The sequence below is a fragment of the Biomphalaria glabrata genome, chromosome 3, assembly GCF_947242115.1.
Source record: "Biomphalaria glabrata chromosome 3, xgBioGlab47.1, whole genome shotgun sequence".
In the NCBI taxonomy this organism is placed as follows: Eukaryota; Metazoa; Mollusca; class Gastropoda; family Planorbidae; genus Biomphalaria; species Biomphalaria glabrata.
Window position 1 is genome coordinate 34,898,970 of NC_074713.1, and position 288,358 is coordinate 35,187,327.

Below are 288,358 nucleotides of genomic sequence, written 5' to 3' on the forward strand. Positions count from 1 at the left end.
CTCCAAGGGACACATGCAGTGATCAGATCACAAATAGGAGAGTTGACTCAATGAAACCCAGGGATCTCCAAGGGACACATGCAGTGATCAGATCACATTTAGGAGAGTTGACTCAATGAAACCCAGGGATCTCCAAGGGACACATGCAGTAATCAGATCACAAATAGGAGAGTTGACTCAATGAAACCCAGGGATCTCCAAGGGACACATGCAGTGATCAGATCACAGGAGAGTTGACTCAATGAAACCCAGGGATCTCCAAGGGACACATGCAGTGATCAGATCACATTTAGGAGAGTTGACTCAATGAAACCCAGGGATCTCCAAGGGACACATGCAGTGATCAGATCACAAATAGGAGAGTTGACTCAATGAAACCCAGGGATCTCCAAGGGACACATGCAGTGATCAGATCACATTTAGGAGAGTTGACTCAATGAAACCCAGGGATCTCCAAGGGACACATGCAGTAATCAGATCACAAATAGGAGAGTTGACTCAATGAAACCCAGGGATCTCCAAGGGACACATGCAGTGATCAGATCACAGGAGAGTTGACTCAATGAAACCCAGGGATCTCCAAGGGACACATGCAGTGATCAGATCACATTTAGGAGAGTTGACTCAATGAAACCCAGGGATCTCCAAGGGACACATGCAGTGATCAGATCACAAATAGGAGAGTTGACTCAATGAAACCCAGGGATCTCCAAGAGACACATGCAGTGATCAGATCACAGGAGAGTTGACTCAATGAAACCCAGGGATCTCCAAGGGACACATGCAGTGATCAGATCACAAATAGGAGAGTTGACTCAATGAAACCCAGGGATCTCCAAGGGACACATGCAGTAATCAGATCACAAATAGGAGAGTTGACTCAATGAAACCCAGGGATCTCCAAGGGACACATGCAGTGATCAGATCACAAATAGGAGAGTTGACTCAATGAAACCCAGGGATCTCCAAGGGACACATGCAGTAATCAGATCACAAATAGGAGAGTTGACTCAATGAAACCCAGGGATCTCCAAGGGACACATGCAGTGATCAGATCACAGGAGAGTTGACTCAATGAAACCCAGGGATCTCCAAGGGACACATGCAGTGATCAGATCACATTTAGGAGAGTTGACTCAATGAAACCCAGGGATCTCCAAGGGACACATGCAGTAATCAGATCACAAATAGGAGAGTTGACTCAATGGAGCCAAGGGATCTCATAAGGACACATTGAAGAATCAGATCACAACTGGAAGAGTTGACTCAATGGAGCACATGGATCTCCAAAGGACATGAGGGATCAGATCACAACTAGGACTCGTTAAGGAGAGCTGAATCAATGGGCATTTGATGACATATGGAGTGATAAGTACCCTAAGATACAAGGGCATTTCACCATTGAAGATGCATTTTAAACAAAGTGCGGCCACCTCATAATGGATTTTAGCCAATGATAAATGGTAGCTAGTTTTTTATCATAGTTCTTATTCAATGGCCATAAAGTGATTATTTGAACAGTTATTACTCTATTGTACAAGGCATAGTGAGAAATTGTAATAGACAACAAAAAGACTAAGGGCCATTATGTATGGAATTACAAGATTCAGTTGTTTGATATCATGAGCTGTGTAACATCTGTAAGGTCATTATCATCTATTATTGGAACTTAATCATATCGCTGCAACTTAGCCAACAGCGAGCTCAAAGAACCTCAATGGAAGAAGAATATAAAACACTAGTTTAATAATATAAGAACAATAGTGTGATAACAAATATTCAACTAGAGTACTCAGTAATTGCAACACTTCTTTCTTGTTTACATCCTAAATATTGGACATCTTTGACTTCCTCTATCTTTAAGCGTGTCTCTGTCCTGTGTTTCATGGTGCACAGTCTCGCATCTAATGACAGCGTGCTATGTAGGATCATAACAATATGAACATAGATCAGTAAACAGATTGTTGCGACATAAAGGAAAAACCAATGCCAACCAAAAGAAGACAAAAACTCAACATGAAGAAAGAACAAAGACGTGACTAGACAATTCAATATTGATTACCGGGTATGAAATCATTGCCCAAGTATTTCAAAATAATGGAATACAAAGGTTAAACATGTTAACAATGTCTAAAAATCACTTCAGTGTACATACAAGCTCTACTTAACAAAAGTGGCAATTGAGTAAAGAAAATAAAAAATTCATTATCTAATTAACAATATTAACAAGTTTAAAAATTGAAAAGCATTCTTTGATGAAAGGCAAGTTTGGTAGATTTTGTGAGATTCAATAGGTACAAAATGTAGCTCAATAGACTGGATTTTTCAACATTTTATTTACAATCTTTTTCACAGCCAGATTTTGCCAAATATTAAAAACAACAGACATGTCTCAGTTTATCAACATTTTAGTCTGCTGACAGAATTTAAGGAAAGATTGTATTAAGATGTTGATTGCAAATGTATCCAAATACAAAGTGAGAAGTTGATTTTGTTAGGTCACCAAGATGGATCTGAATCCAAGTCTGGATTTATAAGTTCTCTGTTAACCGTGCGGCATGTCCTTCTTAGAGATGTAGCTCTGGACATCAGAACATTTAAAATTCTGTCAACAAAAACAAATTCATTAATCTCAAACCAGATTTGAGTTTTTGTAAAAAAAAAATATTAACATTTCATTTCACAATAAAGCATAGAAGTTATAGACAGGAAAATTCAAAACAGAAAATAAGTCCACAAAAATAACTAGAAATGATTGATGAGCTGGCCAAATATTGTTGCAACTGCAAAAATTGAAACACAAAATTTAAACATTTACTTTTCTTAAAGAAAAGATACAAACAGAGCTAGACAGGCCTTAGAGTGGAACCCCCAGGGAACAAGATGTAGAGGAAGACCAAAAAGAATGTGTCAACGCAGTAAACTAGAGGAAGCAGAGAGAACAGAAAAGTGCTGTGAAGCCATTAAAAAACAGGCAAGAGACTGTGGAGAGTGGCATGTTTTCACTGACGTCCTATGTTCCATGAGGAACGCAAAGGAAAGATGATGATGATGATGATGAATGAATTTTTCAGATAAATCACTTCACATTAGTGCTCTTTTTTTTTCCAAAATTTCTATTAAAATTAGATTACAATAAAAATGAGTTAAAAAGATAACTGGCTTTTCAAGGTGGAAAAGTAAATCATCTTTTTTTTTAACTGCCCCAAACTTCTCAATTCTATCTTTACATGTTCTTGACATGTATGGTGACATATGTATATTAAGCTCAACAACAGGATTTCTGTTCAGGGCTTTTGCAAGAGGGTTTCATGATGATTACCCTTATTTGTATTTTACTGTGTAGATAAGTAATAAGTAGATCTATTGTAAAGCAGTGTTTGTATTTAGTTATAATGTTTCTGTTTGATATAGGGATGACTTTATCTTCCATTGTCAATCGTTCTTACTTGAATATGAGCATTTCATTTCAAACCTTCAGATAACATTTTTTTTATTCTAATAAATACTGACTGCAAGAAATATGCAACACTGGCTGAGAAATTACAAATGATGGACAGCAATATGAATCAATGGATAGTCTTCTATACCTGCTATCAATAGCTTATCTTATTGATTTCAATTAAGATGCAAAAACAATTTTTACATTAGCTCTATATAAATGTTAAATTTTTATATTTTTAATGACATTATATTCTGTTCTTATTTAATGTGTCACTTTTTGTCTTGTAAACAAACAAAAATATAATAATGTTAATTTCATACTTTTTACAATTATTATTTGATGGTTTAGAGCAGTGGTCTTCAACCTTTTTTTGCCTACCGCCCCCTTTTCGAATTTTTTTCTTTACAAAAATTCACCAGCGCCACCCTCTAAGAAAAACAGTTATAAAGAAGCGTGAGAAGGCAAATTTGAACAAAATATCATCTATCTATTAATTTTTATGCTGTCAATAACACTTATCCCGCTTGGGAGACGACCGCATGCCAAAGGCGCCATTTCGCTCTCACTGGCATAGAGGAAAGTACCTGGCAGCATTCTCTGGCAGCAGATAGCCTCTGAGAGAAACAGTTCGAGAGCTCTTACAAAAACTGCTGGACAAACATTTGATACTCAAAGAAAAGCCAGCATACAACGGCTTTGTCTGCATAAAATTCGGGAAAATATGTAGGTCGCAGTTGGGTATGTGAAACACTGGACTCAGCTGTAATCTTCGGAATTAAAGGCAAAAACAGGCAATATTATCATTATGCAAAAATTATGTCAAATAATTTGCAGTGATTACACACAAAAATTAATTGTAAAGACTTTCTTTCAAATCCTAAGAATAGTCTCCGTTAAAATTTTGGAATATTAGGGCCTACTGTTTTTAGGTTTAATTGTAAATTGAGTTTTACTTTTTAATATAAATATTATTATTGCTGACTTCACTACAAAATGAAATTAAGCTAATGGTAACCTTGTGCCTCCTGCAGTCTGACAATATTAAAAATTTCAAGCTTTAAATTAGCCAAAGCAAGGCGAAGGTCTCCTCTAGTGTCTACATCCAGTCTTTTTCTTTGCTTATTCATTAACTTTGTTACGCACTAAATCTAGGTTACCCATGTATGTTGAAAAGCTAAAACATAATTCTAATTTCGACCACAGTTTTGGAATTTTACTGAAACATTTAAATGCAGCCACATCTCTGTTGTGCCTCCAGGGGCGTAGCATCGTTTGGGGTCCAGGGGGCTTGACATCTTTGGGGGCCGCTGCATTTTGCGTAATATTTAATTAAATTAATTAATAAAGCACTAATTTGGGCCCCCCTTAAATGGGGGCACGGGGGATTTTCAATTTCCCCCCTGCCCCCCACCCTAGCTACGCCACTGTGTGCCTCCTATGTTTACATTCTTTTTACTGAAGACATAGTTTTGTAAATCTATTTTTTCATGCAACTCAATTTGAACGTCAGTAACAGATGTTTAATAATTGTCATTTATTATCATCTGAAAATGCCATCAAAGTAGAACTTTTTTTCTAGTAGCAATTCACTAAATCTTAAGGAAATATTACATGACATCCCAGCAAGTTTTCGTAAAAACGTTTTGTCAATGTTTTTTGTTTTTAAAAAGTTAAATTATTCTATTAAATGTTACCTTTAATGTTTTTTGCAATTAATATTTTAATATCAATATATTTAACATATCTAGATATAATCTAAAAGTCGCATTACCTAGTTTGTTGATCAAATCTTAAACATTTATAGCGCAAGATCCAAGGACAATAAATACTCTCCGATCACAGTAAAAGAAGTAAGAAGTTAAAAATAGAAAATGGGATTCCCGAACTCATTTTCTAACACTGTTTCTGTTCTTAAATTAGAAGCAAATTAACTATAATTTTTCTATATTTAGTTTCCCAGCTTTAATGTTGAAGAATTTTAAAATTTGTTTTGTTTCAGAGCACCTTTAGTTTCTTCTTTCCGCCTTTATGCCCAGCACCCCCTTACCGCCCCATATTGTGCCCAGAGCCCCCCTACCGCCCCTTTGGCTCTCAGCGCCCCCCAAAATCTCGAAAACGCCCCCTAGGGGGCGATATCCCTCCCATTAAAGACCACTGGTTTAGAGGATGAAATGACCGGGGATGAAGTGACCGGGAACCGTTAGTTTCAAAACTTATTCCACAAGCAAAAATGTCAAGATGTACATTTTAGAAAATATTTCTGTCTGCTAGGAAAATTCTAAGTAATACTTTTCTTTTGACCAGCATTTTGCTTTTTTTCATCACTGAGGTGATTTTGTCTTTCCCCATGAGATAAGGTTGTGTGGTCCTGACTCCACTATTCTAAGAACTGTCCAAATATAATCTTATCTGTTAAAAGATTGGAGCATGCCTTAGACATTCTATGAGAAATTATCACAGCCTGGCTATTTGATAAAAAAAAAGGCTATGTGTGAACATTAGCTTCACAAAGATATATTATAGATAGACGATTCAATGTTATAGGTAAATAAAACTACAACAAAAGTGTGTGATAAGAAAAACTTACATAAGTAATACCAAGGCACAAAACATAATGCCAGAGAAAACTGCAAAGATCAGTCCAGCCCATACAGATAAAGTAGCGTAGAAAATTCTGTTAGCTGCTAGACTGAACACACTGGCTGCAATAGTCTCAATACAACCCATCCCAGCATACACTGCTCCTGAAAGAAAACAGAGAAATAGATAAGTGTTTACATTTCGCTGTGTCAGTGAAAGGAAGACAAGATTTCAGTTTTGGTTCTTAAATACAAAGCAAAGTCAATTTTTTTGTTTTTACAATCAATTTTTTTAGTTAAAGTAAAATCAGATTAAATTTTTTAAAATAGATTGAGTGAAACCAAATTCTAATGTATTTTGTTTAAAGATGAAGTTAAATCAAATTCAAATTTTTAAAGATGGGAGTACAATCATTGAAACAAAAAATAACATTGAATACTCTCCAACTAATAGAGACTAATTACCAGAAATATTCAGAGTTGCCCTGGCTAGATCCTAACCTTTCATAGTCATCGATTAGCCTAAATTGTTTTTCCAGTAACAATTATAAATTTAAATAATTTTTAAAAGTTTACAAGTTCTGATACATTACTGATCTTTAAAGGCAGACAAATTAGTCTTGCCAGCAGTGATTATCAAGCAAGGTGATAAAACTATGTGTCTGGGAGGGGGGGGGGGGGAGGGGGGGGAGAGTCTTCCAGAATGAAATATCATATTAAAAATAATTTTACCTTGTTCTGTGTGGTCCACTAAACCAGTGACAACTGACCTCAACATAGGAACAATAACTCTTGTACACATATTCAAGACAGCAACTGGTAAGAACAATTGTTGCAATTCAAACATTTTCATAGATTTTTTACATTAAATATTTTTCTAATAATTCTTTTAATTTACAGGTGACTAATTATTATATTGATAATAAATATTATTATTTTAATATTATACATTACAATAGCAACTCACTAGTATGTTATATTATTATGATAATTAAAAAAATAATTATCCACTATTATAAGTGACATTACATTTTTTTAAAATACATCTTAAGTGACAGTTTGATATGTTGTTGTTTTTTATTTTACAAAAATATTAAATTAAAAGTGGTGGGGAAGATACTTTAAAAATTAAACTTTAAATTAAAATAACAAATTTTGTTATTGCCAATTTAAATCTTACCTATATAATACAGACGTTACTTCAAAAAAGAAGATGATTACGTCCTACGCATCATGCATTTAGTCATGCATATTAACCAATGACTTAAATTCTGCCAAGTCACTGGTTTTCACAACCCATTCCATGCTCTAATAGCACTAGGGAAGAAGGAGTATTTGTACAAATTTGTCCTAGCATATGGGACAAGGAATGTGCCTTTATCTTTGTGTCTTTCAGAGTATTTGATTAAATTTTGTTTTTGTATTTGAAGATTATGGTTCAGTGTTTTATGTATGATTGCTACTTTACTTTTGAGCCTTCTGTCCTCAAGGCTTTCTAAATTTAGTGATTTTACTAAAGGTGTTACTCTAGTCAAATGTGAATATTCGTTTGTTATGAATCTCACTGCTTTATTTTGTGTCTGTTCCAGTTTCTTAATGTTTTCTTGAGTTGAGGGGTCCCAAACGGAGGATGCATATTCTATTATTGGCCTAACCAAGGTTAAATAACATTTTAGTTTTATGTTCTTATTTGATTTATAGAAATTTCTTTTAATAAATCCTAATGCTTTGTTTGATTTTTTTGTAGTTTCATCAATATGTGGATTCCATGATAGTTTTTCATTTATTATAACACCTAGGTATTTTGCGTTTTTAGTCTGTGCTACTGGTTTGCCATGAATAAGATAAGTGGAATTAATTTGTTTTAGTTTTTTTGTTATTCTTAACAACTGACATTTTTCTGGGTGGAAAGACATGCTCCAATTTGATTCCCATTTCTGTAATTCATCTTATTCTCTTTGTAAAATATCTGTGTATTGTGTTGTTTTTATTGTTCTATATATTATGCAATCGTCTGCAAATAATCTGACTTTTGTTCCTGAAGTAATGCAATTTGGTAAATCATTTATGTAAATTAAAAATAGTAGTGGACCCAAGACTGTTCCTTGAGGTACACCTGAGTTTACTGTTTATTTATAGTAGCAGTAGAATTCAAAACCATTATTGTTTATAAAGTTGTTTTTTATAGCCTAGTTTTATTATTTTAGAGCAATACTTGTCCAAACTCAAATTTTCTATTAAAAATGTTAACATTGTATGTGGTTATAAATGCAATACTAATTAATTCATGAGATACAAACATGATAAAGTATCTCACTTTTGTTTCTTGTCTGTACCAGATACAAGCACATTTAATAAGACAATGTTCAATGAAAAGATTACAGAGTTTATAAAAGAAACCAAGCCTGTGGCTTACCCTCATAGACCATTGCATCATTAGTGGCCAAGGAAAGAAAAGCACAGGCCACTCCACTGGAAATAACACCTATAATGGCCACTCCTCGATCAGGCATGTTGAAGACTCTCTGCAATATTGCCAGCAAACACAAGATGGCTACCCAATTGCTGACCAGAGATCCACCATAGAACATGTTGACCTTGGTAGCAGACCAACACAGAGGAAACTTCATCAGATACAAAGCCTGTTCAAACATAACAAGTGGGAGGAGTGTCAGGTCAACTATAAACTAAAGACATTTTAAGAGAACTATAAAGAAAGCTAACTCTTTTTTTACTCTTGACCTTATGGCATGTAAAGCTAAGGATTAATTTGAAAAAAAAAAAAAATTAAACTAAACTAAACTAAAATAATTTAACTTTGACAACTTTTAAAAACTTTTTTTTGTTGGTTTGTTTGGTCTAGATCTAACTAATCTATCTGATTGTAGGCCAACAATTTCTTTAATTCAGTGCAGAAATCTTTCTCCTCAATAAAATCAGTAATAAGGAAGATGAGTCTTACATTTGTTTCTTGCACAATAAAATTAAAAAGGATGCATGTGTGTGTATATTTATTTTTGCCTTAAATGAAATCTTGGATACCATATTTTATTATCTGGTCATATTCGATTTCAGCCAGATATCAAAAAGTACTATCCACCGCAAGGATACATCAGACAAAAGAAATTTGCAATCACAAGTCACTTTGAATTGTCTGTTTTAAAATTGTGAAAATGGTAACAGTTCACAAGGTTAGGCCATACACATTGGCCTTGAACTTTGAATTGTGACAAATTATTTCCACCCAGAAACCTCAAAATATTCCAAATAGTATTTAAATTATATAAGTTTAATTGAGCAAAATGAATTTTTCATTATTTAGCATTGAACTTGACTGCAACAGAAAGAAAATGTGTTTATGTATGTGTGTTGTATGCACATACTTAATTTTTAATAACAAAAACAAAAGTCCAAGATTTGAGAAGACTAAAAGTAGCTTTCTTACTATGCAAAAGTATATCTATACCAGACTTTCTAAAAAGAAATACATTTTATGCAAATTTCATCTTGAAAACAAAAAAAAATTGATTTTTTAAAGACTAATTGTAGCCATTACACTTATTTCAAGCACAATACAGGCAATGAATAAATCATTACAAAGCTTATATCAACTCTGTCTGTCTGGTAAAAAGTTTGTACACATTATTTCTCCCACACCCATTGTTGGATCAAGTTGAAACTTTGCACAATTATTCATTGGAAAAGGAATACATGAATCAATTTTAAAAATCAACCAATTGGTCAATTAATTACTGGTAATTAATTATTTTGTTTTATATCAACACAGGAAATTAAGCCTTAGATAATTGTACTTGTTATTCCTCTCATTCTTGGATCAAGTTGAAACTTTCAACAATTATTTGTTGTACCTAACAAAACATGAATCAATAAGAAAATTAACCAATAAGTTGAAAAATTATTGGTAATTCATTATTTTGTTTGATATTGAAAAAAAAGAAATAACATCTACATTATTAAGAGATAAATTTGTAAGTGTGGAGTTTTTCCTTTAGATAATTTTTTTTTTTTTTGTAAAGTATTTTTATATTATTTTTTAAAGTTCAATTAGATTTTAGGTTCTAAACATGACGAATGCACATAAAAGTGGAAGTGTAGAATAGAACTGTTTTCACATACTCATTACACTAGAGAAGCAAAGGTTATCTGAACACATTCATTACACTAGAGAAGCAAAGGTTATCTGAACACATTCATTACACTAGTGGAAAAAAAATTACCTGAACTCCAGGCAGAGAAAAGTTGACTGCTACAGTTAAAGTAAAAATGGCTATGACTAAACGTCTTTTTGATAATCTTTTTCTTCCTGTGTCATCTCTCATGTAAATAGTGACACTCTTCCTCACCTGTGATCAAAAAGAGTCATCAATATTTTGTAATTTTTAAACCTCAATTCCTTTTGTTAGTGGTGCCCATAAGGGAAAAAGCTGTTATTAGGTTTGTGGGGGGTTAAACTCAAAACCCCAATTGGCCATGCTAATATGAATTTGGTGACTGTATTTAATTTTAGTTATATATTGAAAAGAGGAGCTTTAAACCTCAAAACCCCTCTTAGCTATGCCTAGACTTTGGTGGCTGTTGTTTCTTTTTTAAGGGGGATGCACAATGAAATTTCAATTTTTGTAATTTACAGATAAATAGAAAAGCTTTATGCATGACTTGATAGAACATATAGAGACATGAGTAACCATACACATTTTATGAGTGTAGCCTTTTGGGTTGCTATGGAAATGGCGGCCATCTTGAAAATAAACAATGTTTACAAAATTCTTAAAATATTCTAAAGTACTCAAAATTTTTTTAATTTTTTGATTGCACCTGATAGATATTTGAATCCCATAGGTAACTGGCTAATTTTGTTTTGAAAATTATTACTGGTTTAATTTTTATGAATTTTTTAAATTTTTATTTTTTTCCGACCCCATTTTTCATCTGAGGTCCCATCATTATTTTTATTTTTTAATGAAATTTATTATACATATTGAAAATTTTTGCAGCCTATTACCTATGATATACTATCAATAAACTACATGTGAAAAATTATTAGTCTAACTTATACAGAACTAAAGATTTTGAGATTCTTGTGGACAACATGCACCTAAAAATACATTTTGAGAAAAACGCATTTAAAGTTTTTAAAATGATCTAAAATATTTATTGTAACCATAAAAATGAAAAAAAAGGGAATATTTACATAAAACAACATAATAGATAATAAAAAAAACAAAAAACTATTCATTAAAATGGCCTGATTGATAGGTTGGACCTTCTAGAACCTCTGCCCGGTGCTCATGCTCAATTCTTCGTTTTTTCAAGTTTTTTCTCCTGGACACTAATGCGATTGATTTTCTTTTTCTAACAAGCTGTAGTTTGACATTTTGCTTTTTCTCACTAGAAGAAATGTTCTTTAGTGTCCAGGGAATGCCTAATATGTCAAAAACTGATCTGATGCCAACAGGTCCATTATTGAAGGCTAAAACAGCAAGGTATGTCGCAGCCCTTACTGTTTTTAATGATGCGAATTCTGTTTTGGGGCATCTTTGCCAAATGAGGGAATGAAAAGATTCATTGGCGTTTTGTGTTCCCATTCTAGAACATCTTTTTAACAGATCTGTGTCTGTTAGTCTTTTAATTATAGGAAATAACAGTTTACCTATTTCTGATGTGATGGTCTGGTTGTGTTTTTTATATGGCTGTTTTAGTGCCTCTGATCTCTTAAAGTGACACCAAGATGTAGCGCCATCAGGACACAACCTGTGGTTATGATCTAGGTCTGAGCTCATCATATGAAAAAATGAGCCCATAACAGCCAGCTTCATTTTTTGAATGTCGGGAGCATTTTGGCGCAGAGCTTTGGAATAGTAATTTGTAATTTTTGGCTTTGTAAGCCTATAATTTAGTTCTTTTTTGTTAGACATTTTTAAATTGTTCAAAGCATTAAACATTCTTTTTGAGATGTGGTTAATGCAGTCCTCTTTTAAGATTTCTACATCATATCCTGAGTTGGTAATGGCAGATGAATGCGATTTACTATCGCCATCACACAGCATCGTGCCATAAACAAGTTTTCTGGATGCCACAGAGCGCGAAAAGATTTTGGATGCTGCTGCGGCCTCCATTGCATTTGCTGAGCCACTGAAGTTTTTTTGACACATATGCTTAGAGGCATCAAAGTTTAGTTCTGCAGAGTTTGAGTCACAAACATGGCAATAATTTGATAGGACTTCGGTGTCGATGACGAGTCCAGTATCAAAATCAATAACTGTGCCAATTCCTGAATGAGATGAGTGGCCCCTTTTATGCCAAGTCCCATCGAAAGAAACTGTAATAACAGGACAGCCTGTTGAACTTATTCTTTCATCTGTAGTTAGAGGTTGTGAAATGTTTCTTCCATGCACAACAGCAGATGCCCTAATCATACATTCTTCACCAGCTTCAATTATAGCAGTATTGACTATGTTAGCTAGATTGTTATAAGTATTTCTGTGCATGCAGGGCATACTCATAAGTCCACAAAACCTATCAAATTTAGAATGCGAGATTCCAGATTCTTTTAATGCAGCGACAGCGCGGACATTAATATCCAGATGAACATCATTACTTTTTTTTGAGGTCCAGTCGGACCACAAATATGTTTCACAATTTAGGCATTTGATTTTAATCAAATGAGCCATGCCTTTTGATTGTGTGATGCACATAGTTAATTTGTTGTCAAAGCAATGTGGACAGCACAACAAGGAGACCATTGTGGTCAATTGCATTGAATTCATCATGATGTATATGAAATCTTCAGGCAGCCTCTTATTGGTGTTATCAGCGTTAGTAACTGCAGTTAGGGATATTTTTCGCTCAGCTGCACTTGCAGGCTGTGTTGTTGCTGCTTCAGATCCAGCTGTATCCAAAACAGAGCTGCAAACAAATAAAAAATAAATTAGAGGGTCTTTAAAAAAAAATTCAATAGTATGAAAGTACATGTCACATCTATCACAACATGAAGATTATTTTAAATTTTATAATGCATTTTAGAAATCATATATTGTATTAATCATAAAAAGTAAAGAATGTATAGAGACATGTTACATGTAATGTAGATCTATATATGACAATATGTACTAGATCTAAAAAAAAACAACTAAGACCAAGACTTGAGTTGAAGTTGAAGTCCTACAATACTGTTCAATACATCATCATACATGATAATCTAATCTCTAGAGATTATCTAGTTCTAATGTGATCTATGCTCCTAATATAGACTAGATCTATAAAAGGATAGATCTCTATGTTTGCAATCATTTTCATGATATTTATTTAATGTCTATAGAATCTAGATTCTAGATCTAGATGTGATTCATTGGATAAACACGTTGACGTTGTCGAACTCAAAGAGCCAAGGTTTCATTATTTTATGTGTCAGCACACGCTTGTCTAGTAAATAAAAAAAAAAGCAAACTCTAGATCTAGACTTACCTTTGTAATTGTGCATTTGTCTTTGAAGCATGTCGTCCTCTGGGCTTACAGTAACGTTTTTTCTTTCCAAACACATAACCTTTTGTTGGCATTTCTGAGTTTCAATAATGAATCGATTGTTGATGTGAAGGAAGTTTACAGAAGAAGGACCGGTTCACGTCATGTGCGCATGCGTGCATACTTTGTTGTTACGGAAGCTTTTTCGGTGCGCATGCGTGTTGGTACAGTAACCAGAGAAGCTTTGATGGTGCGCATGCGTAAATATGGCTTTGTGGGTGTGTATATGAGGATATAGGGAAAAAAAAGAGGTAGTGACGTATTTTGAAAGTTTATTGCAGTACTATTTATTTATAGAATGAAAAACCATGCACATAATCGGAACTAGAAAAGTAGACCTTTGTATCGATACCATCTGTTAGGGATGAGAGCGTACATTAGCTTATCAACTATAGCTTACAAAATGTTGATTTTTCACCAAAACATCAAAATTTTGCTTATATATCTACATTTAAAATACAAAATTGATGTATAAAACGTATTTTTTTTAGTATTCTGATAGGGAATTCGTATTCTAGACATTTTAAACTATTAAAATCAATTAATTTTAAAATATCGATATTTTTGACCTAAATCTATGTTTTCTCACTGTGCATCCCCCTTAAACTCAAAACAAAACCCTATGGAGTGGGTTTCAAACTCAAAACTCAACTTGGCTACGCTCATGGAATTAGGTGGCTGTCATTTGCTTTTTATTTGTTTTATGAATAGGGGGGTTTTAACCTCAAAACGCCCTGGAGGTTGGCATTTTAAACTCTAAACCCCACATTGACTGCGCTGGGGCAAGTGATGGTTTAACATTAAAATCTCACCTACAATAAACAAAATTAAAGCAAAAAAAATAAATAAAATCTGATCATTTCAGTTTGGGGGGGTTTGAACCCTGAAGCACCAATGGCACAGTCATTTACCATCTGGTCAATAAATCAAGTAGTACAATATGAGTAACAACTAGGGGTGCACCGGATAGTACTTTTTGATATCCGGCCGGGGCCGAATATGACCGGATACTAAAATTTGATATTCGGCCGGGGCCGGAGCCGAATACCTAAGTGTCTTGTAAATAGCTTGTGTTGCTGAACATTTTACGAAACTTGTTAAATAACATACCTATATTGTGCTGGAGGGTCAATGTAAAATATGTTAGTATATATTTAACTAGTTACTTATGTAAATCTCTCATCTGGCTTGTATGGTGGTTGGATGTAGGCCTATGTGTTCAAGAATTTCTGACCAACAACTGGTCATCAGACTTGTAATTTTAACTCCAAAGACTGATTCTGGTTCTGGCTTTAAGGGCTTAATACTGATAGCTATTAGTTAATAGTTGGAATCTGAAGTGTAGTAGGTCATGTATTTATTAATCCATTTGCGGCAAACAATATTTTATTAACAGCAGGAACATTCATTATACCTACTTATAGCCTGAGCCTTAGATGTTGTGAAGCATAGATTTAATTGTAGTCTGTAGGCCTATTATTGATATCTATGTTTAGATCTACTCTTATATAGATCTAAGAGAATTAGGAAAACCAACTATAGAAGAAAAAAAACTCACCCACACCCTCCCTACCAAAAAAAAAACATAAATAGACTTTGTGTTCGACTGATTGTAAAAACCTGGTTAGATAGACGTAGTGAGCCTACACATGTGGTCCTAGTGTAGTGTGTATTGATGATTGTGTTGACCTTCACGCGTTTTTTTCCTTGGGCATACGCAATAGTGTTGAGTGGTCAGGCAAAAAAGATAACACATTGGCATGGTCAGTCAAGCATTTAGATAAATTATATCCATACACTATAGTAACAGAGGTCAAGTGTTTCTTAACATTCCAGAATATTTTTTATTTAATTGTGGTGCTTAAGATCAATTTATTTTCTCCGATGTTAAATTTTACTGTAAGGTTTTCCTTTATATATTAAGTCAATAGAATTAAACAATGAAATTAACTTTCTTTCTGAAGGTTTTAATACAAGGGAAAAAATACATACACACACACATGCACATCTTTGTTTTATTTTATTGTGCAACGAACGTGTGTTCAGCGCCCTAAATGACATTTCTCTCCAAGTTAACAAACTTAGTCTCATCATCTAGTCACCTCTAGACAGTGTCAATATTTCTCAACAATCTGCTTTAATCAATTCTGGCTTAAGAATGGTCAATGTCTATCAATACATTGTCATGGATTAAACAAATAAGAAGTTGGGGGTGTTGAGTCTCTAGAGCCCTCCCTTTAAAGATACCCCTGGTCAGTGTCTGTTTGGCTTGTAGTCCAGCCTCCTAATTGAGACTTAAAGTAAACAAACTTATTACCCAGCCATTAGTATAAAAGGTGTGGCTTGTGGTCCAGCCCTTGATTGACAACCTATCTCATAATAAACAAACTCATACCAGATTAACCTTATAGAGATTTGGCTTGTAGTCCCGCCCCTAATAAAAATTCTTCTCCAAGTAAACAAACTCAGTTCCCTCATAAGATGTGACCTCTAGACTTTGACATCTGGCTTAATGTGGTCAGCTGCCTATCTGTGAACTCAATGCTATGGACTAAACAAACAAAAGGAGGTGGGGGTTGCTCATCTCTACCTCTGGAGATATACCCACACATCTAGAAAGATTATCAGCCTGACATAGTTAAGGAAAATTACATGTTTACTAGACCACTCAAAGGTCAAGACAAGCTTTTAAAATGTGCCAGACATCGCTGCTACGTATGTAATGCGAATTTATAATGTAAAATTATATTTCTATTTAGATTAACACGCCTTGTCTTTGTACTAAAAAATATTTTATGCATAGTCATAGTTTATAGTTTTAAAAACAAATTCTTTTATTTCAAACAAAAAGGTTAATGTATTTCAGAACTGACATTATTGAATCATGTCCACTTTATGGATATTGTTATATTTTTATTAACATGGAGATTTAGATTAAACTTCTTGTTGGACATCGTTTATCAGCGTCAACTACCTTTATATTGTTTGCCTTTCGCCTGTGTTGTTTCGATATTTATGTGTTACCTCCGTTTGGCATATCTGGAAAAGACTTATTAGCGCGGAGGCGCCTAACAATATTAATAGAAATACAGGTGTAGCTTTTAAAATCCGGTTTACTATCCGGTAGTGATATCCGACCGGAGCCGGATATTGCCGGACAGTGAAAAAGTGCCGAATATTTGGCAGAAGCCGGAGCCGGAGCGACTATCCGGTGCACCCCTAGTAACAACACTTTGTTATTGTCACATTTTGTAGACAGCTCAAGGTCACTCACAAAATGTAGTTGACACTAAAATGCCAGACAGACATTGATAGAAAAGTAGTTCAAGGCTACAACATATAAATATAATTTAATATAGGTTAAGAAGAAAAATAGACAAAGTAAAAAATAAATGTATGCCAAGATGAAGATTGTTGAGGCGTCATGAGTGACATAATAGTTCTAGATGAAGGAGTATATAAGAGGAGAATGTCGTGCGTGCGTTAAGTTTTCTTTTCAGGTTTAATAGTTGTGTTTTAATGTCTAGGAAGTAGTTTGTATTGGGCGCGTTTTGTTGTCAAGAATATTGTGTGTGTTTACGTCACGCCTAGTTCCTGTATTGTCTTTGCAGCGGAGAGAGCCTTTTTAGCTGGTTATGTTACAGTTCTCTGATTCCCAGTTTTAATGGTACGCAAGCTCATAGTTTTAGTAAGAAGGTTGATCTTTCGGAATGGGTGTCGCTAATGAAAAGTTCTTTGATGTAACGACATCGCTAGATCTAGGTTTTCTTTTGTTTCAGGGTGTTAGGCTTGGGCCTATGAGGAAGAGTGTCATTTTCTCGCCCTTGGAGATGTGACTTTATCTACTGTTGTTTGTTTGGTACGAGCTGCCGATCTGTAGGATGCCAAGATGGAGTGTGCATGTGAAGGTGTACTATTTGTACTATTACTAATGCAATGTTAAACAACCACGATTCATTGTTTGGCATACATAGAAATATCTTGTTAATTTGTAATTAGGTTATTATTAGATATTGTTTGTGTTGAACAATTGTTGTTTATTCACTAACTGTTTAGTTGAATGACATTTGTTTGATGTTCAGTTATGTCATAGTTTTATATGCTAGTAGTACTCTTGGGTTTTTGTTGAGGTGGGGAACCCGGGAAATCAATGCAATTATGTCATCCTCTAGATAACCCGTAAACCCACCTGACAGAGAGAAGCTTATATGGTGAGGAGTAGGAGATAGGAACTTTTTGGGTAGAAAATTTGACTTAGAAGTCACTAGTTTTTAAGTAAATAGTTGCTTTGTTTTATTGAACATTATTGTTGTATCCTGTATCTACTTTGTATATGAACTGTATATACATTGATTGTTTCAAGTTCAAGTTTAAAAGAATTAAACTCAAGAAAAGTACATCAGCACTATGTCATTCATTGTTTCTTAAAGTGTTTGAACTATAATTATGGCATCTCCACATCCGCATGTGTCACAACTTTATCTCATCAACATCATCAAACTAAATGAATTTGTGACAGTTATGTAGTTATTGCATGCTTATCTCAAAGGTAGGATCAGAATAAGAACAGTATTAGACACAAACAGCACAATATTTACTATTACCTGAAAATATTACTTTTAAAATATCTATAGTAGGCTACCATACAACTGGATATGTTTAAGTTACAAACATTCATTCAAAGAAGAAGATTAATTTATCTTATGCATTTCCATGTGTTAACCTAGTCATGCATAAACTCTTAAGTCATCAATTTTAATTGCTGATTCTAAAATGTATTCCATGTTTTTCTAATTGCATAGGTCAATCTAATATTTTTTGAATGAAGTTTTTTTTTTTTTGCTATTTGAACATAAATTGTGTATATAAATATATGACAGAGAGTTAAAAACAGAAACATAACCATTTACCATATGAAAGCAAGAGCAAATAGCTTGATAAACTGAACTGCAGCAGGAAGTACCGTTCAGCTGAGCAGGGACAATAAATCTGACTTTTTCTGATGTTTCTGGAAGACAGAATATGATCAAGAACAGGCACAATCCTGCCAAAGCCAAACCGTACCACAAGGGTTGAGTATAACTGACCTTAATCCACTGAGCGATTAGCATCTGACCTGTCAATGAAACATATGATCATGAGAAAAGTCAATGAAATATGTGATCAAACCTGATAATTTAAAGTGTCAATGAAATATGTGATCAGACCTGATAATTTAAAGTGTCAATGAAATATGTGATCAGACCTGATAATTTAAAGTGTCAATGAAATATTTGATCAGACCTGATTATTTAAAGTGTCAATAAAATATGTTATCAGAAACAAACAATAATAGCAATTAAAAAACCTTTGTTTGTTTAAACATACAACTGTCAAGTAATTGATATACATAAAATAGTTACATAGTTAACTACCACACAAAAAGTATATATTGAAATGTGTCTGAAGCTATTCATTGTCATTTATAACCAGTGTTTTTCAGGTTAAGGTTAAATATTAGAGGACAAAATATTGTGACACAAAGTAGACAAATAATAGAATTCTAGAAAGATTTTTCTCTCTATTCATAAGCTTTTAACTTTAGATGTTCCTGAATCATCTTTACTTCACATTACATTCAATTTGCCTTTATCTAACCATACCACATTACTTTTAATTATTCAGTGTGTGGCTATGTTACATGCTGTAAGCATGAAAGTTCAGCTATATACAAGCAGTTAAAAAAAAAGAAAAGAAAAAGAAATACTTAAGGGTAGAGCTGTACATAAATTAAAGGACAAAAAAAAATTGATTTGTATTTTTTTTAATTATAAGAGTAAACAATCAGAAAATTGTAAAAACTTTAAAAGAAAAGCATTTTTACAAAGCTTATATCAACTCACTCTTTCTGTCTTTCTGGTAAAAAGTTTTTACACGTTATTTCTCCCACAATGAGGCGGGTGGCTGAGTGGTAAAGCACTTGGCTTCTGAACCGGGGGTCCCAGGTTCGAATCCTGGTGAAGACTGGGATTTTTAATTTTGGGATCTTTGGGCACCTCTGAGTCCATCCGACTCTAATGGGTACCTGACATAAGTTGGGGAAGAGTAAAGGCCATTGGTCGTTGTGCTGGCTACATGACACCCTTGTTAACCCTAGGCCTAGAAACAGATGACCTGTACATCGTCTGCTATAGACCACATGGTCTGAAAAGAGAACTTTTTCTTTTTTTTTTCTATTTCTCCCTATCTCGGATCAAGCTGAAATTTTGCACAATTATTTCATTTACCAGACAACACAAGAATCAATTTTAAAAATTTAACCAATTAGTTAATTAATTATTGGTAATTAAATATTTTGTTTGGTATCTCAAACAAGAGAAAGAATTTGAGAAGCCTGAGAAGGCCCAAGCCATGAGATTGAATTCAGCTCATTCCCCCTTTTCTAAAAAAGTTTATACATGCTTTTTTATTTGTTAGTCTAGATCTATTATAAATTTAATGACATGACTGATCCAAACTAATTGATACAAGTACACTTAATATAAGCTTTGTTTTTGTTTTTTTAAAGTATTTTTTATGTTTTTCTTGTTTTAAAATCAAAGTTAAAATGTACAAATAGAATAAAAAAACATCTCACCTCCTGATGCTGATATAGTCTGAATAGCCTCTGTAAAGGCAATATGCATTGACCTCTTCTTACCAGGGTCACTTATGTCGGAGATGACACTAAATATTGAGGTCAACATGCCACCAAAACTGCCTCCAAGACCATCACAAAGGTGTCCAAGTAGTAGCCAGTAGGGTGAGATGTCTTTGTAAATGACCACAAGATAGACCACCTGTTTTATCATTGTACCAGACAGCTGTTCAGAGAGAAAAAGAAAGACCCAGTGAATTGAACCAAGTTATATTATGTCTGAAAATTACAGACTGGTTCAGTCTGTGTGACATAAATTGTTAGCCACTGTCAATGTGTTCAATCTTGGTTTAGGAGGAAGGAAATTAAATATTATGAAGCTTGCAGATTATATATTGTCTCAGATTGCTTCCATTTTACCAAAATGGTATTGTGATTACTGCTTACTGCGGGATTATAGGAATTGATGGTTGAAAGAGGTGAATTGTCGGCTGTTGTAATGATAATCTGAAAATAGGTTCAATGCCATGACCAGCCAATATGGCTCATGTACACATTGGCTCTGTGAAGTGATGAATTATGAATTCAGTAATTGTTAAAGTTTTTTGTTTACCATACTTTAAATAGTTGAAAAACTTTTATACTAATAGAGTTCAAAAGATGAATGAAAATAATAAGCAATCTATGGATGGAAAAGGCTGTGTTGAAGATTGCAAAAATAGAAAAAGATTGCCAGCATTACAACGCCCACCCACCTTCAACACCTTGATCTAGCTCTCAAATTATATGTCTTTTTTTTGTCACTTTCATCCACAAACGAAGGGCCTGCAACTTGTTGTAAAGTATGCACAAACACTTCATAGGCCCATTTATTGTAGCCTTACATCTCCCTGTATTATACTGCCCCCCCCCCCTACATATACCAACAATATTTTCAAATGAAACGTCACTTCCAGAGGAACAGTTTGAAAGAAGAAACATGCGACTTAGTCCACTCTTTACATATTTATTTTAATTTTGTCAGTCATGGATCTATTTCTAGAGAGGCACCTTATAACCCATCCTCACAAACTGTATTATACATTGACCCCCCCCCCCCCCCCCCCCCCAAAAAAAAAAACATGCACACACACTCACACTTTAAATAGGCCATTATATTCACTGTGACAATTCTTAGGACTTTTAAATTTTGCTTTAGAATAGACGAATACTTGTAAATCAAGATCTAGTCATTTAAAAACTGTTCTACTCATTATCAATAAACACAGTTTATAACAAAAGAAAGTTACACACCAAAAAAACAAAAGTGTTAATAAGTGCACTTAGATGGAAAGAATTACTGTTTTGTACTTAAGACTTAATTGTTGGCTTTCAAATACATAGTTGGTAGAAATTGCGAAAAAAAAATATATAAAAAAGTACAAGAAAAGGGGATCCAAAAACTATTAGCAAACATAAAACAGATCTGGACCTGATAGTATTCTGGCTAGACTACTCAAAGAACTAAGCTAGCAACAATGTTCAAAATACTTTTTCAGGCCTCTCTTAATCAGGGCATAGTATTGAGGTACTGGACACTCTCCTATTTCAAAAGGAGAAAAATCTGACCCAGGAAACAAAACTACACACCAGTATCACTAACCAGCATCATATGTTAAATCCTAGAACACATAACATGTAGCAACATCATAAACTACTTAGACAAACATGATGTCCTTACTCCATACCAGTACGAATTTAGGAAATATAGATCATGTGAAACACAACTAATAGGACTAATTGATGATTTCAAAAGGCTTAGATAATAATGAGAAAATAGATACAATATTATTAGACTTTTCTAAGGCATTTGACAAAGTTGCTTAAAAAATTAAAATATTTCAGCATTGCTGGTTCATTATATCAATTTATTCAGCATTTTCTGATAGGGAGAGAACAAACTGTCACAATAAATGGCTCTAAATCAACACCAATAACAGTAAGCTCATGTGTACCTCAAGGAACAGTCTCAGGTCCACTAAAATTTCTAATTGACATAAATGATTCACCAAACTGAATCTACATTAGTTCATGAACAAAAGTCAGATTATTTGCAAACAAATGCATAATATATAGAACAATAAAAACAATTCAATATACAGAAATAAAAAAAAAAAGAATTAGAAGAATTACAGAATTGGGAATCAAAATGTCTTTCCACAGAGAAAAATTTTAATTATTAAGAGTAACTAAAAACTAAAACAAATAAATACCACTTATCTTAATCTGGTAAACCAGTAACACAGACTAAAAACTCAAAATACCTAGGTGTTATAATAAATGAAAAACTATCATAGAATTCCCATAATGATGATCTTATTAAAAAATCAAACAAAGCATAAGTGTTTATTAAAAGAAATTTCTACAAATCAAATAAGAACATAAAACTAAAATGTTATTTAATCTAGGTTAGGCCAATAATAGAATATGCATCCTCTGTTTGGGACATTAAGAAACTGGAACAGACACAAAATAGAGCAGTGAGATTTATAACAAATGAATATTTACATTTGACTAGAGTAACACCTTTAGAAAATCACTCAATTTATAAAGCCTTCAGGATACATAAAACACTGAACCATAATCTTCAAATACAAAAACAAAACTTAATAAAATACTCAGAAAGACACAAAGATAAAGGCACATTCCTCGTTCCATATGCTAGTACAAATTGTACAAATGCTTCTTCTTCCCTAGTGCTATTAGAGCATGGAATGGGTTGCCTGTGTCAGCCAGGAAAACAAATGACTTGGCAAAAGTTAAGTCATTGATTAACATGCATGACTAGATTGACCTAGGAACACATGTAGAATGTAATAATCTTCTTTTTTGAAGTAGTGTCTGTTTTTTACAAGATAAGGTATGATAAGAAAAGATAAGATGACTAGACTGACCTATGGACGTGCGTAGGAAGCAATCATCTTCTTTTTGAAGTAGCGTCTGTATTTTATAAGATAAATAAGATGTATGGGGAAGCGTTTACTTGTGAGCCTTTTATTGTTGTAAGTAAGAAAAAAATTAACAACATGTATGGCAAATATGTCAAAGTAAGTATACAAAGCCTAGGCACATCATCAGCCATAGCCGTTTGATAATGCTAGTAAATTAAATCACAAAGTTTTGTGAGATATAGAAATTAAATGCTTAGCTTTAAAGTAGACAGATAAAGATTGAGTTAGATACAAAACATAGCAAGTTAATGTTTAGACATTTGAAATAGTATTGCCAAAAAAAACAACTTTATGACCAGACAGCCCACTCCAGCAAATCGCAACCTGTTCCACAAAGGGACAGTCTTTTTGTAGGCAGCTGGTATGGCAGTTCTTACACAGCTTTGTGGGGGTTACAGATAGGAATAAGAAGAAATTTCCTGTGGTTAGGGCCTTGAGTGTGACAGATATTGGTGGGGTGCGACAGGTATATAGCATAAGCTAATAGTTGCAATGGATATTTCCATTTTGAAACCTTCAGACATGACTTGAAGTGAAGAGCTCTCAATCCATGCCTGGCTATGGATAAAATTATTTCCAACGGTCATAAGGATAATTCTAGCCCATCATGTGGTACTATCTGGCCCCTTGAAATTTCTGACCCAGTGCATAATGAAGCTGCACTGGAATTGACAATTTTTATCAACTGACATGCCTCATGACATGTGTCAGAAATTTACATGACCCCAAGATAAAAAAAAAGGTTGGGTGCCACAGATCTATTGTATTATTCATTTCTATCAATATTGTTTTTCAATACTGTCTATATTTTTACCCACTTCTATTTATATTGTTATATACATGTCTGTCCATGTTGTTATATGTTTTTACTTTTTTTACATCATTTTTCATTTAAGTGAATAATTAATTTCAATAAGAAACAATTATTAGAATTTAACTAATCTAGGAAACAATGTAAATGAAAACAAGGCGCTACTTACTGCAAAGAGAAATGAAACTTTACGCCCATACCGGTCAGTGAGTGGACCAAGGATAAGGATGGGAAGGATAGCCACAAGGTAGTTGGTCAGATTGAGATAGAGTTCAATGGTTGCAACTCTTCTGAAGATTTCTTCCTGAATCTAAATAGTCATATAATAATACAAAATTATATTAATTCTAATGGCTTTTACTTCTCAAGTTTCATTAGCATGTCTCAAGTCAAAAAGGATTTTATTTTGTAATTCATACAGCTTAATTATATTTTAATTTATCCTTTGCTTTTATGGGGGAGATGTTGCAGGGAGTTTAGTAGAAAGCTCATTGCTAGGTATAAGATCTGGTGATGCACTCATTCAGTGAATCTACATGTTTGTTGTTGTCTTGTTTTCTCCCAGTATCCTGAATGTATTATATGATTCCACACTCACACTAGATTTAGGGACTCATATTTTTTTTTGATGGGTCAAATCTAACTTTTACATATTTTGTTTGTAGGTTGTTGTTGTTGAGTTTATATTTAAAACTTATTCCACATTTTTATGGGTTAATTCTAAACTTTATGGAGGTGGCTCAAGTTGACCTTTTGATTGTCTCATAAATTCTAAATACTATTCTTAAATCCATTTACCCCTAAATCATAGAGAACTACAAAATACTGTGATGGCAAAGAAAATATTAACAAACTCTAGTATCATCAAAAGTTAAACAGTAAAATTATAACCAGGGGAGTAACACTAGAGTTAAAGAATGGCAATGGGTAAGATTTTCTTTTAGAAGTGGTTGACAGAACTTTTGCTAAGTGAATCTAAGAGTAAAATATTGGTCCTGGCTCCACAGCTGACATTCATACTGCCAAGAGTTTGACTAAAATAGATAGAATCTGTACTTTTATTTTTCCACAAAAGTTGTTTCTTATTGTGTTATTTCAAAAAAAAATTATTTTCGTTTCATATGATAAGAGAAAATCTACCTTCTTGCCAGTTGTGTTGAAGCTGACTGCACTCATATTAGCCAGACAAGGTGTTTGGCTTGTACCATTGAAATTAGGAAAATCTCTAGCTATCTGAAATAATAACATTAACATAAAACACATTAGTATAGTATAATATTTCTTTGGTTCCTTTTAAATGTGGGTGCATTATAATTGTGCTAATATTTCTTAGAGTTCTATTGTCAAACAGTTAAGACAATATAATAAAAATACAAACGTTTTTTTTTACACAAGTATAAGTTTACAATCAATTCTCCTCTAGTCTACACCATAATTTATTTCCGAACCAACACACTTTTCTTCCAATCCTAGCTCCTACAGGCTACTTGTCAACAAACATACCCATGTGACTAACTAGGCTGTCCAGTCAACCACTATATAATTTCTTCAGTGCACACAGGGTAACTTCTCTTGACCGTGTGTCATGGTCAATTGCCCACATCGTACAATAACTGTGTCACCACAATTTCATGTTTGGACATTGAGAAAATGTAGAGAAAATTAACATTGCTAAATAAATCAATAAGCTAATCTAAAACACATTTTAACATACCCACCCTTTAATCCTACCTGGAAAGGATGTATTATTAAATGGAAATGAGCCCAATCTGGACACATGAGTTAAACACTGAAACCATGCATTAATTTTTGTAAATCAAGCATTATTTTTTAATTTCATATTAGTGTGGCAAAGAAGTAGCAGTTACCTAATAAGACAGAATAGGTAGAAAAATCTATGTAGGATTTGAATAGGGTTCATAAGTTTGGGACACTAGGCATTGGGTGCAGAGACATGATGAGTAGAACACAACTCTCAGACCTCTACTGATGTTCAACCCTTTGGTTAGGATGTCTGCCTGATGTCATCTGGATGGTCCTGAAATTGAACTATGCCCACCACCATCCACTGCAATAGAACAGAAGGTTTGGGCTAGGATATATTAACCTTCACTTCTGAGGGAGTATCTGAAACTAACAAGCCAAGTTTGTTCATGCAAATTTCCTGCAAAACTGTAAAAAAATTTAAGTCACATGACCTATTTTTGGTTTTAAAAAATGTTTCCTGTCAGTAGCAGATACATTACAATATTTTCATAAGACAGTACAAACTTTTTACACCATTCCATCTATGAACATCAAGAACGTCTGATTCCCTCATAAAGGAAACTAATACAAAAAATAAGGTCAGCAGGTGTGTCCTTAAGTTATCCGAGGAACTTCATGCTTTGGACACAAGTAATAACAACTTACTTTAGATTAAGGCATCATGCTACATTCTGAAATGCCCAGTGCCCATTCCATTTTCTAATCACATTAACTTTTAGTATTCCTTGTAATGCTGGAATATGTATGAATTCTTTTTTTTTTCTTATGTAGCAAAAAAAAATTATTTTTTTTCAAACTGAATTATATAGGCTCTAATGTGTATATTGTATAAAGTCTTGGAAAAATATATTTATTAAAGTTTACTTCAACTTACAATATCATAGAGATATGGGTTGTATATAATCACTGTGACTATATATGACAGGAAAAAGATGACTACTATGACACTAAGACAGATAGTGGCTCGAACACACTTTCTTTTACTCTCTTTGTTCTCAGGTTGAATGCTGATGCTATTTGACAACAATGGATCAGTTTCAAGTGAAGCAGAATTCATTTTGGTCTTGGCAATGTATACTATTTACCTTAGAAACAAAATATATATATATATTAAAAGTGATAGCCCTTAATTTATGATAGTGTTTCTTAAACTATGGTGTGAGATCCAATGTTCTCTCAAGGGGGAGGGGGTGGGGAAAACAAGATATCCAGACATAGGGGAAAAAATATTTTTATTGTAGTTATTAATCTATTTTTGAATATTAACCCAGTAAAATGACATTTTACAAATGTTTTAAAAAGACAGTTTGTGTGGAAACACAAACTCAAAATTGGCCCCCAAAGTGGTCCACCCAGGCAGGCGTCAATATTTTCAGAAAGAACATTCAAATGAAATTGTATCAAAGACAAATGAGTGATAAGAATGGAGAAAGAAGGTTGACAGATCTTGCGTAGTGCCCCAACAGTCCAGCAGATCAAAGGATAGGTGCAAGTAAATGCAAAGTTAGATGTGAACCTGGCCTAACTAGTTCCAGGTTCAGACCTTGTGGTCTATAGGGCAGATGATGTAAAGTTCATCTGTTTTTGTGGCCTACAGTTAACGAGGGTGTCATGTAGCCAGCACAATGACCAACGGCCTTTACTTTTCCCCAACTAATGTCAGGTACCCATTAGAGCTGGGTGGACTCAGAGGCGCCCAAAGATTCTGAAGTTGAAAATCCCAGTCTTCACCAGGATTCGAACCCGGTTCGGAAGCCAAGCGCTTTACCGCTCAGCTACCATGCCTCCCCTGGCCTAACTGAAGTGTTATAATTGATGTAATTGTTTTGAAAAGGCTCAATCTCTTATTTGAAAACAAAAAACAAACAAAATAGGGCATTCATTTGTAGAAATTTCTAAAAAAAAAAAAATGCACTTAACAAGATTACTATTCATTTTAAATTAGGTCTTACTTATAATGCATACTAAATAGCTTTTTCTCTTTAAAAAACTGCTTGCATAAGTGATTTAAAAATTTAGATTTTTCACTTTCAGAAAAAAAAAAAGTAGCCGTTGCATCAGAACTTTGAATGGTCTAAAATATTGTGATGTCAGATTTTCACTATCTTTTCTAGTTTACAAGATCTACACGGGACAAACGGACAGACATTTCACACAAAACTAATAGCGTCTTTTCCCCTTTCGGGGGCTGCTAAAAATAGACCTCATATTCTAATGAAGCTTTTTAAAATGTATACAATCTTCACAAAAGGCCTCTGCAACGATATTCAATCAAAGTCAAAACATCTCCGCTAACATTATTCATGTTGACTTTCTTGTTTATGAATGGATGAAATCCTCCAGACTTTTAACATTATGCGGACGATTTTTGTTTGAATTAAGAAATAAAAAAGCTTTGGAGCTAAACATCTTACTTAACACAAAAATAATCAAACTACCTTCACAATCATTACAGACATATATGTGCTATATGAACCAGGAATGTCTCTCACATTGGTGAGTGCTGCCTCATTATAAGACTTAATTTGACCTGGGACTTTTTTTACTATTCCTCTTTTTTCAGCTTGCAATTCTTCATGGGAAAAAAGGAATCAGAAACCTTGACATGTTTCTCCAAAATGGCTACAACAATTCTCTTAGAAAACTGGTAGTTGATGTATATTTTTGGGAAAAAGAATTACTAGCTTATTCGTCCCAATGGGAAAATTTTAGTTTGAACATTATAACTTTTCAAAATATAATCTTCTAAAATTAAATTAGGTCTACACCAGCAGTTCTTAACAATTTCTGTTCGACAATCTCCTTTTTACAAATCCTAACCATGGGGTGACCCCAACCATAAAATTATTTTCATTCATAAGCATAAGTAATCATAGTCATAATGTATATATCTTTTTTGTATGGTCAAAACTTTATTCTTAGTCACCAAACAATTTGTAATTATTTTTTTATATATTTCTCCTTATAATTAAATTACAAATAATGGAATTTCATATATTTACTCTTCTTATTCTTATTCACCCAATTCATGTTTCTTGTTGCATACTTATGTGACAATTTGAAAAGTATGGTGGAGTTACAGTACAACATACCCGGTACCTCACAAAAATATTTTAAGAATGTATATATATAAGTTTGTTTCATTTCACCGGATTAGAAATTTTCAGGATAGTCTTTGCAAGATCATAATAATTATCATCTTCTGCATCAAGTCTTTCTTTAATAACTAATATGCTGTAAACCTCATGTTTCCCAAAAATATAAATATATTTAAGAAAATGGAAGAAAAGGTGCTACTCAAATAAATCGACATGTGACTGCAAACACTTGATCCAAATTTGTGTAACTGACATTGAAAAGAAATTATACTTCGTTGCATCGCTATTAATGAGATCCATATCACCGGAACATTTTTAACTATGATTCAAGTGGAAACTGTATCTCAGATAGATTTGAAAAATATAATGAAATTTGGCAGAAAGCATGCTCTTTCACATTATCATTTTATTTGTTTGTCAGGTTTCCACATAGAGAGTAAAAAAGATTGGCAAAATGTAAGTTTAATTTTGGACCAATAATTGTTTGTCAATCTGAAGTTTCTTTAGGAAGGTTCAGATCTTTTTTCAGACAAATCAAGGCATATTATCTGTGCTTCTTCTTCAATGCTTCTTGTATTTCTTGTGGCAGTATCTTCTAAACTAATGTTTGTTGATGAATAGCACAGTGACTTTCAATGACTTGGGATGACTCATTCAACTCATTCTGCAGCAAAGGTTGAAATACAGACCAAAATACTAGCAAACTTGGAGCATTATCTGTGCAGATACCATACATTTTAAGCTTATCAAAAATTGAATCAACTTTCTCCTATACATCAGGTGCTGCTGTAGTCGTTTTAAGAGGCTTGATAAAAAGAGAAAGTCATCTTTAAAATTGCCATCATTTTTAGACTCACATTACATAACCTTACCCCTCAAATAGGGCCTACTGGGTAGCCCTATCCTTGTCGGCTAAGCTCGGATGTTTGCTTTAAAAAAAACTTAAACATTTTTTTTGGCTTCATAGATTCTGCATATAGAACTTCATTACAAATGAATCACAAGGGTTTATGAAATCCTGCTTAAACTATTGAAGTAATAAAATCATATATATTCTTTGATCAAGGTCCATGTTTATCTGTTATTCATATATAATCAATCATTAATGAAAAAAAAACCTTCCATAACATAGACTCTTAATTGATGGCGTATGACTCTTTGTAAATTAAATAGCTTTTATTATTAATAATGTAAATAGACCAAGTCTAGCAATACTTTACTAGTAGTAGCTAAGTAGGCCTATACTATAATAGTTACCTAGTAGCCTAAGTAGCCCTTTTTAGTAGTATTATGTATAGTATAGACATAGTTAAGTGGTATTAGTTTCACTATGACTATGTAGCCCACAATGTAGGGTAGTAGTAGAATAAGTAGATCTATAATTAACTTAACTAGATCTATATAAATATATATAGATATAAATATTATATATAATGAATAATAATAAAGACTAGAATCACTAGATCTGAGATCTATAATTCTACATAGTTTACATTGACATTGTTAATAGATCTAGTTATTCTAGTATAGATTCTAAATCTATAAAATTATAATAATATATCTAGGATTAAATATGTTAATCGCCAAAAAAGATCTAGAGTAGGCCTACATTAAAATGCATTACGCCTCCGCCACATACGGAGATAGACTCTATTATGATACGGTTAGATTAGATCTAGCACAGATAAGAAATAGAAGGGAAAAAAATCACCGCGATTTGGCAGCTTTACGGTACTCTTAAAAAAAAAGGGGGGGGGGGGTCATCCATATTATTCTTTATATAGATCTAGACATCTAGACCTAGATCAATAATAGAGCTATAGATCTAGAATCTAGATCTTAAAAGCTGATGATCTATGTAGCCTTATACTTACTGATATATAGAGTCTAGATTATCTAGATTTAGGAGATCTTAAGTAGGCCTAAATTATCTTTTTACTTGTTATCCAGTTGATAATCTAGATCCAGATCTAGAATAATAATATTAATGTAATAAGCATTTAGACTAATTTAGAGTCACGAAGGCAGCACTGACTTTACCTACATTCTACATTGTGGACATTGATAATTAGATCTAAATTACTTCCTTGTGTATCCAAGGTCTGAGGAAAAGGCCTACTGAATCCTAGACTAAATGCTAAATTAAAAGGACTTGGTCATTTGACAGTTAGACCTAGATCTAGATCTAAGGAGAAACGGACTAGGAAGTAAATTCTTTGAAAAGTTTGTATTGGCCATATGTAAACTGTGGGCATAAAAGTTATTTATAAGCTAGGGTATTTCTTTATGACTCGGCGTTTCTCAAACTGTACCGTGCCTCCCCTGGCAATAAGTAGTCAAAGGGGAAGCGAAGTCCTGTCCAAAAAGGCGTTGCTGGAATGCGGGTCAATTTCAATTGTGTTTAAATATTAACCAAGTAAAGTGACATTTATTACGTCTCTAGAGACGATCTTTTCCCTTTACAACTTGTTGTATGACTAAAGAGGCCATTCCTTGATACACAGCTGCGATCGCAGGTTGGGCATATGTGATCACCAGTCGCCGTTGCATTATCACCCTTCTTTCTGCTTCTGTAGTGTATGGCATCTGCGCATGCAATCCGAGACCCTTCCTTTATGCTCTCTCTCTCCATGTAGCCTAAATCTATCCAGTGCTACTTTTTCCCAGCTGCTAGTGTCGATTTTGTAGAGCTTCATGTCGCGTTTGCATACATCCGTATAACGTAAAAGTGGGCGACCAGCGGCTCTCCTGCCTTTTATTATATTAATGGCCAACCACTAGAAATTGTAAATCACTTTTGCTATCTCGGCTCCATCATATCCAACAATACTCTACTGGATAAAGACATTAATAAAAGGATAGCCAAAGCAATGGCCAACTTGTCACGGTTGCAGAAAAGAGTGCGGGACAACATATTGTAATATAAGTACTCACGAAAACAAACATCTTAAAGAAAGTTTAAAAAGAAAATATTTCTCGATTATTTTCCACAGTACACCTTACATCTAAAATCTGGATCAAAATTGTATGGTACATTGTCACGCAGAGCTTCAAAGACGTAATGGCCACAAGAAAAATTGCCAGGCGAAAAAAAGAGGAAAATGCTTTTCTATCAACACACAAGAAAGAGCTGCTAATGGAAATACCTTCCTTTTACGGTATTGTTCATGAAATAATAACCTCATAATATAATAATAACGTCATGATAGATATGAATTTTAGTCGCCTTTATTGAACCCTTAGATGGAAATCAATCTCCATTGTTTGACATAGACAAAAACAAAAACGAATTTCGTCTGATGGCTTCAGATAATTGCAGTTTCTCCAGAAGTCTCCGAGCTCCCAAAACAAGAATCTATTGAGCTTATGGTTAGGGTTAGGGTTATAAGTTAGACCTAATTTAAAACGAATAGTAATCTTGTAAATTTAATTTTCATTTTTTTTTTAATTGCGGAAATTTATATATTTTTATCTGTTTATGGTGGAGTCCAAGATGGCGGATGCTTTATCTGTAATCTAGATCTAGTGAATTCGAATGCATTGTTTGCAGGATTTTGGACGCTCTTTGCTTCTGGCTTAGGAGTTTTGATTGCTCCTGTGTTTATTTGTCAGGGGAGTATATCGATATAGTTGAATTTTCAAATTGCAGTGTTAAATTTGCGTTCTTCTTCATATTTGTTATTTCCTTTAAGTCGGTCGCGTTCCAATCGCGTCATACTTCCTTTATTGTTTATTTCCTGTTCCTTTTGTTATTGTTGTGCATTCATTCAAGAATGTCTTATCCGACGTTTTTGATTGAAAAAAAGGACTTAGAGGGTGGTCTTGTCCACCCGAAGGGTACTCTCCTGTTGAAACTATCTGGCAATAACGCCATGAAATCTTCTATTGGGAGCCTTTTAGAGGCTCTCAAGTTGTCAGCTGCTGAAGTAACAGCATTATATAGGTTCGAAAACCCTTATACATGGTTTTTGGTACCAACAACTGCGAAAGTAAGAGACAGACTTGTTGGTAAGTCTTTCGGTAGTGAGACTTCCTTCAAGGTTGAGATCTTCCCAATAGAGGAAGAAAGGCTGAAAATTACCCTACATTGGGTATCGCCTTCAATTGCGAAAACCAAGATCGTTGAAATCATAGAAACATTTGCAGAGCAAGGATCCAAGGTGGAGGTGACGAAAATAGGTGCTTCGGACAAGTGGGTTTCCTTCATCAAAGCAAAAAAAGATGCACCCATCCCACACTACATCCAGCTACGGTATGAAGGGGACCCAAAAATTTATAAAGTTCTAGTCACCATACCAGGTCGTAGGCAACAATGCTTACATTGTGGACTGGACCAGCATTGGTCAAATCAGTGCCCCACCCGAAAGGCCGGCCCGGCTCGAACTGTACCTCCCAAGGAGAAACCAGGCCCTCTGAGCTATGCACAGGCGGTCAAAGAAGGTAATCCCAAGGAGAAGGAAATCGAAAAATGGTTGCAGAAGGATGGCTTCACGATGGTAGAGAAGGGAAAAAAAGGAGTCTTCAAAGTGTCGCCAAAGAAGATATCTAAAGTGTCGGATGTCGCGGCTTCATCGATGATGGCGGATGCAGCAACTTCATCGGTTGTTGCCAGTACACCAGAGATAGCTGTTGATGCGGAGGTTGAAACGCCCCAGAGTGGCGAAGACTTCAAACTAAAAAAGCGGTTCCGCTCTAAAGAGCATGTTAGGTCCGCTCCTGTGTCTCCGACAAAATTGAAAAGGAAGAGATGCTTATCTGTCTCCTCGTGTGAGGATCTTTTCGCGAGCCCGCGTATTATAAGAGAAGTTGTAAGCCCTCCTAACACGAGTCTTGATGTTAGTGCATTGGACATTCCTGAGACTCCACCCACATTGGTTATAGATGAGGGGGGAACACCCATAATTAACCACTAGAACTGGTTAAATTTACTTTTACACCCAGTCATGACAGACATTACAATCTTATCATTAAATATACGTAGTCTTAGAAACAAGCAAAAATACATTGTTCACCTATCCAGAAAAAACAGGCCAGACTTCATTTTCATTCAAGAAACAAATATAGACACACATTATAAATCACGCAAATACACATCCGACATAGGGCTGAAAGAGGGCTGGTTTAGCCTAGGTAACGAGTGTAGAGGGGTAGCTATTTTTCGAGTCTCAGATAGGTTTAAAGTAGTGCATGCATTTAATGACACCAGGGGAAGAATAGTAATCATTAGAGTAGAATCAGGAAATCAAACATTTACACTTGCAAACATCTACGCACCAGCAAAGAGCGCGGAAAAACAGGATTTTTATGAAAATTTAATCGATATACTAAACAATAATTATAGAGAGGATACGCTTATCATGGGGGGGATTTCAATTACATAACTTCTGCATTAGATAAACAGACTACTTTGGCAGAGGGCCCTCCCTCTCGTAAAACCTTTCCGAATCTTAATTTCTTAGAGGAGATAGAGAGGAATTTTAATTTAGTTGATGCTTACAGGACACTAGAACCTATGGGTCGTGACATCACCATGGTGCATAGGTCATACCCCGTCTCGACGCGCTTAGATAGAGTGTATGCTCCTAATCATTTCTATATAAGTCGGGTGTCACATCTGGAAGAAACACTAGAATACACAGACCACAAAGCGGTGTTTGTTACTTTGGACATAAAAAACAAAGAAATTAAAAGAAAGTCATCCCACTGGAAATTTAACAATTCTCTGTTGGAAATTCCCCTTTTCGTGGAGTTAGTTTCTACTAATCTAAATTCTTACTTACAAGATATACAAGATCCACATTTCGATTTAACACAGACATTGCCACTCCTAAAAAGTTCTATCAAGCAGCAAAGCCAGTTAATATCTACATTAGCTCAGGGACGTAGGAGGCAAGAATATGAACAACTCAAATACACATTATTACACACGGATGATGAAATCGTTAAAACAGAAACTCTTTTAAAACTAGAGGAATTAAACAAGTATACTTATAGGGGTGCTGAGATTAGGTGTAAAAATTACTTAAGTAATGAAGGTCCTAGTAAACTATTCCTATCGTTTGAACAGAATGTACAATCAAGTAAAATAATAAGCAACATCTTAGATAGTGAGGGGAATAAAGTAGATGATTATGAAGATATTAAGAATATTTTTACAAAACACTTCACTACTATATACAGTGAAGAGCCAGTTTATACTGATGCTCAAGATAATTTTCTAAAATTTTGCAATCAGCTGGACAAGACAGATGAAGATCTTTTAGGGAGTGCATTTACGCTAGACGAACTCAGGACTGCCCTGGACTCGACTAAGAACAATAAATCACCCGGTCCAGATGGCTTAACATTTGAACTCTATAAAACCTTCTTCCCCCTGCTTGGTCCTCTCTTACTGCGACTATATAGCGACGCCATTAAACTGGGACATTTTCCTCCAAATTTTAACGAAGCATACATCACACTTTTACCTAAGAAATCTGAAAATAACACTTCACCTAGCGACTATAGGCCCATTTCACTTCTCAACACGGACTATAAACTTCTCACAAAAATGATTTTCCTAAGAATGAAACCACTCATAAACCAACTTATCGGACATGACCAGTACTGTTGTATCCCGGACAGAAACATTGACGGCATGACGCATTTTTTACGGGATTTTATCATGTACAGTAAGGATAAAAACCTCAATGTGTCTCTTTTATCTGTAGATCAAGAAAAAGCCTTTGACCGAGTAAGCCATAGCTTCATGTTCAAGGTGCTTGAGAAATGTAAAATAAGTTCCCTGTTAATCAGATATATAAAGCTTGTCTATACCAATGCAACAAGTAGATTGATAATTAATCATTCTCTCAGTAGGAGTATCCTCATACAAAGGTCTGTCAGACAGGGCTGTCCCTTATCCCCCTTCTTGTATATCCTTTGCTTGGAACCCTTCTTGGAATCTGTAAGATCTGACCCATCCATTATTGGGATAAATATACCGGGTCGTTCCTTCTCAAAGTCAAAGCCTATGCGGATGATACAACCTTTTTTCCATCTTCAGAGCAAGATATTGAGAATATACTAAAGAAATTTACACTTTTCGGAGAAGCTAGTGGTTCAAAAATAAATATAAATAAATCCTCTGTAATGGGACTAGGGAAATGGAAATTCAAAGAGAATTGCGCTTTCAGAATTGTTGATAAAATCAAGATTTGTGGTATTGTCTATACCTGTAATCCTTTGTTCTGTTGTAAAGACCAGTGGGAGAATATTTTGTCAAAGCCTCAAACTTAATTAAACTTTATCAGCACACAGGTTATACAATATTTGGTAGAGCTGTATTGATAAATAGTTTGGTCATTCCAAAGATTGTCTATTTAGCTAACATTACAGAGCCACCTCCTAAATTCATAAACAAGCTGAACAAGTTAATTAGAAGCTTTATATTTAAAAACACTATTAGGAGCATTAAGCAAACTACACTCATTCAAAACAAAGAGGATGGGGGGATAAACTTGCAAGATGTTAAAACAAAAATACATTCGCTAAGGCTAAAATTTGTAGGTCAAGTAGTTAGGAACCCAACAAACTTTCCCTTGACAATTTACTATTATGGTTTAAGATTAAGTAGTCTTCTTCCAATACACAATGATACTCCTCACTATTTTGGTACAGTCACTCATCCATTTTACAGATCTATTTCAAGAATTTTACATGGTAATGAACATTTAATACACAACAAAACCAAAGAATCATACACAACACTTAAAAAGCTGTTACAGGAAAGCCTAGTGAATAGGATTAAGTGGGGGAGAGTTCTTGGGGTGACAGAATTCAAGGACACATTCATAAACCTACACAGTAAACATATCCCACCAAAAGCTAGAGAGATTAGTTATAGACTTATCTTTGGGATGACCCCTATGGTTAGAAGACGGGCAAATGACCGTGAATGTATATTATGCCACCTTGAAAATGCTGATAACGAGAAACACATGTATTTGGAATGTCCATTATTCCTTCAAGTTAGAAGTACTGTAATGGACCTATTGGAAGCAAACTGTGGCAATTATGTAAATGTTAACTTGTCTATTATTTTAAACAAGCTGCCAAAACTAAAAAATAAAATGATACATAACTTTAACTTGATTATTGTTTCCGAATACAGGATTCTTGTTTGGGCTAGCTGGCTCAAATGTCTACATAATAATAAGGTGTTTGATCCTAATCACTTGGAATTAAAATTTAGAAAATAATGGACTTTAGGGTAGAAAATTATCTAGTTTGATTTTCAAATACCTGTACAATGCTCATGTAGTTTTTCAGAAATAGGGTGTTGGGGGTCAGGGATATCTGATATTGTGTTGATTGTTCTGGAGTAGAGTATACTTGTATCATTTTTCTCTTTAGGGGGTTCATTGGTTAGGTAGTATGTCTTTGATATTAAATAATATTTCTATTACTGTTATTATATTTTTAGGTTAATCACTTTTCAATTGTTTATGATTTAATACTTGTGAATTATGATAACTTACAAATAAAAACATATTATAAAAAAAAAAAAAAAGCCGACAAAGGAGGCAAGATGGCCCATAAAAGAGGCACACAAAGCCCAAAAAAGAGGCAAAGAAAAGAGACCTAAGGCCCAAGGATTCCTATGATGATAAAGCTAAAACTGAATAGCGCAAATTCTGAGGTTTCCTTTTTAGATTTAAAAAAAAAAAAAAAAGACATCAGTTAGGCCAGGGGAGGTGCGGTGGCTGAGCGGTAAAGTGCTTGGCTTCTGAACCGGGGGTCCCGGGCTGGAATCCAGGACTGGGATTTTCAACTTTTGAATCTTTGGGCGCCTCTGAGTCCACTCAGCTCTAATGGGTACCTGACATTAGTTGGGGACAAGTAAAGGCGGTTGGTCGTTGTGCTGGCTACATGACACCTCGTTAACCGTAGGCCACAAAAACAGATGAACTTTACATCATCTGCCCTATAGACCACAAGGTCTGAAAGGGGAACTAGTTAGGCCAGGTTCACATCTAACTTTACATTCACTTTCACCTATCCTTTGATCTGCGGGACCGTTGGGGCACTACACAACATCTGTTAACCTTCTTTCTCCATTCTTATCTCTCATTTGTCTTTGATATAATTTCATTCGGATGTTCTTTCTGAAAATATTGAAGCCTGCCTGGGTGGACCACTTCGGGGGCCGATTTTGAGTTTGTGTTTCCACACAAACTGTCTTTTGTAACCTTGTTTACTATTGTGTTAACTGTGGCTACATGCAAGCGAAGTTTTTCGATTTTTTTTTGCGCTTGAACTTGGCTTGGCTTGGCTACCTAGAAGGGGGCTCGAGGTTCGACACCCGACTCGGGCAGAGTTGTGTTTACTGAGCGCCTAAAGGCAGCACGGAAAACCAACTCCTAGATACCCCCTTCCCTTCCGCCCCCCCCCCCCCCCCCCACTGGTCCACAAAAGAGATTGGACCAAAAGCGCTCTGAGCATGCTATAAGCATGAAAGTAGCGCTATATAAAAGCTATAATAATAATAATAATAATAAAAATACCCTTTCTACGCCACTGATATATATATATATATATTATATATATATAATAAAGCTTATCTTCGAGTCCGAAGATTAGTGAGGAATACAGTATTTCCCGTGGCTCGGCAGCAGATTTTCTTTTGGTCTCAAATGTGTATCCCGCGGCCTTCGTGAGTGACCTCCAGCTGTCTCGTTCCGACGCCGCATGCAGCCAGGTGCTCTCTTCTATGTCAGCCAAGGAAAGTTGACGCCTAAGCTTGTCTTTGAAAAGTTTCCGTGGGGCGCCTCTGTTACGTCGACCACCTTATAGCTCACCAAAAAAGACTGCCTTTGGCATACGTTCGTCTCCCATACGGGATACGTGCCCTGCCCAGCGTAGCTTTCGGACCATAAGAAGTCCCTCTATACCAGGGGTCTCAAACACGTGGCCCGCGGGCCACAAGTGGCCCGCGAAACTTTTTTGTGTGGCCCGCGGCCACTTCCGCAAATTAAAAAAAAATAGATAAAATTCACAATGACCACATATAAGCCGTGAAATGATTTACAACTCCACAAATCAGTAAATGAGGTGTCACTGTCGCCCACCGACCGCTTAGGCTTTCAGCAGAAGCTGGGTGAACGGTGGCCTGATTCTAACTGCTGGCCGCTAGCGAGTCAGCGACAAATGTTCAACAGTAACTGATTGCCGCTGCAAAACTTTGTAGCATATTCCATTGCAGTGGACGAGTCTACTGGTGTAACAGACACCGCATACTGTGCCGTATTCATTCGTGGGGTCGACGAAAACTTGAACATTGTTGAAGAGCAATTGGACTTACTAGCCATGAAAGGAACGACGACTGGACGCGACGTGTTTCAAGAACTGGAAACTTGTATTGACAGGTGTGGGCTACCGTGGGAAAAACTACGGAGGTGCACCAGCAATGTGTTCTGAGAAGGTTGGTGTTGTTGAATTAATGGTAGAGAAACGGAATCAGCTCAGCTTGGCGGGACCTTTTGCAGCTATACACTGCATTCTGCACCAAGAAGCACTCTGTGGCAAAAGTCTACAAATGAAGAACGTGTTGGATGTTGTCGTGAAGACGGTGAACTTCTTACGTGTACGGGGTCTCAACCACAGACAGTTTGTGTCATTTCTAGATGATTAAGAAACGGAATACGGAGAGTTGTTGTATCATTCGGAAGTCAGATGGTTGAGTAGTGGAAATGTGCTGCAGAGATTTATTGAACTGAGACGGGAAATAGCATTGTTCATGGCAATGAAAGACAGAGACATACCTCAGTTCAGTGACCCAATGTTTAGTCGGATCTTGTTTTTCTTACTGATATCACGCAACATCTCATTGCACTCAATTCACAACTACAGGGCACAAAGCAGCTGATTACCGTGATGTTTGACCGCATCAAATCTTTCAGATGCAAGCTGACTTTGTGGGCCACTCAGCTGGCAGATGGAAACCTGGCTCACTTCTCTTTTCTACAGAGTATAACGGTTGAACCACAGCGCCTGAAAGACTACGTAGACATCCTCTCCAGACTACTGGAAGATTTTAAACACCGCTTTCAGCAATTCACTGCTCTCGAACCACAGTTTTTCCTAGTTGCCACTCCGTTCGCAGTTGACGTGAAAAACGTTCCAGAGGAAGTCCAGATGAAACTACTGGACCTGCAGTGTGACACTGTTCTGAAGCAAAAATATGCTGATATGGCGTTCCAGATTTCTACCAGTTTCTTCCTAGAGAGAAGTTTCCAAACTTATTCTGTGCAGCTGCTAGAATTCTAGAGATGTTTGGGAGTACGTACGTTTGCGAACAGTTTTTCTCCAGAATGAAGATCAACAAAACAGCATTACGATCAAGACTGACTGATGAACATCTGAGAGCAACTTTGCGGCTTGCTACTACATGCGACTTTGGGCTTAACGTCGATAGTCTGGTCTCTGCCAAACGCTCTCAGCTGAGTGGACAGAAACATGAGTGAGGAGCTAACTGCAGTTGGCCTAGTAATTATTATTTTTTTTTTTTTTGGGGGGGGGGGGGAACTACAGTTTCTGCTTTTTTATTAGTGACAGAGACAACGTCAACTTATTTTAGTAATCTAAACTGCCGGTGCATGTAATTAACTACACTAAATGTAATTAATAATTATAAAAATTTGTATTTTAGCATTTAACAGCAGTGACAGTAGTGTTCGTAAAATTTAATGAAAAAACATTCTCTTTTCGTGATGCGGCCCGCTGACTGGTTGTTACTTCCCACTGCGGCCCACATGCTGATATGAGTTTGAGACCCCTGCTCTATACTGTCCATACTTGCGTTCGCAAATACATCGCTGTTTGTAGTGCTGTCCTGCCACCGTATGTCCATGATGGAGCGCAAGCATCTTTGGTGAAAGCGCTCAAGAAGTCTTAGTTGTTTTTTATATAGTGTCCATGTCTCAGAGCCATATAGAAGGGTTGAGAGAACCACCGCCTGGTAGACATTGATTTTTGTAGGCAGGCGGAGCGATTTGTTCTTCCAGACTCTCGCCTGAAGGCGTCCAAAAGCGCTACTAGCCCTGGCTAGACGGTTACTAACTTCCCTTGAAAGTGAGGCGTCATTTGACGCTATACTACCTAGATATGTGAAGTGGTCTACCACGTTAAGGGGCTGTCCGTTTACTGTGATCCTTGGGGCTGAGTATGTTTCATTGGGTGACTTCTGGAACATGACTTCTGTTTTCCCGAGGTTTATAGATAGACCGAAAGAGGCGGCAGCGTATGCGGATTATTTTACCGCGTTCTGGAGGTCATGTTCATTGTGAGCTAGCAGGGCGCAATCATCAGCATAGAGAAGCTCCGTTATGACCATCTCCTTTGTTCTTGTATGGAATAGTAGACGCCGGAGATTGAACACATTGCCGTCAGAACGAAACCGGATGTAGATGCCTTCATGCAATCGCTGCCTCATTTGACCCAGCATTACACCAAAGAAGATAGCGAATAGAATAGGGGCAAGTACACAGCCCTGCTTCACGCCATTTTCTATTGGGAAGCGATCAGAAAGGGCACCATTGTGTCTGATCTGGCCTCTTTGTCCCGCGTGAAACTGCTTGAGAATGGATAGGAACGTAGGTGGGCATCCCAGCCTAGCCAAAATCCTCCACAAACCATCGCGACTGACCGTGTCGAAAGCCTTGGTGAGGTCCACAAAGGCAGCGTACAGGTTTAGGTTCTGCTCTTTGCATTTTTCTTGTAGTTGTCGCAGAACAAATATCATGTCAGATGTACCTCTAATGGCTCTGTAACCACATTGGCTTTCAGATAACACCTCGTCCACTAAAGACTGGTTTAGTCGGTCGAGCAACACTCGAGCAAAGATCTTTCCTTCTACTGACAGAAGTGTAATGCCTCGATAGTTGGAGCAGTTAGACTTGTCACCCTTTTTGTATAGGGATATGGTTACGGAATCTCGATCGAAGTTCAGATGGAACCACGCACTTCTCCCAGCATAGAGCTAACAAGTCTGTTAGCCTCTCGGTAAGGGCGACACCACCCATTTTAAATATTTCAGCGGGAAGTCCATCAGAGCCAGGTGCCTTGTGTTTTTTTAGTTTAGATATTGCTGTCTCAATTTCTTCAGATGTCGGTCGGTCGTCGAGCTCCTCTCTTATAGTTTCCTGAGGGACATTTGCCAGCGATTCCTCCGATACGTGCCTTTTATCAATAAACAGCATACTGTAGTGTTCTGTCCAGCGATTTAGTATGTCCGTCTTGCTGGTAAATAGTGTAGAACCATCGGATGATCTTAGCGGTGCTGTAGTCTGGTAAGTAGGGCTATAGGCACAACGAAGCGACTCATAGAAAGAGCGTGTGTCACCAGTGTCTGCCTGTCTCTGCATGTTTACGGACAGCTCAAGCCACCAATTATTTTTTAGTTCCCTGATCTTTGACTGAAGAGTGTGACAAGAAGCTTTATAGAGAGTTCTGGCTGCGTTGTCATTAGGGTTCGCGAGAACAGAGCGATAGTATTTATGCTTAGTCCAAAAAATACAAAAGAATTGAGCTCTAATTTGAACACTATATTAATGCGTGTCAGTTGAGCGTCGCATACGCGTACTATAGGTCGTAATCATCTTATTTTGGAGGCGCAGTGGCGGTTGCCTTCCATTTTTTGAATCCCAGTGAAGTCTGGGTTTTTTTCTGAAAGGGGAACTTTACTTTTACTTTATCTTCATGTTTTGAAGTAACGTCACAGTGTTCTATAAAATAAGATAACAAGATGATCTCGTAACGATCCAGTGCTGTATATGAGCCTCATAATTGAAAACATTTGGAGCTACGCTAGATTTCACTAAGAAAGAAGGTATGAAGAGTTAGACCTAGACTGTTGTATAGCCTACAATTGTAAAATTGTGATTTTCTTTTAAAGGTTTATGACACAGACCTATATATATTCTGTGATTGATGATAACAAGATTTTCACGATAAACTAAACAATGTCTAGGACACAAACTTCGTTGTGGACCAAAAACACAAAAGAATTGATCTCTAATTTGAACACGATATTAATGCGTGTCAGTTGATCGTCGCATCCAATCTCCTTTATGACCTCGAGTTAGTTGTCCATTTATTTTCAAATAAGTTTGAAAGTCATAGAGTGAAAGTCTAATCATGGTTTAATCATGGTTTAATCATGGTCTAATCATGGTCTAATCATGGTTTAATCATGGTCTAATCATGGTCTAATGCTTCTTTCTTTAGGCTAGAGACGGAAGAGCTAAGAAAAATAGTTTTTCAGTGTTGAAACGTGCGCACAACTGATCCTATGCCTTGAGAAAACAACAACTAGCTGAATAGCACGGATTTAGTTTCTACACCGGATACACCTACAATCTGGCTATTTAGAGTTGTCACGCCATGTATGAAAATCTATAAAAGGTTTCATCCTTAATTAAGACATCTTGGGGAACTTGCGTGGACAGAGTAGAACGGATTTGTTGATGCGATTATTAAAAGCTTCATATTTGCACAAACTCCCTGGAATAAGTCGAGAGACCGTCAAATACCAATAGCCACAATATGTCCAGAAGTCAATGAACACAAATCAATTCCGTTCCTGTCTATGCAGTGAACATTTTCGAACTGAAAGCTGCACTTGTACATAATTTGTGGATTTAGCAACTTTATATGTTTAAGGAGTAAAAAAAAAAAAAAAAAAAGCAGTTGTGTTTCTTGTATCCTTTAGTGTTGGGAAACCAATGTTTAATATAGTTTGGTGTCGTTATTGGGCTTCTATTCAATCGCCAACATCATCGGTTTGTGCGTAACTTATTGAGGCTGTTACATATTTATATTTAATTTAAAATGATTTCATATGTATGAAAACTAATTGTTCAAGTGGTTTACTTATCTATGAATACATCAATGTGGCTTTTAAAGTACCAAAACATATTATACATGGGGGAAAAAAAATAAAAGCTATCTTTGAGCTGCATCCGGTGTACAGACTAAATGAACTGTTTATATGTTTTGTTTTGTTTTGAAAGTTATATGATAATTTCTGTGCAGTTTTTTATTATTTTTATTTTGGACTGCAGAATCAAATTTCAAAGTTCATCTGCACTTCTTTATAAAACATTGAAGTTCTATTGAGCGACCTGGACATTGTTTAGGTTTTGCTTTCTCTTAAGACCTGAAGTCAGTCCCAAGTTGTGTTCAAGTCAGTCCCAAGTTGTGTTCAAGTCAGTCCCAAGTTGTGTTCAAGTTAGTCCCAAGTTGTGTTCAAGTCAGTCCCAGTTGTGTTCAAGTCAGTCCCAGTTGTCTTAAAGTCAGTCCCAGTTGTGTTCAAGTCAGTCCCAAGTTGTGTTCAAGTCAGTCCCAGTTGTGTTCAAGTCAGTCCCAGTTGTCTTAAAGTCAGTCCCAGTTGTGTTCAAGTCAGTCCCAAGTTGTGTTCAAGTCAGTTCCAGTTGTGTTTAAGTCAGTTCCAGTTGTGTTAGGGTATTTTAAATCTTACAACAATAGATCTGAACATCCGTAGCTTTGTCATCACACACTAATGTTCAACTGACTTCAAGGTCTATCAATGAGCCTTTTGCTCGGTTTCACTTGTTCCTAGAGATACATCTTCAGGTTCTAGTTAGCAATGTCACTGAGAAGTTAACATTCATTTGGTGACTTCTGAAGAAACAAACACATAAAAAAAAAACTGTACTCCGAAATACGCTCTTCAGTGTCTGGGCCATCTGTATAAACACATGCGACACTTGTACGAGAAGCCGTTACCTAAATGTTTATCGATAACTAATTTAGTGTCTTGTTTTGATTGATAAACCTTAGTTTTCTCCCTTTGCTTTTCAAAGGACATGTACACTGGTTGCCAAAGTAGTCAATGAAAAGAGCCAAATTTTAAAAAATTATAACTTGAAGTAATTCAAATAGCTGTTGTTTTTTTCTCTCTCAAATGTAAGGATTAAAAGTACAATCTCGAACGTACCTTTTCTTTATATGTCTTAGTTTAATTAAAGGTATATTAAATACAAATTGATATCATACTTATATAAAGATAATATATTTATTTAAAAAAAAAAACACGCTAAATTATATAAAAGGTGTCATTAAAAAAAGAACTACAAATACTCTACTAATTTGAACAATGGCCTTGCGTTTTCTTGGAAAGTAAGAGGAACTTGAGTTTCTTTGTTTTAGGTAATTCAAGGCGCTATTCCAAAGTCTCATATAGAATCCAATTGTATCAATTTACTCTTGATCAACTCGTATTTAAAAATATTCGTGTTTTTAGATGAGCATACAAGTCAGTAACACTATTTCATTGATTGAAAACTAACATATCTTCCATCTACAGATCTTTCAAACCAATTTTGCTGTAGATTTAATTTATTAATTTTCTCCAATATCTCTAAATCGGAACAAAGTCGGAATTTAAAGTCCACAATTATTTATTCATTTCATTCAGCAACGTATTTCACAACGGCCACTATTACAGTGGGTATTCAGAAAGAGCTGAGAAAAGTTTATATGTTTTTTTCAAGACTATTTCCATAAGTAGGAAAGAGAATTAGAGTTTCTCTTCGAAATACTCGGTAAAAATATACATTTATATTCGAATGAAATTACTTCTTCATCTAACATTGAAAAAACAATTTTCCTTTTCCTTGTAGGTTACGATTATGTTTAGATAGATGTAATATGTTTAGATAGATGTAACATGTTTAGATAGATGTAACATGTTTAGATAGATGTAACATGTTTAGATAGATGTAATATGTTTAGATAGATGTAACATGTTTAGATAGATGTAACATGTTTAGATAGATGTAACATGTTTAGATAGATGTAACATGTTTAGATAGATGTAACATCTGACATATACAATGTTTGGATCCATAGACCGTTCATTATCTCTGATAGTCAACACTCTACTCAAGAAGAAATGATTTTCGGTTAACTGAAGCGAACTATTTGTAAACATTCCCTTTAGGTAAGCACAGAACCAAAGCAGCGTGAGACCTACATACTCATTCTTCTACTCAATTACAAAGACTATAAACTGGCGCATTACCGTTAAACCACAATTGCATGAATTTGAAAATTTCATGAGGAAATGTTGTAGCGCGAAGTGATTCAATATGAAAAATATAATAATAGGCCTACGTATCTAATTAATAACCCAATTCTTGTAAATATCAGAATTTTTCTCTTTATCTGTTGAAATGAAGAGGTCTTTCTTTTAATGGAATTTGATGTATTTCTAAGCTTTCATTTGTAACATTTGCTTATCTACTTCACGCTTGTTTATCATTTTGGTAGTAATATCTGAGAAGATTCCTCTACAGGGCTTTTAATGCAGACAATAGCTCACGCAATAATTGCGCAGCCATCGCACCTGTCACCCAGCCTACCAAATAATGGTAAAACAATAACTAAAAAAACATATACCTATTTAACATATGCTGCTTTTGTTAGCGCCGCGCAGCTATTACAGGGAGATAATGATACACTACACCTGTTTTAGAGCCACCATCAATGCCTTTGTTGCTTTTTAATAATGTGCATCCTTTATGTAGGCTAATCGTTTGAAAAAAAGTGGACTCTTCTTTTACAAGGCAAGTTTTTCATGCACTTAACATTTTGTTGAAGAGCCGGATTCGATTTAAAGAGCCGCATGAGTCTCGAGAGCCGCAGTTTGCTAGGGCTAGGACAACAGATTTGTGACATTTAGCGATGAGTCTCGAGAGCCGCAGTTTGCTAAGGCTAGGACAACAGATTTGTGACATTTAGCGATGAGTCTCGAGAGCCGCAGTTTGCTAGGGCTAGGACAACAGATTTGTGACATTTAGCGATGAGTCTCGAGAGCCGCAGTTTGCTAGGGCTAGGACAACAGATTTGTGACATTTAGCGATGAGTCTCGAGAGCCGCAGTTTGCTAGGGCTAGGACAACAGATTTGTGACATTTAGCGATGAGTCTCGAGAGCCGCAGTTTGCTAGGGCTAGGACAACAGATTTGTGACATTTAGCGATTTTCCCTTTTTATACAGACACACTCTTTTATCGCTTTTTTTTTTATTAAATAAGTATTGATCCATTTTTTTTTCAAATAACAAGCAATACATCTATACTGAGAATAGATCACATTCAAACTAATATCGCCAACTGACTCTTGTGTTATTGAAATAAATACGTGTATTTAGTTACATAGAAAAGTTCAAGCACGTCTAGACAAGCAGCACACACACGCGCACACGCAGCAGTATAAAATATAGAATCATGCCTAGCATAGTGGTTTTGTGTATGGATGTACATCTCAAGTCACGGTTTCGAATGTGTCACTGATGTCAGAAAGAAGTTTATTTGGTGGAAGTAGATCTACAATATTGCCCTCTGATGTTCTTTGTGAAAGGTTATCCGCCATGACACCGTCTGCCACAACTGACCCAGTTTTTCTAAATCCCGTGGCCACGATACACGGATTCCTGGCAGGGCAGTCGGATCGAGAAGCCATTTTTAAATTAAGAGAAGTTCTTCCCCTGGGAGGTCGTCTGCTACCACAGCAGCATCCGGTTAAAAGTCTCGTAACTCTTTCTGTCAACACGAGCGTGACGAAAACGTAAATTCCCAGGATGCATTGTAGGACGATGAATGCTATTCTGATGGAAGGAAAAGATGTCAGGATACCCACGAAGCCAACAATCCAGGAGAGTGAGGTCATTAGCGATGCCCGAAAATAAAACTGGACATGACGTTCTTCCAATGCGTTGGTTTCTATGTCTTTGTTGTGACGTAAGCTTGTGCAGGTCAAGACGAACAGGATGGACGTAATGACGAGGCACACACCAATTGGTACGAACAGCGACACCCAGATGGCGGTGGCTTTCGACACGATACATATGGCTCCGCCGCCGTATCCAACAACAATGGCTGGAAGATGCGTGACTAAATGAGTTATAATGACAACGACCACGACGGGAATGGGGAGAATGAATATGAAGCAGCAATACAGTAAAAGACTCCGCCATTCCTTATTTAAATTAACAGACAGATGCATTGTGGCGAAAGTGGCGTACACATTGTAAGAGCAGACGATGAGGGCGCACAGCAGACATAAACAGAAATAGTGGGTTAAGATACCGAAAGCCACACAGGAAACACTAAGATCTTCAACAACGTAACCCAACAGCAGCGCCCCCTGTGAGCAAAAGAGGCTGGCGGTAAGAAGCATATTGTTTTTACCGGAAAGAGATCGCAGCTCGGCGAAGGCAACAAACACAGTGAAGCAGGCAAGCAGAGAGAAGAGAGAGATAGGCAAGAGAACAGCCACTACGATATTTTCAGCGCCGCTCCGTTTGCTCGTGTCTCTGTTTAGTTTGAGAAGGAAATCTTCCAGGCAAATGCTGACATTGCCGTCCAAGTCCATCTTATACCTGGACCGGTAAACTACTGAGTCGGGATCACCCCAGTGAAGGCCAATGCTGCCGCCTGGTCCTGGTACCGTGTACTCGTGCGGGAAAAGTCGTACGTGTGGACATTCTAAGAGGTTGGAGATTCGGATAATGTTTGCAGACGACATGCTGTCTAGTGAGCGAGATGGATCTGGTGTTGTAGTACCAACTCGAAGGATGCCTTCTGTGTCAAATTGGAGAAGAAAAGAATATAATAAAAGCTAACATTAATCATTGTTAAACAAATATATAGGTTTAAAGATAGTGCTATTTAAATATATATTGGACTAAGTCTAGGCTTATATGTAAACTGATGCACTCTGGAAAGAGCACTGAGCACATGTATAGTTAAAAACAAAAGAAGATGGAAATAGAACAGTGAGAAGGGAGAGAGAAACAAAAACAGTTATGGAGATGAAACAAAGCACTTCTTGTAGTCTCTAGAGGAGCAGGGAGGAGCTATAAATAACTAGCTATTTGGTTTATCTGCTATGCAGAAAGTAGGAATTGGTGATTGTTGGGGATTCTTACACATTAAAAGTTATATTATCTTTGTTTACACTTTGATTTGTATAATCCCGTTTACTAACTTTCAGCAATAAAACTCTTAAGAGAGATGCTGAAGAGAAAGCGATATCAACAAATATGGTGGCCTTACAATGGAATGGAACCTAAGAATAAAGACAAGAAAATGAAAGGAGAAAGATTAGTTGGCACTAGTGCTTGACATTGCTTTTGTATGTTTAAGTAGATCTATCAAAATCTACCTCGTTTCATTTTCTTACGTGTTTCTGTGGGTTCCCCCCCCTCCCCCAATTTATCCATATCACCTTTTCTTCTCGTTCAATGTTTAATGTATTTTGTTGCTTAAAGAATGAAGACCAGAGTTGAACAATCAAAATGTGTCCTTGATTGACATTAATCGTGAAAAAAAAAAACATTTCCAAACGAATTAAAATTTGTAAAAATTTATTTTTTTTAACGTGATTGTTGGTTTCAAGTTTTTTTTTTTTTTAATTACTACCTTTCTTTTGCCGCAGAAGATCATTTGATACGACAATGACGCAAGCAGATGACGTCAGTGGTAGCAGATGTCTATCCGGGTGCATGATAAATCTTGGGGTTTCACTGGGGAAAGCCTGGAATTAAACAACAGAATGAACGAGAAATCAACAACGACATAACAAAGAATTGAAATGAAATGTTTATACACTCGTGAAGCGATCGACTCGATTTAGTGGTCCTTCAATTACAATGAGAAGAAGACAAAACACTATAGGAGGGGGGGGGGGCAAAGGGAAGACAACTTCTGTGTTAATCACACGTTTACTTGCACATGTCTGCGCTGTGTATAGGGGAGGAGAGGGGGGGGGGGGCAGACACCTGAGTTCCAGACATTGCTTCTTGTGGTTTTAATTAGGGGAACAATGCTCTGCACTTTGCCGACCGCTAGATAGAAAGATAGAGAAGAAGAAGAAAAAAAACAAACTGAGTGCGAATGAAAGATTGAAACCCGAAGTGAAAAAAAAAAAAACTTGAGCTATGATACATTGAGAAATATTGCTATCATCTATACATAGGGCTATCATATACACACAGTGACACTATATAATGCTTACAGATACATGTATGGTGAAAACAGTGTCATCAAATGAACATAGATGTAGGCCTACAAGTTAAACGTAGAGAGCTCACTAGTCAGCAATGACAGTCACACACACACAAAAAAACAACATATTTCTCATCAGTTGACATAAAAGCTTCCTGGATCTACTGTTCATAGAAGTCTCGTGATAAGACACGTAAGTACCGTGACTCGGTCTAACACATAGACTTCAGTAAAGACACTCAAGCTAATGTGTGAGTTGTCTACTAGTGGATACGGGAGCTAAAAGCTAATGTATGAGTTGTCTACTAGTGGATACGGGAGCTAAAAGCTAATATGTGAGTTGTCTACTAGTGGATACGGGAGCTACAAGCTAATGTGTGAGTTGTCTACTAGTGGATACGGGAGCTAAAAGCTAATATGTGAGTTGTCTACTAGTGGATACGGGAGCTACAAGCTAATGTGTGAGTTGTCTACTAGTGGATACGGGAGCTAAAAGTTAATGTGTGAGTTGTCTACTAGTGGATACGGGAGCTACAAGCTAATGTATGAGTTGTCTACTAGTGGATACGGGAGCTGAAAGTTAATATGTGAGTTGTCTACTAGTGGATACAGGAGCTGAAAGTTAATATGTGAGTTCTCTACTACGGGATACAGGAGTTAACACAAGGCTATACTTTTTTGTTTTCAATTTGAATGCGATTAAAGCATAGTTGTATTCGTGGTTGTATCTGTGTGTCTTTAGTTAGACTACTTGAATACTTTAGACACTTTCACACAGGCCTCTGTTGCTCCTTGTCGAAATGAAATAAGACACAATTTTAATATTTACAATTTTGATTGACAGTATGTATTATGTCAATAAAGATTTAAATAATCTAGTGAAAGTTGAACGCAACAAGCACGCTATGGAAAGACAGTAAAAAAATATTAGACTTCAAGGTTTCTCTACATACTGAAACAAAATACTTTTAAAACAACAACAAAGTTTATATAAGGGAAATTATCGTACAATTACTGACATCTCTCTCAATATTGCAAGATTTATGTTCCATTTTCTATATAAATAATATATATAATAATATTAATAATAATATTTACCACTAATTAATATATAATTGACGTTGATAATTGATTAATTTTTTAATGGATTAATGTTTTGACATTGGCAATGAATAATGGTGCAAATTTTCAACTTGATCCGAGAATGGGAAGTGAGGAAAATAACGTGTACAAGATTTGTACTAGGCAGACAAATGTAATATAAACTTTGTAAACAGACTCGTACCTGATAGGTCAAGTTCCAAGTTCCATGACTCAGTGTGAAGTTAGCGAAACGCAGACGAAGAAGCTCCTCTTGGACTTTCTTTTGGTCAATGGAAGATTTACTAACCACTCTAGCGTAAACACCTAAGTCTGTGGACAACTGACCACACCTCCCTTCCGAGTCTGTGGTGTTAAACGACATGGCGAAATACTGGCACAGAAAAAAAAAGGTTAAAAAGAATTATTTTATGGTCAAGTACTGATTACATAGACTACGAATACATCGTAAGAATCAATTTTGTTCTACGACCCTATGACCAAAATAAAAGAGATACAAAAATAATGTAGCGGCTAATTCCAAAAGGTAGACGACGCAAAAAAAAAATAAATAAATATTAAGGTCAGTTATGGAGAGTTTATGTGTGTTCTATTGACTAAGGACTTCTGATGTAACTTGAAGTCGAACTGATGCTGATACAGACGAGTGGATACAAAGGAACGGCTGATGACAGTTAAAGACAAGAAACACACGTGTGTGTCTAGGGCCAAAGCAGAAGTTTCAAGTGTGTTCCCAGTTAGACATTGTTCGACACCTTGTATCTACATTTATTAAATCTACAGTCACATTAAACCTACAGTCACATTAAATCTACAGTCACATGAAATCTACTGTCACATTAAATCTACAGTCACATTCAAAGCTGTACATTTATTTATTTTTTTAATTCAAGTTTATTTGTTTAAGGAAGATTTATTTGTATAAAAGTGTGCAAGTTAAATTATACGCCTACAAGAGTTATCTGGACTAGCTGTCTGGGGCTACACTCAAACACACAGCCCTACCAACAGCCAATGAATAAGAGGAAGTTGAAGATGTACAGATCTACAACAGCCAATGAATAAGAGGAAGTTGAAGATGTACAGATCTACAACAGCCAATGAATAAGAGGAAGTTGAAGATGTACAGATCTACAACAGCCAATGAATAAGAGGAAGTTGAAGATGTACAGATCTACAACAACTCAAAGAGTTCGGGCCTGGGACGAAAAGTTCAGGGAAGATCTGAATCGAAAGATTTGTGGACGCAAACCAGGGTCGTCCAGGGGATGGATGGGGGAATAATAGTTGGCCAGTTCGACCTAACTACACACAGATTGAGCTAACTTATGGGCGTAGCCAGGGGGGGGGGGGGTTTGGGGGTTCAACCCCACACCCCCAAATGAAATCCCCCCCCCCCCTCCGCAGAGGGGGGATCGGAATTTAGTGACTGATTTTTTGCTTTGACTTTGTTTATTTTAGGTGAGATTTTAAGACTAAACTATCACTTGCACTAGCACAGCAAAAGAGGTTTTGAGTTTAAAACCCCCTACCAGGGTTTTTTGAAGTTTAATTCCCCTCTTCTATAACACGAAACCAAAAAAAAAATGCAAACGACAATCCCCCAAATTTCACGCGCACAGTTAAGGAAGATTTTGATTTTTAACCCCCCTCCAAAATTTACGATAAACCCCCTCTTCATTATAAAAAAAAGAAATTACACACTCAAATTCTATGAGCGTAGCCAAAGGGGTTTTGAGTTACCCCCACCCCATCTTCAGTAGGGTTTTGAAGCTAAAAAATACTTCAATGACCGGTATAAAAAAAACGCAAATTACGCACTCAAAATTTTATGAGCGTAGCTAAATCGGTTTTGACTCAGTTTTGAATTTAAACCCCCCTTCAGCGGGGTTTGAAGGTAAAAAATACCTCTTTAATATTAAAAACAAAGCAAATTATAAACTCAACAAGTTATGAGTTTATTCAAAGGGGTTTTGAGTTTAAACTCCCCTCTAGTGGACTTTGAAGCTAAAAAAAGCTATTCTTCTACTTCTTCTTCTTCTAGCCAGCTTTATTGCTGCTGAGCTGTGAGCTCTTTTGCAGACTGTGCCAAGGAAAAAAAGTGTGCTGTTTTCTTCAGTTGTTCAGCACTGCCGTACAGGGTGTTGGTTATGTTGGGCTGTAGTGGAAGTAGGGTCTGCCTAAGGTGGATTAGGGAGGGGCATTCAAAGAGGATATGGTTTACGGTTTCAAAGGGGTGGGCGCAATGTCTGCAAAGGGGTAGTTGTGTGGAGTTTATTTTGTTCAGGTGGTAATTTAATGGTTGTGTGTGTCCTGTTCTTAGTTGGAAGATTGTAGATTGTTCTTTGCGGGGGAGGAAGTTAACACTGTCCAGTTTGTTAGGCGTAGTCATTTCTCTGTACATGGCTCTGCCTGTGTTTCCTGATGCCCATTGGTTGAGCCACTCCTCTTTGTGATTGTTGACTAACATTGACCTTAGGGTGAGGTAGTTAACAGGTCTATCTGGTTGTTCCATAGATGAACCTGCCTTTGATAGCTTATCTGCCTTTTCATTTCCCATGATGCCAATGTGTCCAGGGATCCACTGTAGTGTAATATTGATATTTAATTTTGATATCATCTGGTGGATCATCAAAATGAATGTTGTCAACTCTCTTGGGCTGTTTGAGGTGCTGCTGTTAAGTGCTTGCAGAGTAGATTGGGAGTCTGTAAAGACAACAATATCTGATGGTGGTTGCACTCCTTCATATAATTTGTTTTCCACTGTCTGGAGTGCTATGGTAATTGCCTCAATTTCGGCTTGGAAGTTTGAGCAGTAATCACCACAGGGTGCGCTTATCTCAAAGTGTTTATTTTTAGGGAAGTCCAGGAAGGCACCAAGACCAGCATTGATGGTAGCTTTGAAAGCCGATCCGTCTGTATAAATATGGATAGCTGTTTTTTGATAGCTTTCGATTGTTTCAAGCGTGCCTACTTTGAGCTCCAGTGGATTTGATTCTTTTGTTAAGGTGTTATTTAGTAAATGTGTTTTGATGGTTGGTTGTTTGTAGTTTAGTCCGGGTGTAATGTTTGAAAACCTGGTAATTTTTTCTCTGTTATTGGGTAGGTGGTGTTTTAGGGCTAGTTCGTCAGTAAGTTGGATCAGAGTCCTTTGCTTTTTTTTGGTTGTTTTTCCTATTTCTCTGTGTTAGTAATTTATTTGGATGATCGTCCTCCAACCTTCTGTATCTCTCAATAGCTTCTAATGCTGCTCTGTTGCGCCTTAACTTAAGAGGTTCAATATTGGAGTCTATTTCACAGGCTGCTGTGGGAGTAGTTCTCATACCTCCACTAATTAACCGCAAGGCTTGGTTTTGGATTGTATCTAATGATGATTGATAGGTTTTGTTGGCAGCTACTTGTATGGAGAAACAGTTATCCATTAAAAAAAGCTATAAAAAAAAAAGAAAATTACAAACTCAGAAATCTATGAGCGTAGCCAAAGGGGTTTTGAGTTTAAACCCTCCGCAAGCGGGGTTTGAAGCTAAAAAATACATCTTTAATGTAAGAAAAAAGCAAATTACGCAATCAAAATGCTATGAACGTTGCCAAAAGGAGTTTTGAGTTTAAATCCCCCTTCAGAGTGGTTTGATGCTAAAAAATACCTCTTCAATTTAAAAAAAATCAAATTACACACTAAAATTACTTGAGCGTAGCCAAGATAATTGGGGGTTTTGAGTTTAAATCCCTCTCCTACAGATGGCTTTTTTAAAGGTTTAAAACCCCTCCAGATGGTTTTGAGTTTAAAATCCCCCTACAGAGCGTTTTGAGGTGGAAAACCTCTACCTTCAATATTATTCTAAAGCAAACTACAGTTACTAAATTCTATGACCGTAGCTGAATGGGGTTTTGAATTTAAAAAAAACAAAAACAGAATAACTCCAGAGATTTTTTAGTTTAAAACCCCCAACAGATGATTTTGACGATGAAACTTCACTTTTCGATATAAAATTTAAAGCAAACTACAGTCACTTAATTCCAAGAGCGTATTCAAGAGAGGTTACACATTTCTACCAGTGGCGGGGCTCAATTAATAAAGTGCAGTGAATAAAACACTAAAAGTGGCTCAACAAAGATGGCTAAGACAGATTTTAGGAGTCAGTTATAGAGATCGGGTCTAAATCAAGGAAATCCTTTGCCGAACTGGGAGTCAACTCCTTAGTAAGATTTAGACAGAGCGTCGCATGAGGTTTGCGGGACATGTTTTCCGACAAAATGAAGTACGCATACTAGGGTTGCGATGACATCCTAGTACAACTTGGCGCCCTTAAGGATGTAAGAATAGCATTTTAGGTTTTTGAAATAAAACATTTTAATAGCAGGAAAATTTACAGTAGATACCTCAGAATATTCATTTTGTTGGCTTTCAATACCAGAAATAGTGCTTGGCGGCGGGGCTTCGCCCCGTGCTGAGGGAGCTCCTAGCGCTCAGGGTTAGGGTTAGGGTTTCGCGGGAGGGCTGGGCGGGGGGTAGAAAAAATCCCCCCCAAACACCCCCCCCCCCCCCCCACCGAAAACAAATCCTGGCTACGCCCATGACCTAACTACACACAGATTGACCTAGCTGAAGTTTTAGGAATTTTACTTATACTTTTTATTATCCTTTTATTTAACGTTCTATGTCTGAAGTGGGCTAAAAGTTGCTTAGTGATTGTTTTTATTTTTACAACATCCAACAGACGTTACTGCAAGGTGATATTCGTCAAACACGTATCCATGGGTCCATTTAGTCATGCATATTAATAAATGAATTAATTCGTTGGTTTTCATGGCTTATATTTTAGGCAACCCATTACAGGGTCTAATAGCACTAGGAAAGAAGAATCACTTGTGTAAATTTGCCCAAGCATATGGGATAAGGGGGCGCGGTGGCTGAATGATTAAGAGCTTGGCTACCGAACCTGTGGTCCTGGGTTCGAATCTCGGTGACGACTAGGATTTTGAATTTCGGGATTTTAAGGGCGCTCTGACTCCACCCAACTCTAATGGGTATCTGACTTAAGTTGGGAAAAAGTAAAGACGGTTGGTCGTAGTGCAGGACACATGACACCCTGCTCGTTAACCGTTAGCCAAAGAAACAGATGACCTTAACATCATCTGCCATATAGATCTCAAGGTCTGAAAGTAGAATTTTACTTTTTTTAAATATTTTTTTATATGGAATAAGAAATGTGCCTTTATCTTTGTGCCCTTCTGAGCATTTTATTATTTTCTTCTTTTTTAGCGGCCCCCGAAAGGGGAAAAGACGCTATGAGTTTTGTTCGAAATGTCTGTCCGTCTGTCTGTCTGTCCCGTTTAGATCTCGTAAACTAGAAAAGATATTGAAAATCCGACATCACAATATTTTAGACCATTCAAAGTTCTGATGCAACGGCTACTTTTTTTTTTTCTGAAAGCGAAAAATCTAATTTTTAAAATCAGTTATTCAAGCAGTTTTTTTTATAGAGAAAAAGCTAATCAGTATGCATTATAAGTTAGACCTAATTTAAAACGAATAGTAATCTTATAAATTTCATTTTCCTGAACTTTTTTTTTATAGCGGAAATTTTTTTTTTCTTTTCGATGATACGAGGATTTTCATATACCTGTACAATGCTCAGGTAGTTTTCCAGAAATAGGGTGTTGGGGGTCAGGGATATCTCATATTGTGTTGATTGTTCTGGAGTAGAGGATACTTGTATCACTTTTCTGTCTTTAGTGGGTTCAATGGTTAGGATGGTTAGGTAGTCTGTCTTTGATATTAAATACTTGTGAATTATGAGAACTTACAAATAAAAAAAGCCCACAAAAGAGGCAAGATGGCCCATAAAAGAGGCACATAAAGCCCAAAAAAGAGGCAAAGAAAAGAGGCCTAAGGCCCAAGGATTCCTATGATGATAAAGCTAAAATTGAATAGCGCAAATCCTGAGGTTTCCTTTTTAAATAAGAGATTGAGCCTTTTCAAAACAATTAGATCAATTATAACATCAGTTAGGCCAGGAGAGGCGCGGTGGCTGAGCGGTAAAGCGCTTGGCTTCCGAACCGGGGGTCCCGTGTTCGAATCCAGGACTGGGATTTTCAACTTTTGAATCTTTGGGCGCCTCTGAGTCCACTCAGCTCTAATGGGTACCTGACATTAGTTGGGGACAAGTAAAGGCGGTTGGTCGTTGTGCTGGCTACATGACACCTCGTTAACCGTAGGCCACAAAAACAGATGAACTTTACATCATCTGCCATATAGACCACAAGGTCTAAAAGGGGAACTAGTTAGGCCAGGTTCACATCTAACTTTACATTCACTTTCACCTATCCTTTGATCTGCGGGACCGTTGGGGCACAAGATCTGTTAACCTTCTTTCTCCATTCTTCTCTCTCATTTGTCTTTGATATAATTTCATTTGGATGTTCTTTCTGAAAATATTGAAGCCTGCCTGGGTGGACCACTTCGGGGGCCGATTTTGAGTTTGTGTTTCCACACAAACTGTCTTTTGTAACCTTGTTGTTTTTTTTTGTATCTGTAAATTATGGTCTTCTATCCTGAAGGGTTTCTAAATTTAGTTTTTTTTACTATAGGTGTTACTCTAATCAAATGTGAATACTCATTTGTTATGAATCTCACTGCTCTAGTTTGGTATGTTAGTTTTTTTATGTTTTCTTGACTTGGTGGGTCCCAAACAGAAGACGCATATTCCAAATATTGGCATAATATGGGTTAAATATCATTTTAGTTGTATGTTCTTTGTAAAAATTTCTTGTTGAAAAAAAACCTAATGCTTTGTTTGATTTTTTTAAATTTCGAATTTACGGGCATTCGATGAAAACTGTTATGTTATTATTTGACACAGTAATTGCTCCATTAATTATAATAAAAAAATTATAGGTATTGAATATCTACAATATAAATATCTAAGGGAAATCCATACGAGAAAGATGCAAAGAATATTCACCAGGAGGCGATCTACCAGGAAGACTAGAAATGTGATATCCTACACAAAGAATAATCTAAAGATACTCTCTACAAAAAAAAATGTATCTCCATCAGTAAGAATACTCAAGGGATCTCTTTGAATAAATAAAATATTTTATTATTAGAAGTTAAGATTTTAAAAATAATAAATCTATCAGATTGAACACCAATGAAACCATTCAAACATTTTTATAACCAAAGCAAAGTGAGTGTGCCATGTGAAGAGTGCTGCATGTGAAAAATTTGTCACGTGATATATGTGCTTTGTGTCTGTGCGTCCAATGAGAAGTGCGCCATCTTTGAATTGTGAGATGCACGGCTGCACCCACTGAGTAGTAGTAGGCCTACTTTCACGTATTTTCTCAAGACTGAAAACCAGGGGGAAATCGTGCACTCAGCATGAGCACGTGAATGTAGCCTCTTGTACTTTCCATCGTATCCCCCGTATCCTAGGTTACACACACATAGTATCATTAGTTGTTGGGGTTTTGTTCAATAATCACTTTTTCATATAAATCATTGCCTAATTGGCAAATCATCGACTACTCATTGCCAATCAAACCGTTCCGTTAACTTAAATAGCTCCTTGCCAGTTTGACAATTAATGACTTACATGACTACACTCGCTGCCCATTTGATGACTCATCATCTATCAGACCCATGTTGGCCTATAGATCTAGACTTAGAAGACGTTCTCGAACATTGACTTATTAAACGTTTGGAAATTCCAAATGCCAACATTTGGAAATACCCAAAGACGTCAAGTCTGTTCAGGATAAGTATTTTATAGTTCCGTTACGAATTTATTTTTTATATCCATTGAAAAATGAGTGGCAAACGAACTAGTAATTCCTAACGCTATACATCAACTGTCAAATTTCTAGGAAAATCGCTGGAGCCGTTTTCGAGAACTGTGTCCACCCAGAAGGTTTGGCCCACCCATTTGGAAGTGCGTCTTGATTCGAGGTATTATAAACAAGAAAAAAACAGTTTTTAAAAAAGATGTTTTTTAGCGGCCCTCGAAAGGAGAATAGACGCTATTAGTTTTGTGTGGTCTGTCTGTCCGTCCCGTTTAAATCTCGTAAACTAGAAAAGATATTGAAAATCCGACATCATGATATTTTAGACATTTGAAAGTTCTGATGCAACGGTTACTTTTTTCTTTTCTGAAAGCGAAAAATGTAATTTTAAAATCAACTATTCAAGCACTTTTTTTTTATAAAAACACACCATTTTTACAACAATTCACTATTAATAGTAACAAACACGGGATGTTATTTAGTGAGGGAGATGGCTATGTACCATATTTTTAACACATTTATGCAAAAGATTTTATATCTTGTGTCAAATATTTTTTTTTGTACAAATGTATTGCAAAGTTAAATAAGTTCTGTCATACTAACTTCTACATTCACAAAAAAAAATGTTTACTTTTTTTTAAAAGAGAAAAATATATTTAATATGCATACAAGTGGGGAACATAATTTAAAACAGCAATTAATACGTGGTTTTTCATATAATCACATGAACAGTAGCGCGACACCACACTCATATGATTCTTAACTATAGGAATTTTTAATTTTTTTTTTTTATTGAATTTTTAGCCCGCTTCTTAAAACCTTTGCCCATCACTGATCTAGACTTTTAGAAGACAATTCTCAAAACTTTTCATGAACATTAGTTTATTCAACACATTGGAGAAATGATAACGTTCAAACTCGAGTTTTCCTAGTGTGGCCAATGAGCTAGTCATTCTTTTAGTGTGGCCAATGAGCTAGTCATTCTTTTAGTGTGGCCAATGAGCTAGTCATTCTTTTAGTGTGGCCAATGAGCTAGTCATTCTTTTAGTGTGGCCAATGAGCTAGTCATTCTTTTAGTGTGGCCAATGAGCTAATTCTTTTCCCTATATCAACTGTCAAATTTCTAGGAAAATCGTTAGAACCGTTTTCGAGGTCCGTGTCCCAGTTCCACCCACCCCGAAAGTTACAAGTTGAATAGAGGTACTGTAAAAACAAAAAGTTTAAAAAGTAATAAAAGGAAGTTTAAGCTTCTACGTTTTGATCTGTCAACTTTAAAACAAAATTCTTGGGTCTAAATTGCGAATAAATCGTTTTTGGTCAATTGAACCTCCGCGATTTCGATTGTGAAAGGTGCTTCATTGTTCCAGGCACAAGGAAAATAATAACAGGTTACATTTTCGTAAGTGGGAGAATCATTGATAGGTGGAATCATGGCTTGTACGCTAATACTACAGAGTGTTTGAAGAATACAAGTTTCAGCTTTTTACTTTATCTCCCTTTTAGTTTCAACACCCACACAAGTGACTAGATGAGTCACTAACATATGTATGTTGTTTTATAACGTTAAAGTTTTTAAAATTTATTTTTGTAAGTTGAACTTTATCTATATTAAAGTTTTGCTTTTTTTTTTTCTTTTTTTTTTCTTGGTGGTGGTAAAAGTTTGTTTTGTTCAAAGTTAACTTCATCAAATGGAGAGTTCACCTGTATCTGGAAACTATTTTGCAGTAGCGTCTGGCCCAGGTAAACTTCCATCTCTGCAGGTAGATAGTGCCGCAGGTCATCCTTACCTAAACACAAGAAACATATGTGGGTGAAGTCATAAGTGATGGCAGACTAAAAAGCTCTTTATATAGGTAACATAAGAGAAACAGTTTTCACAACATTTATAATTTTATATAGGCAACATGAGAGAAACAGTTTTCACATTTATAATTTTATGTAGGCAACATGAGAGAAACAGTTTTCACAACATTTATAATTTTATATAGGCAACATGAGAGAAACAGTTTTCACAACATTTATAATTTTATATAGGCAACATGAGAGAAACAGTTTTCACAACATTTATAATTTTATATGGGCAACATGAGAGAAACAGATTTCACAACATTTATATAAGCAACATAAGAGAAACAGTTTTAACAACATTTATTATTTTATATAGGCAACATGTAAGAAACAGTTTTAACATTTATATAACCAGATGAATAAAAAAAAAATAACATTGAAGCACTATAAGTGAAACACTCTTCATATTAATTACCGGTATATTATATTCTATCTTTTGAAAACATCTTCGAACAGAGCAAGAAATGTATTCAACACTTGTATATGCATTTCATGTGCGGCACTAAACACAAATGTTGAACATTTCAAAATAAACTTTGGAACTTTTGTTGAACAGCATAATACAAAACGTTAGAGCCATATCACTTCGATTGTTAAGAATGATTCTGTAATATATATACGATTGACAGACTGAGAGACGGACAGACGGACTGATGGACGGACGACGGACGGATAGATAGATAGATAGATAGATAGATAGATAGATAGATAGATATTGACTATTTGAGCAGGGCCTGTCTAAGATAATCGGAGGCCGAAGGCGGAGTGAATTTGGTGGCCCAAAATGAAATAGAAAGAAAAAAAATTAAGACCTAAAACTAGGCAATGAATGAAAAGCCTGCCTGTGTGTGTATGTAAATCAGAAATAAGTTCAATTCATATAGCCCCGATAGCACGAATGTGCTTCATGGATGATTCATGGTCACCAGACTAGAAATAACGTTTCGACATTTCACCAAAAGAAAAAAAAAACATGGTCTTCTAACATACGTAGTCTAAGAAGTAGATTCGTGAATAAACATAGAAACATAGTAGACATAAAACCAAGAGTTCTGCTATGTTGTAGATGGAATCCATGTTTCGCAATTTTATTATCTAAAAAATGTTTGAGTCTTGTACGAGCCCTAGGCGGCTCCCTAGTTTGCCTATGCCTAAGGCCCTGATTTATGGAACAGTTTTTGTTTCAGCAATAATCCTTATTAAGGCTGACTGATTGTAGTCGTGACTCCCAGCAATGCTAACATTCTGGGCTCACACCAGCCACAGGAGGAGGCACAAAACCCCAGTGCAAAGCCCTCAGCCCCCTAGATGACAAAAGTGGTCATCATCGAACCACGATGGACGATGGTCAACCTAAAATTCATTATGTGTAGATGTGTCTTGTAACATGACCTACAAGACGCTGCCTTCCCTCTTCGTCCTGCAGTAGGTTTGGACTAGGAAGTAAATTATCTTCAGCTCCGAAGGAACATCCGAAACATTGAAAACATTTTACAAACAAACAGTTTGGACATGTTTCCTACTTGACCTATGTCATTCTATGATTGGAAGGCAAATGTTTACTTGGATACTAGTTGTTGTTGTTCGGGTAATTTAAAAAAATGGAATTCTAACCGTCTCTTTCGTCAACTTCCGGTCACTCAAACTGAAGGTTGCACTTTCGAAAAAAAAAATGGAAAAGTGTTGGTAGAATATTTTTGTTCAAATTTTAATCTTTTCTAAAATGAAGCATTGTGTGTATGTTCATGAATTCTAAGTCCTGTTAGTTGTTCATTTTTTTTTATTTGTCTGCAAACTCTAGTTCTAAATTATATCCCCGTGTGTCTGAAGAATAAGTCACTACTAATTGCCTCATGTTTACTTGGCCTACGTGATATAATGTCATTAGCAAGCACGCTTAGACTAACCTTATGAATCACTAGTGTAGGACCAAATTACTTTCCTTTCCTTATCAATGGTTTATTACCATCATCTACATATCAATCTCTAATTATCTGAGATTAATTAATACGTTAATCTATAATAGTCTCATTTCTACTTATTAATCAATACGTGAAATTACACGGGGAAAAAAACATAATGTTAGGGTGAGAATCGGTCACGTTATAGGTTTACTTGAGACAAAGAAATTCTGTCATGTTGTAGGAACGATATCTTGGGGAAAAAATAGAAATAATAAAATCTTATCTCTTTACCAAAGTAATAAATTTCAAGTTAATTTTAATACCTACACGAAACTCTAAAAGTATAAGATTATCACTGTCACAAATTGCTGCCAACTTATAAATCATAGGGAAACTGAGAGGTAAAGCGCTTGGCTTCCGAACCAGGGGACCCGGGTTCGAATCCTGGTGAAGACTGGGATTTTTTATTTCGGGATCTTAGGGCACCTCTGATTCCACCTAGATCTAATGTGTACCTGACACTAGTTGGGGAAAGTAAAGGCGGTTGGTAGTTGTGCTGGCCACATAACACCCTCGTTAACCGTGGACCACAGAAATAGATGTCCTTAACGCCATCTACTAATAATCAATTAACTAATTGTTTTTCTTTTCTATTGATTCTTGTTTTGTCATGTACAAGAAATAATTGTGCCCAATTTCAACTTGATCCGAGATTGGGTGTGGGAGAAATAACCGTGTACAATCTTTTTTCCAGACAGACAGAGTTGATATATGCTTTGTAAAAACTATCTTATATTAGCAAGATCTATGATTACATTCCATCTTAAAGCGATATATATAAAAGTCCCTTACATTGTACTTACCGGCTAGATCGATTATTTGAAGGGGACGTAAGCCAAAGTACAGCTCAAAGCCTAGACCAGTGGCGGTCAAAAATATGGGAAGACAAAAGCCAGAGACCGGATGTTGCCCCTGCTCGCAGACGATCTCCCGACACACTTCCTGTCAAGATGATGATACAAGAGAGAATTCATTTACTCAGTCTGGCACAGTGAAATATTTCTGCTGTCTAATAAAGTAATTAATTGACTGATCTCTACAGACATGTGATCATACCAATAAGTCATATAAGTATAATACATGTCTAGCAGGAATACAAGGCTTTTGATAAACCAAATGTATATTGAGTGTGGAAGAAATTCAGTGGCTTAATATGGATAACAACACGATTCTTTGTTCTTGTGATATTTTTTTTAGTGGGGTTGAACTTTTTGCTGTATTGCAACTACTTTTGATTGTACGGCACAATTCTTATAGTTACAGTGCACTACTTTATAGTTGTACTGCGCAAATCGTAGTTTTACAGGTTCTTTATATGGTACTTTTCTTTTTGTATTGCACTCACTTGTTAAATATTTAAATTAATGAACTATAACAATATTGTTAGCTTTTTTTTTTTATCCTGTACAGAAAATTGGAAGTGCTGATATCTATGAATTTCCTAAGGCTTATAATAATTTTCAATATGACCCCCCCCCCCTTATATGTCCCCTGTGTAGCATTGTACTTTCACCGCTCCTTGTACTCACAGACAGCGCTAAGTTTTGGTTTTCTTTTGAAGTCTTGCCTGATCCCACGAGTCTCTCGAGGTCTATGTGTAGCCTCGCTTGAGGAACGTTGTTCTAAATATCAGAGTCGAGGTCTATGTGTAGCCTCGCTTGAGGTACGCTGTTCTAAATATCAGACTCGAGGTCTATGTGTAGCCTCGCTTGAGGAACGCTGTTCTAAATATCTGACTCGAGGTCTATGTGTAGCCTCGCTTGAGGAACGCTGATCTAAATATCTGACTCGAGGTCTATGTGTAGCCCAGCTTGAGGAACGCTGTTCTAAATATCTGACTCGAGGTCTATGTGTAGCCTCGCTTGAGGAACGCTGTTCTAAATATCTGACTCGAGGTCTATGTGTAGCCCAGCTTTAGGAACGCTGTTCTAAATATCTGACTCGAGGTCTATGTGTAGCCTCGCTTGAGGAACGCTGTTCTAAATATCTGACTCGAGGTCTATGTGTAGCCTCGCTTGAGGAACGCTGTTCTAAATATCTGACTCGAGGTCTATGTGTAGCCCAGCTTTAGGAACGCTGTTCTAAATATCAGACTCGAGGTCTTGTGTAGCCCAACTTGAGGAACGCTGTTCTAAATATCAGACTCGAGGTCTATGTGTAGCCCAACTTGAGGAACGCTGTTCTAAACTATCAGGAATTTTCCTTTGAAGCTTATTATTGTGTTTTGGGGATAAAAAGAAAGTTTACACTTTCCTTATCTCGTCTGCATAACCTTCTTGTTGTCTTGGTCCTGGTTTTTTGTTGACCTTAAGGAAGTTATGCGAGACTAGATATACATAAAGATGTATGTAAACTACTCATTCATGATCTAGACCCACCACACAGGTAGAGGAGACATGTGCGTATAGAAGGAGAATAGACCTGCCTAACAGGTAGAGTAGAAAGGTGCTTCTATACTGGGGCGGACTGGGTATCAAAATCGGCCCGGGCATTACCATATAAACCGGCCCACAAATGGCATGTCATATATTTTCGGTGGGGGGGATTTTTACCCTACTCCACAATAATGTTATCATGTAATCATGCGCACCGCCATCCAAGATAGTGCAGAAAGAAGGTGCGCACTATCTGTGACTAAACAAGTCGGATGTTGACATTAGGGACTAACGATTTCCGCCCAAGCAGAGAGCCAATATGGAGATGCTGTACTCAAGGCAGATGCCCTTTGTGTTTGTCATGTCTCTATGTAAATAAACGTCTATGTCCTCGTTGAGTTGTCTCACTTAAGTTATTACAATATATATATATATATATATATATATATATATATATATATATATTTGTGTGTGTGTGTATGTAATTAATCTTCATTACATTCTGATCTTTCATTCTTTCAAACGTCTTTTCTAGCCTAAAATACTCTCTTCCTATAATTAGTGGAAAGACAGTACACACCGCTGTGAGCTCCCCCCAGTGGGGTCCGTGGCGAACCCCTGAACCAAGCATTATTTCCGTTATTTTAAGCTTTAAAAATGCATATTCTGAGGCATCTACAGTGCAATTAGCCTGCTACTCTTTCGCTAAAAAAATTCAAAAACCAAATTTGCTATTCAATGGAGTCCAGCGACTGGTAGAAAAGGGTAAAATGCTTTAGTTTTTGTATTGGAGGGGGAAGGGAAACCACAAAACCCCTTTTGGCTACGCTCATGAAATTTGGTGACTGTAGTTTGCTTAAGTTGGCTGCACTGGGGCAGTAAGTAAAGTTTCCCTTTCAGACAATGAGGTCTGAGGCAAGTGATGGTTTGAAGACTCTCCCCTGCCGGCTACGCCCATGTGTTATATTATAGGTGTAAGTCTAATTCTCTACAAAATATATAAAGTTTGATAACGCATCGAAAACTGGATGTATGCATTCGTAGGATTACATACTGTATTCTATTTATACATGTATGTAGTCTGAAAACTATAAACAATACAATAGCAGCCTTATGAGTTTGAAGTTTTTTGGTATTACTTATAGATTACAGACGTTTCTTCAAAAAATAAGATTGTTACGTCTTACGCATTTCATGTGTCAATCTAGTCATACATGTTGATCTGTGACTTAAAATATGCTAAATCATTGATTTTCTTGGCTGACTCAGGCAACCCATTCCATTAAAAGATAAGAGAAAGTACAACGATTAGAGAGGCACTTACTTAATGTGAAAATCTCCTTTCATTAAATATCGGATGTGACAGCGCTATATAAATTATTGTAATTATTGTAGGTTAATAATTTGTATCATTAATGATTTCATACTAAGCTGCTCGACCGACTAACCCACTCTTTAGTGGACGAGGTCTTATCTGAAAGTCAATGTAGTTTCAGAGCCGGTATGGTGCCCTTTCAGATCACCTCCCAATAGAAAATGGCGTGAAGCAGGGCTGTGTACTTGCCCCTATTCTATTCGCTATCTTTTTTGGCGTAATGCTGGGTCAAAAGAGGCAGCGATTGCACGAAGGCATCTATATCTGGTTTCGTTCTGACGGCAATGTGTTCAATCTTCGATGTCTACTATCCCATACAAAAACAAAGGAGATGGTCATAACGGAGCTTCTCTATGGCAATGATTGCGCCCTGCTAGCTCACAATGAACATGACCTCGAGAACGCGGTAAACGAATTTGCATACGCTGCCGCCTCTTTCGGTCTATCTATAAACCTCGGGAAAACAGAAGTCATGTTCCAGAAGTCACCCATTAAAACATACTCAGCCCCAAGGATCACCGTAAACGGACAGCCCCTTAATGTGGTAGACCACTTCACATATCTAGGTAGTATAGTCTCAAATGACGCCTCACTTTCAAGGGAAGTTGATAACCGTCTGGACAGGGCCAGTAGCGCTAAATGACGCCTTCAGGCGAGAGTTTGGAAGAACAAATCGCTCCGCCTGCCTACAAAAATCAATGTCTACCAGGCGGTGGTTCTCTCAACCCTTCTGTATGGCTCTGAGACATGGACACTATACAGGAAACATCTAAGACTTCTTGAGCGCTTCCACCAAAGATGCTTGCGCTCTATCATGGACATACGGTGGCAAGACCCCACTAGAAACAGCGATGTCCTTGCGAACGCCGGTATGGACAGTATAGAGGGACTTCTTTTGGTCCGAGACTTACGCTGAATAGAGCACGTATCCCGTATGGGAGACGAACGTATGCCAAATGCAGTCTTTTTTGGTGAGCTAAAAGGTGGTCAACGTAACAGAGGCACCCCACGGAAACGCTTCAAAGACATGCTTATGCGTCAACATGCCTTGGCTGACATAGAAGAGAGCACCTGGTTGCATGCGGTCTCAGAACGAGACAGCTGGATGTCACTCACGAAGACCGCGGGATACACATTTGAGACCAAAAGAAAATCTGCTGCCGAGGCAAAATATGTAGGTCTCAGCTGGGGCTGCACAGCCACGGGAAATACTGCATTCCTCACTTATCTTCGGAATCGAAGACTAGCCTTATTATTATTACTAAGCATAAGTTTGTCATTAATTATAATTGTATAAAAATTGATTTAGATCTAGATTTATTTTTTAATTAAATTTTTTTTTGTAAGCCTTAAGTGTAGTATTTTTAGATCTATGTTATTAAATGTAATAAAAAGAAACTTTACTTTTTCTTTTCAAATCGCAGAAAGGAGAGCTTTATACCCCTATTGAGCTGTGAATACGTTGGGTGGTTTGCAATTTCGCGGCTGTGTGTATGTGTTAAAGAGCTAATTGTCGCGCCTATCTCATCCCTCTTTTTGGTTAAATTTCATTGGAACCATTAAAAGACGGGAGAGGGAAGGAGCAAAAAAAAATGTGATTGCCATCAAAGGCCCTTGCCGACCAGCAAAATGATTAGGCCAAACACAACCTCCAAGACATCAAAGCAGTCCATGCCGCTCGTGCCTAGCAGAAAGTACGGTCTAACGTTTTGCAAATGATAATACGTACAGTGTATAGTGTATTTTCTTTCTTTGTGATATTCTTGTTGAATTTCAAACAAAATTAATTGTAATAAGAACTAAAAACAACAACAAGAAAACGTGTTCGGGCCTTTGTGTCTTGCTGCTGTTGCTTTTTTTTTAAGTTGTCTGCATTGAAATTGTTTTTTCTTTGGTCGCGACCAGAGCCGCCCATTTGGTACCGGCCCACCGAGCATTTGCCCGTTTGCCCATATAGCCAGTCCGCCCCTGCTTCTATAGCAAGATCTAGACCTACCACCATGTAAAGGAGATGTGTGCCTCTAGAAGTAAAAAGCCATTTTCTGACGGAGGTCTATTCAAGTCAAGCGACATTATGCCGTCACTGGCATAAAGAAAAGCAGCTAGCAGCAGATGGCCTCTGAGAGAGACAGCTGGGGAGCTCTCAAGAGGGTCGCGGAACACATATTTGAGACCCCCAAAAAGGCATTGCCGAGGAGGGACACAGACGACAAATTTGTTTAAATATTTGCTACTTATATTAATACCATTACATTTTCTTCTTTTAAAAGATTCGATGCTCACTCTGTTTTTTGTTTCAAGGGAGATGATTTTATGATTTATAACGAATGTCAAAATGAATACTACTGTTAATTAGAGGAATACCTGAATCAAAGTTACAAAGAAATGGTGCGACTCAATCATCTGGATGGCTAAAATTTTAGTACAGAGAACAACACATCATCTGGATAGCTACAATGTAAGTACAAAGAAAGACTTCCTAATGTATATAGCTCTAGTTTGCACTTTGACACGTGCTGAAAAATGTTTATCTAATTTTTTTTTTTCAGAAATATGTTTCCATTTGATAAAATGATGGTGAATGCAAAGTTTAATTTTTTTTAAATATCCATTGTCTATTAAGAGGCTTAATATACCCTTTTAAAAATGACTAAAAAATCTCTAGTTGCGTGAAAAAATGGAAGCCAAAAAAAAAAAAAGAAAAACTTTTAATTTTTAGAATAAGTTTTATAATGAGTGCTGAATCTCAGACTTTTTATGTTTGCTAGTAGGGTCTACAGCACTACACTGTCTTCAAATCTTTCTTATCAGCCATATTGGCTTCTAAGTAGGAACATCCTGCTTACTGAACTGTATTTTTTTTTTGTGGGATCCCCCCCCCCTCTATTTACTACAGGCGTTGAAAAGACATGAACAACTTGATAAATTAATGAACTATGTAACTGATTCCCAAACAAAAGCGATGATTCACTTCTCAAAAAAAAAAGTAATCTTTGACTTAGATTGTATGAAAACCCCGATGAAAAAAAGGATATCTTTTTATTTTAAATATCGCACCTCCATTTGCCTTTTTGTATCTAAATATACATTTTATAACATTTAATTCTTCTTCATTTGTTTTTTAGCGGCCCCCGTAAGCCGCTATTAGGTTTGTGCAACATGTCCGTTTATCACACCCAGATCTCGAAAACTAGATGAGAAATGAAAAATATTATTTCACCATGCGATGCGGCTCAAAAAGTTTAGGTGCAACGGCTATTTTTGGTTTTCTAAAAGGAAACCGTTTAGTTTATAAAATTAATTATGCAAGCGATTTTTTTTCCATAAAAATACACCAATTCTAAAACAATTACGTAAATGTAAGGGAGGCAATGTTACAATATAACAATGAAGGACATTATTTTTTCTATATTTTCAGTATCAGTAAGTCAAATATATTTATAAAATGTACAAGAAATGTTCACAGCAAATATAAATATTAGTTAAAGGTGTTTTATCCGGTCAACCAGCTGCTAAAATTAAAAGAAAACATTTCTGTTTGTTTATAAAGGCTAATAATGCACTTTGTATGTAAATATCACGCACATATTTAAAAATGGACTTTTTATGCAGCGATTTTTCGTGCAGTAGCGTGACATGCAGACGCGTGTACCAAGACATGGTACTAATCAGTTCCCTCAAAATTGTTTAAATAATCAGATTTTTTTTTTGTTTAGTGCCCCCATCAGAATAAAAGAGCTTATTTTTGTGCGTTTTGTCTGTCGGTTGGTCTGTACTTAAGGTTTAATTTAAAAAAAAATAACTCTAAGAGCTATCGAAAATCTGATTTAACCTTTAATGTTCCTTCCGAAACATCTCAATAGTTTTAAGTATCTATAAAATATTGTTCCGCCAACGAATGTTTGTTTGCTCTTCTAACCTATATTACATTCAATTTCCATGCTTAAACTTTGCAAAAAACACATGATCAATAATAAATATGTTGTTCCGTTTTTTTATGTAAATAGCATTTAAATGCTAAATGAAAATCTCTATACTGACTTATATTTCATTAACTAAAAAGTTGTTCCAGATATTATTTTATAAAAAATAAATTATGTCAAATGATTGTTTGAAATCGCAAAACTGACTAATATTACACTTATATTCTTTGACAATACGTCACTATAGTTTAATTATCAATATCAAATTGTTCCGTATTTTCATCTTAAAACAAATTTATGTCAAATAACTTTATTTTTTTAAAAAAATATCGACAATAGTTAGTTCAGCATTTTAAAAAAAGAAAGTAATTTACTAGAAAAGATTATTGAAAATCACTTTTTAGACTTATTTTACATTTAATTTTCTTGCTGAAACATAACAAAAGTTTTTAAATCAGTAAAGAATGTTCAGGATTTTGTTTAAAAAAGAAATCGACCTACATTACTTTAATTTTCTTACAAATCGTCGCCAAATAACTGTTTGAAATCCCTCTTCTAATAAATAGAACAAATAATCTTCTTCTCATTTACGAAAATAGGTTGTTCCGGATTTCTTATGAAAAATATTTTATCTCTATTTATGTAAAATCTCACTTCTCTCTTACACTACATTTAATTGTCTAGCTAAAACGTTACAAAATCTAATTATCGTTAAAATTATGTTTTTAAGAAAACAACTTCCTAACGCCAAAGTATGGTATGAAAATCTATCTACAAGGCTATGTACATCTAATTTTTATAAGAGACCATCCCAAAAATTTAATTAACGGTATTAGATTTATCTGGAATTCTCTTTTTCTCTCGCTATTTATACAAACATCCGGAACAATCTACATACTTAAAACTATTGCGATGTTTTGGAACAAAAATTAAAGGTGAATCAAATTTTCAATAGCTTTTAGTTGTGTTTTTTTTTATACTAACATGACGAACAGACAGACTGACAGACGAAACGCACAAAAATGCGTCTTTAATCCTCTTTAAATGAATTCTATTAGAACTCAGAGCACCAATGTCTATGAACCATCATTAAATTTCTCGTACTAATAAAGACATTTTTTTGGGGTATAGCCCATTGTGACGTAATTGAATTTTTTTTCCTTTGACGTCATATGGAATTGATTCTTTAAATGAAATGCTAAAAGAACTCATTCGGTTCACCAATGAATATGAACCCTCAACAAAGTGCTCGTATTGATGAAGGCATTTTTTTTTTGTTTAACTAGGCCGTGTGACGTAGTAGATTTTTTTTTCTTTTGACGTCAAATGGAATTAATTCTTTAAATGAAATTCTAAAACAACTCGGTATAGTAATGTTTATTAAACCTCGTTATCTAACTCGTATCTAAAAAAAAAAGACATAATAGTTTGATTTAGATCTTATCTGGATTTTTTTAACTTGATCTAGTTTTTTACAGTATGTAAAGTATGTTTTTAAACTAGATTTATAATTATATTCTAATTTAAATCATTATGGATTCTAGATCTAGAATTTCTAGGTCTAGTTTAGAATGATATAGACTAGATCAAGATATAGAATTTCAATTTCTAGACTTCAAATGTTGATTTTGATTTCCAAATGTCTAGATCAATATTGCAATGTTATAATACACTAAAACGAATCTACTATTTGTAAATCCAATGTTGCATTTAGTCTAGTGATAAATTATTTAGTTTTTTTTTTTTTTTTTTTTTTTTTTCCATAAATCTAATCTAAATTACATCTAAATTATTCCAAATTTATATTTGAGATCTAGAAGATATAGATCTTAAGAGTGCTAAATCATAAGTTTAAAATTTTCTAGTTCCATTTAAATGAAAATGCCAATTGGCATTAAAACTATTGCGATGTTTGGGAAGGATAATAAAAGGTGAATCAAATTTTCAATAGCTTTTAGTTGTTGTTTTTTTATATTAACATGACGGACAGACAGACTAACACTGACAGACAGACTGCTGAGACATTGAAGTACAAGCACGATATATGTTCTTTTTTTCTTCTTTTTTCGTCGATTACAAATCAATGCTGAAAGATGATCTAAAATCGCTAGTCTGACATATTGTACATATCCGGTTGATAACATGCCGTAACGTGTAGTATATTTCTTAATCAATAATAGGCTATCAGTTTGTAACCAGTTTGCATCAATGCCTGGTCGTGCGGTTAGCGTGCTGGATTGATTATCTCGACGGTCCTGGGTTTATTCCCTGCTCGCTGCCATCCCCCGTCGTCCAGCGGGATATTTGGACAAGGAAGTTAATTATCTTTAACTTTGAAGGAATATCCAAAACATGTAAAACTGAAAAAAAAAAAAAACATTTATTTTACAACGGCTAATGAATCTTTGAAACATTATTACTTTTGACAATCAAAATAAAATCATGTCTTGAATATTCCTTTCGAAAAGGCGGATCCGACAGGGATCCGACGGGGGCCGCCTCTGAGTTTGTGCGATAAGAAAAACTCTCTTTGTAATCTTGTTTATATTATAAATTACAGACGTTCCTTCAAAAGAGAAGATAATTACGTGTCAGTTTGTATGTATTATTGCTACTTTATTTTTTTATATTCTTTTGAAGTGCCTCTAGGTTTAGTGATCTCACGGTGTTACTCTAGTCAAATACCAATGTTTACATCTCATGCCTTTAGTTTTCGTCTGTTCAAGTTTCTTAATATTTTCTTGAGTGACACCACATTCAAGTTGCATATTCTACTGTTTAACCAAGGAAAGCATTTTAATTTTAGCAACTGGCAGTATAGACCCACATAACATGTAATTGTAAAAATTAGTTAGGATCAGTCATGTAATTAAATTTGTAATGGATCTAATCCAACAACTATAAATCTGTGCGATTAGAAATATTGTTCCAAAGCTTCTATCAACTCACTCTGTCTGGTACAAAGAGTGTCTGGTACAAAGGGTGTCTGGTACAGAGAGAGTCTGGTACAAAGGTTGCATACGTCCCAGACCCGTTATCGGAGGAAGTGAAAACTTCGCACAATTATACACTGGCTTAGACAAGACATAAATCAATTTTAAAAAAAGTGACCCATTAGTCCATTAATCATTAGTGATTAATTATTTTGTTTGATACCAACAAGGGAAACTAATATATATATTATGGTTAAATGTGTTGGGCTTAGTCCCTTTAAATAATTGTTCACGCCCCCTCTCCATCGCGTAGTCTCGGATCAAGTTGAAACTTGAAATAATTATTTATTGTACCTAATAAAACATGAATCAATAAAAAAAAAAACCAATCAGTCAATAAATTATTGGTAATTAATTATTTTGTTGATATCGAAAAATAGAAATAACTTGTACATCATTGATACAGTTTTAAGGGCGGAATTCTGCCCTTTAGATAAGTTTTGATTTTTCTTAAAGGATCCATATATATAATTCTCTTCTTCCCTCAAGAGTTTGGACGAAAAGCAAAGGAAAGATCACTCTCTTATTTCTGCGAATAGTCCACTAGAAAACAAGAGTAGTATTTACACTACGGATGACTTGCTGCGCGCTTGACTGTCGTTTAAATTTATCAAACCCTGCCCGCTCCCATCCCCCTTTGTCCTGAGTTTTGTTGACCTCAAGTAATTCTTCATTAGTTTGAGACGCGAGAAGCTTCTTACACAAGATTACACAATTACGGCTGATGCATAATGCCGCGCGTAAGATTGGCGTTTTCCATATTGAATAACACCCCAAAATTTTTGTCTATATATATTTTAAGGACTTTTTCGTATATTTTGCGATTGCGGGAGATTTCCAGGAGCTTCTGGTAAATCGACAGGAGGGCGCGGAAAATCTGTTTTAAGTTATAAAATGGTTTTAATTTAATAATTTAAACACCTTGAATTAGAGCGAATCCTATGAAAGTGCGGGTCCCACTGCGGTCGCCGGTCGACTAGTTATTTTATATTTTGCTTGTTACCAATTGTTTTGTTTAACGCTTATCTCGTGCGTGTAGCTTTGTCACTAACTACGTTATGAGCCTATCACTTGTCTGGATCAGTTAGGAAAATGGGGTGGGGGTGGGCGGGGGGGAGAGGGGAAAAAAGGAAATTCGCTTTTTAAAAGCATTTAATTTAAAAAAAGAGGGAACGAACTGAATTCGAACATATGGTTCAAGCCGACATACTGACCACTCTGCTCTTTCTATGAAAATAGAAGATTGTATAATTATCAATTGTTTGTCACAAACTTACTTCAAAGCTTCGACCTTTTAAAGGGACTAATTCAGCTTAGGCCACCACTTCAGTCAAGGTATAATTTTTCCCTTGTTTGAAATACCAAACAAAATATTTAATTACCAATATTTAATTAACTAAGTGATTAATCTATTACATTGATTCTTGTGTTGTCACGTAAAAGAAATAATTGTGCAAATATTCAGTTTGATCCGAGATTGGGTGTCGGAGAAGAATGTTTACAAACTTTTTACCAGACAGACAGACAGACAGAGTGAGTTGATATAAGTTTTGTACAAATTCCTTCAATAAACTCTAATGCTTTGGAATGAATGTGTTTTCGATTAAAAATGTTATTGTATCTTTGCGTAATTAATACATACTATTGAGAAAAACAATCACTTTTGACGAAGATTGACAAACAATTAAACGGAATTCCAAAAAATTATTTAGAAAACTATCAATGGAAACCACTGACGCTCTTAGGGAATAAAGAATGTATCAAAATGAAAAACAGCTAAACTTTGTGGGAGAGGCTAAGTACGCTTGAAATTGGCTTGACTTGGCTACCTATTAAGGGGGCTCGAGGTTCGACACCCGACTCGACCAGAGTTGTGTTTACTGAGCGCCTTAAGACAGCACGGAAAACCTTCTCCTGGGTACCCCCCTCCTCTCACTGGTCCACAAATGAGAATGAACCATAGCGCTCTGAGCATGGATGTAGCGCTATATAGAAGCTATAAAATAATAACGCTAAAGTTTAAATATGAAAAACCTCTAATCTTCTGTCAACGAAGCAGTGCCCCAACTGTGTCCATTGAATGAACAAATGGAAACCTTCTCGCTGCTAGACCAATGGTTCCCTTCAGTAGTTGTTAGCTCTGTTGGGTGTCTGGCCTTACAACTTTCGGGATCCTGTGCAGCAGAAGTTGCTCTATTAAAAATAACCTTGTAAGTCCCATAAACTGTGAGGGACTCGTCTCATTAAGCCGAAATGGAGCAACCCATAAGTTGGCTGCATTGAGGTTAAATGTCCTTGACATCTATTCAAGTCACTCCTTCATGGAACCAGGGTGGGTGGGTGGACAGCTAATTTCAAAAACGACTTAAACGATTTTCCTAGAAATTTAACAGTTGATGTATATCGCTAAGGAAAGAATTAGGCCTACTAGCTCGTTGACCACACGGGGAAAACTCTAGTTTGACCGTTATAATTTTTCAAAGTAAAAAATAAATAAATGTAAATTTGGCTGAAGACTATATCTAGTATATCTAGGTCTAGAGCCAACATGATAACATAATGTAGTCAGCCGTATTACCGTAAGGGCGATAACTATGTAAATTTAAAGTTGTTTCAATGTCCATATAACACATACCAATAAATAATCGTACAACTCTACCTCACTCGCCGAATCAGAAAATATTTGCTAGCAGCTGACGATGACACGGGTTCGATACCATATTCGAACCAGAAAATGTTAAATTATTTTTTTATTATATTATTATATTGAAAGTTTAATAATGGAGGTATTGTCTTTATAAACAAATACGTGTTTTTTATATTATTTTTTAAATGTCAATATGTTATACACGTATTTGTGATTGTTGCTAAGCGTCAGATACTGATTTGTGGAAAATATATATAAGACATTTTCTTTCTTGCTGTATAATAGAGACTGATGGTATATAGAGACATATAGAGAATGTGGGTATACACTATACAGAATGATAATATAGAGACAGAATAGAGATTGATGGTATATTGAGACATATAGAGAATGTGGGTATACACTATACAGAATGATAATATAGAGACAGAATAGAGATTGATGGTATATTGAGACATATAGAGAATGTGGGTATACACTATACAGAATGAGGATATAGAGACAGAATAGAGACTGATGATATATATTGAGACATATAGAGAATGTGGGTATACACTATACAGAATGATAATATAGAGACAGAATAGAGACTGATGGTATATAGAGACATAAAGAGAAAGTGGGTATACACTATACAGAATGATGATATAGAGACAGAATAGAGATTGATGGTATAGAGACTGATGGTATATAGAGACATATAGAGAATGTGGGTATACACTATACAGAATGATGATATAGAGACAGAATAGAGATTGATGGTATATTGAGACATATAGAGAATGTGGGTATACACTATACAGAATGATGATATAGAGACAGAATAGAGACTGATGGTATATAGAAACATATAGAGAATGTGGGTATACACTATACAGAATGATGATATAGAGACAGAATAGAGATTGATGGTATATAGACTGATGATATATATTGAGACATATAGAGAATGTGGGTATACACTATACAGAATGATGATATAGAGACAGAATAGAGACTGATGGTATATAGAAACATATAGAGAATGTGGGTATACACTATACAGAATGATGATATAGAGACAGAATAGAGATTGATGGTATAGAGACTGATGATATATATGGAGACATATAGAGAATGTGGGTATACACTATACAGAATGAGGATATAGAGACAGAATAGAGACTGATGGTATAGAGACTGATGATATTTATTGAGACATATAGAGAATGTGGGTATACACTATACAGAATGATGATATAGAGACAGAATAGAGACTGATGGTATATAGAAACATATAGAGAATGTGGGTATACACTATACAGAATGATGATATAGAGACAGAATAGAGACTGATGGTATATAGAAACATATAGAGAATGTGGGTATACACTATACAGAATGATGATATAGAGACAGAATAGAGATTGATGGTATATAGACTGATGATATATATTGAGACATATAGAGAATGTGGGTATACACTATACAGAATGATGATATAGAGACAGAATAGAGACTGATGGTATATAGAAACATATAGAGAATGTGGGTATACACTATACAGAATGATGATATAGAGACAGAATAGAGATTGATGGTATAGAGACTGATGATATATATGGAGACATATAGAGAATGTGGGTATACACTATACAGAATGAGGATATAGAGACAGAATAGAGACTGATGGTATAGAGACTGATGATATTTATTGAGACATATAGAGAATGTGGGTATACACTATACAGAATGATGATATAGAGACAGAATAGAGACTGATGGTATATAGAAACATATAGAGAATGTGGGTATACACTATACAGAATGATGATATAGAGACAGAATAGAGACTGATGGTATATAGAAACATATAGAGAATGTGGGTATACACTATACAGAATGATGATATAGAGACAGAATAGAGATTGATGGTATAGAGACTGATGATATATATGGAGACATATAGAGAATGTGGGTATACACTATACAGAATGAGGATATAGAGACAGAATAGAGACTGATGGTATAGAGACTGATGATATTTATTGAGACATATAGAGAATGTGGGTGTACACTATACAGAATGATGATATAGAGACAGAATAGAGATTGATGGTATAGAGACTGATGATATATATAGAGACATATAGAGACTGTGGGTATACACTATACAGAATGATGATATAGAGACAGAATAGAGATTGATGGTATAGAGACTGATGATATATATTGAGACACATAGAGAATGTGGGTATACACTATACAGAATGATGATATAGAGACAGAATAGAGATTGATGGTGTAGAGACTGATGATATATATTGAGACATATAGAGAATGTGGGTATACACTATACAGAATGATGATATAGACAGAATAGAGATTGATGGTATAGAGACTGATGATATATATTGAGACATATAGAGAATGTGGGTATACACTATACAGAATGAGGATATAGAGACAGAATAGAGACTGATGGTATAGAGACTGATGATATTTATTGAGACATATAGAGAATGTGGGTGTACACTATACAGAATGATGATATAGAGACAGAATAGAGATTGATGGTATAGAGACTGATGATATATATAGAGACATATAGAGACTGTGGGTATACACTATACAGAATGATGATATAGAGACAGAATAGAGATTGATGGTATAGAGACTGATGATATATATTGAGACACATAGAGAATGTGGGTATACACTATACAGAATGATGATATAGAGACAGAATAGAGATTGATGGTGTAGAGACTGATGATATATATTGAGACATATAGAGAATGTGGGTATACACTATACAGAATGATGATATAGACAGAATAGAGATTGATGGTATAGAGACTGATGATATATATTGAGACATATAGAGAATGTGGGTATACACTATACAGAATGATGATATAGAGACAGAATAGAGATTGATGGTATAGAGACTGATGATATATATTGAGACATATAGAGAATGTGGGTATACACTATACAGAATGATGATATAGACAGAATAGAGATTGATGGTATAGAGACTGATGGTATATAGAGTTAGAAACATAGTAAAGAGGCCAATGGTGTAGAGACTGACTGACTTGATAGTTTGCTATTAAAATAAAAAGGCAATGTGTTTGTTTCACTAAATCTACGGTGAGTGTACTTATAATAAAGGACAGTGGGGGGGACAATGTGTGACTAGTTTCAATATTTGCCAATGGCTGAAAAAATGATAATCCTAAAAAAACGTCCCTACGTTCATAAAACAAAAAGCACACAACAAGACCGAGTTTTCCTAACCTCTGAGTTATCGTACACACCGAATTTCCCGCACATTTTATAAGTCTGGTCTACGGGGAAAGGTGACCTTGATGGGCTGCTGTTGACGTCAGACTGACGCAGCGTAAAATCCATTGACGTATTTCCTGTCAGCGGATTGATTTGACAAGAGCTCAGTAACTTGTGCTCGTTGTGTGGACTCTCGTCGTAGTTGCACTTGTAGCAGAAAACGTTTTTATACAACAGACCATCAATAAGTTTTGGGGTGACGTAGCTGTTGCAGGCTCGCTCGTAGAAGGAATCCCGCCTCCGCCACTTGCCAGTCACGTTGCATTTCGTTATCATATCCTTCGAAACGTAACACTTCCGGGCTTGCTTTTGTGGCGGAGGAATAAAAACCGATTCGCAATCGTCTGATAAGACAAACATCTTAGCCAAGTCGATGGCTGTCTGGAATGATGTCAATTTCTTCGCTTTCTCACAAGTAAATTTAATATCCCATGGAATGGAGTCAAGAACACCGTGGCAACGAGCGCAATGGACATTTTTAAACACCACTTCGGAACTACTTTCCAGTGACGTGACAGGCGCGATGTCTCCTGGTTCACACTTGTCTCTGTCCTGTGTGAAACTGTGTGGACAGCGAGAGACCATATAATAACTTTCTAGACTATTCTGAGCGTAGTGGCCAACCAGGATGCGAGTGCTGTCTCCTGGAATTTTGGCCACTTTGGATTTACGTTCACCCCATTCCGGAATGTGAAATCGGGCGCTTTCACAGGACAGAACGTTCATGTCGAATCCGGTGAATGGCCGAGTCAGGTCTTCGTCTCGAGGCTCTAATGCTCTATCCGGGCAGCAGTCGTTGTGGGTGAAACAGTGGTGGTCGCAGGCGCATGGGGCGCAACGATAGCACTGGGTAGGCACTTGGTCCTTGCAGAGGCGGTCCTGCCCGCAGTAAGCGCTGTGCCATTGAATCACTCGCGATATGAAGTCTTGATGTTCGCCCGATCCATGGGGCGGCAGGGCGTCCAAGTAAGTACCGTAACGTTTCGGCGCTGACGTTCGGCCATCGCCAGAAGTGACCACTGGAGAAAGTGACAAGTGAAGGAGGGTGAGCGAGAAGAAGAGTCCACTTGGGGTGTAGCCTTGAGCCACCATGCTCTACACACCATAGCCAGTGAGATCCAGTCTACTAGAAGATGGCGGCCTCATGCCGAACGTCTTATTTGTGCAACGAGTTTCTTCTGACCAGGATGGACTCTGTGGAGGCAGAACATGAGAATCACTGAACGACATAAACAAAAAGTGAAATAGAAAACACAAGTCCTGAGATTTTCATTGGCAAGCAGAGACCTAGGATGGATTAGATTTTGTGTTGAAATCATTGGCTACGTAGTTAGCACCTAGGATGGATTAGATTTTGTATTGAAATCATTGGCTACGTAGTTAGCACAGACCTAGGATGGATTAGATTTTGTATTGAAATCATTGGCTACGTAGTTAGCACAGACCTAGGATGGATTAGAATTTGTATTGCAATCATTGGCTACGTAGTTAGCACAGACCTAGGATGGATTAGATTTTGTGTTGAAATCATTGGCTACGTAGTTAGCACAGACCTAGGATGGATTAGATTTTGTATTGAAATCATTGGCTACGTAGTTAGCACAGACCTAGGATGGATTAGATTTTGTATTGCAATCATTGGCTACGTAGTTAGCACAGACCTAGGATGGATTAGAATTTGTATTGCAATCATTGGCTACGTAGTTAGCACAGACCTAGGATGGATTAGATTTTGTGTTGAAATCATTGGCTACGTAGTTAGCACAGACCTAGGATGGATTAGATTTTGTATTGAAATCATTGGCTACGTAGTTAGCACACACCTAGGATGGATTAGATTTTGTGTTGAAATCATTGGCTACGTAGTTAGCACAGACCTAGGATGGATTAGATTTTGTGTTGAAATCATTGGCTACGTAGTTAGCACACACCTAGGATGGATTAGATTTCTTATTGAAATCATTGGCTACGTAGTTAGCACTGACCTAGGATGGATTAGATTTTATGTTGGAATCATTGGCTGCGTAGTTAGCTAGTTTACCAAACTTTTTACAAAGTTTATATCAACTCATTCTGTCTGTCTGTCTGTCTGGTAAAATGTGTTTACACGTTATTTCTCCAACACCCATTCTCGGATCAAGTTAAAACTTCGCACAATAATTCAATGTTATATACAAGAGATGAATCAATAATTTTTAAAAAGTAACCAATTAGACAATTAATTACTGATAAATGATTATTTTGTTGGATATCGAATAAGGAAATATCTTGTAAATTGTTGATAGTAATAGTTTCAAGTGTGGAGTTCTTCTTCTTTAAATAAGCTTTGTTTTTGTTTTTTTAAAGGATTTTTAAATATTTTGCTTGTGCAATTGTTTTTTAATCCATGTTTCATAAATAAACGCTAAATCTTTAATAAGAAAATACATTGATCAAAATCACAACAAATACAATACTGCGAGAGTATTTTGTAGAGTGATGGTTTGGGGGGAGTAGGAGGAGGGAGTCATGGTCTTAGAACTAAATTCATCAGGCAATCCTTTTAAATATATTCATTTTAAAATCTTTTTCTGGTTTAAAAAAATCGATCAAACAAGAATTGATTTAGCCAATGTTGTGCTAACATTGAGTTAATATTGTGTTTTGGACATAACTAAGCGCCTTAAGTTTCGTTAGCAGATACAGATTACTAACTAACCATGGAACTATACTAACTAACCATGGAACTATACTAACTAACCATGGAACTATACTAACTAACAGCAACTTGTGCCATGTAAATTTTTTTCCTACAAAGTCTAATTCGACAACGTTGTACCATTTTGTGTCTCCTCTGTTACACTCTGTACAGAATTAATATGTGGATGATGTATCTTCTTCTGGTTAAATTGTACCTTTCAGTGATAGACTTCATGAAACTATAACTTTCAGAAACTTACCTGCTGACTAATGAACTTTTCTACGCGTAAAACCAATTAAGACGGCATCATAAACTAAGTCCTCAGAAAGTTCTAGATTTCTGCTCCAGGCACTAATGAGTTTTTATTTTTATTCTACATCCGAGATTTTGTCTACGCAGTCTCTTTACTTCTAGATTAGCCTTAGATCTAGTTCGATTACTCTCCCTTGAAGTCAACGTCTGCCACTACTCTTTTGATTACGCATGCGCAAGAAAGTCTCTTGAGGCTTCATGAGACTCGGCAAGAATGTAAGCAGTCGTGTTTGACCCCTATCGGAATTTGTTTAGACAAATTTTACCACCTGTGGTTACAGCAAAACATACAGCAGTTGTCGAACCTTGGGAAAAAAAAAAGAGGTTGGGGGGGGGGGGTAATATGTGAAAGTGATTCGCAACTAGAATCTAGTTACTAGGTCTACTAAGAAATACACTAGCGTTTAGCTAATCTGATACTTCAATCAGGTGATGCTATTTAAATAAGTAACGCTAATTGAATGCTAAGGTTTATAACGCTAAACTAATTGAAGACTTGAAAGATGTAGGTTAAGTCTACTCTAATTTAATTTCAGATATGAAAAATCTCTCTAATGTTATTACAATATTTAACAACTAGAGCCTAATGTTAATTCTGAACAAGTGTGTAACATTACTGAGACGTGTATTAAGTCTCGGCTAATACAAGTGACATTTATAGCAATCACTGAAATCTAATACTCGAGTTCTTGAAATGTGTCTAAATGTGGGATGAAATATCCAGAGTTGAAAATTTCACGTAGACGAAGATTCTCTCTCTATCTCTCTAAGATCCACTGTCTCACTATCTCTCTAAGATCCATTGTCTCACTATCTCTGTAAGATCCGTTCTCTCACTATCTCTCTAAGATCCATTGTGTCATTGCTTCTCTCAAGTCCATTGTCTCACTATCTCTCTAAAGCCCATAGTCCATTCTCTCACTATCTCTCTAAAGTTCATAGTCTCACTATCTCTCTAAGATCCATTCTCTATCACTCTAAGATCCATTCTCTATCTCTCTAAGATCCAGTTGGCAAGTTGGGCATTCGCCTCAGGCCCCGAGCCTGAGGGATGCCCCGCGATCATAGATTCCTTTGTTACCTTCAGCTTCGAAATCCAGATTAGTTCTCATTAACTAGGACATGTTACTCAATATTGGTTGTGGTAAAATATGTAGGTCACAGCTGGGACTGCGCATCCAAGGGAAATACTGCATTCCTCACTAATCTTCGGACTCGAAGACTAGCCTTATTATTATTATTATTATATGGTAAGCAACTCGATGTTATATTCTGAATAATTCTAAACAGTTTGCTGTACATGTACCAACTATAAGCAACTTGATGTTATATTCTGAATAATTCTAAACAGTTTGCTGTACATGTATGGTAAGCAACTCGATGTTATATTCTGAATAATTCTAAACAGTTTGCTGTACATGTATGGTAAGCAACTCGATGTTATATTCTGAATAATTCTAAACAGTTTGCTGTACATGTATGGTAAGCAACTCGATGTTATATTCTGAATAGTTCTAAACAGTTTGCTGTACATGTATGTATGGTAAGCAACTTGATGTTATATTCTGAATAATTCTAAACAGTTTGCTGTACATGTATGGTAAGCAACTTGATGTTATATTCTGAATAATTCTAAACAGTTTGCTGTACATGTATGGTAAGCAACTCGATGTTATATTCTGAATAGTTCTAAACAGTTTGCTGTACATGTATGGTAAGCAACTTGATGTTATATTCTGAATAATTCTAAACAGTTTGCTGTACATGTATGGTAAGCAACTCGATGTTATATTCTGAATAGTTCTAAACAGTTTGCTGTACATGTATGGTAAGCAACTCGATGTTATATTCTGAATAATTCTAAACAGTTTGCTGTACATGTATGGTAAGCAACTCGATGTTATATTCTGAATAATTCTAAACAGTTTGCTGTAAATGTATGGTAAGCAACTCGATGTTATATTCTGAATAATTCTAAACAGTTTGCTGTACATGTATGGTAAGCAACTCGATGAATGGGAATTAAAGGATGAAGTTTATTTACTGTAAAGATGGCTCAACTTCAGCGTTGCTGTCATATAAGAGTTACAGTCAAATAAAAATATATCAATGGTAATGTAAATAGTGTAGCAAAGACAATGGTTATGGTTGCGCTAGATGTGGCAACATGTGTAGGTCGCAGCTGGGGCTGCGTAACCACAGGAAATACTGCATTCCTCATTCGACTCGAAGACAAGTCATCTTAATGTAATGCAAATATCATATCAAAAACTGTAAGCTAGTGTAAAGATTATATCAAAACTGTATGTTAGTGTAAATATATCAAAAACTGTATGTTAATGTAAAGAGTATATCAAAAACTATATGTTAATGTAAAGATTTATCAAAGGCTGTATGATTATGTATAGATTATATTATTCTATTAAAAATTGTATGTTTAGCACTGGCCCCCACTCGGCCGACCCCCCCGAAGGGGGGGGGGCGGACGAATTTTAGTATAGAATTCACACAATTTGTATACGAATTTATTACTTATGTTAATAATATATACTAATTATTTATATTTCAACCTATTTTTAGATTATTTCGCCCCCCCCCCTTCTAGTATTTTGGCCGATTTGGTAGGGTCGGGAGGGGGCGATGGCATCAATCCGCCCCCCCCCCCCAACCATAAACTTTCGAGTGGGGGGGCGTTCCTATTTTTTTGTAGAAATCACAGCTTGGTAACAGAATCAATTAAATATCTATATGATTAAAACTTTTTATTGGTATTCTAACAGATGTTTATATCATGTCGTTCATCTTTGGCCGATTGGGAGGAGCGAATACCTCTACTGCCCTTCCCATCTAAACCCTTTCAGTGGGGGGGGGGCGGTCCTACTTTTATGGAGAAATCATAGTATGTGAACAAAATTAGTCGAATATCTATATAATATAAACAGGTGGAAGTGCGATACATGCAATCACCTTCCCCCCCCCCCCCCCATCGGACAAACCAATACTTTTTCTTTTTGTATTATAGTAAGAAATTACAAAATAAAAAAAAATCTATCACTAATATAATTTATATATGCTATAAAGTAAATTCTTATATCGAGTCGCCCAACCTCTATTCTTTAATGCAAAATGCAATCATTAGCAGAAATTATAAAAAGGAGGGAGAATTAATCGTTTTCATTTTACCGCCCTTCCCCTTTCCAGGCAGAGTTTGTGTAATTTCACATGAATTTATCATAACTATTTTAAGAAAGACTTTGCTTTGGAAAAGTTATAATTCAAACGAAAATTTTCAATATAACAGTCACGGTTGAGATGAGTTCAAAAGCCAGATAATCTTTCCCTAGTCGACCTTTTCCAACCTTTACTCCATCTCATATTTTTCTAGTTAAATAAATTTAGGACTATAACTCACAATTTATGCTTACATTTTATTGAATATTATTAATCGAATTTTTTTTTTCGGCGGCGATCCTCAAAGCCTTAATCTAAATATGTTGGGTATGTTATCTTTTCAAAGAACAAATCGGTTGTATTTGCAATGTATTAAGAGACTATAAATTCATATTAGAATATTTTTCCACATTATTCAAAAGGTCCTTTATAATAGAATGAATAATGAGCTGTAGGGCACGAGAATGCGTTACTGCAGTGAAGAATGCCAAAAAACGCTTTTAGCGTTGAGGCTTCGCCCCGAACCTCACTGATGAATAATAAGCTGTAGATGTCAGGAGAATGCGTTTCTGCTGTGAAGAATGCAAGAAAACGCTTTTGGAGACGGGGCTTCGCCCCGAACCCCACTAATAAGTAATGAGCTGTAGATGTCAGGAAAATGCGTTTCAGCCGTGAAAAATGCAAGGAAACGATTTTGGCGTCGGGCTTCGCACCGAACCCCACTAATAAGTAATGAGCTGTAGATGTCAGGAAAATGCGTTTCAGCCGTGAAAAATGCAAGGAAACGATTTTGGCGTCGGGCTTCGCCCCGAACCCCACTAATACGTAATAAGCTGTAGATGTCAGGAGAATGCGTTTCTGCCGTAAAAAATGCAAGAAAGCGCTTTTGGGTGTCGGGGCTTCGCCCCGAACCCCACTGAGGAAACTTACAGCGCTTTCCCAGACCCCAAGCGTGCAAGAGAAAGGCCTCAACATGACTGTTTTTTTTTCCTATTTTTTTTTTCGCCGAAGATTGAGAAACAGTCTTATTTTATTCTCATATATCGAATATATATATGTATATATATATTTATATTCTAATATGAATTTATAGTCCCCTATATATGCTGTACGCACGTTTATGCATAGGGTTAGGGTTTACTGGGCGTTAGGGTTAGGGTTTGGAAAAAAATCGCCCCCCCCCCACTCCAAAGTTCTGGATCCGCCAGTGATGTTTAGGCATATTAATCAATTATTTAAAAAATTTAATGGATTTCATTACATTGTCTTAATTACCATATTTACAAGTACAAAAATACTATTAAAATAAATTGTATACATCAGAAGTGGAATACCAATAGAGGAGGTCAAGACTAAAAAGGCGAAATTAAAAAGCAAAGAAAAAAAAGTTGTTTATAACAATTACAAAGCTTAAATCAAAACGCACTAAAAAAAGTAGAAAAAAAAAGCCTTGGGTGTGAACTTCCATAAAACTCACACAGCCAGTGCGTTGTTCATGTTCAAAATGATCTAGTTCTATCCTGTCTGTCTTGTTTCTCTATACGTCAATACGCACTTCAACTGATGAGTGTTATTAATTAGAACTATGATCACGACAAGCTCTATAATTTCATATATTATATATAAATCTATCATTGACTATTTAGTCAATAGTGACTTTTTTTGCTTTAATTTTGTTTACTTTAATTGAGATTTGAACTATCACTTGCCTAAGCACAGCCAAGGGGTATTTTGGGTTTGAAATCGCCCTACGAGGGTTTCTGAAATTAAAACACCTCTCTTCTATAAAACAAAAAAAAAAAACAAGCGATGGTCACCAAAGTCCATGAGAGTAACTAATGGGGGTTTTGAGTTTAAGGCCCCCCCTCCAGAGTTTTTTTATGCTACCCCCCTCTTATAAGACTAAAGCAAACAACAGTCACCAGATTCTATGAGCGTAGCTAAGAAAAGTTTTTAGTTTTTAAAAAAAAGTGGCTTTAATTAAAGCTAATTAAAGTTTAAAGCCCCCAACAGATGGTTTTGACAAAAAAACTTACCTTTTCAATAAAAAATCTAAAGCAAACTAAAATCACCCCTAACCCCCGCTCCCGAAATCCTGGCTACGCCCATGAAATCTATGTATCAATCATTCAGACCCTGCTCAGCTGTTTCTTTGGACGACGGTAAACGAGGATGTCATTCAGTCTTCACTGGGATACCGGAAACCAAGCGCTTTAAATAGGTTTGTACTATCAGTTTTAAGTTACATATGCCAACTTTCATAATGAAAAGAAGATGTACTACATTTCAAAACGGGATGCACTTCAAAATGTATTTGAGTATTTTATTAAATATCCTGTGAGTATTTATTCACGATTTTAAAAAAAATAATTTCAGCGTTCGTTACATATTTAAATCAGTTTTATTAATCAATGCGAAACGTATTTTGTTCACTATTGAATACTTGGCTCTGGTCTTACCTTTGTAGCACATAGGAATACTCACACCAGTTTACTTTCTGTTCAGCAACTTTTTTGTTTCATTAGTCTAGATCTGGCGCCACTAATTCCAAAAGAAATTTTTAGCTCACCACAAAAAAAAAAAAAAAAAAAATTAAAAAATCCATAGGATATTTTAAACCTAGAACTGTGTCTCGATCTATATTTAGCCGTATGAATACACAAGAGCGGCTACTCCGTTGAAAATAACTTTTCCTTACCTTGCAGTTTCCTTTTACGCTGTGCATATGAGGAAAAAAAATTGGCCTGTAGAACGCTGTCGGAATTTCGAGCTGGAATGGAACCATGCCAATACACGCGCTATCACGAGCTCTTTGAATGAGGGGGCACATCAGGAGCGTAGATCGTCTTCTAGATCACTAGTGGCGCTCACTTCAAACACCGAGTGTCAACTTGAAAGATTTCCAGTGATCTAGACTAGGTGCCTGTGTGGGAGTTACTTTGTTTATTTTATTAACAAGATTTGGCTGGTTGATTTGATTTGAAACGTAGGCCTATTTGGCATGTTCATATGTACAGCATGCAGTTTGTCTTGTATGATTTTAATAAATCTAGAATTGTGTGGGCGTGTGTTTGTGTGAGGTCTAAAGCCAGACAGTGCAGCCACCCAGGAGCATCCAAAACTTAATAACGTATCATTTAGAAAATATTTTGTATAATAAATATAAGAAAAATGCTATTAAATTTACAAGTGCAAGCTATTTCTTTCATCAAAAAAAAAATGACATGCCTTTAGATCTTTTTTATTAATATTAATTAGGTACAATTAAAAAATTACTCAATCGTTCGAATAAGAAAATAGGCCGTCGCAAAATAAAAAAAATAAAAAATAAAAAATTGGCTTGGGCATACATTTACTAAAATCCGGCCCTGATCAGGTCCATCGACAATTTGAATTGAAAAATGTTTGGTCTCAATAAAATATGTGTGCATGTTTTTGTGTATAGATTTCTGATGTGTGCAATGGCTTAGCAACCATGACGCGAAGGGGCTTAATTGCTTCCGGTCCCACGACCTATAACAGTTATTAAAATATTCGTCTGGGGAAAAAAAGTGAAAGTATGATTTGATAATTATTAACCTTATTCAGACGCGTAGCTAGCCATATGCCGGTGGTGCAGGCCGCACGGATCATCAACTGTTGAGAGACATCAAACAATGGATAAACTTTCTCTGTAAAAAGAACACATTGCACATACATGAACAAAGTACAAACTACTCTAATTGAGATGTTAACTACACATATCATTATTTGGTTACTATGTGAATCTTCTGTGGTCTTTCTTAATTAAATGTAAGTTGTAAACCAGTTGGAATCAAATTCACTAGATTAGTTTCAATGTCTCAAGCAATGCACTTTTAAATGCCATCAATAAATTTATGGAATAAACTATCTATTTCTGTTTCTAGAATGACAATGTCAAACTTACAACATCAAATAGAAGTGAAGATGACCCTAATGCTGAAGTCATTCTTAAAGAAACTTTTAAAAAAAGGTAAAATTTCTACTCTATAATATGACATGCACTAAACATAATTTAAACCAAATTGAAAGGATAGGAGACATATGTCATGGGCCAGACTGTGCAGCCACCCAGGGCATCCAAAAAACTAAATAACGTATCATTTAGAACATATTTTGTATAAAAAATGTAAGAAAAATGCTATTAAATTTACAAGTGCAAGCTATTTCTTTCTTCAAAAAGAAATGAAATGCTTTTAGATCGCATACTCTTACAAAAAAATTCTGGATCCGCTAGTGGCTGGACATGAGTGCGGAGAGAACACTCTGATGATCACATCACTTAGTTTGCATGAAAAGAAAACTCAAGATGCAGAAAAAAATAAAACCCATGAATCTAGTTAACCGATGGCGTTGTTTCTCATTTACACATCTTATTCACATAAAGATGTCGCCAATACCCAGGCACAAAATTATGAAATGTCACCATACTTCTAGCTTCATCTTATATAGGCTATTTTTCATCAGTGTAAGATTATGTACCCGCCCCTCACATGGCCTCCAGATTAAAAATAAAATATTTTGCAACAGAATATGCCAATTAAATGTAAGGAAATAAATGAGAAAAAATATACATGTCCACGATTTACTTCTTTACAAATATGACATAATTTTGCATTTCTTGAATGAAGTGTTTCCCCAACTGTGTTCCGCGGTACACTAGTTTTTCACCAGGTCTGAATAGGTGTTTCACGAACTATTGGAGTAATTAACAAGTAATTTTAATTAATTAGTAAGCGAATGCAAATAAAAAAAAATTATTGACTTTTTGAGCTCTTTGTGGTAACAGCACAAAAGTGAACGGTTCTTTATTTCTTTGATACCCAAACATTGCATTGATAAACACATAGGATAACTACTGGCACGGTAGAAATGTGATAACTACTGGCACGGTAGAAATGTGATAACTACTGGCACGGTAGAAATGTGATAACTACTGGCACGGTAGAAATGTGATAACTACTGGCACGGTAGAAATGTGATAACTACTGGCACGGTAGAAATGTGATAACTACTGGCACGGTAGAAATGTGATAACTACTGGCACGGTAGAAATGTGATAACTACTGGCACGGTAGAAATGTGATAACTACTGGCACGGTAGAAATGTGATAACTACTGGCACGGTAGAAATGTGATAACTACTGGCACGGTAGAAATGTGATAACTACTGGCACGGTAGAAATGTGATAACTACTGGCACGGTAGAAATGTGATAACTACTGGCACGGTAGAAATGTGATAACTACTGGCACGGTAGAAATGTGATAACTACTGGCACGGTAGAAATGTGATAATTACAGGCACGGTAGAAATGTGATAACTACTGGCACGGTAGAAATGTGATAACTACTGGCACGATAGAAATGTGATAACTACTGGCACGGTAGAAATGTGATAACTACTGGCACGAAAGAGATGTGATAACTACAGAAAAAATGATGAGAAGGGAATTTCATGTTGTCAATGTTGAACATTTTCTCACAAATATTTTTGAGTAATAAGAAAAAGGCTTATTAAATATTTGTTATTTTTAATAACTTTTGAGTCTTGAATGTGATGAAACTATTACTTAAATTGTAAGGTGTCATTGAATGGAATGATTGGGTGGCTCTGAATTACTTCCGTTGGAATGATTGGGTGGCTCTGAATTACTTCCGTTGGAATGATTGGGTGGCTCTGAATTACTTCCGTTGGAATGCCATCGCTTCCTGAACATTGTCTATTTGTATGCTATTAATAGCTTTTTTAAGATCATCAGGGCTCGCTAGCTCATCTAGGCATTCCAATACTGGAAGATCTGGTAGAGAAGCCAGGACGACATCGTGAAGTTTTATGGAGCCCATCAGCACCTTCTGAGTGTTTGGTATCAGCACCTTCTGAGTGTTTGATATCAGCACCTTCTGAGTGTTTGGTATCAGCACCTTCTGAGTGTTTGGTATCAGCACCTTCACAGTGTTTGGTATCAGCACCTTCTGAGTGTTTGGTATCAGCACCTTCTGAGTGTTTGGTATCAGCACCTTCTGAGTGTTTGGTATATTCTTTTCCTGCCTACCGCATTATACTTACAGCGACTTGAACCACGGTGTATTTCTCGATACAATATCCTCTGGGAAAACTCTTCAATGTATCTAGATCGAGGGCAAAAACCAAAGCTAGGAAGGTACTTATCAGGGAACTCCTCTATACTGATGATGCAGCTGTTGTTGCTGAATCTGCTCCTCAGATTCAAGTCTGTACTTGACGTGACTATTAATGGCCAACCACTGGAACTTTTTGAACATTTTTCTTATCTTGGCTCCATCATATCCAACGATGTTCTACTGTTCTACAACATCAGGATAGCCAATGCAATGGGCGCCATGTCACAGCTGCAGAAAAAAGTGTGGGACAATACCTTGCTGACTACCAATACCTAAGCGCTTGTCTACCATGACCTGTGTCATGAGCACTCTGATATACGGAAATGAAACATGGTCAACCTACTCTTAGAGCAGAAAAAAAAGTTGAATATCTAGCACCTTTGATTATTAAGGTGGGATGTAAAATGTCACAGAATTTAACTGAGTGTGACTGTGATGATAGTAGAACTAAGTAATATTTGAACTGGGATGTCTTTTGATCAATGCACTGATACATATCGTATAGTTCGAATTGGTTTCTGTCATATTCAACTTACAGGTATCTTGTGGTGGCACTACTTTTGTAGGATTAAATTGTTGAAGTCTTTAAACTTTAAATTGAAACTTAATTAAGTTTATTATATTTGTGATGTTTTGTTTTTAATTGTTTTAACCAAGCATACAATAATGCTCTCACAAACGCCAGAGTATGTTCTACAAGTTTGAGCTGTGCAATATTAGATGAGATCATTTTGAGTCTACTAGACAGTTGACCAGTAGAGATATCAATCTATTTCTTGGTGTTATAATTGATGGAAAATAAGACTATAAGATACGTCCTGGATACCTCCACTATGTCGTATGCAATTGTATGCTATTTATATTGAGTAGGAAGTTTTTAATCTAAATGTGTACATGAACTATTTCTAGAAGTTCCATCTAACATTTTCTATAGATCTTCCATTGTTCATTTAGTGTCAAGTAACAATTAAGAGTAGCTGGATGTCAAAATGAGATTTTTCTTAATTACAAAACATCACAAAATAATTTTTTTTAATCTGTGATCTAAATTAGATTTTTTTTTTAATATTAATATTTTGTGAAAGTAAAATAAATGTTGTTTTTTAATCTAAATTTTTTAACTTATAAAATTATCATTACATCATTATTCAGTCTACAGACTAAAAGCTAACAGTAATAAGTATTAGTAAGTATTAGTGATAGTAAGTATTAGTAAGTATTAGTAAGTATTATAAGTTTCTAATTGAGTTTATAGTTCACAAGTTTTTTTTTCCAAAGTTTTCAGATTAAAGTTTATAAAAATAAAAAATTGCACTTTAAATAAAATCTCTATCAGTTTAACCACGAGAAGAGAATCAGGGGTAGGTTGAAATAATTATAGACTGGTCCCAGGTTCCCCCTCGTGAGTCAGTCAGATCTGTGTAATCCAGTCCGCAAGAAACAATCTGGAGTTATTTGACTCATCTTTCGAAAGGTCGCCAGCTTCTCGGAATAAATGTATTCAAGATGTTCCGCCTAGGTCATGTGACGTGTGTCAGGTACAATAGATAAGCACAATAATAATAATAATAATAATAATAACTAGAGACGTGTGTCTTCCTTGGTCGTATGTCTTCATTTTGACTTCTTGACATGGCTAATGATCTCTTTCTATCTTGAGCTCAGTTTTTACCATTACACAATGATCCTCTTCATTTTGTATTTGAAGCATTTGTAATATTTTGTTATGTGTAGCATTTGTAATATTTTGTTATGTGTAGCATTTGTAATATTTTGTTAGATGTAGCATTTGTAATATGTTTGTAAGGTGTAGCATTTGTAATATTTTGTTAGATGTAGCATTTGTAATATGTTTGTAAGGTGTAGCATTTGTAATATTTTGTTAGATGTAGCATTTGTAATATTTTGTTATGTGTAGCATTTGTAATATTTTGTTATGTGTAGCATTTGTAATATTTTGTTATGTGTAGCATTTGTAATATGTTTGTAAGGTGTAGCATTTGTAATATGTTTGTAAGGTGTAGCATGTGTAATATTTTGTTATGTGTAGCATTTGTAATATTTTGTTAGATGTAGCATTTGTAATATGTTTGTAAGGTGTAGCATTTGTAATATTTTGTTAGATGTAGCATTTGTAATATTTTGTAATGTGTAGCATTTGTAATATTTTGTTATGTGTAGCATTTGTAATATTTTGTTATGTGTAGCATTTGTAATATGTTTGTAAGGTGTAGCATTTGTAATATTTTGTTAGATGTAGCATTTGTAATATTTTGTTATGTGTAGCATTTGTAATATTTTGTTATGTGTAGCATTTGTAATATTTTGTTAGATGTAGCATTTGTAATATGTTTGTAAGGTGTAGCATTTGTAATATGTTTGTAAGGTGTAGCATTTGTAATATGTTTGTAAGGTGTAGCATGTGTAATATTTTTTTATGTGTAGCATTTGTAATATTTTGTAAGATGTAGCATTTGTAATATTTTGTTATGTGTAGCATTTGTAATATGTTTGTAAGGTGTAGCATTTGTAATATTTTGTTAGATGTAGCATTTGTAATATTTTGTTAGATGTAGCATTTGTAATATTTTGTTATGTGTAGCATTTGTAATATTTTGTTAGATGTAGCATTTGTAATATTTTGTTAGATGTAGCATTTGTAATATTTTGTTATGTGTAGCATTTGTAATATGTTTGTAAGGTGTAGCATTTGTAATATTTTGTTAGATGTAGCATTTGTAATATTTTGTTATGTGTAGCATTTCTAATATTTTGTTATGTGTAGCATTTGTAATATTTTCTTAGATGTAGCATTTGTAATATGTTTGTAAGGTGTAGCATTTGTAATATGTTTGTAAGGTGTAGCATTTGTAATATGTTTGTAAGGTGTAGCATGTGTAATATTTTTTTATGTGTAGCATTTGTAATATTTTGTTAGATGTAGCATTTGTAATATTTTGTTATGTGTAGCATTTGTAATATGTTTGTAAGGTGTAGCATTTGTAATATTTTGTTATGTGTAGCATTTGTAATATTTTGTTAGATGTAGCATTTGTAATATTTTGTTAGATGTAGCATTTGTAATATTTTGTTATGTGTAGCATTTGTAATATGTTTGTAAGGTGTAGCATTTGTAATATTTTTTTATGTGTAGCATTTGTAATATTTTGTTAGATGTAGCATTTGTAATATTTTGTTAGATGTAGCATTTGTAATATTTTGTTATGTGTAGCATTTGAAATATGTTTGTAAGGTGTAGCATTTGTAATATTTTGTTAGATGTAGCATTTGTAATATTTTGTTATATGTAGCATTTGTAATATTGTGTTATGTGTAGCATTTGTAATATTTTGTTATTTGTAGCATTTGTAATATGTTTGTAAGGTGTAGCATTTGTAATATTTTGTTAGATGTAGCATTTGTAATATTTTGTTATGTGTAGCATTTGTAATATTTTGTTATGTGTAGCATTTGTAATATTTTGTTATGTGTAGCATTTGTAATATTTTGTTAGATGTAGCATTTGTAATATTTTGTAATGTGTAGCATTTGTAATATTTTGTTATGTGTAGCATTTGTAATATTTTGTTATGTGTAGCATTTGTAATATGTTTGTAAGGTGTAGCATTTGTAATATTTTGTTAGATGTAGCATTTGTAATATTTTGTTATGTGTAGCATTTGTAATATTTTGTTATGTGTAGCATTTGAAATATGTTTGTAAGGTGTAGCATTTGTAATATTTTGTTAGATGTAGCATTTGTAATATTTTGGTATGTGTAGCATTTGTAATATGTTTGTAAGGTGTAGCATTTATAATATTTTTTATGTGTAGCATTTGTAATATTTTGTTAGATGTAGCATTTGTAATATTTTGTTAGATGTAGCATTTGTAATATTTTGTTATGTGTAGCATTTGAAATATGTTTGTAAGGTGTAGCATTTGTAATATTTTGTTAGATGTAGCATTTGTAATATTTTGTTATATGTAGCATTTGTAATATTTTGTTATGTGTAGCATTTGTAATATTTTGTTATGTGTAGCATTTGTAATATGTTTGTAAGGTGTAGCATTTGTAATATTTTGTTAGATGTAGCATTTGTAATATTTTGTTATGTGTAGCATTTGTAATATTTTGTTATGTGTAGCATTTGTAATATTTTGTTATGTGTAGCATTTGTAATATTTTGTTAGATGTAGCATTTGTAATATTTTGTTAGATGTAGCATTTGTAATATGTTTGTAAGGTGTAGCATTTGTAATATTTTGTTAGATGTAGCATTTGTAATATTTTGTTATGTGTAGCATTTGTAATTTTTTGTTACGTGTAGCATTTGTAATATTTTGTTATGTGTAGCATTTGTAATATGTTTGTAAGGTGTAGCATTTGTAATATTTTGTTAGATGTAGCATTTGTTATATTTTGTTATGTGTAGCATTTGTAATATTTTGTTATGTGTAGCATTTGTAATATTTTGTTAGATGTAGCATTTGTAATATGTTTGTAAGGTGTAGCATTTGTAATATGTTTGTAAGGTGTAGCATTTATAATATGTTTGTAAGGTGTAGCATGTGTAATATTTTGTTATGTGTAGCATTTGTAATATTTTGTTAGATGTAGCATTTGTAATATGTTTGTAAGGTGTAGCATTTGTAATATTTTGTTAGATGTAGCATTTGTAATATGTTTGTAAGGTGTAGCATTTGTAATATTATGTTAGATGTAGCATTTGTAATATTTTGTTAGATGTAGCATTTGTAATATTTTGTTAGATGTAGCATTTGTAATATTTTGTTAGATGTAGCATTTGTAATATTTTGTTAGATGTAGCATTTGTAATATTTTGTAGCGTGTGGCACCTAGTATTTTCTTGTTTCTATGTGAGGACATAAACCTTCTTCCATTCAACTCTTCTCAACTACAAGTCTCATAATGTATTTTGTGTTAGTTCATTGTTTGATTGGGTGCTTCATATCTCTCTCTCTCTCTCTCTCTCTCTCTCTATCTATCTATCTATCTATCTATCTAATCTATCTATCTATCTATCTATCTATCTATCTATCTATCTAATCTATCTATCTATCTATATATCTATCTATCTATCTAATCTATCTATCTATCTATCTATCTAATCTATCTATCTATCTATCTATCTATCTATCTAATCTATCTATCTATCTATCTATCTATCTACATCTTTTTGTCTATTTGTTTATCTATCTATCTGCTTCTATCTATCTATCTATCTATCTATCTAATCTATCTATCTATCAATCTATCTATCTACATCTTTTTGTCTATTTGTTTATCTATCTATCTGCTTCTATCTATCTATCTATCTATCTATTTGCATCTATTTGTCTATCTCTCTAAATATCCATCTTTTGTATATTTGTTTATCTATCTAGCTATATATCTATCTAATTATCTATCTATCTATCTTTTTATCTATCTGCATCTATTTGTATATCTATCTATCTATCTATCTATCTGCTTCTATTTATCTATCTATCTATCTATATCTCTCTATCTATCTACATCTTTTTGTCTATTTGTTTATCTATCTATCTATCTGCATCTATCTATCTAATTATCTATCTATCTATCTTTTTATCTATCTGCATCTATTTGTATATCTATCTATCTATCTATCTATCTGCTTCTATTTATCTATCTATCTATCTATCTATCTATCTAGGTATATATATATATATATATATATATATATATATATATATATATATGCATCTATCTATTGTTGCTGAAAACATCTAGATTTAGATACATTGCAACCTAATGACCAGTCCATACATTCTCAAGTTCTTTACTTGCATAATTTCTGTTTGGTGGTTGAGATAAACGTGTGGTCAACATGAAAGGGAGACAAACAGTTGTGCTTTCTAATTAGTAGTTAAATCTATCAACCTGTCTCTCTTCTCAATTGTGTATATGTGTGTTTAGTTTGACTCCATCTCATTAGTTACAAAAAATGTAGCCTATAACTTCTAATTGTGTGTACCACAAATGTGCATCTAGATTTTAATTAGACTCAAGACTCATTCCTTCAAAATGCTTAGTGATGCCCGAGACCGGATGTTACGGATAAATGAAAAGTTTTTCCTAATTAAATTTCTTTAATTTCTTTCTACACATCTAAATAAAAAATAAATGAAGTCTGTGATTAATTATTGCTGCAGCCAGTTAAATATTAATTGCATCATTAAATGAAAGAAACTGGTGTGGTGGCTTTATCAATCATCGCATTAACTCCCCTGAGCGCACAGTCTATTTTTAAAGCGTAAGAGAAAGCCAACGAGAAGGATAAAGAATAATCAAAGGTTCAAACCCACGCCTTCTTAAAACATCAATTTATGAATATTAGAAACATTCATAGTAAGAAACAGTCTTGGCCTTCTGTCACACATGAGGTTCTGTTAGGAAATGTTCTTTCTATCACACTCTCTCTCACTCTGTCTCTGTCTATTGTTTTCTATTTCTCGGTCACTCTCTCTTTAGGTCTGTGTGTGTCTGTAAATGTGTCTTTATATTTTCACTATCGTGTCTATCTACAACTTTGTCTTTATTTATAAAACATCTCCGCACAAATTCAACGGCCTATAAATGTTTACTTTTTATCTCCCGGATCACCTTAACCCCTCTCGCTCATCACCTTTCACCTCTAACCCTTTACCTTCCAGAGTTGTTTTTTTTTCTTTCCGTCGATAGTTCTTTGGCAAGCAGTTTATTAATTGTAGTTAATAAGACAGGAGAGTGTCCATTTCAAGCGTGATCTAATGACACCAGTAGACCCTAAATCGTGAAGCAGCCTACTCCAGTATGCTTTAAGACTGGAAAGTTTAAATTTCAAATCTTCAAATTAGAATCTGCACTGAAAGAAAAAAAAAAAAGAACTCGGTTCCTCCTTTCTTAGATTGTGACGTCTGCTTGGCACGTGGTGTGCACATGTCTCGTGCGAGTCTAGTGGTGAGACCTGGGAAGAAATATCAGTAAGTTGCCAACGACCTTTTCACAACTCTCTGCTCTCTAGTAGTTACTCAGTTACTGTAGTAACAGAATCACACACATAGATAAGAAAGACTTAATTTTAAAGAAGTGTAGAATCCTAATAGTTATCTGTCTCAAACTCGAATATGTCATATAGATGTATTGATTACCTGCTTTGCATATTTGCATATATTATTGAAGTGTTATTTGCCTCGTATATCTAACAGTTTCATATATTTGTATCTAGAAGTCAGAATATGTTCACAGTGATCTGTCTGTTAAGCTCATTGTAGCATGTAGCTTTTACATATAAAATAAGTTACCTGTCTCGTGTGTTTACTACCATAGTTGTCTTTAAATCTCTCACTTGCCTATATATTTATATCTCATCCATTCCTTAAGGAACTGTCTCCACACACTTTTTTTCTTGTCCGAGTCTCCAACTGCTTTACATTTCAACTCGTCGGTTGTCTGTTCTTTGATCTCTGCTGCTGGGGTTTGGTCGGTCCTACTTTTACTTACAAATAGTCTGACATTCATTCAATATATGGCCTACAGCTACAAAGTGGTCTAAATATTCTGACAATTATTCAATATATGGCCTACAGCTACAGAGTGGTCTAAATATTCTGACAATTATTCAATATATGGCCTACAGCTACAAAGTGGCTTAATATTCTGACAATTTTTCAATTTGAATGCTGAGCATGTCCTTCAAAGCTGCAAACGAACAAGAGTCTGGCCCTAAAACCTTCCTATAGAAAAAAAAAACTATATGAAAACTGCCTGATCCTAAAAACCAGATATAGGATTACTGATCTGAACCCTCCGCCATGAAAAATGAGAAAAAAAAGAAGAGGAATATTGAAATGATAGCGAAGTTGATAGAGCGTGGCTCTAATGTCGCGAATGTCGTCGGCTCTATTCCCATACTGGCTAGTTTGTTTCCTCAATGGCCATCAGATTCGATCCAATCTGAACAGAACCAATCTAATTTTATTGTAAATATACAGTACGGGCTAATGTCTTAATGTGTATGTTATATTGGGGCTTGTTTTTACCGTAATGGACGATTCTTTCAGTCAGGCTTTGGTGAGTTAATTCCCTTGCTATCTCCAACCTGCAAAGGGTTTTCCTTGCACTTCATTATCCCGCAACGTGCAGACAAGGCTGTCAACTTTTGGTGGCAGAATACACAGTTTACATTCTGTCTGTAATTCAACCACCATGTTATGACACGATTGCTTTTGACATTTTATTTCTTTTCTCTTTGTCTTGAACTGTTCGTCTCCTTTGAACTTCTGGAGCCTCGGCACCTCGCAGCTGACTAAGTTATCAGAAGACCAGATCTTTCCTTTAACTCCCTTTACCCCATTCCCCCCCCCCACACACACACACACTGTTTTTTTAACTCTGTTGTAAGGTTCCTGGTGTGTGTGGTGGGTGGATGGGGGTGAGCTGGTTTGGGAGGGGGACCAATTTCGAAAAATACACTTGTGAGTCTTGTGGTCCTGACAAAAAAAAAAAAGGATTGTTTCCACCTGACCTTGAAATGTGTGAACCTGTGGAGGTACTTCGTGCAGACTCGAAGTTGAATAGAGTTGTCCTCCTTCAGTCGTAGAACGGCTAGGGTTCATCTCTTCGAACACTTTATCATGGGACTGTGGAGCTCTCTTGTCTCGAAAGACATTCCCTTCCACATGTATAGTAGGTTAATTAATGTGGCATTCGTTTTGGTGGTAGAGGAAACACGCTTGTCTTCCCGAGCTGAGGCCAACATAAGCCTCAACATTCAACACATGTCGAGTTCAGTACTTTCATCTCAATTGTAAAATGCTGATAGATTAACGTAAATGACACAACGGACAATGACAACGATTGTTGACAGAAAGGAAAAAATTAGATTTAATGTTTAATAACATTAAAACGGACATAATAAACGTAGGGCCTATATAGTATGTATTATGTACAGTGGCCTCGTTCAGTCGTGAAACGACTATGGTTCATCTCGAATGCTTTTTTTTTCATAAGGCTGTGGAGCCCTATTTTGGAGAGTAGCCTACTATGTATAGCAATATTGTAAACAAGTGAATAGTTTATATATATATATATATATATATATATATATATATATATATAAAAATATATATATGTATGTATATATATATATATATATATATATATGTATATATATATATATATATATATGTATATATATATATATCATGGGCGTAGCCAGGATTTTTTTCGGGGTGGGAGGAGGAGTTGGGGGGAGGAATTAATCTTCATTACATCCTGACCCTTCATTCTTTCGGAAGACGTTTATTGTACCCTAGAATATGTTCTTCCTGGAGTTAGTGGGAAAATTGTAGACTCCCCGCCATTGGCAGCAAGGGGGTCTGGGGGAACGCTGTGAGCTCCCCCTAACGCGGAGTGCTCCGCCACCAAACACTATTCCCGGTATCGAAAGCCAACAAAATGCATATTCTGGGGTATCTACAGTGCATTATCCTGCTATTAAAATGTTTTATTTCAAAAACCTTATGTGCTATTCTTACTGACTTAGATTTCCGCGTCGTTCTGCCCATTGGGTAGCAAGCTGCTTCCACAAAAATCTTGTCACTGGCAATGTCTGAAGCCTCTTCCCACCTGCTCTAAGGACCTACATGAAAGTGTGGCGTCAAGTTGTACTTGGATCGCCTCCATGTCATCGCGACTCTTATTATGCGTAATTCATTTCATTTTGTCGGAGAACATGTCCCGCAAACCTCATGCGACGCTCTGTCACAACCTTATTAAGGGGTCGACTCCCAGTTCGGCATGGATTTCCTTGATTGAGACCCGATCTCTATAACGGACTCCTAAAATCTGTCTTAGCCATCTTTGTTGAGCCACTTTTAATCTTTTTTTTCAATTTCGGCTGATGACCTTTCACTACACTTTATTAATGGAGCCCAGCCACTGGTAGAAATTTGTAACCTCTCTTGGCTATGCTCTTGCAATTAGGTCACTGTAATTTGCTTTAGATTTTATATCGGAAAGGGAAGTTTTATCGTCAAAATCATTTTTGGGAGGTTTTAAACTAAAAATTCTGTGGAGTTTTTTTTTTTATATAGTCATAGAATTTGGTGACAATAGTTTGCTTTAGAATAAAATTGAAGAGAGAGATTTTTAATCTCAAAACTCTCTGTATGGGGGTATTTAAACTCAAATCATCAGGAGGGGTTTTAAACTTTAAAAAAAAAGACATCTGGAGGAGGGGGGTTTAAACTCAAAACTCCCCTTGGCTTAGCTACGCTCATAGAATTTTGAGTGTGTAATTTGCTTTTTTTTTAATATTGAAGAGGTAATTTTTTTTTTGCTTCAAACCCTCTGAAGGGGGGTTTAAACTCAAAACCCCCAATGGCTAAGATCATAGCATTTTGAGTGTGTAATTTGTTTTTTTAAATATTGAAGAGGTATTTCTTTTAGCTTCAAACACCCCGCTGAAGGGGGGGGGGGTTTAACTCAAAACCCCCTAATGGCATCGATCATAGCATTTTGAGTGATTATTTGGGTTTTTCTTATATTGAAGAGGTATTTTTTAGTTTCAAACCCCGCTGAATGGGGGGTTTAAACTCAAACCCCTTTGGCTACGCTCATAGATTTTTGAGTGTGTCATTTGCTGGAGGAGGGGGGTTTAAACTCAAAACTCCACTTGGCTTAGCTACGCTCATAGATTTTTGAGTGTGTAATTTGCTTTTTTTTAATATTGAAGAGGTAATTTTTTTTTTGCTTCAAACCCTCTGAAGGGGGGTTTAAACTCAAAACTCCCAATGGCTAAGATCATAGCATTTTGAGTGTGTAATTTGTTTTTTTTTTTTAGAAATATTGAAGAGGTATTTCTTTTAGCTTCAAACACCCCGCTGAAGGAAGGGGGGTTAACTCAAAACCCCCTTTGGCTACGATCATAGAATTTTGAGTGTGTAATTTGCTTTTTTTTTTTATATTGAAGAGGTGTTTTTTATCATCAAACCCCGCTGAAGGGGGTTTTAAACTCAAACCCCTTTGGCTACGCTCATAGATTTTTGAGTGTGTAATTTGCTTTTTTTTTATAATGAAGAGTTGTTGTTTTTTTTAGTTTCAAACCCGCTGAAGAAAGGTTTTAAATTCAAAACCCCTTGGCTACGCTCATAGAATTATGAGTAATTTGCTTTTTTTATATTGAAGAGGTGGTTTTTAGCTCTAAACCCCGCTGGAGTAGTTTTTAAACACAAGACCCCTTTTAGCTACGCTCATAGAATCTGGTGACTGATGTATGGATAGTCTTATATTGAGGAGGGGGTTTTATCGTAAATTTCATAGGGGGTTTTAAAATCAAAATCTTCCTTAGCTATGTTCTTGGAATTTGGGAATTGTCGTTTGCATTTTTGTTTCATAGAAGAGGGTGATTTAATTGACTGCAAAACCTCCTGGTAGGGGTTTTAAACTCAAAACCCCTTGGCTGCGCTGGGGCAAGGGATGGTTTAGTGTTAAAATCTCACCTAAAATAAACAGAATCAAAGCAAAAAATCAGTCACTAAATTCCGATCCCCCCCCCCCTCAGGGGGGATTTCATTTCGGGGGAGGGGGATTAAACCTCAAACGATGCCGGCAACGCCCATGATATAAATATACAGTGCTGCTTTGTAAACAAATAGGTGCTGGTACTCAGTGATGAATTACCTAACTTTTAACTGCTAATATATAAATTAATAATAAACGTTAAAATACAAGAAAAGTACTCAGGACCGGACACAACAGAATGCGACAACACATGCACCGGAAGCTCAAAATTGGAACCAGTGAAATCTGCCCATGTGGAGTATCACCAGAAAATGTCTATCACGTCCTCCAAAACTGCTCTCTTTACCAAGAGGCCCGTATAAGACATTGGCCCCAAATCACCCCAATAGAAAGAAAACTATATGGAGAGCTCCCTGATTTGGAAACCACTGCGCAGTTCATCTCATGTATTGGTCTAGTCATCTGAACACTCCAACATAACAATGAGAACGATGAAGAAGAAGAAAAGACAAGAAAAGTAATATTTTTCCCCACATTGAAAAAGGTGCCGGTACTCCGTACCCATTTCCCCGAGAAAGAATCCTGGTTAAACGAATGTATAGATCTACTAGACTTCATAATATTCCTATGACAGGACATAAATATTAGACTTAGAAGACAGTGTGCTAAATGTTCTAGAACATTAATTTATTAATGATTAAACTCTTCAATGAAAAGGAAAATACCCGAAGATTCAAGATAAATATTTCCTAGTTCATGAGCCAAATTGAAATTAATTTCTTTTTTAATGCCTTGAAAATCGTTAGAGCCGTTTTCGAGATCCGTGTCCAGGTTTTAGACAGGTTGGTAATCGGCGATATTATGCGGTATAGTATCGCCTATTACCGACGTTTTTTAGCCCTCCCAGTTTTTACGAAGATACGAGTTGTAGAAATTAAATAATAGAGATCGAATCAAGAAGCATGGATGGCTGCCTGGTCGTGCGGTTTGCTCGCTGGACTGTCGTTCGGATTTATCGACGGTCGAGGGTTCAAACCCTGCCCGCTCCCATCCCCCGTCGTCCTGCGGGAGGTTTGGACTAGGAAGTAAACTATCTTCAACTCTGAAGGAACATCCGAATTATGTAAAACATTTTACAAACATTTTACAAGCAAGAGTGGTTTTCTAACAATAGATTCCATGTTGGTGTCTAGATTATGATGGTTGTCACGTGTCTTAAGGGGTGTTTCTTTACGATTGGTGAATGAGGTCCATTCTGTATTTGGAGAAGATATATTTTCAGGCTAGTTAGAGCCTAGTTAGGTTGTTTGAATTGATCAGTATAGTCAGATGATTTTTATAGGTCTGTGCATTACATAGTAAGAATTTTTGTTTTCAGGTTCTGCTACTCCGAACGAAACAATACTGCAGTTCCGTTTTTCTTTTATAGAGTTCCGGCCACTCAGTAGACAGATCTACTTGATCGTCTAGTCTAGATCTCTAGATCTGGGACCTTTACTGTAGATTTAGATATCTAAATAAGCTAAGACATAGACTAGATCTAATTTTTAGCTTTTAAAAAATCAAAGAAAATGGTAACTTGAAAACTTCTTAATAATTTTAAATAGATCTAATTGATTCTAATAATAAAAATAATACAATAATTATTTTAAAATTATTAAAATATTATTTTTTTATTGTTATGGAATTTAGATCTAGATTAGTATTAGATCTACTATTAGTTCTACTTCTAGACTAGATCTAGCTAGATCTAGTTTAGACTCTAATATGTTATCTAGATTTATTTTTATTAAGATCTTAGTATTTTAGAATGTTCAATGGGGGATGTGTCATTTCCACTTCCACATCTAAGATGAATCACCAAGTCTTAAAAGTGACTACTAAAAAAATAAGTCTAATCATATTCAATGAATGATATTCTAGTCATAAGTCAAAGTGACATAGGTCACAATGACAATGACAATAGTCACATAGTGACTAGATCTAGTCTAAGTCTAGATCTAGATTATACTAGCCTAGCTATACTGGCTATAGGCATAGGCAGTATATACAGAATATAGGGATAGTCATGCCAGTCAGCCATGGCATGGTCATGACTCATGGTAGCATGGTAACTCATGGTGAATTTCATAATTTCATGTCAACAACATCGACATCAAGGCCTGCCACGCCCACATTATCTGGGGAAAATGTAACAAAAAAAAGTTAGTTTTATTTAATTGTGAAAAAAAAAATGTTTCAAACAAAATTACACATATGTACAATTTTAATAAAATGCAGTTTAAAGATTTTATTTATAAAAGGATATAAGACATTTAATGTAAAATAGAAGGCTCAACTTCATAAGTCCAAGTCCAGCCAAGCCTTTACTTTAAAATAAATTTCTACAATTATCCTAAATCATATAGACATAGAGAATATAGTAGATTTAAGTAGATCTATAGATTAATATCTGAAAATTTATTTTCATTGAAATAAAATGATATTTCAATTGATTTGTGTTTTATTTTGTTTATAACTTGTTTATAACATAATTAGTAGTGATTATTATGGTAACTATCACTTAAAATTGTGTATAAAAATTGTTTTATAATTATCGCAATTATATTACCAGCTATTGCAAGAATTATCACTTAAATTTAACTAAAAATGAAAAATAACTATTGAACTAGGTTAAAATCATTCTAAAAGTTTAAAAAATAACATTCAAAATCACGGATGATTAAATAAAACTGTTCTTGATGATGGATTTTTAAAAAAAATCGATCTAACAAAAAAGCTATGCAGCCATTGATAACCATTGAATCTATCATTTCCGGTTAGTAATGGCGGCTAGTTTCGTTTCGCCAAGATACTTGATGCAGTGGGTCACTTTTTACTAAAAAAGTGGAACACTTATTGCGATAATATGAACAAAAATAGTTAGATTAGATATTAAGGTACACGGTTTGACTTTATAAACTATGCTTATCAGAATAATAAAAAAACTATGGATGGTCAACTTACCCCTATGCTCAACACGCTGGAACTCCATGAAGACGATAGAAAAGCACTGATATAAATCCAAAGAATTAACTGATATCCGATCCTTGAACAAACAAAGGGCTCCGATTATCCTTTTGTGTCTGATTTTGAAGACAAAACCAGACTGGAACGAAATGACCACTGCTTTCGGCTTAAATACTGCCGCACGAATACTACCGGTTCCGGTAACCAAAAAAAATCTCGCGCGACCGGAAAATCGAAGTATCTACATAATGACATTTTTGTAATCTACTAGATCTAGCTAGCTGCTAGATTGATCTAGAAATCTAGAATAGATTAGAAACAGGTGTATCTAGATAAGATTTTAAGATCTAGTCAACCTAATCTAGTTATCATTTAAATTAAGTTTATTAAAGGGAAACTCCGATGGTTTTGACAATTTTTGATATATGTTTTGATTTACAAATAATGAATATATTATTCTTTTTTTTAAATTTGCAATAATAACGTAGTAATTGATGTTTTTCTAACGTAGTTTTCCTGCGCATCCAAAACAGTCAGACTTTCAACAGGTTTCTATGTGACATCACAACTACGTTTAATTTAATCTATTGACTTCTGTATAACGGGAGACCATACAGCAAAGTTTACATTCTCGTAAAAGAAATATATCTTGTCTATGCAGTTAGATCTAGGATCTTGTATGCAAAGAAAAAAATGCGTATTAAAAGTAGATTTACATACTTGACTAACCACGGCAGTCTGTATTTTCTCGCCAGACCACTCAACACACAACAAACACTATCACTTGGTTGTCTTGTCATGACCGACTACACGTAATCTAGACTAGCCTTACACTGACCAGTTTGTTCGAATCAGTCAGACACACAATCTATTTACTTCTTGGGACAGGGAAAGGCTTAGACTTAGATGAATGTATATATATATATATAACTGTATCATAGATCTGGACTAGGCCGTCACTAAGCCTAACAGCTACTGTAAGAATGAAGTGATACGATTGGTTAAATGTAGTTTTTCTCTCAGTATTGTTGAGGGAAGTGACGTATGAACTAGCTTAAAACAAAATCTCAAAGAACAATCCCTTTTTTTTTTTAGATGTCAAGAATTTACGGACTAATTTATTAAATATAAATGTTTCTAATCATTGAAATACAAAATGGTAAAATGTTTCCTATTACAACTTTTCACTCAGAATTTAAATATGTCAATAACTCATTTGAAAAACCTTCGGAGTTTCCCTTTAATCTAGAATCTAGATTAGTAGCATTAGTTTTCATATATATTAAAATTAAATTTTAAATTAAAAAGACAAATACAATTTCATAACAAAATGCTAATTCATTCAATCATACATAAGATTATGATTTTCAATCTGTTCCCCTTTTTTTTTTTCAGTTCTAGTGATTTTTCTATAAGTGTACCTAATTTTTATCTCTTGCTATATTTTTTTAACATTTAACTTAACTAGTCTAGTACTAAATCAGAATTTAAAAAATGTTTCTTTTATTTGTAGGATTACACTAAGTTTATGGATGATAACTTTGATGCTAAAGAATGGGTGAATGCAGCTTTTAGAAACCAGAAAGATGCACCAGGTGTTACTAAAGATGTAAGATAAGTTTATGACTCTTGTTTAACTGTTGTGTTAAGGTGACCCAACTGGGTACAGAGCAGATAAAATGTATAACTGAGCAGTAGTTTCCATTAAAATGTTTACCATTCATTATTCATACATACAATATTATAGATATTTAATAACTAGGAAGATATTAAAAATGTTTGGTTAGCTTGTTTTGATTCTTTAATGCTGTGTTCTACCACACAAGTCCAACCCTACCTCATCGTGGTGTGGTGGTGAACAGAATTCTAGACTAATGCCATCAGAAGTTAGCCTTAAAGACATCCACTCTGTCAAATGTTTGGGTGGTATTAAAAAAAAATAAAACAAACACTCTGGTTGGTCATTTATGTCTAGACTCTGGCCAACAGGGCTCTGGCAGATATCCTGAACCAGAAGTTGAACCCCCAGCCAACAAGGATATGTTTAATAACTTGAACCAAAAGTTTATCTGGTTAGGAAGAAATAAAGACAAACACATTGGCAAGATTTACGTATCAAATCACATAGATGATTGAAAAAGTTATTCAATAAAGGTAATTGCTCTTGGTGGAGATGTCATCCCTTATTTTAAATCAGTATCTTTATAGCATAACATTCTGAATCATTTAGCTCAATCATTCAAAATTTACTAACATTTTACTTTCATGTTTAATTGTATAAAATTATATTGTAATATATTCAAGTTAATGCACTATTATGACTACATTTTCAGTGGACAATTTTCTATCATTATTGCATCAATATTTACATTTCTTTCAGCAAAATGCAGCTACAATGGTCATGAAGCTTCAAGTATTTATACAAGTATGGTGAACATTTTTTTTGTAATAGTGTTATTATTTAGAGACTTATATAAACAATATAAAATGATAGATATTTTTTTTCTAAGTCACAGATTTACTTTTATTTTCCTTCTTTTCAATGGTTTTCATTTTTGTAAATTATTTAGCTTAAAGGTGTTAATCTTTCATTAAATTTCTAAATTGCAGGAAGTCAATAATATATTAGAGGAAGCTAGTCAGCAAGCTTTGCAAAATCTTCCTAGGTTAGTGTTTTAATTGATATTTGAATTATAAGAGACTTAAGATTTAATGAGAATTTGAAGTATTTATTTGCATTTAGACCTTTTATGACATTTTGTGTAAAAATAAATAATTTCCGATTAGTCTTTTGTTTTTTATGCATCTAAACAGATTAGAACATTATTTCAGTATTCTATAAAACAAATCTTCTGTCACCAGAGTGGTGCGTGAGTTGGATGCTGTAAAACAAGAAGCTTCTTTACTTCAGGATCAAATGCGGACTGTTAAACAAGATATTCAGAAGGTAAAATAATGTTCTTAAGTAAATCTAGTGGGAAACCACCTGTTGCTATCATCTCTTCTTTGTATACTTTTGATTGGAAATGAAACTATAATCATGTTGTAAGGGCCATAAAATACAATTCGTCAATTATATGATTTTTGTTTATATAGGTGGAACAGGACACGTCACATTCCATGCAGGCCTTGCTCAAGTTAGACAGGATCAAGTCACGCATGAAGTCAACAGCTGATGCTCTCAAGGTTGTAAAATTGTGTATTATTTGAAAGCTTTTGAATGTAAGAGAAGAAGGGTAACTTGCATGTTGTGAACACTGGTATACAGGGTTCGTAGCGCTCCCAAAAACTCATAAAATCTCCTAAAAAATGAAAAGTCTCCTAAAATCCTAAAATTCTCCTAAAAATTGCTGAAAATCTAAAATTTTGTCCACTCTCCTTAAATGTTTACCCAATATTTTTTTTTAAATATAATTTTGCTTATTTCTTGCTAAAAATGAGGGGGAAAAAACAACAACAGCGTAACAAGGCATTCTGATCGCATGATCTTATGGGCTGGTTGTGTTAATGAGCTGACCAGTGACGCGTCTACACCGCCTTTCACTCACTTGTGAAGTGCGACCTCGTGATTGAAGATGGCCTTGGCTCAAGCAAGCATTTCACCTGGCAGTATTTTTCTGAAGTCAGCGTTGAAATGTTTGTTTCCATTTATTGTTACCACTAAAGACGCGCTAGATCTAGTCTGTAGTGACTATTATGTCTATAATTAAAGCAATTACCAGACTAATTTGTAGGCTACACCCCTCCGGGCCATCCCTCACCAAAAATCTTCTTGTTGTACGTAAGAGTGACTTCGCGTGGAAAGTCGGTAAATCTTCTAGATCTAGCTAGTGTCTAGTAATAGTATCTAGATTTAGATTTAGATCTAAGTTAGATCTAGTGAAGATAATTCTCACCTAACCTGAAAACTCAGTGAATTTAATGATACACGTCTAGACTCTAGATCTATGGTATATTCAGTGAAGATAATTCGCACACAGCCGCGAAAAGTCTGCGAATTTTAGTGACTTATATCTAGACTCTAGATTTACTCGAAATCGCTAGAATCTAGTGAAGATAATTCTCAGACAGTCGTGAAAAGTCTGCAAAATTTAGTGACTTAGAGTTGTCCGCGAATTTTAGCGAATTAGCTTTAGTCTATATCTTCTGTAAATTTAGTGAAGATAATATTCACACAGCAGTGAAAAGTCAGCGAATTTTCGTGACTTTGATCTAGACTCTAGATTTACGTTAAATCACTAGAATATATATATTTATTTCTCTCACAGCCCTGAAAAGTCCGCAAATAACATTGTTTCTGTGGCATATTGGCAAGATATTTATTATTTTTAAATCAAATAACAATAATTGATTTGATAAATGCTTAGTTTTGTGTATGTTTTACTATGTATCACACAAACGGATAGGAAACACACACACACATCATACATTTCATCCTTAAAAAACCTCCTAAAATCTCCTAAAATTTTGTCATGGAAAAGTACTACTAACCCTGGGTATAAAGAGACAGCCCTTTTATTATCAATATACTAATTTCAATGTTTTATGCAAAACTGTGGCTTAACACTTTAAGTTTAAGTTTGAGTGTTTATAGAACTTGCAGTTAACTTAATATATAGAATAACTACTTTGCAATGCGTTTAAGCCAGGTGACTGGGTTTTATTTTGATAGTGAAGTTTGGGGGTGCTGGAGGACTGTTAACACAGCAACATGGTTTTAAAAAACAAAAAAAAATCAAAATCTGAAGTAGAGGAAAAGACAGAATGACAAAGAAATTTATAAAGTATAGATTTGATGGAAGACTATTAACTCATTCCATACGTTAGTTTTTGTCAATGCAATGGAGGAAAAAAAAAAACGGCTTAAACGTTTTCTAGTGAAAGTATTGTATGTTCTTATATACAATCATTTTTTTTTAGTTTCTATGGCAAGTAGCATATCAATGTTTTTTTCATTGAATGAGGAATGTTATACTGTAAACATGAATAAGATAACTACTAAAATAAAAATATTATTAAAGTTAAAGTACAACAGTGTGGGAAAAAATATATTTTTAAAAAAAATTTTAACTCAACTAACGGTTATAGAAATCCAATAATTAAAATCCAAAGAAGCTGGTTTTTACACAATTTATACCAAAATATGTTTGTAAAAAAGTAGCAAAGTTTCATTTAAATTGCACAAGTAATAAAAAAAGTTATGAATTTTTTTGTCCACACACCTGAAATTTTTTTTTTACACATTTTTTATGAAAACTGAACTTTGTACACTATATACAGAAAATGAGAGAACAAACATTGTCCAACATCCAACAAATGAAAGGATTTGATGCATCCTTTTGGATGTAAATGAGGCTTTGCTTCACATCCAGAGCAAAAAAAATGGGTTCTGGCCAGTTTAGTGCTCGTAGAACAAAAAACGCAGTCTCTGTCCCGTTTGCTGTAGTCCACTATATGCTGAATGCTGACTCTTAGATTTTTCCAGGCAACCTGTTTCTTGTTGTCTACCAGTAGCTCTGATTTGTTCATTCAAAACTACATTCTGTGTAAGCTGTCGAATCAAAACATGCTTGTAGTCTTTCAGAGACAGTTTTCTTGCACCAGGTTTCTGGCTGAGGCAAAATAAAATGTATGAGTTTGCTTGGCATATTTCGAACAGCCAATAAAACAATTTCTTCCATCACTTGATGGTTTTTCTGTCAAAGACACAGTAGTAGGTCACTTTCTGGTCTAGCTTGTCACACCCATTCATATTTCGATTGTGTCGACCATCAAAGGCTTGTCAACATCGTTCACTTTTGCGGTGCCCACTTCAGCATCTGTTGAAACCATTTTTTTTTTGCTTTTTTGTCTTTGAAAGCAACACAGAGCATTGTTTTTTTTTTTGTGGAGGAACCATTTCATCTCTCTGTGTTGCAGAATCAAACTCTTGACTGCTTTTGGAAATCTGAGTCTGTTGACGTTGAATGTACCTGTGTAGTATTGCTTTTTTTGTAGCATATAGTTGATGAGTTTCCGGGTGGTATAAAACCGATCAGCGAAAATTTTATGCCCTGTTCCCACATGTTGAAGGAGGGTGTCAAAAACATGCACAGCTTGTCCCCCATCTTTATCTGCATCAGGATTGTAAGAGGTATTTGCCCCAAAGTAAGTCAAATTATCGACAACATAGCCGGTTGCTGAATCACACAGGCCAAAGGTTTTGATGTGATATTTGCTAGGTTTAGTGGCATTAAACATCTTGTATTGCCACCTACCTCTAAACCCAATGACCATCTCATCAATGCTGAGCTCCTGGAAGGGATAAAAACATTTTCTAAATTTATCTGTCAATAAATTCAGGAATGGCTCTTTTTTTCTTTTCCTTCTGATGCTTCATCGTCACAGTGAAGCATGGTGTGGTAGATATCTTGGAAGCGTTCTCTGTTGAACACGTGGTGAATCCAAGGAGCATAAAATTCTGCAGCCGTTGTCCAGTAGTCCGAAATAGCCGGTCTTTTTTTATTAGCACTGCCATAAACTTGTCCAACTCACTTCTTGTAACATCAGTCCATCGTCCGAAGACAGATCGCTTTCGTGGTGGGTTGTTCAGTTGGCATTTTTTTCTTGCAAATGAATTGATAGAATATATCAAGTTATCTTTAATTCTGTCACCAAAGAGTGCATGAAAAAAATCAAGTGGAGAAGATTGATTACTTAAATGTAGATCAGGGCAAACTCCAGGCATTTTCAGAGGGTGAAATCTGAAATTATTTTCAGTAGTTCCATATGTAATATGGTCCCATTCAGGATCTGCAGAGTCAGAAGAATTAGATGTACTAGACATAGTGCTGGTATCAACAGACTGAAGACTAGTAGATCTAGAACATTTCCCTTTCCCTTTACTTGCAGCAGTTTTTTTCACAAGTGTTGGCTGAGGGCAAGGTCTGGTTGGTGGCTCATAATCTTCATCACTGTCATCAAATATAAGCTGTGGGTCCATATCAGAATCTTCATCATAATAAATAGGTCTTGAGACTCTAGGCCTAGGTCTACTAGAACTACTGCTAAGTTTTATGCTTTTTCCTGGATTCTGATCTGAATCTAAAGCAGGTTCCTTCCTTTTTTTGCTAGACTTAGACTGAGAGGCACAGTCTCGAAGACTATCAAGTTCTAGATCTAGATTCTGAATATCACTATTATTACTATCACTAGATCTATCATCATCCGATTCAGAATCAAATAGTATCATCTGACTAGCTTCTTCAGCCGTTATACGTCTGTATTTATTATCAATATGCCTAGAGCTATCACTTGAAGAAGCCATTGAATCAGCTGTTTTTTGTTGTCACAAATTTTTGTCAAAAACGGTAACACAGCGTGGTAAAATGTCTATAACAAAATCAAAAACTGTGCTATAATCAAACCAAAACAAAATAAAGGGAAGAAGAACCTCTTCTGAATAGAAGTAATGAAAAGTATTTGAAATAAAAGTGCTTTAAAAAGTAGAAATACTCATTTAAAGAAACAATATACGTTTGGCACAGCCTGCGGCGATACGTAGTCAAGCGAAATCGCTTTGGCGCACTGTGCGGCGATACGTATTGAATGAGTTAATAAGTGATATAAATTATAGATCAATAGCTAACTTCAAATTTATTTCAACTGTGCTTTGGATTTGGAATACATGCTGCATATCTATTTTTATTGCTTAAGCATATCCAGATAATTTGTTTGCTTTTAGTTTCTTTCTAAGTCAAACCATAAAGAACTAGATTTATTAGAAATGGAATTTTAAAAGACAAAGTCACATGTCCCACCAAAAATATGAGGTAAATCAATGGTCTCATGGTAATCATGATGTTTAATTGGTTTGTTTGCTTAGTACTGTGTTGCTGCTTGGCAGTGGTGTCACAGCCATTTTCTCTCAAATTAAAATTTGGTCCTTACAAAATTATAGAGCATTACACAATTAAAATACGGTATTACAATGGTGCACTGGAATATACATCTCTTATATAATACAATGTTATAACATAAATGAGACTATTATTGATCTCTAAAATGTTGAAACTATGCCCTGATAGAAATGAACAATTTAGGTTCTGATATTCTCCAGGAAGCAGATAATTGGACAACACTTAGTGCTGACATGGATGAAGTCTTCCAGTCACAGAACATAGATGATGTAAGTCACTTCAACTGTTTTCTTGGGACTAGCTCTCTGAATGATTCTATTTAAGAAACTGTTTTCTTGGGACTTAAATGACTAGCTCTCCGAATGATTTTATTTTAGAAACTGTTTTCTTGGGACTTACATGACTAGCTCTCTGAATGATTTTATTTTAGAAACTGTTTTCTTGGGACTTACATGACTAGCTCTCAGAATGATTTTATTTTAGAAACTGTTTTCTTGGGACTTACATGGCTAGCTCACATGACTAGCTCTACGAATGATTTTATTTTAGAAACTGTTTTCTTGGGACTTACATGACTAGCTCTCAGAATGGTTTTATTTTAGAAACTGTTTTCTTGGGACTTACATGACTAGCTCTCAGAATGATTTTATTTTAGAAACTGTTATTTGTGTCAATCATATTTCAGATAACTAGTAAATTGTGTGGGATGCAACAAAGTCTGGTGAGTGATTCAAATGAAAAATCAGCTTATAACTTTGACTTTTTTTTAGGTTAGTTATATTCGGTGGGTTTTTAAAGGCCTGAACTTACACAGTTTGATTGAAGTGATAGTAATTGTTCTGTTTCATCTAATTCATACTAGAAAATTTTTATTTTAATACGATTAGTATTTATAATATTTACACAAAATGTAAATCATTGTCCTATTGCTTTTTTTTTTAATTTCTAACATTTAACTTGTTTCAATTTTCTAAAAAAAAACAAAAAAAAAAAACACATAAAACAGATTCTTGAAAATAAAACTATAATTTTACATATTTTTTTTACTTATAGATATATCAGATTTAGATTCCCATTTTGTCAACTGCCATCATAACAAAGTTAATTTCATTTGTCATGATTCTCTCATGGATGAATTTTTATTTGATCTCTAGCACATTCTTGTTGATACTCCAGACTATGCAGAGAAATGTCAGCATCTAGAGAAACTGAAAAACAGATTGGAGGCCATGCTTAGCCCACAGTTGATTGCTGCATTCAATGCTCAGTCTTTAGGTAATTCTTTTCTAGACCTGTAAAATAAAAGGCTTAAGGGGTTACTGGATAGCGAAATTTATTTTTTTTATTTTTGCTTTAACTTAATAACTTTTGTTATATTATATCATATGACAACTCAATAATAAAAAATATATATTGAATGTTGTCTAATGTTTCCGGGTTGCCATGGTAACGGCAGCCATCTTGAAAATAAACAAAAATTAGTTCATATAGGAAAATTCTAAAATTTTTCAAAATAGATAAATTTCAAAGCTAAAAATACTTACACCTTAAAGTATAAAGGTGGCTGGAAGGAGCTAGCTAGATTTTATACATTTTCCCTCAGTATTGTGCATTTTATGATTTTTTAAAAAAGGGTGATTTTTTTCCTGTAAAATGCATCCACATTTTTTTTCCCAAAAGATCATATATTAAAAACTTCTTCAGCTAAAGTCATTAAAACTAGCTGATTCTCTGTATTATTTATCTCTGAATATGTGTACCAAATTTGACACATTTATCTCTATTAGTTCTAGAGATTTTAGAAATATGTTACAGGGGGGGTCACAAAAAATGCATTCACTCAAAAACAGTGAATTTGTATTAAGAAAAATATGGAAAATAGTGTTCACCACGTATCATTAAAATGCTTTTTTTCAATAAAAAATGCTATTTTTTAGAAAATTTTTGGTGCCAGTTTATAAAATACATGTCCACCTATTTAATTACACCAAAATTGAAAAATCGATTTTTTTACCCAAAATCGGATCCAGTAACCCCTTAAAGTGTTACATCTAGAATTAGTGACTAGACTAGATCTCATGATTTGGAATCTAGATTTAAGATTATATCTAGACAGTCTATTTTGAAATCCTAATTTCAAGCTTGTCTAAGCTTATCTTTATCTTGAGGCCAGAACTTACCTAGTAGTAGATGTAGATTATATAAGTAGATCTAGATATCCATTATTATAGATATAGAGAAGTTTTTAAATCTAGATTTAGATCTACTCCTTACTTCTACTTCTAGTGATCTAGACTCTGGACTAACTTTAAATCTAGAAATATGATCTAAATTAATCAACATTTTTGACTAATCTAATTTTTTTTTTTCAAGTATTTAGATTTACATTAATTATAAAAAGGCATTTTCTTCTTTACCAGATCTAGTATTTACGTATGATCTTGTTTGTTTCAATTTTAATAATTTAACTTTACACTGTACAAAATAGTCCATAGTGCAAGTGTTTCACATTCAGCTACCAAAATACACATTTGGATCATCAGTGTTGCTCATATGGACTTAAGTTAGGCAGGCCTGACTACCTGTATATTTTATGAAGCTAGTTGGGTTGGAAGACACATGGCTTACCTGTGTAAATGTTTGTATATTGCAGATCAGACCCACAAGTTTGTGAAAATTTTTGAATCTATAGAACGCTTACCACAGATGTACAAATATTATCACAAGTGTCATAAGGTAGGCTTAGAGCTGAAGTTTGATATTATTATAACCTCAGTGCTTTTTTTTTTTTTTTCAAACAATACACATTTTTATTGTTATACGAACATTGATTTAGTCAAACATGTGTCATGTCTCATCATGTTGGTTTTAAAGTTGTCAGCTTTTCTCCACATTTACCGTTAAAAGAAAAGTTTGAATGCTTTGCTTACTGGCATCTTGCCATGCTAACTAACTTCATTTTAAAATAATCAAGCTTTCACATTAGCATCTCCTCTTACTAAGTTGTTGTATCAAAGTTTCTGAAAACATTGTCAGATTGTACATTAAATTATTATTTTTATAAACATATTTTTGAGATGTTTTGAAGTCAATAATTATATAATTGTACAATTTATTTCCAGAACCATCTCCTACAAACCTGGCAGTCTATCTGGGAGGAAGACAAAAGTAAGACTGCTCTGAGTGACTTCTATGACCTACTTTTGTCCACCTGGCACACACAGGTCAAATGGTGCACTCAAGTTTTTACTCATCCTGTTATTATTGTCCTTGACCTGTTGACAGAGACACTGAACACCCTCCAGCCACCACTGGGGATAGTATTCAATACATTAGTTGGGGAGAACAAGCCACTTGACACCCTGGTGGACTTGAAACAGGTGAAGTCTACTTGTTAGCTACAGTAATAGAAATAGATATTAATTGCTATTTTTAGAGTTCAGTATCTTAAAAGTATTAGCCCTGCATAACATTAATGCTACTAATACTAGTAATGGGTATTTTAGTACCCTTTTCTGTACATGACAATATGACATTAATTTTACTAGCAATTTTTATTTTATTTTTTTTAGATATCTGACAGATGTGTAAAAAATTTAGAATCAGCAGTAGATGGTTATGTTCAAGGTACATGAAATATATAGACTGTGTATTTCTATATTGTATCATATTTAGCTTACCTAAGAATAAAATGTTTTCTCTAGCTATGTATTAGTGGAACAATGTTACAAAAATAGTTTATTTTCAAATAATTTTTTGGGATGTTTTTTAGGCTCAACATTTCAGTATACTGTAAGTCTACAAAACTTACTTAAAGCTATTTACAGTCCCTACCAAACTTACACCAATAAGTACAGGATCTATGAAGAAGTAGCTCTGACGAAACACCTCGATTCCATCAGGCTTGTAAGTTAGTGGTTTTTATTACAAGAGATATAGATAGTTCCACTTTGATTGTAAATGTTTAACTTTTTAGATCAGATTTCATCTCCACATTCTGCTTTATGAGTTCTGATACAACTTTTGCTATGTAGTACAGTTAATGCTGGGTCTCATTCTGTTACTTTGACAAAGTAAGAGAGAAAACAAAACATCATGAATGTACTCCTAAAACTACCTAATAAAATATATTTATATTAAATTTTACATTTGCTTCTTTATTTTTGTTTATTAGTGAAATATTTAGAATCTTGAAAGACTGATCATTGTCAGGCTCTTAATTAAAAGTATTATGATCATATAACTAAATTTAATTTCACTGAAATTGTACTTTCAAATTTTCTAGTTCATATGTACTATTAGTAGTTTTAGTAACCACTGATGTTTAAAAGTGTCAATGTCCTGTATTTTTCTCCTGCAGAAGAGACATTTTCATTACAATATTGTATCAGTGTTATTTCATTTTTAGTCTTCTGAATGGAAGACATTGACATTAGTTATTAGAGAGAAAAAGACTTGCATATCAAAGATTTGATGTAATTTTCTCTATACAGGATCATGAAGAAGTCATTGATACTGTACAGTTATTATCAGAATCTGTGACAAAATTATTTTCTGCTGCTAGTGAGGTAAATAGGACTAATGTGGATGTGTTGTGTACAATAGATAAGTAATTAACTGCTATAAATTTTATTTTGCGCTAACACTCGCTGCATTTTTTTTTAGGCCAATGATCGATGTCAGAAGTTAACTAATGGCTTCTGCTACTTGGGACTTCTAGATGCATACAGGGTTTGTACATTTGTTCAAAATTATTTTTTAAATATCTTATTTATAATTTAAGATAAAATTATGTATTATACATTATGTATAAATATATATGTAATGATATGTTTAGTCATTATGGGGCAGATTTAAAAAGTCTAATGGTTATAGGAATGTTGCTCTGAAAAGTGAAGACAGACTATATATTTCTGATGCTTTTTATGAACAGACCTACATGATAGCATACACAAGAGAATTCCGCAGAGTACTCATCAACATCAGAGAAAAGTGCCACCTAGGGGCAAAAACAGACTCAGAAGATTGGTCAGACTTCCAGAATTCCCTCAGAATCATACAGACTTGTGGTAATTTCTTGAATTTTTACAAGTGTTAATTATATCTACTAATTATTTATATTTTAACAATTTTAGATTTACTACAAGAGATCTCTCTTAACTTGAAGATAATACTATGATAAATATGCCTAACAAAGATATACTTATGCTAATTATGGCTCAATTGTCTTAAGTCACACTTCAGTATCAGCCCTTGTCCCCACATTATTTGACTTCATTTGACCTGCCTTTTTATATTAGGATGAATAATGAGCTTTAGTTGTCAGGGGAATATGTTACTGCGGTTAAGAATGTTAGAAAACGCTTGACGGGAGGGTTCTGCTGGGGGAACTACTGCACTCCCCTAGATACTCTAGCTGAGAAACACACTGCTCTAATATTCTAATATAGATCACTTCTTGGTTTTCTTTGATATATAAAGTGTGTTTATTCATAGGGTTATGGTTTGGAAAATAATTGCGTCCCCCCCCCCCTCTCAAAAGTTCTGGATTCGCTCTTGATAAAAACTAACCTGTCTGTCATTGGTAGTAATATAACATTTAGAACGTTTAGAAAGTGAATACTGTCTCTCTCCTTGTCAGGCGTTTCTGTAAACACTGCTAAACACACAACACATCTAACACAAGAACTTGACAACAAGAGTTTCAAGTAACCATGTGGCGGTTTAATCACAAATAAATGAACAGCCAATACAATACAGTTGGCTACACTAACTTCAAATTTTATGCTTTCTTGCACTTAACAGAACTGCCTAATAAATACTACAAGTTTCTCTCTCTAGTCCTGGAATCCTACAGCTACATTTTCAAGGATTCACTTTGTACCGCACTGTCTTTACTGCCTTGCTGTCCTAGACTCAACTGTCCCTTTCTTACACACTGTCTCTCGTCCGTGAAGGCTTTCGATCACATGACCATAGCACGGGTCATATTTGTGTGTAATAGCAGTACTGTGCTTTGTCCATCGATAGCCGTTTACCTAAGTGTTTTGCTTGAATTCACATGTGTCAGCTGATCGTACATTTAACCCTATTGTGCTGCCAATAGGGTTACAACAATACATTAATTTTTTACTGTGTACATTTTTGTCTTCTGTACAAGTAGCAGCATGAAACATCATGCTAAGTGCACTTTTTTTTTTTTTACAACACTTTAAAAATTTCTATATAAAGAAACATTCTGAAAAAGGTCACAACTTTTTAATTACAAAAAAAAATAAAAAATTATTAATCTCTATTTTATTTTTTTTACTGTCATATAAAAGTCATATGTCATCATCAGTAAAAAAAATAGTATTACTTCGGCTGTAACATTATTAAATTTAAAATAGTATGTAACTTTTGAATAGATGTATTGTTTTCAAGATTCATTCATGGAACAGGGTTCGTAGCCACCTTGAAAACCTGGAAAACACCTTGAATTTCATATTAAATTCAAGGCCTTGAAAAAGCCTTGAATTTCGTAAAAAACGGGGAAAAAACCTTGAATTTTAAAACTGGACCTTGAGTTCTTTCCCTCCCGATACCTGGTGTTTATTTTTGTTTTTTTCCCGGTTACATTGAGCTGACCAGTGACGACGCGTCTTCACCGCCTTTCACCCACTTGTGAAGGGCGACCTCGTGATTGAAAACGACCTTGGCTCACGCAAGCATTTCACTTAGCACTATTTTCCTTTCACTGTGACGACTGATGACGCGCTAGATCTAGTCTGTAGTGACTATTGTCTATAACTAGAGCAATTAGCAGCCTAATGTGAAGGCTACACCGCTCCGGGCCTCCCTCGCCGAAAATCTTCTTATTGTAACAGTAAGAGTGACTTCGCGTGGAAGGTCCGTATATCATCTTATCTTTGTGTCTTTCTCAGTATTTTATTAGATTTTGTATTTGGAGATTATGATTCAGTGTTTAAGTATAATTGCTACCGGTACTTTACTTTTGAGTCTTCTCACGATCCATCCTTCTCATCTAGCTAGAAATAGTATCTAGATTTAGATCTAAGTTAGATCTAGTGAAGATAATTCGCGCTTAACCTGAAAACTCCGTGAATTTTAGTTAATTTAAGGATCTAGATACAGATACATCTAATGTCTAGATAGCTGTATAAATATTCTAGATTTACGATAAATCACTAGAATCTAGTGAAGATAATTCTCTCACATCCGTTAAAAGTCCTCGAAGTTTAGTGACATTGAGTTAGAATCTATAGAGTCTAGATCTACGATAGATTCAGTGAAGATAATTCGCACACAGCCGTGAAAAGTCCGCCAATTTAGTGACTTAATTAGATCAGACTGTAGAAGCGAAGTTAGTGACTTAGATCTAGACTCTAGATTTACGGTAGATCCAATGAAAATAATTCGAAAAAAGTCCGCGAAGTTAGTGACTTAGATCTTGACTCTAGATTTACGGTAGATTCAGTGAAGATGATTCGCACACAGCCGTGAAAAGTCCGCGAATTTTAGGGACTAGATTTACGGTGATTCAGTGAAGATAATTCGAAAAAAAGTCGGCGAATTTAGTGACTTAGACTTAGATCTAGACTTAATTTACGCTAATCCAATAGAATAGAGTGAAGATAATTCTCTCACAGCCGTGAAAAGTCCGCGAATTTAGTGACTTAAATTAGAGTCTAGATCTACTGTAGATTTAACGAAAATATTTCGCACACAGCTGTAGAAAGCCTGTAGAGTTATTTTGGTTTTAATTTACTTAAAACTGATGGAAAGCAAGTCAACTGCTATAGTAAGAATGAAATATTATTTTTACAAATCAATTTAAGAAAATTTCCAACTTCAGATTGCGACAGTTTTAGCTGAATTACATCTCATATTTTTAAAAAGTTATTCTTCTGTAGTGCAAGCTTGTGTGTGTTTTCTAATGTATTAAAAAGTTGCATTTAAATGCTTAGGAAACACTAGAGATTAATTCTTTTTTTTTATTTTGGAGGTATGATTTCAACTTATCAGCATACATTTTAATGAGAATTTTTTAATTTAATATTTATATATATATATATATATATATATTGTTCTTTTTACATATTTATGTCATAAGTATGTAAATATATATACATATATATTGCTTGCTATGGTGCGATGCATACCTTGAATATCTAAAACTCTACCTTGAAAACCTGGAAAATACCTGGAAAATCATTCATGAAATTGGCTATGAACCCTGATGGAAAGCATTGAAGTCCTCTTTAACAATGTGTACTGTTCATAGCAGCTCTAGAGCAGACTTAATACTTTTTAGTTAACTCATTTGATCTGAGCTACTTTTTTTGCTCACTCTTTGTTATCACAATATTGTTCTTTTATTCAGAATTTCTTTTGCCTCCGTCGGTTTTCATTTATATTTATTTAACATTGTGAGATATGCTGTGGTTTCCATTCAGTTTGTAGAATTGTCTTGTCAATAAAGAGATAGATCTAATCTGTTGAGATTTATACTGTCTTCTCTGCTATATATCATTCTATCTTTTTAGAGCAGGGGTACTTATGAGTTTCTCCTGTGACCAGTATATTTGTAGTAAGGAACCATATTTTACTATATTGTGTCATGCCAGATGCTTCTAAATTAATTTTGTAACCTTGTAAGAGTATCCCAGTTTGTGACAGAGCTGTCCTTCTTGCCTTTATGTTATCAATTGACTAACATATATTTCCAAATTAATATTTGATATCTGACTAAATCTGTTCCCTAAAGACTCATCTTTGGGTAAAGTACAACTGGCATATCATTTAGAGGTACATTGATGAAATTTGTGAACATCAATTTCCACTTTAAAACCAAAGTGTGTGGGTGTGTGTTAGTCAAAGAAGAGGCAGTACTTGACCAGGAAGTCTTTCAAGTTGTTTTGAAACAAGACTCAGATATGCTGGGCTGCTCTGATATTAATTATTTTTATTTTTTTTCAGGCAATCTGTTGATGCAAACTGAAGACTTGGATGCTTTAGTGGCCAGTAGTATCCTCGAAAGTCTTGGTCATTTAGTGTCCTGTCATTCTCCAACCAAGGAAGTAGATAGTGTGTAAGTGACTGACATTTGTACATTATAGATAGAGAATAACTTCATAACTTTGTTTTCCAACTATCTCATTATGTATCTAATTTCTCAATGTATTGAAACAGTTTTGAAAATATTTCTGAAAATTTGTTTTTTTTTATCCTCACCAGTGTAGTCTCAGTCTCTCATACATTCCACTTTCAAGCATTGTTGTTTCTTGTGTCTGAGTCTGAAGTAGAAGCTTTGGAAGCAATGGTACACAAGTTGGAAGATGGTAACAGTTCACCTAATTCAATTCAGTAGATTGTAATCCCTTAGAGTACTTTATGAAATAAAATGTTAATCTTTTGTTTGTAGGTGAAAGTCCCCCAGTATTCACAGATATACAAAATGACCTAAGTAAACTCAGCAGTGAGGTCCACAAGTTTGCTTTTGACATTGTCTTTAGTCAACTGAAAACTTACCTCAGCAGAGTCTCTGTCATGGAAGTAGGTTGCCATTCACTATCATATTTGTATATATTGTTGAGATTTTGTCCCCTATATTCTAGGAACATTTTCACAAACATTTGTACTCTTATACTTATATGAAGCTGTCTGATAAGACACTTGGTGCAAACATCTATTCTAATGAAAATGTGATAAATCCTTATATTTGATGTTTTTAATTTACAATCAGTATTGCTCAACCCTGGTTACACCTGAGAGTATTCCAGTAATATTTTGTCTTTTAGTATTAGACTAAGCTACCTCAAGATTTCCAGTCCATTGAAATGAAAAGAATAGAAATGTTTCTCAATAAGCAATAAAAATCAACTTGCTATAAAATCAAAACTCAATGGAATTTTCTACATATTAATATTTGTGCTTGTTTCCAATACTTCAGTTATATCTGTGTTAGTGGGGCAATGGTCATTGGCAGTTAGGTGACCAAAACACAAAAGTGGTCCATAAGTCAAAAAATAGCCTTAGGTGATTCAATTTTGACTGCTAAGACTTTGTTCCACAGATTGGTAGCCATTTGTTCCCTGACATGCTCTGTAGTTAGAGTACTCACCTATGACTGTTGTTTCTTTCAGATTTGGACTTCACAGAGTGCTGGTGGTGCTTTAACCTCTGACTTACCAACCTTTAGCCTTTCACCTCAAGAATACATTACTAAGGTATTTTAAACTGCCACTCAGAAGTTATTCTAAATCTTGCTTTGTAATAGCGTACTCAAAACTTGAGCATTCACTTGTAGTACTTAATAGTACTGTTGTGTTACCATTGCCTTGTCTCATGATTCTGTGTTGTATTCTTAACAATGTCAACTCTCATGACTTTAACTGTGTTCACTCTCCAGGTTGGTCAGTATTTAATGACATTGCCCCAACATTTAGATCCCTTTACACTGCAGGACAGCCCTGCACTCACAGTGGCTCTCAAACATGGCAGACTTCCTTTCACTAATCATCAAGGTGAGTCTCATTGTAGAATCTCACTTCAATATTGTTGTTCAAAAAGGAAACAAAAACAAATGTATCTCTAGACAATACTGAAGCTCAGGAAGAACAAAGAGAAAGAAAAGAGTTGATGGTTGTAACAGTGCAGTGTAACAATATGACTAGCATCTTATGCCTGTATTTTATTTTACTTTTAACCCCAAAAAATATTTGCTTCCCAGAGGTTCCAGAACACTTGGCTGACCTTTGGCTAGAGTCAGTTGCCATGGGAACCATGCACACTTATGCAGAAGAGATTCTTAAAATACCTCAGCTGACACCTCATGGTTGTAAGCAACTTATAACAGATATAGGTCAGTTGTTTTTTTTTAAATACAACAATCCAAACTTTTGTCTCAAAGGTCCCAGGTTTAAACACTGACTTTTTGTCATCCCCTGCTATCCTGCAGTAGATTTAGGCTAGGAAGTAATAAACCTAAAGGATCATCTGAAGCTGTGTACAATGACTGTTGTCAGTTAAGTAGACATTTTGGCTCAAGAGATTCAGTATACCTGGAGAGTAAAAGTTTAACAGAATTCAACATGGGACTTACAGCATGTAGAACTTTTTTTCTTATATAAAAACAAAAAGGTCATTTTTTTCCCATTTTGTTTCTAGTTAAAATATTTTACCACTTCTTGTCATAATAAAAAAGAATTTATTATCTGTCACTTATTTTAGTTCAATGAGATTCAAGAGTGTTAAAATACACATTTTGGTACTCCATCCAAATAGCTGAATGACGATCTTTTATTTCAATTCACTAACTAATGGTCTAGATGGTCATCTAGATTATATAACTTCTGACTAGCAGAAGTCGTATTGTTTTCCTGATTTACTTTGAAAACTAGTTTCTGGTGGAAGTAGAACACTACATGGAACTTGTCTACATATCAATTATGTGAAACTAGTTCATTTTAGGTTGAGTTTTTCCTAGTTTGAAACAGCATCATAGAAAGTTGGGTTTTTTTTTTGTCAAGAAATTATTTTACTTTACAATCAATGTATGTGATCTCTCCAGATTACTTGTGCAATGTCTTGGAAGATTTGGGCTTGAAAGCTTCTGAGACCTTGACCCACATCCAGACCTTGCTCCAGACAAAGCCAGATCAATTTGTTGATACAGCGGAACTTATGCCACAGAGGATCTCCCACACTGTAGCTAACATGAGGGGCATCCAAGTGTGAACAACACATTTTGTTTATACGTCACATTTTAACACAGTAAAATTATGTTCCATTCATTGGACAATGTTTGGTCAATGACCTGAGTCTCGGTAAACTTTGTTGGCATATGTATTGATCTTTGATTCCCTAATGTCTTGCTAGTATCTCTAAAAATTCAAGCCAAAAAACTATGTACTCCAGCATTTAGTCACTTTGCCCATTGAGTTTTCTAACTGAAAAGACAAATGCTAGGTAAAATGTCATAAAATGTTCCTTTTTGATTTATAAAGCTCATTTCTTAATCTGGGATTTTGTAACATGCAAGTTTTTATTCTTAAATTTTAAAAAGATTAAATATCATCATAAGATGTAACCATGGCATCTTTCAGACTTAGTAAGACTGCCAGCGTATTTCACCTGAGAGTCTCCAAAAAAATAACCCAGTTAAACTTCAATAGAAAATTATATTCTTCTTCTTCCTCGTTCTCCTGGTAGCTCCCCCCAAAAGAAAATTATATGAAGTGGTCTGTACCTGAACTGAAACTAATATTAGGAACATCTATGTGTGAGAAGCTATTTTTGTTGCCCTATTGGGAGAATTCACTTTTGTTTTATCTTGTCTGTTACATTTAAATGTTCAAAACTAAAAATCACTTTAAAAAAATAGCCTACACTGTGCTTGAAATGGGTGTAATTGCTACCTTTGTATAAGCATGCATATTGAATGCATGTACATTTCACACCATTTGGAACAAGGTGAAAGGCAGTTTATGTTACTCTGTTTATTTCTGGCTCACAAAAGTTCAACTGTTACATTAAAAAATTCATTTTTTCTATGTTGTTGTCATAGTTTTCAAACTATGTGCATTGGAATCTCCTGAAACAGTCTTATGTATTTTCTTCACAAGTAATCCTATGAGTTTGGTGTGCTGTGGTGAATGTATCCAACCATACAAGTAACCCTATGAGTTGGGTGTGCTGTGGTGAATGTATCCAACCATACAAGTAACCCTATGAGTTGGGTGTGATGTGGTGAATGTATCCAACCATACAAGTAACTCTATGAGTTTGGTGTGATGTGGTGAATGTATCCAACCATACAAGTAACCCTATGAGTTTGGTGTGCTGTGGTGAATGTATCCAACCATACAAGTAACCCTATGAGTTGGGTGTGATGTGGTGAATGTATCCAACCATACAAGTAACCCTATGAGTTGGGTGTGATGTGGTGAATGTATCCAACCATACAAGTAACCCTATGAGTTGGGTGTGATGTGGTGAATGTATCCAACCATACAAGTAACCCTATGAGTTGGGTGTGATGTGGTGAATGTATCCAACCATACAAGTAACCCTATGAGTTGGGTGTGATGTGGTGAATGTATCCAACCATACAAGTAACCCTATGAGTTTGGTGTGATGTGGTGAATGTATCCAGCCATACAAGTAACCCTATGAGTTGGGTGTGCTGTGGTGAATGTATCCAACCATACAAGTAACCCTATGAGTTTGGTGTGATGTGGTGAATGTATCCAACCATACAAGTAACCCTATGAGTTGGGTGTGATGTGGTGAATGTATCCAACCATACAAGTAACTCTATGAGTTTGGTGTGATGTGGTGAATGTATCCAACCATACAAGTAACCCTATGAGTTGGGTGTGATGTGGTGAATGTATCCAACCATACAAGTAACTCTATGAGTTTGGTGTGATGTGGTGAATGTATCCAACCATACAAGTAACTCTATGAGTTGGGTGTGATGTGGTGAATGTATCCAACCATACAAGTAACCCTATGAGTTTGGTGTGATGTGGTGAATGTATCCAACCATACAAGTAACCCTATGAGTTGGGTGTGATGTGGTGAATGTATCCAACCATACAAGTAACTCTATGAGTTTGGTGTGATGTGGTGAATGTATCCAACCATACAAGTAACCCTATGAGTTGGGTGTGATGTGGTGAATGTATCCAACCATACAAGTAACCCTATGAGTTTGGTGTGATGTGGTGAATGTATCCAGCCATACAAGTAACCCTATGAGTTGGGTGTGATGTGGTGAATGTATCCAACCATACAAGTAACTCTATGAGTTGGGTGTGCTGTGGTGAATGTATCCAACCATACAAGTAACCCTATGAGTTGGGTGTGCTGTGGTGAATGTATCCAACCATACAAGTAACTCTATGAGTTGGGTGTGCTGTGGTGAATGTATCCAACCATACAAGTAACCCTATGAGTTGGGTGTGCTGTGGTGAATGTATCCAACCATACAAGTAACCCTATGAGTTGGGTGTGATGTGGTGAATGTATCCAACCATACAAGTAACTCTATGAGTTGGGTGTGCTGTGGTGAATGTATCCAACCATACAAGTAACCCTATGAGTTGGGTGTGCTGTGGTGAATGTATCCAACCATACAAGTAACTCTATGAGTTGGGTGTGCTGTGGTGAATGTATCCAACCATACAAGTAACCCTATGAGTTGGGTGTGCTGTGGTGAATGTATCCAACCATACAAGTAACCCTATGAGTTGGGTGTGCTGTGGTGAATGTATCCAACCATACAAGTAACCCTATGAGTTGGGTGTGCTGTGGTGAATGTATCCAACCATACAAGTAACTCTGAGTTGGGTGTGCTGTGGTGAATGTATCCAACCATACAAGTAACCCTATGAGTTGGGTGTGCTGTGGTGAATGTATCCAACCATACAAGTAACCCTATGAGTTGGGTGTGATGTGGTGAATATATCCAACCATACAAGTAACCCTATGAGTTGGGTGTGCTGTGGTGAATGTATCCAGCCATACAAGTAACCCTATGAGTTGGGTGTGATGTGGTGAATGTATACAACTATAGGATCTTTGTTTAGTGTAACACAAACTCCCTTTGTCATCTTGTTCTTTTTTTTTTTTTTTATTTTATCTAAACCGTGAACAATTCTAACATAGTAAAACTATGTGCCATTTAGCCAATATTGTCAGGTCATGTGACTTAGGTCACTGTCTGCAGTAGTGGCTTTTTTTTTTCTTCTTTAGTCTTTACATTTATATTGCTTTGAATGAAGTTTTTGAATTTTGTATATAATAGTTGACTGTCTTATGTAATTATCTGGATTTTTTTCTACATTAACTTTTGAACTAGAGGGAATGACATGGGAATCTTAAGTCCGTGTGTCTAGTAGGACTTACATTAAGTAAATGTTCTCTGTGTTTTCTTTTATGTTCCAATGTTTGAACCCATGAACTCCTCAGGCTGCAGTGGGAACTGTGTTGGACTTTGATGTTATTTCAAGGGCTCATCAATCATTACACATCTCCAGCCTACACCCACAATAAAAGTGTACATACATCTAATATATTTGACATACTTTTTTTTTGTGTGTTTTGACTGAAAGAAAAAATGTGAATTTGATAAATTAACAAAGTTCCATTTCATTTCAACTTTTGTCATTTGCATAGCTCCTTCCATAATATAGATGTCTCTATTTATACCAGCAAGTATGTGTGACTGTAGATGTGCATGTTGTAAGAATAAGAACTGCTACATTCTGTTCCTTAACTATTTGTGTACATAGTTTTCAACAAATTGGTGACTGAAAGCAGAGCCTTGTATTGGTCATTGTTTAGTACTCTGAGGGATTCATCAATGTTAGGCCAATTATTTACAGTTTTTTGTTTTTCTCCTTAATTTCATTGCTGGATGTTGGTTAAAAGAAAGTTTTGTTCATTCTCAATAAAACAAAATTGAAACATGACTTGTTTGTATCTGTGTTTTGACTGTTTTTGTAGTCAGGCTATCTAAGATGTTTGAGTCCTCTGGAATACAAGACTTGTAGTTGAATGGGAAAGTGTTTTGAGTGTAGTCAGGCTATCTAACATGTTTGAGTCCTCTGGAATACAAGACTTGTAGTTGAATGGGAAAGTGTTTTGAGTGTAGTCAGGCTATCTAACATGTTTGAGTCCTCTGGAATACAAGACTTGTAGTTGAATGGGAAAGTGTTTTGAGTGTAGTCAGGCTATCTAACATGTTTGAGTCCTCTGGAATACAAGACTTGTAGTTGAATGGGAAAGTGTTTTGAGTGTAGTCAGGCTATCTAAAATGTTTGAGTCCTCTGGAATACAAGACTTGTAGTTGAATGGGAAAGTGTTTTGAGTGTAGTCAGGCTATCTAACATGTTTGAGTCCTCTGGAATACAAGACTTGTAGTTGAATGGGAAAGTGTTTTGAGTGTAGTCAGGCTATCTAACATGTTTGAGTCCTCTGGAATACAAGACTTGTAGTTGAATGGGAAAGTGTTTTGAGTGTAGTCAGGCTATCTAACATGTTTGAGTCCTCTGGAATACAAGACTTGTAGTTGAATGGGAAAGTGTTTAGAGTGTAGTCAGGCTATCTAACATGTTTGAGTCCTCTGGAATACAAGACTTGAAGTTGAATGGGAAAGTGTTTTGAGTGTAGTTCAGTTAGTTCAAGATATGATGTTGCATTATGTCCACTATGTAGATACATGGTTGGGTTCAATGAAATATTCAGACAATAAAAAAAAAGCCTAGAGGGGACAACCATTTCAGTCAAAACAGTAAGAGTTTATTTTCAGTCTATAGACCGCCATTGTTCCTTGGCAGATAAAGAGAGATTGAGCAATAAACAGAACCACAACCAAAAAAAAAAAAAAAAACATTTTTGACTTGAGGTAGTGTAGAAAACAAAACGAGCAGAATGTGCTGGAATAAGTAAAGGGTCACTAAGCCCTTGGTTCACTCGTTACACCAGTAGAATGAGAGTTATCTAACTTGGTGAAATTTGTTGGAAGTGTTTGAGCCGAATCATGGGACTTGTCCACTGGCACAATGTCTTGATCAAAGAGTTTAGAACTTCATAGCAAGCAGCGTGTCAACTTTAGAGAACCCCATGTGTCTTATTTCTACATGTATCAAAACATTGCTATATTTGTGAATAATGTGACTCTCTTACTTCTAACGCTTGACAATATTATTTGAGGCGGCGATCCTCTCTATGTACTGGTGTAGGTGAAAACATAACTAAAGGGATATCATTCTCATTGTTGACAGTAAATTTAAACAAGCAAATTGTAAAACTACTGTGGGGAAAAAAAATGTAGAAGTTATTTCCCTTTTTGATATCTAACAAAATAATTATTTTTTTTAATCGGTTCATTTTTTAAGTACAATAAATAATTGTTTAAAGTTTCAACTTGATTCGAGAATGTGTGTGGGAGAAATAACGTTTTAATAGACAGAGTGAGTTGATAGATGCTTTGTAATTATGACATATGTCAACATGTACACATGTCATGCCAACGTGTCAGATAAAACTATCAGTACACTGAAATGTGCAATCACTACAAGAAATAACACTGTAAAGAATAGTCAGTTCAGCCAAAATGTAACATATCAGGTGCGTTGTTGCTGTTTTTTTTTTTTGTTTTTTTTTTAGTAATCATCAAACTAGTTCCATGATCCAAACAACTATATTCGACCAATTTTTTTCTACGAAGAAAGCGCAGTCAGGGAAGTCTCGTTTAACTTGGTGCCACACTTTCATAGAGGATCTCAGAGCAGTGGACGCCAGGTGAAAAGAGGCTTCAGATTTAGCGGTTCTCAACCTTTTTGGCTCAGCGACCCCTTTTTACAATTCTTCACTATGCAGCGACACCCAACTGTGACCCAACAGTAGAATTATTTCCGTCATAAGAATAAATAGGCCTACTGTGCTTTCGCAAATTTTATAAAATCGTAATTCTAATGTGTTTGGTAAAATGAATAATATTTTATCATATGTATTTCGACAGTGCGAAGGTTTAGTTTGTTTCTGTTTCACCTGATTAGGAATTCTCGGGACTGTCTTTATAATAACTTCTGTATTTAGACTTGATAAATAACAAGCTGGAAAACTATGTTTCGCAAAATTTAGTATTGAAGAAGGCGCAACACAGACAAATCGGAATGACTACAGAGTTGTGTAAATGAAAAGAATCGTTCATCAATGCATAGCCATCATGGGCGTAGCCAGGGGGAGGGGTTGGGGGTTCAACCCCCCCCCCAAATGAAATCCCCCCCCTTGGGGGGGGGGATCGGAATTTAGTGAATGATTTTTTGCTTTGATTTTGTTTGTTTTAGGTGATATTTTAATACTAAACCATCACTTGCCCCAGCACAACCAATGGGGTTTTGAGTTTAAAACCCCCTACCAGGGGGTTTTGAGTTTAAAACCCCCAACCAGGGGGGTTCGAGTTTAAAAACCCCTACCAGGGGTTTTGAGTTTCAAACCCCCTACCAGGGGTTTTGAGTTTTAACCCCCCTACTTAGGGTTTTTGCAGTTAACTCCCCCTCTTCTATAAAACAAAACAAAAAAAAATGCAAACGAAAATCCCCTAATTCCAAGAGCACAGTTAAGGGAGATTTTGATTTTAAACCCCCCTCCAAAATTTACGATAAACCCCCTCTTCAATATAAAAAAAAAGCTAATTACGCACTCAAAATGTTATGAGCGTAGCTAAATGGGTTTTGACTTAGTTTTGAGTTTAAACCCCACTTCAGCGGGGTTTGAAGGTAAAAAATACCTCTTTAATAATAAAAGCAAAAGCAAATTATACACTCAAAATGTTATGAGTGTAGTCAAAAGGGTTTTGAGTTTAAACCCCCATTCAGATGGATTTGATGCTAAAAAAGACCTCTTCAATATTAAAAAAAAAAGCAAATGACACACTAAAATTATTTGAGCGTAGCCAATCCAATCGGGGGTTTTGAGTTTAAACCCCTCTTCTACAGATGGGTTTTTTTTAAATTTTAAAACCCCTCCAGACGGTTTTGAGTTTAAGATCCCCCTTACAGAGCATTTTGAGGTGGAAAACCCCAAACAGATGATTTTGACGATAAAACTTCTCTTTTCGATATAAAATCTAAAGCAAACTACAGTCACTTAATTCCAAGAGCGTATTCAAGAGAGGTTACACATTTTTACCAGTGGCAGGGCTCCCTTAATAAACTGCAGTGAATAGTCATCTGCCACTAAATGTGGCTCAACAAAGATGGCTAAGACAGATTTTAGGAGTCAGTTATAGAGATCGGGTTTAAATCAAGGAAATCCTATGCCGAACTGGGAGTCGACCCTTTAGTAAGATTGTGAGAGAGCGACGCATGAGGTTTGCAGGACATGTTCTCCGACAAAATGAATTACGCATAAGAAGAGTTGCAATGATATCCTAGTACAACTTGACGCCACTCATTCATTGAGGTCCTCATGGCAGGTGGGAAGAGGCTTCAGACATTACCAGTGACAGATTTTTATGGAAACAGCTTGACGTCAAATGCTCCGAACGGCGCGGGAGGGTCTAAGTCAGTAAGAATAGCACATTAGGTTTTTGAAATAAAACATTTTTAATAGCAGGAAAATACACTGTAGATACCTCAAAATATGCATTTTGTTGGCTTTCAATATCAGAAATAGTGCTTGGCGGCGGGGCTTCGCCCCGCGCTGTGGGAGCTCCTAGCGCTCCCCCAGACACCCTTGCTAGTATAATCTACAATTTTTCCACTAACTCATGGAAGAACCTATTATAGGGCACAATAAACGTCTTCCGAAAGAAGAATAAATGGTCAGAATGCAATAAAGATTATGTACACACACACACACACACACATAAATACATATACAAAAAAAAAATTTCGCGGGGGGGGGGGGGGGGAGAAAAAAATCCAACCCCCCCCCCCCCCGAAAAAAATCCTGGCTACGCCCATGATGTCTCCAGAACATCTTCAACTTTGACCTATTAATGGGGTTCTGGCGAGGTAAAAAGTGTTAGGAGTAGTTAAGCTGACGATCCCATTTCTTATCTGTAACTACTGCCATCGAAGAACGAAATGATGCTCTGACAGATGTTGAAAGGAATTTGTATGACTATTAGAAGGACAACTCTATTGGTCTCCACAGACGAAACCGCAGAGTGACTCCAAGATTTCCGATAACATTATAGAATGTTAGAGATCGTGGGCAGGGCAATCTACCACGAACAAACTATTCTGTGGAGGGATGGCACCATGCATTTCAACTGTCTATTGACGTCATCACATCAATGTGTACAAGTTAATCTCTCACTTCCTCAGAGAACAGGAGAACACTGAGAACAAGATTCTGAGGTACAATGCTGGAGAACGAAGTAAAGCCGCAAGTAAGACAAAGTACCTCCAACTTAACAGACGACTTGAAGCTATATTACCATTGTACGGAAACAAGCCAGTGATGGAATTTCTACGTGACCTTTCATACAATTTAACATTGTGAAAGTTTGTGTGTGTGTGTGTGTGAGTATAACTCGGACAAGTATCTTTGCGTGTTTTCAAAGTATACTTTTGACATGTCAATAAATGATATATTTTGAAATTATTCATTTTAGCCAATTATAATTTTTGCTTACTGTTTGCATATTTAGTTTTCAGATATCTAAAGTGTTTCCTGCAAAGTGACTGAAAAATAATGATATCATTAAAACAAACAAAAATATTGGCTCTAGTCATTTCTTTCAAGTATTTCTTTCAAAATGACAAATATATTTTTTTTCTGCGCTATTTTGTCAGCGCTATTTTGTTCGCGCTATTTTGTCGCGGTTTGATGTCACCCACATTGATGTTTGATGTTACCCTACTGATGTTTGATTTCATCCACATTGATGTTTGATGTTAACCCACATTGATGTTAATAGGTACGCTGCCGCCACTGAATCAAATAAGATATAATAAAATCAGATAAGAACAGAAGCTTCAATCAATATTTCAACCAAACTTCCTCTCAGATTAACTAGTCTTAGCTTCTGAAGTGCCTACTTAGAATCTTATCTAACAAGAGCATATAACTCTTCGGAAATTCACGGATTGGTGTTTGAATGGCGAGGAAAGTTGTCTAACTTTGTGATCTATTTTCTGGGAATCCTGGAAGTCATTGGAGCGTGTGAATGTTTGAAGGGAACCCAGGTCTCTGCCACTTTGCTTGAATTACTACCTGGTTAAGCTCTAACATGCTAAGACACCCATAATACCTTTATGTAACGATTGAGTCAGCCGAATGTAGGTTCTAAACACAACAAACATTTTCTCTATTCAAGTTGGTGTCAAGTTATGTAAGTATGATTGCTCTCATTTGAACTCTCAATGTCCACTCTGAGTGGACTTTTCATATTTATATTTATCTGTCTGTCTGTCTGTCTCTCTCTCTCTCTCTCTCTCTCTTGTAATGTTCGTTTCAAGTGATAAACAGAGAAATGTACCACGTATTAGTAATTGGTCAGCTTTTCATGAAATCAATGTTTCTCAACCTGTGATTCGTGAATACAAAGATCAGCTTTTCATGAAATCAATGTTTCTCAACCTGTGATTCGTGAATACAAAGATCAGCTTTTCATGAAATCAATGTTTCTCAACCTGTGATTCGTGAATACAAAGATCAGCTTTTCATGAAATCAATGTTTCTCAACCTGTGATTCGTGAATACAAAGATCAGCTTTTCATGAAATCAATGTTTCTCAACCTGTGATTCGTGAATACAAAGATCAGCTTTTCATGAAATCAATGTTTCTCAACCTGTGATTCGTGGATACAAAGATCAGCTTTTCATGAAATCAATGTTTATCAACCTGTGATTCGTGGATACAAAGATCAGCTGCTCTTCAAATCAATGTTTCTCAACCTGTGATTCGTGGATACAAAGATCAGCTTTTCATGAAATCAATGTTTCTCAACCTGTGATTCGTGAATACAAAGATCAGCTTTTCATGAAATCAATGTTTCTCAACCTGTGATTCGTGGATACAAAGATCAGCTTTTCATGAAATCAATGTTTATCAACCTGTGATTCGTGGATACAAAGATCAGCTGCTCTTCAAATCAATGTTTCTCAACCTGTGATTCGTGGATACAAAGATCAGCTTTTCATGAAATCAATGTTTATCAACCTGTGATTCGTGGATACAAAGATCAGCTGCTCTTCAAATCAATGTTTCTCAACCGGTGATTCGCTGACCACGTGTATAACTCTTTCCATTTCTCTGGTGGTCTGCGATGATAAACATTACATTTACTATGAACCTTTAAAGGAGATCTGTGAGAAGGTTCAATATAGAATTAGAGGTAGAGAATGGCTGAGATAGCAACTTCAGATGTACACCTGAGACTCCTAGTTGAGACAGACATTTAAACATTTGAATAAAGAAAGACAGAAAATATTTGTTCCACAAACCAGAATAATAAAATAATAAAACATTAGCTTTTTAAATCATTCTTTAGAAACAAAATGCTAAGAATACAAATAATCAAACAAAGGAGAGCTTTATGTCATTACGTTGTGTCAACTGTTAGGCTTATGTCACTTGAGAATGTCACAGGGAACTCTTACTTCCTCTAGTCTAGCTGTCAGACAGACGTGTGTGTGTGTGTGTGCAGTGTATAATTCAATAGTAGATAAGTCAACTGTGTCCTAGAGTCTAAGTGTACACCTAAATCAGTCAGCTGTGTCTATGTGTACTATGTACAACTTACAAGGCTGCAATGTGTCACGTGCAACAAGTTCTTGTGGGTGGTGGGAAAGTAGAGGTAAATATCTAGACAAAAAAAAAAAACGAATCAGTTTCGTTAGTGCGTCTTTTCGTGGTCCTCATACAACGTCTTAATAATGGTACAAACAATGTCCTGATAGCTGCGTGGTCCTCATACAACGTCTTAATAATGGTACAAACAATGTCCTGATAGCTGCGTCGTCCTCATACAACGTCTTAATAATGGTACAAACAATGTCCTGATAGCTGCGTCGTCCTCATACAACGTCTTAATAATGGTACAAACAATGTCCTGATAGCTGCGTGGTCCTCATACAACGTCTTAATAATATTACAAACAATGTCCTGATAGCTGCGTCGTCCTCATACAACGTCTTAATAATGGTACAAACAATGTCCTGATAACTACGTGGTCCTCATACAACGTCTTAATAATGGTACAAACAATGTCCTGATAGCTGCGTCGTCCTCATACAACGTCTTAATAATGGTACAAACAATGTCCTGATAGCTGCGTCGTCCTCATACAACGTCTTAATAATGGTACAAACAATGTCCTGATAGCTGCGTCGTCCTCATACAACGTCTTAATAATATTACAAACAATGTCCTGATAGCTGCGTCGTCCTCATACAACGTCTTAATAATGGTACAAACAATGTCCTGATAGCTGCGTCGTCCTCATACAACGTCTTAATAATGGTACAAACAATGTCCTGATAGCTGCGTGGTCCTCATACAACGTCTTAATAATGTTACAAACAATGTCCTGATAGCTGTGTCGTCCTCATACAACGTCTTAATAATATTACAAACAATGTCCTGATAGCTGCGTCGTCCTCATACAACGTCTTAATAATGGTACAAACAATGTCCTGATAGCTGCGTCGTCCTCATACAACGTCTTAATAATGATACAAACAATGTCCTGATAGCTGCGTCGTCCTCATACAACGTCTTAATAATGATACAAACAATGTCCTGATAGCTGCGTCGTCCTCATACAACGTCTTAATAATGGTACAAACAATGTCCTCTTAGCTGCGTGGTCCTCATACAACGTCTTAATAATGGTACAAACAATGTCCTGATAGCTGCGTGGTCCTCATACAACGTCTTAATAAGGATACAAACAATGTCCTGATAGCTACGTGGTCCTCATACAACGTCTTAATAATGGTACAAACAATGTCCTGATAGCTACGTGGTCCTCATACAACGTCTTAATAATGGTACAAACAATGTCCTGATAGCTGCGTGGTCCTCATACAACGTCTTAATAATGGTACAAACAATGTCCTGATAGCTGCGTCGTCCTCATACAACGTCTTAATAATGGTACAAACAATGTCCTGATAGCTGCGTCGTCCTCATACAACGTCTTAATAATGGTACAAACAATGTCCTGATAGCTGCGTCGTCCTCATACAACGTCTTAATAATGGTACAAACAATGTCCTGATAGCTGCGTCGTCCTCATACAACGTCTTAATAATGGTACAAACAATGTCCTGATAGCTGCGTGGTCCTCATACAACGTCTTAATAAGGATACAAACAATGTCCTGATAGCTACGTGGTCCTCATACAACGTCTTAATAATGGTACAAACAATGTCCTGATAGCTACGTGGTCCTCATACAACGTCTTAATAATGGTACAAACAATGTCCTGATAGCTGCGTGGTCCTCATACAACGTCTTAATAATGGTACAAACAATGTCCTGATAGCTGCGTGGTCCTCATACAACGTCTTAATAAGGATACAAAAAGAGTCTTGATAGCTGCGTGAAAAAAATGTCTTGATAGTATATTTGTAATAAACTGAAGTATTTTTGATATAAAGTTACAGAATTAAATCTATGATGTATGCTGACTTCTATTACTAGTAAACTGCCTAGTAACTATAGTCCCAATAGAAGGTCACGTTGACCTAATTCTCTCAGAAAAATATTTAGGCTAAAAGCTCACGAAAAAAAAATATGCTAGTTGTTATTGGTTAGTATTGTTAGTTACTGAGTGTTTTATTCAGGGGAGAGAATGACAGAACATCTTTAGTTAGCTCACCACAGATCTCCATTTTTTTAAACGGAATGCAGAAGCTCAACATCCATATATTTCTAGAGGGTTTAAGAAATGGGTTATAGATGTGTTATTGTATAATCGTAATAGCAAAGGGAACTTAAGTTTGTGTGTGTGTGTCTATGTTATATAATTGGTGTTTTTATCTTCTTTATCAATTAGAAAGTGAACTGATGTATTGTCCTGAACCCAGGAAGTTGAGCTGCTGAGAACGCAACTGTAGGCCTGTCTAGAAAGTCATTCAGGACGTCACAACTGTAGGCCTATCTAGAAACTCATTCAGGACGTCACAACTGTAGGCCTATCTAGAAACTCATTCAGGACGAAATCACTGCTATCTAATGACATGCCTTCCAGAGACTACGCAACATTGAAAGACGAGCTTTTAAAACAAGGCCGACTTTTTGTGGACCCTGACTTTCCGCCCGACACCTCATCTCTTTATACTGACGGCACGCCAAAGCGAGGCAATGCGCCCCCTGGTGAGATCGTTTGGAAGAGGCCAAAGGTAATTAATGTTTAGCTCACTTACAACTTTCAGCATTACGTTAACAATCACACCATAAATAGACATAATTCAGAAGTTGTTCATTGAAGACTTTCATCCACTAGAACCAGGGAGTGTTTCAGTCTTACTACCCAGTCTATGAATATATGGCTTTCAATGGAGAGGATTGAAGGAACCGAAGTGCTTCTGTGTTTCTTTTGAAAGACTTTGCCCGATACATACGCCTATTAGGAGGGGAGAGACATGACTAGATAATTGTCTTTGTGTTTTGTTTATTTGTGTGGCTAGAATCGAGAATTAACCCTTGTACTAAAGTCTGTAATCCATTTATGGTTATAATAAGATTCTGGTCGATTTGTTCAACACATCTCATGTTTGGTTGTGATTTGTTCAACACATCTCATGTTTGGTTGTGATCTGTTCAACACATCTCATGTTTGGTTGTGATCTGTTCAACACATCTCATGTTTGGTTGTGATCTGATCAACACATCTCATGTTTGGTTGTGATCTGTTCAACACATCTCATGTTTGGTTGTGATTTGTTCAACACATCTCATGTTTGGTTGTGATCTGTTCAACACATCTCATGTTTGGTTGTGATCTGTTCAACACATCTCATGTTTGGTTGTGATCTGATCAATTTTGAGAGGAAAAGTATGTGTGTATAGTTGGCTACTTCTCAAAATGTATTAATGTCAAAGAACTGTCCCATAAAACTACATCCACTTTCCCAGCCAACCGGCTTTTTGTTTGCTATCTACACCAGCTAACTGTCCCATGAAACTACATCCACTTTCCCAGCCAACCGGCTTTTTGTTTGCTATCTACACCAGCTAACTGTCCCATGAAACTACATCCACTTTCCCAGCCAACCGGCTTTTTGTTTGCTATCTACACCAGCTAACTGTCCTTTGAAACAAAAGCTCCCCTGCTGTTGGAATCTTAAAAACTCTTAATATAGATCTTTAGCATTCCAATTCAAGAGTGGTTGCTCAAAATAAAAAGAAGCCATTATTATATTAATAAAAACTTTATCTAGACAGCTTTTAAGTTTCACTTATGAAACTGTATAGAATATTTCGTGTTATACAATGAACAAACAAGTGTTGATCAGGGAAGACATATAGGCAACTGCATTTATTACGTAAACACAAGCAAGTGTGCAAATGTTAATACTAATATGTTACACTAGGCTTGTTGAGAATATTGGCTTATTATACGTGTTATTGTTTTTTTTTAAGTCACTTGTGAAAAAACCGGAATTTATCGTCGATGGTGTAGATAGAAATGACCTTGACCAAGGTGATCTAGGTAAACATTGTGTGTGTGTGAATTAATATTTAAAAAATCACAACTTCTTACAGTCTTCACAACTTCTTACAGTCTTTACAACTTCTTACAGTCTTTACAACTTCTTACAGTCTTTACAACTTCTTTACAGTCTTCACAACTTTTACAGTCTTTACAACTTCTTTAGTCTTCACAACTTCTTTACAGTCTTCACAACTTCTTTACAGTCTTCACAACTTCTTTACAGTCTTCACAACTTCTTTACAGTCTTCACAACTTCTTTACAGTCTTCACAACTTCTTACAGTCTTTACAACTTCTTTACAGTCTTCACAACTTCTTTACAGTCTTTACAACTTCTTTAAAGTCTTCACAACTTCTTTACAGTCTTTACAACTTCTTTACAGTCTTTACAACTTCTTTACAGTCTTCACAACTTCTTTACAGTCTTTACAACTTCTTTACAGTCTTCACAACTTCTTTACAGTCTTTACAACTTCTTTACAGTCTTTACAACTTCTTTACAGTCTTCACAACTTCTTTACAGTCTTTACAACTTCTTTACAGTCTTCACAACTTCTTTACAGTCTTCACAACTTCTTACAGTCTTTACAACTTCTTTACAGTCTTCACAATTTCTTTACAGTCTTTACAACTTCTTTACAGTCTTCACAACTTCTTACAGTCTTTACAACTTCTTTACAGTCTTCACAACTTCTTACAGTCTTTACAACTTCTTTACAGTCTTCACAACTTCTTTACAGTCTTTACAACTTCTTTACAGTCTTTACAACTTCTTTGCAGTCTTCACAACTTCTTTACAGTCTTCACAACTTCTTACAGTCTTTACAACTTCTTTACAGTCTTCACAACTTCTTTACAGTCTTTACAACTTCTTTAAATTCTTCACAACTTCTTTACAGTCTTTACAACTTCTTTACAGTCTTTACAACTTCTTTACAGTCTTCACAACTTCTTTACAGTCTTTACAACTTCTTTACAGTCTTCACAACTTCTTTACAGTCTTCACAACTTCTTTACAGTCTTTACAACTTCTTTACAGTCTTCACAATTTCTTTACAGTCTTTACAACTTCTTTACAGTCTTCACAACTTCTTACAGTCTTTACAACTTCTTTACAGTCTTCACAACTTCTTTACAGTCTTTACAACTTCTTTACAGTCTTTACAACTTCTTTACAGTCTTCACAACTTCTTTACAGTCTTCACAACTTCTTACAGTCTTTACAACTTCTTTACAGTCTTCACAATTTCTTTACAGTCTTTACAACTTCTTTACAGTCTTCACAACTTCTTACAGTCTTTACAACTTCTGTTTTCACAACTTCTTTTTGTCTTTTCAGCAACATCCATTACGACTATTTTTATATCGAATTTTGTTTAAAATATGTTTAATGTATCACTTTGAATGTCACAAAATCAAAGGAAATATATTCTGATTAGGTTTAAAATGACTGGATTTTTGCAGGGGATTGTTGGTTCATAGCTGGCGCTGCAGTTCTAGCTATCAATCACAGGAAGCAGTTTGAAAGGGTTGTTCCCCTTGATCAAGGTTTTGACAAAGCCAATTACACAGGTAATATAATGTAATGGAAAGTCTGAGCACAGAGTAACTATCAAAGCTGTATGCGAGGTATCAATTTGACATCATCCTGGTTAAGATCTAAAAGACTTTATAATTTTCCAATGATAGGCCTTTAGATCTAGATTTAGAAGATGAGCAAAAATATTCCTGAACGTTACTTCATTAAGCTCCTCGTGTAGCAAATTCTTTATCAAAGAATACCTGACAGGCTCTCACATAAAATCATTATCAAACAATACCTGACAGGCTCTCACATAAAATCATTATCAAACAATACCTGACAGGCTCTCATATAAAATCATTATCAAACAACACCTGACAGGCTCTCACATAAAATCATTATCAAACAATACCTGACAGACTCTCACATAAAATCATTATCAAACAATACCTGACAGGCTCTCACATAAAATCATTATCAAACAACACCTGACAGGCTCTCACATAAAATCATTATCAAACAACACCTGACAGGCTCTCACATAAAATCATTATCAAACAACACCTGACAGGCTCTCACATAAAATCATTATCAAACAATACCTGACAGGCTCTCACATAAAATCATTATCAAACAATACCTGACAGGCTCTCACATAAAATCATTATCAAACAATACCTGACAGGCTCTCACATAAAATCATTATCAAACAATACCTGACAGGCTCTCACATAAAATCATTATCAAACAATACCTGACAGGCTCTCACATAAAATCATTATCAAACAATACCTGACAGGCTCTCACATAAAATCATTATCAAACAATACCTGACAGGCTCTCACATAAAATCCCTAATCATGCAATACCTGACAGGCTCTCACATAAAATCCCTAATCATGCAATACCTGACAGGCTCTCACGTAAAAATCAGAATGGTTTTGCCTGAAATACAGAATATCAAGACATAGATCATTGGGAGAACGAAATGTAAGTCAAGGTATTTAGAAACAGTTGAACAGGATCAATGTCTGGACAATTTGGATTATCATGGTTATTATTATTGTCATTTTATTGTGGTTCTTAAGTGACAGACTTAAAGACGACTTTTTTTTTCCTTAGGTGATGTTCTGTAGACATTTGTTTGATTACTTCCAGGAATGTTTCGCTTTAACATTTGGTGGTATGGAGACTGGACTGAAGTTATCATTGACGACTTCTTACCCTCCATTCAAGGGAATCTAATCTACTGCCGTAATAATGAAACTTACAATGAGTTCTGGCCTTGCCTTTTAGAGAAAGCTTACGCAAAGTAAGGCATTTTAAAATAGTCTTCGTTCTATCGTGTGACAAATAAGGAAGACAGAATAACAGACAGATTCAAAGACAGATTCAAAGACAGATATAAACAATGGAATAACACAGAGAAATACACGTTTTGATGAAGAAGAGCAAGAGGCATGGATGGGTGGATGGATCGCATCTAGTTGAGTGAGTGGTAGCATGGTTTATCAGAGGAAAGAGTAAGAGTTTGGTGGACGTAGTATTGAATGAATAGTTTGATGGACGTAGTATTGAATGAATAGTTTGATGGACGTAGTATTGAATGAATAGTTTGATGGACGTAGTATTGGATGAATAGTTTGATGGACGTAGTATTGAATGAATAGTTTGATGGACGTAGTATTGAATGAATAGTTTGATGGACGTAGTATTGAATGAATAGTTTGATGGACGTAGTATTGAATGAATAGTTTGATGGACGTAGTATTGAATGAATAGTTTGATGGACGTAGTATTGAATGAATAGTTTGATGGACGTAGTATTGAATGAATAGTTTGATGGACGTAGTATTGAATGAATAGTTTGATGGACGTAGTATTGGATGAATAGTTTGATGGACGTAGTATTGGATGAATAGTTTGATGGACGTAGTCTTGAATGAATAGTTTGATGGACGTAGTATTGAATGAATAGTTTGATGGACGTAGTATTGAATGAATAGTTTGATGGACGTAGTATTGAATGAATAGTTTGATGGACGTAGTATTGAATGAATAGTTTGATGGACGTAGTATTGGATGAATAGTTTGATGGACGTAGTATTGAATGAATAGTTTGATGGACGTAGTATTGAATGAATAGCTTGATGGACGTAGTATTGAATGAATAGTTTGATGGACGTAGTATTGAATGAATAGTTTGATGAACGTAGTATTGGATGAATAGTTTGATGGACGTAGTATTGAATGAATAGTTTGATGGACGTAGTATTGAATGAATAGTTTGAAGGACGTAGTATTGAATGAATAGTTTGATGGACGTAGTATTGAATGAATAGTTTGATGGACGTAGTATTGAATGAATAGTTTGATGGACGTAGTCTTGAATGAATAGTTTGATGGACGTAGTATTGAATGAATAGTTTGATGGACGTAGTATTGAATGAATAGTTTGATGGACGTAGTATTGAATGAATAGTTTGATGGACGTAGTATTGAATGAATAGTTTGATGGACGTAGTATTGAATGAATAGTTTGATGGACGTAGTATTGAATGAATAGTTTGATGGACGTAGTATTGAATGAATAGTTTGATGGACGTAGTATTGAATGAATAGTTTGATGGACGTAGTATTGAATGAATAGTTTGATGGACGTAGTATTGAATGAATAGTTTGATGGACGTAGTATTGAATGAATAGTTTGATGGACGTAGTATTGCACGAATAGTTTGATGGACGTAGTATTGCACGAATAGTTTGATGGACGTAGTATTGAATGAATAGTTTGATGGACGTTGTATTAAATGAATAGTTTGATGGACGTAGTATTGGATGAATAGTTTGATGGACGTTGTATTAAATGAATAGTTTGATGGACGTAGAATTGGATGAATAGTTTGATGGACGTAGTATTGAATGAATAGTTTGATGGACGTAGTATTGAATGAATAGTTTGATGGACGTAGTATTGAATGAATAGTTTGATGTTCGTAGTATTGAATGAATAGTTTGATGGACGTAGTATTGAATGAATAGTTTGATGGACGTAGTATTGAATGAATAGTTTGATGAACGTAGTATTGGATGAATAGTTTGATGGACGTAGTATTGAATGAATAGTTTGATGGACGTAGTATTGAATGAATAGTTTGATGGACGTAGTATTGAATGAATAGTTTGATGGACGTAGTATTGAATGAATAGTTTGATGGACGTAGTATTGAATGAATAGTTTGATGGACGTAGTCTTGAATGAATAGTTTGATGGACGTAGTCTTGAATGAATAGTTTGATGGACGTAGTATTGAATGAATAGTTTGATGGACGTAGTATTGAATGAATAGTTTGATGGACGTAGTATTGAATGAATAGTTTGATGGACGTAGTATTGAATGAATAGTTTGATGGACGTAGTATTGAATGAATAGTTTGATGGACGTAGTATTGCACGAATAGTTTGATGGACGTAGTATTGAATGAATAGTTTGATGGACCTAGTATTGAATGAATTGTTTGATGGACGTTGTATTAAATGAATAGTTTGATGGACGTAGTATTGGATGAATAGTTTGATGGACGTTGTATTAAATGAATAGTTTGATGGACGTAGTATTGGATGAATAGTTTGATGGACGTAGTATTGAATGAATAGTTTGATGGACGTAGTATTGAATGAATAGTTTGATGGACGTAGTATTGAATGAATAGTTTGATGGACGTAGTATTGAATGAATAGTTTGATGGACGTAGTATTGAATGAATAGTTTGATGGACGTAGTATTGAATGAATAGTTTGATGGACGTTGTATTAAATGAATAGTTTGATGGACGTAGTATTGAATGAATAGTTTGATGGACGTAGTATTGCACGAATAGTTTGATGGACGTAGTATTGAATGAATAGTTTGATGGACCTAGTATTGAATGAATTGTTTGATGGACGTTGTATTAAATGAATAGTTTGATGGACGTAGTATTGGATGAATAGTTTGATGGACGTTGTATTAAATGAATAGTTTGATGGACGTAGAATTGGATGAATAGTTTGATGGACGTAGTATTGAATGAATAGCTTGATGGACGTAGTATTGAATGAATAGTTTGATGGACGTAGTATTGAATGAATAGTTTGATGGACGTAGTATTGAATGAATAGTTTGATGGACGTAGTATTAAATGAATAGTTTGATGGACGTAGTATTGCACGAATAGTTTGATGGACGTAGTATTGCACGAATAGTTTGATGGACGTAGTATTGAATGAATTGTTTGATGGACGTAGTATTGAATGAATAGTTTGATGGACGTAGTATTGAATGAATAGTTTGATGGACGTAGTATTGAATGAATAGTTTGATGGACGTAGTATTGAATGAATTGTTTGATGGACGTAGTATTGAATGAATAGTTTGATGGACGTAGTCTTGAATGAATAGTTTGATGGACGTAGTATTGAATGAATAGTTTGATGGACGTAGTATTGAATGAATAGTTTGATGGACGTAGTATTGAATGAATAGTTTGATGGACGTAGTATTGAATGAATAGTTTGATGGACGTAGTATTGAATGAATAGTTTGATGGACGTAGTATTGCACGAATAGTTTGATGGACGTAGTATTGAATGAATAGTTTGATGGACCTAGTATTGAATGAATTGTTTGATGGACGTTGTATTAAATGAATAGTTTGATGGACCTAGTATTGGATGAATAGTTTGATGGACGTTGTATTAAATGAATAGTTTGATGGACGTAGTATTGGATGAATAGTTTGATGGACGTAGTATTGAATGAATAGTTTGATGGACGTAGTATTGAATGAATAGTTTGATGGACGTAGTATTGAATGAATAGTTTGATGGACGTAGTATTGAATGAATAGTTTGATGGACGTAGTATTGAATGAATAGTTTGATGGACGTAGTATTGAATGAATAGTTTGATGGACGTAGTATTGAATGAATAGTTTGATGGACGTAGTATTGCACGAATAGTTTGATGGACGTAGTATTGCACGAATAGTTTGATGGACGTAGTATTGAATGAATAGTTTGATGGACGTTGTATTAAATGAATAGTTTGATGGACGTAGTATTGGATGAATAGTTTGATGGACGTTGTATTAAATGAATAGTTTGATGGACGTAGAATTGGATGAATAGTTTGATGGACGTAGTATTGAATGAATAGTTTGATGGACGTAGTATTGAATGAATAGTTTGATGGACGTAGTATTGAATGAATAGTTTGATGGACGTAGTATTGAATGAATAGTTTGATGGACGTAGTATTGAATGAATAGTTTGATGAACGTAGTATTGGATGAATAGTTTGATGGACGTAGTATTGAATGAATAGTTTGATGGACGTAGTATTGAATGAATAGTTTGATGGACGTAGTATTGAATGAATAGTTTGATGGACGTAGTATTGAATGAATAGTTTGATGGACGTAGTATTGAATGAATAGTTTGATGGACGTAGTCTTGAATGAATAGTTTGATGGACGTAGTATTGAATGAATAGTTTGATGGACGTAGTATTGAATGAATAGTTTGATGGACGTAGTATTGAATGAATAGTTTGATGGACGTAGTATTGAATGAATAGTTTGATGGACGTAGTATTGAATGAATAGTTTGATGGACGTAGTATTGCACGAATAGTTTGATGGACGTAGTATTGAATGAATAGTTTGATGGACCTAGTATTGAATGAATTGTTTGATGGACGTTGTATTAAATGAATAGTTTGATGGACGTAGTATTGGATGAATAGTTTGATGGACGTTGTATTAAATGAATAGTTTGATGGACGTAGTATTGGATGAATAGTTTGATGGACGTAGTATTGAATGAATAGTTTGATGGACGTAGTATTGAATGAATAGTTTGATGGACGTAGTATTGAATGAATAGTTTGATGGACGTAGTATTGAATGAATAGTTTGATGGACGTAGTATTGAATGAATAGTTTGATGGACGTAGTATTGAATGAATAGTTTGATGGACGTAGTATTGAATGAATAGTTTGATGGACGTAGTATTGCACGAATAGTTTGATGGACGTAGTATTGCACGAATAGTTTGATGGACGTAGTATTGAATGAATTGTTTGATGGACGTAGTATTGAATGAATAGTTTGATGGACGTAGTATTGAATGAATAGTTTGATGGACGTAGTATTGAATGAATAGTTTGATGGACGTAGTATTGAATGAATTGTTTGATGGACGTTGTATTAAATGAATAGTTTGATGGACGTAGTATTGGATGAATAGTTTGATGGACGTAGTATTGAATGAATAGCTTGATGGACGTAGTATTGGATGAATAGTTTGATGGACGTAGTATTGGATGAATAGTTTGATGGACGTTGTATTGGATGAATAGTTTGATGGACGTAGTATTGAATGAATAGTTTGATGGACTTAGTATTAAATGTATACTTTGATGGACGATTCAATTGAATGATCATACTTCTTATAAATTACAAACGTTTATTGAAAAAAAAAAAGATGTTTACAACGTCGGCGTATCTATAAGTTAACATTGTCGCTCATGTTCATTATCTGTGTACAACTCTCAATCATGGCTTTGTTTTCCTGACTGATGGAAAAATGTTTTTCAATTTGTCTTGAAGGCTACATGGAAGCTACGAAGGACTGGAAGGCGGCTTCACTCAAGACGCTATGGTTGATCTGACTGGAGGCATTTCAGAGTTCATCGACTTGCGGGACAAGAGAAAAATACCCAGCAACTTGTTCCAGCTGTTAGAAACCTCGTACAAGATGAAAACTTTGATGGGGGCAGCCATTTCAGTATAAATCATTTTTTTAACTTCCAGAATAGTCGGTAACTTTTAGTTAGGGATGTGACAAATATACTCGGTATCTTGGAGATCGCTGGTGGGAGTTACAAGCAGAAGATACAATGCTTGCTAGACCTAAATAATTATATGGTTTATAGAGCTAAGAACGAGGCGGACTAGCACGCAGAGAAATTATAATTTAAAATGTTTGGATTATAAAATAATTTCATTATTGCTTAAAACACTTCATTTAATTCTTTTCTTTGTAAGTTTTAGGTAATGATAATGCGCAGTCACACTATAAAATAGACTCATTAAACGGTAGATTGCATTGTTGAAATGTTTCTCTGCTGATACAAAAATGTTTATCTTTTTTATTCTCTTACAAAATAAAGCCTCCAGAAAGAGCTTCAAGCAATGAAGTACAACTGTTGAATGGCTTAGTTGGGGGTCATGCTTACAGTATCACTGGATTTAAAGAGGTACATTTCATATCTAATCATGAGCACTTCTAAGTAGTGAGTTGACAGAACGTGTTGTAAACATTTGATTTCATTTAAAGCTGAACACATTATTGTTACGGTACATTTTGTTTACTCCAGATCCAGCTACGACCAGCTAGAGTTGAGTTAGTACGTCTGAGAAATCCCTGGGGGCATGGCGAGTGGAAGGGAGCCTGGAGTGACCAGTAAGTTTCCAACGTTAGAATTTACGATCCAATGAGGAAGTGTTCTTCTTCTTCTACCGAGCTGTGAGCTCTTTATAATGAAGTGTTCAAATGTTACAGTGCTCTGGCTTTACAGTGCTCTAGTGTTAGCGGTTACTATGTTCTGTGGAGGGCAGAATTTCATGTGGTTACGAAGCCCCAGCTACGACCTACTTAATTTTGCCACAACCAACTCAGACATAAACATTGTCCGCCGGTGGTCGATTTGAACTCTCTTTTCGCCATCTATGTCTGTCCTCAGCAGTGAAGTTTCTTTTAGTCCCGCGGCCTTTGTGTGGGACCTCCATCTGTCTAGTTCTGAAGCCGCCTGCAGTCTTTAAAGCGTTTCCGTGGGGCATATCTGCTTCGTCGATCACCTTTCAGCTCACAAAAAAAAAAGACTGCCTTTGGCATACGTTCGTCCCTCTTAAAGGATACGTGCCCAGCAGGGGAACTAACTGCTTGACGTTGATAAAAAGGTCCTTCTATGAGAGTATTAACACAAATAAATATAAACTCCTTCTATAGGAGAGTCATTACACTTTTTTGTTTTGCAATGGTTGAATACTTTCAACTGAGAGAAAGATGCAGTGATGCTTGTAGTAGATTTGAGGAGCATAATTTGTGCCTCTGAGACAAGAAAGTCGTGGAACACGCAGAATAGAAAGGACATGGGTTCAATATTTGCCTCACCATATGTCTGGGCATGTGAAAAATTATTCAATACTTTTTTTCGTCAACAATTTATGTCAACTATTTGTGTAGTCAATTATCTCTAATGTCCAATAGCTATGTCAACTATTTGTGTAGTCAATTATCTCTAATGTCCAATAGCTATGTCAACTATTTGTGTAGTCAATTATCTCTAATGTCCAATAGCTATGTCAACTATTTGTGTAGTCAATTATCTCTAATGTCCAATAGCTATGTCAACTATTTGTGTAGTCAATTATCTCTAATGTCCAATAGCTATGTCAACTATTTGTGTAGTCAATTATCTCTAATGTCCAATAGCTATGTCGTCTATTTGTGTAGTCAATTATCTCTAATGTCCAATAGCTATGTCAACTATTTGTGTAGTCAATTATCTCTAATGTCCAATAGCTATGTCAACTATTTGTGTAGTCAATTATCTCTAATGTCCAATAGCTATGTCAACTAATTGTGTAGTCAATTATCTCTAATGTCCAATAGCTTGGTTGTTTTAGCTAGTCCACTATCTCTGATGTCAACAGCTCGCCTGAAATGAAACAACTATCACGTGATGTTAGGGAAAGCTTGATGTTTCAAGACAAAGATGATGGAGAGTTTTGGTAAGTAGACTATACAACACAAGTCATAGGTTTGCAAAAATCATAGGACTACAGAAGTCATAGGACTACATAAGAAAGACACTCATTTATAGAACTAAATTCCCAAGACTACATTCATAAAACAGCATTCATAGAACTGTATTGGACAATAGCTATTAATCTTAATTACATAGACTAAGATCAGATACTCAAGTTTCGCTATGGTTGAAACCTCCTAATATAGAGTATACACAAGAACTTCTTAGACCCAACAAAACACTTTTTAGACCTTGTATATTAAGTGGAGCAGCCAGTTTTGTGGCCTAGTTGTTCTTGGTTTAAGATAAGTAGTAACATGCTACATTTTCATATTTTATCTTCCACGGCAAGCAGGGGCGGCCTTAGCAGTGCGCGGGGCCCTGGGCAAACGTCATGTGCGGGGCCCTTAACCGTAAGGGTGTAGACTATATATATGTGACCTACTGTCAACTCATCGTGCTAACATCTCGTCGCGATGAACGCTTCTAGTGCTCAGTGCTGACATTCTTCTTCACGTTCAAGCTCTTACATCGTTTTAGGATGCAGACAAAACAAGTCGAACTGAGCATTAGTATTGATCGAAATGTGAGACTTAATAAAGAAACTAACGAATCAAGACACGGAATGTAAAGCCGTGTTTTGTAAAAACTCCCAAAATCCAAACATGTGTTTTTTGCTCAGAGTGCCTGTCTACTGCAAACTCTAGGCAACACCAACACGACACCAAGTTTGTCTGCCAGCTGTCTCGACTTCCTTGGCATGTCATCCCTGAAGTGTTCCTCAGCATGGTCAAGTTAGTTTTGATTATGTCAATGAGATTGCTGATGTGCTGTCCAGCGGCCTTTATGTTGGACAGAGTGCAACATCAGGGAAACTGGTTCAAGAACAGAGGAAATAATTGACCACAATGAAAAGACAAATCAGAAACATACGAAGAGCTGGCAGTTACTACACATGTGCAATTTGTCTGGTTTTACGCAGGCGTTATTTAAAGATCCGCCAAACAGTCAAAGATCTTCTCAAAGTAGTGACTTAAAGCGTGAAGGATTCGTATTTATCAGGCCATTGTATCTCACACAAAAGAGGTAAATTTAGCACTAAAGCTCTCGCTTGGGACAGTTACAGAAGAAAAAGTCTTCTTGATGACACTGACAATAGCATTACGTTGACGTATATCTAATGCGTCCTTTGGGTAGTTGATAAAGGGTTAAGACTGTGTGACGCGCAACAAACAAAGGCTGCTTTTGGATATTTTCCACGAATCCTTGCCTGAGCACAGTTCTGAAGTCTAGCCTTCATGGCAGCCATCGTAGCCTTGGCCAAGTAGTTTATCCATGTCTAGACTGTACATCATGTATTCTTTGATAGGGCGTCTCTCTGAACAACAGGAACAAAACCAATGAAGTCTTCTCGAATACAATCGCCATCAACAAACCGAACGGTTAAAGACAGAGCCTGAGATATATGCAGTTTCATCAACAAAATACCCAGCCAATGCAGTTTCATCAACAAAATACCCAGCCAATGCAGTTTCATCAACAAAATACCCAGCCAATGCAGTTTCATCAACAAAATACCCAGCCAATGCAGTTTCATCAACAAAATACCCAGCCAATGCAGTTTCATCAACAAAATACCCAGCCTTTGCAGTTTCATCAACAAAATACCCAGCCAATGCAGTTTCATCAACAAAATACCCAGCCAATGCAGTTTCATCAACAAAATACCCAGCCAATGCAGTTAGTTACATCAACAAAATACCCAGCCTTTGCAGTTAGTTTCATCAACAAAATACCCAGCCAATGCAGTTAGTTTCATCAACAAAATACCCAGCCAATGCAGTTTCATCAACAAAATACCCAGCCAATGCAGTTAGTTTCATCAACAAAATACCCAGCCAATGCAGTTTCATCAACAAAATACCCAGCCAATGCAGTTTCATCAACAAAATACCCAGCCAATGCAGTTTCATCAACAAAATACCCAGCCAATGCAGTTTCATCAACAAAATACCCAGCCAATGCAGTTTCATCAACAAAATACCCAGCCAATGCAGTTTCATCAACAAAATACCCAGCCAATGCAGTTTCATCAACAAAATACCCAGCCAATGCAGTTTCATCAACAAAATACCCAGCCAATGCAGTTAGTTACATCAACAAAATACCCAGCCAATGCAGTTTCATCAACAAAATACCCAGCCAATGCAGTTTCATCAACAAAATACCCAGCCAATGCAGTTAGTTTCATCAACAAAATACTCAGCCAATGCAGTTTCATCAACAAAATACCCAGCCAATGCAGTTTCATCAACAAAATACTCAGCCAATGCAGTTTCATCAACAAAATACCCAGCCAATGCAGTTTCATCAACAAAATACCCAGCCAATGCAGTTTCATCAACAAAATACCCAGCCAATGCAGTTTCATCAACAAAATACCCAGCCAATGCAGTTTCATCAACAAAATACCCAGCCAATGCAGTTAGTTTCATCAACAAAATACTCAGCCAATGCAGTTTCATCAACAAAATACTCAGCCAATGCAGTTTCATCAACAAAATACTCAGCCAATGCAGTTTCATCAACAAAATACCCAGCCAATGCAGTTTCATCAACAAAATACCCAGCCAATGCAGTTTCATCAACAAAATACCCAGCCAATGCAGTTCCATCAACAAAATACCCAGTCAATGCAGTTTCATAAACAAAATACCCAGCCAATGCAGTTTCATCAACAAAATACCCAGCCAATGCAGTTTCATCAACAAAATACCCAGCCAATGCAGTTAGTTTCATCAACAAAATACCCAGCCAATGCAGTTTCATCAACAAAATACCCAGCCAATGCAGTTTCATCAACAAAATACCAAGCCAATGCAGTTTCATCAACAAAATACCCAGCCAATGCAGTTTCATCAACAAAATACCCAGCCAATGCAGTTCCATCAACAAAATACCCAGTCAATGCAGTTTCATAAACAAAATACCCAGCCAATGCAGTTTCATCAACAAAATACCCAGCCAATGCAGTTTCATCAACAAAATACCCAGCCAATGCAGTTAGTTTCATCAACAAAATACCCAGCCAATGCAGTTTCATCAACAAAATACCCAGCCAATGCAGTTTCATCAACAAAATACCCAGCCAATGCAGTTTCATCAACAAAATACCCAGCCAATGCAGTTTCATCAACAAAATACCCAGCCAATGCAGTTTCATCAACAAAATACCCAGCCAATGCAGTTTCATCAACAAAATACCCAGCCAAAGCAGTTTCATCTACAAAATACCCAGCCAATGCAGTTAGTTTCATCAACAAAATACCCAGCCAATGCAGTTTCATCAATTAAGTACCCAGCCAATGCAGTTTCATCAACAAAATACCCAGCCAATGCAGTTTCATCAACAAAATACCCAGCCAATGCAGTTTCATCAACAAAATACCCAGCCAATGCAGTTAGTTTCATCAACAAAATACTCAGCCAATGCAGTTTCATCAACAAAATACCCAGCCAATGCAGTTTCATCAACAAAATACTCAGCCAATGCAGTTAGTTTCATCAACAAAATACTCAGCCAATGCAGTTTCATCAACAAAATACCCAGCCAATGCAGTTTCATCAACAAAATACCCAGCCAATGCAGTTTCATCAACAAAATACCCAGCCAATGCAGTTAGTTACATCAACAAAATACCCAGCCTTTGCAGTTAGTTTCATCAACAAAATACCCAGCCAATGCAGTTAGTTTCATCAACAAAATACTCAGCCAATGCAGTTTCATCAACAAAATACCCAGCCAATGCAGTTAGTTTCATCAACAAAATACTCAGCCAATGCAGTTTCATCAACAAAATACTCAGCCAATGCAGTTAGTTTCATCAACAAAATACTCAGCCAATGCAGTTTCATCAACAAAATACCCAGCCAATGCAGTTTCATCAACAAAATACCCAGCCAATGCAGTTTCATCAACAAAATACCCAGCCAATGCAGTTCCATCAACAAAATACCCAGTCAATGCAGTTTCATAAACAAAATACCCAGCCAATGCAGTTTCATCAACAAAATACCCAGCCAATGCAGTTTCATCAACAAAATACCCAGCCAATGCAGTTTCATCAACAAAATACCCAGCCAATGCAGTTTCATCAACAAAATACCCAGCCAATGCAGTTTCATCAACAAAATACCCAGCCAATGCAGTTAGTTACATCAACAAAATACCCAGCCAATGCAGTTTCATCAACAAAATACCCAGCCAATGCAGTTAGTTTCATCAACAAAATACTCAGCCAATGCAGTTTCATCAACAAAATACCCAGCCAATGCAGTTTCATCAACAAAATACTCAGCCAATGCAGTTTCATCAACAAAATACCCAGCCAATGCAGTTAGTTTCATCAACAAAATACTCAGCCAATGCAGTTTCATCAACAAAATACTCAGCCAATGCAGTTAGTTTCATCAACAAAATACCCAGCAAATGCAGTTAGTTTCATCAACAAAATACCCAGCCAATGCAGTTTCATCAACAAAATACCCAGCCAATGCAGTTTCATCAACAAAATACCCAGCCAATGCAGTTCCATCAACAAAATACCCAGTCAATGCAGTTTCATAAACAAAATACCCAGCCAATGCAGTTTCATCAACAAAATACCCAGCCAATGCAGTTTCATCAACAAAATACCCAGCCAATGCAGTTTCATCAACAAAATACCCAGCCAATGCAGTTTCATCAACAAAATACCCAGCCAATGCAGTTTCATCAACAAAATACCCAGCCAATGCAGTTAGTTACATCAACAAAATACCCAGCCAATGCAGTTTCATCAACAAAATACCCAGCCAATGCAGTTTCATCAACAAAATACCCAGCCAATGCAGTTAGTTTCATCAACAAAATACTCAGCCAATGCAGTTTCATCAACAAAATACCCAGCCAATGCAGTTTCATCAACAAAATACTCAGCCAATGCAGTTTCATCAACAAAATACCCAGCCAATGCAGTTTCATAAACAAAATACCCAGCCAATGCAGTTTCATCAACAAAATACCCAGCCAATGCAGTTTCATCAACAAAATACCCAGCCAATGCAGTTAGTTTCATCAACAAAATACCCAGCCAATGCAGTTTCATCAACAAAATACCCAGCCAATGCAGTTTCATCAACAAAATACCCAGCCAATGCAGTTTCATCAACAAAATACCCAGCCAATGCAGTTTCATCAACAAAATACCCAGCCAATGCAGTTTCATCAACAAAATACCCAGCCTTTGCAGTTAGTTTCATCAACAAAATACCCAGCCTTTGCAGTTAGTTTCATCAACAAAATACCCAGCCTTTGCAGTTAGTTTCATCAACAAAATACCCAGCCAATGCAGTTTCATCAACAAAATACCCAGCCAATGCAGTTTCATCAACAAAATACCCAGCCAATGCAGTTTCATCAACAAAATACCCAGCCAATGCAATTTCATCAACAAAATACCCAGCCAATGCAGTTTCATCAACAAAATACCCAGCCAATGCAGTTTCATCAACAAAATACCCAGCCAATGCAGTTTCATCAACAAAATACCCAGCCTTTGCAGTTAGTTTCATCAACAAAATACCCAGCCAATGCAGTTCCATCAACAAAATACCCAGCCAATGCAGTTTCATCAACAAAATACCCAGCCTTTGCAGTTAGTTTCATCAACAAAATACCCAGCCAATGCAGTTTCATCAACAAAATACCCAGCCAATGCAGTTTCATCAACAAAATACTCAGCCAATGCAGTTTCATCAACAAAATACCCAGCCAATGCAGTTTCATCAACAAAATACCCAGCCTTTGCAGTTAGTTTCATCAACAAAATACCCAGCCAATGCAGTTTCATCAACAAAATACCCAGCCAATGCAGTTTCATCAACAAAATACCCAGCCAATGCAGTTTCATCAACAAAATACTCAGCCAATGCAGTTTCATCAACAAAATACCCAGCCAATGCAGTTTCATCAACAAAATACCCAGCCTTTGCAGTTAGTTTCATCAACAAAATACCCAGCCAATGCAGTTTCATCAACAAAATACCCAGCCTTTGCAGTTAGTTTCATCAACAAAATACCCAGCCTTTGCAGTTAGTTTCATCAACAAAATACCCAGCCAATGCAGTTTCATCAACAAAATACCCAGCCAATGCAGTTTCATCAACAAAATACCCAGCCAATGCAGTTTCATCAACAAAATACCCAGCCTTTGCAGTTAGTTTCATCAACAAAATACCCAGCCAATGCAGTTTCATCAACAAAATACCCAGCCAATGCAGTTTCATCAACAAAATACCCAGCCAATGCAGTTTCATCAACAAAATACCCAGCCTTTGCAGTTAGTTCTTGATGATGATGCTCGTATTTTTTTGTTTGTTTCTTGCTGCTGACAGTGCTCCTAAGAACATTGTTCTATCCACTGCTATCGTAACCTGGTGTAATTGTTTAAACTGCTATTTTATCAAGCGCTAACACTGACCGCAAATCCACAAGACGTAAATACATTTATTAAGATGACTGCACTCTTCACTCTTGTTCAAAGATAGTTTAAAATGTATCACCTCGAAAGACAGCTCGAAAGGATTTCTCCTCCAATGAAAAAACAACATTTATCCTATTCTAGGCCTATTCTAAATATAATAACTATAATTATGTGCAAATGAAAACAAATCGTCACGACTAATGTGCCATAGAATATTTCACTCCTTCTATATTGCAAATAATTGCAAGCCTATAATAATAAAGTGTACATGGTCGGCCATCAACTCCTGATGAACTTTTCTTATCCTTACAACTGTACTTCAGTAGTGGAAGCACTACTTGTGACATTTCTACTAAGAAGTGAATAGATTTGAAGGTGTAAAGAATTGGCTAAAATTCGACTACTCAGAATTTAGAGGAGTGCACGAACATTGTCGGCCATCAATTCGTGATAAGCCTGAGGCTAGTCAACATTAATATATCCTCACAAATGTACTTCACTTGAAGGAATACTTGTTCACTTTCAACTTAGAAGATCATTGATTTGATGGTGCAAAACTTTTGGCTAGAATTCGGCTACTCAGAATCCAGGGGGGGTTGCAAGTGCACCCCATTGCACCCCCTGCGTGCGCCTATGGCTCTAGCTGCAGATGAAGCACTGACATTTCCTTACTGTTTTAAATGTAATAAGTGAGCCATGCTATTGACTGGACATCCTTTCCCCCCTTTTCCGGACATGCGCAAGCTGCACAATACATAGGAATGTCATAATGACCCCAGCAGATGTTGAATTCATAGCCTCTTTTTTTTGTTTGTTTGTATTTAGATTTGCATTTTGCACAAACTATGTATTTATACATTTATATCCCACTGGGATTATCTATATATAACTTCCATACTAAAAACCAGTTACTAAACTAAAACTCCTTTGATAAAACTCCCATTAAATTTGTTAAAAAAACACATACACACATATCTATACATACATACATATCAATATATATTAGAAAAGATTTGCATTAATGAATTTCATAAATTTTCTGCGTGAATTAATAATATAATATTAAATGGAAGCCTCCCTTGCGATCTATAGGATGAGTTTTGAAGACTTCAAGAGAAACTTTGACAAACTTCAATTGTGTCACCTCCAGCCCGACGCCGTGATACAAGAACTGGAGGACAATACAGTGAGATTGACTTTGTTTTGATTACAGTCTATGTAGACTATCTAGTTTTCTTGATGCGTTACTGAATACACCTACATTTTATTTATGTCTTATTCAAAATGTCAGAGAAAGGTTTGGAGTCTAAGCGTGTCAACGAGTTCTGATGACTTTTTATTCTGTGTATAATTATTATCATTTTGTATTTCCAATCTGTTACAAGACTTAAAAAGGAGCGGACAGGGTGATAGAATGTAAAGCCCTTGAGTAACTAACTAGTCATTATAGTGAACTTTCTTTTCAAGATCCCTAGAATGACGTATTTAGAAGTACCACAGATGGCGCCTAACGTTATATTAACTGTAGCCCAACGCAAGATGTGCAATTAGAAGTATCTAAGATGTAGAGTGTAGACCTTTTTTTTTTGTTCTTGACCTTCAGGACAAACAAATGTGGTATATGAGTATATATCGAGAGTCTTGGAGACCTGGACTCACTGCTGGGGGCTGTGGTCGAGCTCCATCTCCACGTAAGTTTTCTTAAACAATGTCTTTGTCTAGAGCTCTGGACAGATTTCTATTCTATCAATTCTATGCATTTGTTTACAGATCTCATGTGGAGAAATCCTCAGTTCTTTGTCACCTTTGACCCACCTAACCCAGAGCATCGAAGTACAATGATAGTCTCACTAATGACTAAACAGTTGGACCTGAAATCCAGCCTCGCTATTGGATTACGACTCTTCAAGGTAATCCTGCATTGGAATATAGCCTCATTCTGATCAGACCAGTTGAACACATAGATGTAGTATTTTAAAAGTATATAGCCTCATTCTGATCAGCCTAGTTGAACACAGAGTTAGATGTAGTATTTTAAAAGTATATAGCCTCATTCTGATCAGCCTAGTTGAACACAGAGTTAGATGTAGTATTTTAAAAGTATATAGCCTCATTCTGATCAGCCTAGTTGAACACAGAGTTAGATGTAGTATTTTAAAAGTATATAGCCTCATTCTGATCAGCCTAGTTGAACACAGAGTTAGATGTAGTATTTTAAAAGTATATAGCCTCATTCTGATCAGCCTAGTTGAACACATAGCTAGATGTAATATTTTAAAAGTATATTTGTTCAAGTAAAAAAAATAGTTAATTAACACTTCCTTAACTCTGTACACCAGATACACCATATAACTAGTTTCTAGTTTATTACGCCATACGAAAACTAATTTCAAAATGGAGGAAAAGTGTGAAGAAAAAAAAACAGGAACAAAATTGTCCTTCAATAGTATTTGTCTTTTTAACACGTGTCATGGTCGCAGGAAATAATGGCCAGTTTGTAGGAGCTTCATGGAAGAAACTGGCTGGGTGGAACCGAGATGAAGACGGCTTTTAGGATTTTCCTTTAAATTTTAAAGTTGATGTAGATTGGATAAAAAACTTACTAGCTCGTTGGCAATAACGGAAAAACTTTTTGACTTTGATATTTGTTCTAAGTCTACAAATAAATACATTTCAATTAAAACAAAAAGACTAGGTCTAGATCTAGATCCAAAATCGGTTTTGAAAGGACTATCGCCGCTATCGCGTGCTTGATAGGACTATCGCGTGCTTGATAGGACTATCGCGTGCTTGATAGGACTATCGCGTGCTTGATAGGACTATCGCGTGCTTGAAAGGCTACCGCGTTCGGGAATTCCTAATGTAAGGCATTATTGATAGACCTCGTTTCCAATGTAATATCTATGCAAAATAATCGCTCTCTAAGAAACAAAGAATATTGAATCAATATTGACGTTCTGCTCTATAAATTGCACTTGTCACTAATCTTCGGACTCGAAGACAAGCTTTATCATAAGTTGCATACATGAGGGATTGTCTTTTTTAACTAGTATCTATATACATAATTCTCTTCGTCGCTCAAGAGTTTGACGAGAAGAAGAAGTAAAGGAAAGATCACTCTCTTATTTCTACGGATAGTCACCCCACGAAAAATCAAGAGAGGGGGAGAACAAGTATTAACCGGTGACTACGGATGGCTGCCTGGTCGTGCAGTTTGCGGCTGGACTGCCGTTTGGATTTATCAAACCCTGCCCGCTCCCATCCCCCTTTGTCCTTCAACTCAGAAGGAACATTCGAAACATGTAAAACATTTCGCAAACACTAAATAGTAGCGCCGGACTTAACCATTGTGACCAAGAAGTCATGGAAAGAGAACAAGTAATCTACTATGTATATTCACCCGTCACTAAATAACAGGGCTGGACTTAACCATTGTGACCAAGAAGTCATGGAAAGAGAACAAGTAATCTACTATGTATATTCACCCGTCACTAAATAACAGGGCTGGACTTAACCATTGTGACCAAGAAGTCATGGAAAGAGAACAAGTAATCTACTATGTATATTCACCCGTCACTAAATAACAGGGCTGGACTTAACCATTGTGGGGCCCCACGGATTTCACGGGGCCAAGTTTGGGTAGAGAAGAGATTATTTTCCATGCTATGTTTGTTGGTGATCTCGAGGAAATATTCTAAATCGATTATTGAACACAGACATAAACTTCAATTTAATGATAGCTCTGAGTAGAGAAATTGTTGGCATGGCTAGAAATGGATTTGTAAACTAAACTATTTAGCAGATATATTCTCTGTTTTAAACTGCCTCAGCTTATTGCTACAAGGAGAAGAAAAAAAATATTGTTTTATGGTCAAGATCAAGCAAAGGCTGCCATTGAAAAACTAAATTTATGGAAAATGAAAGTAGGTAATGGAGAAGTAGACTCGTTTCCCTCTCTTCATGAGTTGATAACAAATATTCGGCTACTAAATTAATGCTAATACTCTGAAATACATAACAGAGCATTGGGACAGTTTATAATTGAGCTTGAAAAACTATTTTCCTAATTCAAACAAATATTGCATAGATAACATTAAACTGTAATTTAACATTAACACAAAATCCAAGCCAAAGAGTTTCGGGGGGGGGGGGGGGGGAAGGTAGGAGTACTTATCTTATCTTATCTTACATGATACAGACGTTACTTCAAAAAAGAAGATGATTATGTCCTACGCGTCATGCATTCAGTCATGCATATTAACCAATGACTTAACTCAGCGTTACAACAAATGTAAAAGGGGTACACCTAAGTCAAACATTTGGGGAACACTGGTCTACGCCAATGAATAATTGTGCAAATTTTAACTTGGTCCGAAAGTAGTTGTGTGAGTCCACCCAGCTTTAATGGGTACCTGACATTAGTTGGGGAAAAGTAAAAGCGGTTGGTCATTGTGCTGGCCACATGACACCCTCGTTAACCGTAGGCCACAGAAACAGATGACCTTTACATCATCTGCCCTACAGACCACAAGATCTTAAAGGGGAACTATACTTTACTTTTTATATTTATTAAAACTATTAAAAAAAAGAGTTGGTATCAGCCCAAAGAACTCCTGCTGGCCAAATCGTGCCGTGACGTCATGTTATCCGGCCCCTCGAAATTTCTGCCCACAGTACAAAATAAAGACGTTGAGGTTCCATTGGACACGGCGATGATGCAACACAAGACACGCTTGTGTGATATTCAAAGAACCCCAGACCAAGAAAGTTACGATCAACAGGAAATACTGTTACTATCACACTCGTTACATATTTTATATAGCAAATGGAAAAGCAAAAATAAAACACATTGTTGCTGCTTATAAAATGTTAGGCCTTAAATCTTTCCAGCTAAAACAAAATGGCCGCCTTCCAACAGATAGATCTGCTCAACAAAAAGTCCTAAAGAAATATTTACAGCCTCTTGAAGGAAGTCCAACTTTCTCATACGACAGAGAAGTCACCAAACGATTTAGTTTCAAACCAGGCACCTACGTCATTATGCCCTGTACATACAACCCTGACGAAGAAGGCGAATTTATTTTGAGAGTATTTACCGAGGCTGAGGCTGACAGTGGGTAAGTGTTGAGGCATGGGTCAGTGTTGAGACAATTGTGTTAAAACTCAGCTGGAAACTATGGTTCAGTGTTGAGACAATTGTGTTAAAACTCAGCTGGAAACTATGGGTCAGTGTTGAGACAATTGTGTTAAAACTCAGCTTGAATATATGGGTCAGTGTTGAGACAATTGTGTTAAAGCTCAGCTTGAATATATGGGTCAGTGTTGAGACAATTGTGTTAAAACTCAGCTGGAAACTATGGGTCAGTGTTGAGACAATTGTGTTAAAACTCAGCTGGAAACTATGGTTCAGTGTTGAGACAATTGTGTTAAAACTCAGCTGGAAACTATGGGTCAGTGTTGAGACAATTGTGTTAAAGCTCAGCTTGAATATATGGGTCAGTGTTGAGACAATTGTGTTAAAGCTCAGCTTGAATATATGGGTCAGTGTTGAGACAATTGTGTTAAAGCTCAGCTTGAATATATGGGTCAGTGTTGAGACAATTGTGTTAAAGCTCAGCTTGAATATATGGGTCAGTGTTGAGACAATTGTGTTAAAGCTCAGCTTGAATATATGGGTCAGTGTTGAGACAATTGTGTTAAAACTCAGCTTGAAACTTATGGTAAGTGTTGAAGCAGTGTGTAGTCACTGAAACATTGTTTAGGCTATCTGAGATAGTTATGAAAGTTATGTTAGGTGTGCTGAGACATTTGGTAAGTTGTTAGAATGTAGATTGTGGAACGGGGTGGGGGTGAGAAATTGCTAAGTGCTTAAATTGTACATGAAGGGGGGGGGGGAGTTGGAATAGTTACATTCACTTTGAGTGGACATAAACATTTCAATTTAACAATATTTTGACTTAGGCAATCAACCTGAAAATATTTTGTTTTGTATTTTAAACTTTCTTCTGTTTCAGAACAATGGATAAGATTTTATTTTCTTTTGTAAGTACACTTACTATAAACTTAGTTTCAACAACTAAATAAGAACAACTATGTTATTAAGAACTATATCTGTGTATCAGGGGCGTAGTGATGAGGGGGGGGGCAAGGGAACAAGATGCCACGGGCGCTAACCTCAGTGGGGCGACACACAGAGAGGCGCCTATATGTGTTCATGGTAAATGGAAGAGAGGGTGCCAATAAAGTATCTCGCCCAGGGCCCATGTTTTGCTCACTACGTCTCTGCTGTGTATTGCAATCTGTGTCTTAGTACGCATTCCCTTTCAATCCGTAGATTACTGAAATGACTGCAGTAGCCTATTATTTAATACGTGTATGAAAAAAAACTATTAAAAAACTTTATTAAATTCCAGGATGAAACTGATGCTGCAGTTCGAGATGGTGGAGAGAGCCTCAAAGATTTATTCAACAAACATACAAGCGGTGACCAAACTATGACTGCCAGAAATCTGAAAGAATTTTTGAATACAGCTGCAGCCAACAGTAAGTCAACAACGAATGTACCAAACATAAGTAGGTCAAGTAAAAAGGGGCATAAGTCTGGAGGTAAACAAAAATGTGAACAAAATAATCCAAAGGTAAAATTTAATGCAGTAAATGTATCCGATTGATTTGATGGAATAATAATGTTAAAAGAAGACAAACTTTAAAAAAAAAAAACTTAAAAAAAAAAAAAAACAACAAAGCTTATATGAAGTGTAATTGTATCAATTAGTTTGGATCAGTCTTGTGTCCATGTGGATTTTTGACATAATAAATATGTGCGATTAGAACTATTTTTACTAATTGTTTTGTTTAGCTTTTAGCTATTTCAGTGCGTTATGATCTTATCACTTGTCTGGAACAGTTGTGAAAGGAGGGGGAAGAAAGGGGGGTATTTTGGTGAATGTTTACATGATCGTTTTTATATACATAAAAAATGTTCACTCAGGGCTCAAGAATGGGACTAATTCAACTTATACCAACACATCTGTCAAGTACGATTTCTTTCCCTTGTTCGAAATAAATAATAATTGATTACCAATAGTTCATTAACTAATTGATTGATTTTTTAAAATGAATTCCTCTGTTGTCAGGCAAAAGAAATAATTGTACAAAATGTTAGCTGAATACGAGAGTGTGGGAGAAAGGACGTCCTAAATGTGAACCAGACAGACAGACAGACAGACAGAGTTGATAGAAGCTTAGTAAACAGGTTTTTATTGGACAAAGAAAAATGAAAGGTGATCAAAGATAACGGTGATTTTTTTGTTCTCAAATTTCTTGTGGACATCAAAGTTACAATGTTACACAATAAGCCTCCCGAAAAAAAAGATTAGCGGTCAATTAACACTATCATGAAACAACATTCAGAAATGTTTGAAATTCAAATAGTTATAAATCTAATCAGTCAAAAATTCAGACTCTCTGACATTCAGTTTAACAATCAAACAGTTACATATTGGACACACTAATGACTTTCAAATATTTAAACTTTGACGTGAGTCATTTGGAAGAAGTTTTCCAGCTGTTCTGTTCTGACATTTTTTAAATTTCTTTTTTTATTTTTAAGACGATTTTTTTTCTCTGAATCAAATTTAGATGAAGAAGGGAAATAAATCAATAGAAGGAGATCAAATGACAAAAAGAAGAAGTACAAAATGTTTATGTATGTACACATCATTTAGTCTATCATTTGTTTGGTTTCCCCCCACCCCCCCCCACACACACACACACCACCACCACCACCATCACCATCAACAAATTCTTATATTTTTAGAATTACAGGAGACAGTCAAATTTCCGCTAGAATTCTGCAAAAGTCTGGTAGCCATGGGGTAAGTTGTCAGCCATGGGGTAAGTTGTCAGCCATGGGGTAAGTTGTCCTTAAAATAAAACAAAATAATCAGATTCTTCATAGTGTCTAGCTCTGTAGTAGTCCTAAGTGTCACATTGGGTCTATATAGATCTATTATTGTAAATGTGTAATTTTTTAAATATTCAATCTCTAATAACTAATCTAAATATACTTAGAGCTAACGAAACACCGAGCTCTCTAACGTTTGACGATGCCAAAAGGATCTGGAAGGAACTAAAACTTATAGTGGTAAGTGACAAGATTAACTAAGATCATGCTCTTCGGTTTGTTCGCATACAAATGATAAATAGAAAAAAAAATGGATTGTGTGTTGCTCTACTTTGTTTTTGTTCGTCCTTATCTTGTAGGTCATTGGAACACTTGAAGTTAATGAAATAAGCTCGTGTAAGTCCTTTGACCAATCAGAAATTAATGAAATAAGTTCGTCTAGGTTTTTGAACCAATCAGAAGTTAATATGTCTATGTAGCGATTGGAGCCCACGATGACCTGTTAACTAGTGGAACAAAAACACGGAAACTAAAACTCTATGGCCAGCTACAAGGTCTTTGCAAGCCCTTCAGGGAACAGTACCAGGAAAAAAAAGGAAGAGGGAGACAGAGAAAGCGATGGGAAGACAACATAAAACAATGGACTGGCCTGCTATTGAAAGAGGTTCTATACAGGGCAAAAGACAGAGAGGAATAGAGAAAGACGGTTGAAAAATCTTATGTGGTGCCCCAAAGGTCCTTCATACAAAGGGATAGGTGAAGTTGAAGGTCCTTGGACCAATAAAAAGTTAATGAAATATGTTCTTGTAGGTCTTTGGACCAAATTGAAGTTAATATGTCTATGAAGATCATTGGACCAATCAGAAGTTTTAAAATAATTTTTTAAAAAAACGTATAAATACTAGATAATATTTAACCCATGCGTTTGTCTATGTTCTTTGTGTCTACAGGAAGTGTATAAAGAATTTGACAAAGACAACTCTGATGCAGTCGATGCTTTCAATCTTGTGGCCATGTTCTCTAAACTAGGTACAAGAACAATGCTCATTATTTTCATTGTATCAGTCAAATCTTTAGCCCTCTAGTCTCTAGTATCATTGTATCAGTCAAACCTTTAGGCCTCTAGTCTCTAGTATCATTGTGACAGTCAAACCTTTAGGCCTCTAGTATCTAGTATTAATTTTGTCAATAGAACATTTTACTAAGTTTTTGTCTTTTTCCACTTGTTTCTTTCCGTTACTAAATTTGTGTAAGGGACGCATACACTGTGTCTTTTAAGGGAGATATCATGACTTGCTCATCACATAGCCCTCCACAAGCCATAAGCAAGAAACATTGTCTAGATACAGTTTTCAAATGTACACACTTATCGAACTGCTGAAGACTGTACAACAATTGGGAAAGGGACGGGAAAAGTGTAAACGTGTAGCATGTGTGTAACAGCCAAGATTACTTCCTTTCGAGCGGAGTTATATAGTGTGGGTAGGGAACAGGGCTTGAATATAATGATCTTTTTTTTATAAATAAGGTTGAACTAGATGTACATGTATATTATAATTCAACATTTCCCTGACATTGCAGGCTTACCAGAGAGTGGTGTTTCTTTGAACTGGTCTGTACTGGCCTGTGTTGTTCAACGATACGGAGGAGAAGATAACTCCATCTCATTAGTGGATTTCATCATGGCAACTTGGAAGCTAAAATTTGTTTTCAGTAAGAAGCGATAAGATTTGTTTGTCATATTTGTAAAAATATTGAAGTAGACTCTACATCCATTGATTCAATGTGAATGCAAGAATGGACTAGAAGTCTACAAGTAAAAAATGACATGGTGATCACACTTAGTCATCAGTCCATCTGTAACAACAAAAAGCCCTCGTACCTTAGTGAACTGATCACTCCATAAGTCTCTTAGAGATTTCTGAACTTCTATAACTTCCATCTTGTTGGTCGCGCTTTTCCCTCCAACTTTAAGCCTGATCCCTCAAGGGTTTGAGCTTGTTCCCCACTGAGCTCAGCCCACATAACATTCAATAAGAACAGAGAGACGTGTTTTTTTAAACTTTAGTTCTTGTTAGCTGTTTGACGTCTGATACGCTCTCAAAGCTGCACATTGAATTATGTAAATATAATTATTATTTCAATTATTATTTAACCCTATGACCTTTATACTTCATTGTCGTAATAGTATAAACAATCATCCCATTAACTTTAAAGAGAAACAGAGTTGTTTTTTTTTTTTTTTTGGGGGGAGGGGGGGAGTGGGTATATTGTCTGGATCAAAAGTTTGATACTAAAAATTATATGAAACTTAGTAGGCAACTCATCCCCAGAAGCGGCCTAAGCAGTACACGGGGTATCGGGTGAGTGTCAAACGCGGGCCCAAGAGCCGTAGGCGTAGACTTTATATACAAGTATCACATCACGCTAACGGGCTCGTCCGCCTCTAATGCTGTGAACCGTATTATTGTTACAAAACAAAGAACCTTACACAGGTACTGGCAATATTGTATTTGGAAACCGAAGATGTAATGTTAAGCGCTTTCATGGTAATTGGTATCATATAAATGACAGGAAGTGACTTTCAAAGCAGAAACAAGTCCATGTTCATGTGAACTGGTTTCTGAAGTTGACGGTGACAAGGGAAGTTACTATCGCGGGGCTCCCCTCAGGTGCGGGGCGGTTGCCCACTCGCCACCCCAAAAGGTCGTCTCTGTCATCCCCATGCAATTCTTTCTTTTGAACTGTGTAAGTCATTGCTAACTATTTGTCCTCTCATTGATTCAAACGAAATTTATTGACAAAAAGAATAGGAAAGGTTTCTGCAGCAATATAAAAACTCTCCATGCGCGTCTGGGAAAATACCAAATTGACTACGGCAACAAAAATCCTAGTCTACAATGCCTGCGTTCTGAGCACACTTCTTTATGGCAGTGAGAGCTGGGCAACTTACATGCGTCAAGAACACAGATTAAATAGCTTTCACTTACGCTGCATGCGACACATAATGTGCATCTCCTGGAGGGATCATGTCTCCAACCAGGACGTTTCGAAACGGACCAATATGCACATCACCTATGCTCTTCCGACACAGAGAAGACTATGTTGGCTCGGACATGTCACTCGCATGTCAGATGGAAGAATACCTAAAGAGTAAAGACTATCTATACACTGAACTTGCGGAGGGAGTCAGACCCAAGGGCTGACCAAAACTAACCCATAGAGATGTCTGCAAGCGAGACATGAGAAACACAGGCATCAACGAAAGTATGTGGGACAGCATGAAGACAGACTGTGCTGGTACGAACTTCGCAGAGAGCCAAAGAAATGAAGCTGCTCAGTAAAGAGAAAGAAAAAGAAAGCTGCCCTGTCAGCTAGCCGTTGGATAGATGCATATACAAGCACGAACTGTGGCAAACTCTGCCTCTCCAGAATTGGTTTGATCAGTCACTCTTAAGTTCTGCCCCGTCTCAAGACAAAACCGAAGCCACTGACTCAACAGGGCCTATCCATTATCATCCGAGACAGAAGGAGCCAAACATTAATGTAGGCATTTCTGCTTGGGTTCCAGCACGAGATCGGGCCTACTTTTGACTACTACCTCATAACTTCAAACAGTTGATTTTACTTTACATTTATTGGTGCAATTTTATGTTTTATTGTTCAATGCTTTTTTTTTTCAATTCTCTATTATAGAAACATTTCAAGAAGAGTCAACTAAAAAAGGTGAAATTGGCGGCAATGTGTATTGGTCAAGAAATGAGGTTTGTAGTCGGCCTAATGTAGTTGGTTGAGTCAATGTTTTAATCATTGCGATGCATAAACTAGATGCTGCATTTATTGACAGTAACAACTGAAGGGCCGTACTGTAGAATATTTGTGTTACACAAATAACAAACTAGTGTTTAAGAGGGAAGACATATTAGGAACTCCGTTTATTACGTAAACACAAGCGGTGTTGCACTGACGCGCTAGTGTGCAAATGTACATATAATACTATTATGTTACATCTCTCTTCTTTAATTTAGAAAATCTATTTATCAGAATAACTAACAAACTAGTCAACTAAAAAGTCTAATCAGTTCATCACAAATCAAGTCTCTTGGGTTTGTTAACTATTCTGCCTGAGCGTGTTACATAAGGTTCATTTGGTCTAGAGGTGTTAGAAGAAGCAGTGTGTAGTGGCGGCTCTACATCTAGCGTAGTTTGTAATCTTGGACTCTCTAGATATTGTGGTTCTGGTTGTTCTGAGATGTCATCTGGAAAGTCATAATTATTGTCAAATCTGTTTGCTTTCTCAGAAGACTTTCTGATGTGTTTTCTGTTTCTTCTGTAGACCTTATTTCCACTTTTGACATTATATGATCTAGGCTTAGAATGCTTCGAAACTACTGTTCCTGGTTTCCACTTAGAATTAAGTTGCATTCTGACTGCCGTTCCGTCTTGTAGTGGATTATGACTCTTAACTCCTTTCCTCTTATCATAATAATGTTTCTGAGACTGTTTCTCGGAGTCAAAGTGTTTCTTCACCACCTTGAGATCTGGTGTATTAGGTGTGAGTATTTCCTCGCTAGAAGGTAACAAATTTCTGGGTCGGCGTCCCATGAGTAATTGTGCTGGCGACAAATTAATATTACTCAGTGGAGTAGTTCTGTAGTCTAATAGCGACAGAAATTTGTCTTCGCTTTTCTTCCAAAGTTTCTTCACTGTTTGAATAGCTCTTTCAGCCTCACCATTAGAACTCTGAAAATGAGGACTCGACATTTCATGCTCTATTCCGTATGATTTACTGAAGTTCAGGAATTCCCTTGAAGAGAACTGTGGCCCGCTATCTGACCTTAACTTTCTAGGTATTCCATGGCATGCGAATATACTCCTCATTGCTTCGATGATATCTGATGTAGTTTCCTGTGACAGTTCTTTGACATCAATAAACTTTGAGAAGTAGTCAACTAGAAGCACATACTTTTTACCCTCAAAGTTAAACAGATCACACCCAACCATGCTGTATGGAAGGTCTGGTGTCTTGGTAGGCATCAGCGGTTCTGACACATTTTGATTCTGATGTTCAGCACACCTGCTACAATCCCTAACTGTCACTTCAATGTCTGCATTCATGCCTGGCCAATACATGACTTCTCTGGCTCGCTGCTTACACTTGACTATTCCTAAGTGAGACTTGTGAATCAGATTTAGCATGTATTTACGTAAGCTTGGTGGCATGACTATTCTCAGACCTTTGTATATAATACCATCCGAAGTTGATAACTGGTCTCTTGAATCCCAATATGGCCTGACTTCAATTGGAGTCTCGCTTCTTGTGTCTGGCCAACCAGTCATAATTACTTCCAGAAGCATTGAAAGTTCCTTGCTTGTACAGTCTTTAATTTCACTGTATTTCGAATCACTTACAGAGATCATATGCACTGAATCATCTGTAAATTCACATGTCTGTGTATCAGTATTTGGTAGATGTGCACGAGAAAGTGTATCAGAGATAAACATTTCCTTGCCTTTTCTGTAACAGACTTTCAGATCATACCACTGTAGTCTTATTAACATCTTCTGTATTCTCATTGGTGCTGACAATAGAGGTTTCTTGAAGATTTGCTCCAGAGGTTTGTGATCATTATAAACTGTTACTTCTTTACCAAATATGTAGCAGTGAAATTTGCTTGTACTATACACAATTGAGAGCATTTCCTTCTCAATTTGAGCATATCTTGTTTCTGTATCGGTGAGAGCTCTTGATGCGTATGCAATTATACGGCCTTCCTGGAGTAATACTGCTCCCAGTCCATCTTTACTTGCATCACATTCTATCTCTACGTTCTTGTTGACATCATAATATGCTAAAACTGGAGGGTTTGTACAAAGATGTTTCAATTCTTTGAAACTCTTGTTTTGTTCATGATTCCATTGAAATTCTATGTCATCTTTTAGAAGCTTTCGTATTGGAGCATCTGCTTGACTAAGATTAGGAATAAATTTTGCTAGGTACTGAATTAAACCTAGAAATCTTCTGATTCCATCTTTGTCTTGAGGAGCTGGCATGTCAATAATTGCCTTTATCTTTGCTGGATCTGGTTCTAAACCTTTCTCTGACAAGATATGACCCATATAAGGTACTCTGTTTTGCCTTATCTTGCACTTATCATAGTTAAGCTTTAGATTGTACTCCGTTGCTCTTTGCATGACTTGTTTCAAAATGTGATCATGATGCTCAACATCTCTACCAGCTACTAGAATGTCGTCTATGATGACATATGCTCCTTCAATTCCTTGAAGCATTTCATCCATAATTCTTTGGTAAATTTCTGGCGCTGATTTAATACCAAAAGGTAATCGTAACCATCTATATCTTCCCAGAGGTGTGTTGAAAGTTGTGAGAAATGAAGATTCTCTTTCAAGCTTTATTTGCATAAACCCTGACTTGGCATCGAGAACTGAGAATATCTTCGAATCTGGAATATTAGTGATCACATCTTCAATAGTTTTCATCGGGTGATGTTCCCGTCTGATTGCTTTATTGAGATCTTTTGGATCAATACATATTCTAACTTTGTCATTCCTGAACGAAACAACCATGGAGCTAACCCATTCAGTAGGTTCATGTACGGCAGTAATAAATCCATCAGCTTGCATTTCTTTAAGTTTTTCTTCAACTTTATTGCGTAGTGATGCTGCTAAGCGACGTGGTGGATGGATAACTCCTTTAGCATTTTCCTGTAACTGAATCTTGTATTCTCCTGGCAGTGTTCCAGTTGTTTTAAGCATTTCAGGAAACTCTCTTTGTAACTCGTCTTCTGCCTTGGATTCTATGCTGTCAATCCGTTGTAGTAGTCCTAAACATTCTGCTGTGTCACCACTCAAAATGTTCTCTTGGCTAATGTCTACTACCTCAAACCTTGCTTTCACCTCTTGGATATTATTTTTCAAAGGTAGCACTACTGCTCCTAAAGTCTTAATAACATGATTAGAGTAAGACTTGAGCGACTTTGCTGAATAAGCAAGTTTTACTTTGTCTTTGAGCTTTTCAAACTCTGACTTGACAAGAATGTTACATCTTGCACCAGTGTCGATACGAAAAATTAATGTCTTGCCATGCACGACTAGTTTTACAGTCCACTTGTCTTCGACGACATTGATGTTCTCAATATTACCCTTTCTATACTGGCTACTTGCAGTGCTAACAGGTATAATATTTTCATCACTGTGACTGTCATCTTCTACTAGATTGACGTTGCGTCTTTTTCTGCACATTTGAAACCAGTGGTTTTTCTTCTTGCAGAAATTGCATGTGGTTCCTATTGCTGGACATTTTCCCTTTTCATGGTTCTTGCCGCATTTACTACATAATTTATCTGAGTTGTCTTCTGACACCATGTAGAATATTTGTGTTACACAAATAACAAACTAGTGTTTAAGAGGGAAGACATATTAGGAACTCCGTTTATTACGTAAACACAAGCGGTGTTGCACTGACGCGCTAGTGTGCAAATGTACATATAATACTATTATGTTACACGTACCGTATAAAGAATCTCAATTGATATTTGTTTAAGGAAGCTCGCGTATTTCATTAACACTTAAATCCATTGTAGAGATGTCATTAACTGAAGCCAAAGCTTGCTGTGTAAGAAGATGTTAGTTATAGTAACCAACCAAAACAAAAAGTGAAAAAGGACAGCGTCAAATAATGAAAAGTAAAACAAAACACAAATTAACTATTGTATTTACATTTAATAGAAAGAGGTTTTAAAGACAAAAAAAATCCTTTATAAAGCTGATGATTTTTGCAAGAGCAATTAGCCTGCTTCATTTCACTCGTAATAACTCATGAATTATACTTTTAAAAAAATATTAAAAACTCCTCAACGCCCCCCCCCCCCCAACAAAATTTTGGTTACGGCCGTCGTGTATAAATCTGCTCATCATATGGAAGATTCTAGATATATCTATCCAAATTTGGAAACATTCAAAGACAGTAGTCTATACTAGTATACAGGATCTATTCAGAGATATAGTATTGGTATTATGTATTAATAAGTATTCTATACAAATATTGTCACAAATTATTGCTAGTTGTTCTAGTAGTTGTTCAATTTTTTTGAACCCTTGAAAAGTTTGCAAGCTAATAGAAGAAGTAAAGGAAAAGACTCGTGTCAACAGGAGAAATTGTAAAGGAAAAGACTCGTGTCAACAGGAGAAATTGTAAAGGAAAAGACTCGTGTCAACAGGAGAAATTGTAAAGGAAAAGACTATAGTGGATTTATAAAGCAAAGCTAGTGTAAATACTACATGATAACAGTTCTGTTACAATTTTATTGTTTTCCTTTAAATTGTAAATTTCTAATTAAGTTTTATAATTTGACTATTTATTGATATTCCTGTTAGCTAACAATCTCTTCATGGGTGGCTGGTAGAAACTGGAAGTTGGACGGTTATATCGAAAACTTGACTATAGAAAGCCAGTTGCGACCTACATTTTTTTGTCCCATCTGATGCAGAGAGAGCCGTGGTCGAAGCCATAGCATAAGAAGAGCTACAAAACACAAAGAAAAGGCAATTGACAATTCTTAGTGTTTTTATTGAATATTCCGGACCTAGTCCTCACGAGCAGATAAGAAGGCACAGGAATGCAGAGCCTAGCCATAAGCCTCTTGGGTGGTGGGAGCAGTAGTCTCGACTATGATGGAAGAAATTTGAATAGGAAAGATTTACACAGCTGATTGCAAGAGTAAAGTGAAGTGTTTGGTTTTGATGTGTGTATTTATAAGTTGTATTCGATGAATGTAACTAGTGCATCTCTTTATTTTCAGATGCTGAAGATGTCTATGCTATTGTGAGTCATCTCATAAGACAGATTAAGCATCTAAAATTTGGAAACTTAGACAATCAAATGTAAAAAAAAGAAAGAGCACTTCCATATCATTTCCCGGTATTGATCATCTTTTTACAATACCTGTATTCAAGTCACTCTTTCATGGAACCTGGATGGATGCTATTCTAACGACTTTACTATAAATTTAACAGTTGATATATATCGCTGCGAATAGAACTACTTGCTCGTTGGCTAGAAACTCTAGCTTGAAAGTTATAATTGTTCAAAATTAAAAAATAAATAAATGTAAATTTGGCTAGAGACTAAATCTAGGTCTAGATCCAACATCGGTTTTGAAAGGTCTCTCACGTTCGGGGATTTCCAAATGTAAGGCAGTATTGAGTCAAGAGTAGAATAAAGTCAATTTTGCGCAGCCTTCGTAAAGTCCTGATTTAAAGGCCTATCATTGGAATTATTCAATATATTACATCTAGATGCTATACTTCTAAATCAAAACCTTTGTTAGATCTAGATGTCCATATAATGAACATAACAACAAATAATGCCCGCTGGCCGAATCAGAAAAATCGTACGTTCTAGCAGCTGACGGTGTCAGGGGTTCGATACACCAATTGAATCAAATGTTGTTGTTCGATACACCAATTGAATCAAATGTTGTTGTTCGATACACCAATTGAATCAAATGTTGTTGTTCGATACACCAATTGAATCAAATGTTGTTGTTCGATACACCAATTGAATCAAATGTTGTTGTTCGATACACCAATTGAATCAAATGTTGTTGTTCGATACACCAATTGAATCAAATGTTGTTGTTCAATACACCAATTGAATCAAATGTTGTTGTTCGATACACCAATTGAATCAAATGTTGTTGTTCAATACACCAATTGAATCAAATGTTGTTGTTCAATACACCAATTGAATCAAATGTTGTTGTTCGATACACCAATTGAATCAAATGTTGTTGTTCAATACACCAATTGAATCAAATGTTGTTGTTCAATACACCAATTGAATCAAATGTTGTTGTTCGATACACCAATTGAATCAAATGTTGTTGTTCGATACACCAATTGAATCAAATGTTGTTGTTCAATACACCAATTGAATCAAATGTTGTTGTTCAATACACCAATTGAATCAAATGTTGTTGTTCAATACACCAATTGAATCAAATGTTGTTGTTCAATACACCAATTGAATCAAATGTTGTTGTTTTTTAAATATTTGTTAAAATTATTTTTATCACATTTAAAATTCAATAATGTAGGTATTGTGTTTTAAAAATATATTTTAAAAATGTTTTCTTGTTAATTTATTATAATAATGTAATTTATATCTGCACCCATGTTGATTTGAAGCATCGGAATATTTATTGGATGAAAATTGTGGGTTAAAATAGTTTATGTTGCTTTAAAAAAAGAAATACTTTAATGTGCTTTAAATGTGTGTTATTTATTACTTTGGATATAGACATTCGTGTGCAAATGAAGACTAGCTTATTGTACGCTACATGAATGAGGTAGGAGTTAAATTTGAAAAGAAAGTTTCTATTAATCCAACAATTATTTGTTCAACTTGCATGATAATGCCCACAGCAACTTTATTTATCTATTTCCAACACATTATGTGCTTAAGTAATTTTAATCGAAAATAAGTTTGACTTCTGGAATCCGCACTGCACTCGTATGGGGCAATTAAACTGCTGGCTCCACTTCCGCCCAGCATTAGTATGGGGGTTGGGGCAATAAACTGCTGGCTCCACTTACGCCATGCATTGGTATGGGGTTGGGGCAATAAAATTGCTGACTCCACTTCCGCTCTCGAAAAGGCTCTAACGATTTTTTTTAGAAATTTGACAGTATATTGTTGTGGAAAAGAATTACTTCTTATATTATCGTATAACAATACAGACGTTACTTCAAAAAAGAAGATGATTACGTCTTACGCGTCATGCATTTAGTCATGCATATTAACCAATGACCTAAATTCTGCCAAGTCAATGGTTTTCCTGGCTAGCTCAGGCAATCTATTCCATGCTCTAATAGCACCAGGGAAGAAGGAGCATTTGTACAAATTTGTCCTATCATATGGAACAAGAAATGTGCCTTTATCTTTGTGTCTTTCTGAGTATTTTATTAGCTTTTGTTTTTTGTATTTGAAGGTTATGGTTCAGTATTTTATGTATAATTGCTACCTTACTTTTGAGTCCACAGTGGAAAAACTCAAGTTTGACAGCTTCAAGGTATAAAAAAATAAATTTAAATTTGGCTAGAGACTAGAAAATATTTTTCTGAAACGTCTTTGGATATTTCTGCATTTAGAGTTCATAAAATTAATGTTCAGTGTTCCATTTTTATTGATTTGTTTTGTAACTCTAACATTCATTGGTTGTTAATTGAAAACAATCGCTCTAAAAGATGTATATAGAATGTATTGTCTTTTTAAAAAATTTAATACCCGGTATTTTTTTTTTGTTTTTTTCTGTTTGAATATTTGTCTAATGAACATTTTGTAATGAGATCATTTTGTTCTGATGAAACGTTTCTATATTCTTTTGATTGAAGAGAACATTCCTGATTTGTCGTTTGTATTGTCAACAAGCTTAGGTTGTATACGTTGGAATTGAAGTAAAAAACAAAAGATTAAAAAACACACAAAGACTTTATCAACAAAGTTGTAGCCGGTTCAATGTATTTATGTCAACACTATTTGGGTGATGGAAGGAGAAACATTAAATATGAATTATGACCATAGCACACAAAAATGTGTGTGTAATAGTTTCTAAGAACATACATTGTAGAAATGAATTACATTGGTAATCACACTATATAAATATAAACAGTAGTCACGTTGTTACTGGTAATCACACTGTATAAAATATAAATGGTATTCACATTGTAGCAAGATTATTGATTATCATATTGTGGAAGTATTATTTGTAACAATACAACATTCACATACAATCGTTATGGACTCTTCACAATCATTTACCCTTTTTCATCATAAAACAAATGTAAATACATCGATATTGCACCATTAAAAAGTGTTCTTGAAATGAATATAAATCACGGCATGACTCGACGCTTAAATGAAATAATGACGAGTTCTAATGTGTCTGGTCCCTGGTCATAATACTATGAAACATGAGTGCATTACATTGCGCTTTGTTTCACATCAAATGATCTTTTTTTATAGGTCAGTGATTTTTTTCCCCGTGCATCGCGAAATGCTCACTCAACCTTTCATGAATTGTTTCACCAAGTTTGCCATTTCGTGCATTGCTTCGTAGATACCTTCTCCGTTGACTGCGCATGCGCCTTGAACAAACCACTTCCTGTCATTCATTTCTGTCAGTCCTAGCCTGTCAGCAACTTCTGCTGTGGAAGCAGCTCCAGGCAAGTCTTGCTTATTGGCCACTACAACCACAGGCACTCCACGCATCTCGTCTGCTTTGATTACATTGAAGAGTTCCTCTTTTGCTTCTGGAAACCTAGACACGTCTGCACTGTCGACTATGAACAAGAGGCCCTGAGAAGTGGATAGCAAATCAAATTAGTGTGTGAATCTATGAAAGTAAAAAATAATCGATAAATTAAAAATAAGACTTCAAACAAAATAAGTGTTCTTTCGTAGATCTAAAATATTAAAAATAGATACATTCGAGAACTAGGAAAAAAAGGAGACATAGTAATTATATTCACTAAAGCTCAATATTTGATATTTGAATTTTTAAAAACTTTTATTAGACTATTATTGGCCTCCTGAAGCACTTTTCCATGTGACAATTAGTGAAGAAACGAATTTATTTTAATTCATTGATTTAAAAAGTAGGTTCATAGATTCACAGCATTTTACTTTCAATATTTGTTGTTATCGCTTTGTAACAGTGTGTTTCGTTTTGTTTGTTTCATAGAGGCACGTTAGTTACACAAAGATGTAGGCCTATACATTACTATCTTCATTATCTGGGTATATTAGGGTTTTTAGTTTTAAAACATGTTTTCATTTAGACCAACTCCTAGGCTACTGGATCTATTGGTTACATTTGTATCATTTTGTATTTCGAACTAAATGTCATAAACGTGACTTTACGTGACGATTTAAATCATTCATGTTGGCAGCTCAGGATTTACAAAGGTTTAAATCTTCTGCGTAACTTTTCAAGAAACGAAAGTGGAATGAATCACTTCATTTCCTGGACCTACCTGCGTGTTGACAAAGTAATACTTCCATAACTGTCGAATTTTTTCCTGCCCTCCAACATCCCAGACTGTGAAGGTCACGCCCTTGATTGGGGAAACAGTCTCGACGTTAAATCCAATGGTAGGAATTGTGCAGACGTTTTCATTCAATTTCACCTGTAAGTAGGTCAAATCAATCAATTAAGAATTAGGTCTAGTCAAATGAATTTAAAACAATAATTGCTTAGCTTATGGTAAAAAACAACAATATTAGGATTATTGATTTAAAACGCTTGAAATGAAAGGTGAAGACTTTGTTTCTATACATATATCTATGGGAGAGGGGGGGGGGTTCTTACTCTCTAACTTTATATTTTTGTTCTCTGTATCTTTAGAGCTGTCAATTATATATCTACTATACATTCGAAAAAATTAAACCCACTGATCGAAAGAACTCTTTAACAAGTTTAACTGTCATACGGATTCGCATGAAATATCGTATACATGGAATGTCACATCGGAAAATGCATTTTCTCTTGGCCTGAAACTGATGGTATGAAGAAATGTATGTGGTGTCAAATAGTGTACATTGCTTGTTTTAATATGGTTGAAAAAAAAAAGAAAAACTAACTAAGGTCGAAATATAAAATAGATTGAATTGAGAAGCCGAAGAAAAGTCATAGAGTGTTCGAAGGACTCATTTTGTTGGTGGCGTTCTCGGGGTAAACGGATAAGTGAAAGTGATACCAGAATTAACGGGCCCAAAATATGAGTGCGCGTATGCATCGGGGGCGCATTATGAAGCAGGTCTTTCCACATCAAGTCAAAAGTCTATGTCGGAGAAATTACAATGCGCAGATTAAAAAAAAAAGAGAGAGAGAGAAGGAAAGAGAGATACACACTAATTCACACACAACAAAATGATGTTAAATTGATTGTCGAAATGTGGCCCGTTTATTATAATAAAAAAATAAGAAGTGTTCCGGCTATAATAAACAATATGAATCCTAAGAAGAAATCAACGGGCGTATTCGCTATGCAGTGCTAATAAACTATATATACGCCAAATACCACTTATTCATTCATTTATTAATCAATCACGTAACAGATACTAGAATTCACGGGCCAAGCGTGGGGGGAAGTGGGGAGCGTTAAAATGCTGGACTTTTTACTACAAGTGTAAAAAAAAAAAAAAAGAAAGAAAGGGTCCAGACAGAGTGGGAAAAAAATCAACCGATGTAGCCGGTAGATTAAGCTTGCTGCTAGTTTATAATATTTTGTCCTATAATAGTTTATATCCGTTATTTAATTTAAAATCTTTCTAATGATATAATTTAAGCCCACACAAATCGGACACATAACTACACTATTAAAGATTCAAATCAAAAGTCATACGCATTAACTGTACAGTGTTTCCCAAACTGTGTTCCGCGGAACCCTAGTGTTCCAAGAGACCTGAATAGGTGTTCCACGGGCTACTGGAATAATTGACAAGTAGGCCACCACGTGGATTAATCTCTCTTTAAAAAAAAAGCAAAGTGTTCCGCTAAATACTCAGGATGTGCGAAGTGTTCCGTCAAAGAAAAAGTTTGGAAAACACTGCATTAACAAATACCAAATATAATATAGGTCCCACCTTGTAGAGAATCGTCGTTTTCCCAGCAGCATCCAAGCCTAGCATTAACACCCTGGTGGGTGTACCAGTTTGAAACATCTGCACAGCTTGGTACAGTTTGGCAAGAAGAAGACCCATACTTGATTATCCGTTTGTAATTGTTGTGTGTATCAGACTGCAGTTCAATCGAGTCTTGTGTTTGTGTGTTTCTTTGCGTATAGTGAGCAGCTCTAGAACTTTCATGACACTTACTAGTAAGTTGTGCCTTATATAGACCAAACATTATCAACTTATTTACTGTTGCGTTGACTGTCATGTTGTCAGTTCATTCAATTCAAATAACGCCAGGTGTATATGTTCCACGTCGCTGAGCTTTATATATTGCTACGGGAATATCCGGTTCTTTTTTTGTTTTGTTTTTTATCTTTGACTGTATTTGGATTTGCTTAGAACGAACATGACTAATTGCTTGAACTAAATACGAGTCTAATCAGGTAATAGAGCTGAGACTATTCAACTAGTTCATCTATGCTAAATAGAGCTGAGACTATTCAACTAGTTCATCTATGCTAAATAGAGCTGAGACTATTCAACTAGTTCATCAATGCTAAATAGAGCTGAGACTATTCAACTAGTTCATCTATGCTAAATAGAGCTGAGACTATTCAACTAGTTCATCTATGCTAAATAGAGCTGAGACTATTCAACTAGTTCATCTATGCTAAATAGAGCTGAGACTATTCAACTAGTTCATCTATGCTAAATAGAGCTGAGACTATTCAACTAGTTCATCTATGCTAAATAGAGCTGAGACTATTCAACTAGTTCATCTATGCTAAATAGAGCTGAGACTATTCAACTAGTTCATCTATGCTAAATAGAGCTGAGACTATTCAACTAGTTCATCTATGCTAAATAGAGCTGAGACTATTCAACTAGTTCATCTATGCTAAATAGAGCTGAGACTATTCAACTAGTTCATCTATGCTAAATGTAGCTTCAGCATAGTTCGTTAAACAAATAAAAAAAAGTAATTATCGATCTTTATAATATGCCTTGTTGCAATTATTAATGATCTTAATTAGGCCTATTTTTATTATTTTCATCAACAAAATAGTTTCCCAACTTTTGGCTTGCGAAGCTGTCTTCCCCGACCAAAAATGTAAGTTCTGTGGAGTTTGGTGGAGCGTTGCAAGCGCTTTCTATCAATCTAAGCGGAACAAATGCATTATTACGACATGCTCTTTAGAAAACTAGGCATGTCAAAATAAGTCAAATCAAGTAATGCTTTTAGGGGAGACGCAGAGGCCTAGCGAGAGGGGAGCAAGGGGACCTGGGCGCCACCCTCAGGTTGGCGTCCCTCGCAGCCTATATTTCTATGGAATGTTCAAGAAAAATGTAGGGGGGGGGGCGCAAATAAAGTACCTTGTCCCGGGCGCACGTTTTTCTCACTACGCCTCTGGGGAGGCGGTTTGTTCTATTATGAAGTTTGAGAAAATATCGAGGCACAAGTTAATGTTTCGGATGTTCCTTAAGAATTGAAGATTACATCCAGGCCCAAACCTCACGCAGGACGACGGAGGAGGGCAGGCATCATTGTCTTATATTTGAATTGAATTTTCTTCTTGAAATAATGAGTTCGTCGCTTTTGTAGCTGGTCGTATTTAGAAGCTGAAACGAGTCCAACGATTTAATTTGTTTTCAAGTTTTTGTTTGTTTAAATTTTTTAAAAAATATTGAGACTGAACAAAGGTTAGGAAAGTTTGAAATGAAAAAAAAAAAAGGATTTTTGTTCAAATCTCATCTCAAGTTGTTCAACTTATAAGCTCTACAGTTTCCAAGTTTTACACATTTTCTTGCTTAGACGGTCCCTAATTTCAGGGTTATTAACCTATCATTCTTGGTGCTGATAACTTTATGAGTATGGCGTTAAACTGCCTATCCTAGACAAAGAAATAATGAATCAGCCTCGTTTTGGGTACAACGTTAGACTGCCTATCCTAGACAAAGAAATAATGAATCAGCCTCGTCTTGGGTACAACGTTAGACTGCCTATGCCAAACAAAGAAATAAACAGCCTCGTCCTGAGTACGATGTTAAACGGACATATCCTGGACATTTCCGACATAGTTGATTTGTGTGCTTGTGGTGTTTGAAAAGTAGTGACTTGTTGCGAGTTGTATGCTACAGAATGTTTCTGTGCCTTCTCCAGAGATCTAACTACCTCCAATGACTTTGTGAGGTCCAGAGATGAGTACCCTAAAATTCACGACCTAATCTCTGGTGATTACATGCCACTAATGCGTCTCTGATATCTGTATTCTGGTTTTCGAGGACAGAAACTGCTCTGAAATGGTAGTCTTTAGCCAGCTATTTCCATCTCTGAATATACCTGTCAACACTCTGTCCCGTTTCCTGTTTACAATTGGATAGGAGATAGCGAGCATAAATCCCATTTCTTTGTTTGACACATCGAGTCCGTTTAGTGTAGTTACAGCAGTTTCAAAATCGGTACAGTCAGATATCAATTCATACACACCATGTGAGAGAAAGTTACATAGTAAATCGAACTTCTCACTTTCTAGCCGATTAATCTACAAGATTTTTGTACAATAAATTCTAATAGCCTAACCTTATAAAACACTACAGGAAAACATTTCTTTATGATAGGCTTTATTGTACAAGAATGACAAAACAGTTCACAATAACACAGTACACAAACACACAAGTTGAACTGTGCATTTGGACACACCAGTACAGATCAGTTGACAGCACACAACAAGAAAAGGCATAAATACACAACAGGTATGACGTTAAACTGACCTATCCTGGACAAGAATTAATTAAACAGTCTCGTCCTGTGTATGACGTTAAACTGACCTATCCTGGACAAGAATTAATTAAACAGCCTCGCCCTGTGTATGACGTTAAACTGACCTATTCTGGACAAGAATTAATTAAACAGCCTCGCCCTGTGCATGACGTTAAACTGACCTATCCTGGACAAGAATTAATTAAACAGCCTCGCCCTGTGCATGACGTTAAATTGTACTATCCTGGACAAGAATTAATTAAACAGCCTCGCCCTGTGCATGACGTTAAATTGTACTATCCTGGGTAAGAGACAGAGAATGGAGTACCTGAACAAATCAAACATCATCAGGAAGTGAGAGGATGACTTGCAGAACTGTGCATGGCAACAACAGACAGATGTATACCAAGTCCGTATAGAAGTGAGACAAGGCTGTTTACTCTCCTGCTTCCTATTCCTGCTAGCAATGGATTTGTCATGAAGACAGCAACAGACCAGAAGCAATCTACAGTGCAGACTGTGGAAACAGCTAGACGACCCCCCCCCCCCCCGGACTTTCAGATGACCTTGACTTTGCAGATAAATAGGCTCTTCTCTCAGACACCCAGCAGCGCAGGAAAAGACAACCCACCGAACAATTTTAGCTCAACTGGGTTTTACCCTGAACAAAGGGAAGAGCAAGGTGTTCAGACTAAAAGTGACCAACAACATTTCAGTCCAAGACGAAGTGCTGGAAGAGGTGGAAAGCTTCACCTTCGCAAATGTCAATGATAAAATATTTCATTATTAGTTCTGTTAACGTTCTGGTCAAGAAGTAAACAGCCTCGTCTTGGGTAGCATGACATGGAGCTATTTTTAGTCAGCAGGTATGTATATAGTATATATAACACATTGTTGTTTGAAACCTTAAAGGTGACCCCAGGCCGGTTCCAGATATCGTTTGTGGCTTTCAAATCTTTAATAAATTGATTTTTTTTCTCCTTTAAATAAACATTTAACTTGTTTTATTAGAAGTCTTGAAAAATTCAAGAGTCTTTTTTATTCTTCAAGCATTTTACTTTCTGCTGACCAAATTTGTTTTTTCAGAAAAGAGAGGCACTCTTTTATTTGTTCAGTTTTTTAAAAGCTGATCACGCAGAAAGCCATTCCTGCAGTACAGCACATCACAAAGTTAGATTTAGATTGCCTGCAGTTAATAAACTCTTTCAATTCATTCACTATAAGTAAGCCCATGGGATCTAATATTCGACTAGCTGAAATGTTGAACAATAAACACAAACACAATCTTTCGTTTGAATGTACAGCGGACACATCAACACGGACCTCGTGCAGTCTGTGCATGCGCAAGTTTCAAATTCAAATTTAGCTTACGCAGCCAGCAGCCTAGCATATAGCAATACACAACATGACCCCAATATTTCATGACAAACTTGTTTTCAATAGAGATGATTGTCAATTGTCAACAAATACATATGCGTCTTAATAAAAATACCTATGTTTTTTAGCATTATCCAGAACTAAAATTTAAAAAAAAAACATTAAAAAATATTTTAAAAAAAAAGCTTATACGAAGTGTGGTGGGTTTGGCACAGAAGACAACTAAATTCTAAATGACGAAGGCAACTCGTAGGACGATTCCAAACTTTATTGTACACTAAAGACCTGCAGCCATACGTGAACACATGGTGTAGAACCAAGCACAAACAGGGAGTGGAGACGACGTAGGTCCAGTAGCGTACGGACACTACACCGTCAAGAGATGCCGGTCGAATGGACAGTGCCCACGTTGGTCTGCCTTGTCATGCGCGGACACAAGGTGCCATCTAGGGTGAAGGGTCACGTGGATATCGGGGTGGCCGGTGTTTTCTAAAAAGATATCCACTCCACTACAGAAGTATAATTGTATCAGTTAGTTTTGATCCATCATGTAATTAAATTTGTAATAGATCTAGACCAGGGGTGGGCAACCTTTTTGGATCGAGGGCCGCATTTCTTTAAATTTGGGAATAGCGGGCCGCATATGTATATACAACTTAGAAAGATAATCTAGCTAATTTTTTATTCATAGTTACACTGTATTTTATTAACGTTTCTTTTTTTCCACACTCCACGTTAAGGAATGACAAGAAAAGTTAGCAATTTTTTAAATCAATTAATTTTTTTAAATTGCTGTTGTCTTTTTATATTACAATAACCCATTAATATACGGTTGTACTTAATGTGCAGTATTTTACTTTTTACACTCGTGCATAATGTTCCGGAACTGTGGATCTAGCTTACTAGTTGTTACCCTTGTGACTGCTTTCAAATTACAGTCAGTCAAAATCGACCAGTAATTATACTTGTTTAGTTTCCCCCCACCCAAAATATAATGCTTGGTCACTGGGTGAGACAATATATGTTCCGGAAGTTAAATGTCGGGACGAGCGAAACTTGCCCTTTTGGAGCATCACCAGAGAATGCTGACCATGTCCTTCAATTGTGCATACTAAATCAGAGACCCGAACAGGACTCTGGCCAAGGGCCTTCATATAGAACCAAAACTATTCGGAGAGCTGCCTGATCTGGAAAACATTGCGCGGTTCATCTTAGATACTGTTCTGAACCCTCCAACATGTGAAATGAGAACAAAGAAGAAGAAGAACAGATGAATGTGTACTCAAATAATGTTGACATACAGATTCTGGCACCCATAAGGCTCATGTGGAAGTACTGACTGGAGCTTCTCTTTGCTCGGAGTTATGTCCTCTGGAGCTGAATCAGCTTCTTCGCTAAATGGTGAGCTAATGCTATTGAAAACCGCTTCTTGACGTCTTAAAATTTGCTTTTATAAATTGCAAAATTAAAGAATCTTAATAAGTGTTGTACTTTTAATCATTTCACTAGAAATAATTTCACCTTTCAGTAAAGGAAAATGACAAAATCTGTTTTCTTTTGCATGCTTGTAGAAATGGAAAGGTCTAGTTTGAAAAGATTTAGCATCCATTTACATTTCATATGCAGAAGACTCATTGCAATGGCAATTATGAAACCTGAAATCTATCTTCCACTCTTCATTTGAAATATTGGTTACAAGGTCACAGTCAATGTCCTTCAAGTAACAGAACAATTTCTTCCTTGAGATTTTAAATTGTTCTCGTTTACCTTGCCCATGCTCTGATAGAAGAAATATTGGATTATTTTATTCATAATCGAAGCTACTTGTGGTCAATGCTTCCCCCCTATCTCTAATAAGTTTGATTACTAAGACTCTTTGGCTTCTAAAACTTGAAATTTTATGCAGCTTTGTGCAAACTTTCCTGTTTGAAGTTTATGGTTGGGGTATTAAAAAACAACAACACCATTTTACTCAGTCAAAGATCGAGCCCCACCAGTTGTCACCCTTGCCATCTTGTTCCAAGCATACCCAACATTCAACACAGTTCTTCATAGCATTGAATAAATACTGATCAGAGATTGTGTTTTGAATTGAGTGTATTGATGTATAGCCAATAAGCATAGTCTTCGTTTGATTGAAACTTTTTATAATGACAGTTTCAATAATTTATATTTATATTACTTTTAATATATTTGCATTTTATTAAGTATATACTGTGGGCACACCTGACTTCTGTAGGTGTCGGCGGGCCGCATGTGGCCCGCGGGCCGTAATTTGTCCACCCCTGATCTAGACCATGATCTAGGCCAACAACAATAAATCTGTGCGATTAGAAATATTTTTACCAATTGTTATTGTTTAGCACTATTTCATAGTTTATCTGTTAGCACTATTTCATGGTTTATCTGTTAGCACTATTTCATGGTTTATCTGGATCAGTTGGGAAAATTGGGCTGGGGGAGAAAGAGAAAAAAGGAAAAACGACCTGAATTCGACTTCATGGCTCACGCCTCCTCAAACCGACATACTAATCACTCTGTTAGTGAGGAGCTTATGACTATAGAAGATTGTATATTTATATAGTTTGTTTCAAACTTGCTATAAAGCTGCGATCTATAAAGGGGACTAATGCAGCTTATACCACCACTTCAGTGAAGTACAATTTCTTTCCCTTGTTCAAGATACCAAACAAAACTATTAATTACCAATAGTTAATTGAGTAATTGGGTTTTTTTTTTATTGATTCTTGTGTTGTCAGGTTAAAGAAATAATTGTGCAAAATTTCAACTTGATTCAAGATTGGGTGTTGAAGAAAAAACTTTGAGAAACTTTTTACCAGACAGACAGACAAACTTGGTATAAGCTTTGTCATTAAAAAGTTTTCGATTCTGACATGTCCGAGGATGAAATTCTTCCAGTCTTCACTGGATTTCGAACTAAAGATCTCTTAAGCCTAACCCCTCAGCCACCTCGCACCCTAATAACTGATTAATGTTTGAGAATGTTGATTGTCTGTAGTATAAATGTGACTGTTAGTGCTTGTGTACTCTCAACAGAATAAAGTACTCTCCATGAAGGTCAGCATAGCTAACGAATAAAGTATGGACATGTCCTCCTTTTTGCCGGAAGTCTGTTGAAACAAATTATGTTTCTCTAATTAAAATCTAGATCTAGGCCTAATTAACTACAGATGACGAGTAAACTTTTTGTGGCATTTTTTATTGATTTCTTTTGAAAATATTTTCATTCATTTTAAATTCAACATCAATTTTAAATATTTTAATTCACATTTGAAAAAATAATGACACATTCTGAAAGCTAATTACAAACAAAAATTACAAAAGTAGGTAGATCTATATACACGTGCAAAAATATATACAAAAGTATTACAAATATACAACAAACTATAATATGAAACAGTTACGTAAATAAGAATGAAATAGAAATACATATATCCTGAAGTAGCGTTTCTCGACTCCAATTACTTGTTAGATTACTGGTACTTTCCTTTCTGAATAAACATGGCATGTTACTAATAATAGCAGCACTATATATATATATATATATATATAAAGGTTGTATACACCATTTGTTTAGGTAACCAAACTTCGAACTAATTAATGTTACATTTCTTTTTTATTGAAGCGATATCTAGTTTCAATATGTTCTAAGTCCACTTGACATAATGAGCATAATTTATTATCCCTAAAAAGATAAGGATCTATCTATTAAAAAATAATATTGATTAAAGGTCATCAGTGTTAAACATGTCAACTGAGCTACTGATTGGGGTAATTTGGATAATCTTACCACACGTAGACTCTATGACTGTTTCAGTCAAAAGAATGTTTCCATTAAGTAGATCTGCATTGTCTTCTAATTAGCATGATGTCAGCAGTCATATAACCATAACAGCAAATAGGAATTAGTTTAAAGTTACCAAGCTAAAATGTATTGGAGATTTCAGACATGGTAGAAAAACTATAAATAGCAAGCTTTTTTGTGTACAAACTAAAGGACGTGTTCAGTTGTTTTTCAAAAAGTTAAACGATAATTTGTGTGCTATTTTTTAACACTGCAGAATCTTTTTTTTTTTTATTCCTCCGTTTCTAATTTCTATTTAAGGTCCTTAACTTGTTAAGTTTCTTGTGACAATCTCCAATATGCTTGTGCAGTCCTTCCATCTGTCTATATTTCAATGTTTTTGTGTTAGGAAATTGCTAAACGATCAACTTTTAATAAATTGTTTCACCAAGTTTGCCATTTCGTGCATTGCTTCATAAATACCATCTCCGTTGACTGCGCATGCGCCTTGAACGAACCACTTCCTGTCTTTCATTTCTCTCAGACCTAGTCTGTCAGCAACTTCTGCTGTGGAAGCAGCTCCAGGCAAGTCTTGCTTGTTGGCCACTACAACCACAGGCACACCACGCATCTCGTCTGCTTTAATTACATTGAAGAGTTCCTCTTTTGCTTCTGGAAACCTAGAGACGTCTGCACTGTCGACTATAAACAAGAGGCCCTGAGAAGTGGATTTAAATAAGAAACATTTAGTTTCAATACCATTAATAATAATTTCACAATACTTTTAAAATAAAATCAATTAAAACTCCTATTAACAATGTTGATGGTGGTTTGGGTTAGGATTTGAGAGCGAAAGTCTGTCTTTTTTTAACGTGAAAGTTGCATACATAGACATATATTCCAAATGCAAAGTAAAGAATAACTTCCAAAAAAAAATGTGTGTGTGAAAAAATAATTTATTCCCGTCTCGTATTATCACGTGATAACTACCAAGTGTATGACACAGACTATTAGAGACGCACGTTACGTTAGTTTCTTCTCACTGCAAGACCAGAAGGCGGAGCTTCTGGCGTAAACATGAAAGAATTTTTTTTTTCATCACGTGCAGAAAGAAATGTATCAGCTCATCTCTTTCTACATGACTCTCTTGTCGTCATGTAACTGTTACTTTCAGCATGCGTAGCAATTTGATTCAATTTTCAAAGTCAACGTATTGTCCGCGTTCCAGTTATTTCTATAGAGTGTGCGCTTCGCAACCAAAAGCAAGAGATAATTCAGGCAATACCCCGTCCCTTTGTACCACATGACAACACACCGAACTTTTCAATGTCCAACTTTCCCGAATTCCTCTTTCAGAACAGAACACAACCTCCTCAGCTTGGTAGCTGACTGAGTTACCTCTCAGCCATCAAGGCCTAGATTCACTAGTACAGTCAACTTGTTGATTCTACTGCAGGGACATTCTCTTTCTCACATTGTGTTGATGTGCTTAGACCTACCTGCGTATTGACGTAGTAATGTCTCCAGAGAGCTCGAATTTTTTCCTGCCCTCCAACATCCCAGACTGTGAAGGTCACGCCCTTGATAGGGGAAACTGTCTCGACGTTAAATCCAATGGTAGGAATTGTGCAGACGTTTTCATTCAATTTCACCTGTAAACAAATTAATGTAAACCTTGAATAAATCAATGCAAATACAAAGATAATAATGAACACTTTTAGTTTCAAGGTAAAACTAGGTCAGTTCCTGCCACAGACCAATACGTAGAGGACAATAGGGGAAGCTAATACATTCAACAAGTAAATGGTTTTATCTAGAGGCATTTGAGTTGCTAATGACAGTACTAGCTATTTACTGAGTGGGTTAATTTAGTGAAATAATGTCAGCAGGAGGAGAAAAAGAGGGAGATGAAGTATGGGAGATAGATAAATAGATAGATGATAGATAGATAGATAGATAGATAGATAGATAGATAGATAGATAGATAGATAGATAGATTATCATATTTAAAGATAATAATAAGACATGAGTTTCTGTCATCCAACCTACTGCACAGACACGCGTGAAACTTTTCAAATCCTGGAATTTTACAAATATTACAATTTTCTTTCTCTTTGATTTGTATCTTTTATTTCTACAAGTCAATTCAGTACTTTGCATAATTGTAGGCCCCCGCTTCTTTCCCGCCCCCTCATCTTAACTTTGTCAACACCCTTATGCTGAACACGAATACAAATCAGTTTTGCTTACCTTGTAGAGAATGGTCGTTTTCCCAGCAGCATCCAGACCTAACATCAACACTCTAGTAGGAGTACCTGTCTGAAACATCTGCACAGCTTCGTACAATTTGGCAAGGAGAAGACCCATACTGAATGGAGGGGTGTAGTCTGGAAAATTGAAACACAGGCGCTTCTTAACGTATAGATCTGCTATATTTGTTTCAACGTTCTGAGAGTGCTGGCTTTGATAGCAGTGGAGTGTCCATGGCTGTGTTGGTAAGTTGACTCTAATTTATACCGAATGTCCATCGCTGAATGAAGCCATGGGAACAACATTGACGTATGGTACAGTGCTCTCATTTCATTCATGCTCAAAATCGCCAGCTGTATTACTTCCACGTTGTTCTTGTCCAGCTTAAAATGGAAATTCCCGTTAGTTTGTTTTTACAACAAGGCCAAGTAGATCTGTTTCTAAAAATAAACACCACTCTCTTAGTCATTTCCAAAAATAGATTACATCTAGATCTATATAAGTAGCTGAAGAAATTGACTTCATATACACATTATGGTTTATTAATAATTGAAGTTCGTTGTTGTGGCGAGATACACAGAATGTGTGCTAGTATAGGGTATTTATAATGACTCGATGTCTTTTTTTTTTCTAATCGTGTGACAAGTCAATACTAGACACCGAAACACTTGTGAGCATGCATGTAAAAAAAGTTGAAAATTAATTTTTGCTCTGATGCCTCATCTTGGCGTGGGCGTAGCCAGAATTTTTTTCAGGAGGGGGAAGCGAGGCGTTCGCGACTAGCAGACTACTAAATATAAGTACACAATGAATGTTTAGTAAAGATAGTCGTTCAGTTGCTGTTTTTTTTTTCGGAGGTAGCTTAAGTCATTCACTCTTTTGTACCAGAAATTATGCTCTTTCTGGACTTAGTGCACCATTAAGCGTTACTCCTGTATTCTGAACTTCAATAATGCATTTTATTGAGATGTCATCAAAGCTATTTTTTCTAAAAAAAAAAAAAAAAAAAGAGGAAGTCAAACATCAAATCAGCTATTCACTTTATAAATGGAATCCACCGACAGACAAATGTGTGTGATAACAACTTTAAAAGGAAGAATGTGCTATTATATTTATATTGCGTCATTGTTTGTTGTGAATGTTTTGTGAGAAAGTTCTTGAAAGGATGTGACGAAATAAACATTTTCTTTGTCTACTTGCATAAACAAAAAGTCTTTGTCATTATTATTGTTATTATTAATTAATAACTTCAGTATTTTATTTATTTATCTGTGACAACAGAACATGATGTCAACAAATCTTGTATGGTGCTCCAACGGTTCAATAAAATAATAACTAATCAGTGGTGGGCAAACTTTTTTCGAGCGGGACAAAAACTTAATGAAAAAAAATTTGACGGGCCATAATAAATTTTTATTTTTAAAATATAGAAATTCGTTGTTAGATTGACTGTTATCAAAATAAACTTCGTTGTTAGATTGACTGTTATCGAAATAAACTTCGTTGTTAGATTGACTGTTATCAAAATAAACTTCGTTGTTAGATTGACTGTTATCAAAATAAACTTCGTTGTTAGATTGACTGTTATCAAAATGAAATTCGTTGTTAGATTGACTGTTATCCAAATTCTATGGCGATGCAAACATTGCTCATATTCTCTAAGCATAGGAAATTCGGAAAACTGGATTTCGTAAAGCCTCTGCAGAACTATATCTACATTTTGACAAATAATGAATTATCTCATTAAATTTTTGAGATGATTGTTAGATTTTTAAATTAATTCAAATCTGGTTTCAGTACCCCACAGAAGCACATTAAAAGGCATATTGAAAATATCTAAATCTTTTTTTCAAAATCACTAACGTCTTCTCTCAAATTTGCCATCAATATAAAAATATTTTCCTACTTATATCTTAACATTTGATTTGTTTATGTGATCGGGGGGGGGGGGGGTCGGTGTAGTTTTTATTGAAAATCAAATCTTTCAACTGTATTATTGATATTAGATATTATTGATATGTTGCTTTGTAAGTGAACTTTTTATTCTTTATTACAAAACAAGTGGGCCGGATCGAATCTTTCCGCGGGGCCTAGTTGGCCCGTGGGTCGTAGTTTGCACATCACTGGGTCACCAAGGGTCCAGCTCCAATGAATAGTATTGGACAGGCGTGGGCAAATTACGGACTGCGGGTCACATGCGGCCCGCCGGAGTGTTTTAAGCGGCCCGCGGACACCTACAGAAATTAGGTGTGACCACAGTATACACATTTACTACTGCAAATATATGAAAATATTTCTAAATAGCTCTATAAATTATTGAAACTGTCTAATTATTAACAGTTTTAAGTAAACGATGTTTATTCTTATTGGCTGTATTTCAATACACTCAGTCTCAGGTGGCAAGTGTAACAACCGATGGAGCTCGATCTTTGACTGAGAAAAACATTTTTTTTAACAGGAAAGTTTACACAAAGCTGAATAAAATTTTAATATAAATTGAGCATGCAGATCTTAATAATTTAACTAATTAGTATTGGGGGACTTAACCATTAGCAGTTCAGTTCCGAAAAGTACTTGAAGATTTAGAAACAAAATAGTCTGATGGCTGAAATATTAGCGCATGTTAAATCTTTTAAATCAAGTCTTTCCAATTTCTTAAGACAAGCCAATAAAAACAGGCTTTGTCATTTTCCTTTGCTGAACGGTGAAACTATTTCTAATAATAATAACAAGGCCTCTCTTCGAGTTCAAAGATTAATGAGGAATTCAGTCTTTCCCTTTGCTACGCAGACCCAGCTGTGGCCTACATATTTTGCTTTATCTATCGCAGGCTTGACTATTGTCCGCCGGTGGTCGATTTAGATTTTCTTTTCACCGTCTACGCCTGTCATCGGCAGCGGATTTTCCTTTGGTCTCAAATATGTATCCCGCGGCCTTTGCAAGTTAGAGAAACTATTTCTAGTGAAATGGTTAAAAGTACAAGATTCCTTAATTGTGGAATTTATAAAAGCAATTATTAAGACGCCAAGAACCAGTTTTCAATACCATCAGCTCATCATTTAGCGCAGAAACTGATTCTGCTCCAGAGGGCATAACTCCAAGCAAATTATGACCTGAAAGAGAAGTTCCAGTCATTTCTTCCGCGGGAGTTTTAGGATGCCAGAAGCTGTATTTCCACACTTAAAAAACTTTGCTGCTAAACTTTCACATTATTTGGATACAAATACACATGTGAACAAGTTTTGTTTGTGGAGACTAAGCAAATGTAATCACAGGTCGATGCTGACTGACTCAAATTTAGCAGCAGTCACAAGGATAACAACTAGCAAGCTTGTTTCACTCTTTGGGAACGTTACGCACGAGTGTAAACAGTTAATACTTCACATTATGTAGAACTGTGCGTTTGTGAAATGTTGTGATGTAAAAAAAAACAATGGCATTTTTTTTCAATTGTAAAAATGGTTGTAAATTGCTCAATTGGGATTGTGAAAATGGAAAAGTTAATGTAATATACGGTATAAATATGAACTAAAAGACATTATACACAGTCAGCGTATTTTTCAAACTTGTAAGTACATAAATTATATGCGACCCCCCATTCCCAAATTTTTCTTGATGTGGCCCCCGATTAAAAAAGGTTGCCCACCCCTGGTATAGGACATAAGTGAAGGTACATGTGTTTAATGAATATTATTATATAGGTCTGGGCTTATTTACCTCTCCGTTCAGAGTGACCCCCCATTTGTTTAGATTTATTTTTTTTAGAAACAATCATGTCTGCGACCTTTCGCAATGTCTGGGATACTCTAATGAAAAGCAAGTTTCTTCGACGTGGAATTCCATTTATTGTAGGTTTATACTATTACCTTTATGATTATGTCATTAATAGATCAAGATTGAGCCTATTCATACTATAAATGCTTTTAAATTTTAAGCCATTATCATGATTATCATTTAAATATTTAAATCATTAATGTCATTATCATTGAATTCATGATGATAACTTGATCAAGACTTCTAGATCTAGCTAGATTCTAGTAGAATCTATTTACCTAGGCTAAAATGTCCTAGTAGACTGTCCTAGAATAACTAGTAACTAGATGATGATGAGTAGTAGATCTAATCTATAAATAAATAAAAGAAAAATAGTATATAGATCACTAATTAACTTGCCACTACTTGTGACATTGTGTCTAGATTTGGCTACTAGCTAGTGAATCTAGACTAGTCAGTCAGTTGAGTCAGCATCCAAGACTTGCAAGCAGATATAAAATTGTGGCCATGACCAGGGAGCCATCAGTCTAACTTTGTTGTTGAGGGCTATGCCTTTGTCTTTCCAAATAGTTTTGCAGGTGCTGTGGTTAGGTACTTCGATAAACTGACCTAGATCCATTTTTTTTATCTCCCAAAAAATGGCTGAAAAGTGTGTCAGTACATTTTACCCTTTTTTTAGGGGTGGTCATTTCCATCAAAGTTTTAGCATATTGTATTTGATTTGAGGACTAATTATGATTACTTTTTGTAAACATAAGATATCAGAGATCATTTTTATTTGCTTTTGAAGCCAATCTGTTAAATTTTTCTTAACAAAAGTTTATGTGAAAGTTGACATTTTTTCCTATAAAAGTTACAACAATGCTGTTTGCTACAATAATTTATCATATTAAGAAATGTGTATATTTCAAATTTCATTAAATTCTCTTGGCGCACTTTAAAGATATTTGATATTAAAATTAACAAAGACAAAGAAGGGTAAAATTTTCTTTTTTAAATAAAATAAAAGTGTTTATGGTTACAACAATCTCACTAATTCTATTGAATTTAGCATGTTAATATATATATGTGTGCTAAGTTTGAACTTTGTAGCTTGGCACACTCTTTAGATATTAATTTTAAAAGTTGATGGTTAAAATCTATTTTTAGTAACAACCAACACTGTGATTTACTGGAAATGGTCAATTTCTGTCTATCACGAGCTATTTTTAGAAGCACACATAGGAATTTTTCATTTAGATTAACTTTTATAGTGTTTGAATGCTAGATTATGTAGAGGGAATGTGTCTTTATTATAATGACTTTGTAATCTACAAATTTTAAAGTAAAAGTTTAATTACTTTAAAAAATAATATTAAATATTACAATTTTTTTTTCATATTTTTAGCTCACCGAACTAATAATTTTTTTTTTCTGTGTCTTGTTTTTTTCTATTAATATACATGTAAATTAATAGTTAATAAATGAGTACATTATATTTTTAAAATGATGAGCTATTATTGCACAAAAATTCAAGTAAAAAATCTTTTAATAACTTCTAAAAAAATCGCAGGGTTTCTTTTTTATTTTATTGTCCGAAGCAAGAAATTTTTCATTTACAATCTAATTTTTAAAGCATTTAAATTAAGACATTTTAAAATGATTAATTGCCAGTGCTCTACAAAAAGGTTAAAACTGTTTTTTTATAAAGTTTATGAAACTTATAGTAATTAAATTTTAGGAAATATTTTTCTGCGCAGTGCTATTTTCATTTATAATTTATAAGAATTATCTATCTGATGCATATAAATAGATATTTAAATACAGTAGAATTATAATTAAACAAAATAAAACACAATACAGATCTCTGATTTGTTTTATTTGTGATTTTTGGGCTCACATGATGACAAAATCACATATATTTTTATTTTTTGTCGAAGGCTTTTTTTATATATTGATTAACTTTTTTTCAAAGATTTTATTGCTGGGTCTTATTTTTTAAATTTATTTTAACAGAATACTGGTTAATGTAAAAGAGTGTGAAGTTTCAACCCCATATCTTTAAGACTTTTTATAATACAGTTAATTTTAGTTCAACTGTCTGTTGTTTCGGTCACAGATTTTTTTTTTATTTACAAAGGCTAAAGAAGGCTCATTTTTGGCCACTAAAAATTTAATAACTTCCCTCACAATTAACTCAGCAATATAAAATTGGTATCATTGGAAAGCATTTCTCAAGCTCTATCTAACTAAATAGGTTCCATTGCATTGTGATCATTTTGAAATTTTTATCGAAGTACCTACTGTGGTGGACTGTGCAATTCGGGCCATTAGTTCTGGTTTGGTTCCCTCATCTGAAATGATAGTGCCAAGGTATTTTAAAACTACTGACACTTGTCAGCTTTTCACCTGCAATGCTTATGCCTCTTTTAAAACCCTGTTGACTATTGGCCATAATTTGAGTTTTTTCAGCATTTCTTGTCTATGTGCAGGACCAAGTCAGCTAGTTCTTACTTCTGTCCCTGCTAAGCCATCTATGTCATCAGCAAAGTGCAAGTTAGTAATTCTTCTTCCTCCAGTGCTTATAGTACCTTCATAGCCATCTAGAGCATTTTCAAATTATCCTTTCAAGGAATATATTGAAAAGTGTTGGTGAGAGTCGGCAGCCATGTCTTATTCTAACTGTGGTTTTAAACCAGTCCCCAATATTTTTGTTGAAGTACACCACACTAGTATCCTCCTTGTAAAGGTTTGGAATTACTTCTATAGACTGTATGATCTGATAGGGGAACTTTACTAATTTTCTTTTTGACTAGTACTGCTGAGGTGGACAATTGTAGTCAAACTAAAGTTTTCATTGGTTTGGACCTATTAAATTATTTTATCTTTTCCCTGTAGATTTTTGTGGGAGCTGGCTCATATTACCTGAAACAGTTTGCAAGTATTCGATACAAATTTCGACAAGGCAAAAAGGTATGAGCCTTATTTATTTGTTCAACACTCTTATTAAATCGATCACTCTGTATGTTTCTTTTATGTTTGAATCCATTTTTCAACCACTTCTACTCATAGTAATTGTAATCAAATTTTGCATACAAGCTCATGCTTGATGACAATAAAAAAATCAACCAATCAGTTTTAAAATCAATTAGTCATTATTAATTAATTTTGTTTTTATATATGTACTAAGCTAAGGGGAGATACGTTGTATGTGGCACTTAAACTATAGCACTACATGCATATGTGATTTCTCTTGGTGAATGGTAAGGCCAAAGTTTGGAGCACAAATCTAAATTATCATTTTCACAAAGGATTTTTCTGTTTACATAAAGACTACTAAATAGTTTTATCTTTTGTAACCTTAAGACATTGTGATCTATAGTAAATGTTATTGTTTTGTTTTCTAGAGTGATAACTGTATTCCACTCATTACAATGGTTTTGTGAACCTATACTGCCTATTAAAGAAGTTACAGACTTAGTAACATCTGTAGCTTCAGTCTTGTTATTGATGGATTGTATGTTATATGATTTGCATACATTAGAAAAATGGTTCATTTTGTGGCATTTGTGACATATTTTACCGTAAGCTGGACACTGGTTTGGTAAATGTTGTCTGCCACAATTGCCGCAGTTCAAGGTTGATTTCGTTCTACTAAAGTTCTTTGTAGCTGAAGACACCGCTTGAACATCAAATTCTTCTTTCATGACTTTGAGTTGCCATTCAGTTGCTTCCGCTGCTCGGCAAATGTTTTCAGCTTTAACAATGTTCACATCAGGTTCTATTAAAAGTCTTGCTCTTGTGCTGTCATTTCTTATACCGCCTACTATTTGGTCTTTAATTAGTGAATCTCTTAGTGACTCAAATTCACAAGACCTTGCCTTGAGTTTGAGATCGGTCAAAAAGCTGTCAAAGGTTTCTCCTTCATTTTGACTTCTCTTGAAAAAAATATGCCTTTCAATCGTTATATTCTTTCTCGGAAGGCAGTATTGTTCAAACTTGTTTAAAATGCAATTCAGTGTATGAAAAGACTTGCTGATATCACAGTCTTCACACTCATCGTCTGTCCACTGGAATGTATTGTATACTTGGACTGCTTGGTGGCCAATACCATGTAGTAAAGTCATGGACTGTATTTCTTTACTTTTAGTATAAGTCCACTTGCTATGGTGTAAATTTGAAACGACTGTTTAAAACTTCTCCAGTTTTCTGCAACATTTCCATTAAATTCCAGCGGTTGTGGCGGGTGGAGTCGGTCCACCTGACACCATGTAATAGTAGGCTAGTAGAGACTAACAAACACTTTCTTGTCTGTTTAAATGCTGCTTTATTCATGTTAGATCGTCCATATATATAGGCCTAAAAGGAATTTAATTATCCCCCCTATCTGTTAATTAGCACATTCTTTCGACATGCCAGCAATGTGGGTTACTGGGTTACAATAACAGGACGGGCCTGACAAAACAATAACATTTACTATCACAGACATCAGTGGTCAAAAAGGATTGAAGAAGTTTCAGACTAAAAGTTGAAAATAATAAATAATTTTAAAAAATAAACACGTCACCGATATTTAAATGCACTAAAAAGTAGAAGATAATTTTTGTAGTGAAAAATCAATGCATTAGTTATGAACCTCACTTTAACTCATACTAAACACACCCAACACTTTGATTTTTCACTACCAAAATATTTTTTGGTACTTAGTTTTGATATAAGCCTGTGCCGTAGAACAGAGACAGCAGTGGTCAGGGTACTAAATTACTTACTTCACAATTCCGACAAAGGCCACATATCAATTCTTTCCATGCTGGACTTGTCCGCAGCCTTTGATACGCTAGACCATGAAATTATGATGGCCAGATTTTCTGCAACTTTTGGTTTAGCAGGAGTCATCCTAAAGAGGCTTGGATCCTACCTGACAGAACGCACCCAAAGTGTCATTGTTAGCGGGGCGGAATCAACAAGCTTACTTTTGAAGTACGGAGTACCCCAAGGATCAGTTCTAGGCCCAGTACTGTTCACTATGTATACATATTCACTCAGCGGTGTCATACGGCCAACCGGCATCTTATACCATTTCTTTGCCGATGACTCAGTTATACGATTCATCAGTACCCTCAGAGGTGTCGCATCTGGCAGAGAAAATCATTGGTACCGTTGCAAGGGTGAGCGATTGGATGGTTGAAAATAAACTCAAGATGAACAAAATAATTAAGAAATAATTAAGATTGGCACTAGGAACAATGTCTCAAAAGTTGAAAGCACAGATTCTCTCTTTATCACGAACTGCCATGTTCCTTTTGTCCGTGTAGTGCGGAATCTTGGAGTTTTCTTCGACTCAACACTATCTTTCGACCCACACATAAGTCAGCTCTGCAAAGGTCTTTATCTGCAGCTGCGCAGATTAGGCCAGATCCGACCATATTTAACAACGGAGTCAACAAAAACGATAGCTGTGGCATTCATACTCTCCCGCCTTGACTACTGCAACGCCGTGCTAGCAGGTATACCTGATGACTAAATAGCCAAGCTGCAACGTATACAGAACAACGCCGCTCGAATAGTCCTTAAAAAAACTAGACAAGATTCTGCTACTACGCTCTTGCGCACGCTCCATTGGCTTCCAGTGAAAACGAGAATTGATTACAAGGTCGCCACACTTTGTCATCAGTGTAATATAACAATGAGATGCCCTTGTACCTTAGTGAACTGATTACTCCATATGTCCCCCAGAGAGCCCTGCGCTCAATGGACATAACGATTTTAGTAGTGCCACGTTTTTCCCTCAAAAGCTACGGTCTGCAGGCTTTTTCAGTTCACGGACCAAAGGTTTGGAACTCACTCCCCATTGATGTCAGACAGACAACATGCTACACCACTTTTAAGAAAAACATTAAGACCTACTTGTTTAAAACTTTTTTAGATTAACTGTCATTTTAGCTCTCGTGTTTTTGTTTGTAATGTTGTTACAGCGCCTTGAGCCTACATTTTGTTTGTTAACAGCGCTTTATAAATAAAATTATTATTATTATTATTATTATTAAGCCTTGATTTTCTTTTACTAGCAGCAGACATTTTTTAAAGCTGTCTATATATTGTTTGTTCTTAGCTCACTCCTGAAGAAGCTGAAAAGCTAGGCATCAAAACTGTTGATGCTGACGCTGTCTGTGAGGAAATGTTAAAAGTAAGTAAGACATTCTCTTGGTTTTGATTGAAGTACTTACAAAATATTGTCAGATCAAAAGTTTAAAGCTGTTCATATTTACATGGATGTTCCACAAGAGAGGTATTCATGTTATGTTCATAACTTTATCTTGCTATTAAAAACTATATTATTATCTTCTCAACTCCTCCAAGGTGCTTGAGTCATCAGTGAGTAAACTATTTTTGATTTATAAGCTCAAGAACAAAAAGATTCTTTATATCTGAAATGTTTATTTTATCTTATGGTTTCGTCTCGTTCTTTTTCCACAAAACAAAGAGGTTTAACAGTTTTTCGTACAATTACTATTATTTTATAAAAATATTTTAAATAACTTTATTTGTCAAAAAGCATTGAATTTTAATTTTTTTATCTTGGTCCTATAGGAGATTGAAAAGAAAGACCTTGATGACTGGCAAAATATTCGAGGACCTCGACCTTGGGAGGATTCCAAGACCATGCAGGCCCAGCAAAGAGAGAAGTCTGCAATTAGGTGATGAATATTTGTGAAGACAATTTCATATTGAGTCTTTATGTTTGGGAATGAACTTTTGGTGAATGTATATAATTGGTTCCCAGATGTTATGAGAAGTTTGCAAAGATATGAGAAGGAAAATGTATCAAATTAAAATGTGGCCTATAAGTATTTTTATTGTACAAATGTTAGAGATATGAATCTTTTTTTTTATTATACAAATTTGCAAAAAAACAGTTAACCTACAAGCAAGTAAGGCTAGTTAAAAACATTTTCTGCCATAATCTAGTTTTAAATTTATGAAAAACAAGTGTTTTCATAGCCCAGTTTAGTTTTTTTTTTTTTTTTTTGAAGGTTTGAATTATAATTAGACAACAGATGTTTAGGGCCTACAAGGGATTGCCTTGTTCTGATTCTCTGTTATTGTGCCAGAAGTTATGTTAAGGTCAGGGGATTCTTTAGGACCTGATTATCTATCATCCTTCTTTGTTACATTGACAGGTTAGATACTTATTATTTGTACAAGGATATTGGAATTGAAATGACTTGTTTTAAATACTTTTATTGATGTCAAATGTTTTTAATGTTAATATGTTGCAGAAATAAAAATGCAATGAAAATAAAATAATGAAATGAATTTTTTATAATTTCTATTAAAATTTACAGGGTTTTTAGTCGGAATTTTATAAGTAAAATTGATTTTTCCTCAAGATATTGTGCTAATTTTTTTTTTAAAGTCATCTTTAACTTGTCATATTTAAATCTTAAATGTGTAATTAGGTCAAAAATTATAACACATTGTGGATAGTTATGGCATTTTATTTTCACTCTAAGACTCTTGCAGGTGCAGAGAATAATGGTGTGAAATCATCCAGGCAGCCATTCCTGTCTTTAATTTCTAGTCAGTTGGAACATTTCATAGATACATGCAGTGCTGTCATTTCAGTAGTTTACATTTGAACTGGAGCACAAATCTCATTGAAATCATCTCATTTAACTTCAGTAGTAGCTTTAATGATTTATCTTAATTAATCATTTGTATTTTATTTTTTATTTACAAAATACAAAAAAAAAATTTAAAAAATCCAGTATATTCTATCAAGCATAAGGATTTTTATTTATTTTTCTTACTTCCAATTGAAAGAGTTCACATCATAAAAAATAGTTTGTGTACTTTACAATCTCTGAGACCAAAAGATCTAATGAGAGACAGTAGAAATGGCAGAAAATAAATATAAATAATAGATCAACATGATAAATGTACAAAAATAAATGTTTCAACAACGTACAAGGTATACATATGTAGCATGACTTAATGTGAAAAACAAATGAATGCTAAACTCATTTAACCCTATTTCAAATGCTCAGGAAGTTTACATTGGATTCAATTGCAATTAACTTTGTAACAAAGCTTCAATAAATAAACAATGATTGCACAGATTTCCAAAAATCATTACTACAGAATATGTTCAAAAGAGTAATAATCTATGAAAGAAATATTACATTTTATGGATAGAATCTATTGAGAACACAAATTTTGACACCATTTTCTTTTCAACCAAAACAACAAAAAAATAAACTTTTCTACATCAAATTTGGATTATGAATCAAACTTTACAATAATTCTAATATTAATTAGCAGTTTTTAACTGCTATCTAAATTTAAATGTTATTGTAAAAGAAAACTTAAATTAACAGAGAGAAAGTAATCAAAGTAAAAAAGTCATTAAATCACAGCATCAAAAAGTTGGATACTCAAAAAATATTGCAAATCTTGAACATGTCTACATGTTAAAAGCAAAATCTCGAAAATGTCTGAATCATGGGTGTGGTGCTCCCCCAGACCCCCTAGCTGGCAAGTTGCGGGGTGTCTACAGTCTTTCCACTAACTCCAGTAAGAACCTATTCTAGGATACACTAGACGTCTTCTGAAAGAATGAAGGGTCACAATCAAATAGATTAATAACATACACACACATAATATATATATATATGGTGGCCCGGGGGGGGGGGGTCTGAAAAAAATCCTGGCTACGCCCATGGTCAAAAGGTTAAAAGCATTACAGATCTGGAACATTGATACATGTGATGAGGACATCGTCATCTCTCCGCTGATACAGCATCTCTCCTTCAAATGTCACCAAGCCCTGTTTCCTCGCTCTCAACAACATGCCGACTAATTTATTTGATATTCTGGTGTAAGCTTCAAATAGTTGTCCAAATTTGATCATATAGCTTCCATTTAATCCTGGTGTACCTATGAGTAAAGAAAGCAGTGGATTTTATTTTTAAACTAATAATACAAAAGTAACACAATACTTTTTTTTTTTTTTTTTTAAGTTTTTTTTTTTCCCCAATGCAATTGCATAAAAAAAAAAATAACTACAATATCTTCCTCCAAAAGAGATTGTAAATTAAAAATGATCAAGGATATAATGTCTGTAACAATTATTTGTCGTCCCGAGACATGACGTTAAACTGCGCTCCTCTTTCCTTAGCACTTTTGGAGCTCAAAAGTGCCCTACTTCTTTTCTATCATTGTGTCTGCCTCCTCTTTTCCAAAGTCTGCCTTCATTGATCATCACACTGTCTCCTTAACTTTAAATTCTCACTACGTCCTAGACCAGTCCGTTTGCCGTGGACTGCGACGGGTAAGGGGGGATAAAGAGATCCTGGTGTTTGAGTGGTGGCTATCTGAGGATAAACCACAACAACACAATACTTTGGCTCCAAGTTCCCCTAGACCTGAGACCCAGATGGCCCGCTCTGGGTCAACCGGCTGGTCATGCCGAGCTACCAGCATAGGTCGTCGACCTATGCTGGAGGGCGGTGGCTGGAGGGTCAATCAGGGAGCTGCTGTATCGGACACACGTCCGATGTAGCAGCTGACTGAGTATAGCACCTGTGTAGCCCTGGCGGGCTCATTCTGGACATCCGAATGGCCCGTCCCCTTGTTGGACTCGATGGCGGGTGGGGAGCACAGGTGCCGAATTAACCAAAATATATAAGGACAAAAAAACACACACAAAACTACTTGCCCCAGACCTATGTCTGGGCAAGAAACGTCGAATTGACGATAAAAAAGAGGAAGCCCCAAAAAGCTGTGCCACCTGGCCATCATTTCTGGTGGTTAGGTGCACAGAGGAGGGAAAAAGCCTGACAAAGTTGAGCCCTTTTATTATCTATAAGGGACTCAAGTCAGTAGTGGGAGAGCCCAAGAGTGTGTCTAAGCTACACAAAACAATGGAACTCCTTGTAGAAGTAGACAGCAAGACACACTGTGATGGGCTTTTAAGATGCAGAAGACTCTGTGATCTCCAAGTGGAAGTCATGCCACACAAGAGTCTGAACACCAGCAGAGGTGTAATCAGCTCTAGGGACCTACTGGAATGTTCCGAGAAGGAAATAGTGGAGGGCATTGAAGGAGTCACCCATGCCCGGCGCATTACCAGGCGCAGGGAGGGTGAGGAAGTCAAAACCGCCACTATTATCCTCACATTCGGAACTAGGACACCGCCAGAGTATGTGAAGGCAGGATACCTACGAGTTCCAGTGAGGCCCTACATACCTAACCCCATGAGGTGCTTCAAGTGCCAGGGTTATGGACACAGCGCCAGTCTGCAAGAGGAACACTGTGTGTGCCAGATGTGCTGGAGAGGGTCATGAGGACAAGGGCTGCACAGCCCAGTTCAAATGCCCAAACTGTCAAGCTGGCCACTCAGCCTACTCCAAGGACTGCCCTGTGTGGAAACAGGAGGTTGCCGTGCAGGAGTACAAGGCAAGAAACGGATGTACCTTTAGCCAGGCGAAATCGGCTGTACTGGCCCTACCCAAGGGCCAATTCGGCTTGACAAAGACCTACGCCCAGGCTGTTGCTAAGAAAGGAGGATCCATAGCCACACAGACGGACACATTGACCCCACCACCCCCTCCTCCTCCCCCAACTCAGAAGAAAACACCGCCAAAGAACACACCTCTGAAGAAACAAGAAAGCCCTGTTGTCATGCTAAAGAACAGGTTCTCTGTGCTCGCTGATGAGAGCATGGAGACTGAGCAGCATGTCAAAACCAATACTCCGGGAGAACCCGGAGACATCATGTCTGACACAGGTTCTCCTCAGAGAACCCAGCCAGACACCCCAACCTCTACCGAGTTAGAGGTTGACCAACTCCCTAAGGGGAGAAATCAAAGCGGAGAGGATGCCCGAGGTGAGAGAGGAGGAAATAACCTCCGCTCTAACCAGAGGGATCTCCCCTCTCCAGAGAGAGAGACTTCCCCCAAAAGGGGGTTGTCCTCCTCTCCATCCAAACCCAAGAATAAAAATACCAAGGTCACTGGAATAAAGGGAAACCCCTCCGGGGGCCTCCCAAGGCCAAATAGCTCCAAGTAGGTCATCTAGAATAAGCCATGGATTCCAGAATTGTACAGTGGAATTGTAGAGGCCTCAAGGCCAATTACGAGGAAATGCAGCTACTGATGGACTCTGAGACTCCTGTAGCTGTCTGCTTACAGGAAACATTTCTGAAAGATTGCATCAGCTTTCGAAGCTACCGTGCTTACACCAAGAATGTTGAGGATGCAGAGAGAGCATCAGGTGGAGTCTGTATCCTTGTGAAGGATAGCATCCCCCATGAGAGGGTAGAACTACAGACCACACTACAGGCCGTAGCAGCTAGGATAACCCTTCACAAGGTTATCACTTGCTGCAGCCTGTATCTACCACCAGGCGCTCCATTAAGCCGAACAGACATGGAGGACCTATTGAAACAACTCCCCCGGCCTTATTTAATCCTTGGGGATTTCAATGCCCATAACACCATGTGGGGATCCAACAATACCGACACAAGAGGTCGTATGCTGGAGGATATCTTCCTCCAACATGATTTATGCATACTTAATGATGCATCACCGACCTACTTGCACCCAGGAACTGGATCATTCACATGCATTGACCTCACCGTATGCGTCCCCGGACTTCTGGACGATTTTAAATGGTCAGTTAGCAATGATCTTCGGGGAAGTGATCACTTCCCAATCATCATTACTAACAATCTCCCTTCATTGGGACGACCTCAGCGGTGGAAACTGAATAAGGCCGATTGGGAACAATTCCAAAATAGATGCTCTGAGGATATCACAGAAAATATCCTCCATGAACAGAACCCAGCTGATACCTTTGCTAGCAAGCTACTAAGTATAGCCAGGAAAGTTGTACCCCTAACCTCTGCAAATCCAAAACGGCCTAGCAAACCATGGTTTGATACAGCTTGCAAAAGTGCTATTGGTGATAGGAAAAAACGACTGGCTGCATTTATAAAGAATCCTTCCCAGGAAAACCTAAAGCTATTCAGGATAGCTAGAGCAAAGGCTAGACAAACCATACGGTCAGCCAAAAGGAATTCCTGGAGAAGTTTTGTCGGCAGTCTGGATGCCAAAACTTCTGCTAGAGCGGTTTGGAAGGCAGTAAGGCGAATCAAAGGGAAAGAATCAAATGCAATAGGGCATTTGAAAAACCAAGGACGAACTGTCACGTCCCCCAGAGAAATAGCTGACTGCCTTGCATCCTCAATAGCAGAAAAATCATCCACTGCACACTACACGCCAGAGTTCCAAAAAGTCAAAACCAGGGAGGAAAGACACCCCATTGATTTCAGGTCAGAGAACAATGAAGACTACAACAAACCGTTCTCGCTTGAGGAACTGAGGGAATCGCTGGACAAGTCACATGACACAGCGCCTGGAGAAGACGAAATCCATTACCAGTTCCTCAAGCACCTTCCCGAACCCTCATTGGCAGTCCTGCTAGGGGTCTATAACTGTGTGTGGCAAACAGGCGCTTTCCCAAACAGCTGGAGGAAAGCCACAGTTATACCGATACCTAAACCGGGAAGAGACGGCTCTGACCCAGCTAACTATCGACCAATAGTACTAACAAGCTGCATCTGCAAAACCATGGAAAGAATGATTAACAGTAGGCTGGTCTGGTACCTGGAAAGGAATAAAGTGATCTCAAACTACCAGTGCGGATTCCGGCAGGGGCGGACAACAACTGACCACCTGGTAAGGCTGGAAGCTTATATTAGAAATGCATTACTCAGAAGAGAACATCTAGTAGCTGTATTCTTCGATATAGAAAAGGCCTATGACACAACCTGGAAACATGGCATTCTACGTGACCTGGCGCTTATGGGGCTTAAGGGACACCTCCCCCGTTTTGTGAAGGAATTCCTGAAAGATCGAAAATTTCAGGTTCGAGTGGGCAACTCCGCTTCTGACACTCATGACCAGGAAATGGGTGTACCCCAGGGCAGCATTCTGTCAGTCACCCTGTTCAACATTAAAATAAATAGCATCATAAATGCGCTGTCCCCTGGCATAGAGTGCTCTTTGTATGTTGATGACTTTGTCATTCTTACTTATGGGAAAAACATGAACACCTTAGAAAGGAAATTACAGTTATGTTTAAACAAAATTCAGGGTTGGGCAAACTATAATGGTTTCAAATTCTCAGACTCCAAAACAGTTAGTATGCATTTTTGTAATCTAAGGGGACTCCACCCAGACCCTGAACTATTTATACACAAAAAGAAGATCCCTGTCGTGAAAACTACAAAATTTTTAGGCCTCACCTTAGATTCCAAATTTAATTTTCTCCCCCACATTAAGGAACTTAAGAAGAAATGCCAAAAGTCATTAAACATACTAAGAGTACTCAGCCATACGGACTGGGGAGCTGACAGAGATACCTTGCTGCTGCTCTATCGGAGTCTAATTCGATCCAAGCTAGACTACGGATCCATAATATATGGAGCAGCAAGGAAGTCGTACCTAAAAATACTGGAACCAATACAAAATGCTGCCCTGCGTCTCTGTCTCGGCGCGTTTCGTACATCACCTATCCCAAGTCTCCATGTGGAGGCTGGAGAACTCCCCATGGATATAAGAATGAAAAAGCTTGCAATGCAGTATATAGTCAAGCTAAAATCCAACCCCACGAACCCTGCTTTTGACTCCATATTTAACCCCACAGAGGTAGAATTATACAATCGAAGGCCTAACGTCATACAGCCGTTGGGCCTTCGAATGAGAGAACCCATCCAAAATTTAACCCCACCCATTGACCAAATCTCTAAAATAGAAACCCCTCAGAATCCTCCTTGGCTAATGAATAAACCCAAATTAAATTTATCCCTCCTTAATTTCAAAAAAGAAAATACAGACCCAAGCATACTACAAGTCCACTTTAGGGAACTGCAGGAGAGCTACGGAGATTGTGGCACCATCTACACAGACGGATCCAAAATGGAGGGAAAGGTCGCGTGTGCCTGCTCCTTTCGGAACAAAACAATCTCCCGTAGACTCCCCGATGGCTGCTCCATCTTTACGGCCGAATTGCACGCAATATTGCTTGCACTTATGGCCGTAAAAGCATCAGAAAGGAGTAAATTTATAATCTGCTCCGACTGCATTGCAAGCTTTGGGGCGGATGAAGACTGACATCCCATTGGTACATAAGAGCCTGAAGCTGTTGGACCTAATAACAGCCGACCGTAGGGATGTCACCTTCATCTGGGTCCCCTCCCATGTTGGCATTGAGGGAAACGAAGCCGCAGACAGAGAAGCAAAGAGAGCCCTAAATCATGCGGTGTCAGGAACCCAAATTCCCTACTCGGACCTGAGACAAAGTATTGCCTCTGCCACCTATCGAGAGTGGCAGAACCGATGGGAGGCTGAGACTCACAGTAAACTCAGGCAGATTGTGGCGGATGTCAGGTGGCGGCCCACATCTAAGGGTCTGACAAGGCGTGGTAGCACGACCATGTCCAGACTTAGGATTGGCCACACCTACATCACGCACTCTTTTGTACTGAAGAGAGAGGAGCCCCCACTTTGCGAGTACTGTGACTCTCGCCTCACCGTGGAACATATCCTCGTTGATTGCCCCAGATACCAGGATGTCAGGGCGAAATATTTTAGAGCCACTAATCTAAAAACACTATTTAATAATGTCGACCCTGGGAAGGTACTGGGCTTTATTCGGGAAGTGGGGCTATCTACGAAGATCTGATTTCTGAATTTGTGAACATGCACTATTTACATTAGATTTTTACCAAATATTTAAATTTTTACTACCTTTACTATTTTAACTGTGAATAGACCTTGATTTTAATTATATGACTGTATAGAATCTGGCCCTTGTTGTTTAGAGAGAGAGTAGTCCTTAAGGGACTGCAGGCACGACATGGCCTAAATTGTGCCGATGTGCCTCAAATCAACAAATCAAATCAAATCAAACAATTATTTGAACAAACACAGAACATAAAATATTCAAGAAGAATATCAAGAGAGTGGGTATGCTACCCAACTCTAAAGGTGGAAACTGTCATTAGGGGAGATGTCTAGACTAATCAAAACAAGACTCCCTTTGGGGTGCCTGAGAACTTTGTTTATTGCACTGGGATTTGAAGAGAGCCCAAAGAGCTGTCACAGTCCACAAGCTGTTCCTCAAGGGACAGGCTGCTGTTGTACATAGAATATGGATGTCATTTATTTGCATCTGCTTGGATCACTCCCAGACAGAACAACTGTTCACACAGGAAGGAAACTTTTATTGGCCTAGAATTTTAAGAATCCATGAATCCAAACTATTTTGACCATTGCCAATTTGCTGATGTCACATATCACCCCTGCACCGAAATGAAAGAAAGCAGAATTTGTATCTTTTCCTATAATTTTGTGAATCCTAATAATGGACCCTAATGGTTAATTCTTGGTCACTGTTGTGAATTTAGTTGTGAATTCACTTGTGGTATGTGTGTACAAAACATACCCATAGGGAATGCCCACTCCTTGTGTTACATAATCTTGTAAATACTTCTTTTTTTAATTTTGAATTTTTAAAGAAGGAATGAAGTGTTGTAAGTCTAAGAGTTATTTTTTAAATACATTAATATTACTTATTGGCAAGATAAGAACATTATAAATGTTATCAAAGCCTTTTACCACAATGCAAATAGTTCAATACTTCTAAACAACCAAATTGGAGAAAGTGCGGCAGGGATGCATTCTCTCCCCAGTTCTTTTAAACATTTCTATAATATATATTTGATGGAAACTCTGGAATAATTTACTTATAGCTTTACCATAATGGGGGGGGGGGGGGGGGCTATTTTCAATCTCAGGTTTGCAGAAATTGCAGACCAACTACAAGACCTTACTTCAAAACTGAAAGCTGCAGCTAGAGCAGTTGGTATGGAAATTAATGCTGAAAAAATGCAAAGTACAAGTCTGGGGTGGAGATAATACCAGAGGATGCATACAGTTGAATGGCCAAACATTTGAAGAAGTTGACTCATTTAAGTATCTAGAGTCACACACAACAAGAGATGGAAGATCACTAAAAGGAATTACAACCGTTTATGCTTGGCATCTGCCATAATGAGTAAACTGTAGAAAATCCTGAAGAGTAAAATCAGCTTCCAAGTAAAATTAAAACTATATTCTTCTTAGTGGTCCCTGTACTCAAATGTGCTTGTGAAAGTTGGACACTGAATGCTGAGAAATTGACACTAGCAGCTGGGAAGAGGTGGCACTGGATAGATCCATATGGAGAGTGAGAGCATAAAGGAAGGGTCACGGATTGCAGATGTCATACACAACAGAAGCAGAAAGAAGGGTGAAAATGCAACGGTGCCTGGTGATTATATATAATATGCCAAACCTGCGATTGCAGCTGTGTATCAAGGATTTGCCTGTTTAGTCACACAAGAAGTTGCAAAGGGAAAAGATCGTGCCACAGTTACAGCACCCCTATGATGAAAATCAAGGGATAGATGATGATATTGATATTGAGCTTTTAATTATTCTAAGAAAAGAAGGCTATTTATTTTATACCTATTTATTTATATTTCTTATACTTAGAAATAATTAGCCTACAGTACACACTGTGAAATGCAAAAAAAAATATTTACATCACACCAGTGCATATTTTGTAAAAAAAAAAATAGGTGCCGGTACTCAGTGATGGATTGCCTAACTTTTAACAACTAATAAATTAATAATAAATGTTAAAATGCAAGAAAAGTAATAATTTTCCCCACGTTGAAAAAGTGCCAGTACGCCGTAGTGATGCGTATCATCACAAAAAAAGCACTGCATCACACACAGAAAACTTTGTGTAAAAAAATAAACAAAACATAACAATTAAAGAGAGAAATGAATACATAATGTGAGTTGGCCTACCAATTTCTCGAATAACATGGCAAAGTTCCACAATTTCTGCACTAATATGATGACCAGCTTGTTTGCCTCTGTACTCTGTCAGTGACCCCTCCACTGGTCGACCATAATTAGGATTATTTTTATCTAATGCTTTCCTGTGAGATGCTCCAGCCCATTCAGAAAATGGATTCAATAACTGTTTTTCTTTGTGTTCATCTGCTTTCTTTTGCCACATGGAGATTTTATTATTAAGGCAGTTTTTTTGTGAGGAAACATTTTGACTTGTCATTTTCTCTGCAATATTTTAGAACTATTAGATTACAATTCATATAGCAAGACAACAAAAATTGTAATATTTTTATTTACATTCCACAGAGATCTAATATTATGTTACCCAGCAAACCAAATAGTGTTTCTGAGTTTGAAATATATTAATTAATTTAAGAGTTACACTTCAGATTGAACGCATTGAACTATCTACATATATTTTCAGGATAGAGAAATTATTAATGTGATGTTTTAAGGATCTCAATATGCAGCATGTATGTTTACAACCTTTTTTTTACAGTTACCATATTTATTCTTCAAGTTGTAGCTCTGTGCAGTTGAGCTTAACACTATGCATACAAATCAAGTTGATTAGTAAATTATTTGCTAAGAACTAAAACTCAAAATGAACTTTAGTCTCTCCGACAGTCTCACATGTGCTACATATATATATAAAACAAAAGTGTGTTGGTTAAAAAGAAACAAAACGTTACAAGAAACAAAGTGTGCCAGTCTGTTGTGTTTCAACTTACTGACAAATGTGATGTGTAGGCTATTGGCTTTCCATCTGAGCAATGTGAGTTTTTTTTCCAGAGATGTACTATAAATGTCTTTCAAAGTGTTAGTGATCTGCTTTTGTGCCTCTAGAAATGTATTTAATAATATGGCTGATCATTGAATGTTTTAAAAGTAGCAAAAAAAGTATTTGTTGAGACTGTTTGTAAACATTTATAAAAACAAGTTAAACAACTGGCTGTATTAGCAATAATTTTGTACATTACTAATATCAACCCACTTTATCTGTCTGTCTGGTCAAAGTCTTTCACACGATATTTCTCCCATTTCCCTTTTTCAAATCAAGTTGAAACTTTGCACAATTATTCATTGTTGATGACAACACTTAAATCAATCAAATAATTAACCAGTTATTTAATCAATTATTCATAATTAATATTGTTATATATGTGTTAAATTATAAAACAGTAGGCTAATGTACAGAGTTAGGTCATTCGATAAAAATTTAGAAATAAAAGACTAATAAAATCTTCAATTTTTATATATTATATATAAGTATTTGAATAGTATAGCTCAGTAGCAAAACATATTGGCCTCCCATCATGGAAGCCCAAAGTTCAAATTCCAATTTATAATTGCTTTTGAAAATGCAGCACAGAAACATTCTTCCAAATACCCCCCCCCCCCCCCCAAAAAAAAAAAATAACTGGTCCACAAAATTGATTAGACCACTGATAATTGAAACAGTTAATCCTTTTTAGATTACAAGCCTTTTTGGTATTGCAAGTATAAGTGGTTAAGTTTTGAGTCATTATAAATTAATTTCATTATTAATTTAAAATAATTTATGCAAGAGATGTTTTAAAAACTAGTTTTTAATAGTTTTTGTTATGTTTTCCCTTTATAAAATCTTCCTTTATCAGGGTCACATTTTCTTAGTTTTGATGTTTCCCTAAACTCTTATGATGATATTTAGTGAATTTTTTAATTACATTTACTCCCTGCAGACCCTGCTACATATTTGGGTATATCATCATACATAGATTTAGTTGATGTTTTGTTTGTGTATATTAATCCAGTATTATTATTAATATAAATTATAATAATAATATTACTATAATTACTACTTCGTGACTTTTGTCTCTGCCATCTCTGGTCTTTCCGAATGTATCTAGATTCTAGTATTTTTTTATTTTGTTTTTAATTTGATCATCTTTGATGTCGTTGATGATTGAAATATTGATCATGGGTGGGACTAAAAATAGTAAAAATGCCTATTTTTTTTATTACTACATCTACTACTAGATCTAGATCTACTTTGTCACACTTAGTCGTCTTAGTTTGTGACTTTTGTCTCTGGCGACTCTGTCTCTGGTCTCTCCGAATCCGTGAATGTATCTAGATTTTAGTATTTTTTCTTCAATAATAAACATAATGGTTTTAGATCTAGATCTTAATGATGACTAATTTAAGAAACTGGTATAGGCCTAGTGGCCTACATATTCTAATATATCTTTACGTTCTCAGATACTATATATTAACTTGACATGTTCAAAATAATAAAGATGTTTACAATGTTTCAAAAAATGCAGGTTGATCTCCCTTGTTTATATTGGGCTTAAATTATTTTTTTTTTAAACAAGAGTTAAAGCTGTCACCTTAGGTGTTTTATAGATCTAGATTTTTGAGTTTGATCAGTGGTTCCCAAACATTTTATCTCGTATACCCCTAGGCCCTAGCCAAGCATTCCAGTTTTTGGTAGACCTTTACTTAGCTTATAATGCATTATTGAAAATTCATCAGCTTCAAATGTATTTTTCAGCGATTTCTAAGTCGTATATATTTATTAATGAAATTCAAATTAAAACATAGCAGAATAAAATTTTATATTTAATACGAAAATTCACCAAGCAAAAAAAAAAAAAAAAAAAAAACATATTGGTGGGCTGCTTCAAATCTTTCTCAGATTTTTGTATCGGCTCATGTTAGCCTTTTTTAAAATTAAACTTAATTTAAACCGCTCTTTATTTTTTAACTATGACAAATATTGCGTCGTTGACACCAGGCAAATGAATTTCTGAGATTCATGATGCAGGAAAACGCCTGGGACAGGGGGTTCTTCTAGACCCCTTAGCTGACTTAGGAGAGATCCAAGCGAACATGTTTTTGGTTGGTTTGGGCGAGGGAATAACTAGCAAAAGTTTGAAAAAAAAAACAACGCTGAACTACAATATTATGGAGTTAACAAAAACACCCTTTTTTCTGGCATAGTCAAATGTTTTAGGAGAAAGAGGAGAAATTCTGAGAAATACACATTTAGTATATCAACTGTATATATTAAAATCAAATATAAAGTGAAAATATTAACTCTATATATTTAAGTCAAATATAATTTTAAATGGACAGATCAATTGTGTATTTCCATGTAAAACTACAAAGTGGAGATATCAACTGTATATTTCCATCGCAGATCATAGTTAGAAATGGTTGATTTCCTGAAAAAAGTTCCTTTGATTTGCATCCTGCTTTCAGAACGATCGCCAACCATCAAGATCAACTTAAATGCTAGACCACCAGGATCTCTAGTCACAGTTGACAGGTCAGACTCCAGTAATAGACCTTGTATTACTACTCGCTCTTCCCCACATTCAGTAATCTTTGCATCTTCACAGCCGCAATCAACAACCCACTTCATTATCTTTTCACATGCTGATTGTCCACTGACAAAGTCTGAAGATTTGCTTTGTAATAATGTTAAACTAGCAGCTGTGGAATAGTTTAGTTGAGAATATGTTTCTGTTTTATTTGAACACGTTTCTGTGATTTTGACGTCGCTTGTGTTTTGACCTCCGGTAATTACCTCTTGTACTGCAACATTAATCAATGAAATGTTCTCACGCTTGACTTTGGATTTAGGACTGCTTAAATGTAATCGTCTGGCATACGAAGCTTCTCTCAGATACTCTTCTTGCAGCTCTTTATTAACAGCACACAGACCCGCACTGGAACACAAAGCAGCGAATGAAGAAGCTGAAGTAGGAAATGTTGGCACTAAAGGCAAAATTAGCTGTGCTCTCAAAACCTCGGCAAGCCAAACTGGTAACTGGTTATCAGTTGTGGGCTGAAAACGTTTGTGTAGAATGTCGTAATGGCAAGAAGTGATCAGGCGATCTACTATGTCCAGGTAGCTTTCAAGAGCTTTTCGTTTTTTCTTAATTGCCTGAAGCCGGGTTTGCATAGTCTCTTCTGATGTATTTCTTTTCTGCTTATTTTGATTCTCCAGACAACAATGTTCACTGACGCAAGCACGGCACCATTTTTGAAAACTGTAGAACAAAACAAAAAAAAAGTATTTAATTTCAAACTTGTAACACTAGCTAGTCTGCTACATTGCTTGCCTATTATAGAAGCCGGCTGTTTACATTGATGATAGGCCTAAGACTACCAGCGCTCGGCCATTACGTGTGCCATGAAAGTGCAATAGCCCAGGCAGCCTACAGTTAAGAAGTAGAAAAAAAAATTGGCCCTAATTATAGTCTACTTGGAAAGTTATTTTATAAAAGTTACCATAATAGTGGAATATTGCTATTAATTTTTTTTATTAGCTATCGTGATTAATACAAAGGCCTTGTGTTAAAAAAATACAATGAATAAATTGCAAACATTAAGATTTCACCTTCACCTATCCATTAGTCTGTTGAACCGTTGGGTACCATGCATATGTGACCCTCTTTCTCCATTCTTAAATTTTGTCCTGACTAGAATCTCTTTCAATGACAGGCCCATCCATTCTTTGATGTTATTTTCCCATCTCTTTCTCCGTCTGGATCTTCTTTTCTCTGGTACTGTTCCCTAGGCTGAAGGAAGGTCTTTAGAAGCTCTGGTCACCTTGTAATAAGGCCATAGGCCTACAGTTTTAGTTAGCGTTTTTTTTTTAACAGTTGTCAGCATGCTACCGTGGGGTAGTCCATCTGTTTCGAATCTCCAGGGTGGTTGCCTGGTCGTGCGGTATGCGCGCTGGACTGTCGTTTAGACTTATTGATGGTCCCGGGTTCGTACCTTTCCCGCTGCCATTCCCCGTCGTCCTGCGGGAGGTTTGGACTAGGAAATTAAGTAACATCCAAACATCCGAAACACGTACAAACAAACAACATTGGTGATGCACTCTTTGTGTGTGCTACATCCATTGCTAGAATCTTCCTCTTTAGTTCAACTGGAAGTAGCATCCATTGCTAGAATCTTCCTCTTTAGTTCAACTGGAAGTAGCATCCATTGCTAGAATCTTCCTCTTTAGTTCAACTGGAAGTAGCATCCATTGCTAGAATCTTCCTCTTTAGTTCAACTGGAAGTAGCATCCATTGCTAGAATCTTCCTCTTTAGTTCAACTGGAAGTAGCATCCATTGCTAGAATCTTCCTCTTTAGTTCAACTGGAAGTAGCATCTAAGATTCGCAATCATAAGAGAATATGGCCATGACCCTAAAAAGCGCATCTGTCTGATTATGTTTAGTTTACTTAAATTCAAGTCTCTAGAATGATGAAACAGTAGATCTTTATTTTAGTTTTGAGTTAATCAATTTTGATATCTATATGCATTAAATAATGAATTTAGTTCGGAACATTTATTTTGGAAGAGCCCATCAGGTCATAAATAACTCATGAATCTAAATCACATAGAGAGAACATCCAGCAGTGTGACAAAGAAGGGAACGTTGATTAGACCTGAACTTACATTGGGCTTTCTAGATAAATCATCTCACGGAAAGATAAGCATGTCGGTAGATAGGCTGTTAGCATTGGTCAAATTTGATCTTAAACATGTAGAGGTGTTATAGGAAATGCCTGTTTAAAGTAATGTGAGCACCGTTGAACATTGTAAAGTAGGATAGTGGGACTTATTATATACACTAACAAACACTGTATTGCTAAATTTATTCTTGCAAATGATAGGCATATCAGTATATGGCTTTTAATATCACCTCCCCCACCCTTTATTTTTTCCCTGTCAACTAGCGCATTCATTCGACATGTCAGCAGCATATAGGTCTCAGCGGGTTACATTAGCATTGCTGGCCAGACAAAACATACTATTATTTAGGTCTACTATTACACGTATCAACCTTCACCACGTTTTATTTAGGTCTACTATTACACGTATCAACCTTCACCACGTTTTATTTAGGTCTACTATTAGACGTATCAACCTTCACCACGTTTTATTTAGGTCTACTATTAGACGTATCAACCTTCACCACGTTTTATTTAGGTCTACTATTACACGTATCAACCTTCACCACGTTTTATTTAGGTCTACTATTACACGTATCAACCTTCACCACTTTTGATTTAGGTCTACTATTACACGTATCAACCTTCACCACGTTTTATTTAGGTCTATTATTACACGTATCAACCTTCACCACGTTTTATTTAGGTCTACTATTACACGTATCAACCTTCACCACGTTTTATTTAGGTCTACTATTACACGTATCAACCTTCACCACGTTTTATTTAGGTCTACTATTACACGTATCAACCTTCACCACGTTTTATTTAGGTCTACTATTACACGTATCAACCTTCACCACGTTTTATTTAGGTCTACTATTACACGTATCAACCTTCACCACTTTTGATTTAGGTCTACTATTACACGTATCAACCTTCACCACGTTTTATTTAGGTCTATTATTACACGTATCAACCTTCACCACGTTTTATTTAGGTCTACTATTACACGTATCAACCTTCACCACGTTTTATTTAGGTCTACTATTACACGTATCAACCTTCACCACGTTTTATTTAGGTCTACTATTACACGTATCAACCTTCACCACGTTTTATTTAGGTCTACTATTACACGTATCAACCTTCACCACGTTTTATTTAGGTCTACTATTACACGTATCAACCTTCACCACGTTTTATTCAGGTCTACTATTACACGTATCAACCTTCACCACATTTTATTCAGGTCTACTATTACACGTATCAACCTTCACCACGTTTTATTTAGGTCTACTATTACACGTATCAACCTTCACCACGTTTTATTCAGGTCTACTTTTACACGTATCAACCTTCACCACGTTTTATTTAGGTCTACTATTACACGTATCAACCTTCACCACGTTTTATTTAGGTCTACTATTACACGTATCAACCTTCACCACGTTTTATTTAGGTCTACTATTACACGTATCAACCTTCACCACGTTTTATTCAGGTCTACTATTACACGTATCAACCTTCACCACGTTTTATTCAGGTCTACTATTACACGTATCAACCTTCACCACGTTTTATTTTCGACTTCCTTGATTTGATCCATTGTGAGCTTACCGTCGGCTTATTTTCTCTTCCATCAATAGTTCCATTGTTCTCAGTCCTTCATCCTCTGCATTAGGAATCCAGCATTTTGTACTGCCAGCACTCTTTGGTTTGACTGATTGCACTAACGTGAATGGCATGGTTAATACAAATCTCTAGATCTAGAGCTGTTAGAATTCCAAATCAATCTGTTATATTCATTTTTGATCAAGCGAATTATGTTCTTTGATACACCGCCGTTGTATTGTCTTATTTAGTCCATCAACGGATATGAATATTACTGTACTGTAAACTATGTTGGAATTTGAGTTAGAGATTATTCAAGATAAATTTCTTCAGATCATTGATCATTCAGTTCATTGTATTATTTAAATTGTTAATGAATTAGCCATATAATGTGCAGTTTACTGAAATAATATACATTAAACTCTAGAACTGAGGTAAATGTGATACTTCAGAGTGACAAGACTATTACATAGACATGTTCAACCAGACACCAGAGAGTGACAAGACTTTTACATAGACATGTTCAACAAGACACCAGAGAGTGACAAGACTATTACATAGACATGTTCAACCAGACATCAGAGAGTGACAAGACTATTACATAGACATGTTCAACCAGACATCAGAGAGTGACAAGACTTTTACATAGACATGTTCAACAAGACACCAGAGAGTGACAAGACTATTACATAGACATGTTCAACCAGACATAAAGGAGTGAGAAGACTATTACATAGACATGTTCAACAAGACACCAGAGAGTGACAAGACTATTACATAGACATGTTCAACCAGACATCAGAGAGTGACAAGACTTTTACATAGACATGTTCAACAAGACACCAGAGAGTGACAAGACTATTACATAGACATGTTCAACAAGACATCAGAGAGTGACAAGACTATTACATAGACATGTTCAACCAGACATCAGAGAGTGACAAGACTATTACATAGACATGTTCAACAAGACATCAGAGAGTGACAAGACTATTACATAGACATGTTCAACCAGACACCAGAGAGTGACAAGACTATTACATAGACATGTTCAACCAGACATCAGAGAGTGACAAGACTATTACATAGACATGTTCAACCAGACATCAGAGAGTGACAAGACTATTACATAGACATGTTCAACCAGACACCAGAGAGTGACAAGACTATAACATAGACATGTTCAACCAGACACCAGAGAGTGACAAGACTATTACATAGACATGTTCAACCAGACATCAGAGAGTGACAAGACTATTACATAGACATGTTCAACCAGACACCAGAGAGTGACAAGACTATTACATAGACATGTTCAACCAGACATCAGAGAGTGACAAGACTATAACATAGACATGTTCAACCAGACACCAGAGAGTGACAAGACTATAACATAGACATGTTCAACAAGACACCAGAGAGTGACAAGACTATTACATAGACATGTTCAACCAGACATCAGAGAGTGACAAGACTTTTACATAGACATGTTCAACAAGACACCAGAGAGTGACAAGACTATTACATAGACATGTTCAACAAGACATCAGAGAGTGACAAGACTATTACATAGACATGTTCAACAAGACATCAGAGAGTGACAAGACTATTACATAGACATGTTCAACCAGACATCAGAGAGTGACAAGACTATAACATAGACATGTTCAACCAGACACCAGAGAGTGACAAGACTATTACATAGACATGCTCAAAAAGACATCAGAGAGTGACAAGACTATTACATAGACATGTTCAACCAGACACCAGAGAGTGACAAGACTATTACATAGACATGTTCAACAAGACACCAGAGAGTGACAAGACTATTACATAGAAATGTTCAACCAGACATCAGAGAGTGACAAGACTATTACATAGACATGTTCAACCAGACATCAGAGAGTGACAAGACTATAACATAGACATGTTCAACCAGACATCAGAGAGTGACAAGACTATTACATAGACATGTTCAACAAGACACCAGAGAGTGACAAGACTATTACATAGACATGTTCAACCAGACATCAGAGAGTGACAAGACTATTACATAGACATGTTCAACCAGACATCAGAGAGTGACAAGACTATAACATAGACATGTTCAACCAGACACCAGAGAGTGACAAGACTATAACATAGACATGTTCAACAAGACATCAGAGAGTGACAAGACTATTACATAGACATGTTCAACAAGACACCAGAGAGTGACAAGACTATTACATAGACATGTTCAACAAGACACCAGAGAGTGACAAGACTATTACATAGACATGTTCAACCAGACATCAGAGAGTGACAAGACTATTACATAGACATGTTCAACCAGACATCAGAGAGTGACAAGACTATAACATAGACATGTTCAACCAGAAATCAGAGAGTGACAAGACTATTACATAGACATGTTCAACCAGACATCAGAGAGTGACAAGACTATAACATAGACATGTTCAACCAGACATCAGAGAGTGACAAGACTATTACATAGACATGTTCAACCAGACATCAGAGAGTGACAAGACTTTTACATAGACATGTTCAACCAGACATCAGAGAGTGACAAGACTATTACATAGACATGTTCAACAAGACATCAGAGAGTGACAAGACTATTACATAGACATGTTCAACCAGACACCAGAGAGTGACAAGACTATTACATAGACATGTTCAACAAGACACCAGAGAGTGACAAGACTATAACATAGACATGTTCAACCAGACATCAGAGAGTGGCAAGACTATTACATAGACAAGTTCAACAAGACATCAGAGAGTGACAAGACTATTACATAGACATGTTCAACCAGACATCAGAGAGTGACAAGACTATTACATAGACATGTTCAACCAGACATCAGAGAGTGAGTAGACTATTACATAGACATGTTCAACAAGACACCAGAGAGTGACAAGACTATTACATAGACATGTTCAACCAGACATCAGAGAGTGACAAGACTATTACATAGACATGTTCAACAAGACACCAGAGAGTGACAAGAGTATTACATAGACATGTTCAACCAGACACCAGAGAGTGACAAGACTATTACATAGACATGTTCAACAAGACACCAGAGAGTGACAAGACTATTACATAGACATGTTCAACCAGACATCAGAGAGTGACAAGACTATTACATAGACATGTTCAACCAGACATCAGAGAGTGACAAGACTATTACATAGACATGTTCAACAAGACACCAGATAGTGACAAGACTATTACATAGACATGTTCAACCAGACACCAGAGAGTGACAAGACTATTACATAGACATGTTCAACCAGACATCAGAGAGTGACAAGACTATTACATAGACATGTTCAACAAGACACCAGAGAGTGACAAGACTATTACATAGACATGTTCAACCAGACATCAGAGAGTGACAAGACTATTACATAGACATGTTCAACCAGACATCAGAGAGTGACAAGACTATAACATAGACATGTTCAACCAGACATCAGAGAGTGACAAGACTATTACATAGACATGTTCAACCAGACATCAGAGAGTGACAAGACTTTTACATAGACATGTTCAACCAGACATCAGAGAGTGACAAGACTATTACATAGACATGTTCAACCAGACACCAGAGAGTGACAAGACTATTACATAGACATGTTCAACCAGACACCAGAGAGTGACAAGACTATTACATAGACATGTTCAACCAGACATCAGAGAGTGACAAGACTATTACATAGACATGTTCAACCAGACATCAGAGAGTGACAAGACTTTTACATAGACATGTTCAACAAGACACCAGAGAGTGACAAGACTATTACATAGACATGTTCAACCAGACATCAGAGAGTGACAAGACTATTACATAGACATGTTCAACAAGACACCAGAGAGTGACAAGACTATTACATAGACATGTTCAACCAGACATCAGAGAGTGACAAGACTATTACATAGACATGTTCAACAAGACACCAGAGAGTGACAAGACTATTACATAGACATGTTCAACCAGACACCAGAGAGTGACAAGACTATTACATAGACATGTTAAACAAGACATCAGAGAGTGACAAGACTATTACATAGACATGTTCAACCAGACACCAGAGAGGGACAAGACTATTACATAGACATGTTCAACCAGACATCAGAGAGTGACAAGACTATTACATAGACATGTTCAACCAGACATCAGAGAGTGACAAGACTATTACATAGACATGTTCAACCAGACATCAGAGAGTGACAAGACTATAACATAGACATGTTCAACCAGACATCAGAGAGTGACAAGACTATTACATAGACATGTTCAACAAGACACCAGAGAGTGACAAGACTATTACATAGGCATGTTCAACCAGACATCAGAGAGTGACAAGACTATTACATAGACATGTTCAACCAGACATCAGAGAGTGACAAGACTATAACATAGACATGTTCAACCAGACACCAGAGAGTGACAAGACTATTACATAGACATGTTCAACAAGACATCAGAGAGTGACAAGACTATTACATAGACATGTTCAACAAGACACCAGAGAGTGACAAGACTATTACATAGACATGTTCAACAAGACACCAGAGAGTGACAAGACTATTACATAGACATGTTCAACCAGACATCAGAGAGTGACAAGACTATTACATAGACATGTTCAACCAGACATCAGAGAGTGACAAGACTATTACATAGACATGTTCAACCAGACATCAGAGAGTGACAAGACTATTACATAGACATGTTCAACCAGACATCAGAGAGTGACAAGACTATTACATAGACATGTTCAACAAGACATCAGAGAGTGACAAGACTATTACATAGACATGTTCAACCAGACATCAGAGAGTGACAAGACTATTACATAGACATGTTTAACCAGACACCAGAGAGTGACAAGACTATTACATAGACATGTTTAACCAGACACCAGAGAGTGACAAGACTATTACATAGACATGTTCAACAAGACACCAGAGAGTGACAAGACTATAACATAGACATGTTCAACCAGACATCAGAGAGTGACAAGACTATTACATAGACATGTTCAACCAGACATCAGAGAGTGACAAGACTATAACATAGACATGTTCAACCAGACATCAGAGAGTGACAAGAATATTACATAGACATGTTCAACCAGACATCAGAGAGTGACAAGACTTTTACATAGACATGTTCAACCAGACATCAGAGAGTGACAAGACTATTACATAGACATGTTCAACAAGACATCAGAGAGTGACAAGACTATTACATAGACATGTTCAACCAGACACCAGAGAGTGACAAGACTATTACATAGACATGTTCAACCAGACACCAGAGAGTGACAAGACTATTACATAGACATGTTCAACCAGACATCAGAGAGTGACAAGACTATTACATAGACATGTTCAACCAGACATCAGAGAGTGACAAGACTTTTACATAGACATGTTCAACAAGACACCAGAGAGTGACAAGACTATTACATAGACATGTTCAACCAGACATCAGAGAGTGACAAGACTATTACATAGACATGTTCAACAAGACACCAGAGAGTGACAAGACTATTACATAGACATGTTCAACCAGACATCAGAGAGTGACAAGACTATTACATAGACATGTTCAACAAGACACCAGAGAGTGACAAGACTATTACATAGACATGTTCAACCAGACACCAGAGAGTGACAAGACTATTACATAGACATGTTAAACAAGACATCAGAGAGTGACAAGACTATTACATAGACATGTTCAACCAGACACCAGAGAGGGACAAGACTATTACATAGACATGTTCAACCAGACATCAGAGAGTGACAAGACTATTACATAGACATGTTCAACCAGACATCAGAGAGTGACAAGACTATTACATAGACATGTTCAACCAGACATCAGAGAGTGACAAGACTATAACATAGACATGTTCAACCAGACATCAGAGAGTGACAAGACTATTACATAGACATGTTCAACAAGACACCAGAGAGTGACAAGACTATTACATAGGCATGTTCAACCAGACATCAGAGAGTGACAAGACTATTACATAGACATGTTCAACCAGACATCAGAGAGTGACAAGACTATAACATAGACATGTTCAACCAGACACCAGAGAGTGACAAGACTATTACATAGACATGTTCAACAAGACATCAGAGAGTGACAAGACTATTACATAGACATGTTCAACAAGACACCAGAGAGTGACAAGACTATTACATAGACATGTTCAACAAGACACCAGAGAGTGACAAGACTATTACATAGACATGTTCAACCAGACATCAGAGAGTGACAAGACTATTACATAGACATGTTCAACCAGACATCAGAGAGTGACAAGACTATAACATAGACATGTTCAACCAGACATCAGAGAGTGACAAGACTATTACATAGACATGTTCAACCAGACATCAGAGAGTGACAAGACTATTACATAGACATGTTCAACCAGACACCAGAGAGTGACAAGACTATTACATAGACATGTTCAACAAGACACCAGAGAGTGACAAGACTATAACATAGACATGTTCAACCAGACATCAGAGAGTGGCAAGACTATTACATAGACATGTTCAACCAGACATCAGAGAGTGACAAGACTATTACATAGACATGTTCAACTAGACATCAGAGAGTGACAAGACTATTACATAGACATGTTCAACCAGACATCAGAGAGTGAGTAGACTATTACATAGACATGTTCAACAAGACACCAGAGAGTGACAAGACTATTACATAGACATGTTCAACCAGACATCAGAGAGTGACAAGACTATTACATAGACATGTTCAACAAGACACCAGAGAGTGACAAGAGTATTACATAGACATGTTCAACCAGACACCAGAGAGTGACAAGACTATTACATAGACATGTTCAACAAGACACCAGAGAGTGACAAGACTATTACATAGACATGTTCAACCAGACATCAGAGAGTGACAAGACTATTACATAGACATGTTCAACCAGACATCAGAGAGTGACAAGACTATTACATAGACATGTTCAACAAGACGCCAGATAGTGACAAGACTATTACATAGACATGTTCAACCAGACACCAGAGAGTGACAAGACTATTACATAGACATGTTCAACAAGACACCAGAGAGTGACAAGACTATTACATAGACATGTTCAACCAGACATCAGAGAGTGACAAGACTATTACATAGACATGTTCAACCAGACATCAGAGAGTGACAAGACTATTACATAGACATGTTCAACCAGACATCAGAGAGTGACAAGACTATTACATAGACATGTTCAACCAGACATCAGAGAGTGACAAGACTATTACATAGACATGTTCAACCAGACATCAGAGAGTGACAAGACTATTACATAGACATGTTCAACCAGACATCAGAGAGTGACAAGACTATTACATAGACATGTTTAACCAGACACCAGAGAGTGACAAGACTATTACATAGACATGTTCAACCAGACATCAGAGAGTGACAAGACTATTACATAGACATGTTCAACCAGACATCAGAGAGTGACAAGACTATTACATAGACATGTTCAACCAGACATCAGAGAGTGACAAGACTATAACATAGACATGTTCAACCAGACATCAGAGAGTGACAAGACTATTACATAGACATGTTCAACCAGACATCAGAGAGTGACAAGACTATAACATAGACATGTTCAACCAGACATCAGAGAGTGACAAGACTATTACATAGACATGTTCAACCAGACATCAGAGAGTGAGTAGACTATTACATAGACATGTTCAACCAGACATCAGAGAGTGACAAGACTATTACATAGACATGTTCAACAAGACATCAGAGAGTGACAAGACTATTACATAGACATGTTCAACCAGACACCAGAGAGTGACAAGACTATTACATAGACATGTTCAACCAGACATCAGAGAGTGACAAGACTATTACATAGACATGTTCAACCAGACATCAGAGAGTGACAAGACTATTACATAGACATGTTCAACCAGACATCAGAGAGTGACAAGACTATTACATAGACATGTTCAACCAGACATCAGAGAGTGACAAGACTATTACATAGACATGTTCAACCAGACATCAGAGAGTGACAAGACTATTACATAGACATGTTTAACCAGACACCAGAGAGTGACAAGACTATTACATAGATTTATCTTCTACCTGATACTAAGTGATAAGTAATGTATACATCAACACAAGGGGAACAATTATAAATACAGGGGAAAAAACACTAAATCACATTCGAGACAACCAATTCACAAGTTTTGAACACGAAGAGATGCTATTATTGAGAGGGGAGGGGGGGGGGGAGAGAACTGTGTTGTCACAATCAACTAATTGAATAAATCGTCCAGACAAATATTACCTTATAAATTACAGAGAAGATAATTACGACCTACACGTAATGGCATATGCATGTGTTAATCTAGTCCTGCATGTTAATTTAAATTTGAGACTTTAAACTCTGCCAAGTCATTGGTTTTCCTGACTGATTCAAGCAACCCATTCCATGCTCTAATGGCACTAGGGAAGAAGCACTTGTCTGAACTAGTCCTAGCATATGGAATAAGAAAGTTTCACAAGTTTTAAAATTAACATTTTAAAGATAAATACAGTTCAGAACATATTTCATATTTCTTTGAACAATCACAAATTGCAGTTGACAATATTGTAATGCAATAAATAATTCTAATTTTCTTTTTGTTATAAAACCTTCACCTATGATGTGCTCCAAAAGTTTACTTATTCATTATTTTTTTAATTAAATATACTCAGCTAGTTTACAGAAACCCAGCTACAGTGTAAACTGGAACCCAACTATGCTCAAATAAGTAGGTACAATAAGCTGTCTGAACATTTGATTGCATTAAGATATTGAGCTAGTCTTATAACTTCTTGAACTAACTGATCACAGTTGTCTAGTCACTCAACAAACTAGACTTAATGATGAAGATCTGGAGTAGTACAAAAACAAAACAAAAATTTTCTTTTAAGTAAAAAAAACCAACAAAATACAATTTTATTTTATCTCTGCATTAGTTCACAAAACTACTGACAATAGAGTCATGTATACCAGTTCAGTAAACAGTTCAAGTACACAACATATAATGTCCTCCACTTTTTGTGAATTGTATCTCATCCTTTCTGTTAAACTAATTCACTTCTTTCAAGAGCAATTTTATTGAGTTAACTTTCAAGATAAAAAAAAATCCACTCCAAAGACATTTTTCCTGATAATTTTTAAAATGTGACCCTCCATCAAGAATCATTTCTTTATTTGATTGAATGAAATTTCACTAATAAGCACATTCTCTAAGCTGCCAACTCAGAGCTGCTCACTTGAAGCTATGTAAGCTACCGACTCAAAAACACCCACCTCTAAAATTTGATTTTGCACAATATCTAACAAACGGTTAAAAAAAGGACAAGAAACATAACAGTTTAAGGCTACTATTTGTTGATAAAACTATTCTATATAAAAAAAACAAAAAACATTAATTAACTTTACAGGCTGAGACTTCAAATAATTTTACAAAAAAAAGTGTGCAAAAATGAACAAATTATTAGGAAAAAAAAACGGTTACTCTTCATTATTTGCCCAATAGCTATCTAGTAGGCAGCAGTGCATTACAACTCATTTCCTGATGGAGGGCCACATAAAACTAGGGATCTTTGATTGAGCAAATGTCACCTTAAGTAGAATAAAAAAAGGATGGTCCTAAAGGCATCACTAAAATGACAAAAACATTATTTTTTTTTTTGTATTCTTAAAAGTTGTCAATAGAATACTAAACAGCTACAACACTGTTCATATCTAAAGCATACAGTAACAAATTAAAAAAAAAACTATGACACTGCTACAGCAACAAAACTGTACCCACGCAGGAACAGTTAAAAACTAAAACTTTCTGTAATTGAGTAATCATTGTTTGAGATAATATGAAACAAAAACATGTGGAGGGAAACATGAGATTTAAAACAAAGAGAACTAATTGTGGGCATCAAGTGGATGTGTTTAACTACCTGAGACCGTCAAGCCTCTAACATGAGACTTGTCTGTCAAGTCTTTAACATGAGACTATCTGTCAAGTCTTTAACAAGAGACTATCTGTCAAGTCTTTAACATGAGGCTGTCAAGTCTTTAACAATTCTGTTTATACATTGAACAATCAACTCATATACACTCTCTATTTACACTTGCAGCAGACAATCACATTTCTAAAACATCAGTAGAGTTAAAATAATCCAAAAAATGGGTTTGCATATGCCATTGGTTTCACGTTCGGATGAGGCTGCAAAAAAAAAAAATATATATATATATTTGCAATCAAAATAAACCTAATACACACACACAAAAATGAAACTATTTAAGTAACGTCTTCTAACATTGAAATAGGATAACTTAATGCCAATATTTTAAGACCTGATTGTTTTCATATATTTGTATGCTAAATTGATATTTAAAATAAGAACATAAATGAGTTCTTAATAACTTACAACTGCTTCATATGTAGTAAATTTTGGTGTTAGATTATCACCCGTAATGTTGATGTAAGCCCCTTTGTTTCCCATTGTATCACTGAAAAGAAAATTAATACAAAATGAAAAATAGATCAAAACTTAACTTCAAGGTTTTCTATTTTGAACACATTAAAAGACTCTTTAGAAAATATCTATTTTCCTCACACCCATATAATAATAAATAAAAATAATTTACCAGTAATTAGGTGCTGAAAAAACGGTAATGCATTTGCCATCATGCATGACTTCATAGCCATCATTCTTGACTTCATGGCTCCTGACTACATATTCAAGTTTATTCTTCTCTAGGAATTTTTGGGTTACATCTGGACCAAACTGAACTCCAACTCCTCTTTTACTGGGTGCACGTCCTAGCTGAGGTTGTGGATCTGACCAAAGCAGCTCACACATTATGCCTAGGTAGAAAGCAAAATAAATAAATAATAAATATATAAATCATTCAGAAACAATCAATTTTTTTTTTGTTGACATTACAGAGAATAGAATTAAATCAGTTAAGCCTTCAAGTCATGACACAAACATGGGCTAAAAAAATGTATTTGGGCAATGAAACTCATAAAAAAATGAGTTTAGTAAGAAAACTTCAATTAAGCCACTATTTGATCTTATGGCTAGATAGAACTATACAAATCAACATTGAGGGCTATATTAGACGAAAGGAGTATTCATGTGTAAGTTGTCAACCAACAGCTGATACTAAATAAGTAGATTCTTTAAAATGTTGATTATAATCTCATCTTTAATTAGTACAAAATTGAATGTAATAGTACCATTGATACAGTACTGCCAAAAAATATACAAATCATTCTGAAAATCTAAAATTGAGTCAAATGAAGGCAAGTAAAACAGACCTTAAGCTCCAACAATCTATTCATCTACATCAACTAGAAGTCAAAAAATGAACTACTTGGCAAAGTTTAAGTGAGCATACTGAATAAAGATAGATTAATGAACTATAATGGAACACAACTGTAAGCGCAAATATGTTAAATATCTGAAAGTTTTCTAATTTCATACTAAAGAATGCATGGTTCATACAACTTTTGTGAAAATAAATTCCAGACATTTTCCAGACTTTTTCCAGACATTTATCTTATGTTTTCCAGACTTACTAACAGTAAAAAGGATGGCTACCTGAGCATGCCGTATGTGCTCTGGACTGCTGTATTCGTGATCTTGGGTTCAAACCCTGCCAATAACTAACCCCTGCCGTACTGTGGGAGGTTTGGACTAGGGTGTAATAATAATTTTCAATTATGAAGGAACATACGAAACAAGGGGGAAAAAAAGTCACTAATCTTGTAGCACTTAGACTTGGGAAAATTAATAGGCCCTATACATATAGTAGACGTATATAGTTTAATAGGCCTAACTTAGTTGTAAAATCTTATTCTAAATCTCATAACTAGTCCAATAGTTTTATAATTTTTATATAGATATTTAGTGGCTTAAACAGATACTAGTTAAAAAGTAAAGACTTATTTAGACTAGCCTAGGACGCCTAGGTTAGAGGGCCTACCTCTTGTAGGCCTATACTTCTATTGGAGGAGATAAATGAAGATATAGAGTTAGAGTAACTGTATTGAACTTGAAATTTAATTTGTAATAGTGGCTTACTTATGTCTAATTCACAATAGGCCTATGCCTTTGGCTTTGTCAATATTGACTTGTTTTTGTTTTTTTTAACAGGGTAAAAATTGATAATATTGATATCTAGATCTAAATCTATATCATAACCATACTAGATTATAATTATAGATCTATATGCTAAGTATGCTAGATCTAAATCTAGACTTAGATCAAGACTAAATCTAGTAGAAGACCTAGTATTCTAAGTCATTTTAGTTTTTGAGTTTAGACTCAAGATCTATATTCTACATTGAATAGATTTGGGGAAAAAGGATGGGGGGGGGGGGGGGGGGGGGGGGAGGAATCATGCATTTTCGAGACTAAATCTAGTTGTAGACCTAGAACTAGTAATCTAAGTCATTCTTGTGGCCTAGTCTTTTAGTTTAGACTAAGATCTAGATCTATATTCTATGTTGACTAGATATAATATAACTTGTTTTCTTTATTTAACGGGGGGGGGGGGGGGGGGGGGGGTCGCGCATAGATCGAGACTAAATTAGGTACTAAATCTAGTAGTGGACATAGATCTAGTAATCTAAGTCGCGCATAGATTAAGACTAAATCTATACTAGACCTAGTAATGTAAGTCATTCTAGAGGCCTAGTCTTTTACTAGTTTAGACTCAAGTGTGCATAGACAGCTGCCAAATAATTTACCTAAAAAACTAGGGGCCTTCGATGGGAAGTTTTACCGATCTTATAGGCATATTCTATGTTGACTAGATATATTATAATATAATTTGTTTTCTTTATTTAATTTTGGGGGGGGGGGGGGGGGGGGAGGCTAGTAGAAAACCTTGATCTATTAAGAAGTGGCGCATAGATCAAGACTAAATCTTGTAGAATTTAGTAGATCTAGTAGACCTAGAACAGATCTAGATCTAGTAACGAAAGTCGCGCATAGATCAAGAATCAAGACTAAATCTAGTAGTAGACCTAGATCTAGTAATCTATCTAAGTCGCGAATAGATCGAGACTTTTAAATCTAGTAGTAGACCTAGATTCTAGATCTAGTAAGTCATTCTTGTTGCCTAGTCTTTTAGTTTAGACTCAAGATCTAAATCTATATATTCTATGTTGACGTCATTGACAAGATATATTTGTTTTCTTTATTTTAAAAAAAAAAAGGGGGGGGGGAGTTTCGCGCATGCATAAATAAATCTAGGCCAAAAACTTCCCGACCTTTGGTAGCCTAACTGAAATTTGATCGACCATCTAGATAATATAGACTAACATCTTCTAATCATCTTCTTTTTTGAAGTAACGTCTGTATTATATAAGATAACAGCAGTCATAATAAACTAGTTAGGTCAGTCTGGGACTAGATCTATTACTAAATCTGATTTAAGTCTACAGTACACCGTCTAGAAATTGGCTGGCATTTCACAGACATGCCGTGGATTGCGCGTGCTTTCACAATAGATAGATCTAGTAGGCCTATTAATGGAAGCCTCTATGCCCAACTAGATCTAGCAGCCTAGCGTTTTACCGGTTACGGCGCCTGAATGACATCGGATTAATTTTTTTTTCCCAGACATTTAACAAAATTGCCTCGAAAAGTAGCAATTTTCCAGACTGAAATCTGAATTTTGAAATTCCAGACTTTTTCCAGACTTTCCAGACCGCGTACGAACCCTGAGAATGGCTGGCTAATCAAGAACAGAGTAAAGAACTCACCACTTTCTGGAGGTTGTTTGTTACGAGGCGTCATGGCTATGTCATCAAGTGAAACATCATCTGAAGAAAACAGACCACCATGCATAACCTGGAATAGTTTTAAGAAACTGGTTTTAAAAATAACATTTATTTAATTAGTAAGTCAGAAATCACAAGACTATTAATTCAAATAAAACAAAAAACAAATAAAAAAATAGCTCTAAAAAAATGTTGTTTTTTTAAGAAAAATAATAACAAATTTAAGAATTTTAATTTTTGCTAAAAAGAAAATGAGTAAAAGACTAAAAATTCTATTCCGTGTGGCTGAGTGGTAAAAGGTACTTGACTACCAATCAAGGGGTATTGACTTGAGCTGAGTTGTGTTTGCTGAATAAAGGCAACATGGAAACCTTCTCCTTTACCATCGCAGATCTACAACAAGAGGACCTGAACACACTAAGCATGCTATACAATAGTAATTAATGTGTTTTTTAAAAAGTCTCATTTTAGATCTTTACAAAATTGGAATGTCAGGATTTATATTGGAGCAAAACTAAATATATAAATATTTGTATTGCATTTATCTTTCTTAACAATACATTCTTCTTTTTCTTTATAAACATATTTAATTGAAACTGTATCAGAATAATTCAATAAAGATTTGTGTACCAATATTTTCTGGTTTATACAGTGGGCTAATGGAAGCCAGTTAAAAACTTCTGTAAAAAGCTCACACAACTGAGATGAATATCTAGTTTTGTAAGTTAATGAAAATATTCAAAATTAATGAACAGCAAAAAAATTAATAAATAAAAAATTAAATAAAAATTAAAAAAAAAAATTGGCAGATTTCAGTACGTAGTTTTTTCTGTAAAAAGTAGCATTGATAAATAGAAAACTATCTACTGCTAGTTTAAAAAATTTGCTTTCTAAATACACTGCACAATGATGAAGGATACTTTGATTTGACTTCCCCTTCAAAACCATACATCTGGTTCATGGTTAAACTTTCATGATTTCCTTAGAATTAAAAAAAACATTTTTTTTAGAATGCTATCAAAATGTAATATGCAATTTAAAAGAATGAAGTTATATACACAATAGAAAAACTGTTATAAAACTGTTATAACTTTTAACTAAAACCACAAATCAGAGGCGTAGTAGGCATAGCTGGCCCCTGGCACTTTATTAGCACCCCCCCTCATTCCAGTACCCGGTAACATCCCTTAGTAATAGAGAATGTATTTTAAAAATTTAATAACAATATAATACAAATAACCAAATAATGTATTACCTAACTAATATACATGCTATACAAGTAGTTACTAGCTAACTTTGCTTCTACTAAATACTATACTGTTTTTTCCATGCTAAAAAGGGACACTAATGCAACATTGTCTTTCAGATTCAAGTTTAACTGTTATGTTTAAATCGTTTTTCTTGAATTCATTCAAAATCGAATGCATGGAACAGTAACCTGCAATATGATTAACTGTTCACATGATCTTCCTCTATATGAATGTTAAATATGTATAACTTCAAGATGAAAGGCCTACAAATGTTGAAAACCTGATACAACTTGTACCTTGGTGTAATCCACTAATATTCAATTATTTTTTTTTTATATGTCATGGAAATACCAAAACTAGTTATGCCTATCACAACAACGTCAAAATGAATTTAATCCTCTTCTGGGATTTAAAGTTGATAACCAACTAATTAGTAACATTAAGCAAATAAATATTAGGTACTTTAATTTGATTTGACTTCCTATATCTCTCATCAAAAACAAATGTTGAAAGTCTTTAGGTATGTACATATTGCTTTTATCAACAGTATGTTTTAATCAAAGAATCGTTTTGGGGATATATTGAAATACAAGCTTTTAAAAATGCATCCTCAATTTTATAAAACAAAAATGTCCAATCATATTTTAATAATAAACTGGATTAATTGATTTAACAACAGGTCCTAAGTCCTACTTAGGAGATGAAATGACTTCACTGGAGACTTCACTTAATTAATTTTTTAAACATTGGTAAAAATATTGTTTTTACTTGATAGTTCCACTATGGATTATAGCTACAATGCAAATGACAGTTTTTTGTTTCTTGAAATACATAATAAAGTTGGGGGGGGGGGGGGATGGAGGAGGAGGTGGAGAAATAATGGCTTCAAAATTAACTATTGTCTTTTTATTGTCTATTTAATTCATTTTTTTAAATGCTGCTATAAGAGTTTTATTCATATAGTGTTCACCGATTTATAATCTAAAATCAGATTTGCTAATAAGAAAAGATGTTTAAACAGAGAACCCATCTATACTTCTTGATGCACATTGATAAATTGTGATGAACACAGCACATTGTTTCCTGCATGGTGATTGCAACAGATGTTAGGAGAGTGGAAGTCTCTTGTAGAATTAAATTATCATAACAGTAATTTATAAGACAGATCAAGAATTAGAAATTAGTTGCATTTGAAAATGTTAGTTAAAATATATTTTCAAGAACCTGTTTTTTTTTTAATTAATTGAAAATTTCAAGAAAATCTTATTTGTTTTTTGCTGCTCCTCTGAGAGTGCTGCCCAGGGCATGATGCACCTCCTCACTTCCACTCACTACGCCTCTACCACAAATAAAATAAAACTTCAACACTTACCTCTTGCCATGTAAAAATGTTTTGGATATAGAAGTTTGTAACTAAGTAAAGTCATGATACATTCAACAGAGAAAGAACCACGATCAACAAAATCACCATTGAAGAGCTACACACTCAGTTAAGGAAAACTTTTTTTTTATACTCAGGAAATCTAAGATTCTAGATTACCTAAACAAAAATGTCATATTGTAAAAAAAAAATCTAATTAATCCACTAATGTTATTCAAACATTCCATATTATTGAGCAAACTGAATTTAGTGATGTGTTTTTTTTATAAAAGGGCTAACCTAAACAAGGGTATACATTAAAATCTTTGAAAATAGGATACATAAGGATTTTCTTCTGAGGGTTTGCCATTCATAGTGAAGATATTCAATAAATCATAGTACTGACCATGAATGTCTCCACATATAGTGAACTTTGAACTCTAGGGGAAAAAAAGGCTCAAGTATATACCAGACATAAAATGCATACATTTGAAAACACAAAGTAACTGAATATGTAGGCAAGCAATAAAAAAATAATAAGCTAGTGTTGTGATTTATACAATTAATTATATACAAAAGAAACTTTTTTTTTAATCTAACACCATTGAAAAAAAAAACACTTTTGAGAACAAGTAAAGTACTGGCTAGGACTAACAAAATGATAATGTATTGCTCAAAGTGTCCATACTTACCCCAGGAACATTGATATAAACTAATGACTTCTGCTCACTAAACAATTTTTTAGCTTGTATTAAAATCTGTCAAGAAAGAGACATGTATCTTTATAACAGCATACATCCTTGTTCATTCTATTTACTATACATATTATCAGATAGCCTATATCAGTAATCAGACCAATGATCTAGGTACCTGGCAGACATATTTCTTGGGTAATTTCTTTTGTTCTTTGTAAGCTTCCATAAGTTGTTCTACAAAGTCTTGTGTTACTTTGCCATCTTGTAAATGAGGACCATCATAGTTTGGTTCAATAACTGCAAAGTATATCATCAGAAACAATGTTTCCATCATATGTCTATAAGATAACTCAATGACAATTACACACTTGACTATGCCCGCTGATTTGTGCCGACGCTTTATATTGCTAATTATGGTCGGAACATCCCAACCTTTTTTTTTTAACATTCAATAAACAGGCCACATTTTAAGGATTCCCCTATCTGTTACTATGAAATGGTCCACCCTCTTTCTTCTCTTCCTTTCTGTTCTTTCTCTTGCTCTAGGATCCCCCCCCCCCCGGTCTGACATAAAGTTTGACTTGATTTGGAACAACCCACTTTATAATGCCCCCCCCCCACTCACCCAATCCGACACACACATGCTTTGGTCAGTGAATTCTAATAATGCATAAATTATGCTAAGATATATAAAGGCAGACAAGAAGAATTATTATTATAAATTATGAAGGCCTAAATTTTTAAAAAAATGAAATCGGGGCACTCAAGACTGAGTGTGTTCACAAAAGAAATGCTGACAAAAGTTTTAAATTCTTGATTCCTTGCGCCCACCTTCAACATATCTGTTTGTTTTATAAAACAACTTCAAGCATCAGAAACCAGAATTAATAGCTTTTTCTTACAACAGCTATTCAGCTGACTTAATAACCCAGCTTTTATATTAGAAACAAGTTCAATGACTAATTAGGATTATCAGCCTGAAAAAAATTTTTTAAAATGTTTTGTTATTGTAGAGGATGCCTAAGCTTTCATTGCTAACTTTGCAAAGAATGGTCTGAAAGAAGAAAATCTGAATTCTTTCAAAATGTGATAAAATATTTCAAGTGTCTGCATACCTCGTAAAGAAATTTCTTATATACTAAACTACGGTACTTTTATAGAATTAGATGTCAATGATCCAGCTTAACAAACCATTACATCTGGTTTAGGTCTATTTTCACTTGTAACAAAAATTCCCATTCTTTTGAAAGAATTTTCTGTTACCTCTATTATGGCATGTTGAATACACTATAGGCGTTATAATTATAAAATCATTGCCAAGTGACAAGGACGGCATCACTCTAACATATTCTAGAAAAGTTATGACCTACACTAAAAGTGTAAATATTTTGACTAATGTACAAAATGTCCAATATAACTTTATGCTGTGTTAACTTTAGGATTGCCGCATTTTTGTGTATGTTAGGTGTTTGAATAATGTTTTATATTTCCTGAGTATATTTCTTTATATTTAGAAAAATTTAAAATTTGCCCCTCAAAATACACATTTCCTGGTCTGGGAATACACATTTCCCTTTTGGCTTGTAGGCATCTCTGTATTATGTTTTAGCTTTAGGAAGTTACAAACCTAAACTTTCAATGTCAATTGTGTCTGACAAACATTTCCCATCATCTGTAGCTATAGCTTTTTCAAAGGCCAACCTCTTGCAAATTTTGTTACACTCATCATACTTCATCTTGGCATCTTTATCACTTGGGCGAACTTTGGTGACCTAATTGAATAGAATTATTTACATAATAGGCTTAGTAATAATAACTAGAATGCACCAATAATAAATAATACCTAGAAAGTATCAATAAGTGACTACTTACACAAAACTAAATCTACTAACTATTAATGAGAGATTATTTATACAGTTGAAACGCTACAAAACAGGAATATAACAAAATTTTCAATCAGGAAATAGAGTGACCAATTTAAAACATCAGGAATATTACAGTACTTTAAAAATAGCAACTGCTGACTTACTGCTTCAAAATCTTTCAATGCAAGTTTAAATTTTCCCAAGGCCATGTTAGCTGAAGCTCGTCTGTAATAGGCCTTTTGAAAGATGCATTTTAAGCATTAAAAAACAATTATTAAACTATATGAACCATATAATTTTAAGGTAAGAAAAATATAACTACAATTTTAAAAAATGTTAATTACAATTTTCTGTTTGTTATATTACAAAATGAAGTTTTTCAATACAGAGCAATATAAACATAATCTATATAAAACTGATATTTAAATAATGAAATGTTATACCACTACTTACTTACTATACAAAAATAATATAGAGAAAAAAAAAAGTAAGATTAAAATCTAATTAAATTATGGCCATATTGTAAATTCTCTCTTTCTTTAAAAATACATTTACTTTGCCATCAAAACACAAAAATATAATTAGTTCTAACAACAAAGCTAGTGTCATTTGACCCATTAGCTATTTTTTTTTAGTGATATCACATGAGATGAGACCTACAGAAGAATAAATTGTTGTTTATAATTTACTTTCTTTTATTTAAACTTTTTTTTTTAGTACATGAGCAATTATTCAGGTTCGTATCTGGAAAACTAACACAACCTAAAGCATTGGGGAGTAAGACATTAGTCAAATTGCTTTTATTTTCAATCCACCACTTCCCTCTCTATTACCATTCAACATTATACTTTAAAATTACCTTTAGATAGTTTTTATCTAAAGACAAAGCTTTAGAGGCATCTTGCAAAGCATATCCAAAACACTCTGTTCGTAGATAAGCAAAACTTCGATTCCCATAGTAAGCAGCAACAAAAGGATTCAACCTAATAGCTTCTGAATATTTTTCAATGGCCTTGGAGTAGTCTTCATCTAGGACAATTAGTTTGATTGTTATTATATGAAGATTTAGCATATTTGCATATTTTAAGCATAGACCTTGAAGTATTATGACATCTAGGAATAAAATTAACTCATAAAATGCTCACATTAATAAACATTCAAGCTTTTTTAATTGAAATATTTTGTCAATCAAAAATTGTTCTAAATGTACATTTTTATGTAATTATCACCACATGATGCAATGTAATTATCACCACATGATGCAGTCTCAAAATGGCATAAAAATGCTGTACTTTTTCATGTTTTTTTTTTTTGACAAACCAAACTGCTGTTGAAAAACAAAACAAAAAACTATACATTTGGTTAGATTAAAAAGTTTAGCAGAATTATGCCTATTACTTATATTGACTTTTGACAGTTCAGATAAGACTTTTGAACAATATATATTATATTTATAAAAACCAGCATGCAATTTAATAAATGTTTTTCTCAGTCAAAGCACGGACATTATCAGTTGTTACACTTGCCATCTTGTTCCAAGACAACCCAACAATTTCAAGATAGTTCTTCATATCACTAATAAATACTGGCCTGAAATTGCTTCTTGGGCTGAATATCTCAAAATATTGCCTAAAAGAATAATTTCCATTTACTAAATACTGTTTAGAATGTAGAGATCATGTTTCTTTAGCCTCTTCATCATAAGGGATAAGAATCAGAAATTTTAATCATTTCTATAGATATTTACAATTATTTATTTTAATACATTTGCATTTTTTATATGCACAATCTGTGGGCACACCGGATTTCTGTAGGTGTACACGGGCGCAAAAAACACTCCAGCCTACAGACCATAATTTACTCACCCCTGAATTACTAAATTCTTAATTTTGTTTTTAGATACTCATACATCACTTCCCACAACAATACTGAAAGTGAATCTAGATCTAACCAATTGTATCACTTCATTCTTACAGTCACTTAGTGACGGTCTAGTCCATAGCCCGACTGCCCAGTTGACAGAGGTACTACTCCTACAGAACCCCCATACACCCTACGCTGTCTAAGGAGTATTCATAAGGTGCACTGGTCCAACCACATACCAGACACAGACTGTCCAACTTGAACAGTATCAATGCGACAGTAAAAAGGTCCCAACTTCGATGGGCGGGACATGTAGTCCACATGCCAGACAAACGCCTTCCCAAAGACTTCTGTATCAGGAGTTGTGTGCAGGAAAGCGCTCCCAGGGAGGCCAATACAAGTGCTACAAAGACACTCTCAAGAGCTCCTTCAAGGAATGCGATATCGACATTCCCAGCTGGGAAGCACTAGCTCTCGATCGCTCCTTATGGCGTGAAGCTGTGAGTCTCAGAGTCTCAAGATATGAAGCAAGAAGAGTGGCCAAGGTGAAAGAGCGCCGAACCAACAAAAAGCTTAGAGAAGAAGCAGGCCTATCTCCAACTGACCAAATCTACACATGCCACGTATGCGGCCGGCTTTTTAAAGCAAGGATTGGACTTTACAGTCATCTTCGAGTCCACAGGAAATGAGAAATGTGCTAATCTTTGACAACGAAGGAGGAGCTATAGTCCATAGCTATGGTACAGTTATATATATATATTGTTACGAATCTCACTATCCAGGCTCTCTGCAAACTGCACCATACACCACCAACTTTAAGAACTTGACAACTCAGGGCTCCAAAGTAACGTAACACTTTAATAGTTGAATAAATAACAGCCAATACTGTACAATTGGCAACATGGACACTGTACAAATATCTCTCCGATAACACTGTTCCGCCGTATCAACTCTTGCACTGGCCTCTCAATCTCGTTCCGGGCTTGCACTGGGTTCAACAGTTCAGGACTAACTTCACACACTAGGCTCGTTGTGTCGGACTCGATTGCAGACCAAGATCAAGACGCCAGTCGTCTCAACTGTACTTGACAGTACTCCACACTGAACAGTCGTAATGCTCCGAACAGAACCGCACCGCTGAACTGTGCTGTAGTCGACCGGACTGTAGTGAACCGGGCTCTGAACCTTGGAGCCCCTTTTCTCAACCGTCTTGACTGCGACACCTCCGCTCTAATATAGGGACCCTACTGGCCTTCTCGAACCGGACAGAACGCTGCTCGACGTTTCTAGGTGGTCAGATGACTACAACTCTCGTGACGCTCCTGAGCTCTGTTCACGACGTCGATCCTTCCCGAACCGTCTTGTTGACACTCGTCTCGGCTGACCGTCGTAACTCGTCACGGTTGACCGCTCGTCTAGCGCTGGCCTGGGGCGATTTGCATCGACTGACAACACTCACACCACTACCCCCATCTGTGCCACCACCAGGTTTATAACAAAATGTATATATATAGACATGATATTGTTAAGACATGGGGTTAAACTAAAGAAAATAACTCACCGATTCTCAGATCGCTGGTATCTCTTCGATTGCAGAAACACAATCCAACTATGATCAATCAATATCCCCGATAAAAAGAAACAATGTCACAATCTCCAAATCAAACCTACAAATCCCGATTCACTAATACAATAGAAAACAATTCTCAATCCTCAGTCAAGAAATCCAAAAATCATAACTAAAGTCTCTTAACACATTTACACGCTAGTCAAGGTCATTTACGCCCAACAGCATAAACAATAATCACCCTACTTTGCACGTGAAAAAAAAAGGTTAGTCAGGGAGGAACAGGGTTACAACACTGCATCCTCCCTATTTCTGTTTGTCCCCAACAGACCCTGGTTTCCTCACAATACTGGTGCAACTGTTCCAAGTGCACAACCTCGTCCTGGAACACAAAATCAGTCTGGCTGAGCCCATTTTCACTGGCACGACGTCCCCAAACTCCAGCAACATTTACCTAGCCCCACCACATTCTTCCTCCGACAGATCCTCACCCTCATCTCCAAGTATCCGATCAACTCAAGAATCACATGACGAGGCACTAGCTACAGGCACCACCACATTACACGATGCAATAAGTTCCATTGGACAACAAGTGGTGATAACATTCTTCTTCTGAAGGTTGTAAGCTTGAGTGTCAAACTTCAAAACCCGACCAGGTACCCTTCGGCCGTTTCTATTAACAGCCAGTTTTCTCCCCACAGGCACTCTACTGCATGCTTCCTTTGACTGCTCTATAAGGTTTGTGATAGACACAGGATCATTACCGTCTATTGTGTCACATATAATGGCTTCAGACTGTGCGGGTATGCTGGTACCTTTCGTTATCAAGACCCTATATATCTGTTCTTCTTCCATGTCGTTCCCCAGCAACAGAATTTCAAGATTTCCATATTGCACTGTGCCACCCCCAATATTCATGGAGAATCCAAATAACTGCATGAAGTCTAGTCCCAGAATATCAATGATATTGGCGACCAAGAATTCAAGACTAAAATGTTGATTTGCTATCTCAATGTTTATAGTGATCTGTCCTAAAACTGGCAAAAGTTCTCCACTAGATGTTTTTATAGAATAGCCACTTATTTCATATATTACATTATTCTCAATAAGACTAGGATGAATTATCGATCTCGATACGCCCTTATCTAATAGAAATCTGCAAAAACAAACTCCTGTTTTCCCTTGCACTCTATAAACTTCCTTCATGTGTTCGTCCCCAAATCGCAATTCCATTATTCTACCAATGTCCTTGTAATCTTGCAGGTTGTTAACTATCTGTTGCAATTCGGAGGCCTTTCCTCGCAATGCTAACATTAATCCAGTTGCTTTTTCCTCGTTCGTACTCCAGTTGTTCACTTTAGCAGCCGCCTCAAATTGTTTTTTATAGAATGTCCACGAGACTGTACCATAAAAAATAGGTGGCTTGACTTTCCAAGTTGTTTCGCTTGATCCTGAATTTGTTTTTATGCGTTGAACCTTGCCCAGCTCGACCTTGACTGCCTGGAGACCTCGTCGTTAAAGGCTTTAATCTTTTGCTCCATCTCTACTGTAAGCAGTGACTTCACAGCGGTGATTTCCTCCCTTAAGTTAATTCTGAATTCCTCCAGATCTGTTTTCAGACCAGTCGCCATTGCTCGCATTAACCCTAGAAGCTCCTCTTTTATTTCACTCAACATTCTGCAGAGATCAGCCTTCATTTCAAACTCGTAAGTGTCCGGGTCAAACCCGTCTTCTTTCAAAGCATCTCTCAGACGGCTAACGAGGGCTTCTTTGTTTCCTGACGCTGTGATGTCCCGCCTCTTTAACTCTTTACGGATTTCGTTAATCTGGAGCTCATGTAGGCGTTTAGAAGTAGACGTATTGGTAAGTAGAGTAGGCGCTATCCCGCTTCGACACCAGTTGTTAAGACATGGGGTTGAACTAAAAAAAATAACTCACAGATTCTCAGATCGCTGGTATCTCTTCGATTGAAGAAACACAATCCAACTATGATCAATCAATATCCCCGATAAAAAGAAACAATGTCACAATCTCCAAATCAAACCTACAAATCCCGATTCACTAACACAATAGAAAACAATTCTCAATCCTCAGTCAAGAAATCCAAAAATCATAACTAAAGTCTCTTAACACATTTACACGCTAGTCAAGGTCATTTACGCCCAACAGCATAAACAAAAATCACCCTACTTTGCACGTGAAAAAAAAAAGGTTAGTCAGGGAGAAACAGGGTTACAACAATATCTTCTCTACGACTACTGCAGGAGAAATTCAGAGAGAGAGACAGACCCCTTTACATCATTTTTGTTGATCTGACTAAAGCCTTTGACATGGTCAGCAAAAGTGGCCTTTTCAAACTCCTAAGGAAAATTAGTTGCCCTCCCAAACTACTGAAGTTCATTGAGTGCTTTCATGAGGAAACTAAATGTACTGTCAAATTCAATGGAGCCCAATCAGCACCCTTGAGGTTTGCAGTGGTGTCAAGCAGGGATGTGTGCTCGCACCTACTCTGTTTGGCATATTCTTCTCCTGTCTACTGCATTATATGTACAAGGACATAAACCAAGGTGTGTTTCTCCATACAAGATCCTCTGGAAAACTTTAATGTATCAAGGCTGCGGGCAAAAAACCAAGGTTAGGAAGTTACTCATCAGGGAACTCCTGTATGCTGATGATGCAGCTATTGTGGCTGATTCTGATATTCAGTTACAGTCCTTGGTTGACAAACTATCTGCTGCTTGCCAGAAGTTCGGCTTAAACATCAGTCAAAGCAAGACTAAGATACTTGTCCAAAACACAAACACTGCACCTCAAGTAAGCATTAATGGTCAACCACTAGAAATTGTTGATCACTTTTGCTACCTTGGCTCCATTATATTTAATAAAAACCTATATTTATATATATATATTTAAGGTCAGAGGCCATGTGTTTTCATTTAATTCAAATTTTGCCACACATTATTTGATTCCAAACACCAAAATTTATTTCAAACAGTCTCTATATTTTGGAATCAATAAACTCAGATTTTAATTTTATATTGATTTTAACTAAATTTTAAGATCCCCAGGCATAGCCTCTCTCTCACATGAAATCATTAAGATAATTTCAAATTATGCATAAATACAAACACAAAAAATAAAAATATGAACACACTTATTCTACCAAAATTAGGTCACTGGGATAGTGACCTACACCGACTTTTAGACTTATTTTATGTTTGCATAATTAGATGTGTGTTGAATGTTTGTGTTTTTGTTTATTCATTCATTTAATACATTTCTAATACAGATGATCTTTTGTAGTATATTACAGGCTAGGATGGCCATTCTTGCCTAAATAGCTGGAATCAAACAACTTGGCTTATGAATCAAATAAATCAGCTCCAAAATAAAAAACAGAATAAATATTGGTTGCCGTGCTCATTAGCATAGACTTAGCCAACCAAAAAATATAGTCTTATCGGAACACAAGGAAGAGGTAAAGACTTTACTTTACTAAAGTCATCCTGGTAACAGAAAAAAACAACACCCTGACTTTATAATCTAATCTAGAGTAGTATTCTACACAGTAACACACTCACACTGTTACACAGTCAATCAGATTCTTATTTTAGACTCAAGACTGAGACATCACATCACAGTTGTGTCACAAGACTCACAAATCTCTCTCTCTCTCTAACTCTACTCTGACAGTCTGATAGTTACTACAGTACAGTAACACTTACACTAGTCTAGACAAGTGCCTAGCCTACTGTCACTCCCTACTGTCAGTGTCACTACTCACAGACTCAGTACTCTTGAGTACTGCAGTACTGGCCTGGGTAATTTCCAGTAATGATCTACCACGTCTTATCTTTTAACTTAAAGTCTTATCATAAAACATTATTTTTACTTACTTTTAAAAAAGACATTTGCCTCTTCCTTAATTTCTTCTGCTTTCTTTTTATCTTCATCCTTAACTTCACTAGGATTTTTAGGGAGTTCTTCGTTAGATTCAACAGTCGTGCTTTCATTCCCCATAGTTTCCGCCATACTTGGTTTCCATGTGTAGGGTGGATAACTCTATTATTAAGAACAACAGCCGGAAAAAAAAGCTCATAGTATACTGTATTGACCTAGTCAGAATAGAATAAAACTATCCTGCTGAGTATTCTAGAATCTAGATCCATGTAGTCTAGATCTAGAATCCAGACCTAAATTTAGATAGATCTTACCATTTTTTTTTTGTGTAGCGCAATTTTAGTATGCTCATTGCGCTATGCTATAATATTAAACATGGTCGAATGTAAAAAGAAATGTAGACAGTACAGTGTTCATATTATCTACTCCATAGATCAAAAGGTCTGCAGCGTTGATTATTTGAATTTTGTCTTCATTCCATCATAGAGGGAAAAAATTGCCAATGTGCCTTTTATGCAACAAAGTTTTATGTAATGACACTATGAAATCATCTAAAGTGGAATATCATTTGAGATAATTTCCCCTTGTTAAAATACAATTAAAGATCAGAATAGACACACAGAGCGGTCAAAATTTTCACTTCGATACCCGGTATCACCCGGTATCACAAAAGTGAAGTCTTATCTTATCTTATATAATACAGACGTTACTTCAAAAAAGAAGATGATTACGTCCTACGCGTCATGTATTTAGTCATGTATTTAGTCATGCATATTAACCAATGACTTAAATTCAGCCAAGTCACTGGTTTTCCTGGCTATAGCTCAGGCAACCTGTTCCATGCTCTAATAGCACTAGGGAAGAAGGAGTGTTTGTACAAATTTGTCCTAGCATATGGGACGAGGAATGTGCCTTTAGCCTATCTTTGTGTCTTTCAGAGTATTTTATTAAATTTTGTTTTTGTATTTGAAGATTATGGTTCAGTGTTTTATGTATGATTGCTACTTTACTTTTAAGCCTTCTGTCCTGAAGGCTTTCTAAATTTAGTGATTTTACTAAAGGTCTTATCTTATCTTATCTTATCTTATCTTATATAATACTCTGGTTAAGTGTGAATATTCGTTTGTTATGAATCGCACTGCTCTATTTTGTGTCTGTTCCAGTTTTTTAATGTTTTCTTGAGTTGAGGGTCCCAAACGGAGGATGCATATTCTATTATTGGCCTAACCAAGGTTAAATAACATTTTAGTTTTATGTTCTTATTTGATTTATAGAAATTTCTTTTAATAAATCCTAATGCTTTGTTTGATTTTTTTGTAGTTTCATCAATATGTGGATTCCATGACAGTTTTTCATTTATTATAACACCTAGGTATTTTGCGTTTTTAGTCTGTGTTACTGGTTTGCCATGAATAAGATAAGTGGAATTAATTTGTTTTAGTTTTTTTGTTACTCTTAACAACTGACATTTTTCTGGGTGGAAAGACATGCTCCAATTTGATTCCCATTTCTGTAATTCATCTAATTCTCTTTGTAAAATATCTGTGTCCTGTGTTGTTTTTATTGTTCTATATATTATTGCGTAAAATTGAAGGACTATTTTAAAGAATAGGAATCCTTTCATCGAATATAATATCAGTAGCTATGGTTAGTTGCTACTGAATTGATAGTAAGCTTTTTAAAACAAAATGCTAGTAAAAGATATGTACATGGTTTTATAAATTGACAATTAACATTTAGTTGCTAAAATCTGAGTGAGTGGTAGATTGCATGAATATCTTCAAATTGTTATTAACGCAGTGAAACAAATAGGATGCATTGCTTTTAATATACTATTATTTGCTCCTTCTCACTGACGTTCGATTGTTGTCGAAAGGTTAATGCTTGGCATTTTCTATTTTTGGCACTGTTTCAGAATTCAATTTTAAAACAAAATTGCTATTTTTACCAAGCGGAAATTGGATGTTACTATAGTATTTAACAGACTTGTTTCATAAATTTAAAGAAATTAACTTGCAGTTATAATATAAGGTGATTACCTAAATTTGAAAACATGTCAAGGGGTGTGCGAGACAAAAAAGTTTGGGAACCACTGGTTTAGACGATTAGATCTATATTGAAAATAGGGGCAGGAGGGGTACATATTACCTCTATTATCTAGCCCATGGGCGTAGCCAGGGGGGGGGGGGGTTGGGGTACGGACTTTAGTGAGTGATTTTTTACTTTGATTTTGTTTATTTTAGGTGAGATTTTAATACTAAACCATCACTTGCCCCAGCGCAGCCAAGGGGGTTTTGAGTTTTAAACCCCTAACAGTGGGTTCCTAACAGGGGGTTTTGAGTTTGGAACCCCCTACCGTGCCGGGGGGGGGGGGGGGGAGACGGGCTTTAGTGAGTGATTTTTTGTTTTGATTTTGTTTATTTTAGGTAACATTTTAATACTAAACCATCACTTGCCCCAGCGCAGCCAAGGGGGTTTTGAGTTTTAAACCCTAACAGGGGGTTCCTAACAGGGGGTTTTGAGTTTGAAACCCCCTACCATGGCGGGGGGGGGACGGACTTTAGTGAGTGATTTTTAGCGGCCCCCGTAAAGGGAAAAAGCCGCTATTAGGTTTGTGCAAAATGTCCGTCTGTCCGTCTGTCACACTCAGATCTCGAAAACTAGAAGAGATATGAAAAATATTATTTCATCATTAAATCCGGCTTGAAAAGTTTAGGTGCAACGGCTACTTTTGGTTTTCTAAAAGCAAACCGTTTAATTTATAAAATTAATTATGCAAGCGATTTTTTCATAACAATACACCAATTCTAAAACAATTACGTAAATGTAAGGGAGGCAATGTTACTATATGCTAACAAAGATGGACTATTTTTGTGTATTTTCAGTATCACTAAGTCAAATATATTTTTAAAATGTACAGGAAATGTTTACAACAAATACAAATAATAGTTAAAGACGTTTTTTCTGGTCAACTAGCTGCTAAAATTAAAAGAAAACATTTCTGTTTGTTTATAAAGGCTAATAATGCACTTTGTATGTAAATATCACGCACATTTTTTTAAATGGACTTTTTATGCAGCGATTTTCGTGCAGTAGCGTAACGTCGCAACATGATCAGGTGCTAAACCAATTCCTTAAACTTTTTTTAAAAATCAGATTTTATTTATTTTTTGTTTAGTGCCCCCATCCGAATAAAAGAAGCTTTTTTTTGTGCGTTTTGTCTGTTGGTCGGTCTGTCCGTCACGATTAGATTTAAAAAACTAGAACTCTAAAAGCTATTGAAAATCTGATTTACCCTTTAATGTTCCTCCAATAACATCTCAATAGTTTTAAGTATCTAAAATTGATTGTTCCGGATTTTTGTGTGCAAAACTAATCAACGCCAACAAATGTTTGTTTGCTCTTCTAACTTATATTACATTCAATTTCCATGCTTAAACGTTGCAAAAACACATTATCAATAATATAATGTTCCGTTTTTTATGTAAATAGCATATTAATGCTAAATCATAATCTCTATACTGACTTATATTTCATTAATTGTAAAAATGTTCCGGATATTGTTTTATAAAACATGAATTATGCCTAATGATTGTTTGAAATCGCATAAGGTTTTTAAAAAAAGTAATTTACTAGAATTGATTACTGAAAATTACTTTTTAGACATTTAATTTTCTTGTAAAACATAACATAGAAGTTTTGTAATCGATAAAGAAAGTTCCGGATTTTGTTTCTTACAAATCGTCGCCAGAAATTTCCGAATTTATTTAAAAATCTACTAACGCCAAATAATTGTTTGAACTCCCTCTTCTAATTAATAAACAAATAATCTTCTCATTTACGAAATAATGTTTTTACGGATTTTTATGAAAAATATTTTAACTCACTACTCTCTTACAGTACATTTAACTTTCTACCTAAAACATTAAAAAATCTAATTATCGTTAATATTATGTTCCGATTTTTAAGGAAAACAGAATCCAAACACCAAAGTAAGGTATGAAAATCTCTCCACGTGGCTGTAGTACATCTAATTTTTATACGAGACCATCCAAAAAATTTAATTAACGGTATTAGATTTATCTGAAATTCTCTTTTTCTTTTACTATTTATACAAACATCCGGAACAATCTATTATATAAACTTTTCAATTGTGTTCATACCTAAAAATTATTGCGATGTTTTGAAACGTAAAATAAAGGTTAATCAATTTTTAATAACTTTTAGTTGTTTTTTTTATATCAAGATAACGGACAGACCGACTGACAGACAAAACGCAAAAACAATGTGGCTTTGATCCTTTTTAAATAATATCTATTAGAACTCAGTGCACCAATGTCTATGAACCCTCGTTAAATATCTCGTGTAAATAAAGACATTTTTTTTTTATGGTACCGGTACTAGCCTATTGTGAGGTAATGGAATTTTTTTTCTTTGACGTCATATGAATGGACTCTTTAAATGTAATGTTAAAAGAACGCACTCGGTGCACCAATGTCTATTAACCCTCGAAAAAATTGCTAGTATTAATGAAAACATATTTTAGTCTAACTAAGCCTTGTGACGTAGTGTTTTTTTTTCCTTTGACGTCACATGGAATGAATTCTTTAAATGAAATGCTAAAAGAACGCACTCGGTGCACCAATGTCTATGAACACTCGAGAAATGGCTCGTGTTGATAAAGGTGATTTTTAGTCTAGCTAGGCCTTGTGACGTAGTGTTTTTTTTTCCTTTGACGTCATATGGAATGAATTCTTTAAATGAAATGCTAAAAGAACGCACTCGGTGCACCAATGTCTATGAACACTCGATAAAAGGCTCGTAATGATGAAGGCGATTTTTATTCTAGCTAGGCCGTGTGACGTAGTGTTTTTTTTTCCTTTGACGTCATATGGAATGAATTCTTTAAATGAAATGGTTAAAGAACGCACTCGGTGCACCAAAGTCTATGAACACTCGATAAATGGCTCTTATAGATGAAGGCGATTTTTAGTCTAGCTAGGCCGTGTGACGTAGTGTTTTTTTTCCCTCTGACGTTATATGGAATTAATTCTTCAAATGAAATGAAAAAAGAACTCGGTATAGTAATGTTTATTAAGCCTCGTTATGTGACTCGCGTTTAAAAAAAGAATGATATCTTGATTTAGATCTAATCTAGATTTTTTAAACTAGATCTAGATTTTTATTACAGTATATCTAGACCTGGATTTATATTCTAATTAAAATTATTTTAGAGACTAGATTAAGATGTAGAATTTCAATTTCTAAACTTAAAGTGTAAAAAAAAAGTGTAGATTTTCATTTCCAAACGTTTTGATCAATATTGTAATGTTTTAATATACTAAAACTAATCTACTATTTTTTTTATTAAATTTAAATTTACGGCAAATGAATCTTTGAAACATTATTACTTTTGACCATCGGATGGCTGCCTGGTCGTGCGGTTTGCGCGCTGGACTGTCGTTTAGATTTATGGATGGCCCAGGGTTCAAACCCTGCCCGCTCACATCCCCCGTCGTCCTGCGGGATGTTTGGACTAGGAAGTAATTATCTTCAACTCTGAAGGAACATCCGAAACGTGTAAAACATTTTACATCAAAATTAAATCACCTCTTGAATATTATTTGCGAATATGCAGATCCGACAGGGATCCGACTTCGACGGGGGCCGCCTCTGAGTTTGTGTAACACAAACTCTCTTTGTAATCTTGTTTGTTTTGATTTTGTTTATTTTAGGTAACATTTTAATTACTAAACCATCACTTGCTCCAGCGCAGCCAAGGGGATTTTGAGTTTTAAACCCCTACCAGGGGTTTTGAGTTTAAAACCCCCTGACAGGGGGTTTGGGATTTAAAAACCCCTACCAGGGAGTTTTTAGTTTGAAACCCCCTACCAGGGGGTTTTGAGTTTGAAACCCCCTACCTGGGGTTTTTGAGTTTGAAACCCCCTACCTGGGGTTTTTGCAGTTAAATCCTCCTCTTCTATGAAACAAAACAAAAAAATGCAAACGACAATCCCCAAATTCCAAGAACACAGTTAAGGAAGATTTTGATTTTAAAACCCCCTCCAAAATGTACGATAAACCCCCTCTTCAATATGAAAAAAAAAGCAAATTATGCACTCAAAATGTTATGAGCGTAGCTAAATGGGTTTTGACTCAGTTTTAAGTTTAAACTCCCCTCCAGTGGAGTTTGAAATAAGAAATACATCCTCAATAAAAAAAAAAATTAAAAAAAAGCAAATTACACACTCTAAAATCTATGAGCGTAGCCAAAGGGTTTTTGAGTTTAAACCCCCCGCCAGCGGGGTTTGAAGCTAAAAATACATCTTCAATGTAAAAAAAAACAAAAACAAATTACGCACTCAAAATGCTATGAGCGTTGCCAAGAGGGGTTTTGAGTTTAAATCCCCCTTCAGAAGGGTTTGATGCTAAAAAATACCTCTTCAATATAAAAAAAAGCAAATTACACACTAAAATTATTTGAGCGTAGGCAAGCCAATTGAGGGCTTTGAGTTTAAACTTCTTTCCTTCAGATGGTTTTGAGTTTAAAATCCCCCTACAGAGCGTTTTGAGGTGGAAAACCTCTATCTTCAATATTATTCTAAAGCAAACTACAGTTACCAATTTCTATGATCGTAGCTAAATGGGGTTTTGAATTAAAAAAAACAACAACAACGAAGTTATGAGATTTTTTAGTTTAAAACCCTCAACAGATGATTTTGACGATAAAAATTCCCTTTTTGATATAAACTAAAGCAAACTACAGTCACCTAATTCCAGTAGCGTATTCAAGAGAGACTACACATTTCTACCAGTGGCGTGGCTCCATTAATAAAGTGCAGTGAATAGTCATTCATCTGCCGAAATCGAAAAACACTAAATGTGGCTCAACAAAGATGGCTAAGACAGATTTAAGGAGTCAGTTATTGAGATCGGGTCTAAATCAAGGAAATCCTATAATATGCCGAACTGGGAGTCGACCCCTTAGTAAGATTGTGACAGAACGTCGCATGAGGTTTGCGGGACATGTTCTCCGACAAAATGAATTACACATAATAAGAGTTGCGATGACATCCTAGTAGGGCCTACAACTTGGCGCCACACATTCATGGAGGTCCTTAGAGCAGGTGGGAAGAGGCTTAAGACATTACCAGTGACAGATTTTTATGGAAACAGCTTGACGGCAAATGCGCCGAACGGCGCGGGAGGGTCTAAGTCAGTAAGAATAGCACATTAGGTTTTTGAAATAAGACTTTTTAATAGCAGGAAAATGCACTGTAGATACCTCAGAATATGCATTTTGTTGGCATTCAATACCAGAAATAGTGCTTGGCGGCCGGGCTTCGCGCTCCAAGCGCCCCCCCCCCCCGACCCCCTTGCTGTCAATGGCGGGGAGTCAACAATTTTTTCCACTAACTACAGGAAGAACCTATTCTAGGGCACAATAAACGTGTTAAGTAAGAATGAATGGTCAGAATGTAATAAAGATTATGTACACACACACACATATATACTAATATTTTTTTCGCGAGGGGGGCTGGCGGTGGAGGGGAGAAAAATCCCCCCTAACCCCCCCCCCCGAAAAAAAAATCCTGGCTACGCCCATGATCTAGCCTCTTCTTCCCTCAACAGTTTAAACGAGAAGTAAAGGAAAGATCATGCACTCTCTTATTTCTGCGGATAGTCCACGAGAAATCAAGAGGGGAAGGGGGGGGGGGACACGTAGTCACAAAATAGCAGGGCCGGACCGTTGTAACCAAAAAATATCACTTTATTTTTATTTCTACCTCACGTTAAAAAAAAAGGGGGGGGGGGGAGTCATCTACTCTGTAGTTAGTAGCCTAACTATCGAGGCGACACGGAGCACGATCAAGAGTTTGGACACCATGGAAAGATCACTCTTTTATTTTTGCAAGTCGGACGGAAGGAGTTATCCTAGGTAATTTAAGAGGCGAAAAAAAAAAGAGGGGTGGCGGGGTGGGGGAAGTAGTATTCATCCATCACTAAATAGCAGGGCCAGACTTCGCCATTGTAGAGCCCTATGCGAAACGGATTTCGCAGGTCCAAGTTTGTGTAGGGATACGGATAATAAGTGAAAATTAAGAGTTTGTATTACAAAATAAATTCGTCTTTGCATTTCATTCATTCTTTACTACGTACAGAATTACTTTACGAGTCCTGCGTGAAGCGAAGTCATACAGTATATCATAACAATTCTATTTTCTACATAGATCACGCTCAATAGCAAGAATTACCAAATATTACAATATATCTACGAGAATTGTTGATCTCAAGTAATTTTTCATTACTTTGAGGCGCGAGAAGCTATTCCTTCACTAGATACCACAATTGCGGGAATTGCATAATGCCGTTTTTTTTTATCGCGCGGAGGATTGGCGTTTTCCATATTGAATGACACCCCAAAATGACAATTCTCGTATATGTATTACAGGAGATTTGTATGAGTTTTCAAAAGATTTTAATAATTTCCGGATATTTCCAGGACTTTTTCGTATATTTTGCAATTTCAGGAGATTTCCAGGACCTCCTGTTACATCGACAGGAGGCCGCGGGAAATCTGTTATAAGTTATAAAATGGTTAAATTTAATAATTTATACACCTAAAATTAGCGCGGGTCCTATACAAGTGCGGTTGCATGGGTTGCAATAACCTAAGGTAATGGCCCTGTAAAATAGTGGCGTATGCTACTACGCCGGTCGACTAGTTTTAAATAATTTTGAACTGCGTTGACTAGATGACAATCAAATCGCCTTTCCTTGTGCAGTAACTCTGTAACTTGTAACGGGCCGATTCGCTGGTTAACAACACTCAATAGTATATTCATCTCATTAGATAGACTCTATCTAGTTCTAGTGAGTAATTGAGTATTTTATAGAATCTATAACGAATCTAGATTAGATTTTGATCTAGATGTACATTTAGATTAGATCCAGATGATCTACTAAAATCATCTAGACTAGATCATACTATTCATACCGTACCGTATATTGGCGTAAAACTATTTAGTTAATTTAGTATTAATTAAAGTTATACTTAACTATTCACTAGATTCATAGTGAGTCTAAGTCTTGAGTCTTAGTGACATAGACAGTTAGTAGATCAGATGATTATTGATAATGTTAATGACATAGACATAATCATTTCTAAAGACTCAAGATTAGATCTCAATCATAATGTCATAATGATGATGATGATGTATCAATGCTATCACTTAATCACTATCATCAAATTCAAATGATCATAATAATCATGTCATTCATATCATCATTATCATGTACCGGTATATCATAGTATACTATGATATATCATGATGTCGTAGAGATCTACTAGTTGATCTAGTCTAGATTCTAGATTATTATAATTATAATATTATATTATATTGTAGATCTAGATTAAGATATTATAAACTTTTAAAAGATATATACTCAAATGTAGTCTAGATTGAAGATTCTATTTACAATATAATACAAATTTTATATATATATATATATAGAGTATATATATACTAATACAGGATTGTTTGTAGACATTTATATGCAATAACAATTTTGTTAATTCATTTTTTTTTACAGTCATGCTTATTCTTTAACTATATTTGTGTGACTGTTTTTATCATTGTAGAAAACTTAAAGGTTTCTCTAGTACCGTAACACTAGTAAGATAATAGTTATTTCTAATTTAGTGAATACAAATCAGTCTTTTATATTTTCAGCCATGAAGATATTTACAGCAATCTGCTTAGTTGTTCTGTACTCCTTCGCTCTAGTTTCATCTGAAGTAGAGGCAGATGTTAAAGATGAAAAGGAAGTTGAAGAGAGTACAACAGGCAATGAGGAAGAAGTTGTGGATCCAGCCAAAGTAGAATATGCTAAGGGTTCAGTCTGTTCTTATTGCTCTTATTGTGAGGTAAAAGGAACATATTTTATAAATAATTTGTGCTTCGCTATCTGATTGTATGATTATTAAGAGAAAGCCTTTTTTATCTTTGGTCAGGAGAAACACCCCCAAATGACCTACTTAGGTGTTTTTTAATTAAAAATTATTATTTTTTTTTTGCAGCACAATGCTACGCTTCTCCTCTGTTTATTTGTTCTTCTCTGTCTCCTTATTATTCTCAGCTTTTCAATTAGCATAACACGGCATGTCACTGTCTACTTTGAGCATAATGTAGCTTAAACCTTTTTAAATGTATTTTTCAAAAAAATTTTTATACAGTGAAATTTAGTTTACACACAGACTTTTAACAGTGTAAAATATTAGCTTTACATATAGTTGAGAGATGGGAGAGGTTTGGCCTTAATGTCATTTCCTATTCTGCAGCATTGATTGTGTTACAAATTAAATCTACCGTATATAGAAGCATTTTTTATCTGGGAAATAGAAGAGTAGATCTACAAAATAATGTAGACATTTTATCTACTTAATTTCATTTATTATTAGATAAATAATTATAATAATAATAGTGTCAATGTCTTTGATTCCGAAGATTAAGGATGAGTGCAGTGTTTCACATGACTATGCTAACTCAGTTTCAACCTGCATATTTTTCTGAATCTTATGCAGACAAAGCCATTGTCTACCAGTGGTTTATATGTTGTTGTTTTTTTCATTCTCTGTGCTGTCTTCAATACAGGCTTTTCTTTGGGTCTCAAATGTGTGTCCCGCAGTCTTAGTAAAAGCTCTCGAACTGTATCTTCAGAGGCCATCTGATGCCAGCCACTTTCCTCTGTCAGTGAGGGCAAGTTGGCACCTGAGTTGATCCATATAGCGCTTATGGTGGGCACCTCTATTACACTACCCTCTTTTAAGCTCACCTAAGAAGATTGCCTTTGGCATGCAGTCATCTCCCATGTAGGATAAGTGTTGAACCCAGCACAGCTGTCAAATGGTAATTAGTGCTTCTACACTGTCCACACCAGCCTTATAGTTGTTTGTAATGTAGTTTTGCCAGCGTATGCCCATTATGGAGCGAACGCACCTTTGGTGGAAGCATTCAAGGAGCCTTTTGTATGGCTCTGAGACCAGGGTGCTCTATTGAAGAGATTTAATGAGCGCCTCATAAAAAAGACATTCTTTATTATGTTAGTGTTAGTCCAAGTAAAGGGTCAGTACATTTGCTGTCATGACAAGGTTAAGCCATGATTGTATTTGTCTGGTTTTACAATAGTTTTAAATATGATGATATTTATAATTCTTTTTTCTTTAAAATTTGTAAAGAAGGTTTACTCTATGCAGTATGTTATAAAAGTAAATGTAAAGCATTTGATTGAAATAAAAGGCTAATGTACATTTCTATGTAATTCAACATCACAAAATAATTGTTGGAAGGAAAAAAGTAATAAAGAAAAGTAAGTCTCAATAATAGAGCAAGTGAAATGGATTGTGAAGCTTGGTTCCAGATAAAAGGAATACTAGGATTGAATTGAAATAAAAATATCTTAATTTTTCTAATTTATTTTTTTGTTTACAGTTCTGTAAATTGTGTTCAGACTGTCCATGTGAGACCAGCAAATCTAAACCCAATTGCAAAATGTGCAAGGTATTATGTATTCCTCAATCTCTTTAAATAATCAGTTGTTTTCTTTTTTTACACTACCAGTATATACATTTATGTATCCAAGGTGACGTTCCAGTCCCCTTAGTTTCCCCCTCTCTATTTTATTCCCTCATTTTCCCTTGTCTTTTGTCTCGACCCTTTCCCACTTTGTTTCCTGATCCTTTTATAGTTGACCTACTGACCCCTCTTTCCCTCATGCTCCTCTCTCTTACCATCTCTACTCTCTGCTCTAAAGATGGTTTAGGTTGTTTCAAACATTGTGTCACTAAGGAAAACAATGTTAAAGCTAGCATTCATATAACTGTTGTGATGTGACTGGGCATTTCAGTGCATTATTATACTTTCCCCAACTAATTTCAGGTACCCATTAGAGTTGTAAGAGATCCTGAAGTTAAAAAATCCTCTTTACCAATCTTTTTTAGGCCCATTTGTTCAGAAGCACTTGCTATCATGCCCCTGTTAAATAGTTAATCAACATAGATTAAAAATGTATATGATTCATTCAAATTTTTATCTTGTGAATATTTGTTTTTTAATACCAGTATTGCAAGTTCTGCTATCTCTGTGATGCTTTCTGTGATACTGTATGTACTGCAGGTAAGTTGAACTAGTATGTTATATAGTAGTTAGCATTTATTACATTAACTATTTACCCCATTTTCACATAAATATCAGAGATAGGTTTGATTTCATCATATTTTCAATACCTGATATTTTCATAGAAAATATTGTGTACAGTAAAAACTGAATCCTACAACTCGCACCCTTGTATGTGCTAAGATTGACTTTCCATAAACTACTGGTACCGGTACCTAAAGTTGTTGCTCATCAGATGCCTGTCCCTTGAGACATAATCATGCTTCAGTTGTTCCAACAAACATTACATTGAGTGCAACATGCTTGTGAATACAAGTCTTTGGTTGGCTCAATTTTCAGTTTAACTTATTATTTACTTTCATGGCTTATTTTTGGTTTTCTATATTTTTTTTTTTGATGGTACCATTTTTTTATTAGCTGCAGACATTCAAAGCTTTGACTTAACAAAATTATGTGGAAGAAATGTCTCAAACTTGACAACTGTAAAAATAAAAAATTGTACTAGTGACAGTTAAAGTTAAGACGTTACAAAATATTGTCAATTTCTCACTTGACACTTGATTCAGCACATCTTACATGCATTAAATAGAACAAAATTGTCTGTCACCATCTTGTCATTGTGGTGCTTAAATATACTGTAAAGCATCAGCTTTTTTTTTTCTTTCACACTGGTATTGGCAAAATCAAATCCTATGCTTGGGAGGTGTTTCAATATATTGATGCTCTTCAAAGTGTTGGTGGTTGACATTTGCATATCTTGACATTTAATGTTATTAAATCTCAGTGAAAATTTTGAGGTGATAAAAATGTTGTTAGATGTTCTGCATTTATCTAACCGTACTTGATTCAAGCTAGGTTTGCTCCTTGTGAATCATTGATTAGTATTCTACAATTTAAATATCTAACCATACTTGATTCAAGTTAGGTTGTAAACCAATGATTAGTATAGCTAAATTTAACCATCTAACCATATTTGATTCAAGCTAGGTTGGGAATCAGTGATAATTGTTCTACAATTTAACCTATTGTGGTTTGATATATTAGCTAAATTTAACCATCTAACCATATTTGATTCAAGCTAGGTTGGGAATCAGTGATAATTGTTCTACAATTTAACCAATTGTGGTTTGATTTATTTGGCTTTAAGGTTATTACAATATATATATTTTTTTCCTTTCAGGTGGTATTTTAGATCGAGTTTCTGGTGCTATTGTTAAGTGAGTAATTTGCCTGCATTTTTTTTAATTGGAAAAATTAATCATTGTTGGTGGTACCAAATTTGAGATGCACATAAGATTAAAAGAAGTTATTTAAAGCTTTTTAAGATCTCTTGTTTCTTTCAATGCTTAAAATGAAAAATAAACCCTTAAAATGGAAACCTTGATCCTGTAATTCATCAGTCCTATTGGACTCTTTCTTTGACCATTTCTTTTTAAAAAGCTTCATTGATTAAGATAATATTGCCAGTCAAAGATTTCAATAAAGAATGTCATTAAAAATTCCAATAATATTAATTTTCATATCAATAAGCCATTTTCTAAATGTTGGAAAAATAATTTGGGGAATTCTTGTTCTGTTAAGTATCAAAGCTCATATACTTATTATAATATATACTATTAAATACATACTGGGTATATCAAACCATACAAACCAAACATTGGAGGGTCGTTATTAGTTAAAATTAAATCTAAAGCATCATTAAACCATTATTTACATCTGGTGTGCTATAAAGCTATCACTTAAAATATCTCTCATTCAAGTATAAATAAAAATCTTGTTACTGTATGATTAGCATAAGCTTGCTAAATGTTCTAGATTATGTTGAAAGGAAATGGTCTGTGTGCTTAATTTTATTTTTTACAAAAGTAATAATGTAAATAAATTACTGCCTCACTAGAATATTTGAAATGTATTTTTAGCTCTCTACCGACATTTAACAAGGAAGAAGTAGATGGAGATATTGACTCAGTCAAAGACTGGATCAAGAGAAAAGATGAGCTTTAGAAGACTGGAATGGAATACTGTAGTATTTTTACAAATTATTTTTATACATGATATTTTGTTTTGTTATTAATTTAAATTGTGTACTATCAAATTCTGCCTGGAATTTAAAAGATTATTACCGTATATTAGGTATTTTATTTTTATGTTATATTCGGTATGAAATATAATTTTTACTCCTGAGATCAAATGTACATATTTCTTTACAACTACAACAAAATTCCACATGGTAATATTTTGTTTCAATTTCAAGTGTAGGTCAAATATAATTTTGTATTTTATATCATTATGCACAACTTAGTGATGTACATAACTAAACAACGTTGTTGTTTTTTTTCAACGTCAAAATTGACCTTTGTTTCATATACATTTAGGCGCACATAGCATGTGTTGATGTGTCTGGATTATTGTTTTCAAGTTCCAGCTCTGTCCTTAACTGTAGGGTGTGATGGACATAGAATGCACTAAGCATTTTCTCAAGTCACACATTTGTGTGTATGTGTGTATGTATGTTGATGAAGTGTAATGGTCATCCATTGTTAAACATTCCACTATTTATCATCAACTTGTACCATGTTGAATCAAGCTTGGTCAACATTAACTTAATTTGTTTTGTTGAATTTTTTAAAACTGTTTTTTTAAAGTGTTTTTTCTGGCTTGCAAATATTTGTCTAGTTTTTAAGATCATGTTGATTTTATATTGAAAAATAAATTTGGTTTTCATTTAAATCGTAAGGATTTTGCATTTAAAAAACTTGATTTAAAAAAGCAAATTCAAATTATGATGTATTTTGTGTTGTATTTAATAAATTATAAAATTTTGTCTTGCATGTTTTATTAATTTTGTTTAAAATATTATTTTCTTAAAATTCAAAGTAACTAGCTAGGTTTTAACAAATATGCTACTTTTAAGTCATAAAAGGCCTTTTTTTGTGTGTGTAAATTTTGTTCTTTCGTCGTCAAACCTATCTTGTTGAAACAAACAACTTCATTCATTAGATTGAAACCTAGACACAAGAATCTAAAGGTTTTGGTTGGATATGAGAGTGAAATTAAGATACATTGTAACATATTGTTATAACCAATGCTTTTTTTTTTTGTAAAGAAATAGGTGCCAGTACTCTGTGATGGATTGCCTAACTATTAACTACTAATAAATTAATAATAGACGTTAAAATACAAGAAAAGTAATAATTTTTTCCCCACATTGAAAAAGGTGCCAGTACACGTACCGGTGCGTACCATCACAAAAAAAGCATTGGTTATAACCCTGGTGGTGGTGCGGATTGGGGAAGTGGTGTTTGTGTAGTCAGCAGATACGAATCGCCCCAGGCCAGTGCTAAATGAGCGGTCAACCTTGACGAGCAGGGACTAGAAGACCTTTTGGGGCCCTATATAAAGAGCGATGTCAAGTGAGTCACAACTTCTCAATGTAAGATTCTATATGTTATGACTAAAGTTCAACAAGGTATAGAGAAGCCAGTAGAGTTCTTGCTACAACAGTACAGAGTTGATAAGGCGGTTCAGATATCCAAGGCAGAACATTTGTACAGTCAGTGTTACGTGTTGCCAATTGTACAATATTGGCTGTGATTTATTGCACATAAACATACATTATTTTGAAGAGCTGAGTTGGTAGAGTGCAGTTTGCAGAGAGCCTGAATAGTGAGAACAATATATTACTGAGCCACACACTAAATCAGGCTTAAAACTTTTAAAACTAGCTACAAACATTTGCCAAAATTACTTGATACATTTGCAATTAAAATGTTAAACTAGACAATAAATGGCTTTAAGTTTACTTTAAGTTAAAGTATTAGTATTTTACTTTGTTTTAAAGGTTATATAATAAATTAGTATTCATTATTGAGCATACATTTTGTGCCAAAACATTTATTATGGCTAGGGTAATCTATAAACTGTAAAAAGTTATCAGTAGTTAAACTGACAATTAAATGAACCTGGACACAATGGTAGTGGCCTACTTTGGTTAATGGTAGCAAGTTAAGTACCTTGTTCAATTGTGCGTAGCCAGGATTTTTTTTTTTCAGAGGATTTGGGGAGGACATGTTCTTTCCATTTTGTTTTTCTTTGCACACACAATATAATCTATAAATTTATGTAATCTGTTGCAAGTTGACTTGTGGCTCCAAACAGCTAGGTTAAATAATTTTAAATAAGTAAGTGAATAACTTCTCTTGTGTACAAAAACAATAACTTGAGTTGAGAAATACATTTTATGATAATGAAATACACTGATACCGGTATTTAAACAAAATCTAACTCACAACAAAAACACGTCTTTACTCTTTCATGCCTCTAGATCATCTGTCGTTCTTAAAACTTGCAATACGCTGGATGGTGGCCAACTTTTTCCTCCCGTGTGCCAATTTGTTTTCCTTGTAATTCAGATGTAATGTACACACGTTTACCTCCTGTTAGTCTTAAATTTAAAAGTATTTGATAATTTTGATTATTTCTAAATGTGCAACTAATAATATGTGAACACTGTTAGCAGTCGTAGATAAAACAAATAATATCTCGTAGATAACACCACCATCATTAAAGAGACTTTTTCATTTTGCTTTCACCAAATCTGTAATATCATGAGTTACATTCGTAAGTGAATACAGTTCTTCAAATTGGAATCTGACACTTGCAAATCAAGTTTGTTCTTGATCATTTTCATTGATGAAAATGTTTTTGTGCATCTGTATGTTGATCTTAGTTCTGCAAAATGTTCACATAGTAATGACCACCAAAATGTAAGCATTTCAGATGCATTTTGGGATTGAGGAAATGTAATCATATTTCAGTTCGTTTGTATATTAATAGATATCTTTGGAATATTTCGTTCAGCAAGTCATTAAAACAGTTATTAATAAAGGCCTTATGAAATTTTAAATATACGCTTTACAATAGACTTGATCTTGAAACACATCTACTTTGTTCTTTTAACTGATATCATATACATGATTTTGGAAACCTGAGTTGTCAAGTCATTTAAGTTGGTAGTGTCGTGTGGTGCAGTTTGCTGAGAGCCTGTATTATACTGTATAGTAAGAACTGTTACTGTTACATTATAATACTGAGCCACACACTAAATCAGGCTTAAACTTTTAAACTAGATACAAACATTTGTCAAAGTCTCAACAAGCTACGCCCATGGTTGAAACTATATTTTTAACTTGCAGACATAATAGATGTTTGAAATGATCGTTATCGATCCTTCTAGATCTAGCTACACAATTTTAATAGAGAATAAGGATGATTGGGAGGGGATATCAAAACTGTAGGGGTGCAAACCTATATAAGTAGATCGTTAGTATAGAAATATATATATATATATATAGGTATGGGGTCACAAAGTTGTCGATGAGTGGTTGGTACAAAATTCAGTAGCATTAGATTATGCGAAACGAAAATTAGTATTGCATGTTTTAACTTTGTTATTCATCATCATTCATGTTAATGTTGATGTAGACTCTACATCTATAGTTGTCTATACATATGTAACATATATACATTTAATTTAGAATCTAGAACTACACAGTTTTAAAATATAGTATCTAGATCCAGTTAAAAAATGCCTACTCCTACATTTGAAGTAGTAAATAAAAATCATGAAAATCAAAGTGTCAAAGCAAGTAAGTTTAGACCCAGTTTACTTTAGTCACTTTAGTCTTAAGTGACTTTTAGTGACTTTTAATCACTTTAGATCTCTAGAGTAACTTACGTTTATCGAACAAGTTAAGCTCATTCGCCGACAATTTTTATGTTTGAATTTGTGTATCTCCGTAAAAATTAGACCTAGAAAAAAACTGATTGTATCTCTATGAACTCCTCATCCATTTTTCTTAAAAAGTAGACATGTTTTATTCTATTACTACTCAAAGTTAAACTTATATTTGATGTTAAAGTTATATTTGATGTTAAAGTGGGTCAGGTCGATGATTTCAAAAGCTTAAATTATCGAACACTGTTTTACCTTTATCTTATCAAACATATTAAAAACTTATCGAACACACAAGAAGTATGGTGTTTTAAAATATTTTTTTATATTTATATAATTTTCTTTTTACGCCATGTCAAGACAGACAGATTTTAGTCATTTTCATATGGTCCACATCGAAGGAATCTATCACTGATCAGCTCTGCTTAGAAACTCACGGTGCTAAGCCCAGTAACACATCACCGTAGTACTTATTTAGGTCTAAGCTATTTTGAGACATAAGGCCATTAATAAATTAAATCCAGATATTATTTATTTGAGGGAGAGGTTAATAAGCTTTGGTAGCCAATAGATAATCTCGCCCTCCCCAAGTCATTGCAGGACACAACAGTTTACTTGGACCGACTTGGTTGACCTAAAAACAAAACATACGGTACGCGACCCTACGTAACTAGCCGCTGATCTAGCATGCTCAGCGTATGTAACAGCCCAAAAGTCAGTGCTAGATATTTTTCGATCTGGGCGGGGAAGGGGGGGGGTGCTGAAAAGCTATGGTAGCTTGCGAGCTGTGTTACCTATAGATGTAGATAGATCCGCCCTCCCTAAACCACCTGGTTGACCAAAAAAAACCACCGTATTTTAGAGCACGCCTAGTGTTTGTGACCTAATTAGCGGCTTGACCGTAGGTACTCGAATGATGGATCCTCCCCCTTTCCCTTGAACATTGTTCTTACTACAACTTGAACAATGTTTTGGGGCTGTGTTGGTGGCCTGGTTTACACCTGTGTGTTGGGCTATCACTGACCATTTTTTTTTTTGTTGTGTGTTAGTCTGGTGGCTGCGTTTGGATTGAGTCTTGAAATTTACATTGTTACTTTGCACTAAAAAAGTGTGAATGTTGGAGAGTGGAATTGCGTAAGAAGAAAGCGCGGGTAAGGGGGTGTAGGCAGAATAAGAGAGTGGTTAAATGTGTTATTGTTATTATTTTGAGTATTTGTGATGTTTCAAAGGAGTGTCTTTGTAGCGCATTATGAGCTTTATCATACTTTATGGTAATATATATATATATATACATATATATTGTTACGAATCTCCCTATCCAGGCTCGCTGCAAATGACACTAAACGACACCACCAACTTAAAGAACTTGACAACTCTGGGCTTCAAAATAACGTAATAGTTTAATGTCAATAAATAACAGTCAACACTGTACAATTGGCAGCACGTAACACAAGACTGTACAAATATCTCTGCGATAACAAATATCTCTCCGATAACACCGTTCCGCCGTATCAAGTCTTGCACTGGTCTCTCTCTGTCTCGTCTCGGACTGGTACTGAGACGTTGTAACGAACTGTAGATCGGGAAGTTGTGACTGGCTCGTCTCTGATACCTTTGCTCTTTATATAGGGTCCCTGTTGGCCTTCTAGAACCGGACAGAACGTCGCTCGACCATTCTGGGTGGTCAGATGACTACAATTCTCCTGACGCTCCTGAGCTGTGTTCACGACGCCGATCCTTCCCGAACCGTCATGTTGAAACTCGTCTCGGCTGACCGTCGTAACTCGTCACGCTCGACCGCTCATCTAGCGCTGGCCTGGGGCGATTGGCGTTGGCTGACTACAAACACACACACACCACCCCCATCTGTGCCACCACCAGGTTTATAACAATATATATATATATATATATATATAATTTTATAGACCCTGCGCCACACGACACGTCTAGAGGAGAAGCACAACTGACTATGTATTTGAAGCTGACGTCACATTTTAATGGTCGATCAATTATTGATGATCTCTTGATACAGTGACTGTTTCTCTCTCCCCCCCCCCCCCCCTTTTTTTTTTTACCTACCAAAGACATTTTTATTTCAAAATACCATATCTACATTCTATACCTCCCCCTTAGCCCTTTCGTTTTATTAATATCTCTTCACATCAAGCACATGCGCTTTAGGTATTTGTTTATAACACATAATTCAGAAGTTAATAGAATGGGGCATCTGAATAAAAAACACAACTGGATATATTCTAAATTCATTGTTCCTGTGTTATATTTTAAATCCATTGTTCCTGTGTTATATTCTAAATCCATTGTTCCTATGATATCACAACGATGATAATAGCATCAAACTATATGTGTCATAAAATCAAGCTTTTAAAATGGGTACAATTAGTGCATATCGATGTAAATCTATTTACTTAGAAAAATATAGCACATTTACGGTAAACCACAAAAAGCTGATACAAATTGTAACACATGGGTAATTTATATATGTACTTTGCATTACATTATTTAAAAAAATAACAATTAAAAAATATATAATTAGAATATTTTGTCTTCTTTGGGTTATATCCTTTTGATGTTTATTTTAACATTAAAATGGTGTTCGATATCTTACGAAGCTGAGATTGCTTATATAAAAACAGCTATTATCGAACACCCCCTTTTTAAACCTCAATTTTCATGTTTAGGTAGCAAAGGACACTTTAAATTTCTCAGCCTAATTAGAAGCGTATTATGTAGGTTTTGTTGAGCTGAAGCATCATTGGCATTAAAAAATACCCTTAACCCGAGACTCACTTCACTCTTCCCAAGAGGTCAAAAAAAGTGAATTTTTATACCAATATTACCAATGCACTTTGAATATAAGTAAAAAATGATCCTCGGGTGAAAATGAAACTTAATATAACTTAACTATAAAGAAATGGACGATGCACAATAGGAATGGACTAATTTCGTCATAATCATCGAAATAAATGAGAATTTTAAAAAATACAATGGGGTTTTCGATAAGTACCTTAAAACGAAGGTGTTCGATAGATGTAAGTTACTCTAGATCTAGATCTAGTTACTACTAAGGTTGAGTTGATGTTCAAACTAAATTTAAAATGACTTAGTGTCTTAGTTAGACTATCTAATCTATAGTTATAAAAATTATAAAATTACAAGACAAATTACAATTATATTCTAAATCTAGGTCTAATCTAAATTACCCGAGTCTAGACTCTAGTCTAGACAGTCTAGACTAGATCTAGATTAAGTCTAGACCTAGATAAGTAGATTGACCTAGATTCTAGAATCATATAAATATTGTATATTGTAACTAACAGTAACAGTCAGACACTAAGATAAGAATCTACTTAGAACTAGAGTAGTAGTAGAGTATTAGTCTTACTCTTAGTCTAGTAAAAAAAAAAGTCTTAAAAACTTAAATAAGTAGTTTGTTAAAGGCAAAGGCAATACTAATTGTCTAATAGTAATAGAGCTAGACTCTACTTCTAGACTATTCTAGACTGGACTTAGACTAGAGACTACTATCCATCCATTCCAGTGGCGCTACAGCCTGCTTCAACACATCCTTCCATTCAGATCTCTCCTGGGCCTTTCTTCTCTATGCCCTAACCCCAAACTGTTGCAGATCTGCTTCCACATCATCAATCCATTGCATTCGGGGTCTGCCTTTGGGTTTTGCCTGTATACAATTTTTGCTCCTCTTTTATCTGACATTCTTTCAAGGTGACCTGCCCAACGTAGTCTGTTCTTTTTTTATTTCGGTCTTTATTGGTGGGTCTTCATACAATTGATATAGTGTGTGCCCTCCACCCTGTTTCATCCTGTATAGCACCATAGATTTTCCTCAGAATTTTTCATTTCCCAAGTATTTAGTAAATTTTCAGATGTCTTAGTCAGTGTCCAGGTCTCACTTGCATACATTGCTTCTGGTTTTATTATGGTTTTGTATATTATTTTCTTGGTTTTCCTTGATATTGTTTTACTCTTAAGTAAATGATGGGTGCTGTTGCCTCCTGCTATTATTTCCTTTATTTCTGTAAGTAGGTCATTTTTTAAATCAATGTATTTCCTAGATATTTGAAAGTTTGGACATTTTCAAATTCATGGTCTTTGATTTTTATATTGTCCCTCTGTTTGATTGTCTCTTGTCATCGCGATGTACTTGGTTTTACTATCATTGACCTCAAGTCCTGCTGGTCGAGATGCTTCTTCTAGTTGTGTGAAGGCTCTAGCAATGTCAGGGGTTTCTTTACCCAATAAGTGTGCCAATAAGGCTTAGGGTTCTAATCTTAGCTTGGCTCGAATTGGCTCCTTAGGGGTTTACTTGATTATTACTATTACGAACAATTATTACATGATACACTTTAACTCCAGATATCCACTCAATTAGAATTACTTATTACTAAATAAACTTCAACTCAATGAATAACAATAATACTTTCCATGAAATAACAATGATACTTTAATACTTTGATAATATCCTATAGAGCACAAATAATGACATCAACTTCAATAAATATTTAATACACAAAACACCAGTCCAGGAAGTAAATGTCCAACCTTCCTGGACCGGGAACAAGACCTCACTAACTTAACACACTCTCGCACATTCAACGAAGACTAAATCATTCAGTTTATAACACATGCAACACTATTCACATTCATAACCTGGGACTGGGAGTACCTAAACAAAGGGATATAACTATCATACCAAAATATCAAAGTAACATTCATTCTTACCATACCTCCCCCTGACAAAGGCAATGTCATCTGCATAAGCAAGGTATTGTAAAGGTTGGCTGTATATTGTCCCTGTTGGTTGTGGACCCATGTTTTCTCTCCTGAAGTAGTTAGTAATAGTTCCCCTTGTGTTTATGTGTATATTTCTTATAACTCTCTCCTGTGTTAAATTGAAAAGTATGCAAGAAAGTGAGTCACCTTGTCTTAATCCTCGTTTAATTCTAAATTCCTGTGAGTGTTCATATGTATAAGTCTTGTCAGCTTGTTAGGTATTCCAAAATCCTGTAGAGTGTCATATAGATATTTTCTTCTGATACTGTCATTTATAAGCCATTTTATAGTCTCTAAAGAATTGGTGGATTGGTATGTTGTATTCATGGCATTTTTCTAGTATACATCTTAGTGTGAAGATGTAATCGGTTGTGGATTTATTGGGTCTGAAACCACATTGGTAGTCACCTAGGATTTCTTCTAAGTATTTTCCTAGCCTCTTAGTTATAAGCCTAGACAGGATCTTATAAGTCACATTTAGTAGAGAGATTCCTCTGTAATTACAGCACTTTAGCTTGGATTCTTTTTTGTGTATTGGGGTTATAAGAGCCGTTTCCCATTCTGTTGGTATTACTTCTTCCCAAATTCTTGATATTGGTCTGTGTATTTGGGAATGTAAGTCTTTCCCTCCATATTTAATTAGTTCTGCTGTAATTTGGTCCTCTCCTGGTGCTTTGTGATTCTTCATGGTCCTAATTATTTCTGATGTTTCAATGAGTGTTGCTGGGTTCACTAAGGGGTCAGGTCTTCCCGTAGCAGTTCATATTCTCTATTTTCTCCATCTTCAGTGGTATTTAGGATCTTCTCAAAGTATTCAGCCCATCTCTCAATGACCCTGCTGTTTTCTGTAATAAGCTGACCATCTTTGTTCTGACACATGTGTGATCTAGCTTGAAATCCGTTCTTTTCATCTTTAATTTTCATATACATTCCTCTCATATCTCCTCCTTTGCTAGTTCCTCGATTTAAATAATCTTTGACTTTTCCCATTCCCATTTTTTCTTTCTTACAACTTTTGTGGCCCTTCTTCTTGCTTCATTGTATTGTCATCATCGTACCACCCCATTCTCTCGTTCTTTTGTTTAAATCCAACTACCTCTTCTGCTGTTCTTTTATAGCATGCTTTATTATTTCCAAATGTTCATTTATGTTATTTTCACTGTCCTTTTCCAAAGTTGTTAGTTGTGTTTGGAGTGCAATTCTACAAGTTTCTGCCATAAGTGGATCCTTTGTGAATTTTTGACTAGATGAAATTGCTGTGCTCTCTTTCTTTGGTAATTGTGTATGATATTTATTCTTTGTCTAAGTTTAGCTTTTACTAGTAGGTGGTCTGAGTCAGCATTTGCTCCTCTGAAACTTCTTACATCTAGTATATCTGATCCATGTCTCGTATCTATGAGTATATGATCTATTTGATTTTGGGTATGAGATGGTGCTCATTGAATTAGCTATATATATATTTATTTTTTTTCCTTTTAGTATATTTAAGAAATTTTTATTTTTTGGGGACTTGACTATATATATATGTATTATTTTATGGTACATCATAACTTTCTGAGCAAGAAGAAATTTTATTTCTTTATCGTATTTTTCTAATTTTGTCTTTTAAGTTTGTTTTTCCCATGGGAAATTAAAGGATCAGGAAAAGTCCAATCTTAGCATAAGATGCTATAAACAAGCAAATACATCTGTTTCCAAAGCAAGTGATGTCGAAAAATGTATTGTGGTAAGATTTAAAAAAAACAACAACATAATTTGAAATGTTTGGCTTTTAACTAAGAGAAATATGCTCAATTTTTTGGTTTCTCAGAATATGGTTAATTACACTATTTGTCTTCTTTTTTAAACTCAATTTTTCATGTAAAAAAAAAACAACAACTAATATTTGATTTTATCAATGTTATTTATGTTTTAGAAAGCTGAAATTAACTCCATGACCTATATAGGGAAAAATTATGGTGATACAGACAGGTTCTCAACCAAAACGTGCGAGTAAGAATTGTTTTTTGTTAATTACATTTTGTTTTTAATGTTGTTTTTTTTTTTTTTTTTTTGTTGAACATTTAAAAAATGTTAAATCTTTCTTTCTCTCATCATTAGCTTTTATATTCAAAAAAATTACTTACATTGCACCTTTTTTTTTTATATTCTTTATGACTGTTAAATTGTGTGCTGGTCTTCTTCAGTCATAACGACTATGGTTCATCCCATGGAACACTTTTTCATGTGACTGTTGAGCCCTATTAATGATAAATAATGGTTTATAAATACTGACAATACAGATTTTCTTGTCACATGTCACATATTCTTTAATATTAAACTTGTTTCTATAAGTTTCTTTTTGCTATTGAAAAAAAAAGACTTTCTTAACAAAGCATTTCAATCCAATGCCCAACATGAATACATTTGACATAGAATCACAACTTGTACTTATACTAGAAATGTTTTTTTTTCTTCAGTTATCACATTGCTATCTTCAATAAAAAGAGTAACAAAGTTAAAGTGATCCCTGCTCATTTGATTCAGCTGGAGCCTTGGCTTGAAGGTGATTAACTCTACATAGTAGCAAAGTTTTGTCTCTGGAAGATCTAGAAACAGACTGCAGAGAGGCATAGTCTGTCTCATAACTAATTTTTTCTGACATTAAAGATAGATTAAGGAACCTTGAAGCACCTTTGAGGCAATATCAATTTGAAAATATATATATTTCATATTTAATTCTTAAATAATTTTCAGATAAAAGTTCCAAAGATGAAGTTGATACAGCTACCCACTCATATAAACAAAAGGTTAGTTTTATCAACTGTTGATCTTTATTAAATTTACCAAGTTGAAAAAATGTTTATGATAAATTTAAAAAAAAGAAGTAAAATTTTTATTTTTTAAACTTATGGGTTAATTTGAATACTTGTTTTTTGTTTGTTTTTGTTTTTTTTTTAATTCAAAAATCAAATTAATGTTATGTTTGATAAAAGTAGTATAAAAACATTTTAAGGTTACTTTGAAATTAAAAGTTTTATTGTGCTTTTAAATATGAACTATTTTACTATATACCGTTAATTAAAAAATGTTTCACTGTTGACTATTTCACTCTATTAGAAAGATGCACTGACTAGAGAGTTTGGCTCAGGCAGGAGTCAGAGGGCAGTCAATAAGAGGCTCAAGAATACAATGGATGAGGAAATGATTGCTGCCACTACAAAATCTATTGTTACAGTTTCTACAGAAACAACAGGTTGATTGATTTATTGAATAACAAACATTTTATCTTCTCGTAGAAAAAAAAAGTGTTGTGTAACATAATATTTAGTTATACAAAGTTTAGAACACAAAAAAGCAAAGTCTTGTACAAATAACTTACAAAATCTAACAAGATGCTGGCTGAAATGAGATGAAGGCATCAAGTTAAAAAAAAATTTGACACCTGTTTTAGAAGCCTCGTACTGATTTCTGAACCTGCCTCATGGACCTCTTGGCATTAAAAGAAACTTTTTTTTTTTTAAACTGAAGACTTACTTTAATAAGTTTTTAAGTTTTGAAAATAAATATTGTATTTAAAGCTAAAATACTTCTCTGTCTTCCCCTGCCCCCCTATGTCTAGAACCCTCTCTTGAACAGGTCAAATTTTTTGTAACATCTTTTAAGTAGGTCAGCATATTTACCAGCTACTTTAATTTGCCACTAAAATTATCTGCCACATATTATTTGATGAGCAGGAATGAGTATTTATTTCTATCCACTAGTGTTTCAACTCAGGATCTTTTGACCAACAATCAAATACTCTCCACTTTGTCATCATGTCATCTCCCAATCTCTTATAACTATTTTTTTTTTGCTTCCTAATATAAATATATATATGCATTCAATTCTCTTATTAGATGATTGCAATTATTTAATATACTCTATTGATTGGGTGGATTTAATCAACATAGTATTCTCAAAACAAATTAATGCAGCTTATCAATTTTATATTTATACTTTAAACCAATTTTCAGTTTATGTTTTTTTTCTTTTTTTTTCTATTTTTCTTTGAAGGTACCACAGAGCCAGTGGAGTCTGTGAAAACTGAGATTTCCACTATACCACCATATGATATTGATGCTAAAACACCAGATGAAGTTTATAAGATACAGACAAGTAAGATGTCCAGTCAATGTTTAACTGTTTTCATTTCTTTTCCATAATGTTCAGATATTATATACTATAAAGAAAATTATGCTTTATACGCGTCCATGACCTAATTTAATTGTTCATAATAAGAATTTTTTAAAATTTCAACTTTAAATTTGCCTTGTCTAGGTCAAGTAACCATTCCATTTATTGACGTAACAAGGGCTATATGTGTGCTCTTAATTTTCTGCTAAAATGAACAGTTTACTCATTTATGCATTTTTTTTTTTTTGTTGTTGTTGTTACTTGCTAGTTTTATTGAGAATCTGTTGTTTGTTTGTTGTTGTTTTTTCATTTGTATCAAAAACATTTTGAGATTTACAAAATAGTTTTTTGTTTGACAGTTATTCCTCCTGAACTTGTTCCAAGTCTGACCAAAGAATCAGAAAATTTCTTCAACTGTAAACAAAGTGATGTCAACACGTGGAGAACTGAAAAAAAGTAAGTTGTCCTACCATTTTGTAAAAACACACAATTTACAGACTTTTATACACTTTATTTTCCCAGACTTAAATGCAAATAAAAAATCTTTTATTTAATAATGGACTCATAAGAGCAAAAATTTTTTAAAAAAATATTTATTAAGGAAAATATTTTATTACACTATAAAATAATAAATTCCATTCTTACAGTCAAACTGAACTAAATACCTGATAAAATTTGTTAACTTAAATAATAATTAACTTGCGAAATGTGAAGTTGAAAGAAGATGTTTTGTTTGATCAAGTTTTAAAGTTGAAAGATGATGTTTTGTTTGATTAAGGAAGATGTTTTGTTTGATTAAGCTATAAAGTTGAAAGAAGATGTTTTGTTTGATCAAGCTATAAAGTTGAAATTGTACTCTGCACAGTTATTAACTTGAAGGCATATGTTTTGTTGTAACCAATTGAACTCTGAAATCTATATTCTTAAGGTAGGGTGCATAAAGGTTTCTTTCCTATAGTATATTTACACACTAAGTCTTGAAGAAAACTTTGAATGTCTGCAGGTATTACACTACAGTATTGAATCACTTGGACAGACTGTCTTTGAGAGAAGATGTCAGAACTTCACAGTGTCAGTGTCTCTTGTATCTCCAATATCTGATGGAAACATTTATGATGAAAGCTCATCAATTACGTACAAAGAGTAAGTATTCAATGTACTTGATATGCTTTAGCTGTCATCATCATCAAACTCCATTTAAGTGAGGTCTTAAGAGTCTCAAATACTCTCTGGCAAAAGCCATGGACAGAAACCCTGCTGTTTTTTGTAGTGCATACATGCTATAGCTGTAGCTTGTCAAATATGATCACTATAGCATTAGCATGACAGAGTGATCTGGTCTTATCTTGTTTGTGGCATGTAGGTGCAGTAGGGTGTCTGAGAGGTTTCCTTGCTACCTTTAGGTGCTAAGCAAACACTTTTCTGCTTTGAGTTCAAACTTGAATAAAAAATTCCTGGTCTAGCCCTCTCAATTAGGTAGCTAGGAGGTTTAGGCCATTTAGCTACATTTGAGAATTATTATAAAAAAAAAATACTTTCTGTAGTTTTGATGTCACTAATAAATTAGTTGTAGGTATTAAAGCTATCGTCATTATGACTTTATTGAAGGTATTGAATATACTTGTTATAGTTGTAAGTTGTTAGGGTGTTGACTAGAGTACAGAGTAGTTTAAATATAGATCTGTGTACTTTAGTTAGCGATGGTAGAAATTGTGATGAGACGCACAGAATTATGACATTGCAGAATAAAATAAATAACATTAGTTCATTTGGCATTTGAAGAAGCAGTTTAATTGTAGAGATGTTAAAGTGACAATGAATTTTATTGACTACAACAATCATCCATTTGTAAAAAACAAAACGTTGAAGTCCTACCAAGGTTTAATTAAGTATATATTTATTAGATCTATTTGTTTGTCTTGGATGTGTTGAACTTGTATATAAAATATGGTGATACTTATCAAGTAATCAAAGTCACTGATTTCTACAACAAACAGTCAACTACAGTAAACAAATCCTGGAACAAAGTATAAAAATATTTACAAGTTTTTAAGTTTAAAAAATAAACAAAAGCACCCATTTGAGTGTCTATAAGAAATATAGACACTCAAATTGGTGCTTTTGTTTATTTTTTAAACTTATTGGTTTAGTTATTAATTATTGAAATAAACCTGTCATAGTTTATTTGTAGGTATGGACTATTTTGTGTAGTAGAATTTAGTCTATCGGCAACATTTATTATCAACATTCAACTGTATGGGTGCAATTTTAGATGTCATTGAGAAAATAGCAAGAAATAATAAAGAGTGAGCATCAAAAACTATTAGAATAAGTAAAATAGAATTACTATACCAAATAATGGAGTTTCTCATAATTTTTTTTTACATGTTACTGTTTGTTTGTGATGTAACATAAGTTTCACCCTCTAGAGAAGCACTGGTTAAGTACACTTCCATGGATAAATGTTGCATATGCTTTTTAAAATGTTATCACCCCGGGTGATACTAAAGAAAGGAATTCTGTTTTGTGAATGTTAATTTGTATTTTCTTGTCAATCAGCTCCTCTTCCTAAAGAGTGGCCTGGTCCAGTCAAAGATCAGATACTGAAAGTGTTTACATTAGAAATAAAAGAGCCCAATAAGAAACCAAAAAGGTCAGTAGTTTTATTTCTACAATTAATACATGTTTTTTCTTTGTTTGTTTGTAAGGACTGGTTTGTCTTCAAATCTCAAAACAAACATTTTGATTTTTTAAGTTCTAGTGTAGGTACTGTCCATTTTTTTCTTGGTTTATGATTTGACCCAGCCAGGATGTACTATCCACAAAGTGGTAAACTGCAGAATTAGGTGATCTTAACCTACCTTATGGACTTAGAGGTTCTACTGGGAACCATACCCCTTTTTATATATGTTGTATTTTTAGATACCTGTAAAAAATCTATTCTCTCATTTCAAAATTCAGAAAATTTATTAGTAATTTGTTATTATGTTGTAAGAAACATCTTTATTATGATCATCTTTACCTGATCTTATCACCCTATTGAGTTCACCTATATAGTTCAGTATCATCAACTCTTTTTTGTGTTATTTCTCAAAAAAAAAAATATATATATAAAATCCATGCATGTTTTGCAAGGACAATTTTTTTAGGTGATGTTTCCAGATAATAACATTTGAAATCTTGCAGAATGAAATTTAAAATAAGGGTTTAAAATAAAAAATGTTTAGCTCAGGAACTATTTGTTTGCTCAGGAACTATTTGTTAAATACTTGAATCTAAATTCAAACTTGTTTAAGAGTATATAACCATCTAAACGTTCGTGCATTGTGACATTTGATAGTTGAGACTCACGTTTGAGTTTGTGTAACAGAATATTTGATAGTGATTGAGTTTGTGTAACAGAATATTTGATAGTGATAACTGGAGAATAAACACTTATTTGTATTGTCTTGTTTTAACAGATGTGTTCCATCCAGAATGAAAGATCTCCTTCTGTCCTACATCATAGTGTTATCCCTTAGACTCAGTCAATTCACTTTACCTCTGGGATCCTTAACAACAGACCTTCAGTTGGCACAGAAAAGGTAATAACTTAGTATACATTCATTTATTCATGGCATATTTCAGCATTAGTAAAAAAAGATCTTCTTCTCATGAAGTCAGGAGTATCAATAATTGATAGCAAAGCTACATGAAACAGGGTTCGTAGCGCTCCTAAAATCTCCTAAAAAATGAAAATTCTCCTAAAAATTGCCGAAAATCTCCTAAAATTGTGTCCACTCTCCTAAATTTTTACCCAATATTTTTTTAAAATATAATTTTGATTATTTCTTGCTAAAACTGTGTGGGGAAAAAAACAACAGCGTAACTAGGCATTCTGATCGCGTGATATTACGGACTGCAGGGTTCGTAGCGATCCTAAAAACTAAAATCTCCTAAAAAATGAAAAGTCTCCTAAAATCCTAAAATTCTCCTAAAAATTGCCGAAAGTCTTCTAAAATTTTGCCCACTCTCCTAAAATTTTTACCCAATAAATTTTTTGAAAATATAATTTTGATTATTTCTTGCTAAAAATGTGGGTGGAAAAAACAACAACAGCGTAACTAGGCATGCTGATCGCATGACCTTACGGGCTGGCTGTGTTAATGAGCTGACCAGTGACACGTCTACACCGCCTTTCACCCACTTGTGAAGCGCTACCTCGTGATTGAAGATGGCCTTGGCTCAAGCAAGCATTTCACCTGGCAGTATTTTTCTGAAGTCAGCGTAGAAATATTTGTTTCCATTTATTGTTACCACTAAAGACGCGCTAGATCTAGTCTGTAGTGACTATTGTCTATAATTAGAGCAATTACCAGACTAATTTGTAGGCTACACCCCTCCGGGCCCTCCCGCACCTAAAATCTTCTTGTTGTAAGTGTAAGAGTGACTTCGCGTGGAAAGTCGGTAAATCTTCTAGATCTAGCTATTATCTTGTAACTGTAATAGTATCTAGATTTAGATCTAAGCTAGATCTAGTGAAGATAATTCGCACCTAACCTGAAAACTCCGTGAATTTTAGTCAATTTAATGATCTCGATACATCTAATGTCTAGATTACTCTAGAAATATGCTAGATTCTAGATTTACGCTAAATCACTTAGAGTCTATATATAGTGAATATAATTAGCTCAAAGAAGTGAAAAGACCGCAAATTTAGTGAGTTAGATCTAGACTCTAGATCTACTGTATATCCAGTGAAGATAATTCGCATAGGCCTACTGCCGCGAAAAGTCAGCAAATTTTAGTGACTTAGATCTAGACTCTAGATCTACGGTATGTTCAGTGAAGATAATTCACACACAGCGCGAAAAGTCAGCAAATTTTAGTGACTTAGAGTTAAAGTCAGCGAATTTTAGCGAATTAGCTTTAGAGTCTAGATCTTCTGTAAATTTAGTAAGGATAATATTCACACAGCAGTGAAAAGTCCGCGAATTTTCGTGACTTTGATCTAGACTCTAGATTTATGCTAAATCACTAGAATATATATAGTGAAGATATTTCTCTCACAGCCCCGAAAAGTCAGCGAATTTTAGTGACTTAGATCTAGAGTCTAGATCTACTGTAAATTCAGTGAAGATAATACTTCGCATACAGCTGTGAAAAGTAAAAATTATTTCACTCGTAAAAGCCAGGGAAACTATATGGTTGAAAAGATTCTGCTAGGAATAAAAACGCGAATAGGTCTAACCCCCCCCCCCCCCCCCCCAATCCAAAAGCCATTTTTTAGTAAGCAAATGTCAACTAAACGTTCAAATAGGCCAATATTGCCCTATATATTACTGGCTCTGTTTATGAGAAGGATTTAAGTTAGCTAATAAAAGAATAAAACATTACCTCAAATGCACACCATGACTCTAGTATCTATAAGATACACATAGGAACTAATAATGTACATTTCCATCACAGAGAATACACATTATGAAGACATCTCTAAGAATGTTTGTTATTTTAAAATATGGAATAGCGACCAGTTGTAATGTTTTCAAATAAATCTTTGAAAAAAAAATGGTTGTTGAGGTTTTGGGATGACAGTCAAGTTGTTAGTTGATTAAAAGATAACTTTCATTACATTTTCTGTGGACATACCACAGCTGATAACATTGTTTCTGTGGCATATTGGCAAGATATTTATTATTTTTAAAATCAGACAACAATAATTGATTTGATAAATGCTTATTTTTGTGTGTGTTTTACTATGTATCACACAAACGGACAGGAAACACACACACACACATCATACATTTCATCCTTAAAAAAACTAAAATCTCCTAAAATTTTGTCATGGAAAAGTGCTACTAACCCTGAAAGGTGAGGAAACTTTATGCAAACCAAACTGAAATTATAAATGTCTTGATGTAATCAGATTTCCAAGTTGAAGTAAGGACTCCACAGCCAACCAATCATAATAAAACTATATGTTTAGCAATAAACATTATCCAGGCACATATGAGTTAGGTCTAGGCTTGTAATAAGCCTAACCAGTCAAAAGAATGTTTCAGCTTTTTTTAAGAAAGCATAGGCTGAAACTTTCTATTTAATGCTCTGTAATTTTCTGTTAAATTTTCACACTGAATTTTCTATCAGTCTAAGATTCATTTTCTGCTTATGTTATGATAATGTATTGTTATCCGTGAATCACAATAGCAAGACAAATTTCCTCAAGGATAATAAAGATGGTTGTTATTATTATTGACCCAATTTAATTCACCACATCAAACCCTGCTATCTCAACAACCAACACTCTGTATTATCTGTATGGCAGTGGGTAAACAACTGAGAACAAACATTCTTTACTGTTTCATGGCACAGACTATAAAAGAGACTAGAGCTCAGCAAAAAAACTGCTAGATGAAAAAAAATTAAAGAAAAGAAAAATCTCAACCTTAGTCTTAGAGTTGGTTTAAAAATATGTCATATTAATTTGTACCTATTTCACAGTATCTCTGCATACTTTTATTTTTTACCACTACATTAGTCCATATTTATATATTTAAGCCTGTTTATACATGCCACTGTATATGTCTATATATTTCAGGCTGTCAATACATGCCACTACATTAGGATGTACTCTAAAAAGATCCAAAGGACAGAAAGGAGGAGATGCCCTTATAGCTGTACTTAATGTGCCGTTAAAATTTCCAGAAATAAAAGGAAAGTCTGAAAAGAAAAGAATATTTTAATAAAAAAAAAAGAATTATATTGAAATAAGTTTGATTTATTGCATAGTATGCTTGTTGACTTCACTGACATATAAAACTTTATATGTTACCAGCAAAATGCCAAATCCTGCATTCTATATAATTCCTTGGTAATGTCTAGAATGCCTGAAGATTTCAGGTAAAGTAGAAAATGATTTCTTTATTTCCTACTTTGCCTTTGCATTGTATAATATGTGACTAGAACTGCCTCAGGCAAAGTGTGAAATGTTGATTTTAAGTATTTTATTAATAATAATTAATATAATAAGTTTAATTAGTTTGTTTTATTACACACTTAGTTGTGTAAATCTTTATTGTTGTAGGTAAATTGTTGATATAAAGTATTATAAAAGATGTTTCCTATTGTGTTATATGGAAGGTAAAGAAAAGAAAATGTGATTAAGGAAAATGCCCGCATTATGCTTTTGGCTGGTAACATCATATATATATATATATCATATTTTAATGGTTAGTGCTGCAATTGAGAGCACAATTTAAATGTTTAAAATGTGTAAACATTTGTCTTACAATCAGAAGCCAAAGTTTATACTGGTATTATATGAGCTGACAAATGTTTGTGTGTGACTTTGTGTGTGTGTTTTTAGCAAATAACCAACCACTCCCATTTGTTTCATGTAATTTTATCTGGGTTTGTCAAACCAAACAAAAAATCTTTTTGAAAAAACAAAGCAAAAGCAAAAATCACTGCCTTATATCTAAACACTGCAGGAATAATCTACCTTTTCTATATAAAACCAAATTAATAACTCCTAATTGATTACCTAATTGGTTAATTTTTTTATTGATTCATGTATTGTCATCAACTAAAATAATTATGCAAAATTTCAACTTGATCTGAGAACGGGAAGTAAAAGATAAAACGTGTACAAAATATAAAAAGGGTGAATAACTTAACAGCTACATCTCTCAATAAGAAGCATTTATTTTCCTTTTTCAATACTGCTGCCAAAGAAAAATTATTTACCAATAATTAATAAACTAATTTGTTAATTTTTTATTATTTCATATTTTCTTAAGTACAATAATTGTGTAGTTTCAAATTAATCCAAGAATGAGTGTGGAGAAAGAATGTGTACAAAAATTGTACCAGACCAACAGAGTGAGTTGATATAAGCCGTGTAAGGAAAATTCCACTTTATGGAATTACCTCTCCTTGTGTCTGATGACCCACTCCTATACTTTCTAGTTCTGCTTTCTTTGATTGATACCGTTCAGTATTAAGCTTCAAAATTGGCATTGGAGATTTCCATCTATGGTAGTTGACTATTAATGGCTAGACTTTTAATGTATCTGGTGAACAAAATGTAGGAAGTATTTGTTTAAAAAAAAGTCCTTTAATTTTACATTATTATTATAGATCCATCATTGAAAGTAAATCAAGAGACTTACTCCCCTTTGTTTGCAAATTTATCAAGATAAATCTTTGTATTTTCTTAGTATTAACAGTTCTAGTGTTTTCTGAATGGCGTCTGCAACTCAGTAACTTTTTTTTTTCTGGCAGAAGATATTTTTGTCTCCACTAGATTTTAGCCAGATGAGTGAATTTTAATCATGAAAATTGACATCATTTTGTTGACATCTTCGGTCAAAACAATTTAGCTTCAAGATGTATTTCCAAACTTAAAGATTTAAGCTCATTACAAATGTCTTTTACACTCGGCCCTTCTCGAGCCCTGCTTTATTTGACCTGCACTCTTTCTGCTATAATGAAGTGCGGGCTGTAGACGGCAAACTCTACCCAGAAAAATGTCAGTTATTAAGAGTAAGGAAAAAAAACAACAAAAAACAAATGAATTCCACTTATCTTATTCATGGTAAACCAGTAACACAGACTAAAAACGCAAAATACATCTAATAGATCACAAACTGTCATGGAATCCCCATATTGATGTGACTATCGAAAAATCAAACAAAACATTAATGGTTTATTAAAATAAATTTCTATAAATAAAAAAACATAAAACTAAAATGTTATTTAGCCTTGGTTAGGCCAATAATAGAATATGCATCCTCCGTTTGGGACCCCTCAACTCAAGAAAACATTAAGAAACTGGAACACACACAAATTAGAGCAGTGAGATTCATAACAAACAAATATTCACATTTGTCTAGAGCAGTGATTCCCAAAGTGGTCTATATAGACCCCCAGGGGTCTACGAAAGTGAACAAATAAATTGGGGGTCTATGAGATGTCCACGGGGGTCTACGACAAAAGATTTCATACAAGCAGGTCGTTACTTAATTTTCACATTCCATTCATGTTAATATTTCCTACACTAATATATGATTTGTACCCGAGTTAATCCTTTCAATATTTATCCTGCTATTCAAACAAATAATTGTTGTATTCAATTTCAATACTTATTTAAATATCTTAATTTTGTCTACATGTAACTAATATTTAGAAAAAAAAAAAAAAAAAGAAATGTAGACAGTACAGCATTAATTATTTAAAATTGGGATTCCTTCCTTGTCATGCACACATTTGCCCAAGTGACCTTTTTATGACGATATGGATCTGCATCTGAGACAATGCCACCCTGACAAAAATTAAGATTTGAAAAACTTTCGAACACTCAAGTTCAAAATAGACCCACAAAATCTCTGTTCGACATCATATAGAGAAGATGATGATTTGTGGGAGTCTTACAAGATTTCTTTACTTATAGGGAAATACGGAAAACATCAAAGGTCAAACATTGATTCTACCAGCCGTTTTACACAAACCTACATCTGTTATTATTACAAGAATTTCTTTAAACGACTATACAGTTTAAGGTCGCTTTGGTGGCATAAGTTATACAATTAAAAGCTTCTTATGTAAATCTTTGCAAAAGATAGAAATACAGTTTGGTCTGACAAGGTGTAGCGCTGTGTGCTACAAACTGTCTAATGATCACCATCTTATCTCATCTATGCCTGTGGTCCTTTCTGAGCATAGGCCACCAACCAGCTTCCTCCAGGTATCTCGGTTCTTGGCGAATATCTTCAACTATTCCCACGTCTTGCCCATCTGCTTGGCATCTGCTTCCATATCGCGGTGCCATGGTAAAACTCGAGCAGCCTTCCATCAGCTGAAGAACACCTGGAGATCTAGGGAAGTAAGCACCACCACTAAGATTAGGCTCTAACACCATTGTTAAGCCAATACAACTTTATGGAGCAGAGACCTGGAGAACCACCATCACCATCATGAAAAAAAATCCAGGTATTCATTAATACCTGTCTGAGGAAGATTCTTATAATCCGCTGGCCAGACAAGACCTCGAATGAGGCACTGTGGCAAAGAACAAAGCAGCAGCCCGTTGAAGTAGATATCCTTCAGAGACGCTGGAGATGGATAGTTCACACCCTACGCAAGCCTGCATCAAGCATAACAAGGCAAGCCCTAACCTGGAACCCATTAAGGAAAGAGGAAGAGGTTACTTCGCCTCTTTCCTGTTAATGAAAACAGTTCCGCAGATTCAATATTTAAGCCAATATATTTAAACGTGAAAGATCAAGAAATACACGAACAACTGCTCTTTGCGAAACCTTTTACAATGATACTTAAGGCATATTAATTAATTAATTAATATTTAATGTTGGAAAGACTACTTCATAGAACAACAAATTCGTATATGAAACATATTATCCTAAGTTGTGTAGCTTTAAATTACCTTTTCGCTCTTCAACTCATTACAGTTAGAAATTTGTTTAAAAATGTGGATGAATTTGCAAAAATGTGCAAGTTGAGCAGGGGGTCTACCGAAAACCAGAAAACATGGCAAGGGGTCTACGAGACAAAAAAGTTTGGGAACCACTGGTCTAGAGTAATACCTTTAGTAAAATCACTAAATTTAGAAAGCCTTCAGGATAGAAGACTTAAAAGTAAAGTAGCAATTATACATAAAACACTGAACCATGATCTTCAAATACAAAAACAAAATCTAATGAAATACCCAGAAAGACACAAAGATAAAGGCACATTCCTCGTTCCATATGCTAGGACAAATTTGTGCAAATGCTCCTTCTTGCAGAGTGCTATTAGAGCATGGAATGGGTTGCCTTAGCTAGCCAGGAAAACCAGTGACTTGGCAGAATTTGTCATTGGTTAATATGCATGACGCGTAGGACATAATCATCTTCTTTTTTGAAACAACGTCTGTATTTTATAAGATATATTATAGATATAGAATATAGTAGAATGTATTTCTGCACCTCAGAATGCGGAAACGTGTTTGTCACAAAGGCTTCTCACCAGACCGCTAGCAGTTTGTTTGTAAAATGTTTTACATGTTTCGTATGTTCCTTCAGAGTTGAAGATAGTTTACTTCCTAGTCCAAACCTCCCACAAGACGACGGGGGATGTGAGCGGGCAGGGTTTGAATCCAGGACCATCGATAAATCCAAAGTCCAGCGCGCAAACCGCACGACCAGGCAGTTCCCGAATCTTCCATTAGAATTTACTTAGCCTAGTGAATGGCTGTTCTCTTACGATGTATCCAATAATATATAACTGTAGAACGAAATAGTTAAGCAAGAGTTTGGCGGAATAGATCTATCTACCAACAAAAACTTCTTGTCTACGCTGGTTCTCACAACCTTTCTGGTTTGGTATACATAAACTTCTGGAGCGTTTCTACCAAAGCAGTATAGGACACGTAGAAAAGACTTGCAACATTTCTACTACAGTATGACCGTTATGATAACACGTGCTATTGAAGGCTTTTGTCACATGCGTAGGCTACAACTAGACGACCTTTGAAACATGTACGAAAAAAGACCTTTGTCACTGTCAGGTCTTTGATGAATTATTACTATGAATTAATGTGTTCATGTATTAATAAAGTATATATTGCGAAATGTGTCTAGGTATTACAGTTAATGTAGAAGTAAATATCTTGATTTCTCTTGTGTTATTGATATTAATTACTAACTTGTAATAAATTTAGGCCCGAGCTCAGCCCGAAAGTCACACCATACACATTCAGTTATGCATAAAGTAGTAAACAATGTGTATGATGATTTTAAATAAAATTATGAATTTAATACAATGAATTATATACACTGAGTGGGTATGAATGATAATAATGAGGTGAGTTACAATAAGGTATATAAATACTTGATATGAAATAATATGCTCTAGTTCATCCCAAGTTATTGATTATTTCAATACAAATAATATAATCACTTAACTTCAATATCTCAATAAGTATGCCTAGATAGTTGTCCAAATAACAGCTAGCAATACACGTAGAGCAATCTTCATCAATAGTCCACAGCGCAGGTCACAATACCATCAAAGGCTGGAACGTCATAATCCAACAACAGGTCTGAATACAGTCAGCCGAAGTCTGGAACGTCATAATCCAACAACCGGTCTGAATACAGTCAGCCGAAGTCTGGAACGTCATAATCCAACAACAGGTCTGAATACAGTCAGCCGAAGTCTGGAACGTCATAATCCAAAAACCGGTCTGAATACAGTCAGCCGAAGTCTGGAACGTCATAATCCAACAACAGGTCTGAATACAGTCAGCCGAAGTCTGGAACGTCATAATCCAACAACAGGTCTGAATACAGTCAGCCGAGGTCTGGAACGTCATAATCCAACAACAGGTCTGAATACAGTCAGCCGAGGTCTGGAACGTCATAATCCAACAACAGGTCTGATTACAGTCAGCCGAGGTCTGGAACGTCATAATCCAACAACAGGTCTGAATACAGTCAGCCGAAGTCTGGAACGTCATAATCCAACAAGCGGTCTGAATACAGTCAGCCGAAGTCTGAAACGTCATAATCCAACAAGCGGTCTAAATACAGTCAGCCGAAGTCTGAAACGTCATAATCCAACAACCGGTCTGAATACAGTCAGCCGAAGTCTGGAACGTCATAATCCAACAACAGGTCTGAATACAGTCAGCCGAAGTCTGGAACGTCATAATCCAACAACAGGTCTGAATACAGTCAGCCGAAGTCTGGAACGTCATAATCCAACAACAGGTCTGAATACAGTCAGCCGAAGTCTGGAACGTCATAATCCAACAACAGGTCTGAATACAGTCAGCCGAAGTCTGGAACGTCATAATCCAACAACAGGTCTGAATACAGTCAGCCGAAGTCTGGAACGTCATAATCCAACAACAGGTCTGAATACAGTCAGCCGAAGTCTGGAACGTCATAATCCAACAACAGGTCTGAATACAGTCAGCCGAAGTCTGGAACGTCATAATCCAACAACAGGTCTGAATACAGTCAGCCGAAGTCTGGAACGTCATAATCCAACAACAGGTCTGAATACAGTCAGCCGAAGTCTGGAACGTCATAATCCAACAACAGGTCTGAATACAGTCAGCCGAAGTCTGGAACGTCATAATCCAACAACAGGTCTGAATACAGTCAGCCGAAGTCTGGAACGTCATAATCCAACAACAGGTCTGAATACAGTCAGCCGAAGTCTGGAACGTCATAATCCAACAACAGGTCTGAATACAGTCAGCCGAAGTCTGGAACGTCATAATCCAACAACAGGTCTGAATACAGTCAGCCGAAGTCTGGAACGTCATAATCCAACAACAGGTCTGAATACAGTCAGCCGAAGTCTGGAACGTCATAATCCAACAACAGGTCTGAATACAGTCAGCCGAAGTCTGGAACGTCATAATCCAACAACAGGTCTGAATACAGTCAGCCGAAGTCTGGAACGTCATAATCCAACAACAGGTCTGAATACAGTCAGCCGAAGTCTGGAACGTCATAATCCAACAACAGGTCTGAATACAGTCAGCCGAAGTCTGGAACGTCATAATCCAACAACAGGTCTGAATACAGTCAGCCGAAGTCTGGAACGTCATAATCCAACAACAGGTCTGAATACAGTCAGCCGAAGTCTGGAACGTCATAATCCAACAACAGGTCTGAATACAGTCAGCCGAAGTCTGGAACGTCATAATCCAACAACAGGTCTGAATACAGTCAGCCGAAGTCTGGAACGTCATAATCCAACAACAGGTCTGAATACAGTCAGCCGAAGTCTGGAACGTCATAATCCAACAACAGGTCTGAATACAGTCAGCCGAAGTCTGGAACGTCATAATCCAACAACAGGTCTGAATACAGTCAGCCGAAGTCTGGAACGTCATAATCCAACAACAGGTCTGAATACAGTCAGCCGAAGTCTGGAACGTCATAATCCAACAACAGGTCTGAATACAGTCAGCCGAAGTCTGGAACGTCATAATCCAACAACAGGTCTGAATACAGTCAGCCGAAGTCTGGAACGTCATAATCCAACAACAGGTCTGAATACAGTCAGCCGAAGTCTGGAACGTCATAATCCAACAACAGGTCTGAATACAGTCAGCCGAAGTCTGGAACGTCATAATCCAACAACAGGTCTGAATACAGTCAGCCGAAGTCTGGAACGTCATAATCCAACAACAGGTCTGAATACAGTCAGCCGAAGTCTGGAACGTCATAATCCAACAACAGGTCTGAATACAGTCAGCCGAAGTCTGGAACGTCATAATCCAACAACAGGTCTGAATACAGTCAGCCGAAGTCTGGAACGTCATAATCCAACAACAGGTCTGAATACAGTCAGCCGAAGTCTGGAACGTCATAATCCAACAACAGGTCTGAATACAGTCAGCCGAAGTCTGGAACGTCATAATCCAACAACAGGTCTGAATACAGTCAGCCGAAGTCTGGAACGTCATAATCCAACAACAGGTCTGAATACAGTCAGCCGAAGTCTGGAACGTCATAATCCAACAACAGGTCTGAATACAGTCAGCCGAAGTCTGGAACGTCATAATCCAACAACAGGTCTGAATACAGTCAGCCGAAGTCTGGAACGTCATAATCCAACAACAGGTCTGAATACAGTCAGCCGAAGTCTGGAACGTCATAATCCAACAACAGGTCTGAATACAGTCAGCCGAAGTCTGGAACGTCATAATCCAACAACAGGTCTGAATACAGTCAGCCGAAGTCTGGAACGTCATAATCCAACAACAGGTCTGAATACAGTCAGCCGAAGTCTGGAACGTCATAATCCAACAACAGGTCTGAATACAGTCAGCCGAAGTCTGGAACGTCATAATCCAACAACAGGTCTGAATACAGTCAGCCGAAGTCTGGAACGTCATAATCCAACAACAGGTCTGAATACAGTCAGCCGAAGTCTGGAACGTCATAATCCAACAACAGGTCTGAATACAGTCAGCCGAAGTCTGGAACGTCATAATCCAACAACAGGTCTGAATACAGTCAGCCGAAGTCTGGAACGTCATAATCCAACAACAGGTCTGAATACAGTCAGCCGAAGTCTGGAACGTCATAATCCAACAACAGGTCTGAATACAGTCAGCCGAAGTCTGGAACGTCATAATCCAACAACAGGTCTGAATACAGTCAGCCGAAGTCTGGAACGTCATAATCCAACAACAGGTCTGAATACAGTCAGCCGAAGTCTGGAACGTCATAATCCAACAACAGGTCTGAATACAGTCAGCCGAAGTCTGGAACGTCATAATCCAACAACAGGTCTGAATACAGTCAGCCGAAGTCTGGAACGTCATAATCCAACAACAGGTCTGAATACAGTCAGCCGAAGTCTGGAACGTCATAATCCAACAACAGGTCTGAATACAGTCAGCCGAAGTCTGGAACGTCATAATCCAACAACAGGTCTGAATACAGTCAGCCGAAGTCTGGAACGTCATAATCCAACAACAGGTCTGAATACAGTCAGCCGAAGTCTGGAACGTCATAATCCAACAACAGGTTTGAATACAGTCAGCCGAAGTCTGGAACGTCATAATCCAACAACAGGTTTGAATACAGTCAGCCGAAGTCTGGAACGTCATAATCCAACAACAGGTCTGAATACAGTCAGCCGAAGTCTGGAACGTCATAATCCAACAACAGGTCTGAATACAGTCAGCCGAAGTCTGGAACGTCATAATCCAACAACAGGTCTGAATACAGTCAGCCGAAGTCTGGAACGTCATAATCCAACAACAGGTCGGAATACAGTCAGCCGAAGTCTGGAACGGTACCCTCCACCTTACCACCACACATCAGACAGAGAACTCCAAGATGAAAACTTAGTTCAATAGTCCAAGGCTAGAACCAATCTGAAGCCTGAAACTAAAACCTAAAATAAGACCCTGTAGAAAGATAAAAGAACGGAGTCTTCTAATTTTCTAGTCTACAAATCGAATAACAAATACGATCGAATCAAATAGAATAATTATTCAATGGGAAAATTAACTCACCCTAAACAGGGGTCAAGATAATCCAAATTCGAGAATAATCTGACTATCCACCAAGACACAACACTAAGTCTATCCAGTATTGAAGTACAAGGCGAACATCAGAGCTCCCTCAAGAAAACGTCTTGTCTCTAGATTACAAGATGGGAAAGAGATCGACAGACCGTCCGCTACGTCACTAGTAGCGAGTGAGTATTAGTCAAAAAATTGATGACCAGAAACCAAGGGACAAAACCTGCTAAACAAAATACTTGGAGGAAAATAAACACAATGACGTCATCAAACGTGTTATTTACATTTGATTGTCCTGACTACCGTATGCAGTTACTTTAGTAACTGCGACAGTCACATGTGTACTACAAGACGACATTTGAAACATGTACAAAAAGACCTTTGTCATATGTGTACTACAAGAAGACCTTTGAAACATGAACAAAAAGACCTTTGTCACATGTGTTCTACAAGAAGACCTTTGAAACATGAACAAAAAGACCTTTGTCACATGTGTTCTAGAATACGACATTTGAAACATGAACAAAAAGACCTTTGTCACATGTGTTCTAGAATACGACATTTGAAACATGAACAAAAAGACCTTTGTCACACGTGTACTACAAGAAGACCTTTGTCACACGTGTACTACAAGAAGACATTTGTCACACGTGTACTACAAGAAGACCTTTGTCACACGTGTACTACAAGAAGACCTTTGTCACACGTGTACTACAAGAAGACCTTTGTCACACGTGTACTACAAGAAGACCTTTGTCATATGTGTACTACAAGAAGACCTTTGTCACACGTGTACTACAAGAAGACCTTTGTCATATGTGTTCTACAAGACGACCTTTGAAACATGTAAAAAAAAGACCTTTCACACGTGTGTACCGGTACTACAAGACAACCTTTGTCACTTATCCATCGCAATAATACCATATGTATAGTTGTTTAGGTGTTACCTCTGTCACGTGTGGATAGCATAGCAACCAACAACCGCTACATCTTATAGTAGAGCGTTGTACAAATCTGTTAGCTGTATAGAATGTAAAGACTTATTGTCAATAGAATAGGCCTCATACAAAGTTATATAGTTGTATAATCTACCAAATATAAAACTAAACTCAATGTGAGATCTCTCCCTCCCCCTTCCCTCTCAAACTCCATGAGTCAACGGTTTCAACTTCACGCCCTGTTCACACTTACTATCTCCTGAAACGATCTGAAGGGAAAACGTAGGCACCCTTGGATTGCCCCAGTGTCCACCTGTGTGGTCAGATGGTATCTTGAAACATGACCTTGACACGCAAGGAAAAGACAACGGTAAAGAACAAAAACCTAAAAAAAAATACTTTAAAAA

At 35.5% G+C, this 288,358-nt stretch overlaps 12 protein-coding genes and 1 long non-coding RNA gene across 25 annotated transcripts; 5 read left to right on the forward strand and 8 right to left on the reverse strand.

The window, feature by feature from the left end:
- Positions 1-1,056: 1,056 nt before the first annotated feature.
- LOC106055837 (proton-coupled folate transporter-like) lies at positions 1,057-31,081 on the reverse strand. Of its 7 annotated transcripts, XM_056024720.1 has the most exons (12): positions 30,893-31,081; positions 30,723-30,818; positions 26,625-26,835; positions 25,124-25,216; positions 24,153-24,293; positions 20,183-20,408; positions 18,477-18,682; positions 10,263-10,388; positions 8,441-8,666; positions 6,757-6,840; positions 6,033-6,189; positions 1,057-2,605 (listed from the first exon to the last, which is right to left on the reverse strand). In XM_056024720.1, exons 3-12 carry the CDS (start codon positions 26,805-26,807, stop codon positions 2,500-2,502), a joined length of 1,548 nt encoding a protein of 515 aa, XP_055880695.1. In that variant the 5' UTR covers positions 26,808-26,835; positions 30,723-30,818; positions 30,893-31,081; the 3' UTR covers positions 1,057-2,499. The 7 variants fall into 7 exon arrangements, with proteins under 7 accessions (XP_055880695.1, XP_013067778.2, XP_013067781.2 ...); XM_013212324.2 differs by lacking the exon at positions 30,723-30,818; XM_013212327.2 differs by lacking the exon at positions 30,723-30,818 and having other exon boundaries at positions 30,889-31,081.
- Positions 11,006-13,663, reverse strand: LOC129925261 (uncharacterized). Its single transcript, XM_056024719.1, has 2 exons — positions 13,510-13,663; positions 11,006-12,951 (listed from the first exon to the last, which is right to left on the reverse strand). The coding sequence occupies exons 1-2, from the start codon at positions 13,599-13,601 to the stop codon at positions 11,274-11,276; spliced, it is 1,770 nt and encodes a 589-aa protein (XP_055880694.1). The 5' UTR covers positions 13,602-13,663; the 3' UTR covers positions 11,006-11,273.
- A 13,783-nt stretch (positions 31,082-44,864) lies between the features above and the next one.
- Positions 44,865-88,241, reverse strand: LOC106054673 (uncharacterized). 5 transcript variants are annotated; one of them, XM_056024717.1, is made up of 7 exons: positions 87,881-88,108; positions 79,211-80,452; positions 63,419-63,557; positions 60,505-60,590; positions 51,203-51,391; positions 49,333-49,447; positions 44,865-48,489 (listed from the first exon to the last, which is right to left on the reverse strand). In XM_056024717.1, the coding sequence occupies exons 2-7, from the start codon at positions 80,348-80,350 to the stop codon at positions 47,174-47,176; spliced, it is 2,985 nt and encodes a 994-aa protein (XP_055880692.1). In that variant the 5' UTR covers positions 80,351-80,452; positions 87,881-88,108; the 3' UTR covers positions 44,865-47,173. The 5 variants fall into 5 exon arrangements, with proteins under 5 accessions (XP_055880692.1, XP_055880689.1, XP_055880687.1 ...); XM_056024714.1 differs by lacking the exon at positions 87,881-88,108 and adding an exon at positions 88,120-88,241 and having other exon boundaries at positions 44,866-48,492; XM_056024712.1 differs by having other exon boundaries at positions 44,866-48,492.
- A 16,313-nt stretch (positions 88,242-104,554) lies between these two features.
- LOC106060151 (conserved oligomeric Golgi complex subunit 7-like) lies at positions 104,555-125,857 on the forward strand. Of its 2 annotated transcripts, XM_013217944.2 has the most exons (23): positions 104,555-104,710; positions 107,659-107,754; positions 108,526-108,570; positions 108,756-108,811; positions 109,008-109,092; positions 109,242-109,331; positions 114,244-114,312; positions 114,729-114,764; positions 115,198-115,318; positions 116,697-116,779; positions 117,166-117,423; positions 117,616-117,670; positions 117,816-117,949; positions 118,537-118,611; positions 118,709-118,774; positions 118,977-119,112; positions 123,023-123,134; positions 123,281-123,384; positions 123,468-123,598; positions 124,189-124,272; positions 124,455-124,569; positions 124,776-124,907; positions 125,616-125,857. In XM_013217944.2, the coding sequence occupies exons 1-23, from the start codon at positions 104,708-104,710 to the stop codon at positions 125,780-125,782; spliced, it is 2,253 nt and encodes a 750-aa protein (XP_013073398.2). In that variant the 5' UTR covers positions 104,555-104,707; the 3' UTR covers positions 125,783-125,857. The 2 variants fall into 2 exon arrangements, with proteins under 2 accessions (XP_013073398.2, XP_013073399.2); XM_013217945.2 differs by lacking the exons at positions 104,555-104,710; positions 107,659-107,754 and adding an exon at positions 107,951-108,299.
- An 8,835-nt stretch (positions 125,858-134,692) lies between these two features.
- On the forward strand, positions 134,693-174,691 carry LOC106060152 (calpain-9-like). Its single transcript, XM_056024718.1, has 21 exons — positions 134,693-134,900; positions 138,575-138,920; positions 140,164-140,233; positions 141,700-141,807; positions 142,916-143,069; positions 148,410-148,587; positions 148,973-149,059; positions 149,180-149,265; positions 150,519-150,596; positions 158,230-158,323; positions 158,741-158,828; positions 158,908-159,047; positions 162,028-162,254; positions 163,152-163,179; positions 163,551-163,680; positions 164,957-165,014; positions 165,211-165,283; positions 165,994-166,072; positions 166,625-166,756; positions 168,740-168,807; positions 173,866-174,691. Exons 2-21 carry the CDS (start codon positions 138,759-138,761, stop codon positions 173,890-173,892), a joined length of 2,067 nt encoding a protein of 688 aa, XP_055880693.1. The 5' UTR covers positions 134,693-134,900; positions 138,575-138,758; the 3' UTR covers positions 173,893-174,691.
- A 1,333-nt stretch (positions 174,692-176,024) lies between these two features.
- Positions 176,025-180,088, reverse strand: LOC106060155 (uncharacterized). Its single transcript, XM_013217949.2, has 3 exons — positions 179,712-180,088; positions 178,100-178,252; positions 176,025-177,422 (listed from the first exon to the last, which is right to left on the reverse strand). Exons 1-3 carry the CDS (start codon positions 179,826-179,828, stop codon positions 177,129-177,131), a joined length of 564 nt encoding a protein of 187 aa, XP_013073403.2. The 5' UTR covers positions 179,829-180,088; the 3' UTR covers positions 176,025-177,128.
- A 7,409-nt stretch (positions 180,089-187,497) lies between these two features.
- On the reverse strand, positions 187,498-190,069 carry LOC106060154 (ADP-ribosylation factor 3-like). The gene is made up of 3 exons (XM_013217948.2): positions 189,935-190,069; positions 189,184-189,336; positions 187,498-188,402 (listed from the first exon to the last, which is right to left on the reverse strand). Exons 1-3 carry the CDS (start codon positions 190,049-190,051, stop codon positions 188,109-188,111), a joined length of 564 nt encoding a protein of 187 aa, XP_013073402.2. The 5' UTR covers positions 190,052-190,069; the 3' UTR covers positions 187,498-188,108.
- On the forward strand, positions 190,040-201,004 carry LOC106060156 (cytochrome c oxidase assembly protein COX16 homolog, mitochondrial-like). Of its 2 annotated transcripts, none has more exons than XM_056024723.1 (4): positions 190,040-190,179; positions 196,586-196,660; positions 199,800-199,874; positions 200,279-201,004. In XM_056024723.1, the coding sequence occupies exons 1-4, from the start codon at positions 190,168-190,170 to the stop codon at positions 200,387-200,389; spliced, it is 273 nt and encodes a 90-aa protein (XP_055880698.1). In that variant the 5' UTR covers positions 190,040-190,167; the 3' UTR covers positions 200,390-201,004. The 2 variants fall into 2 exon arrangements, with proteins under 2 accessions (XP_055880698.1, XP_013073404.2); XM_013217950.2 differs by lacking the exon at positions 190,040-190,179 and adding an exon at positions 193,644-193,782.
- Positions 201,005-211,388: 10,384 nt separating this feature from the next.
- Positions 211,389-212,941, reverse strand: LOC106060157 (uncharacterized). The gene is made up of 2 exons (XR_008777086.1): positions 212,871-212,941; positions 211,389-211,499 (listed from the first exon to the last, which is right to left on the reverse strand). It is a non-coding gene; the product is annotated as an uncharacterized LOC106060157 (long non-coding RNA).
- A 704-nt stretch (positions 212,942-213,645) lies between these two features.
- On the reverse strand, positions 213,646-217,996 carry LOC106079268 (uncharacterized). The gene is made up of 2 exons (XM_013240417.2): positions 217,719-217,996; positions 213,646-214,697 (listed from the first exon to the last, which is right to left on the reverse strand). The coding sequence occupies exons 1-2, from the start codon at positions 217,844-217,846 to the stop codon at positions 213,803-213,805; spliced, it is 1,023 nt and encodes a 340-aa protein (XP_013095871.2). The 5' UTR covers positions 217,847-217,996; the 3' UTR covers positions 213,646-213,802.
- An 8,737-nt stretch (positions 217,997-226,733) lies between these two features.
- On the reverse strand, positions 226,734-244,269 carry LOC106079267 (serine/threonine-protein phosphatase 5-like). Its single transcript, XM_056024724.1, has 14 exons — positions 244,100-244,269; positions 237,633-237,802; positions 236,938-237,009; positions 236,536-236,680; positions 235,084-235,205; positions 234,906-234,971; positions 234,555-234,653; positions 234,226-234,331; positions 232,524-232,584; positions 232,234-232,315; positions 231,586-231,673; positions 228,456-228,675; positions 228,236-228,317; positions 226,734-228,030 (listed from the first exon to the last, which is right to left on the reverse strand). The coding sequence occupies exons 1-14, from the start codon at positions 244,233-244,235 to the stop codon at positions 227,974-227,976; spliced, it is 1,506 nt and encodes a 501-aa protein (XP_055880699.1). The 5' UTR covers positions 244,236-244,269; the 3' UTR covers positions 226,734-227,973.
- An 8,561-nt stretch (positions 244,270-252,830) lies between these two features.
- On the forward strand, positions 252,831-259,104 carry LOC106053756 (sarcoplasmic reticulum histidine-rich calcium-binding protein-like). The gene is made up of 6 exons (XM_013209370.2): positions 252,831-252,977; positions 253,838-254,031; positions 255,596-255,664; positions 256,225-256,279; positions 257,460-257,496; positions 258,199-259,104. Exons 2-6 carry the CDS (start codon positions 253,840-253,842, stop codon positions 258,281-258,283), a joined length of 438 nt encoding a protein of 145 aa, XP_013064824.2. The 5' UTR covers positions 252,831-252,977; positions 253,838-253,839; the 3' UTR covers positions 258,284-259,104.
- Positions 259,105-261,825: 2,721 nt separating this feature from the next.
- LOC106053757 (DNA-directed RNA polymerase I subunit RPA49-like) lies at positions 261,826-278,140 on the forward strand. Its single transcript, XM_013209371.2, has 12 exons — positions 261,826-261,927; positions 268,436-268,551; positions 268,741-268,817; positions 269,285-269,370; positions 269,562-269,614; positions 269,925-270,060; positions 270,861-270,962; positions 271,340-271,436; positions 271,984-272,123; positions 273,540-273,633; positions 274,442-274,564; positions 277,558-278,140. Exons 1-12 carry the CDS (start codon positions 261,867-261,869, stop codon positions 277,700-277,702), a joined length of 1,230 nt encoding a protein of 409 aa, XP_013064825.2. The 5' UTR covers positions 261,826-261,866; the 3' UTR covers positions 277,703-278,140.
- The last annotated feature ends 10,218 nt before the right edge of the window (positions 278,141-288,358 follow it).

What these genes read in the sequence shown, in the direction of transcription:
- LOC106079268 (XM_013240417.2), bottom strand. Translation starts at nt 217,846, where the DNA reads ATGCCATTCACGTTAGTGCAATCAGTCAAACCAAAGAGTGCTGGCAGT. An exon ending in GAAGAGAAAATAAGCCGACG is followed by an intron (nt 214,698 to 217,718) that starts GTAAGCTCACAA and finishes TTTGTTCTACAG; the next exon opens with TTTTCAAAAATGGTGCCGTG.
- LOC106053756 (XM_013209370.2), top strand. Translation starts at nt 253,840, where the DNA reads ATGAAGATATTTACAGCAATCTGCTTAGTTGTTCTGTACTCCTTCGCT. An exon ending in TGATACTGTATGTACTGCAG is followed by an intron (nt 256,280 to 257,459) that starts GTAAGTTGAACT and finishes TTTTCCTTTCAG; the next exon opens with GTGGTATTTTAGATCGAGTT. An exon ending in GTTTCTGGTGCTATTGTTAA is followed by an intron (nt 257,497 to 258,198) that starts GTGAGTAATTTG and finishes ATGTATTTTTAG; the next exon opens with CTCTCTACCGACATTTAACA.
- LOC106054673 (XM_056024714.1), bottom strand. Translation starts at nt 80,350, where the DNA reads ATGGTGGCTCAAGGCTACACCCCAAGTGGACTCTTCTTCTCGCTCACC. An exon ending in GTGTGTACGATAACTCAGAG is followed by an intron (nt 63,558 to 79,210) that starts GTTAGGAAAACT and finishes TCATCTTGACAG; the next exon opens with GAAGTGTGTCGGGAGATCGT. An exon ending in TCTTCTGCGGCAAAAGAAAG is followed by an intron (nt 48,493 to 49,332) that starts GTAGTAATTAAA and finishes AATTTGACACAG; the next exon opens with AAGGCATCCTTCGAGTTGGT.
- LOC106079267 (XM_056024724.1), bottom strand. Translation starts at nt 244,235, where the DNA reads ATGGCGGAAACTATGGGGAATGAAAGCACGACTGTTGAATCTAACGAA. An exon ending in GGCAAATGTCTTTTTTAAAA is followed by an intron (nt 237,803 to 244,099) that starts GTAAGTAAAAAT and finishes TAATTGTCCTAG; the next exon opens with ATGAAGACTACTCCAAGGCC. An exon ending in TTTTCAGCACCTAATTACTG is followed by an intron (nt 228,318 to 228,455) that starts GTAAATTATTTT and finishes TTTTCTTTTCAG; the next exon opens with TGATACAATGGGAAACAAAG.
- LOC129925261 (XM_056024719.1), bottom strand. Translation starts at nt 13,601, where the DNA reads ATGCCAACAAAAGGTTATGTGTTTGGAAAGAAAAAACGTTACTGTAAG. An exon ending in ACAAATGCACAATTACAAAG is followed by an intron (nt 12,952 to 13,509) that starts GTAAGTCTAGAT and finishes ATTTGTTTGCAG; the next exon opens with CTCTGTTTTGGATACAGCTG.
- LOC106060155 (XM_013217949.2), bottom strand. Translation starts at nt 179,828, where the DNA reads ATGGGTCTTCTTCTTGCCAAACTGTACCAAGCTGTGCAGATGTTTCAA. An exon ending in AAACGACGATTCTCTACAAG is followed by an intron (nt 178,253 to 179,711) that starts GTGGGACCTATA and finishes ACCTACTTACAG; the next exon opens with GTGAAATTGAATGAAAACGT. An exon ending in ATTACTTTGTCAACACGCAG is followed by an intron (nt 177,423 to 178,099) that starts GTAGGTCCAGGA and finishes TCCACTTCTCAG; the next exon opens with GGCCTCTTGTTCATAGTCGA.
- LOC106060151 (XM_013217944.2), top strand. An exon ending in ACCTCGATTCCATCAGGCTT is followed by an intron (nt 117,950 to 118,536) that starts GTAAGTTAGTGG and finishes TTCTCTATACAG; the next exon opens with GATCATGAAGAAGTCATTGA. An exon ending in GGTACACAAGTTGGAAGATG is followed by an intron (nt 123,385 to 123,467) that starts GTAACAGTTCAC and finishes TTTTGTTTGTAG; the next exon opens with GTGAAAGTCCCCCAGTATTC.
- LOC106060154 (XM_013217948.2), bottom strand. Translation starts at nt 190,051, where the DNA reads ATGGGTCTTCTCCTTGCCAAATTGTACGAAGCTGTGCAGATGTTTCAG. An exon ending in AAACGACCATTCTCTACAAG is followed by an intron (nt 189,337 to 189,934) that starts GTAAGCAAAACT and finishes ATTTGTTTACAG; the next exon opens with GTGAAATTGAATGAAAACGT. An exon ending in ATTACTACGTCAATACGCAG is followed by an intron (nt 188,403 to 189,183) that starts GTAGGTCTAAGC and finishes TCCACTTCTCAG; the next exon opens with GGCCTCTTGTTTATAGTCGA.
- LOC106055837 (XM_013212324.2), bottom strand. Translation starts at nt 26,807, where the DNA reads ATGAATTCTGCTTCACTTGAAACTGATCCATTGTTGTCAAATAGCATC. An exon ending in TGATGCAATGGTCTATGAGG is followed by an intron (nt 6,841 to 8,440) that starts GTAAGCCACAGG and finishes TGTTCTTACCAG; the next exon opens with TTGCTGTCTTGAATATGTGT. An exon ending in TGTGCCTTGGTATTACTTAT is followed by an intron (nt 2,606 to 6,032) that starts GTAAGTTTTTCT and finishes TTTTGTTGACAG; the next exon opens with AATTTTAAATGTTCTGATGT.
- LOC106060156 (XM_013217950.2), top strand. Translation starts at nt 193,708, where the DNA reads ATGTCTGCGACCTTTCGCAATGTCTGGGATACTCTAATGAAAAGCAAG. An exon ending in GACGTGGAATTCCATTTATT is followed by an intron (nt 193,783 to 196,585) that starts GTAGGTTTATAC and finishes TTTTCCCTGTAG; the next exon opens with ATTTTTGTGGGAGCTGGCTC. An exon ending in AATTTCGACAAGGCAAAAAG is followed by an intron (nt 196,661 to 199,799) that starts GTATGAGCCTTA and finishes GTTTGTTCTTAG; the next exon opens with CTCACTCCTGAAGAAGCTGA.
- LOC106053757 (XM_013209371.2), top strand. Translation starts at nt 261,867, where the DNA reads ATGCCTACTCCTACATTTGAAGTAGTAAATAAAAATCATGAAAATCAA. An exon ending in TTCTCAACCAAAACGTGCGA is followed by an intron (nt 268,818 to 269,284) that starts GTAAGAATTGTT and finishes TTTTTTCTTCAG; the next exon opens with TTATCACATTGCTATCTTCA. An exon ending in CCCACTCATATAAACAAAAG is followed by an intron (nt 269,615 to 269,924) that starts GTTAGTTTTATC and finishes TCACTCTATTAG; the next exon opens with AAAGATGCACTGACTAGAGA.
- LOC106060152 (XM_056024718.1), top strand. Translation starts at nt 138,759, where the DNA reads ATGCCTTCCAGAGACTACGCAACATTGAAAGACGAGCTTTTAAAACAA. An exon ending in TTAGAGAAAGCTTACGCAAA is followed by an intron (nt 143,070 to 148,409) that starts GTAAGGCATTTT and finishes TTTGTCTTGAAG; the next exon opens with GCTACATGGAAGCTACGAAG. An exon ending in GAATACAGCTGCAGCCAACA is followed by an intron (nt 163,681 to 164,956) that starts GTAAGTCAACAA and finishes TTATATTTTTAG; the next exon opens with AATTACAGGAGACAGTCAAA.